We start from the raw sequence: 270,062 nt of genomic DNA, 5'->3' as shown, positions 1-270,062 counted from the left end.
CAAGTATAAAAGGGGCAATAATTCTGTCAAAATGCTTGATACAGTTGTCTACTCTTGTTTATAGATTGGGGTCATGTTGGTAAAGAAGTATGCAAAATATAAAAGCAATATGTCAAAGGACATAGGAAATATTGGGGTAGTACGCAAACTTTAACATTTGCACGCTAATGGGAACGGAAACGCTGACGCCGGGGCCAGTAGGATAGCTCCACTATACATATTTCATATATAATAGTCGAGCTAAAAATGTGACTTCTAGAGAGTTACAAAGTTTCACTATGGCCATTTAAGCGAAAGGGCCCCCCTCCCCTAGCGGCCATGTTTTTCAATGAACCGTGATTCACACTTGAACAAAAAAACTTGACATAAAAGGCCAATTGCCCTTCCACTTTGCAGTCATGTTTTTTTCTTAAAGAACCATAACTGTTTTCAAATTCAGCAAAGACACCATTAGAACAAATCTTCAGACCAAGTTTTATAAAGGTTGGACACAAGTGTTTAAAACATTTTCATTCATTTGACCAAGACCTAGTTTTTAACTTTATGTAACCCAGATTTGAACTTTGGCATTAAATGTGGCCTCTAGAGTTTTAACAGTGAAATGTTGACAAAGAACAACGCACAGAGAACTACGGATCTTGGCGATAACAAAAGCTCATCATGAGCAAGATATGCACAGCTGAGCTTAAAAGAAATAAATTAAACAAACTACTGGTACTAGACAGGCTGTAAACAGATTATAAAAGTAATAGAAACTATTCAATTTAAACAATTGGATACTGATTGTATACAATAAACTCAATAACAAAGGAACATCATATAAGATGGATAACAAGCAAAGTTTTACTTTTTCTCTGAAAACTTAAGGTCAATTTGTGTGAAAGAAATTAAAATTGGTTAATAAAATATTCTGTCCCTGAATTCAATTTAAAACACGTGGGCTAAATGGCAGACCTGCATTCAAGGTACATTCATTGTTGAACACTTGACCTTATGACCAAAGTTGTACTCTACTTGACCCAGATTCGAACATTCATATTGCAAAGATGACCACATCTCATGCTGCATCAAGATTGAGGCATAACATTGATTTCTAGAGTAGTTATATGGGATTAAATAAGATTTTCAGTCACTGGTTTTTGGACATGTGACCCAGATTTAATATTGACCTAGACATCTTCAATTGAAACATTCTGGCCTATTTCAAGTTTAATCTTAAGTGGAAACAAGGTTTTTCTTAGATTTGGCTGAGTTTTGAAAACATAAAGCTTAGATTAAACTCTGTCAGAATATTGTCAAGGTAAACCTTCTTCTAACAAAATTTCATCAAGATAATGAAAAATCAAAAATATGGCATCTAGAGTGGTAACAAGCTTAAAGTTGACGAGAGATGACTTACTACAACAAAGGTCATATGATGACCGAAATAGCTTATCATGACCACAAGGTGTTCAGATAAGCTGAATTAACATCATCGCCAGGATGCAGTAACATAGAACACTTATCAAGGGAGGTAACTCTTATATAAGTGTTGAGTTCACAACTGGAAATCAAGATTTTTTATTCACCAGGATCAATAAAATCATATCCAAACATTGTATTGATAAAAACACAGTGTAAAACAGGCCATGTTCAAATGACCTTCCAAACAATAACAATCTCTGTGTCGCTTAATCACATAAGCTACTTAATCACATAAGCTTTATTGTTCTACAGTAAAGGTTAGAGAATGTATTTGAAATGATGATGCATATCCAACTGATCCTAAGGAACGAATCCTTCCAATTAACTTTCAGGTGGATAACAATTACAGAGGCACCTCAAGTGATAAAAAATCCTACGTTCACATGACATGCAGGCATTGCTTCTTATGGTTTATTCACACCACAACATTTTGAAGGCAATGTAACAATTTGATTGGCCATGGAAAATGTCATCTGAATGTGAGGCATAAAGACTTTAACAAAAACATTAATTTACGATATTGACTGTGTACATCAGACTACTTGCTGTATTATGTATATGTATGTATACATATTATGTATACGTAAATGAAGAAATAAAATAAAGATGAAAACCTGCCTCTTATCATTTTGTAGATAAAAATTTTATGGGCTACCAAATATTTTTATTGGTAGCCCAGTGGGCTACCTGAAGAATAAGAAATTTGTCGGACACTGCATAAAGGGCAGTCATCAGATCCAGTTAGCTGGGAGTAAAGAAGCGTCAATGGGATGAGTTAAATGAGATGACTAGGTAACTGATGATATAAATCAAAAGCATTATGTTTAAATAAAATTTTAATGTTGATTATTTTTGTCAACAAAAAATAACATATGCTGTGTAAATTTTACACAGGCATCTATAATACATCTATAGAATCACAAGAGAAAATAAAATGTTTACTGCTAATGAACACATTTGTTACATGTAAAATATATACAAATAAAAACATTCAAAAAATTTTTGACTAGATAAAATTTGACCACCTCAAGGGTCCTGCGAGGAAAATACCCAACAGTCCTGACAAGAGTTCAACAAATCTCTTCACTTGATTTACCCAGCAAAGTTATGAAAAAATTAAACGGGAATCTTAGCTAGAGAGGAAATCAGCTGAGAGGAGAAAAATCTCCATGATGTTGATAAAAACAAGCAAATTCGTTGAATTGATATCCCCTGCCAATATGCTTCTGGACACAAAAGTGTTATATTTGACACTAAAAAAAGCATTTTTTCAAGATACAAAGGGCCATAACTCCGTTATTAACAGATGGTGTACAATGCCAATATATATATATATATATATATATAAATTCATAACAAGTTTTAATGAAATCTGCCAAAGCACTTCCAAGATATGGCTCCTGACACACAAAAAAGCATTTTTTCAAAATAAAAAGGGCCATAACTCCGTTATTAACAGATGGTGTATAATGCCATTTGGCGTGCATCATCCTGTTATCCATATATATATACTCATACCAAATTTCAATGAAATCCGCCAAAGCACTTCCAAGATATGGCTCCGGACGGACGGACGGAAAGACGGACGGACGGATGGACAGACAACGCCTATGGCGGGTGATAACAAGAAGCATGGCAATACACATCACCAGGTTTTCATTGTTTTCATCATTATTTAAATTTATATAATTGTGTTATCAAAAGCCTGGTCTGCATAGAAGCATATAAGTATCCTTCACAGAAATTTCAGTGAAAAATCTCAATCCAAACTGAAATTATTCTATAGAAAATAATTTTCTTCTTTTTATTAACACTGGAACTTTTGTTATGTACCTTAAATTTGTAAACTCCTTTCAAAATTTAAAAAATGTATATTTTTATGAACTAAAGCATTAAGGTTTATATAATGGTTCCTGAAAAATAGGCATTGAAACAGTACAGCATATCACTTTCTAAATAATAAGACTAGACTTGATGGCACCAAACAAAAGTATACATGTAATGAGATTCAAACAGAATGAGAACAATTCTAAGGGGTTTAATTAAATGCATGTTTAGAGTAATGGAAACTAAAATCTGCATAACAATATTGCACTCAATAATTGCTACAATGGGCAGTGCAAGTTATGCTAAAATAATGTTTATATTTTCCTTGTACACCATTCTCATCTATAATGATTGTAAGAAAATTAAAAAGTAATACTGCAAAGTCAGTAAAAGCATAATTTATATAAATTCCCAACAACTAAAAAATACAATACAATTATTTAACATACATATGGAACACAGTCCATTAATAATCATCGCAAATTGTAACTTAAGAGATGCAGAAAAATGTCAGAATAATAAAAGAATAAAGTACATTTCTACATATCACCACTTTGAACAACCATTAGTAATACAAAGCAAGATTGAAATATAAACAAGCAAGAACAGAATAAACAAGGGACAAAATTGTCACAAAACCAGGTTTTCATTGTGAAAAAAAAATCTGATAAAGGGAGAAAACTCAAACTGAACTTTTGAAATGAACAAACAAAATTAACCCCCTTTGTAAGTTTGTTTTTAAAAAAAATCTATTTTTAGTCGTGGCGACCTTGACATTGGAGACATTGACGTGATTCTTTCGTGCGACACACCGTCCCATGATGGTGAACAAATGTGCCAAATGATTTTAAAATCTCACAATGAATGACATAGTTATGGCCAGGACAAGCTCATTTATGGCCATTTTTGACCTTTGAACTCAAAGTGTGACCTTGACCTTGGAGATATCGACGTAATTATTTCGCGCGACACACCGTCCAATGATGGTAAACAAATGTGCCAAATGATTTTAAAATCTGACAATGAACGACATAGTTATGGCCCGGACAAGCTTGTTCCGCCCGCCCGCCAGCCCACCAGCCAGCCCGCCAGCATTCGCCAATCTAATAACCAGTTTTTTCCTTCGGAAAACCTGGTTAGAAAATCAAACATTTATTTAATACTTCACCATACAGTAAGCTCGTATATTCAATTACCAGATTAAGAAAATACTTTAATACATATATGTATATATATTGCCCCTGAAAGTAGTTTCAAAACAAAAACTAGTCCGAGAGGTAAACACATGACAATTTACATTTAAAAATATAGCGATAGGAAAAAATATTTTGTATACACAACACATGTTTTATACTCACATATAACAATGAACAACATAGTGATTCACGACATTATTAACTGTTTCTAATGTATCATTTAGAAACGGCTTAAACAAGAATGATTTTGTATTACTACTTTTTGAAACGTCAAACATAGAATAGTCATTAAAATCTGTATCGGTAGTATGGGCCCTCCAAAAAATACATCTAAAGTTTTTCGTTTATCTGTTTAGAAACACAGAGGTTTTATATAGCAATCTATAGTTAAATGTGTATTCTTTAAACTAACAACTAAAACTGCATTAAAATCGGCAAATGTTTTGACAAAATACTGGCTTGTCTTAGCTCCCTGTAGCAATTTGTATCATGTTCAATGTTAATCACATCAGCCCTTCTGATTGGTTGCTAAGGTTTGTTACTATGCGCATGTGCTTGTTCTATTAATAGTGTCTGAATGATAATACCCTACTTTTGTTAATTATATATATATTATTTTTACATTTCTTACAAATAAGTGGCTTCTAACATATTTGATAAACCTATTTACAATCCATAAACAAACTAACACAATTATGTTTTATGCAATAAAAATAATCATAGCATCAGCTGGGAGTTACCTACTTTACAATGAAAAATGGAAATCATGAGAATGATCGTTGTAACAGTCATAAACATATACCAAGTAAATAAAACTTCAACAAATTGAAAAACATTAACTGTCCACCACTTCTTGAGTTTTTTCAAGTGAGCTGTCACAATACAATGAGGACAGATAAAATGAGAATAAGGGATAATAAATGAGAAAGCAAACAAAAGAGCCCTGAGGGCTAAGAAACGTTAACCTGCAGTCTTGAAACCTAACTCGAAATCGACCCTGAAAGGAAATGGATAGATTGTACCTAATGAACACAGGCAGAACATTCTCTACTGAGAATGATTTCAGGATGTATTTCCACACACAAAAGTTTGGGCTGTACGGTTTCTGAGGACAATGTTTTCAAAACTATTTTGCATTTAGTCTATAATAATAAGTAACGCTTTCCCAGGGAGAAGTTCCAGACAATAATGAATTAATTTAAATCACAGAAAAATCTTTTTGGAAAGCTAATAATTGATGTTACTCAAACAATAAGGAAACATCTGTAATTTTTAGGAGATTTTTAAAATAATGATTGAAATTCGATGGAGACCATTCATTCCTTTAGTTATGAGAACAATCTTTGTAAAGGAACTCTTTATGATGTTACAAACTGACACTGCAGTACCAGAGTAGAATTGTACTATTTAAGTCTATGTAAACCATGTGAGGACGATAGGATTTCACACAACAAACATTAAACCAGGATCTGGAACAATTTGATCAACTTTGAGAGCAGGTCTGCCAGACACAAATCATTCAAGCGATATTTGTTTGTTGAAAATCTCCCATGCCATTCAGGTGGAATTGTGTGCACCAACAGACTGAAGGATAGATGACAAACATGGGATCACAAAACCTCACCATTACCATTGTGTGCCGAGGTGATCAAAAATGTATGCCAAGTCTGTGCTGTATACCAGTAGTATTAACTTTTTTGCACTGGTCCATCACAAGTATTAACAAATAATAATACAAAGACCAATACTTGAATCATCGATTTGTGTCAAGAAAATACATTTTGGCATCAAGGACTTGTTTTTAGTACTTTTGCATCAAGGACTTGTTGTTAGTACTCGAGCACCCACAACAACGCATGACTAGTACCCTACACCAATAGCTCACTATCTGAGCAGTGCATTCTAAGGTAAACAAAAGTCAAACTATTCAAACCAAATAACTTCTATCTGGAGATACTAGTAGCTATGAAAACATCTGTTACAGTTGACCGAGGTGAAAGATCCTTCCCATAATTCCCTTCCATCCCATGATTTTCTGAAGCATATTGCAGTGGTAAACTTCCACTCAAGGGAGATAAATCATGCTGGTTTTCATCTGAAGTGTCAACATCCATAAATAGTTGTCCCTTTTTGAAGGACTTACGCCTCTTATTTGGAAATCCATATGGAGGTGTTTTGAAGCTCGTGTTTGAGTTGCTTTGTACATTTGACTATGCAAGACTGGCAAGAGCGTTTTTTGTGTACATTGGATCGTATGTGTAGTCACGGAGAGATTTGCAGATTTGCACACATCCGGATACAATGTTCATACAGGGACCTGCGTACAGAAAAAGGAAACCGTGATAAAAAGAGCAAATAATTATTATAGCATCAATTCATCAAACAGCCTCCTGGTTGTTTTTGTTGTGGATATTTCAAATAATTACAGTATTTCAGCCATATACCGGTAATGGAAGTTAGTTAACCTAATCACTCTTTGCAATATTAAACTAAATTAAGTCAATAACAAAATCTAAGTGGTTTAAAAGAACAAACATACTTGCTGGTAAGCAAATAACGCTTTTTATTCAACAAACTGCATAAACAGTTTAACAGTCAACACTTCCCAAGAGGAGTGTGGCTTTTAGTCACATTGAAGGGTCTTGTTCACACATTGTGAAACTTTCAGTTCTCCAACTTCTTGTAACAGATTAAACAATAACAGATCATTGCACATCCAGGAGCAAATTTATACTAATTACGTTGGCTCATACTAAACATACATTTTTTTAAATGTATAATCATCATTTTAAAGTTTCAAATAAGCGTAAACAACGACAGTCCGTATAGCCAAGAGGTTAAGACAAATCTAAAAGACACCGGTTTCAGCCCTTTCAATGCAACAATTTTTTTTGTTCTTCGTAATTTATTGTAATTATCATGGAGCTCCACAGGTCCATCTTTAAATTAGATCAAGAAATTTATGGCAATTATTTAGACATTATATATACTCCATCTGTGAACAAATCTCTTCAATGTGACCAGAAACATTGTCATGAAGTAGGTTGGGATCAAAAGAAAAACGTTGGACTAAGAAAGCAATAACACAGAATATGTATAAAAACATAATGTTAAGGCAAATTATCATTTAAGTCCCAAATCATACAAATATAAGTTGTCCTCCAACTTTAAAATTAATAAATATACTTAAACTGATATACCCCACAATCTTAAAAGATCATGGGATGCATAAGAACAGGATTTTTAACTGTTTATCAAACATTCAAAACATGTTCCTTATGTGTTCATTATACCAACTACAGCCTTCTGTATTTCCGCCTCCTCTGGTGAGAGTTCCCTCCCCTGATCTATAAACTCATCTTTGGTTGCAAGGCACTCCAAGGCATTACTGGCTGTAAACACATGAGAACATCTGTTAAAACAATTTAGTATAAACATAAAGTTCAGGGTTCGACACTCAGGCACGTCCGACAGACATTGTCTAGTAAGATCGGTGGTCGGGCTAGTAAAACTGCGGGCTAGCTTGTCCGACTGGTCGTACATAAAAAAAAATCTGTACTGATTCATATAACTATAACTAACTGCTGTGAAAACCTTTATTTTTTATGTGTTAAATTACTCTCGTATGCGTTATTTACATTAAAACAAAACTTGTGTATTTAAATAAACGCGGAGCATTCACATGATACATCTCTATTTTTAGACGCAAAGGAGAGCTTCCTGTAGAAATTGCTTGTTTCCATTAGGTCACAATATACTTCAAGATTTCCTACACAAATTCAATGTGAAAGCAATAACTTTAACAAAAAATAAAGTCAAACTTTTGCGCATAGACATCCCCATAACCATACCTTTTCTTAAAGAGCATTCCAAGCCGCAATTATTTAAACAATCAAAAAGGGGGGTCATATGTTATGCAAGAAAGAACTCGACGCGAATCAGCGGTCACTGTTTTATGGCCATCTATTTACCGGCTTCGTACCAGTTGAATTGGGTTTCCCGCCATCTGTCAAAGTCTCATGTAGTCTCCAACCTTCAAGCAAAAGAGTGAATTTTTGTTAAACATCAATGTTTTCCCTACCACATGCACAAAGAAACATTCTAAAATAAAGCCATGGCAAGTGCCCCTACAGAGAATTGTGTCTTCTTATAAATGATGTTCATGTTATTAGAGAGTATAGCATTGCACTCCAAAATATTTTAGTATATTGTAACCTAAAGGAGAAATTTATTCTGATTAAAATGTGTTTTTCTTGCATATTATTATCTTCCTATGCATATTGCAGCAAAATATTAGGTTTGGCTGGATTCTGTCCATTTGGCCATTTTATATCATATTTTCACACGCGGGTGTTTTCGGTCCGAAGAAGGCAATTTTAGGCCTGTTAAAGCTTAAATGTCCCTTTAAGATTTAAAGTTGTTGTGTTCAATATATGCAACAAAATACCAAAACAAACCAAATGGACAGGCATGTGGGGCTTATGCGGGGTGGGGAAAGAATGAATTTGGTAGATATTTTCACTCAAAGCAATTTTGATAATGCCTTTTTTGTTCTTTTTTTTTTTTAAATCACCCCAAAAATGTCAATTTCAAAGCAAAAAAAATCCAATTTCATCACAGACAATAAGCAAATTGGTGAAAATGAGAGATCAAAGATACTTTGAAGTGTAGAAATCAATAAGCTTCCAATAACTTGTTGTTTCGCACCAATAAAAGTGTGAAATCTTGAAAGCGCTTTGTTGCTCGGAGCCAATTTGTTTACAAGCTGCAAATGATATATTCTAGCATATAATGTCATGGGTGCCTTTAAACTGCAGAAGATGGTCAATATTCACTGCCAGCTCTCATTAAGAGGTTAAAGATAATACAAAATGTCATGTTTTGGGCACAAAATAAGTACTTTTGACTATTTTTATGGTGGCAATCTGGTCAAAATGGGGCTTCATAACCGAGCCAAAGACAAAAATGCTCATTTTGGGGGTCCAGAATGGAAGCAAAGGTTAAAATGAACAAGACACACACATGTAGGTAAGCATTAAAAGCTTAGAAATGAGGTTTCATGTTGTAACAGGGACAGAAAGGCAGCTCAGATCAATGCAAGCTTCCTGAAAGGGGTTTCTGGAACTTCTTCTGGGGACACAGCTTCCCGCAGAATTCTCAACACAACAAAGTTCATTGATCCATGTCACCTTTGTATGAAAAGACAAGCGAATAAGGTCAATACTTCCCTTAAATCACTGAATGAGAGAAGCATGCACCAAATAAAAAACAAAACTGGTTGCTGAAATGCCAAATTTTGGCAAAAAGATCCCTCTAAGGTTAATAATGAAGGGGAAACTTGCTACAACAATCCTATGTTTAAGTCGGACGCCACATCCTTTCAAGCCGGGACCATGACTGTAAGTATATTGTGAGAAAACAATACCAAACACAAGCTAATTGTAGGGTTACAAGTAGCTTATCAACTCAGATGTACTGCATACATGCTTAGGAACAAGGATAAACCAGTTAAGTGCCAACTTCCGCTGCCAACAAAGCATGAGCTTTACGTGTCAGGACGCGGAGCTATCAATACAAACTGCACGGGGAATTGCACGACGGCAAGGATTTGAGTGACCACAAACCTTATTATGACAGTATTTCACACCTTAAGCATCATAACTATGCTTATTTGCTTGTGTACATGATAATAATTTAGTATTATTACCTGTTTTGCCATCAACAACCCTTCTCCAGTTGCCCTCGGCTAAGTCCCAGACATTTCTCTACCTGAAAAGGTCAAAATACCCAATAGAAATAGGTATAAAATGAAAAAAGAAAATGCATTTATGTATTGTATGTGTATTTCTATGAATAATAGCAAGTGATAAAGCTTGTTATGTTCATGATTGAACTAAATATGAAAGCTGGCTCAGTTAAGTGTCTGCTGCACTGTCCAAACTGTAAAAATGTTCGCCATTCCATGTCGGTGAAATGGGGCTCTGTTTGAATGTTCATGCTTTACGCACAAGCTATTGTTGCGTTACTGGATAACGGAGTCCCTGGCGTTGAATTCTGACTTCATGATGCACATTAACGCTACACGGTCAACCAAAATGCCTTTGAATTTAAGTCGGAAAGCAATTTAGCCCTTATTCTCCTATATAAGGGTGGGGGTCAACTTGAAAAACAACTATTCCAGATCAAATAATCTGAATTCATGCATTTAATGCACTTATATTCTTCTCTTTTGCTAAGAAATGACCAAATATCAGCTTTCCCAGTCATATTTTGCACTTGCAGATGATATTTCATTTTTACCTAAAGTTAGTTTAGGTCACAATATACTAAAAGATTTCCTACACAAATTCAATGTGAAAGCAATAACTTTAACAAAAAATAAAGTCAAACTTTTGCGCATAGACATCCCCATAACCATACCTTTTCTTAAAGAGCATTCCAAGCCGCAATGATTTAAACAATAAAAAAGAGGGGTCATACGTTATGCAAGAAAGAACTCGACGCGAATCAGCGGTCACTGTTTTATGGCCATCTATTTACCGGCTTCGTACCAGTTGAATTGGGTTTCCCGCCATCTGTCAAAGTCTCATGTAGTCTCCAACCTTCAAGCAAAAGAGTGAATTTTTGTTAAACATCAATGTTTTCCCTACCACATGCACAAAGAAACATTCTAAAATAAAGCCATGGCAAGTGCCCCTACAGAGAATTGTGTCTTCTTATAAATGATGTTCATGTTATTAGAGAGTATAGCATTGCACTCCAAAATATTTTAGTATATTGTAACCATTAGTAAAGTTGTAATGAATATTAATGATTTTCTGCAGTGTCGTAAAACTGTAGAGCATGATTTTACAACTTCTATTGAAAATCGGTATCGTCAATGTAAACATTTTTGCGTAGCAGACAAGAGAATGTAATTTAAAGAATGGCTTTGTTCAAGTTCGGATTTTCGTCCGACAAATCAGTTAATAAAAAAGAATCCGACGCTTAAACTGACACGAAACGTAAATATGAAGAAACACGAAAACGTCAATTTTATCCTAGATGGAAAATCGAGTCAGTTCCCATGGATTGAATTTGAAAAAAAAATCTGGTGTTCACTGATTATTTACTGATAAATCCTGATTAAACAGTTACATGACACAATTGTGTTCATTTGCTATGTAATTTGTGGTCTAGTAGACATCAGGTTCGGGCTAGTACATTTTAAGAGGAGCTGGTCCGACGGTCTTGCTGTAAAAAAAGTTAATGTCGAACCCTGTAAAGACAATCTTACAGAAATAATTGTAAACAAGACTATTGCCAAGCAATATATGTCCCCTACCGGTGAAACACCATTATTTTCAGATTAAAAAAAATATATATATATTTGTTGCCATAGCAACCAGATTCTTGACGTAGGAACAAAATGAAAAGACCTGCATAATCAAAATATTACCATCTGTCCATGTTTCAAGTTTCATGAAAAAATATGAAGAACTTTTAAAGTTATCGCAGGATCCAGAAAAAGGTGACGGACAGACTGACAAACAGACGCACAGAGCGCAAACCATAAGTCCCCTCCGGTAGGGGACAATAAATATAGTGTTTGCTTTACATTCAAAATCTGTACATTAGTTATTGCATTGATGATTTTAAGTGTGTTTCATCAAAGAATGTACACAATAAATGGAATATTTTATTATGCCCCCCTTCGAAGAAGAGGGGGTATATTGCTTTGCTCTTGTCGGTCGGTCCGTCCGCCAGATGGTTGTAAGACGATAACTCAAGAACGCTTGGGCCTAGGATCATGAAACTTCATAGGTACATTGATCATGACTCGCAGATGACCCCTATTGATTTTGAGGTAACTAGGTCAAAGGTCAAGGTCACGGTGACCCGAAATAGTAAAATGGTTTCCGGATGATAACTCAAGAACGCATACGCCTAGGATCATGAAACTTTATGGGTAGATTGATCATGACTCGCAGATGACCCCTATTGATTTTCAGGTCACTAGGTCAAAGGTCAAGGTCACGGTGACCCGAATATAGTAAAATGGTTTCCGGATTATAACTCAAGAACGCATACGCCTAGGATCATGAAACTTCATGGGTAGATTAATCATGACTCCATATGACCCCTATTGATTTTCAGGTCACTAGGTTAAAGGTCAAGGTCATGGTGACCTGAAATAGTAAAATGGTTTTCGGATGATAACTCAAGAACACAAACGCCTAGGATCATGAAACTTCATGGGTAGATTGATCATGACTCGCAGATGACCCCTATTGATTTTCAGGTCACTTTGTCAAAGGTCAAGGTCATGGTGACCTGAAGTAGTAAAATGATTTTCGGATGATAATTCAAGAATGCATATGCCTAGTCAGTGAAAACCAAGATTTGGTCAGGGAAAAGTCAGTGAAAAGTCGGGGAATTTTATTTCATCAGGTTGGTGGCAACCCTGATAAACTACATAGCAACTTCATATTTGGCTTACTGGGGGGCATTGTGTTTCTCAAAGAATCTTGTTGTTGTTGTGTTAGGATGTTTGTATACTGACACCGTAAACGTGCCCTATACAAACAATTGGAACACCACAGTCATGTAATATTCGTTATAAATTCAAAGTATTTACAGGCACTTGTTAAAAAAAAAAACATTTGAAAATTGATAGAGTAGTGAGCTTCTAATATTGGCTGGTGTCACATACCTTGCTATATGTATATATATAATATAAGTAAACAAAAATTAACTAACATTTTTTGTTTTGAAATTTTGTTAAACACATTGACAATTTTGGGGGTTTTGGGAGGGGGTAGCAGCTTGATAATGGGGAGCAACTAATGCTGATAATGCTGAGTGAGAGTGATGAAAACGTTATGAGTAATGTAACAGCAAAATACACAATTTTCTGTGGTGATATACGTTAAATCAAGTATGCTGAAATAAATTTAAAATAACGATAAACATCAAAAACGAATTATGAAATCACTACTATCAGGGCTCGACATTAACTTTTGAAGCCTCTTGTCCGATCGGACAAGTAGACCATATTCCACTTGTCCTGACCAAAAAGCAACTTGTCCTGATTATTATATCTTATTCTGCTCAGTACTTTGCAAAATAATGAAACAATGCAAAATGCTCAAATCATAAAGACTCTAATCGTTCAAAATACAGGTTAACATAATTGTAGGCCATTTCAATATCTTAAGGTATTTTTTTAAGTGTCCTGTGATTTTAAAGACGAAAAACCAAAGGAAAGCAGAATAGACATTTTTAAGCAGACGACATTGTACTAACGAAAACAAACCACAAATGATAATGATGTCATAAAATCATTCTATACATAGAGATGACGTTGTTACGTTAATTGTCTGTAAGAACGGTGTGAGCCGGTGACATAAAATGCATATTCTTTACAAGGAAGAATATTTGTGTTATCTTGGCAAAGAAAAATGTTAAGGGTTGCTTCCCTTGTGAACAGTGCGGTGTAGTATAACATGGAACTATCGGAATATTTTGCGCTTTGACGTTTAAATGTAAACACAATATAATTGAAAAAGTTGTGTGGTAACTCCACAGAAATAACGGATTTAAAGGCATTTTTTTTCTAAGTATATAATTAATTTATAATTTATAATGACCACTTGTCCCGTCGGACTAGCAAATTCTTTATTTACTTGTCCGGACCAACAATTTGGTTGTCCCGGACAGTCGGACTACCGTTAATGTCGAGCCCTGACTACTATTCGACATTGGTTTCTAATTGAATCAACTTCCGAAATATATACTGTCCGAAACGCAAGCATAAAACGTAGTATAATCGTTTGGTCATAATGTCCTTGTTTTATTAAAAACAAAAAGAACAAATTACTCAAGGATATAATTTCCTGATTACAACAAGATTGTTTTACCTTTAAATTGCAATTAAAACAAAGAGTAAGGTCTAAAAACAACACCATTAATAAAGTTCTTGAAAGTGATCTCCCCTGATTAGTTGTCACTGGGGTGTCCATTGTGTCACACCGGTCTTTACTGACAATAACGTAGTGACGTCACCATCTATGTATAGAATGCTGGGGTGTCAGACTATTCACCCCAAGACAATTCACGCCCTGGACAATTCACCCCCAGAATTTGATTTCCTTGGACAATTCACCCCCAAAGACAATTCACCCCAAGACAATTCACCCCCATACTTTTTAAATGATATTTTTTGTCATTTGCCTAAGTCATATGTGATTATAAGTTGGGGACGATTGAACTTTACCAGTACGTACAAAAGAATGGAAAAGCGTATAATTGTATCTTTGCTATGCGCGCAGCACCTAACACCTAGCGAAACCCCTAATAATCCTTTTTGTAATATATATATATTCCTTAGTATCGGGGGCTACCGCCCCAAACCCCCGCTTTGTCAATAGTGGAAAACAACTGCGTGCCGGTAAAGTTCAATCTTGCCATAAGTTGTGAGCAGATGTTTTGGGGTTAAAATCCCGGGGTTATAATTTTGACTTTGCAGCTCAATTTTGACGTGAAAATAATGAAATGCAGTATGTAAATGTCGTCCAACCTTTCGTGAGTCTATTACGTTAAGTAGGAATGCTGGGACATACTCCAGGTCCTCACATTATGTTGCCTCAGGCGCGAAATGACCTCATTAACTTTGAAATACACATATAGGCTGCAGAATGCAGTTTGCGTTTTAGAGGTATACAACGCCGCTGTCCAGTTTATTTAGATATAGGTGAAAACGCAAACACATTAAAATTAGAGTTAGAGTAAAAACGCAGTGTTTCAGGAAAGAAATACATGTATATGCAAATAAAATTCTATTTATTTTTAATATTTTTTATTATTTTATTCTTTAAATAGTAAAAAGTGGGTTATAAATGTATCAAATATCCAAGTATATTCAATTTAATTTAACAAATACAATTTACGAGAAAAGATCGATTGCTTGTTAACGTTTAAGTTATATCGAGATGCATAAAAATATTACGGGTTTTACTTTTATAGTCATACTCATCTCTAAATAATACTCCTTCTTTGCTTTTTATTTAAACTACCACATTGCAAGCATGCTTTTTGACAACGTTATTATCAGACTAACAGACACAGCTTTATGCTATTATCAAAATATGGATTAAGGAAAATAATGGACACAGATCTGTAAACCAGATTTATTTTATGTCCACCAGTCTATACTGGGGAACATATTGTTTTTGTCCTGATTGTTTGTTGGTTTGTTTGCGTCAAACTTTAACATTGGCCATAGCTTTTGCAATATTGAAGATAGCAACTTGATATTTGGCACGTATGCGTATCTCATGAAGCTGCACTTTTTGATTGGTGAAAGGTCAAGGTCAAGGTCATACTTCAAGGTCAAAGGTCAGATATATGGGGGGGGGACATAGTGTTTCACAAACACATCTTGTTAATACTAGTAACGCTCGATTGGTCATTGTCGGCTCGGGTACTACTTACATGTACCCCGGGTACTCTTAAGTATACTTACATATACTCCGGGTCCGATAGTTATACTAAAAGTACGCGGGAATTTTAACGCTTAATCGGTCGTTGTCGGCTTTTTTGTAAATTAATTATGTTCAAATTTATGTCAATTTTCTGTTAAATGGCTTCTATATTATCGGAACTCACACTCAAAAACATGTCGATGCAGTTGTTTTTTAAAGAGAAGTTTGTGTAAGATAAACAATATCGTTTAGCGGTAATCGGTAGCGCGTTTTATGACATCGGATTTTGGGTGGGATTACAACTCGGGTACAGTCTAATATCGACCGGGTACGTTTTAGCATATTGACCGTACCCGGGGTACATGTTAGTATACTTAAGAGTACCCGGGGTACATGTCAGTAGTACCCGAGCCGACCATGACCAATCGAGCACTAGTAACACTTTTCGGTTCGATTTAAATTAAATTCCGTTCCGTTTTGGCTTTAACATTTGTGTCGGTTCATGTATTCTTTCTTATTAAAATAAAACTTAAATTGAGTCAAATTTTTTTGCATGATGCGGCGTCTCATCTGGGTCTGTGCTGTTTGCTTAAAGGAATTTCCGTAAGAAATATTCTAAATATAGAAATAAATATACTAGATATCCCCAATTTTGGAAATAAATGTATCCAATTTAGAAGGATCGGAGAGTCCACTAGGCATAAATGGGTTAATCTATAGTCCTCTACAGTGAAACCGGCGGTGGAATAATAAACAAAATTATGTATGCTTTAACAAAATATATACGAAATATACACATGTATACTATCAACAATTATAAGCTATGTAGAAAACATGAAGTCACATATAAAAAACATTTGCAACATTATGGCGTCATATGGTTTCATAAATAGTTGATACTTTGTACTATATTTATTTGGTATAAGTACTAAGTACATTTAACACGTTATAAAAATATATGGCACACATTCTGACAACAAAAGGCATAGGTACTATGTACATTTAACACGTTATAAAAATATATGGCACATATTCTGACAGCAAAAGGCATGTTGGTAAATAAGTTTGAAATAATATAAATATAATATTTATAAAACCGGCATCTCAAAGTCATCAATATTTTTATAATTTCAAACAGCAAAAGCAGAAATAACATAATTATGAAAACATTACATTTCATTGTGTTTCATAAACACGATACAGTCCAGGTTTTAAACGTGTACATGTAACATGTTAAGACACGTTCAAATCTCTGTATAAGTTATACACGGATAAAAAGCATATCAAATATAAAAAACATTTTCACGATTTAATAAAATGCAATATAACAAAAATTTGTCAGAGAGAAAAAAACAACATAAAAAATGATCATGGTAAACAGCATTAAACAAAGTACAAACTAAGACGTAGATCATGCTTTTGTGATAATTTTGATTGTCAAGCTTTATATAGATGAAACATTTCTTTGATAGTACTTGGTATATTTGCATGAAAAAATGGGCACACTCCATTTATGCTAATCAGTCTCTTGACTAAAGAAAAAATGCACAAATATTGACAATATGTTTAACATTACCAATATTCTCAATTTGTAAAAGGAAATAATCGCATTTGATATTAGTTTTCACTATTAATCTGACCTGATTGCATAGACTTGCAGACGAGCTCGACAGCTTGACGGCATACATTATAATTAATATTCTGAAGGTTTACGAGCATTTGAAATACATTCACTTCACATTAGCGACACGGGTCTGTGAGGACTGGTCATCTGTAACACCTTCAAAATATCATCGGTCTGCGTTGTGGAACAATCTGAAGCAATCTGAAGAAAACACAGATCGTGACCTTTAAATTCTAATCCACTTAATCATACCCAAACTTATCAATATAGGATAGACTTGGGTCCAATAATAATATTTAAGTGGTGATTATATTTAGTAGTAATTCCAACATCGTATGTCCTTAACATATATTTATAAATGAAGAGGGCGTGAATGCATGTATATATGTGCAAAATTAAAATGCTTACCATTACATTTCTTTTAGTGTTTAAAATTTAAAAATGTCAAAAAAATAAATGGTTGAGCTCTTTACATCGCGAAACAAGTGCAAACATTCGAAACATTACTGCGACTAGATAATAAAGATACAGGAGAAATTTGGCTAACTGTGGTATAGTTTGCGAGCCTGAAAATCCTGGAACTACTAAGGAAAACGTGTAAAAGAATGTTACAACGTCTTTCAATTCTTAACAATATATCATTACTGTTTTTAATTTGAAATTTGAAAACTAATTGGGGTTGTCTTCAATCTAATAACTATTGTATGAACTTTGCTGTAATATGATTAATTAGCGCCTTATGAAATGTAGGATTATGTTTAATTAATTGTAATTATTTACCTTTGACTAGTGTCTCCCAATAGTCATCGCATGCATTTTCCTACTTAAACGGTCCCTTATAGCTTCCATTTTCAACAGGAAATGCGCAACTTGAAACATAACATGCCGAAACGTGAATAACGTAACTCTATTTTAAAGTTAAAGATTTAAATATAGCACATATAATTCGATCGATATTAAATTTGTAAAATAACACAAAGATCACCGTCAATAGAAGATTGTGTGCGTATTCATAACGTGTGTACTTTATTAAAACAACAATTACATCAACACACACTAAAACTAAACATGACCACTTCACTGAAACGGAAATTTCACATAAAAAGGCACAACTATGCAAGTCAAACTCGACGATGCAGTTTTAGAGGCGATCGGTTACATGTAAATGTGGCATCTAGGTCTACGAAAATTATATATCGTTTTTGTACCAAACTGGTTTTATTTAATTACTTTTTAGATGGCCACAATTCAAAACTGATATACAAAACCGCAGCGCAGTGTTGTTTCGATGGGGAATATGTTACGTCCCAACCTACGCGCAAATATTTGACTGGAACAAGCATCGCTGGATCAAATTGTATGTGAGAGCATGGAACGACAACTCTGTGTGGAGATTGCAACATTCCTAACCTCCACGCAGAAATTCGACTGTATCCAGCATAGCTGGATCAAATCACTGCCTTCATAACCAGCCACATGATACAATAATTTTACCGTTGTTATATTTACTTGTTTTAATTTAGATATTTTTTTGTTATTATTATGAACCTCGACTTATCAAATATTTTTAAAATATAAATGAAAATGATACTACTTTTAATAATATACCGTAAGACTTAATCAGATTTAAAAAAGATAAAGATATCGGGTAGGATTTGCTCGTAATGGCAGGGATTGCATGTGAGAGCATGGAACCACAACTCTGTCCGGAGATTGACTCTTTCCATACAAAGTACGGAACCACGGAGCGTAGAGTCTTTCGACCCAAGGGACAAGTTTTAACAATAACTATTAAGCACATTAGGATAACAATTTTCAAGAGAATATGTTACAGTACGTAGGTCCTGTTCATACTTGACCCAGTGAAATATTTTGATCACAGTTTGTGGACCATTTCAAAAGTTATAGAGAATTAGAGAATTAAACTAATAAAATATAAAGCTGTCAGTTTTGTGGAATTTATTGACAAATTATCTACATGCACATGTGCTACATGTGTAACCAAAGACAAGACAATACGTAATGATAAAAAATACAAAAAAAACACTTAAATTTGAATCTCATTTATTTCGGACCGCCTTATAAGTTAAACTGCACGATTCCGAAAATAAGTTCAAAAATGAAATGTATACCTGTTTCTGTAGAAATGGACGCAGTGACACGCTTCTGAATGTAGTATGTTGCTACTGTTTGAGCTAAAACATATGCACGTATATATGTACGCGTTCTACATGGCATTTTGTTACAATACATAAAAAAACAAAAGCAAATCATAGATTGACATGTCATTTTTCAACTTAAAATGTTTACTCGTGTATGTTTAATATTTCAGGTGCGTTTACCCATTCATTATTGTACATGTCATCTTGACATCATAGTTTTTTGCTTTTTTGATATGTGTATAGACCCATTCTAATTAGAATTATAACGCTTTTCTGTATTTGAGGTGACGAAACGTGTTTGAGTTATACAAAGTATATATTCATCGAAGCAAATAGTGCATATGTGTTCGAGCATGATTGTATTGTTGTTTCAAATTTTCGGTGTATGAATGCTTTAGAAAAATATGTATAAAAACTATAACTTCAAACGGCATTGGTACTTCTTCATTAGTCCTAACAATGAAAGCCTAGTTCCTTATTATATTGTCAAAATATTCACTGGACAAATCTTCAGCATGAAAATTCACTACGAAAATATACAAGCACGACGTTTTTTGTTTGCATAGCACTTCCCCTGATGTATCTCCTAGTATCGAACTTTGACATTTCATGTTGTTATACATTAACAAAGGGCAACAACTCAAAAATTTGAAAGCACTCATTTTGATACTGGTGCTCTGCACATCTCCTTTACGAAATCTACCTACGTAGAACGTTTTGAATTGGTTTATCTTACAGTTTTCCATGTATCCTGCGGACAAAGTCTAAGTAACATGCTTAACTAACACATCCCATAGCGGCTATATTTTTCAACAGACCAGAACAATTTTCGAACTCAGTTGATATATAATAAGAAAAAATATTGTTAGAAAGTTTCAAGAAGATTTGGCAAAAAGGCGATGCCTAGAGTGTTTAAAATGTTTCAATATAGCCATTTACGCAAAACTGTCCTGCCCACACACTGCCTTGTTTTTCAACAGTCTTACATATAATAAGAAAATAATAATTCATGATGTTGGTCGTAATAATGTGAGTGTTAGACAAGTTTTTAATAATACTAGTAACATATTTAGAAAACTGCCCCGCCCCCTGGCGGCCATGTTTTTCAAAGGACTGGAACTATTTTTTAACTCGGCCGAGATATCCCTACAACAGATGTTCTGATCTGACCAAGTTTAATGAAGATTGGCAAAAAGTGTACCCTCTAGAGGGTTAATAAGGCAAATGTTAAGGATGCACAGCGCCAAACACACGGCGATCAATAGCTTATTACAAAAACTCCACATATGTGCACTTTTGACATTCATATTGTAAATAGGTTATATATACCTGTTGTCAAACGATACAATGCAGTATCAAGTTCGATTCGTAGTTGATATATGTCTTCTGTTTTTTGAAGGAAAGAGGCCCGGCTGTTGAATTCAGCTTGCATGAATTTTATAAGCACGTCGTGCTCTATATGAAATCAAAAGATAATTCTCAATGTCATAAATTAACATAAATATCAAAATGCATTTTTTAAATTGTGTTGACAACGGTGTCCATTTTTTAACAAGAAACAAACTCATTAAAGAAAATATAAAATGACAAAATCTTTTGTCTTTAATCGGTTGACATATAAGTTAAACTTTTAAGTTATATCTTATTAAAGAAAATATTTGCTCATCAGTTCCTGGCGCTGAATAATCTAATAAAACTAGTATTACAATGCAAGTTTAGTTATACAAAATAGCATAATTTTTTTCTACAACACATTCAGTTTCAATGCAATGAAATAAACATAGTGTTCCGATTGCATTGAGTTAATTAAGTACGTTGAACTAACTAATGTAAGGTTTTGGATTTTAAATAATGTTAGGACATTTATGCATACCTTGTTTTATGATCTTCACTGCAATTGTGCACTGGTAATTTTCATAAAAACAATCTAGTATCAGAAGTATATCCCATAGCCGACGAATACCACGTTCGAATGTTCTTCTCAGCCTCTCGAACTCTAAATCAATTATCGGCACTAAAATATGAATCGCAATATTACATTATATGCAATTCCTTTGCTCAGTATTATATAGTTTTGTCCATACTATTACTTTGAAAATTGTGATTAAATGTACATTTATTAAATCAATGATGTTTGTTCTTTGACAAGTATCATAGTAATTATTCATTATATTCAAATATCGATAGTATATGTTATTATTTGATAACCACTTTTCCAGCGCCGAAAAACGAAAACTGGTTTGCTCAAAGAAATTTTGTGCCAGCGCTAGCCCTATGAATACTATACTGTCTATGTGTCGTTCAAATATTTTCTATCAGTATGTTCCTGCGTGTGATTGTCAATGTTGCTGTGGAATTAACTTACTTTTATCACCAATTGATTGTAGTCGGTTTATTCTTCGTCCATCACGTAAACATACCCCTCCATCAGCCATGACGGATAGCGCCCAATCAGAGTCAGGTTGTTGACTACAGTGTAATAAAGTCAATGTCGGTCTTTATATCGGTATAGTAAACATTATTTGAATACTTCGTTTCACTTATATCTCATGAGTAGTCCGCCAAAATAAAACATACGTTAAAAAGGAGCATATTTGCGAACTTTTGAAATAAATACATTTTATGTCCCCCAGTCCTTGATTTATAGTCCACTGGGCCGGTATTCATAAAGCACCTAAGGTGAAAATTACCTAAGGTTACAAATAATTTCCTTAGTTTTTCTGCGTTTTTTCCCTTAACTTTGCGAAATTCCCTAAGTTTGTATTCATAAAAATCTTAACCTAAGGAAAATCCTTAGGACAGTTATTTTTCCCTTAAAAGTTAAGGTTCGTACATAGCTGCCTTAAATCTCGATAAAATCCTTAAATATGGCGACATAACAGACGATATTTTCATTTTCAACCATTTCTGCGTGTAATTTTCATAAAAAGATATGTATTTTTTTTTTACTTTTGTGGTTCGGTGTTTAAGACTACTGTTATATAGACGAGTTAATTGTTATTGTTTACATTCGGGATTTTCCGCGCATGCGCACTGACTGGTTGGCAAAAACACTGGTTACAGTCACGTAAAACATGTATAAAGGGCTTTTGTTTAGTCAATTAAACGATAAAAAATCCGAAATAAACATAACAACTCTTAAACAATAGTGCAAATATATCATATTTAGTACCAATAAATGTATATTCATATATATAATTTCCTCTTTATAAAAATACAAATTAGTTATTAGCATCAGAGTAAACGTGGTCGGAAGACTAAATACTGACAATACCACACAACAAAACAATAAATTAGCCGTATTCTTTTTTATAGTAAGACTTTAAAAAATGATATTTCAAAACTTATAAAACATATATTAATTTGATTATTACTATATACGGTGTGGATATTATTATTGCTCATCAGCGATCGAAAGTGTATTATAAGAGGCGCATTTAATCAATTATAAAACAAAGCCATAAAAAACGGAATACATTACAATCGTTAAATGTTGTGATAATTTTCTTTTCCATAGAATTTTCGTTTCGTTTCCATTGAATAACATTAATAAATTTTAATATACAAATGGAAATAAAACATGCATCTTGTGCAAATTGAACTGTCTTTGCATGTATATTGAAATCTCTTAACAAGTAATAAGGAGTGATACATGTAACAATCTAGCATTTTATGATAAATATGTATATTTATTTAATTTATTTAGTACGCAAATATTGTTTATCCATTGTGATTGCTTGGTTTCATGATGGTGTTACGTGCACTGCAAGAACGTACAATCTTTACACTAAATTGCCGAGTTTACATTTGCCGGTACCTGCGTTAAATACATCAATTGTGTAGCGGTAATATTGAACAATATTTTAAATTTAAAGTTATAAAGCACTGTATTATTATGATTTAACTGGCTAACATATAAATACACATGTTCCTGTTGATCCGTTTCGGACAAAAATCTTCTTTTTTTATTATGTTAAATCATTTATTAAAGCAAATGTTACGTATTTTGGCTTTAATATTTGGCTCGCTCAATATGACTGCAAAATATGCAAAGAGATGACATGAAGGTATCATAAAGTCTACCACCACATCAGCGATTGAAATTTAGTGTAAGGGGTGCATTGAATGAGTTATAAAACAAAGCCCAAAAATAGCTCAATACATTTCAATCTTGAAATGTTGTTTTAATTTTATTTTACATTGAATGAATTTTCGTTTCGTTTGCATTGAATGAAAATATTAATAAATTTTAGCATTCAAATTGAAAAAAACACCTGCATATTTTGCAAATTGAAATGTCTTTGCATGTACATGTATATTGAAAACTCTTCTGCAGTGATACTGAGCGATACAAATCTAGCATTTTATGATACCATAAATCTACATATTTTTATTTATTTTACGCAAGTATTTTATATCCCTATGATGACCAAACGTGATTGTTTGTTTTCATGATGATGTTTCGAACACTGCAGTAACGCACGATCTTTACACATTATATCAGAGTTACATTTGCAGGTACCCGTTATTTACGTTAATTGTGTAGCAGTAAACTTGTACAATATATTAAATGTATAGTTATTAAACACGTTATTGTTGTGTTTACACTGGTTAATTTATATATACTTAATAGGTCCTAGCTGTTAATCCATTTCGGACAAATGTCTATTTTTATTTAAATATGTTCAAATATTTTATTAAAGCAAGTTTAAGCAACTATTAAGTTTTTGACTTAATATGCCAAGAGATGACATGGAGGTATCATGAATTGTGTTTAATGACCAGACACATGTGGTTTATGCAGAGACCTCATACAGAGTAATACAAGCATAGGTCCCTGGGGTTATGACACACTGTTTTCTTAGTAATTGTCTGGACAGTATCCGATCATATCGAGATAGTCGGTTTGTGATCAACAAAGGGGCAATGAAACACTGGGTTAAAAATGCTGAAACAAAGAGTGTAAAAATTAATGTGAACAATTAAATAAATAAAAACATTTACATTTAGCAAGATGATTTAGTTAAAGGCCCAATAAAGGTGACAAATCCAATTATTATGCATATAAACTTGCCTAATTTTTACCGGATTTCAGTTACTCTTTCATAAAAAATGCCAATAATACAGCTGAGGTGCAACGTTGTCAAGAAGTATTGAAGATATACCCGTTTCATAATTGGAATAAATGTTTACAACTTTGCAACTAACGTGATGTGTAGCCCCAAAGCGGTGACGTATGCTAAAAATAGCCAAAAGAACATTCACTTTTAATTCTATTTAATACAACTTTTTACCAGCAAAAAGTAACTAATTAGATCACTACAAACGTTTTGACCATTATTAGAAGAGACATACTTTGTGAGTGATACCGGAAAACATTGAAAATCAACGATATATTTTTGGTGACCTGAGTCACTTTCACTTTCACTTTCCCGAGTAAACAGCGATGTAAATTTAATAAACTGATTGTTTGTAAACACGATTGACTTGGAGGACACTGTATTTTGAGCTCAAAACAAGTTGTATTGCTCATATTTTTATGGTAATGTCCAATAGCATATACATATTGTTTTTTGATAACCTTTATATATAAAATGCCGAAAAAATTATTTAAAATCGGTAAATAATTATGGATCTTCACCTTTATAGAGCCTTTAATCTGTAACAAGGTAAGTTTTTACAGACAAATAGGTTCAAATCAGTTTCTATATGTTGATTACATAAAATCAATCAATTTGTGGTTTGTTTTCGTCCTTATTTGTGTTCGTTCATTGGATTAAATTTAATCTGAAAGAATTTCAATTTCTGAGTATTTTTTGTTCTTCAAAAGGGTCGCGAATATGATTGCAACCGTATCACGATGCGGTTCATCAAATGCAAACAATAGCAGAATGGCCGCAGTTTTGACGGCCAAAATTTGAGCATGCGCAAACGTGACGTCATTATCGAAATCCCAAAACCTCCTATATGTTGCGAACAAAAAGCGATCTACTTGTTGTTGTTTTTTCATCCTTATTTGTGCTATTTCATTTAATTTAATTTATTCTAAAAGAATTCCCATTTCTGAAATTTTGTATCTAAAATGGACGTGAAGATGCGTTAAGTAGAGATTTGTGTGGTAACCACATACCGAGCTCGTAGATAGTGTACGTTCCACTCCAGAGCTCGTTTTTAGAAAAAACAAATAATAACAACAATGTAAACGTTCCAAAAATGAATTTCCAAGCATGCTTATGTTTTATGAATACCGGCCCAGTACTCTACCAAATCAGGTAACCAAATGGGTTGTTATGTCTAAAGAGAATTGTACATGTATAAGAATACTAATTGTTCTGCATTGAAAGACTAAAATGAGAAGGATACCCGTGTTGTAGAATAATCGTTGAGCCAAATGCGCTCTTTTTCAACTAAATACAAACAATATAAAGAAGTGAAACTCCAGCTGCTGGAGGCAACATAGCACTGATGACGACTAAGAAATTAAAGTACTATAGGCTAGTATTTTTTAGTTAAAAATTATTTATTTTAGCTTGATTGAACATCGGTGACCTCTTTTTGACGATGCTGGGAAGCAGCTCGTCTAAGTTATCATACCAAGAAAAAATTCTTCACAATGGCAACCTATTTAAAAGTCCGAGGTCCGATTAAGATAGGTCGATTATTCTAATCGGCATACCTCCCTGATTATCATTCATAAAGGTATAGGAAGCTCAGCTATAAATAGGACTGCATATTCTGGGAAAAAGATTTAATAATAGTTTGAAAACGTTAATTTTAAATCAGTTATATTCAATCCATTATATTTTTATAGATCAATGAAACAGCTATGCATTTTCTGTATTGTATTTGACATTTGTCGTGATTCAGTAAATACATTGCGAATTAAAACGTGTATAATTAACTTTTAACGCGATCATGAGTGTAAAGAAAACGAATTATTTCGAATCTTCCATTTGTAAACGTTGTAGCGACTATGGTATATAAACAGCATAATAGCCGTATAACATTTGTGAAGCTCGCTCTTATGCGTGCTTTCTCATTTCGCATATTTAATAAACTTTCACACAGAAATTACAGAGCCACATCAGTGCACATACTATGTTTGATAATTCATTCATTTGTTGGTATTTGTTTGCTGTTTTAAACACATATTAGGTCATATCGCGGAGATTTAGTTAACCTTACCATGTGTTCATGGGCGAACTCACGTATTCAAGTGCTCTTACGACTGTGTGCTCATACCTCCTTTCGGGAATCATCATGAAATTATTGCCGTACTTAACGAACAAACATGCCTAAGCTTATTGAATTAGAGAAAAAAAACAATAATCAAAAGAGAAAAATTATATATTCATGCACATGGGCATGTGAAATCATGTCCGTACACATAGCATCATTAACTTAGGAAAGGAAACAACGAAATATAAAGTTTGGTATGATATACATGTGAAATTAAAGAGCATGGTGGAATTAAAGAGCATGTCAAGTTTTGAATTTATATGCTGAAACGTAATGTTATAACCCACACACGTTTAACTGTAACAGAACATTTTTTTAAGATAAGTGATACAGAAAATACACGTTGAATATCTTTTTAAAGATATTTCTTGTTATATTTGATCGAGAATGTAACCCACCTCCCAGTTTCGCTGAATGGATCAAGTTCCCCAGGGGTACTACTTCCCCGTACCCACATTTTTTTTCCTACCCTACATTTTTCAAAACCCAACTTTTTTTCGTACCCAATTTTTTTTCGTACCCAAATTTTTGCTCGTACACAATTTTTTTTTCGTACCAAATGTTTTTCTTACCAAAATTGTGCTTCGTAACCAAATCTTTTTTCGTACCCAATTTTTTTGGCATAATTTTTGTATCCAAAATTTTCGTACAAATCAATACGAATTGATCAATATGTCAATCCTCTTCAAAAGCATCGTCACACCAGTACTGTCAGTACTTTGATTCAAGAATAAGGTGGTTCTTGTATCACATCCCGGACTGTATAGAGGTTAAGTACTGAAATAATGATTTTCGCTCTCAAGTCCGTCCCTGTCTCTGATACAAACTGTCATTGTCATTTACTGTAATTTCATAAGTATGTCTTTTGCATCTAAACCTGGTAAAATCAGCGGCTAACCCTGCCAGGAAAAGTTCGATTATGTTAACTGTCGTAGACATCCTTGCTGTATGCAAACAAATGATACTTTTCTAAAAGATAAATGAAAGACATTTTACGCTTACCGAGTAAGTAGTTGAAATCTTCTAATCAATCAACCTCGCACAATAAAGTTGTTCCCTTGCCACAATTATTTTTCCTTTCTTTAAACAGTTTCTATCAACATTTTGGTAATGCCAATTGCTACCAACGTAGAAAAATAACACCGGCTTCGCTTAATTGGTGATTATGGAGGGCAGGGAACCAACAACAGCGATTTGTTGAAGCGGCAAATTTATTCACAATCGTTTCGGATCATTCTATACCATTCGGCACCCCTCGCAGATTATCATAATCGGATACTTATCCGATGTTGAGAATGTGCGATTGCATTCTAATGTGCGATTGCAGACCGGTGTGACACAATGCGGTTCAGATTAATTTATTCAACCAATCGGGAATCCTCGGACAATTCCGCCATTAGGGCGGTGTGGTGCGATTGTTATTCAACGGTAAAATGACGCGAATTACCCAAGAAAACGTTCCGGTTATTAAAAAAAACACAGTCTATTGAACAACCCATCGTGTCACACCGGTCTTACTGACCTAAGCATTGTGGGAAACGGACTTTTTTTCCATCATGGCGTTGGTAAACATAATAAACACGGAAGTGAAAAATGGTAATTAATTATTATCAAAAACAGGCCCCATCAAACCGGGCCAGCTGTAATATATAATTGGATGCAGTTTGTGCTTCAAAAGGAGCCATTTTTCATGTCAGTCTATTGTTTGTAAGAAATCACTAAACACGTAACTTAGACTAACTAAACATGTTGCAAGACTGTATCTTCGAAATAGTAAATACATTAGAATGCAATCGCACATTCTCAACATCGGATAAGTATCCGATTATGATAATCTGCGAGGGGTACCGAATGGTATAGAATGATCTGAAACGATTGTGAATAAATTTGCCGCTTCAACAAATCGCTGTTGTTGGTTCCCTGTTCTCCATAATCACCAACTAAGCGAAGCCGGTGTTATTTTTCTACGTTGGTAGCAATTGGCATTAACAAAATGTTGATAAAAACTGTTTAAAGAAAGGAAAAATAATTGTGGCAAGGGAACAACTTTATTGTGCGAGGTTGATTGATTAGAAGATTTCAACTACTTACTCGGTAAGCAGTGCTCGCGGGTAAGCTATTCTCGCGGTATTTGATAAACAGCGCCACCTGCTTTGTTTACCTCGTCAACAAGGTTCCGGTTTCTGTCAACTCGATGTCAAAGCTGATTTCAGAAGAAATGAATCATATTATGGTAAGATTTTTATTAAAATTTGTCATAAATTGATATTTGACACGTTTTCTATCCGAAAATAAAACAAAATTTGAGTTTTCCATTCATAAACCGCTTTGTTTTGAGACGTCCGCTATCAACACAGGAGGTTACAATGTAGTGAATATTATTTGGTTACAATCAACTGAATCCATGTCCAATTTTTAAATCGGTCAGAATGTAGTAAATTCATTTTCCGTTATTTTTCCCCACACATCAAAGTTGTGTTGTTTTGTTTATTTTCAGAAACATGCAAGAGAAAAGAAGCCCTATGACAGGAATGATTTACAGAGAGCTTTCCGGGCAACCTTGTCCGGGACCTCAGTGTATAGGGCAGCACGTATGTATGGGGTTCCTGAGTCAACACTGAGGGATAGGACCAGGGGGAATGTAGCGCTGGACTGCACCATGGGGCCAGCCAGACTCTTCAACCTTGAAGAAGAAAAGCGACTGGCAGACCATATTATCCATATGGGTAATATTGGTTATGGATACCCAGTAACTGAAGTCCTCCGTGTAGCAGCGGGATATGCCAAGTCGCTGGGTAAGACCATTGCTAAAGATCAACTGAGCAAACCATGGTTTTACTCCTTCTTGAAAAAACATGAGGAGCTAAAGTTGTAACCCCACAGAAACTAACCTCTTCTAGGGCTAAATGTTCATCTGAACAGACAATGTCCAAGTACTTTGCAGAATTACATTTTGTTCTCCAACAAAATGACCTTTTGGAAGCCCCCGAAAGAATCTACAACATAGATGAAACAGGCTTCTCTACGGAACACACTCCCCCAATGGTTGAATGCGGAAGTGAGTGCAAGCCACAGGCCATCACATCGCCAAGGACCAGGACTGTGACAATTGTTGGTGGGGCCAATGCAATTGGAAATAATATCCCGCCATTCTTTGTGTTCCCAGGGATGCGGTGTGTGGATCATCTATTAGAGGGCGCACTCCCAGGTTCATCTGGAGGGATGTCAGACAGTGGCTTTGTCAACAGGGGCCTGTTTGAGACCTATCTCATGGGTCATTTCGCAAAGCATGCCATATAAGACGGAGTCTCGCATAAACCAGTTCTGGTGCTTTATGATGGTCACAAGGCCCACTTGTCCTTGACCCTTGCTGACTGGGCAAAAGACCACAATGTTGTTCTATTTGTGCTGCCACCCCACACTAGCCATCTAACTCAGCCCCTTGATGTTGGTGTATTTGGTCCACTGAAGAAACTATACAACAGAGAATGCCAGTCCTACATCCACAGCAACCCTGGGATATCTATCACTAGATATGAGATTGCCAGATTAACAGCAAAACCATACACCAGAGCATTCACACCAGAGAACATATCCTCTGCATTCAAAAAGGCAGGCATATATCCATTTAATGACTTAGTGATCACCAAGATACAAACTGCCCCCTCAACAATCTACCCCATCAATGATGTTAGAACCAACCAAAGTGACACTGAACCAACAATAACAGTAATCATAAAACAGTCAACTGTCAACAATATCAGTACAGAGATTGATTACCTGAAAAGTAGGCTGATAACAACCGTGAAACAGAGGCCTCGAAAAAAATATATTCCACCGTCAACAGAGAACTTGCTCTCTGAATCAAATGTAAACACAATGAGAGAGCAAGCAGCAAAAAAGAAATCCTCAAATGTAGAAAAATCAACTAAATCAAAGGAGAAAGCATCCGAAATGAAAGAACAAACAATGAAAAACAGCAGACCCCCAAATTCTAAAACCAAACCATGCACTTCTGGAGTCCAAACCAAACACATAATTGACCAGCATGAAGAAGCCGCATTAGATGATAGCCAAAACAGCACTGATACAGAGGAAGATTTGTGTTGTGTGTGTCACAAGAGGTTCCCAGCAGCGTTGAAAGGATGTACATCCCTCGTCATTGTTAAATGGGGTCAGTGTGACCAGTGTGGACACTGGGTCCATCTGATGTTCTGTACCTCTGTGTCAGTCTTAAGGAGAGACTCCGAGTTCAGGTGCATCCATTGTCAACAACCGCAGGCTGAAGAGTAAAAAATAAGGACAGATGAGTAGCACCAATTTGCTTGATGAGAAGCATCAGCATTTGTGACAATACTTATTTTTTTTCTTTATTTTTTAATATGAACACATTTTGCATTGAGTTTTGGAGTTGAATAAATGATATGTGTAATGTAACCTGTTTTTAAGTTACTATAGTGTAACCCGCGAACTTAGCTTACTTCCCTTTAAAGATAATGGCTGCTAACTGTATGGGAATAATTTCAGTTTTTAATTAGTTTTTAGTAGTTGGAAGATATGTGTAACACATATTTAAGTAAAAATGATCTATTAAACGGATGGGTATGTGAAAACAATCAGATATTTTGTGTTTTATGAAATAATAGGAAAAATCGGCTTACTACCGCGAGCAAAGCTACCTCGAGGCTAAATAAATCTAAATCATAAATTATTATCCCAGTGTGACCAAAATTCGACGATGTAACGGTTACATGAAGCAATATTTAGCAAATAATGAAAGAAATATTATTAATAGCACAAAATAATAATTTTAAACTCGGCTGTATTACTTTGAAATGATCCCAAGACAATAATCATCCATTTAATCAATACAAATAGAACATCGGCGAATTTAGGTGTCGTCGAATTTGGGTTGCGGTAGCAGGGTTTTTTCTGCCTATTTTGGGAAAAGGAGTCTGGCCAAATTGGGAATTTTTTATCGACAAAATTGGTCATTTTGGGAATTTTTGCTTCGATGAAACAACTCATTTGGGAAAAAATTGTGAATTAATCATGCTTAAATAATTCAGTGGTTTAACAAATAAATTTGTTTTTATTTGGTTAATTTGTCTTCTTTATGTAAACAGATGCAATATTGGGCATGTTCAACGTTGATTCTAGTACTGCAGTTTTGTTTTTCAGTTACACTCTGTGATAAGAACTGAACAGTCAAAACCTTATAGCAAATATTTTTGACCAAAACAAACACTGGTTAGTCACACAAGTTATAAGACACTTCATTCTTAAAAAAAAAAAAAAAAAAAAAAACTTTTTTTTTTTGGGGGGGGGGGGGGAATTGGGATTTGTTTTTTAATTTCGGTTTGGGATCGGGTCCGTTTGCTTTGGGAGTGCCTCCGTTGTCCGGAGGCGCAGACAGTGCTGAAAACCCCCTGGGTAGGATATTTATAATTAAATACCTGCTGAAATTTGAGAACGTAAACGATTTAAAATAAACGCTGTGAACATTACATGGAATCTTACATGTAGGCCTAATGTGTGAGAGGATTAAACAGGGAGTTCGAAGGATCTAACATTTTGAGGAAGACGTCATGGTATCTTGGACATTTGGCACTTTCTTATATTTATTTAGTAGATGCTGAAATTTAATTGCAACATCAAAGACAAGCAGGTGAGATTTTTACAGCTTTATTTTTCTTGACATAATATTGTATGTTTTCTATTTAATTTATATTCCAGTGTTTGTTTTTCACCATTTTGGGAATGGGGCCGGGTCCTTTTAAATTGGGAAATAACGTGTTCTTTTGAGTAAATTTGGGAGATTTATATTGTTGCTTTTATGATTAGGCCAAAAAGAAAAATAGTTATGTTTCCGGTCACCCGACCGACCCTATCTTTTTGGGGCCGACCCAAAAACTTATTATCCAATATTTGCCTTTTTTTGTTAATTTTTCCCCGTCGAGTTCCGAGTTCGGCGATTTTTTTCCATCTCCGTCCGGTCGAATTCCACGATTACCAGAATTATTGTATTGTGACCTGCAAAATAACATCCCGTCGCTGCGAACGCAATCGTGATACATCGGCTATCTCGGATTCCTCCGTAAGAGTAAAATAATAAGAGTGAAATAAATCGTCTGCTGATCCAGAGTGGCCGCGAACGCTTTATATTATACACATTGTGCAATCGGGGGACCAGCCTGTATTTCCCGCAAAATCGATATCCGGCGTTCCGTTTGATTGTAAACATGGCGTCGTCCATTTTGTCCGTCAATTTGAACAAATGTTTACATAATGCCGGAACAAAGTCTTTGAATTCTTATTCAAACTCCATGACTTTAAAGAATGTATGGCACATATACCACCCAGCACAGTCGAAGCGATCGAAACTGGAAGTTCGTGGGTTTGCTGCTGAAGAAAAGGTGAGTTTTTTTGTTTGTTGGACAGTCGAGCTAACAATGAGCCTTCCTTCGGGATTGGCCTGCTCCTGTCAACTAATTTGTAGCAACACGTAATTTAGAGATAAACAAAAACAATCATTTTATTTCTGACGAACAGTGAGGATCAATTTAAATGTAGTCAATGACCTTTATAGTATTTTCAAGTGTAAATTGGCGACGGTCGTTTTTCGTGTCATTAGTTTTCGCGAGAGGTATTAAAACTTGAGACTGAACAATGGGTCCCTAAAATAAAATGTATAGCACAAAGAACGATGTATCTCTCTCTCGTGCACAATTTTGCCAATTGACCATAATTCATTCTGTTTTCCTTTGCAAACAGGACTTCCGGGTCTTAAAATGTAGCTTGCCGTGGGTCAAAATCAACTGAATAACCATCTAGAGACAATAACTTGAGTGCAAATGCACAAACTAAATAACTTTGGTACAATATCCTACGGTATCTGACAAAAAAACTGTCATATATACATATTTTATAAACCGAATTAGCTTATTTTAGTTTTTTCGTTATTCGTTCATTTAAGACTATTAAAACACAAGAAATTTGCATTTTGGATTGAAGTCACAAAGATAAGTTCACTCCTTTCCACCTATCTCCACAGTTATGTGCCTTAATATTTGATTCAGCAGACAACTTTCAAAAAGCATTGTGGCAAAAAAGAAATTGCTTATCAAAAGTACTACCTCCTATAGCAATATTACTTTTTAGAACTATTTACATATAAAAGGTTTTTCACAATTTTAAAGAACTAAAAGTAGTCTGCAGCAAAATGAAAATTTTCACCTTCAGATGGTAAAGAGTTAACATTGTGTGAAATATCTAACAACAAATATTTGATATAACTGATCCAAACTGCTATTTTTAGATATTAGAACAGTATTCAACACTTTACACTGATTTATGGAAAACATGAAAAATAAAAAGAATTTTAAATAATAAAATAAGTTTTTCCTACCTACCGACCCTACTGTTTTTCAGGAGGTGACCTGAAACACAACTATTTTTCTTTTTGGCCTTAAAAATACTTTGAAATTGATAATAATAGTGATTTCAATATGATATATTTTAAGGTTCAACTTCTATAGCTTGTCTTCGAGATAATTTACATGTTTATAGAATTATTAAAATAATCGTGTTGTGTGGAAACCTTCCATTGGAAATTTTTAGGTCCAATTTGGGAAAAAAATAAACTTTTTTCCATTGGGAATGGGTCCTCTTACCGGACCCAAATTTGAACAAAAAAAAACACTGTATGCTCAATTTTAGCTCGGCTGTTTTCGGGCAAAAACCCTAGGTATTGTCATAGACAGCTCGTCGTTAGACGTCCGCTTTGTGCTAAAACCTTTACATCGGCTCTTAAATCAAAGTGCTTCCACCTATAACTTTGAAACTTCATATGTATATGCAGCTTGATGCTTTCTACACACCACACCCATTTTGGGGTCACTAGGTCAAAGGTCGTCAAGGTCACTAACCTCTAAAAAAAATAATAATAAATTTCATTTATTCAAAACTTCACCGCAGCCTAGATTGGCATCCATTATCAAATTAGCCAACGGCTAAAAATAGACTAATTTGGCTAAAGAAAATTCTATTTGGCTACAACTTTTTCTTCATTAAAACCTAAATATAGCCCAAAATAGAAGAATTTTGCAATAGCAATACAAATTTGGCTAAAGAAATTTTTGAGCCAGGGGAAGCCCTGCCATTATGTGGTGCTCTTGTTTGTATATAATTTAAAAAATGTATTAATAACCAGAATAGTTGATGCATGTATAAATAAAAAGATACAGCCATGAACAGTGTGTTTTAATTTTTAATAAATATGCTTTGATTGCCTATATGCAAAACAATGAAGTCCATACATTGTTTACTGATTTTTAAAATGTTGAATGTCACACCTTACGTACAAGTCCGTTTATGTACCGACACTTTATGTACCACTATCTGACACTTTATGTACCATATTTATAATATATAGAGATAACTAATTTAATATGAATGTGTGTTATTGATGAAATTTAGACTTATATATTGGCCATAGATTTTATTTTTTGTCAGATTGTCTAAGTGTCACTGAGTGTCTTAGTGTAATTTATTAGCCCAAGTACATGTAGTACTTAATAAATTATTTATTAGTCTTACCTGATATTGAAGTAAATTATAAAAATTCATTTGTCTCTTATCTTATCCTGACTAAGGATTATTAAGTCTAAAATGTTTGTATTATATTGTATAATTGAAATGTGATACTTTGAAGAGAAGAGAGAATGACCTTAATGTTCAAACTGTAAAAAAATAAAATTATTTCCTTCTTTAGACTGTAATCATGTTTAGAGAATGACCTTAATTCATTAGGACTGCTATGAATGAATGGACAATAACACCTTTATTTTATGTAGGTGGTACATAAAGTTTCAAAGTACCGTTAGTACATAAAAGGTCTGGTACATGTACATAAGGTGTTACACCCTAAAATGTTCATGGTATCAGTCTTTCAATAATGTAGTGTTTCTTATTATGTATTGCTTAGGTTGTTTTGTTTCAAATTTCAAATTTGCATTTATTTCATTTATTTTAAAGCATTTTCAGTCATTTTGTGAATTCCATGTTTATTGTAATAAGGTGAAGTTTGTTGCACATGCCGTCAAATATTAATTCATGGTCGCTGTGGTGTAGAGAATGTTGTCCGCTGGGTGTGGGTAGTGGTAGTAGACTAGTAGTAGTAGAAGTAATATCAGTAGTAGTAGTAGTAGTCGTAGTTGTCCGGAATTCCTGCTAAGAGCGACAGTGTTGTTAATGTGTCTTTAGAAGAAATAATTGAAGGAAAGTACTCATTGGTGTATGCCCATCCAGAAGCATTTCTGAGCATATCAATTGGAACAGCAATATTGAGTGCATTTATAAGAGATATAACTGATATAATTCAGGAATTCTGGACGCCCCCCCTAAGATGTGCCCTCCCCAGACATTTCCCCCCATTTTAGTTTCAGTGCTTACATTCCCCTCCACCCCACAATAAATTAATAATGGTTTGGTTGAAGTATAATCTTGATTTATTATCAAATGATTATTTTGCTTATGTAATCTTTTGTAATTAACTGTATATGAAGCAGCTTGTTTGTTGTTTTCTTTGGATTAATCATTCATTATTTTTGTTAAAATGTTTTAAGGAGTGCATGTTAATCATTAGTAAGTGCATGCAGGGCTCTAAATTAACTTTTTTTTCTACTTGCAAAACATTGCGAGCAGCTTTAATACCAACTCGCAAAATCAAAAACAGTCTCGCAAATTTTGCAAGAAACATAATAAAAAGTTTGGACATTAATTTAGTACTATTAAAACAAAATAAAAAGTACTTAACATACACATTTTATTTCTGCAATCATACAAAGATATCAGTTCCTTGGACCATAAGGGTATTGTTTTCAAATATAAGTGTGTCGTGTTCACTCAGAAAACAAAGTTTAAGTGTCAGTTTGGGATATTTTTAATGGGTTTTCAAATATTGAAAAAAATCAGCTATGATATCGTGTGTTAATACAAAATACAAATCAACGGTTAACGTTGCTTTATCTTTCGTATTTTTACTCCCGACAGTTGGCAAAAAGAAACTAATTATGTTTGGCTTCGACGCCATGTTTGTTCAAGTTCAATGAACAAATGTGAATAGTCGACTGTTTCACGTTTTTTGTACCAATACTATCCGCGTATCTGTACTATAAGCATACCAGTCTACATACAAGGTGCGCGCTTCCGCATACAGGTATTCAGACGTTCTATAAATTGACCTACGGTTTAGCGTTCATGACATCGAGTGCATTTATATTACTAGTTTTTTTTTCCACTATTTCTTTACTCGCAAAAAAATACTAGTGGCTTAAAACTTAACTCGCAATCAGTATTTTACACTCGCATTTTGCGAGTGTTAATTTCGAGCCCTGGCATGTTGGTGTACTAGAGGAATACATGGGATATTCTCAAAATCTTACACATGTTGTTTTAAATATAATTAAACAGGATCAATTGATGAATTAATTCAGTTTGTGTAAACTTGCCCTGGGTTGTGGAACTATAGTTATTTGTTGTTATACAATTAAATAGGGTACTATGAAACTGTCAAAAAAATATGCATTCATACACATATAATCCAATTATTGGATGTCACTGACATTTTCAATTTTACTAGTAGCTAATTAAGACTAATTAAAACAGAATTGGACTTTCCTTGCAAAGTATTTCATTATTAATAATATAATAATATAATAAGTTAATGTAATCAAAACATATTGATATTTTAATAATTTAACTCAATGATATAAATAATATTTAAATTTGCCCCAAAAAACTAGGGCAGGTACATAGGAAGGATTTTTTTTTGGAAAATCAACAGTGTTGTCAGTGTAAAATATTTGTAAAGCTTCGTCTGAACAAGTCATTTGAACTTCTCTTGCAATGCAAATGGAGCCACTTGAAATATCAAATTGTTCCAATACTAGTCGGCAATATAGCTATGACATTGTGTCTAGTATTCAAAACATGCATCAGACACACCTTCTGAAACTTTTTAAGCGGTTTAATAGGTGACGTGATTTGACGATACAGCAAGGATGTCGACGATAAAAGAAGAAGTTTTATACAATTTTAACAAATAGTACACACAAATACCTGGTATGACTTGAATATGATCATATGCAATCGAGTTATTTATCTGAATCTGTTCTATTTCCGAATTATCGGCGAATTCATCGAGTAAAAACGACAGTCATTCCGCTAGTCCAATAAATCCGCCATCTTAACGGAGATTGGTAACATTGGTAACACACCAGTTAGGAAACCAAAATAGCGAGCGATTTGTTGAAGCGGCAAATTTAATCACAATCGGTGAATAGACCGTTCCATAATTTAGTAATTACCCAATTATCTCCCCTGAATACTGTAGTGGAAAGTAGATTTCCACTAATAGTTGGTGCGTTGTAACCCCACAGTTGGATTGGCTCGTACTTTATCCCAGGATTGATGTTATTCTGGGTAGTCAAGCTGTTGTCCTCGCAGAGGTTGGACGTGCCTACTAACGAAGAGTTTATCGTGTCGTATTTATGGTAAGGGCCCATTGTAATGAAGGATTAGGTTAGGGAAATACTTTATTGGTGGCAGCGGTGATTTTTTAAACCCATTCCAAAACAGAATTTACCAGAATTTGAGTATTTTCTGTGGGTAATTTTTCCCGCCGTTTTTGATAACCACCTATTTCTGGAATTTTGTTTGGCCAAACCATACGACTAGTTGGTGTGTTTTGCCTCTAGTAGGTCACAGTTTTTTTTGTGTTGGTAGTGGTTCTTTATGAATTCAGACCAACAGAGGTTATTCTTCCTGTTTATACATTATTTAAGCCCAATTACAGCAATATCGGAACTTGGACGAGTCCATTGTTGACAGTGGGCGGGGAAGTATAAAAGAAAGTGTGACCTACGCAGCTTGGCTACCGTCCCTTGTTGTAAGTATATTTCAAATGTATTTATAAAAAATACTCTTGATTATGACAACTAGTGCAGCCCATATCTTGTGTATTTAAATTTACACATATTGGAGGAAACATCTTCATATTTATTTTAGTTGTATTTGTCATCGAATACTTCTGGATTAAATAGTTTCTTGCCAACATGGCCTGTATAAAGCAGCCTGTTAATTGTTTGACAGAAGAAGAATTAAGATCAATCCCGGGTATTAGCAGTAGACTGGCATCGACTATTGTTGATGTCAGAAACAGGTTTGGGAACTTAAAGGCAGAATCGTTCAAAACATTGACGCGTCAATCACTTTCAGAAAGTCTGACACAGTTGTTAGATTTTACACCCAACAGGCAGCTGGGGAAAGATCGATCCCAACAATCGCCTAATATAACGTTAGGCGCTATTCCTAAGAAAATTATGGGCCCCATACCAGAATCACCTAAAGTCGAGAAACAAGCGGATGGTGATGCCTCAGAGAAGTTGGTTTCAGAAATAGCACAGTGGGAAGACGTCCAGGAGGTTCTATCGACTGCTAAAAAACTAGTTGCAGCCAAAAAACAAGGTGATTGCAGCGCATTTAGCGAGTTTTTAACAAATGCGCAACAACAACTGCACTTTGTTAAAGACAATCTTCGCCGCCGTGAGGATAGCGACGATGATTTGGAATCCTCATCCGGAATTCCAAAGAGAAAGAATGCACGAGATAAGGTGTACAGGAAGAAGGTTACACACCACACTGTCACAGGAAGGGGTGTGTCATCAGAAGAGGAGGATCAACCGATTCTTCACAGAACGAGTAGTGCTATTGCCTACTCAAATAATCTGCCAGCTAGTAAGCTACCTCAACCAGTACTTGGCAGCGACGGGACTCCGTTTCAAAGAGGGCAGCCATTTTCGAGATCGGCTTTGCGGGATATTCCCAAGAATCTGGTGTATGATGGCAAATCACAGTGGCAATCATTTCACATGAAGTTCGAGCAGTACACACGGTCTTTTGGGTGGACTGCAGAAGAATGCAAGATGTGCCTATTGCACTGTCTGTCAGGGACAGCACTGGATTATTGCGCCCGAATAATGAAAAGAAATCCTGAAGTGCCATATAGAATTTTGTTAAATAAGCTGGAAGGGAGGTTTGGCGCTGAGCTTGCGGAATCTGCTCAAGCTAAATTTGCCACAGAGATACAAAAGAAAGGCGAAACAATGGAGGACTGGGGAGATCGAGTACAAGCCCTTGCTTCTGAAGCTTTCCGTGACTTACCGGAATCCTTCTGTAATCAGCAAGCCATTGATAGATTTTGTCAAGGCTTAATAGATATTGATGCTGGACATAACACTTTTATGAAAAGACATCATACTATTGAAGCCGCCATGAATGATATTAGGCTGTTTCAGCACTCTAAGGGTGCTATGTTAGGTTGTCGTACTAAAGTTACACAAACAGCTATAGACTATAATGACACAAATGCTTACATATGTTCTGTACAATCACATTCAGACAAAGAATCTATCAATGACTTAAGCACATTGCAGAAAGAATTAATTAAAATAAAAGAACAACTCAATGAATTAGCTGTAGGTCAAAAAAGAAGGCCATGGAGAAACAACAGGACACCATCTAGGTTGAATGAACGGAAATGCTTTGCATGTGATGAAACGGGTCATTTTGTTTCAAATTGTCCTTATAAACAGGAGATTTTAAACTTAAAAGGGTCCAGTTAGAGAGCCAAGGCTGGTCCCAGGTCGAAGTAGGCTCAAATAACTTGATAGATTACTGTAACCTGTATAGTACTGATGTGAAAGGCTGCAAAGCATTTTTGGTCAGTGCAAGTGGTAAACAGCCACGGTCCTTTAAGGAGGATGACGTGGGTTTACAAAGTAAACAGCCGCGGTCCTTTCAGGAGGATGACGTGGGTTTACAAAGTAAACAGCCGCGGTCTTTTAAGGAGGATGACGTGGGTTTCCAAAGTTAACAGCCACGGTCCTTAAAGGAGGATGACGTGGGTTTCCAGGGTAAACAGCCGCGGTCCTTAAAGGAGGATGACGTGGGTTTCCAAAGTAAACAGCCACGGTCCATAAAGGAGGATGACGTGGGTTTCCAAAGTAAACAGCTGCGGTCCTTGAGGGAGGATGACGTGGGTTTCCAAAGTAAACAGCCGCGGTCCTTTAAGCAGGATGACGTGGGTTTCCAAAGTAAACAGCCGCGGTCCTTTAAGCAGGATGACGTGGGTTTGCGTGGTGGTGATTTGCACGGGAGATCAGCATCTTTGGAAGAGAAACCAGAGATAAAAAGGGAACAGCCGAGGTCCTCCCAGAGCGGGGAGGTTGACTTGGGTTCCAAGAGGGACAATTTGCAATACAGTCATAGTAAATCGCAGAGTCAAACAGACATGCAAGGTTCAAGGATTTGGGATCCAGGAGGAAATGATGCTTACACCAATTCAAGACGTTTACATAGCGTTAAGGTTTAGGGGCCGGCCTTCCTTCTTTTTGGGTAGGAAGGAGGATGTAGAAGAAGCAACATATTTTGATAGAATACACTACCCCAAAAGACTAGTTGAAAGAGATCAGTTAAGATCAGTTCTGCGTAATTTTAGTCTGATTTAACATTCTGTCCAGAATAAGACAGGATGGGGACGAAACTTAATTGTTTTGACACTAGTTAAAAGAGATAACTTCAGATGTGAGTAATTTCAGTCTGAGTTAACGCTTATTCTGTCCAGATTAAGACAGGATCCACAACAATGAAAAGTCTTACTTATTCAGTCTAAGGCTGAAAAGGAAATTAGAAGGACATCAACGAATCCTTCAAGAGAAAGAGGGAGGGAGTGTAGTGGAAAGTAGATTTCCACTAATAGTTGGTGCGTTGTAACCCCACAGTTGGATTGGCTCGTACTTTATCCCAGGATTGATGTTATTCTGGGTAGTCAAGCTGTTGTCCTCGCAGAGGTTGGACGTGCCTACTAACGAAGAGTTTATCGTGTCGTATTTATGGTAAGGGCCCATTGTAATGAAGGATTAGGTTAGGGAAATACTTTAATACTCTGCGCGTCCGCCATTACACTACTGCCAAACAACCGGTAACATATATAAGAGAGCACCGATTATTCAACGGGTGAATTTCTTTCTTTTTGTAAAACTTGTTTGTTTGTCATGCAAATTGTATGAAATAACGTTTTTTTGCTAGAGGAGATGTTAAGTTAGTGTTATAACAGAAAAATGTTTGAAAAACGTGCATTTTTTAGGTATTTGTCTAGGAAAATAAACACGTTGACACATTAAAAAAAACCCATTTAATTAAACTAAATGCAATATTTATCATTTGATTATATGCATCAATCTTAAAATCGCGTAATCCTTTGCATTCCAGTGTTGAATTGCCCGTTTGTTCTGCATAATCCGATTATCTCGTTTTGATCAGATATTATCCAGACTGAACTAACAACATGGCATCATCCCGGGGTGTCATAAACCACACTGGGTGGCAGATGACAGTCTGGTCATTAAACACAATTGATGATGCCACCATGTCTTCTCTTTCTGGTAGTATTAAGCAGTCATTTGGTTTAATATTTTACCTCCGACATACTTAACAGTTGCGTTCATTAGATATGTTACATATTGTACAAATTAAAAGTTATGTCCAATATAGAATATCAGAAATTGTACACCGTAAAGATACTAGCCCGTTTAATCCCTGGTTTAAATTATGAAAAAAAGAATTTGATAATTATAAAATTTACCTAAAAACATAACATTTAGCGTATTTAGCGGGTATCGGTTAATTAAAACTACGCCATTTCGTATGAAGATTTAATGTTACGGCAATGCACGAACGACATCATAAAACAAGAAATTACATTTGACACGAACGGGGGTAAATAATGTTTTAAAAAAATATTAATATAGATATATGTGTGTTAAAATGTTAGATATTTGCCACTCATACTCACTAGTAACGAGTTTTCAATATACATGAATACACAGTTCAAATTGCATCATGTAAAGTTGTGTTTTTCAGTTGTATGTTAATATTCCTCAATAGCGTCATTCTCTGTACAAAACCCATCAAATTAAAATTACATGTTAATACTGTCATGCACTTCGCTTTTAATAGGGCTTTGTAGTACGTTTATTTTCAATGCACCCCTTATACTTTCTATTATTCACGTGTTTATCACACTAACGTACTCATGCCATTCATAATTATATTTTTATAATTAGATGTATTACTATTGTAATTTATTGAAGCTTTTCTGCAAAAAAATATTACGGCTTATGCATAGAGCTCTTTGTTGTGTCAAATTGTCGGCCTTTCAGTCTTCAGATAATCTTTAATTTGATGCTTATGCCGCGTTTTTAAAGTTGCAAATAAATGTATTAATAAATTCGTTTGGGGCTTAATAATATATTTTTGAAATATTTTTTAGGTGTTTTTTTTGTGTGGATTAATTGACTAAACATTTGGTGTCGTTATCCATATGTTTTGCGTTACTTCAAAGACCTATAAAATACATTTTTTGGTATTTTTTAGCTTTATAGCTGTTAAATGATTCAAAGATGAAAATATAGATATATCACATCGATCACATTCTCTTCATCTTCCGAATAATCACATAAAATATCGTCAAGATCAATATCACTCTCTCATGATAAAAAGCTCGTTTTTTTAACGTGACAAAATTCCATCTAAAAAAAATTAAATATAAATCCAAACCACAATTTTTTATCTTTGATATCAGTAAGAACAAGAAAAATAAAGGAAGGCGTATCAAAAATATCATACTTAATATTATAATATGTTATGATTTTGGAATGTAGATTTTTACCACATGAGACCAATTACAAGCAATTAGCGGTAATTAATTGCGCGAGAATCTTTAATAAGGCCAGAGTTTTTTAATAAAATGATTTTCGGACCCGCCGACTCTAATTTTTGACGAAACCAAAAAAAATAAAAATTGAATCTCAATATTTTTTCGGATGCCAAAAGGTGGCTTTTAAACACGAAATGGGTGCCGAGTTTAAGAAAAAGTTCAATTGTGCTGGAATTTACCAAAAGCTACGCCATAATTGTTTGTTCAAGAACGCTACAACACTTTCAACAGCAAAGTCTGCTAACTCCATTCTATACATAGATGGTGACGTCACTACGTTATTGTCAATAAGACCGATGTGTACACAATGCTGCTAACTCAATAATTATGCAACCGTCAAATAAAATCCTGAATAGAATCGATTTGTAAGTAAATATTTTATTATTTCTTTACAATTTTATCAAATTGATAGTATTAAAATGACTAAATATTATTATGAAAGCAATACGAAAACAACGATTTAAAATCAACAGCCGTGAACAGGTGCCTGAAATGCGAAACCCATTTACGCCTATCAACTTTAAATCTTCAATATTTGACGCACAAATACGGTCATATTTTAAAGAATAAAATTGTATGTGTTGTTTAATGCAATTGTAGAGAAGAATTTGTGCATATAATACGTGTATTTTCGTTATTTTTAATGGGTACGAAACTTCGGTTTTATAACGGACTAGTTCGTACCAAAAGTTCAAAAATCGCAAAATCAACATTTTTTAAAACGATTTCAAACCATGAATGTCCAAATAAAATAAATTAATTATTTGAAATCGTTTATTTTTATTTTTCAGGCTAAAAATTAGCAGATGTATCTAAAATGAAATTCCCTGGTCCAACAAGGCACTGTGGCATCCGCTGTGAAAATTGCAAAAACTTGACTCTTTGAACAATGGGTTAGTGATGGAAATAAACTAATTTTGCAAGAAAGAAAAGCAGGGGTGTTCAGTGTTCATTCTGGGCAACGCCATTGCGGGATTCCCGCATCGAAATATTAATGGTCGCAATCTTAATAATATCAGTGGGCCAGTCGGGCGAATACATAATAAAATTGGCGCATTAAAAAATAAAATCAATGGGAGATTTAATTTTCAAAAACAAAGCGATGGAATCGTACTGCAAATTCTAAACACGGGTCTGCTGAGTAGGTGGAAAATAACCGTTGCTTGGCTACCGCGGGCGCACTGTGTTGAATCCTGCACTTTCATTGGTTGATAGATGTCAAATGTCTGCAAACTGTGTCAACGTCATCAGAAAGTGTTGAAAACGTTTGTTAGCATTTTTTGTTGTTGCGATTTTCCAACGTTTTAAGAAAAAAAGTGTTTAAACATGTCAAAGCAGAAAGGAGAGAAGCGAGGGACGAACTCTCCTACATTTTTTAAACAAAAAAACCAAGGGAAAGTGAAAGAATTTCTGATCAGGAAGGTGGCAAAACAGCAGATGCTTCGGCCAAAGCGGGTAGGCCTTTATCGTCTGCTGTATCAAGCGATCAATTGTTGAAACCTTCGGAAAAGATAGATGATCATAAATTCGAGAAAGGTTGGGTAGAGAAAATTTACGTGGTTGTCAAACGATGACAAAAATAATTTCATGTTTTGTGACATTTGTAAAAAGCATAGTCAAAGTAACACATTTGTTAACGGCTTTTCGGATTTTCTGACAAGTTCTCTGAATCTACATGCAGCTGGTAGTGATCATAAATCCTGCATCCTACACAACCTTTAAATGGCCCACTAAATTTATGGCTGATTAGACCTCACAGCCGCATTCGATAAACTATGGAACGAAAACGCCATTAAAACACTTAATACTTTAGGAATAGAGGGTAAAATGCTCAACTGGCTTGCAGCTTTTCTTACAACGCGTAAAATAAAAGTGAGACTGCATGACGCGACATCAGAATCAGTTGAGACTATAAACGGCTGTCCCCAAGGTAGTGTCCTATCTCCAATATTATTTTCCGTGACTATGAACACCCTAGACAGAGAAATTAAGGCACATAATTCACAAAATAACACTGATCTAATCAATTTATCACTTTTTGTAGACGATAGTGCAATATGGACCACATCTAAATCACCGAATCTAGCAATTACTAAAATCCAAAAAGCCCTAACTGCAATAGAAAACTGGAGCGCATCGTATGGCTTCCAAATAAATCCCACAAAAACCCAAGCAATCTTATTCCCTGCCAGTGCACAAAAAGTAGCGGCCAATGCACGTAAAGCAACTCGATCTAAGAAAACCCCTAACCCCCCACAACTTACTCTATGTGGTGCTCCTCTTCCGCTTCTTGACAACATTACTTTTTTGGGTATGACATTTGACAAATATTTAACATGGAAAGACCACATCCTTAAACTAGTTGTACGCTGCCAAAAGGACCTCAACTTTCTAAAATGCATCCAAAGAAACAACTGGGGTACGGATAAAAAAGCCCTTATGCGTATCTATAAAGCCACTATCTGGGCAAAAATAAACTACGGAAGCATTGCGTACAATTCAGCCAGTGAAACATTACTCAATAAATTACAAGTAATCCAAAATACGGCACTTAAAATTATAACTGGTACACGTAAATCTACAAGCACCGTTCTGTTGCACGCTGAATGTGGAATGATAGAACTGGGTCAACAAAGGCAAATTAACCAACTAAAATACCGCGCGCGCACGCTATCTATGGGACCACACCTCCCAATTAACCTTAGTGTTACTGAAGACCCGGCCTACCAAAAAAGGAAAAAGAAGAGTGGTCTCCCGTACGCGCAGAACGTGCTCGAGCTAGGAAATTATTATGAGACTATTGACATTAAAACTCAGGAACCTACTTACTTTAGCTTAAGAAATCTATCAAAACCAAATATTGACTTACATCTGACAACATTAATTAAAAAATCCGACAACGACCCAAACAGTGGCTCTATAGCTCAAAACTATGTAACAAATAAATATGGGGATTACACCCAGATTTTCACTGACGGTAGCAAAAATGAGGAACTTGAAATAGCAGGCGCGGCTTTTGTAGTGTATCAACCCAAAAATGTCATTATACATGAGTGCAAGGTAAAATACAATAAAGAACTGTCTATATTTGCTTGCGAACTAGCTATAATAAACAGCGCCATAAAGTGGCTTAATGAACTTGAAACCCACGAACGCTCAAACTACGCGATATTAACCGACTCTCTCAGCGCCTTACAAGCACTTAATGCAGGATCATCGAAAACGCGTCCCGACCTTATATGTGCAACATTAAAGGGAATCACAAAACTAGCAAACAACAATATCACTCTCCAATTCGTATGGATCCCGAGTCACGTAGGCATTCCGGGTAACGAACACGCTGACCAACTTGCCAGAATAGGTTCCCATGAAGGTCTACCCTCTGATTTAAAGCCTAGCGCGCGCGAACTAATTGCAATCATTAACCAAAAAGGGTATAATGAACAGGATCACAAATGGTCAATTTACTGCGCCGATCATAATTTACCGATATTAACCAACCCTAGCCATAAGATTAACATCTATAGTCCCATTAAAAGGGAGGACAGGGCTTACTCGCGCATGCGCCTAAGGGTGACCAGATTGCACGGCGACTATTACAAAACTGTCCTCTGCCCCCAGTGCAACATTCATAACACGTTTGAACATCTTTTCTTTATATGCCCTAAACACGCTGAACAGAGACTAGAACTAAGTGCAGGGGTAATAGCGGCCTTCAAAAACCCACTTATCATTAATCGCGACTCACTGTTGATGCCTCCAAGCGGAATCGCTCCTGTTGTGCGACTGCACGTGTTTAAATTTTTGCGCGACACGGGCTACTTAGATAAAATATAATATTCCGTTGGACTATTAGCGGTAGATAGAAATAACAACACATACCGTCAGTTATATACTGCTTCATTTATTCAAATTAATAATAGCAATCTTATGTACTAATGATGGGCGGGACTCGGACGATGGTCACTTCGGTGTGCACCATATGGCCACTCGTCTGGGCCCGAACTGAACCTAACCATATTATCCCGGCCCTATAGGAAAAATTAAAATAAATAAATAAATAAATAAAAACTCAGATCAATAATGGCAACTTTATGTACTAATGACGGGTGGGTCTCGGACGATGGTCACTCCGGTGTTGTCCATATGGCCACTCGTCTGGGCCCGGCTCGAACTTATATACTATTATTAATTAATTTGGTTCTAAAACTGTACCGTAAAACAATCCATGATATATGTAATTTTAAAGATTCCAATTAATAATGACTATCTTATGTACTTATGACAAGAGGAAAATTGCATCAATAAATAAATAGATATAGAAACACTGCATGTAATGTGCACGCCGAGAACCTATATTTGTATTTGGGGTCCAAATGTACTTTGGATTGGTAGTACATTACAATGCAGTGTCCAATAACACCTTGTTGACGTCAATACATAAATAAACAATACTATAAACAAGGCAAAGATGAGGGAGCTGTCTATAACGAACGTTCGCGGTTTCCTCGTCTGCGCTTTATGATATATAGGAAAATTACACCAATAAATAAATAGATAAAGACTAATAATACTAAAACGACGGAAGGGTACGTCCCCCCCCCCCAATACATATGTCACTTGGCCCCTTTCGACCACTATGGATAAGCTCTAAGCCTTCTTTTACAACCAAATAGCGCTCTAGGTAACAAAACCCAGGGTTCCGCGAGACCCTCGCTTTCCTTCTCTTAAGCTGTAATCAGCAACAACGACGAAGGTAGGGGAAAAGCACACAGACAACATACTTCCACGCAGGATCGGAAGACGCAGTAAGTGCGCACGTGGGCAAATTTACCCACAGTGCAACCCCTATAGGTGTAAATATTGTTGTAATTAAATGAGATTAGTTAACATTTTTCCCATATGTACAAGACTTAAACATGTTGAGTAGAGCGTGTCAGCTGGGCCAGAGGGCGCGCCTGAAGAGATATCTCTCGCCCGTGCACTCTGGCTCCGTTGACATGACATCCGTGCACTCTGGCCCCGTTGACATGACATACCCAACATGACAAAAATAAAAATAAAAAGAGAATGGTGACGGTATTTGTTGTTGTTGTTTCCCCTACTGTAGCGTAGGTGATGTTTTCTTGTAGAGTAGTGTAAGTTTTTTCCTTGCATGCCTGTGCCTTGTTACGTTTGACGTTGAATTGCAAACCTTGTATTGCTAACCTGCACGTATTACCCTTGTCACTATGAGGATCAGATCGAATTAGAGGGATGGTCAGCATAAACATCCCAGATCTATTCCCTCCTGAACAAAATGCACTAATACATATAATTACCATCTGTGTAACCACTAGCAATATAAACAGGAAGAAGAACGTGCGCTCTCTCTCTCTCTCTCTCTCTCTCAAAAACAAATAAAGGCGCGCGAAAATTTTCTCCCAAAGAACGAAAGTGTAGAACCAGATATTGTCCTCCCTGTACCACCAACAACCAACCAGTCATCTCGGTCCAACCACACAAACGCAGCCCCTTTTCTACTATATTAAACTTCAAAACTATTCTGACCCTTGCAACACCATTAAACACCTGACAATATCCACCAGCACAACAGAGAGAGCCCATGTGAATTTACAACAAGACACAGGGCAATAGAGTTATATCTGTACTAATCTATGTTTATGTACTAACAAGTCCTCCGCGAGGGACGTTAAACGGGGGTGCAGTGTATCGGTGCTGTACACCGGGCACTTAAAAGAACCAGGGGCGCCTCTGGAATCGGGGCGCCCTCTGTATCCCGCTCGAACCCCCACTAACACCTCTTGGGGCGGAGAGCACAAAAACCACACACAAACTATAAGGAATTAACATTAATGCCAATAAGGATAATGATAATCTAGAGATAATAGGAATACTGCAAAAACCATTTTGATAAAAGGCAAACCACTACATAATCCATTAAAAAAAAAAAAAAAAAAGAAAAAAAGAGCATCTAGTCACATTAAGGTCTCATTGGCCATCGTGCTATGATGTATAATATGACCTTATTTTCTCCCCTGAAGGGTCACAGGGGCAGGTCGATACATCTGTAGTCGAGAAGACGCTGGACGACCTGTAAATAAATCTCAAATACACACACTGGCTGATGGGGGATTACCCAACCAGCAATCTGGCCCAGAATGAACACTGAGTGACAGTGTTTGTATGGCCTATCAGAGAGGATACACAGACTGTAGAGAGAAAGTTCATTCTTGATGTTTTCGACCTGCCAGAGTGCATTACCTCAGGACTCCATTGTGTTTTTTCCAAATTATGAACATTATGACATATTGTTCAATCTCTGGAAGAAATTGTTCTTTTAAACAACACATGTATTGCAAGTAACATTACTGTTGTTTAATTCATTTAAGAGCAAAAGGGTTTTATTTTGTTGTTTGTATTTGTCTGCGGTATTGATTTTTACTGGACAATACACTATTAAATGTTTCTTTTAAACCTCAATATCTTATTTGTTGTTTGTTGAGATAAGGTATTTTTAATGCCAAAAATGGATTCCTTCTGAAAAAAATACATTGAGATGGCAAGTTTCAACCAAATGAGACAATTAAAACAAAAGAATGAATTCAAATGAAAGCAAAAAAAGTTATTTTGTTCCACGCACGACAAACGCACAGGTACTATGGTTAAAATGCTCAGCAAAAAAATCACAAAAAAGTTAATTTTGGACAAGTGAAAAAACTGCATAACATTTGAACCAATTAAGATATTTTTAAAATTCAAACTGATTTAAAAACTGCAAATCAAGACCTACAGTCTGATTATAATCATTTAGCAAATCAACATGTTTGAAACAAATCACTGCGGTTGCTTACTAAAAAGAACTTCATACCATAACATCTTTTAAGTGAGTGCATATTTGGTCACCCATCTTTTTTTTTTTTTTTTGCCGTCCTCCTACCCGACACTTTAAGAAAAAAAATCCGAAAATCTTTTTATCAAAAAACTCTGGCCTAAGTATAAATTTAAATATAAATTGCTTGATGTTGCGGCTATTAAAATCAACACAACAATACATGCGTGAATTGTTTGTGAAACGTTAAAAGTAACAAGTCTAATCAAAGACATAGTATGAGCGACTGAACCGGCAAATTTTCGCCGATGATTACCACTTGATTACAGATATAAAAAAACAAATACACGAAAGCATTTTAAACATTTTATTTGTAACAATCGATCTCAACTTCAAACAATCATTTAAACAACAAAAATGTGATAATCGCCTCACATTAATTCATTAAGTAATTTATTTATCCGACAACGGTTAAGCGTGTATTCTCTACGTTTTTGGCTTTTGGAATCGCAGTCTCGCACCAGTAAGCAGCAGTGTAATGGCGGACAGTCACGTGACTGACAATATGGCGGCGGTCAATTTATCGATTATGGAACGGTCTATTAACCCAGATCATTCTAACATAGATGGTGACGTCACTACCGGTGTGATCCGGGTTAATGAGCTGCACTGAATATTGTCTGAATCTATTTTCAGGTTGTTACTGAAGGCCTTAATTTGAGGGTGTTTTGCAGACCAGTGGTTGTCGGCCTGGGGATTTTCAAGAAAAACTGTAGACTGCCCCCTTTCCTTCACAAGGCAGGGAACCAACATTATATGTTGCAACGAAAGTAGAGCCGGTCTTTCAAAAATGTACTAAAAATAGCAATGCAAGTTTATAAGCTCCTACGTAACTTCTGTTTCGTATGGCTTTATTATGTGTAGAACCCCAGTTGTCTGAACACAGGGTGTAGAAGCATATCGGTCGCCTTTCTGTCAAAATGGTGCCTATCTGTTCATTCTTCGCTGCCTCTCTGTCATAAACACGAAAAATTGATGCTCGGAATTCACTAAACAGATAAGAAAATCTAAAATTAAAACCCGTAAACACATTTGTGCATAAAAAGAGGTGGTCCATGAGTTGAAGCATATATCCAGCTACAATTTCACAGTATTCTGCTGGTCCAAACACTTATCAAAAACTCTATCGAAGATGGAATGATGACAAGGGTGGTGGATTGAAATTTTTTTTTTTTTAGATCTCGATATTTTGTTCATCTCCCATCCAGTTCAACCTTACTGTAGTAAATATAATACTGTCCACACTTGTATCCTCAATTTTGAAGCATTTTTAGCAAAAAAACAACAACACTAATTTCCCAATTTTAGTCAAAATGATTCAAATTTTCCCAATCCAAAGGTACCCGGCCCCATTTCCAAAACAGTGGAAAAAAAACACTGGTAAAGGATTTTGACACATAGGCTAACGGTTTCATTACCTTAGATTGTTTTCCCCGCCAAAATGAAATTTCAGAAGGGGATAATAGTAATCCTAATAGCCTCCGTCTGTCCGTCCTTAAAGATGAAACTTTGTCTAGAGCGTAACTCCAAATCTATTCAATGGATTAACTTTAAACTTAGAATATAAACAGTTGGCAACTAGGAGAAGTGCAGTGACCAAGAACCATAACTGTATCTACCTTAGTTTTTGAATTATCTCCCTATAAATTATTTCAAAGTAAATTTTTGTCTGGAGCATAACTCTAAATCTACTCAGAGCTCCAGATAAGGTTTTGTGAAATTCTTAACGTTACTACCAGATCTTCAAAAATAATTCTTAACTCTGAAATTTTATTCTTAACGTTACTACTAAGTTTTGGAAAATAATTCTTAACTTTTCTTAATGACCTAAAAATAAATAATAATGGTTATTTTCATGCAAAAAAATCAAAATAAACATACTAGCAACTTTATTTATATGAGTTCAACAGTGTCTAGTCAGTATTATACAATTTTATTTTTCAAATACCTTCATATGCCCAAACTGTGCTTAGATAGCATGCCTTTGATGAATTTTTACATATTTCACAATTAAAACGGGTCACCCCTATCAATCTTTTCAACGATTAGCCATGAGAATTGTCCCTTCCACTCGTACAATGTTTTTTTTTGTTTAAGTTCGGACCAGTCGTGTCGCGTTTTTTAAGCTTTTTCCGACTGTGTCGGCAACTGAACATACAACATCGTATAAGATCTCTTCTATAATGTCTTTCTTAACATTCAACTTCGGCTCACTTTGCGTACAATATGTTAAAGCGTGTTTTTACACGCTATGCAGTTTTTTAAGACGCTCTCTGGGCGCCGCTGTTTTTTTTGACAGAGAGACTGTACACGCCACTTTTATTGGAAAAAATGCGCTTTGTTAAACAAACCCGATAATCATTCTATATAAGCACCAAAAAGATCTTTAATAAGCGAAATTATCTAAAAAAAAAAGCGATATGAACCGATGTAAAAATAATATTCTTAACTTGATTTTGTAATTCTTAATGGTACGACAAGATTTTAAAATAAATAAGTAACGGACTTGAAAATAATTCGTAATTACAAAAATACGACCCTTATCTGGAGCTCTGCTACTGAAAAGATTTATTTATCCCCCGCCAGAGGCAGAGGGATATTGTTTTGGCGTTGTCCGTCCATCTTTCCGCCAGCACTTTTGTGTCTGGAGCCATATCTTGGAAGTGCTTTGGGGGATTTCCTTGAAACTTGCTATGAGTATATATATGGATAAGAGGATGATGCACGCCAAATGGCATTGTACACCATCGGATAATAACAGAGTTATGGCCCTTTGTATCTTGAAAAAATGCTTTTTATGTGTGTGTCCGAAGTCATATCTTGGAAGTGCTTTGACGGATTTCATTGAAACTTGGTATGAGTATATATATCATATGTGGATAAGAGGATGATGCACATTGGCGTTGTCCATCCGTCCAGAAAACTTCTGTGTCCAGAAGTATAATGTTGGAGGATATCATTTCAACGAATTTGCTTGTTGAAACTAGAAATATAAACAGATGGCAACTAGGATAAGTGCAGCGAGCATGAACCATAACTCTATGGACTGGAGTTTTTAGCTCACCTGAGCACAACTTGCTCATGGTGAGCTATTGTGATCGCCTTTTGTCCGTCGTGCGTGGTCAACATTTACCTTGTTAACACTCTAAAGGTCACATTTATTGTCCAATTTTCATGAAACTTGGTTAGAACATGTGTCTCAATAATATCTTGGACGAGTTCGAAAATGGTTCCGGTTGGTTGAAAAACATGGCTGCCAGGGGGCGTGGCAGTTTTCCTTATATGGCTATAGTAAAACCTTGTTAAAACTCTAAAGTCACATTTTTAGTCCAATCTGCATGAAACTTGGTGGGAACATGTGTCCCAATAAAATCTTTGACAAGTTAAAAAATTGTGTCGGTTGGTTGAAAAACATGGCCGCCAGGGGGTGTGGCAGTTTTCCCTATATGGCTATAGTAAAACCTTGTTAACACTCTAGAAGTCACATTTTTAGTCCAATCTTCATGAAACTTTGTCAGAACATGTGTCCCAATAATATCTTGGTCAAGTTCGAAAATGGTTCCGGTTGGTTAAAAAACATGGCCGCCAGGGGGCATGGCAGTTTTTTTTATATGGCTATAGTAAAACCTTGTTAACACTCTAGAAGTCACATTTTTTATCTTCATGAAACTTGGTCAAAACATGTGTCCCAATAATATCATGGACGAGTTCGAAAATGGTTCCAGTTGAATGAAAAATATGACCGCCATGGGGCGGGGCAGTTTTCCTTATATGGCTTTACTGTATGGTAAAACCTTGTTAACACTCTAGAAGTCACATTTGTGGTCCAATGCTCATGAAACTTGGTCAGAATATTTGAACTTATAATATCTGGGCTAAGTTTAAAAATGGTTGAGATCCGTTAAAAAACATGGCCGCAAGGGGGCGTGGCATTTTTCGTTAAATGGCTATTTACTACAAAACCTTGTTAACACTCTAGAAGTCACATTTAGTATCCAATCTTTATGAAACTTGATCAGAACATTTGTTCTAACAATAGCTTGAGTGAGTTTGAAAATGGTTATGGTTTGTTGAAAAACATGGCTGCAAGGGGGGGGGGGGGGCAGTTGTCCTTATATGGCTTTAGTGAAAACTTGTTGACACTATATTAGCCACATTTATTGGCCAATCTTCATGAAACTTGGTCAGAACATTTTTCCCAATGGAATTTTGCCAGAGATTGAAGCTGGGTCATATGAGCTCAAAAACTAGGTCACAAGGTCAAAATACATGTTAAAAGTCACTTTTTTGGTCCAAAATAATCTTCATGAATCAGCTTGCATTTTTTTCAGAATAGTCAAGTTCCTTTGGCTTTCAGGTGAGCGCCTTAGGGCCTGATGGTCCTCTTGTTTATGCCCCGTGTAGGGTGGCATATAGCAGTTGAACTGTCCGTCAGTATGTCAGTCTGTTCATCCGCCCGAAAAAAAACTTTAACGTTGGCCTTAACTTTTTAAATTTTGAAGATAGAAGCTTGATATTTGGCATGCATGTGAATCTCATGGAGCTGCACATTTTGAGTGGTAAAATTTCAATGTGAACATCATCCTTCCAGGTCTAGGGATCGAAAAAACAATACCAAGGGAAGTAATAAGCTTTAAATGGACATAATTATCTGACCTGCCAAATTATTATTTTTTTAAATAAATCAAAGTGGCGCAGTAGGCGGCATTGTGTTTATGACAAACAAATCGTTGTAAAAGGTCAAGGTCATCCTTCAAGGTCTAAGGTCAAAAATACAAATCCAGGGGAAGTAATACTAGGCTTTAAAGGGAGATAATGATTCAATATTGAACATAGCAACTAGAGGTTTTGCTTGAAAATCATGGCTGCCAAGGGGCGGGGCATTTTTCCTAATATGGCTATATATGACTAAAGTTAAATCTTGTTAACTCTCTAGAGGCCACATTTATTGTCCGATCGTCATGAAATTTGGCCAGAAGATTTATCCCAATGATATCTTGGACGAGTTCGAAAATGATGCAGGTTGCTTGAAAAACATATCCGCCAGGGGGCGGGGCATCTTTCCTAAAATGGCTATAGTAAAATCTTGTTAACACTCTAGAGGCCACATTTATTTTCCGATCTTCATGAAACTTGGTCAGACGATTTGTCCCAATGATATCTTGGATGAGTTTGAAAATGGTAACCTTTGCTTGAAAAACATGGGTGCCAAGGGGCGGGGCATTTTTCCTTATATGGCTATATACAGCTATAGTAAAATCTTGTTAACACTCTAGAGGCCAAATTTATTGTCCAATCTTCATATATTTGGTCAGAAAATCCATCCAAATAATATCTTGGACGAGTTTTTACAACCGGATTAAGGTAATAAAACCTGGCAGAGAATTCCTTAACCATTTACCACTTAGATACGTATTTTCATGCATTTGTAGTCCCTCGGAAGTTACATTAAACCTTTCTGAAGATAATAAATGGGCACTCACATCAAAGATCTTTGTATTGATGTCAGATGGACGCAATTAATAAGACTGCTTATACAGTTTGCAGTCAGTCAGTAGTGTGTGTGTGTGATTATCAAAGATTTGAGGTTTCAACAGGTTTTATAGTTGTTTCAATTGGGAATATTATTGCAAGGTTGTCTGAAAATTGTTGCGGTAGTGTCAGATGTTTGGTAGATACATTTTGAATTTCTACTAGATATTCTCATACTTATGTTCAGCCTTAAAACCGACTTTGATATATTGATATGGTAACAGTTCAACATATTTTATTATTAGTTATTTTTTTAAGTGTCTAAAATCGATTTCATAAACACTTAATCTATTGAAAAACAAGAGATTTGTTAGTCAGAAACACAATGCCCCCTAATGCACCTCTTGGATTATTTTTGTTACCTTTGACCTTGAAGGATGACCTTGACCTTTCAACACTCAAAATGTGCCACTCTATGATATACACATGCATGCCAAAGTTGCTACGTTCAATATTGCAAAAGTTATGAAGAAGGTTAAAGTTTTGATTTATTTTTTTGACCTTTGACCTTGAAGGATGACCTTGACCTTTCACCACTCAAAATGTGCAGCTCCACCAGATACATATGCATGCCAAATATCAAGTTGCTATGTTTAATATTGCAAAACACATACAATGACAGACAGGCCAAAAACAAATTACCCCCGATCTTTCTATCCATAAAAATACTGTTTTGGGTATCTAAAGCTGTTCTTGAAAAACAAGTTGTAACTAGTCATCCCGTAAAACATCCAAAGATGCTGAGCTGCTTATCTCATGATCTCAAACCTGGAAAACAATTTGTGGAGAAATGTCACTTCATGTTATTTTGCTGATAATGCTCATTATCAAATAACTGTCCTCATATCACTTATCCAAAATAAGGTTTTGTCGCAAAGGTAACAAATGTTTATTTAAAAAATCATACACACAATAAACTACTTATATCACATATATTTATATATCTGCCCAAACAACAAATCCGTTCTTTTTACCAACAGTTGCCTAATGATAATGCTACTCCAGTGAGCGCCCCCAGGTACATCATGGCCCTCTTGTTACTACTCCAGTGAGCGCCCCCAGGTACATCATGGCCCTCTTGTTACTACTCCAGTGAACGCCCCCAGGTACATCATGGCCCTCTTGTTACTACTCCAGTGAGCGCCCCCAGGTACATCATGGCCCTCTTGTTACTACTCCAGTGAGCGCCCCCAGGTACATCATGGCCCTCTTGTTACTACTCCAGTGAGCGCCGCCAGGTACATCATGGCCCTCTTGTTACTACTCCAGTGAGCGCCCCCAGGTACATCATGGCCCTCTTGTTACTACTCCAGTGAGCGCCGCCAGGTACATCATGGCCCTCTTGTTACTACTCCAGTGAGCGCCCCCAGGTACATCATGGCCCTCTTGTTACTACTCCAGTGAGCGCCGCCAGGTACATCATGGCCCTCTTGTTACTACTCCAGTGAGCGCCCCCAGGTACATCATGGCCCTCTTGTTACTACTCCAGTGAGCGCCCCCAGGTACATCATGGCCCTCTTGTTACTACTCCAGTGAGCGCCCCCAGGTACATCATGGCCCTCTTGTTACTACTCCAGTGAGCGCCCCCAGGTACATCATGGCCCTCTTGTTACTACTCCAGTGAGCGCCCCCAGGTACATCATGGCCCTCTTGTTACTACTCCAGTGAGCGCCCCCAGGTACATCATGGCCCTCTTGTTACTACTCCAGTGAGCCCCCCCAGGTACATCATGGCCCTCTTGTTACTACTCCAGTGAGCGCCCCCAGGTACATCATGGCCCTCTTGTTACTACTCCAGTGAGCGCCCCCAGGTACATCATGGCCCTCTTGTTACTACTCCAGTGAGCGCCCCCAGGTACATCATGGCCCTCTTGTTACTACTCCAGTGAGCGCCGCCAGGTACATCATGGCCCTCTTGTTACTACTCCTGTGAGCGCCCCCAGGTACATCATGGCCCTCTTGTTACTACTCCAGTGAGCGCCCCCAGGTACATCATGGCCCTCTTGTTACTACTCCAGTGAGCGCCCCCAGGTACATCATGGCCCTCTTGTTACTACTCCAGTGAGCGCCCCCAGGTACATCATGGCCCTCTTGTTACTACTCCAGTGAGCGCCCCCAGGTACATCATGGCCCTCTTGTTACTACTCCATTGAGCGCCCCCAGGTACATCATGGCCCTCGTGTTACTACTCCAGTGAGCGCCCCCAGGTACATCATGGCCCTCTTGTTACTACTCCAGTGAGCGCCCCCAGGTACATCATGGCCCTCTTGTTAATACTCCATTGAGCGCCCCCAGGTACATCATGGCCCTCTTGTTACTACTCCAGTGAGCGCCCCCAGGTACATCATGGCCTTCTTGTTACTACTCCAGTGAGCGCCCCCAGGTACATCATGGCCCTCTTGTTACTACTCCAGTGAGCGCCCCCAGGTACATCATGGCCCTCTTGTTACTACTCCAGTGAGCGCCCCCAGGTACATCATGGCCCTCTTGTTACTACTCCAGTGAGCGCCCCCAGGTACATCATGGCCCTCTTGTTACTACTCCAGTGAGCGCCCCCAGGTACATCATGGCCCTCTTGTTACTACTCCAGTGAGCGCCCCCAGGTACATCATGGCCCTCTTGTTACTACTCCAGTGAGCGCCCCCAGGTACATCATGGCCCTCTTGTTACTACTCCAGTGATGGCCCCCAGGTACATCATGGCCCTCTTGTTACTACTCCAGTGAGCGCCCCCAGGTACATCATGGCCCTCTTGTTACTACTCCAGTGAGCGCCGCCAGGTACATCATGGCCCTCTTGTTACTACTCCAGTGAGCGCCCCCAGGTACATCATGGCCCTCTTGTTACTACTCCAGTGAGTGCCCCCAGGTACATCATGGCCATCTTGTTACTACTCCAGTGATGGCCCCCAGGTACATCATGGCCCTCTTGTTACTACTTCAGTGAGCGCCCCCAGGTACATCATGGCCCTCTTGTTACTACTCCAGTGAGCGCCCCCAGGTACATCATGGCCCTCTTGTTACTACTCCAGTGAGCGCCACCAGGTACGTCATGGCCCTCTTGTTACTACTCCAGTGAACGCCCCCAGGTACATCATGGCCCTCTTGTTACTACTCCAGTGAGCGCCCCCAGGTACATCATGGCCCTCTTGTTACTACTCCAGTGAGCGCCCCCAGGTACATCATGGCCCTCTTGTTACTACTCCAGTGAGCGCCCCCAGGTACATCATGGCCCTCTTGTTACTACTCCAGTGAGCGCCGCCAGGTACATCATGGCCCTCTTGTTACTACTCCAGTGAGCGCCCCCAGGTACATCATGGCCCTCTTGTTACTACTCCAGTGAGCGCCCCCAGGTACATCATGGCCCTCTTGTTACTACTCCAGTGAGCGCCGCCAGGTACATCATGGCCCTCTTGTTACTACTCCAGTGAGCGCCGCCAGGTACATCATGGCCCTCTTGTTTCTACTCCAGTGAGCGCCGCCAGGTACATCATGGCCCTCTTGTTACTACTCCAGTGAGCGCCCCCAGGTACATCATGGCCCTCTTGTTACTACTCCAGTGAGCGCCCCCAGGTACATCATGGCCCTCTTGTTACTACTCCAGTGAGCGCCCCCAGGTACATCATGGCCCTCTTGTTACTACTTCAGTGAGCGCCCCCAGGTACATCATGGCCCTCTTGTTACTACTCCAGTGAGCGCCCCCAGGTACATCATGGCCCTCTTGTTACTACTCCAGTGAGCGCCCCCAGGTACATCATGGCCCTCTTGTTACTACTCCAGTGAGCGCCCCCAGGTACATCATGGCCCTCTTGTTACTACTCCAGTGAGCGCCCCCAGGTACATCATGGCCCTCTTGTTACTACTCCAGTGAGCGCCCCCAGGTACATCATGGCCTTCTTGTTACTACTCCTGTTAGCGCCCCCAGGTACATCATGGCCCTCTTGTTACTACTCCAGTGAGCGCCCCCAGGTACATCATGGCCCTCTTGTTACTACTCCAGTGAGCGCCCCCAGGTACATCATGGCCCTCTTGTTACTACTCCTGTGAGCGCCCCCAGGTACATCATGGCCCTCTTGTTACTACTCCAGTGAGCGCCCCCAGGTACATCATGGCCCTCTTGTTACTACTCCAGTGAGCGCCCCCAGGTACATCATGGCCCTCTTGTTACTACTCCAGTGAGCGCCCCCAGGTACATCATGGCCCTCTTGTTACTACTCCAGTGAGCGCCCCCAGGTACATCATGGCCCTCTTGTTACTACTCCAGTGAGCGCCCCCAGGTACATCATGGCCCTCTTGTTACTACTCCAGTGAACGCCCCCAGGTACATCATGGCCCTCTTGTTACTACTCCAGTGAGCGCCCCCAGGTACATCATGGCCCTCTTGTTACTACTCCAGTGAACGCCCCCAGGTACATCATGGCCCTCTTGTTACTACTCCAGTGAGCGCCCCAAGGTACATCATGGCCCTCTTGTTACTACTCCAGTGAGCGCCGCCAGGTACATCATGGCCCTCTTGTTACTACTCCAGTGAGCGCCCCCAGGTACATCATGGCCCTCTTGTTACTACTCCAGTGAGCGCCGCCAGGTACATCATGGCCCTCTTGTTACTACTCCAGTGAGCGCCCCCGGGTACATCATGGCCCTCTTGTTACTACTCCAGTGAGCGCCCCCAGGTACATCATGGCCCTCTTGTTACTACTCCAGTGAGCGCCCCCAGGTACATCATGGCCCTCTTGTTACTACTCCAGTGAGTGCCCCCAGGTACATCATGGCCCTCTTGTTACTACTCCAGTGAGCGCCCCCAGGTACATCATGGCCCTCTTGTTACTACTCCAGTGAGCGCCCCCAGGTACATCATGGCCCTCTTGTTACTACTCCAGTGAGCGCCCCCAGGTACATCATGGCCCTCTTGTTACTACTCCAGTGAGCGCCCCCAGGTACATCATGGCCCTCTTGTTACTACTCCAGTGAGCGCCCCCAGGTACATCATGGCCATCTTGTTACTACTCCAGTGAGCGCCCCCAGGTACATCATGGCCCTCTTGTTACTACTCCAGTGAGCGCCCCCAGGTACATCATGGCCCTCTTGTTACTACTCCAGTGAGCGCCCCCAGGTACATCATGGCCCTCTTGTTACTACTCCAGTGAGCCCCCCCAGGTACATCATGGCCTTCTTGTTACTACTCCAGTGAGCGCCCCCTGGTACATCATGGCCCTCTTGTTACTACTCCAGTGAGCGCCCCCAGGTACATCATGGCCCTCTTGTTACTACTCCAGTGAGCGCCCCCGGGTACATCATGGCCCTCTTGTTACTACTCCAGTGAGCGCCCCCAGGTACATCATGGCCCTCTTGTTACTACTCCAGTGAGCGCCGCCAGGTACATCATGGCCCTCTTGTTACTACTCCAGTGAGCGCTGCCAGGTACATCATGGCCCTCTTGTTACTACTCCAGTGAGCGCCCCCAGGTACATCATGGCCCTCTTGTTACTACTCCAGTGAGCGCCCCCGGGTACATCATGGCCCTCTTGTTACTACTCCAGTGAGCGCCCCCAGGTACATCATGGCCCTCTTGTTACTACTCCAGTGAGCGCCCCCAGGTACATCATGGCCCTCTTGTTACTACTCCAGTGAGCGCCCCCAGGTACATCATGGCCCTCTTGTTACTACTCCAGTGAGCGCCCCCAGGTACATCATGGCCCTCTTGTTACTACTCCAGTGAGCGCCCCCAGGTACATCATGGCCCTCTTGTTACTACTCCAGTGAGCGCCCCCAGGTACATCATGGCCCTCTTGTTACTACTCCAGTGAGCGCCCCCAGGTACATCATGGCCCTCGTGTTACTACTCCAGTGAGCGCCCCCAGGTACATCATGGCCCTCTTGTTACTACTCCAGTGAGCGCCCCCAGGTACATCATGGCCCTCTTGTTACTACTCCAGTGAGCGCCCCCAGGTACATCATGGCCCTCTTGTTACTACTCCAGTGAGCGCCCCCAGGTACATCATGACCCTCGTGTTACTACTCCAGTGAGCGCCCCCAGGTACATCATGGCCCTCTTGTTACTACTCCAGTGAGCGCCCCCAGGTACATCATGGCCCTCTTGTTACTACTCCAGTGAGCGCCCCCAGGTACATCATGGCCCTCTTGTTACTACTCCAGTGAGCGCCCCCAGGTACATCATGGCCCTCTTGTTACTACTCCAGTGAGCGCCCCCAGGTACATCATGGCCTTCTTGTTACTACTCCTGTGAGCGCCCCCAGGTACATCATGGCCCTCTTGTTACTACTCCAGTGAGCCCCCCCAGGTACATCATGGCCCTCTTGTTACTACTCCAGTGAGCGCCCCCAGGTACATCATGGCCCTCTTGTTACTACTCCAGTGAGCGCCCCCAGGTACATCATGGCCCTCTTGTTACTACTTCAGTGAACGCCCCCAGGTACATCATGGCCCTCTTGTTACTACTCCAGTGAGCGCCCCCAGGTACATCATGGCCCTCTTGTTACTACTCCAGTGAGCGCCCCCAGGTACATCATGGCCCTCTTGTTACTACTCCAGTGAACGCCCCCAGGTACATCATGGCCCTCTTGTTACTACTCCAGTGAGCCCCCCCAGGTACATCATGGCCCTCTTGTTACTACTCCAGTGAACGCCCCCGGGTACATCATGGCCCTCTTGTTACTACTCCAGTGAGCGCCCCCAGGTACATCATGGCCCTCTTGTTACTACTCCAGTGAACGCCCCCAGGTACATCATGGCCTTCTTGTTACTACTCCTGTGAGCGCCCCCAGGTACATCATGGCCCTCTTGTTACTACTCCAGTGAGCGCCCCCAGGTACATCATGGCCCTCTTGTAACTACTCCAGTGAGCGCCCCCAGGTACATCATGGCCCTCTTGTTACTACTCCAGTGAGCGCCCCCAGGTACATCATGGCCCTCTTGTTACTACTCCAGTGAGCGCCCCCAGGTACATCATGGCCCTCTTGTTACTACTCCAGTGAGCGCCACCAGGTACATCATGGCCCTCTTGTTACTACTCCAGTGAGCGCCACCAGGTACATCATGGCCCTCTTGTTACTACTCCAGTGAGCGCCCCCAGGTACATCATGGCCCTCTTGTTACTACTCCAGTGAGCGCCACCAGGTACATCATGGCCCTCTTGTTACTACTCCAGTGAGCGCCACCAGGTACATCATGGCCCTCTTGTTACTACTCCAGTGAGCGCCCCCAGGTACATCATGGCCCTCTTGTTACTACTCCAGTGAGCGCCCCCAGGTACATCATGGCCCTCTTGTTACTACTCCAGTGAGCGCCCCCAGGTACATCATGGCCCTCTTGTTACTACTCCAGTGGGCGCACCCAGGTACATCATGGCCCTCTTGTTACTACTCCAGTGAGCGCCCCCGGGTACATCATGGCATCTTGTTACTCTGAGAACATCAGCCCAGTAGGGGACTGCTATTTAGTCTGCTGCAAAGTTTTTGTTATTTTAGTCTTATATTGATTATGCATCTTCAGCAGACACACATTTGTATAGTGATACTAGTCAAAAGATGTCTGTTAACACTCAGATTCTGTTTGAAGTTCCATGTCATTCAGCTGTCAACTGCCATTTTGTATTGGCTAACATGTCCTCTGTAGGTTGGAATGTAATTCACAATATTTATCATCATTTAATGCCCTAGCTGTTTGTAAAATATGTGTCTGACTTTTCTTAACGGTAAATCTGTTATATGACTGTCTAACTTCCATTGTGTAACTGGCTAACATGTCCACTGATTCAGTGGAAGATCTAGGTTCAAATCCTAGTGGAAGTGACAAGTTGTTTGAAGATTAAATATTCTAAACCATTTTCTCAGTAATGCTATTCATTTAATCTAAGTACATTGCACATAAATTGAAACTTAGTTCCATCAATGTTAATGGTTTCTTAATCTGATCATTGTTATATATTGTAAACTGTGTCCAACTTTTTTTAACAGTAAATCATTTATATGACTGTCTGACTTCCATTGTGTAACTGGCTAACATGTCCACTGATTCAGTGGAAGATCTAGGTTCAAATCCTAGTAGAGGTGACAAGTTGTTTGCAGTTTAAATGTTCCAACATGTCTTTCTGAGTAATGCTTGCCATTTAATTAATTTCTTGTGTATTATAAAATATTACCAGTTTATTTCATACACGTTCAAATAATTCTGATATAAATAATTATCTTCCAGGATGATACGCTTACATACACTTCGAAATACACAGACTTGTTTGTTTTGATTCCTTTTTGTGTTGATGCTTTTAACAGTATTTCAGTCATAATATGCCTGCCAATTAACTTACAACAATTGTTCTTGTTTGTTGATCAGTACTAACTGCACATACTTTTGCCAGTAAATGACAACTGCCTTACCGGTACTTCTATGGGAAATAATGGCCTTAGAACAGAATAATTGTATGACCCCAGCCATTTTTTGCCCAAAATTACAGCCTCTTACAGACTGTTGCACAAGGGCAAAAAGTAAAAAAAAAGCTGTATCCCAATGGACTTAGTAACATTTTTGCCCCAAAATCTTACCAAAATTTCCCCCAAAAGATGCCAAACTTTTCCAATAAATTAAATCATTGGTTTATTGAGTTCATTATAAAGCAATTTAATTCCCTAGCACTATATAATATAAATTTAAGAAAGCAGTAAACATGCACATATAAATGATTGGTATACAGTTATTTATAATCATATTAATAATGTTTAATTTTTCCCAATTTCATGATTTGTTGCTCTTTTTTTCCCAATCAAAAAGGCACAGGCTGTAAAATATAAAGCGAAAACAATTCACTTGGACCCATCACCAGTATTAAGTAAACAGTTCAAATGGTCTTTAATAATTTGTTTTATTTAATACACGTACAGTTTGTTATGAGCACCATACAGATTTTCATATCCAGAACAAATTAATAAACTAAACAATTTAAACATATAAAATACTCTTAGGGGTTATCTCATAAAATGAAAAGGTCAGAGATTGCATACAGAATAGGTACTTTTTTTTAAAAACACAAGTAATATTAAAATGTTTGTGCACGTATTAAGAGTGTTGGTAGTTACATTCTAACGAATAAAATACAATAGCTGGAGTGCCTTCAGGTTTGTTTGTTGTTGTTTCTAAATGAAATAAGAGAACCGCATAACGGGTGCCAACGCTCGGCTGCGGGTGCAGTTTTGAATAAATGAAAGCTTGTCAGATTTTTTTTTTTTTAGAGGCCAAAGTGACCTTGACCTTTGACCTAGGGACCAAAAAATGTTTGTGGCGTGTAGAACTCTTCAGAGTGCATCTACATATGAAGATTCAAAGTTGTAGGTGGAAGCACTTTGATTTTAGAGCCAATGTTAAGGTTTAAGCACGGCGGACGAGCTGGCTATGACAATACCTCGGGGTTTTCTCCGAAAACAGCCGAGCTAATAAAATGAACTAAACAAACACATTTACAAAAAGTTTCAACTTATTTTGCAGTACAGAAATGTAAACTGTGCAGTTTTCAAAACAACATGTATCCCTATACAACCAAATGTACATATAAATGCTAATCACATACAAATAGACATATAATTTATTGTAAATTACAAATTAACTACATGTATTATAATATTCATCTATTACAACCTTCCCATAATTGGTTTGGCACAGGAAAGATTCCCAACCTTTTTGCGTGTGTCTTCATTTTACATTTATCTGACAAGTTATCAAATTTAATTCTTTTCATACGTTGTCATTAATGTGACAATCTTTTTCAGTCGCAACGTTATAAACTACAAATACACAATACATCAGATATGAATACACATATTGCAATAAACAAAATGTTGAAACATGTTGGCTTCAAAGTTCAAATGAAAAGGTATGGCATTTTAATTATTTTAATGTCTAATTTTCAATATGCTGTCACACATCTTAAAAAAGATTAAAAACAAATGATAAATGAATAAAGTCAAATATTACTACCAAGAAAATTTGAACTTTGAAAATTCCATTTCACGCAACACAGTTCTTCAAACTTGTTAATTAAATTTTTGATACTTTTAACTAATCACATTGTTTATCAACTGTTGCTTCATAGCTCACACTGGACATTATAAATTGACAAGGACTCAAAAAAATGGAAATGTTTAATGAGCAAGTTTCATGAAGATTTCACTTAAAATTTGATGAAAAAGAGCATTCACGAGGCTTCCCGTCAGCAACACTAGCAAAACTGCCAAACCCTCTGGGTAACTTGTTGTTTGAAAGACCAGAACTTTTTTCAAATTTCGCGCAGATACCATCAATTGAAATATTAGGAGCAAGTTTCATTCAGATTGGGCCATAAATATCTTTTCTACAGAGTTAACGTTTCACTATTGCCATATAAGCAAAACTTCTTGTGTGTCAACAATGTTCCAATACAGCCAAACCCTCTGGGTACCTTGTTTTTCGTAAGACCAGAATTATTTCCAAGCTTCGCCCTGATAACTGATACTTCGCCCAGATGAAATATTAGGAGCGAGTTTGGAACCAATTCAAACTTGATCAGGATATCATCAGAAAAGATGTTCTCAGTTAGTTTCATGACTGTGAACCATTTCTAAGCATGCCAAAGATATAATTGGAAAAAAAATTGTGTTAATGTTTGACAAAGATTGGACTAAAAAACTGTGACTTCTTGAGAATTACAAAGTTTCACTATGGCCATTTAAGCGAAAAGGGCCCCCCTCCCCTAGTAGCCAGGTTTTTCAATGCACCGTGATTTTACTCAGCCGAGATATCACAAGAAAATAGCCTGAGCAAGTTTCTTCAAGCTTGAACCAAAAAAACTTTACATCAAAGGCCAAATGCCCTGCCACTTTGCAGTCATGTTTTTTTTTAAAGAACCTTAACCGTTTTTGAACTCAGCAAAAACACCATTAGAACAAATCTTCTGACCAAGTTTTATCAAGGTTGGACCTAAGTGTTTAAAACATTTTCATGCATTTGACCAAGACCTAGTTTTTAACTTCATGTAACCCAGATTTGAACTTTGGCATTAAATGTGGCCTCTAGAGTTTTAACAGTGAAATGTTGACAAAGGACAACGCACAGAGAACTACGGACCTTGGCAATCACAAAAGCTCATCATGAGCAAGATATGCACAGCTGAGCTTAAAAGAAATAAATTAAACTACTGGTACTAGACAGGCTGCAAACAGATTACATATATAGAAAAGTAAAAGAACCTATTCAATTTACACAATTGAATACTGATTGTATACAATAAAGTCAATAACAAAGGAACACAATATCAAATGGATAACAAGCAAAGTTCTACTTTTTCTCTGAAAACTTAAGGTCAATTTGTCTGAAAGAAAACTTTAAAATGGTTAATAAAATATTCTGTCCCTGAATTCAATTTAAAACATGAGGGCTAAATGGCGGACCTGCATTCAAGGTACATTCATTGTTGAACACTTGAACTTATGACCAAAATTCTACCCTACTTGACCCAGATTCTAACATGACCTTCATATTTCAAAGATAACCACATCTCATGCTGCATCATGAGTGAGTCATAACAGTGATTTCTAGAGTTATATGGGGTTTAAAAAGATTTTCAGTCACTCGTTTTTGGACATGTGACCAAGATTCAATATTGGCCTAGACATCTTCAATTGAAACATTCCGGCCAACTTTCAATTTGAATATTAATTGGAAACAAAGTCATTCTTAGATTTGACTTAATGACTGAGTTTTGAATACACGTATTCAATCATATACATGTATAAGGCTTAGATAAGACTCTGTCAGAATATTGTCAAGGTAAACATTCTTCCAACAATGTTTCATCAAGATAATGAAAGATTTAAAAATCTAGCATCTAGAGTGGTAACAAGCTTAAAGTTGATGAGAGATGACTTACTACAACAAAGGTCATATGATGACTGAAATAGCTTACCATGACCACAAGGTGCTCAGATAAACTGATTAAGCATCATCCCCAATATGCAATAACATAGAACACTTATCAAGGGAGGTAACTCTTATATAAGTGTTCACAACTGGAAATCAAGATTTCTTATTCACCAGGATCAATAAAATCATATCCAAATATTGTATTGATAAAAACACAGTGTAAAACAGGCCATGTTCAAATGACCTTCCAAACAATGACAATCTCTGTGTCACTTAATTAGATTAGCTTTATTGTTCTACAGTAAAGGTTAGAGACTGTATTTGAAATGGTGATTCTTATCCAACTGATCACAAGGAACGAATCCTTCTAATTAACTTTCAGGTGGATAACAATTACAGAGGCACCTCAAGTGATCAAAAATCCTACGTTCACATGACATGCAGGCATTGCTTCTTATGGTTTATTCACACCACAACATTTTGAAGGCAATGTATTAATTTGATTGGCCATGGAAAATGTCATCTGAATGTGAGGCATAAAGGGCAGTCATCAGATCCAGTTAGCGGGGAGTAAAGAAGCGTCAATGTGATGAGTTAAATGAGATTTCTAGTTACATGTAGCTGATGATATAAATCAAAAGCATTATGTTTAAATAAAAACTTAATATTGATAATTATTATTACAAAAATTAACATATGCTGGGTAAATAGTACACAGGCATTAATACATGTATAGAATCCAAAAGAGAAAATAAAATGTTACAGCTAATGAACACATTTGTTACATGTAAAATATATAAAAGTAAAAACATTCAATAAAGTTTTGACTAGATTAAATTTGACCACCTCAAGGGAGGAAATCACCCAACAACCCTGACAAGAGTTCAACAAATCTCTTCACTTGATTGACCCAGCAAAGGTAGGAACAATTTGAGAGGGAGTCTTGGCATGGCTGTAGAAGAAATCAGCGAGGATCAAAACTCACAATTATGTTGATAAAAACAAGAAACATGGCAATGCACAGAGCCAGGATTTCAATGTTTTCATCATTATTTTAATTTAAATAATTGTTATATCCAAAGCCTGGTCTGCATAGAAGCATGTTAGTATCCTTCACAAAATTTCAGTGCAAAATCTCAATCCAAACTGAAATTATTCACTAGAAAACAATTTTCTTCTTTTTATTAACACAGGAATTTTTGTTTTATACCTTAAATTTGAAAACTCTTTTCAAAATACAGAGATGTTTATTTTTATGAACACAATCATTAAGGTTTATAAAATAGTTACTTGAAAAATAGGCATTGAAACAATACAGCATATCACTTTCTAAATATTTAGACTAGACTTAATGGCACCAAACAAAAGTATAAATGTTATGAGATTCAAACAGAATGAGAACCATTCTAAGTGGATTAATTAAATGCATTTTCAGAATACTTGACACTAAAATCCGCATCACAATATTGCACTCAATAATTGCTACAATGGGCAGTGCAAGTTATGCTAAAATAATGTTTATATTTTCCTTGTACACCATTCTCATCTATAATGATTGTAAGAAAATTAAAAAGTAATACTGTAAAGTCACATTAAAAGCATACTACATATCAATTCTCAACAACTAAAAAATACAATACATATAAAAAGTAATACAATTATTTAACATATATGCGGAACACAATCCATTAATTATCATCGCAAATTGAAACTTAAGAAATGCTGAAAAAATGTCAGAATAATAAAAGAATAAAGTAAATTTATACACATCACCACTTTGTACAACCATTACTAATACAAAACAAGATTAATAACAGATTATTGAAATATAAACGAGCAAGAACAGAATAAACAAGAGCTGTGTTTGTGAAACATAATGACCCCTACTGCGCTTTCAAGCCGCACGGCAGCTATTTTAGAAACAAGAGCACCGCCTTGCGGGTGCAGACCGCTCATCTATTTTCTTTTTAAGGATGAAGGGACTCTCATTTTCAATCACAAAGGAGGGAGGGGTGGAGTGAAGAGGGGTGCATTGTGTGGGGGTGTGGACATTTATTACATTATCTTCCAAAAATGCGAAAAAAGGAGAAAAAAAAATCGGGGGGGGGGGGTGGGGTGGGGTGGGGGATTCTGGGGGGTGAGGTAGGGTGGGGTATAGTGTGAGGGTGTGGTGGTAATTTGATCTTAAAACAAGAGTTCCGCGGTCGGAGATGACCGCATTGAAGCCGGATTTTTGATTTAAATGACAGGAAAGTACCTTTCGTGTTTTTGTCAATGCAATACTTAAATTACTGAAATATTGTTCAAAGGTCAAAATGAAATGTAAGTACTTTTCAAGGCATGAGCAAACCTTGTGTTATGTTTTGAATGCATATAACAATTTTAACATTTTAACATTGAAGGTCACAGTGACCTTGACCTTCAAATGAATGACATTGAAATGAGCAGTGGTGATCTTCTAGTACTGGCCAACCTTTATGTCAAGTTTGAAGACTCTAGGTACAAGCATACCAAAGTTATAACATGGAATAAGAACTTTAACATTTTTACCTACCAAAGTTATAAGAACTTTAACATTTTTACATTCAAGGTCACAGTGACCTTGACCTTAGAATGAATGACCTTGAAATGACCAGTGGTCATCTAAGTGTGCTTGCAAACCTTCATGTCAAGTTTGAAGACTCTATGTCAAAGCATACCAAAGTTATAACAATTTTAACATTTTAACATTTAAGGTCACAGTGACCTTGACCTTCAAATGAATGACATTGAAATGACCAGTGGTCATCTTCTAGTACTGGCCAATCTTTATTTCAAGTTTGAAGACTCTAGGTCCAAGCATACCAAAGTTATAACAACTTTAACATTTTTATATTGAAGGTCACAGTGACCTTCACCTTCAAATGAATGACCTTGAAATGACCAGTGGTCATCTGTTAATCCTGGCCAACCTTCATGTCAAGTTTGAAGACTCTAGGTCCAAGCATACCAAAGTTATACCATGAAATAAGAACTTTAACATTTTTACATTCAAGGTCACAGTGACCTTGACCTTCAAATGAATGACCTTGAAATGACCAGTGGTTACTAACTAGTTATGGCCAACCTTCATGTCAAGTTTCAAGACTCTAGGTCCAAGCATACCAAAGTTATAACAACTTTAACATTTTTTATATTGAAGGTCACAGTGACCTTGACCTTCAAATGAATGACCTTGAAATGACCAGTGGTCATCTGTTAATCCTGGCCAACCTTCATGTCAAGTTTGAAGACTCTTGGTCCAAGCATACCAAAGTTATACCATGAAATAAGAACTTTAACATTTTCGAGCACGCCGCCACCCCGCCCGCCCGCCCGCCCCCCCGCCCGCCCGACAACATCAATCTATAAGCCGAGATTTTTTCGAAAAAAATCCGGCTAAAAAAAGAAAAAAAAAAAAATATTTAGGGGGGGGGGGATTCGGGTGGGGTGGGGGATTTTTGGGTGCGATGGTTGGACGGTATTTCAAACAAAAAATAATCAAAATAAATAGTTTTGTTTTTTAACCGTTTAAACAAAAAAATGGGGAGGGGGTGGGGTGGGGGGGTATAGTGTGAGGGTGTGGTGGTCATTTGTGAGATGATCTTAAAAAAAGAAAAAAGAAAAAAAATACGGGGGGCGATTCGGGGGGGGGGGGGAAGGGAGCACGGGCGATGGTTTGGGTGGAGTCTATTGTGGTATGTCAGGTAAGAGCAGTTTTGTCAAAGTATCAATCAAATCTAATCATAAATAAAGAAGTTATGGCAATTTTAGCAAAATTTTATAATTTGACCTTGACAGTCAAGGTCATTCAAAGGTCAAGGTAAAATTCAACTTGCCAGGTACAGTAACCTCATGATAGCATGAAAGTATTTGAAGTTTGAAAGCAATAGCCTTGATACTTAAGAAGTAAAGTGGATCGAAACACAAAATTTAACCATATATTCAAAGTTACTAAGTCAAAAAAGGGCCATAATTCCGTAAAAATGACATCCAGAGTTATGCAACTTGTCCTTTTACTGTACCCTTATGATAGTTTGCGAGTGTTCCAAGTATGAAAGCAATATCTATGATACTTTAGGGGTAAAGTGGACCAAAACACAAAACTTAACCAAACTTTCAATTTTCTAAGTATAAAGGGCCCATAATTCCGTCCAAATGCCAGTCAGAGTTACATAACTTTGCCTGCACAGTCCCCTTTCGATAGTTAATAAGTGTTGCAAGTATGAAAGCAATAGCTTTGATACTGTAGGAATAAAGTGGACCTAAACACAAAACATAACCAAATTTTCAATTTTCTAAGTATAAAAAGGGCACATAATTCTGTCAAAATGCCAGTCAGAGTTACATAACTTTGCCTGCACAGTCCCCTTATGATAGTTAGTAAGTGTTGCAAGTATGAAAGCAATAGATTGATACTTAAGGAATAAAATGGACCTAAACACAAAACTTAACCAAAATTTTCAATTTTCTAAGTATAAAAAGGGCACATAATTCTGTCAAAATGCACGCCAGAGTTATCTTACTTTGCCTGCCCAGTCCCCTCATGATAGTAAGTAAGTGTACCAAGTTTGAATGCAATAGCATTGATACTTTCTGAAAAAAGTGGACCTAAACGCAAAACTTAACCAAAATTTTCAATTTTCTAAGTATAAAAAGGGCACATAATTCAGTCAAAATGCACGTCAGAGTTATCTAACTTTGCCTGCCCAGTCCCCTCATGATAGTAAGTAAGTGTACCAAGTTTGAATGCAATAGCATTGATACTTTCTGAGAAAAGTGGACCTAAACGCAATACTAAACCGGACGCCAACGTCGACGCCAAGGTGATGACAATAGCTCATAATTTTTTTTCAAAAAATAGATGAGCTAAAAAGAAACCTTTGACCTTGAACGATGACCTTCAAAAATGTGCAGCTCCATGAAATACAGATGCATGCCAAATATCAAGTTGCTATTTCAATATTGCAAAAGTTATGATTAAGGTTTAAGTTTTGTGATAGACACACACACACACGTACAATGACAGACAGACAGGCCAAAAACAATATACCCCCGATCATTCGATCTGGGGGCATACCAAATCAATCATTTCATTCAATTACCAAATTTAGAAAATACTTCTATACATATATGTATATATATTGCCCCTGAAAGTAGTTTCAAAACAAAAACTAGCCCAAGTCCGAGAGGTAAACAAATGACAATTTACATTTAAAATTATAGCGATAGGAAAAAATATTTTGTATACACATCGCATGTTTTATTCTCACAGATAACAGTGACCATAGTGGTTCACGACATTATTAACTGTTTCTAATGTATCATTTAGAAAACAAGAATAATTGTTTATTACAACTTTTTGAAAAAACGTCAAACATAGAATAGTCATTAGAATCTGTATCCATAGTATGTTCCCTCCAAAATAATTAATCTTAAGTTTTTCACTGATCAGATTTAGAAACACAGATGCTTATATGTCAATCTTAAGTTAAATGTGTATTCTCTGACGTAACAACAAACACTGGATTAAAATAGGCAAATGTTTTGAAAAAATACTGGCTAGACTTGGCTGCCTGTAGTTATCTGTATCATGTTCAATGTTTCTCGTATCCGGCCCTTCGTCCTATGATTGGTTGCTAAGGTTTGTTACTATGCGCGTGTGCTTGTTCTGTAAATAGTTTCTGAATGACAATTTAAATTTTTTGTTTATGTTTATAAACTATTTTTAATTTTTTTACAAATAAGCGGCTTCTAACACATTTGATAAACCTATTAATAATCCATAAACACGCTAACACAATTATGTTTGATGCAATAAAAATAATCATAGCATCAGCTGGGAGTTACCTACTTTCCTATGAAAATAGGAAATTATGAGAATAATCGTTGTAACAGTCATGTAACAGTCATAAACATATACCAAGTAAATAAAACTTCAACAACTTGAAAAACATCAACTGTCCAGCAACTTCTCGAGTTTTTTTAAGTGGGCAGTCACTATACAATGAGGACAGATAAAATGAGAATAAGGGATAATAAATGAGAAAGCAAACAAAAGAGCCCTGAGGGCAAAGAAATGTTAACCCGCAGTCTTGAAACCTAACTCGAAATCGACCCTGAAAGGAAATGGATAGGTTGTACCTAATGAACATAGGCAGAACATTCTCTACTGAGAACGATTTCAGGATGTATTTCCAAACACAAAAGTTTGGGCTGTACGGTTCCTGAGGACAATGTTTTTAAAACTATTTTGCATGAAGTCTATAAGTATAAGTGACACTTTCCCAGGGAGAAGCTCCAGACAATAATGAATTAATTTAAAATACAGAAAAATCTTTTTGGAAAGCTAATTATTGTTATTACTCAAACAATAAGGAAACATCTGTAATTTTTAGAGGAGATTTTTAAAGTAACAAGGGATGTTTGTAAAACATGCATGCCACCCATATGGGCTGTCAGTTGTAGTGGCAGCCATTGTGTGAATACGTTTTTTGTCACTGTGACCTTGACCTTTGACCTAGTGACCTGACAATCAATAGGGGTCATCTGCCAGTCATGATCAATGTTCCTATGAAGTTTCATGATCCTAGGCGTAAGCATTCTTGAGTTATCATCCGGAAACCATTTTACTCATTCGAGTCAATGTGACCTTGATCTTTGACCTAGAGACCTGAAAATCAATAGGGGTCATCTGCTAGTCATGATCAGTGTACCTATGAAGTTTCATGATCCTAGGCGTAAGCATTCTTGAGTTATCATCCAGAAACCATTTTACTGTTTCGTGTCACTGTGACCTTGACCTTTGACCTAGTGACCTGAAAATCAATAGAGTCATTTGCCAGTCATGATAAATGTACCTATGAAGTTTCATGATCCTAGGCATAAGAATTCTTGAGTTATCATCCGGAAACCATTTTACTTTTTCGAGTCACTGTGACCTTGACCTTTGACCTAGTGACCTGAAAATCAATAGGGGTCATCTGCTGGTCATGATCAATGTACCAATGAAGTTTCATGATCCTAGGTGTAAGCATTCTTGAGTTATCATCCGGAAACCATTTTACTATTTCGAGTCACTGTGACCTTACCCTTTGACCTAGTGACCTGAAAATCAATAGGGGTCATCTGCCAGTCATGATCAATGTACCTATGAAGTTTCATGATCCTAGGCCTAAGCGTTCTTGAGTTATCATCCCGAAACCATCTGGTGGACGGACCGACCGACCGACCAACCAACGGACCGACCGACCAACGGACCGACCGACATGTGCAAAACAATATACCCCCTCTTCTTCGAAGGGGGGCATAATTATTGAAATTTAGTGGAGACCATTCCTTTAGTAATGTGAACAATCTTTGTAAAGGAACTCTTTATGATGTTACAAACTAACACTGAAGTACCAGAGTAGCATTGTACTATTTAAGTCTATGTAAACCATGTGAAGACTATAGGATTTCACACACCAAACATTAAACCAGGATCTGGAACATTTTGATCAACTTTGAGAGCAGGTCTGTCAGACACAAATCATTCAAGCGATATTTGTTTGTTGAAAATCTCCCATGCCATTAAGGTGGAATTGTATGCACCTACAGACTGAAGGAGAGACAACAAACACGTGATCACAAAACCTCACCATTAACATTGTGTGCTGAGGTGATCAAAAACGTATGCCAAGTCTGTGCTGTATACCAGTAGCATTAACTTTTTTGCACTGGTCCATCACAAGTATTAACAAATAATAATACAAAGACCAATACTTGAATAGTAGGTTTGTGTCTGGAAAATACATTTTGGCCAAAAGGACTTGGGTTAGTACTCAAGCACCCACATCAACGCATGACTAGTAACCTATAGTACACCAAAAGCTCACTATCTGAGTAGAGCATACTCAGGTAAACATAAGTCAACCTAATCAAAACAAAAAATCTATCTAGAGATACTAGTAGCTAAAGAAACATCTGTTACAGTTGACCGTGGTGAAAGATCCTTCCCATAATTCCCTTCCATCCCATGATTCTCCGAAGCATATTGCAGTGATAAACTTCCACCCAAGGGAGATAAATCGTGCTGGTTCTCATCTGAAGAGTCAACATCTCTAAAATAGTTGTCCCCCTTTGAAGGACTTGCGCCTCTCATTTGGAAATCCATGTGGAGGTGTTTTTGAAGCTCGTGTTTGAGATGCTTTGTAGATTTGACTATGCAAGCCTGGCAAGAGCGGGTTTTGTGTACATAGTGAGAATTCCCTGGGTCATAAGTGTAGTCACGGAGAGATTTGCAGATCTGCACACAACCGGATACAATGTTCATACAGGGACCTGCATGTGGAAAAGATAAAATGATTACAAGAGCATTTGATAATCAAACTATCTATTCAAACATGAAGAAATTTGGTTGTTGTTCTTGTTTTAAATAATCATACAATGTTAAAGGCATGTCTACTCACACTTTTCGAGGGTATACACTGTATACTGAATAACAAAATCTTAGTATTTTACAATTACTTATACAGTTGTTGATCATCAAAGTTAGTTAACTTTTTCATTTTCAGTAATAAGTAAAGTTAAATGAAAATTGTTAAACAAACTGCAGAAACAGCTCAAAAGTCAACAATTCCCAAGAGCATTTTGGCCTTTAGTCACAAGTAAGGGACTTGTTCAAACATTATCGAAATGACAGTTTTCCTACTTTTTGTCACAGATTCAGAAAATGAAAGAACGCAGTACTTCAGGAAGCAAAATAACACTAATGATATAGACTCATACTCAAAAGACAGATTTGTATATTAAAACATGTCATCATCATTTGAATATTTTACGTTGAATTGCATTAAAGCACATAACATTCCAAAGACCCAAGTGGTTAATGCCATGGCCTTTTAATCTTAAATAAGCTGGTTTGAGCCCCAAGGGTGCAAACCATTTTTTTCTTAATGTTTTGTTCTCAAATTATATATTTGTAATTTTATTGGATCTCTACAGGTCAGATTTTTTAATTAAGCAAATTTACAGCAATTATTGACTCGGATAAAAAAAAATCCCTCATCTGTGAAAATGTACCTTTAAAGTGTGGCCAGAAACATTTTCATTAAGTAGATAGGGATCAAATAAAAACATAGAGCTTAGAAAGGAATAAAACAGAATATACTAGTATATGAAAACATAACTGATAAGTAAATTATTATTAAAGTTATAGAAATCATATAGACATCAGTTGTCCTGTTTCTGCCAACTCAACCAACGTTATGAAAGTAATATACCACTCAATCTTTAAATATGATGGCAAGCATAAGAACAGAATTAAACTACATGTCGTCTGCTGAATGTAATAACTAGGGTAACTGACATTTTGTGAATTGTTCAGAAATGCGTATTTTCAGAAATTTTCCAAAATACTGTAAGAGCACTTACGTTATTTTTTGCGCTCAAAATATTTCAGTGTTGAAATTTTGGTAACTGCTCCTTTCTTTATTTTTTTATTGTTTTTAAAGAGACATATCAATTTGGAGTTTTGTTTCGTTTTATTATAATGCTAATCAGAAAATTTGAATACTGAAAAATGTTTATCATTTTAATAAAACATTTTTTGCTTCTCCTGAAAATTTAACAAAATGTCAGTTACGCTGCTTTTTACATTCAGAAAATGACATGTGTTTGTTAAGTCAATTTCGAAAATTTGATAAAAACATTTTTTTTACCAAAAAGGTTGACTAAATATTTTAACAGTTGATGTACGTCACCTAAATAAACACAAAAATGGAAAAAAGTAAAAATGTATAAAAATGTCAGTTACATGACTTATTACATTCAGTAGGCGATGTGTATTTATAAAACATTAAAATCATGATCCTTATGTGTTGATTATACCAAAGATGGCCATCTGTATTTCCGCCTCCTCCGGTGACAGTTCCCTTCCATGATCTATAAACTCGTCTTCAGTTGCAAGGCTCACCAAGGCATTACTGGCTGTAAACACATGAGAACATTATAAACTCGTCTTCAGTTGCAAGGCCCACCAAGGCATTACTGGCTGTAAACACATAAGAACATTATAAAATCATCATCAGTTGCGAGGCTCACCAAGGCGTTACTGACTGTAAACACATGAGAACATTATAAACTCGTCTTCATTTGCAAGGCTCATCTAGGCATTACTGGCTGTAAACACATGAGAACATTATAAACTCATATTCAGTTGCAAGGCTCACCAAGGCATTACTGGCTGTAAACACATGAGAACATTATAAACTCATCTTCAGTTGTGAGGCTCACCAGGGCATTACTGGCTGTAAACACATGAGAGCATTATAAACTCATCTTCAACTGCAAGGCTCACCAAGGCATTACTGGCTGTAAACACATGAGAACATTATAAACTCATTTTCAGTTGCAAGGCTCACCAAGGCATTACTGGCTGTAAACACATGAGAACATTATAAACTCATATTCAGTTGCGAGGCTCACCAGGGCATTACTGGCTGTAAACACATGAGAACATTATAAACTCATATTCAGTTGCGAGGCTCACCAGGGCATTACTGGCTTTAAACACATGAGAACATTATAAACTCATTTTCAGTTGCGAGGCTCACCAAGGCATTACTGGCTGTAAACACATAAGAACATTATAAACTCATCTTCAGTTGCGAGGCTCACCAGGGCATTACTGGCTGTAAACACATGAGAACATTATAAACTCATCTTCAGTTGCAAGGCTCACCAGGGCATTACTGGCTGTAAACACATGAGAACATTATAAACTCATCTTCAGTTGCGAGACTCACCAGGGAATTACTGGCTGTAAACACATGAGAACATTATAAACTCATCTTCAGTTGCGAGACTCACCAAGGCATTACTGGCTGTAAACACATGAGAATATCAATTGCTATTGTTTGTTACCTGAAACAAAATTCTGTTAATTTAATGATCAATTTACTGACGGGAGAAACATATTTTTGTTTGTTTCTTATGATTTTATAGAATGGAAGAGGCACCTGTATAAAAAGGAACATTAAGGTGGTTGCAACAAATTTGAAAATTGTATTGCTTTCATTAAGTGCCGAAAATGGAATTGTTCTGATTGAATAAAGTCAAAACAATAGCCCTGAAACTATCATATAATTTTGATTGCTTTATAGGTTTGAGTTTTGAAGTTTTACTTTTCTACAGGGACATGAATTAATTGTGGATTATTAAATCTGTTTGGGATTGGTTTATCAGTTCTCATCTATGGGACCAATATTGAATGTCAGACTGAAAACCTGTACGCTGCTTTAGCCACATTTTTCATGTACCTAACATGTTTGTACCTAACATGTTTTTGTGACCATACAAAGCTTTGCAGAAGATAACCTTTTATTTCTTGCCTCTTGACAAAAAGGTAGCAGTAATCAAAATGAAGAAGTGGCCATAACAATTTATACTAGACATACCTGCTAGAACAGGCTCACAGAAGGTCACAACTCTAGTGTGGTATCTAGGAGACCGCTCAGACTTGTAGCACTTTATACTGGCAATAAGGCTTCCTGAAACAGCAGTAGAAATGTTCACAGAAATTATCTCAAACACTTTTTGAATGTTTATCGACTTCCCTTCCTCTAAATCTTTGTTAAGATATTCACACAAATATGTCTAAAATAGTGGTAAACACTGACTGAAATATGTATAATCAATTACACAGTGTCAGCCTGACCTTGTTAGTATTTATTGTAACATTGCAACAGTATATGTGTATCATTTTTGCCACATGGTGATTGACAGTGGGACCCCTGTATATGTTAAGTAGCAAGTCAATTGCACACATCCAGGATTGAGAGTGAACTATTTAATCTGCTGAACTTAACCATCACAATTTGTAGACCCAGTAAATAGCATGGGAAATATTGTATAAAGAATAAGAATTACTGGTTGCATTATTTCAATATAAGAATTTAAATCAATAGTAATTTTTTAACCGAGTGTAATAAGTGTAATCACAGATAAGCCTGTGCTGTCCATACAGGCTTATTAGAAACAACACTGTCCACCTACAAACATCCATTAAACAAAAAAATTCATAAAGCAAAAAGTGTCACCCCTGAATAACCTGTGCTGACTGCTGAGTCCCAAGTCAAACATTTCAGGTATAAGTATTCTACACCTCTGCTTTCCGGCATTTAAATAATTACATAGAATGGAAACTTGATTTGGACAGACTGACAGAGACCCAATATAGATCTGAGAAAGCCCGCTTAATGCATGTGCATAAAGTGTCGTTCCAGATCAGCCTGTGCAGACTATTTCCGCTTGTACGATAATTTTTGTTTAAAGTAAGTCACTTCTCAGCAGAAGTGGGTGAAGTTTAGGTGAAAAGTGTTATCCCTGATCAGCCTATGTGAACTGCCTAGGTTCATGATGATGTATATTTATTTACATTTGCAATTAATTTTATATATCATAACACGTATTCACATGTATTTATGATGTTGCAATAGCAACCATAATACAGCGATATTAATTATAAAACTGTTGTTTTCCTTTCCTTAATATATTGCCCTTTAAGATAAAAGTAAATTCATTTAATTCTGTAACAGGGCTTTTTCACCCCTTTGTGAACCTAGCCCTTCGGGATGACACATTATGCACATGCATTAAGCCCTGTTTTCACAGAGTGAGGCTCAGATGAACCACATGCCCTTTATTTGCCCTTCTTTTGGGGCATAAGCTCACGTAAAATGACAACAAATTATTGAAATGAACCTGCTGCACAAGTGACACTCTTGATGCCCAGTTTGAACTGGTCCTTTGTGGCAGTATCAGGCCCATTCTCGCTGGCTCCCCTGCAGTTGTCAGTCAGCACTGAAATGTACTTGGAGATATTGGAACAAATATCCATGATGAATGAAGAGCTCAGTTCTTCCATCCGCGCTCTCTTCAACTGAATGCAGCTGAGCTTTATTTCCAGGCCTGCGTAAGAAGTCGCGTATTTGTCTATGAGAGGTGCTTCCAGAGATTCTGGTTTGTTCAGACCGAGATATTGGTACACTGCAAAGTAGCTGAGCTCTACCAATACGGTTACGGCATCAGACATTCGATACAGGTAATCACATATGACTTTCCATCGAGTTTTTATGTCATGCATGATTTTCGTCAAATCATTCACAATTTCCAATATAATGTTCAAAGAGGAATTTATCTGCTCCCTTGCAGAAGCGATGGAAACCTCCACAGAGCTGATGTTCTCTGTTTTGATTGGTCGAAACTGTCCAGACAATAAAAGCAGCTCGGCCACAGTGTGGATTTTATTCTGGGTGTGTTCACAGTGACGTGCCACTGCGTGCGAATACTGGCTTGACATTCCAGACTTCATTAGAATAGACCAGAAGCAGAAGCTATGATTGAAAGAGTCTAGTTATATTCCTGACTTTGTCACACACGTTGATTCTTAATCCCAAGGGAGATGAAATGATTTTTTAGAATAAATAAAACTATATAGTGAATATCAATGGCTTTTTTATTCTAAATTGATACAATGTCGTTAAGAATCTATTTATGATCTAACACACTTCATTTGACTCTTCAATAATATCGTTGAAAAAGACCACTTTATTGCCCATACCACAAAGGTGTTTTTTATTGTGATAAAATGGAAATTTAAAAAAAACTATCTAAAGATTCAACATAGCTTTCTCTTGAAGTGATTGTTGTGAAGAAAAGGGTGCATCTTGCGAAGTTCCATCCCACTGCATTCGCTTGCCAGCACCCTTAAAAAGAAAAAAAATAATGAAAATGATAGAACTGGAAAGGCAAACGATTGACATTATAACATAATCTACATGTAGTCTAGGGTAATCTTGCACTCGTTTGTTAAGTTATGTTAACACCTTAAAAAAGGAGAAAATGTATTGCTGAAAGGAGAAAAAAATCATATCCTTGAAAGGAGAAGAAATCTAATCCCTGGAAGGAGAAGGAATCACAACCTTGAAAGGAGAAAAAACACCCCTGAAAAGAGAAGAAATCACACCCTTGAAGGGAAAAATCTCATCCATGAAAAAAGAAATAGGATCCCTTAAAGGGAAATATCTCATACCTGAATGAAAGGAGTAAAAAATTAGTTCCTGAAAGAAGGAGAAATCTGACACCTTAAAAGAGGTGAAATCACACCCCTTAAAGAAGGAGAAATCACACCCCCTGAAAAAAGGTGAAATCACACCCCTGAAAGAAGGAGAAGTTGTACCCATGAAAGGAGAAATCATACCCCTGAAAGGAGGAGAAATCACATCCCTAAAAGGAGGAGAGATCACACCCATTAAAGGACATTTCACACCCCTGAAAGAAGGAGAAGTCCTACCCATGAAAGGAGAAATCATACCCCTGAAAGGAGGAGAAATCACATCCCTGAAGGAAGGAGAGATCACACCCATGAAAGGACAATTCACAGCCCTGAAAGGAAGAGAAATACGATTCCTGAAAGGATAAGAAATAACTTCCATGAAAGTAGGATAAATCTCACCTGTGAAGAGAGGATAAATCTCACACATAAAAGGAGGAGAAACAACACACTTTAAAGGAATAGAAATACAAACAAGAGCACCGCCTTGCGGGTGCAGACCGTTCATCTAATTTCTTTTTAAAGGTGAAGGGACTCTCAATTTCAATCACAAAGGAGGGAGGGGTGGAGTGAAGAGGGGTGTATAGTGTGGGGTGTGGGTGTGGACATTTATTACATTATCTTGCAAAAAAGCGAAAAAAAAATGAAAAAAAAAATTAAAAAAATTTCGGGGTTGGGGGGGGGGGGGGGGGTGGGGGGCGGGTATTCTTGGGTGCGATGGTTGGACAGTATTTCAAAAATAAAATAATAAAAATAAATATTTGTGTTTTTTAACCGTTTCAAAAAAAAAATTGGGGTGGGGGGGGTTTGGGGGGTTGTGGTGGTCATTTGTGTGATGATCTTAAAAAAAACAAACAAGATGCGTTTGTGAAACACAATGTCCCCCTATATGACGTTTGACCTTGAAGGATGACCTTGACCCTTCACCACTCAAAATGTGCAGCTCCATGAGATACACATGCATTTCAAATATAAAATTGCTAGCTTCAATTTTGCAGAAGTGACATTACATGAGCAATTTTGACCCATATATTTGACCTTGAAGGATGACCCGACCTTGACCTTTCACCACTCAAAATGTGCAGCTCCATGAGATACACATGCATGCCAAATATCAAGTAGTTATCTTCAATCTTGCAAAAGTATTCATAAAATAAGCGATTTGGGCCACATATATTTGACCTCTGACCTTGAATGATGACCTTGACCTTTCACCACTCAAATTGTGCAGCTCAATGAGATACACATGCATGCCAAATATCAAGTTGCTATCTTCAATATTGCAAAAGTACTCATAAAATAAGCGATTTGGGCCACATATTTTTGACCTCTGACCTTGAATGATGACCTTGACCTTTCACCACTCAAATTGTGCAGCTCCATGAGATACACATGCATGCCAAATATCAAGTTGCTATCTTCAATATTTCAAAAGTATTCATATAATAAGCGATTTGGGCCACATATATTTGACCTCTGACCTTGAAGGATGACCTTGACCTTTCACCACTCAAAATGTGCAGCTCCATGAGATACACATGCATGCCAAATATCAAGTAGTTATCTTCAATCTTGCAAAAGTATTCATAAAATAAGCGATTTGGGCCACATATATTTGACCTCTGACCTTGAATGATGACCTTGACCTTTCACCACTCAAATTGTGCAGCTCAATGAGATACACATGCATGCCAAATATCAAGTTGCTATCTTCAATATTGCAAAAGTACTCATAAAATAAGCGATTTGGGCCACATATATTTGACCTCTGACCTTGAATGATGACCTTGACCTTTCACCACTCAAATTGTGCAGCTCCATGAGATACACATGCATGCCAAATATCAAGTTGCTATCTTCAATATTTCAAAAGTATTCATATAATAAGCGATTTGGGCCACATATATTTGACCTCTGACCTTGAAGGATGACCTTGACCTTTCACCACTCAAAATGTGCAGCTCCATGAGATACACATGCATGCCAAATATCAAGTAGTTATCTTCAATCTTGCAAAAGTATTCATAAAATAAGCGATTTGGGCCACATATATTTGACCTCTGACCTTGAATGATGACCTTGACCTTTCACCACTCAAATTGTGCAGCTCAATGAGATACACATGCATGCCAAATATCAAGTTGCTATCTTCAATATTGCAAAAGTACTCATAAAATAAGCGATTTGGGCCACATATATTTGACCTCTGACCTTGAATGATGACCTTGACCTTTCACCACTCAAATTGTGCAGCTCCATGAGATACACATGCATGCCAAATATCAAGTTGCTATCTTCAATATTTCAAAAGTATTCATATAATAAGCGATTTGGGCCACATATATTTGACCTCTGACCTTGAAGGATGACCTTGACCTTTCACCACTCAAAATGTGCAGCTCCATGAGATACACATGCATGCCAAATATCAAGTTGCTATCTTCAATATTGCAAAAGTACTCATAAAATGAGCGATTTTGGCCACATATATTTGACCTCTGACCTTGAAGGATGACCTTGACCTTTCACCACTCAAAATGTGCAGCTCCATGAGAGACACATGCATGCAAAATATCAAGTTGCTATCTTGAATATTGAAATACTGCAAAAGTGCACATTAAATTAGCAATTTTGACCCATATATTTGACCTTTGACCTTGAAGGACAGGGGTTTTTTTACTAAGAAAGTGACGCCGATATTCGGCGTCTTCCCCTGCCAGAATTTTTCCCCTAAAAATACCATTTCCCCTCCAAAAATATAATTTTTCACCAAAATATAATATTTTACCCTCAAAGAAATGTATTTTTTCTTTTGGGAAGTCGACACTTATCCAATTTGTACTATGTACAACGATCTCGCTCTCTCTCTCTCTCCCGACGAACACTCAAATCTGGGAATCCCAGTGATTCTATATATAGCTCTTAAATTACCTCATGGAAACCGGGCAACTAATCGTATTAATCATGTGACTATTTAACTGGATTCCTGTCTTGCGCAAGAAGGGTGTTTCGTCAATTAATTACCGGAAACCAGTCGAATTTTCATCCGGGTTATGTGAAAGCCAAGATAAAAACGTTAAAACAGAAAAAAGTCTCACAATTGGCGTTCATACACGAACAAAATAAAACGTTCGGACTCGGAAAATATTAATTTAATTGACGCATTTTTTAAGAATGAATCATCAAAAACTGTTGAAACCTAGCAGGATTCGGAGGTACATCTAATCAACATCGATTAATACTGTCGGATTATTGTGAAAGTGAAAGTAGACAATCGGCAGCTGCCGCACCTTTCCCTTCCAATACTGTAGCTGATCTAGATCGTCGACCCATTCATCATGAAATTGAAATCATAATATTGACATCGTTCCCAGGCCCCAGTTGAAAACATTTCCCATTATTAGATCTACACCTGCAACTTTATTTAGGACTTTGACTTTAATATCATACTTGTTCATGTGTTTAAGAACAAAAAGGCCAGAGACATGCCTCTTTTTCTTAAAAAAAACTCTGAAGTCTGTAGGTGAGTTATAGACATTGAAATGAACAGTTTTTATTTTTCCCCAAATATGTCTCTTTCGCGCTCGATTTTCCCCTTTTACCCAGCGTCCAGCGTCTTCCCCTCTTTCTAAAAAAAAACCCTGAAGGATGACATTGACCTTTCACCACTCAAAATGTGCAGCTCCATGAGATACATATGCATGCCAAATATCAAGTTGCTATCTTCAATATTGCAAAAGTTATTGCAAATGTTAAGTTGGCGCAAACCAACCAACAGACCAACCAACCAACAGACAGGGCAAAAACAATATGTCCCCCACTACTATAGTGGGGGACATAAAAGTAGAGTAACACTAGACAATGTTACATACCAAGTGTTAAATTCCTGAACCTTTTGGTTTCAGAAGAGGATTTTTATAGTTATATACTTTTTTAGATTTAAGTCTCTATAAATCAGATAAGCTCTGGGCCCGGGGCGTAACCTTTTTTGACCCATAGGGCATGATTTGAACCATCTTTGTAGCGAACCTGGAGACACATTAAACGGCAGTTCAAAAATTTGAAAAGCCACTAACAAATGTATTTGCTATCCCCATGCTCCGAATTGAAGCAGAGTGATTATGTGGTTATCCCTGCCATCTGTCCATTCTGGCCACTATCTCCTCCTACACTATTAGCACTACATGTAGAACCTTGAAACTTAGATACACAGCAGCTATGAGCATATGTGCGACAGTTCACTATTTGGAATTTTGATCTGACACAGGGGCATTATTGAGGCTATTTCAGCCATATGCACAATCGAGCAACGAAGCTGCGAGGGGGGGGGGGGGATAGGTGCGGGAGGGGGTCTCCCCCTCCTGAGAATTACCTGGGTTTCATACCAGTACATCTCTAGTAGGGTGGGACACTTGAAGCATTTCTGAAATTACCAGTGCCCCAGCAGTGAATTGAACTGGAGACCTCTGGAATGGTAGACCAGAGTATTACCACCGCACCACCCTTCGCATTGTGGAAAACGATATTTCTGCAGTTGCGGTGGAGACAGGCATAACGAGGTACAGCATGATGCTGTGGTATAGCTGCTTACTCCCAAAGACTATGCTCCTTTCAAGTGTATCAGCGGAGTCAGGGCGTAGACATAATCTGGTACCCGTGTCAAAATATTGGTTCCACAAAAAATTGAAGGGCGACAAAACAGTAGTAAAACGACTTCAGTCTTCACAGTAGTGATTACTATCCCTCATCAGTGAAAAAAATACTTACTTTGTATCTTTGGAATAATACTGTGTTGTTTTTGTACCCACTGTTATTTTCTAAAAGTGGGCGTCTTGTTTGCTTGTTTACATAATTAAACCCCAAAATGCCCACCCCCTTAGCCCTGACTTTTAATTTCATTCATTATCCTGGTCTATCGCAAGTTCGTGGATATAACAAATAGAACAGTTTTATAAGTAATTATATTTTCATTTTGATCAAATTAATATAATTAAGCATAAATTAAATCCACACCTGTGTGAATAATAACAAAGAATCAAATTAAATTGTAATCTTGTCTTCCAAATTCATGTTAACAAACACCATCCATCAGTATGAACTACCATTTTGAATTTATGTAAGTTCGTGGATGACACATGTGACGTCATTACTCCAGAACAGCTGATTAGGCCAAATGTAGAAATGTGTGCTTTTTAAACATTTTTTTAATACATGAATGAAAACAATAAAAAAATACATGTAACTGAACATTGAACATCTATAAAGAACATTATTAAATAAAATATGTAATGTTTCAATGGAGTTGGATTGGCCTGTAAATTAACAGAGGTAGTTAGCGTGTGGCTATGATATTTATTAGTGAAAACATCATTTTGAATGATAAATAATCAAAATATAACGAAAAATCAACTTTCTGAAAAAGAAATCACTATCAAATAAATATATATATATAATATATTAAAATAAGGTATCCAACTGAAGATCACCCAAAAACAGGTATAACTTCATCAAGTGTGCAGCGATTTTCACTAACTCTGTCTTATAAATGCAATGCAGAAATAAATTTCCTTGCATTTGCAGAAATCTGGCAAGATATGTACATTTCCAGAAAGTAAATTCATTTCTGCGTTGAATAAGACTGAGCTGAGCTGTGAGTTCGTGCACAACTGATGATGATATGGCTGTTCAAAGCGATGCACCTTGCTTTCGGGTCATTTTTAGTTAAATACCTATGATAGTGAAATAATTTTTTTCAGAAAAGTTGATTTTTCGTTTTAATTTGATTATCATTAAAAATGATTTTTTTTCTCTAATAAATATCATAGCCACACGCTAACCACATGTGTACATTAAATAAAAAGGCATAAACCAGGTATCGTAAAACACTTCTTATTTTACGTTGCCTAAAAAGCATTTAAAAATCGAGTACGAGGCTGTGTACATACAGTGTCAATAGAACGCTGTATATAAACAAAGTGAGCAAAATATGTTTTATGTATTTTGTTATGGATTTTATTGGCAAAGGAAATTTGTGCATTATGAAAATGGAGGTAAAATACAATTATGGCCATTATTCAATTTGTTTGCCTATTTAGAACGCAATTCATTCAAATATTTTGTTTTCAGTTGTAAAAAGATAAGTTTGCAATACACAATTCCGGTTTTCGTCTCCAGGATGTCAAAATCTAGCGCGTGTAGTTATTCCAAACTGACAATCCGCGAACTTACGCTATCCACGAACTTAGACTATGCAACGATATACGCACGGGCGTACTGCTGTATGCCTAGGTACGCCCCTGTGACCCTTGGGTCCCAGTGGGTCAAAAGCTGCGGCACGAGGATACGAGTAGGCCGCGCCATTTCTAGTTTAATAATGTTTTAATTTGTGGTTTCATATCAAGTCAACCACAAAACCTTACCAACCAATATTTACCTATTAATTTTTTATCTGCAACTTTTTTAGAATGTGACCCTGTTGCTGAGTGATTCTGAATTTAAACATTTTGCATACCTTGTATATACATTTTTGAATTGGTATTTAAATTAAAGGTCCTTGATAACTTATAATGATGACAGCACAAAGTTGGCAAGAATTTAGATTATGAACATGATGAATACCTGATCAGATGATGTGTGCATCTAAAATCTAATTTTATTAAAAGATTAAGGGTAAATCACATAAATTAAAACGCCTAAATATACATTAAATTGAATCGAGCTTAAAATTTAAGAAAACTACTAATTTAGCAAAACTGTGCTCTTATATAAATGGGAAAATAAGATATTCTTGGCAAACCTTCTCTAAATTTCAAGCTGCGAACACTAGATCAAGATCAGCCTTAAAATTAAGTCAAACCGGTCTGAGCCATAAACGGTACAACTGAAGATTGCAGATGGATGCAAAGATGGATGCTTGCATTTTCCCACTTATGAAGTGGTCAATAACATCATACAAGGTTAATACTGCAGTGGGTGGGGTAGAAGTATGTGCTACAAGGTGTTACCGGGGTATATACCACGAACAATAATTAAAATGGCCAAACACTAATCAAATAAAGTTAATTGGTATGATGATTAATCAGTTGTTATTTAATGTTTGTCACAACACGGATAAGGGTGTAAAATGTGTTGTATACCGCACAAGATTCAATTAAAATTAATTGAGCTTGTAATTAATAAGTTAAACTTTTATAATCAGTTTTAAAATAAATTAAAGAAAATAAAAATAAAAAGTGTGTGGTGTTTTTTGCATGCGGTTATTTCAGAAGTTTCATAGTTATGTATATAAATCGACTAAATAAAGAATAGGTTATGATTATCCACATATCTGTGCTACGGACTACATGCGTATAAGTAATTACATACATATTTTTGTGATGGATTATCCATGTATATTGTGTTCAATGCGTGTAAGTCCAAGGCGGCAAGCTATTGAATGCGATAAAGTTGCCATAAATGGCAACACAGAATATGCGAAACCAGTAAGTACCGTGCATTACATTCTATACTTAAAGGGGCCTTTTCACAGATTTTGGCATGTTTTGAAATTTGTCATTAAATGCCTTATATTGATAAATGTAAACATTAAATTTTAAAAGCTCCAGTAAAAAATCAAAAATAAAATTTAAAAAAGGAAAAAAAGTAGCCCGCAGCAGGGCTCGAACCAGTGACCCCCGGAATCCTGAAGTAAAAACGCATTTGCCAACTGAGCTATCTTGCCAAGCATACATAAGATGCGTATTTTATACGTTATATAAGCAATCTTCGTAGTTTCACAAATTTAAACGACAATAACAAAACTCTCCAAATTATTCAATCGTTTCGCGTTGCAACGCTTTATAATTTATAGGTTTTTAAATCGTCAAAAGATGCATATAATGGCTATATTAGACCATGGCAAATGTTCAGTAATACTGTTTCCTCCTAAATATCATAGCTTAACCGAAAATTTGCGAATCTGAAACAACTTTTTTTAATTTTGTCAATTTACCAAACAGTGAAAAGATCCCTTTAATATTTCATAGATCGTAACTAAAGAAATAGCGTCTTTAACAAAATACTTAAAAAATATTTTAATTATTCATGCTTTACAATGTATTATTTCATAAATCCATGAAGAACCTTAGCGCACTTTCTAATTTTAATAATGTTGGACAATGTTATTAAAGTATTAACTAAAATGCACATTTTATTATTGTAAAATTAATCATTTTTTTCGTACAACTTAATGTTTAAAGGAGCTGTCAACCGGATTGACGAAGAAAAGAAAAGTTCTAAAATACTGTATTTTTTACAATTATTTGTTTATATTGATTAAAATATCACGACTGGTATATCACATTACTTGAAAAAAGTTGTATATAAGTACTATGTACGCGCTTAGTGTGCTATATATGTTTCATTCAGCTGAAAGCGTGTATTGCGCCATTATTATGTGAAAACATAAATTTATCGGGTCACTTTTGAATTTAAAATCCGCAATATACTTAAAATAGAAAATAGCCTCTGTTTGGTCAGTTAGTAAATTTAATGCCATTAAAAAAGTTATTAACCAGTTGCTATAATTATCATTTGAAACAACTCTTATGGTCACTAAAACCACCTTGTCATGATGTTTTACATATTTAAAAGCAATACACATCAGACATTTTGGTTCATAGCGATATCACTGAATTTGATACTGTTATTTTCAATGTTATTTTAGTTAATTTTCTTTGCATTATCACTTTCGTGATCATAAAAACTGTGCTCTCTCATCGAGTCTCCTTAAATTCTAGGCTCTGTGCAGACACGTGAATTATGAACAGGCTTATTAATTATAGACGACGTGTATGTCCTAGAAAACGACATCAGAAGTTTTCTAGAGTTAGAAAAGAGGGGGGGGGCATGACCTTCCATTTAAAGAAATGCAGTTAGCTAAAGTTGACTGTACAAATATACCTTAAAGGCCACATCATTAAAACTAAATCTGGTACACAATAGTATTTAGTAAATCTTACACAAAAACCTCTACAATGAAATACATATATCATAGACGCAGATCTATGTCTCTGCAAATATTTATAAGATCATCAAGAAAGATAATAGTACACTAAACACAAAATAATGTCTTCAAAGAAACCTCGCATTTATAACCCAGCTGTTAAGGTAAAGCCTATAAAATAATTAGTCAAGACCCACATTAAGTACATTGAAACAATATAGAACACATAATTACAGAACATAGAACGGAAAATGAAAATGGTGCAAACATAACTGTAAGGCACAAAACAAACCGTTATCACAATCCAGTCAGTGTAACATTTATGCTGAAACAAGTGATACAGGAAACAATCGAAGCACCAAGAACCAAATGTTATTCACGACCTTGTAGACATTTCCAAATTTATATTAGATCCCGACCAGAAAAAAATCCAACCATTGAGCTACCCATAATGTGAAGTGCAGGCGGGTAGGTATAACTACAACACCCACTCTTTGCATAGTAGTCAAAAGCCGATGATGCGATGTAAAATGTAGACATGAATGTTTAAACATGACTATGTTCATACTTTTACAAACAATTCAATTTTATACGGTTTAAGATTATCAAGACTATTTACAAGTACATTATGTATCGTGTGTAATGTAAGCCATATTTGGCGTCGATAATCAATACGATCAAAACAGTAATTCAACCGTTTGACCTATTTGGGTACCAGATTTTTACCGATATCCTTTTTTATATCGAGACAGTTGCGCAAATTTTGGCCGATTTGACTTACAGGTTACGACCCACTCAATTAGCATAAATGACGACAACAAAATGGAGTCTGCAACCGATGCTGTTTCCTTTTGTAGAAGTCAATAATTTTCTGCAACTTTGAGATCGTCCGATTGATGCGACTTGTCAGGCTAACAAAATGGTGTTTGAGTCCCTCGTAGTCGATTTGATCAACAAATATCTTGGAGATTTTGTTGAAAATTTGGATAAATCGCAACTGAAACTCGGGATATGGGGAGGTAAGGATCGAGTTTAACTAACTTAGGAATGCTCATTAATATTGAAAGATTGATAGCACAAATGTCAATTACGTGCAAAATTCAGAAAACGATTTAAACAGTTTCTTAATTGCTTAGTTGATTTGTGTTTTTTGAATCCTGATTGCAATATTAGATGAAGCGCCAGTAGTTAGTAGGAACCTTAGCCTAGGATTGAAAGACAATATAATCTTCGGCAAAACGTTTATTAAACAACTTCAATGAATGTATTCAAAACAAGGGAAGTCACTCAACCCATATCAAGTACAACGAAACAACATAATAACCAAACACATGGCGCTACCTCTTTTCTCCCTCTCAAAGACTGATACTATATATGCATAATTGTTCATATCAATGACTTAATCAGGAAAATAAAAGGTGCCAGCCATTAAGTAACATTACAAAAATCTAAATTTTCTACAAAAAAACATACACATGAAATAAAACGGTTTATATGTGTAAGAGAAGCAATAATGCAATGAAAATGTTAATAGTTATGTGGACATACCAACACTTTAATAAAAGTCTCCAGGAATAGTTAAAGTGCAAGTGATAATGAATGTTTTAAGAAAATAACTGTCTATACATATATATGTAGGTTATCTAAAAAAATCTCAGACTAATAAGTAAAATAGTGATAAACTGTTCTGTACATGTACTATGAACATCAAACTAGTAAAAAAAACAATTTAACTAAGTTTGTAATAAAATAAAGAGAACAGTAATAATGATAAACAGGCTTATATTAGCACAACTTAAGTAATTTTAACTTGAAAATGACTACAACTGAAACACTTACATAGTACTCTATTTAGTAACATATGCATTTGTACATAGTAGAAAAAGGTGATGTGTAAATGTTAGACAAAATGTAACAAACACGAGTACAATGTTCACCGTAAAACATAATCACTTAAATGCTTAGGCTGTTTGCGTGCAAGTTGGGGCCTAGAAACGTGCTGACTGCATGGTCCTTCAGGCAAGTCAAAGACAGGAACCAGCACCTCTGCTTCCTGGGGATTGTCATAAGAAGTCAAATCTTGCTGAGTAGGAATTTGAGACTCCATCTCCACACTGGGCTGGGTGAGTGTAGGTGGAACAAAGACTTGCTTTGATGGAGGATACGGATGGGTTACCGGTATATCATCGGAATCACTATCCACTGAATTGTGATACAAAAGCACTTTCGACTCAACACTCGATTGATTAGGAACATGGTAACACTCACTTATCTTGACTTTATAAGACAAGGCGCGTAATTGATTGCCTATGAATTTTTTTATAAAGCACCACTGATTAGCACTATCAACAGACAAAACCAAATAACGATCACGACATTGATGCTTTTTCCTATCGGTATACAAATACACTAAATCACCAACACTTATATTGGGTACTGCATTTGAAGTATAACTTTTGCATTTAGACCTAGCACTAAACTGATGATTGTCGAGTCGGCTTTCATGTTGTTTCAAAATAAACTCCCTATCAGACAAGGGAATCTGCTCATTTGTGAATTGACTTCTCTGTGTCCATATTTCTCTAGAAGAAAGGCCTGCATGTCGAATCCTGGAGTTTAATCGCGCAGTAGCAGTTGCCAACTGTAGTGGTGTAAGTGGATGACCGCCAGGTTCTTGTCGAACTATTTCAGATTCAAGCTCGAGAATAGCTTTTTCTGCAACAGGGTTCTTGTTTGGGTTCTCGACTCTACCCACATCCAAAACTACACGGTATCTGCGTAAAACGTCGTCTCGTTGTAATGCAATAAAACCTGGTGCTGGGTCACACCTTACTACTGCCATTGGTCCGTCAAGAGGATGCAACTCAACCATAAGACTGAGTAATGCACTGCGTAATGTCTCAGCTCTTTCATTGTCAATGATACAAGATTTGGTCAAAGAGCTGATGGTTTCCCACAAAACTAAAATCATCTGTTTGCTCCGGCGTAGAACGTGCACAGCAAAAGAAGCAGCGACAATTTCAGGAGCTTCTTCGGATGATTGTTCAATCATAGTCTTAGGCACAGACTTTAAGGAAGCACACACATTACATGCATTATGTACACGATCAACAACTTGAACTAAGTCTAAAAGATGAAATTGTCTTCACAGCTAACACAAGTTGATGTTTAGATGGGTGATCAAGCTTAATGTGTGAAGCGCAGTTACAAGTCCGTCAGCAATAGAGCGCGGAACTACAATGAGGTCAACAGGAGACACGAGAGGATCAGTTCGCGTCACCACCAAAAGATTGTCTCTTGAAATGAAACATCGTTCAAATATCTTGAATGTCTTTCCAAGCTGATCTGGATGCGTAAGGCAGTTGAAACCCCGAGGCCGCAGTATTTGCACCATACAAAGCGCGCACAACAGAGTCCTCAGTCTCTATTATTCATTTGCAAATTTGACAGTTTTGGCTAGTGCACTCTGGGGCATTGCGACTAGCGATGTCTGAAGGCAAATTCACAGATCCCGCCAGATGTCGTAGGTTCACACCATAACGACTGACAGTAGACAAGAAAGACATGACTCTTGGACTGGAAGAAAACTCACTTCTGCACAACTTCTCAATAGAACGATTACAAGGCAAACTGATAAAACACATGCTTGGCACTTGGATTGAACAATGTAGGGACTGAAATGCTTTACTGCAGCATTGATAGATAACGCCTCTATCTCACAAGGTACATGTAGCCACGTCACTTGATGCTTCCGTAGTTTGGCACTGAAGAAACCGGCTAAATGTAGGCTATTGTTTCGGGTAACATACATAGTGGCACCTATGCCTCTCTGAACTACTGAGCGATCAGTAACAATCCAAATTTGATCGTCCTGCCTCGGTAATACTATTGACTTGTGGTTGAGAAGAGCTTTCTGTGCAGCCATAAATTGGTTATGTAACTCATCACTTTTTACATTACAATGAAGACTATTTCTGAAAAAAAAGAAACAAGCCGGATGTAATTTTGTATATATAAATATTTTGAACTGTGACCAAGTCTTTTTACACATACAATGACAACTTACTGTGCACAGCAACAGACAATCGTAGTTCTCAAAAAGCTGCCTTTCGTTTCTTTCCATGCCTGTTTATTTGCTTGGCAACCTCATTTGACATGCAATGAAATAAAACAAACATTAGAAAGTCGCGAAAACATGTGACATTTAATGACAGATAACGATTTCGGGAAAAAAAGCTTTAACAAACATTGTCAAATCTTGTGGATAAACAATTAAAATTAATTCCTAACCTGAATAGCTAAAAATGTTCAGGGCAGAGTGTTTTTACCTTGATAATTTCGAAATAATTCAATCCCGCCTGGATCTTCACTGCAAATTTAAAATGCCAAGGGAAACAACCGCGGTAATTTCTTTTGACAACTGTTACACTTCCTGGACACACCATTACATTTTTATTTTATACAAAGTATCATTCACGCTTTTGAATAAGAACAGATATATACAATTTAATTCAATGCAACAAGTAATTAAAACGAAAATAATCAAAGTAGTGAGTGTTAATTATATAATCGGGCCTATTTTGGGCCGACATCATACTTTAAACTGTTGAGTTATAAGTATGTTTATTACAAAGGGCCGACATCGGGCCGACATTGTCCTATAAATATCAATTTTATAATATGCTCCCTATTCAAACGTTATTAAACCAGATGGATTCACTAACATTGAACATTACAAAAAGGGTCTTATCTTTTAACAAAATAATTTTTGTTTTACATAAACGTCGGTCTGATGTCGGCCCAACATCGGCAAACCTCTGCCGATATGCCGTCATTTAGCCAATATCGGGCCGATATGAGCATGTTTGTTGGGTGTCTGCCTTTGTTGTTACTTTTTCACCCAGTAGATTCGTAGTAAATAGGTCATACAGCACCAATATTAAATTAAACATGAATAATCAAAGATATGACAAACCATTCAGAGTAACAATCAATAACTTACATATATACATATACATAAAATTAAATGTATTGAATTTAAGACATCAAATAAAATAAATAGCACTGTTACTTTCAAGCACTGTCTGATTTTTTCGTTACGACAATTAACTGAACTATACAAATTCAAAAATTGTTAAAGTCTGAGTTTTACAACATTTAATTTATACCAAAAATCCATTCATACCTGTAGCAAGAGATTTTTCTGTCAGATTTGACAAATAGGTTACGCAGGTTTGTTTCTAAACAAAATCAAGAGGGCGATAATGAAATACTGCGAGTTAACCCGAGCTGCGAGTTAACTGGGTTTGAGAATAATACAAGTAAAAATTAATGATTCTCAGGGCTTAGCCTAGGTTCAAATTTGAGGAAAAAGTGACTTCTTCCTCAGATGAAATTAGGGAGAAGTGAGTCAACTTAAAGGAGAAGTGGTGTCTGTTCAGTGTTTGATCAATTCTTCACATTTTTGTTACCCTCATTACACCATGCACATCATAAGTCATCAGAAACAACTCATATTGGGCAGTTTCGGGGAAACCGTAATAAATATGATGTACCGGTATTTAATTGAGTTAAGTTACTATGTATATTTAACCCTTTACCTGTGATGTATTTAATAACTGATAAGCCTGACATTACTGCTGAATTAATTTCTGTAATAGAGGCTGAGCTGGGTGGTCAATGTCTGTAATAGAGGCTGAGCTGGGTGGTCAATTTCAACAAGCTGCATTTCAATTATTATAAGACCTAAGTAAATAAAACCTATATTCTTCTTATTTGTCATTGATGGTAGATAATGATGGTACTTTACAAGCTAGATTTTTTTATCTGCACAGGTTAATTGACCAGTTCTCTGATTGACCAGTCAATTACACCAGTAATGTTCAGTATCTTTTTACTTCCTTCTAAATTGTAAGCAATTAAACATTGAATCACAACAATTTTTTGTTTTTATTTAAAACAAATCATTTAAAATCTCATTTAACAGCAAAGATTACGAATATGACCTGTAAATGAGCACCATATTTATTGCCAGTGCCAGGTAAACCTTCATTTCAGTAGAGGTTACCCCTCTTTCCATTTTCACATTCTTGGGTTTTGTTTTGTGTTGCGGAAATCGCCACTTGTTTAAGCAAATAGAAAGATTTTATCACCACTTTTCTGAAACTTTTTCATTTGGTGACGATTGCCGAATGCAGCGGGTAGCTCTGCAATTAAGTTGCAACTTTGAATAGGTTGAGATTGTTTTTGTTTTTTTCACAAAATAACCTGCAATAAACTGATGTTGTAATCCTTTATTTTTTTGCTCAATCTAAAAAAATGACAATATAAATGAAATAATGTTTTCTTGGTATATTCTTGCATGATTATAAAACTGTTCACTTATGAATTTCAGGTGATGTTGTTCTTAATGAATTAGACTTAAAGGAAAGTGCATTGGTAAGTTAATTTGTTGATTGTCATCATTTTTAGCTCATTGATAGCCTTTTGTCTTTGTTTGTCTTGCTTCTTCACAATTGAAATGAAAACGAAGCTTGTTAACACTATAGATTTCATATTTTTAGTCCAATCTTCCTGAAACTTGGTCAGAGCAATATGTAACCCAAGTTAGAACATGTTCTGGTCCGTTGAAGAATATGGCCCCCACAGTGGGTCAGTTTTCCTCTTTTTTCCTATTTAAAAACCTTGTTAACACTCTATAAGTCAGATTTTTGGTCCAATCTTCATGAAACTTGGTCAGATTTGTTTAAATGATTTCTGGCCCAGTTGAAAAATGGCTCAAGAATTTTGAAAAACATGGCCACCATGAGAAGAGAAAGTTTACCTTATATAGCTATATGGCTTTTGCCCAATCGTCATGAAATTTGCTAAACATGATTGTTTCAATAATCTCTCAATTGAGATTGAAATGATTCCAATCTGTTGAAAAATATGAATGCCACGGGATGTGTTAGTTAAGCTTGTAATTTTGGCTAAACTGAAACCTTCTAACCCATGTTAAAGGTGCTTCTTACAGAAGTTGATAACAACCATTTAAGTGATTGTGTGATAGTGTGATGTTGAAGTTGTTTTGGATGATGTTGATTATTATCATAAGTGAAACAACAAGAATTGTTTCCTCAATATTATTTAATCTTTCAAATAAATTGTCAAGAGCTTTAATCAGAATCTCTCCAGTTATCTGTAAAGAAATTACAAGTGAGCACTTGAACTTTGTATAGACAGCCTCTTCTAGCTGCTTTTAATTGGGTTGCTGGAGTAGAGTTGTCCCCCATTTATCTAATTATCCCGCGCCAGAGGCGGAGGGATATTGTTTTGGCGTTGTCCGTCCGGCACTTTTGTGTCCGGAGCCATATCTTGGAATTGCTTTGGTGGATTTCATTGAAACTTCGTATGAGTATATATATGCATAAAAGGATGATGCACGCCAAATGGCATTGTACACCATCTGTTAAAAACAGAGTTATGGCCCTTTGTATCTTGAAAAAATGCTTTTTACTATAGGCACTTTTGTGTACGGAGCCATATCTTGGAAGTGCGTTGGCAGATTTCATTGAAACTTGGTATGAGTATATATATGCATAAGAGGATGATGCATGCCAAATGGCATTGTACACCATCTGTTAAAAACAGAGTTATGGCCCTTTGTATCTTCAAAAAATGCTTTTTACTATAGGCACTTTTGTGTCCGGAGCCATATCTTGCAAGTGCTTTGGGGGATTTCATTGAAACTTGGTATGAGTATATATATGCATAAGAGGATGATGCATGCCAAATGGCATTGTATACCATCTGTTAAAAACAGAGTTATGGCCCTTTGTATCTTGAAAAAATGCTTTTTACTATAGGCACTTTTGTGTCCGGAGCTATATCTTGGAAGTGCTTTGGCGGATTTCATTGAAACTTGGTATGAGTATATATCCCCTGCCAGAGGCGGAGGGATATTGTTTTGGCATTGTCCGTCCGGCTGTCCGTCCGGCTGTCCGTCCGGCTGTCCGTCCGGCTGTCCGTCCGGCTGTCCGTCCGGCCGTCACTTTTGTGTCCGGAGCCATATCTTGGAAGTGCTTTGGCATATTTCATTGAAACTTCGTATGAGTATATATAAGCATAAGAGATGATTCACGCCAAATGGCATTGTACACCATCTGTTAAAACCAGAGTTATGGCCCTTTGTATCTTGAAAAAATGCTTTTTACTCGTTGAATGTTTTTGTGGAAAACGCACGACTTATTAATTCACCTAAATAAATTGTGAAGGCTTAAGAACCTTCCTTTGTCTTAGTTTTGTGTTATTGTCCTCCGTCCGTCCATCTATCATTATGTTCATCCGTCCAATTTGCACCCATCCTCAAACAAAGCATATGTTGCGGGGGCCGGGGGATACCTTGGGCCTTTCAGGCCCTCTTGTTAATAATGAATGTATGGTTTAAATATGTATATATACATTATGTGTTGGAAATACAATCCAACCTGACTTAGCAATCACCCGAGAACAACAGTCACCTTCCCACAACAGTCAGTCTGGATTCCCCCGACGAAAATCATTCTATATTACACCTGAGGATAACGGTCAGCTGTCTATAGCGGAAACAGCCTGTTTATTTCACTCCCAATGCCATTTATCCACTGTGTAGAGCGGTCATGAGTCAGTTGTTTCAAGGTGTGAAAAGTGAGCACTCAAATCAATCTGCGTTGATGTTTTTATCTCTGATACGGCTGAAGTCAGAACGCCATAGTATGTGCGCGTGATAAAATCAAAAGATTTTTATTGCTGATGAGGTGTCATCAATAACAATTAGGATTGTTGTTATTAGCTGGCAATAAAAGGATTAGTGATCGTCCTTTGTTGTTGCAAAACAGACATTAAATTCCAACTTTTGTAACAAACTTTTGGCAATTATGCAAGTGGATTTTTTTCATGTTAAACTCTTTTACGATTTCCAGGAGAAAAACTTACACCACATGTTATCAGCAAGTCCCGAAACCCAAGATGCTTTTGTGGTTGCTTGAATGAAAATGCTGTTTGTGTGATGTTTGCATACAAATCATTTTTTGTAATCTTTTGGTCTCTGTTTATTTGAATGAGAACGATACTCTTATGCCGTACTTTTGGTATATAACAGCGATTCGGACACGATGTCATTGACATGTGAAGACCATAATTAAAAGATGTCTTTCAATGGATGCAATACCAACTGTCAGATTTACTGAATGAACAAGATGCATGAGTAAACAACAATGATTTAATTTATGGAAATAATGAATTTAATAAAAAGTATGAATTGGACCCTTTACCACTTAGATACGTATTTTTACGCATTTGTAGTCCCTTTGAAAGTTAAATTTAATTAAAGACCTTTCTTACTAGATTCAAGTTTTAAAGGCTTCATGTCCAACCCTTAGATACTGATGAGCAGCAAACAGCGTAAAATCTGAACAGACTGTGAGTTACTCGCAGGCTTTTCTGGTTTTATGCTGTTTGCACATAGCTATTTTCACTTTGCCTCTGAGTTGAAAAGGGTTAAATCATTTTATAAGATATTAATTTGTATCATTCAATATAAATAATGTGTATGGTAACAAAAATATGAGCCCTTTTTTCCATTACACTGTGTGCAAACAACTGGGTGGAGTAATAACCTAGCAATACTGCCAACTGACCAACCATCTTAAAAGTGGTCACTTGAAAACAATGGTCATTTGTCTACAATGGTAACTTTGGTCATTTCCCTTGACTGAAAGCTGTTTTCAGGTCAGACTGTATTTCCAGTATCAAAAGTTTGTCATAATAATGTGCAGATAAATTAAATATTAAAAATCGCTCTATATTTGGTTGTCGCATGGGAAGTGTTAATGTTTCCTTAAATAAATTTTTTCGTCTGAGCTCCACCTTCTAAGAATAGTTTAGTTCTTTCAGGTCTCAGGCAAGCACATAAGTTATCCCCTGCGAAAGGCGGAGGGATATAGAATTGGCATTGGAAGTCTGTTCATCCGCCAGTCTGTAATTCTGTCTGTCACAAAACTGTTCATGGCTATATCTCAGAAACTAGATAAGATATCAACATAAAACTTAGTGGGTGTATTGATATCAATGAGGAGAAGTGCCATGCACATGAGCCTTAACTCTACACTTTCTTAAATAATAACTTTTGCCCTTTTTTGTTTTTTATGTCCCCCAGTCTAAACTGGGGGACATATTGTTTTTTCCCTGTCTGTTTGTTTGTTGGTATGTTTGTTTGCGTAAAACTTTAAAGGGACTGTCAAACATGATGACGAAGAAAAGAAAAATTGTAAAATACCGTATTTTTTTACAATCATTAGTTTATATTGATTAAAATATCACGGCTGGTATATTACATTACTTGAAAAAAGTTTTCGTATTTTCAGTATATTTGGTAATAAATTTTACTAAGTATGTCTACTAGGTAACTACCAGTTAACTTTAAATAACACCAGTAGATTGATCATCATCTTCACGTGGTAAACCCAGGATCGCAAATTGTGCATGCATAGTGAATGGTATATATTTTATGTATAAAATTATCAATCTACTTGCATTATTTATAGAGTGTATATTGTTAATATTTTATTACCCAATATACTGAAAATATGAACTTTTTTCAAGTAATGTAATATACCAGATGTGATATTTTAATGAATATAAACTAACAATTGTAAAAAAAAATACGGTAGTTTAGAACTTTTCTATTTTTCGTCATTTGTGGTTGACAGTCTCTTAAACATTGGCCTTAACTTTTGCAATATTGAAGATTTTAACATTGGCCATAACTTTTGCAATATTGAAGATAGCAACTTGATATTTGGCATGCGTGTGTTTCTCATAGAGCTACACATTTTCAGTGGTGAAAGGTCAAGGTCTTCCTTCAAGGTCAAAGGTCAGATATATGGGGGACATAGTGTTTCACAAACACATCTTGTTTCATTATGTAAATTTTAAGGCTCAATCTCAGATATAATACAAGACTGTAAAATGCAACTTCATGGGTGTATTGATATCAATGATGAGAAGTGCCATGCACAAGAACCATAGCCCTACACTTTCTTAAACAAGAATTGTTGTCGTTTGTTTTTTTATGTTGTCGTTTGTTTTTTATATTTTTTTTTAAATTTTGGGGGAGCATATACCGTAGTCGCCGCTTCGTCTGTCCGTGCGTGTGTCCGGCTGTGCACAATTTTTGTCCGGGCTATTTCTCAGCAACTAATGACCGGAATTCAATGAAACTTTATGGGAAGCTTCACTACCAAGAGGAGATGTGCATATTATCAGCCGATTCTGGTCGGTTGATTTTTCACAGAGTTATGGCCCTTTGAAATTTTCCATTAACTGTACATATAGTGCAATTCTTGTCTGGGCTATTTCTCAGCAACTAATGACCGGAATTCAATGAAACTTTATGGGAAGCTTCACTACCAAGAGGAGATGTGCATATTATCAGCGGGTTCTGGTCGGATGATTTTTCACAGAGTTATGGCCCTTTGAAATTTTCCATTAACTGTATGTAAAGTGCAATTCTTGTTAGGGCTATTTCTCAGCAACTAATGACCGGAATTCAATGAAACTTTATGTGAAGCTTCACTACCAAGAGGAGATGTGCATATTATCAGCGGGTTTTGGTCGGATGATTTTTTACAGAGTAATGGCCCTTTGAAATTTTCCATTTACTGTACAAATAGAGCAATTTTTGTCCGGGCTATTTCTCAGCAACTATTGACTGGTACTCAATGAAACTTTATGGGAAGCTTCACTACCAAGAGGAGATGTGCATATTATCAGTGGGTTCTGGTTGAATGATTTTTTACAGAGTTATGGCCCTTTGAAATTTTCCATTTACTGTTCATATAGTGCAATTCTTGTCCGGGCTATTTCTCAGCAACCAATGACCCGAATTCAATGAAACTTCATGGGAAGCTTCACTACCAAGAGGAGATGTGCATATTATCAGCGGGATCTGGTCGGATGATTTTTCACAGAGTTATGGCCCTTTGAAATTTTCTATAAAAAATTCTTGTCCCTTCCAACTACTGTGCCCTCGAGACGTTTCCTTTTATCTGAATATATAGTGCAATATTGTGACAAAAAAACTTTGGGGAGCATCACCTGTCTCAGACGGTTTCTTGTTTCACAGAGTTATGACCCTTAGTTTGAAATTTTCCATTAACTGTACATATACAGTAGATTCCAATTAATTGAATATTGGATAATCGAATAATTCGGTTAATTGAGTAGACATTGAAAACACCAAACCATTTGCATCTCTTCCTGTTGTAAAAACTCCACATATTCTGATAGGAAATATGGCGTATTTCGGTTAATTGAATAGCCAATTTTCTATTGCACACTATAATCCACACTATAATCCAGCAAAGAATGTCATAAATCTCCAATGATACGCATCGTATCAACGATTTTGACAGACACGCTCAATTGACTGCCTTTGTTTTCATTTCACACCATGCATGTATGCAGCGTCTGCCAAGCGTCACGTGACTAACAGGTGTAGTATGCGAGCAAGTACAATGCAAACACTGGAGGTTACGGTGTGCAGTCAGGTGCAAACTTTCAAATGCAAACTGTTGAGTAACACACTTCGACAGTTTGTTGTTGCTTAGAAACAATTAAAGAGTGTGTTGCTGATTAGAAACAAACTGTTGATGTGTCTTTCTCGACAGTTTGCAATAGGTGATGGAATGTTACACTATATTCTCAGTTCGTGTATATAAACCTACACAAATGCGTAACAGTAAATCATATCTAAACATGATGTCGAACAATCGAAAACGCGCACATTTGTCAAAACATTGCAGTCTTAACACTGCTGATCATGTTTTCACAATTACCAAAATTAAATCCAGTATTGACCAGATTTTCCAGTAAATCAGTACACAGTACATTATCTGTTTCAATACTAAACTACCTGAAAGAGCGTAACGTCAAAGATACTGCATTCTCCACGCTACAAAGTTTTCCTTCGACAGTGTATTTACACCGACGCTAATTTTCACGCGCTTTTTACCAGGATAATACATGAGCAATAGATGTTGCTAGCGTAAGCGTAGGGTAAGCAATAAAATGAAAATGGAAGATAGAAAGTGTGTTTTGGATAACAAAATTTGTATTCTCATTTGGGAATTCAACAAAACATTTATATTTATAATGGATTCAATATTAAATTCCAATATTAACTTTTTTTAAACGCTTTACGTGTCGAAACGATGTTATGATTATGCAAGAAAAGCACAATTTCAAGGATGATTATACCTGGTTAGTGATAACATTGGAAATATATCTGATTCCGCATAACTGAATACTCCGAATAATTGAATATTTGGACGTGACAAATGGGCTATTCAATTAAGCGAAATCTACTGTAGTGCAATTCTTGTCCGGGCTATTTCTCAGCAACTAATGACCAGAATTCAATGAAACTTTATGGGAAGCTTCACTACCAAAAGAAGATGTGCATATTATCAGCCAGTTAAGGTCCGATGATTTTTCACAAATTATGGCCCTTTGAAATTGTCCATTAACTGTACATATAGTGCAATTCTTGTCCGGGCGATTTCTCAGCAACTAATGACTGGAATTCAATGAAGCTTAATTGGAAGCTTAACTACCTTGAGGAGATGCGCATGTTATTTGTGGGTTCTGGTTAGATGATTTATTTAGAGAGTTATGGCCCTTTGAAATTTTTAAGTTGCGAAACCATCCATCGTATTATTTTGTCCAAAGTTATGCCCCTCAAGGCGTTTCCTTTTATCTGAATATATAGTGCAATATTGTGACAAAAAAACCTTTGGGGAGCATCACCTGTCTCCGACGGTTTCTTGTTTGTATTGTTTAACTTATTAGCTGCAAGATTTCAATATAAAACTGCATGGATGTACAGATATCAATGAGGAGAATTGCATAAGAACAACTACCCTACACTTATTTTTGTTTTATTATACCATATATCAAGGGATATGCACCCATCCATAATCAGCACCCATCCATAATCAATCTTTATTTTGCGGGGGATATCAATTCAACATATTTGCTTGTTTTTGGAATTTCATAATTTGTACATTTAATAAGCCCAGTACAAATTTGTTGGTGATTGTTTTTGAAAAGATTTCTTTCTCTATTTCACATTATTTGCATTCATAGTAAACTACAGCTCCTATCAGTATTTACCTCAGCTCTCAAAAAAATATTGTGGGCTAAAGAGCATTATGAATTATGGGTAACTGTAGGTAGAATATGTTTGCTACAATATACCAAGAAAGTTGTTTGCTTTCAATGCATGTTTGAATGTATTTTTTCATCAAACATTATTTTATTGCTTATTTTGCAGGATGACCTTGACTTACCTGTGAAGATCAAAGCGGGTCACATAGGTAAGTGTGGTCTATCATGAAACTATCATGGTGCAGGAAGTTTCTGTACTATGACAAATTATTAGAATAATAAAATTAATTGTCAGCAATCTCATCTTTGACATAATAGTCAACAACATGATCCAGTCATCACCACCACCAACATCATCCTCATCGCCTCAACCATGACAATCAACATCATCATTAAAATCATCACTGGCACCATCATCAGCATTACTACCATTTACATCATTACCACCACCATCATCATCGCCACCGTGATCATAATAACCCCATAATAATAATAATACAAATCATTATTAAAACCAAAAACATTGCCATCTTCAACATCACCACCACCATTACCATCATCATCTGCACCACTACTTAAATCAGCACCACTAATACATTTATCTCACTCTCTACCACCTTCATTATCATTTTATACACTTGTAAATAACGTCTTTTCGTTGTTTTTAAGTAACAATAATGTATTTAAGAGGCTTCTAAGACGTTGTTGCTGATCAGGTCATCTACCATCTGATCGGGGTGATACTTGATTTTCTAAACAATTTCTTAATTGCGCAATAGTGCTCATATCTGAACTCAATATTTTAAATAAATTATTTTAACAATGTTTAAAAAAAAGATTAGCAACAGCCTCTTAGGTTGATAATGTAATATAGAACTGATTAGAACAGAATTGGAACTCAGATAATTTTATACATGTATACATATGGGTTTACATGATTAGAAATGCAACAGTCTCTGATATTTTCATTTAGAAAGGTAACATACAATTGTCTATTGTATATATAATGGAATGTTTGTATTGTATGTAATTGAGACTATAATAAAGAATAATATATCATCCTCACCACCTCTCAACCATCACTATCATCAACACCACTACCACCACCCTCATCATCTTCACCTTACCACCATTATCATTATCAACACCACTACAATCATCATCAACACTACCACCATCACCACAATCATCATCCATCATAATCTCTCCATCATCATCACAAGCAAAATCTTTATCATCACCGCCACCACCACTTCAATCATCATCACTACAACCGCCTTCATCATCACCACCCCATCCACATCACCATCATCACCACTATCATTTCCATCCTATTTGTTATGCCCCCGAATCGAATGATCGGAGTTATTGTTTTTGGCCTGTCTGTCTGTCTGTCATTCTGTCTCAAAACTTCCGAGGTTAAAGTTTTGCGATAACTTTTGAAATATTGAACATAGCAACTTGATATTTGGCATGCATGTGTATCTCATGGAGCTGCACATTTTGAGTGGTGAAAGGTCAAGGTTATCCTTCAAGGTCAAAGGTAAAAAAAAATCAAAGCGAAGCATTAGGGGGCATTGTGTTTCTGACAAACACATCTCTTGTTCTATTTTATCATGCAAACGATGATCTTCTTGTATTGACTGAATTTTAACGGGCAAATAATCTTATAAACTGAAAACTGGCCAAGTAGCTATTTCCGTTGCTGCACTCCTTGAGATAATGAATTTTGCACATGTGATGGTGAATGTTTTATCAATTGAATAGGCATAAAATACATACATTTTATTGAATAGCCTTGTCTAAGAGCTCTGCAGAATTTGAATAGAAATATCAGCATTTTGAGCACTTTTTGAATTTGTATGGTAACTGTAGGAACTTAAAAAGAGTTTTCTTTGCATCTGGAAAATGCACTGTTCCTTGAGAATAAATAACATATTAAAACGTTATATGATTAATACTTGTAATGCTTCAATGGCAAAAAATATACTAAATAGAGTGATCTGGCAATTGCAACATTTGCAATTTATAACCACACCAAATGCACAGGAGTTAAACTTATCAATCAATCAAGCAGGAGCAGTTCATTCTCTGGACTTCATTTAACAACTATTTCCAGAGGTGTAACAGCTGAACATATCAATCTTTGTATAACTAAAAAGCAAAAACATATGCTACAATTTCCCTTTGTGTAAATGGAGCTATAAACATTTAACTTTGCATTTCATATGTGTTGCTAATAGAAAAAAGATATCCATGACAATTCAATTTGTTGTAAATTTCTGTAAATGATTTCCATAAAAACATTAATAACATATGATGCATATCAACTCTGGCTGTAAAAATTACAGTAGGCTTGTTTTGCAGTTTTCTTTGGTAGTTTGATTCACTGCAGTACAAATTGTGGGCGTTGTTTACTCTTAAGTGTTGTATGATGACTAAGAACATGTACATGCAAAATGAATGATGCATACTCACATGATAGTTGTGGTGGGTGGTTTAAGTAATACATTATTAATGCAAAAATCAACCTTCCACATTGGTATTGGAAAAACTAAAGTTGCTGGTAGATATTCTTTGCATAAAGGGAAATGATGTAAAAGAAATAGAAAGATATGTTAAATAAATATGTGTATTTTGGCAAATAGTATATATTCAGAAAACACTACAGCATCTGTAGCATTCCTCTGGTATATTTAAATGGACTGTTGTACAATATGCAATTCAGCAAACATAAAAATTATGAACATATCATATATTTACATACACCAGTAAATGAATTGGACCATGCCCAATTCTGCATGGAAGGCAGTGAAGTATAAAATCGATGTGAAATATTAGCAAAATCTTGCGGTTTGGATTGATAACTTGCCTTCATAATCATCATAAAGATAGAGAATTTCAGAAAATGGTGTTTACCTGCTGAGATGCTGATATCAATCCATAATGTGTGAATGGCTTTCAGACAGGTTTTCTTTATCTTAGGTGGATGAGCGTGAAACTTTGTTTAGAATATATAACATTCTCGTACTGGATCCTAAATTTTTTATATTTTAAATTATGAAATTGATTGAATACTGTTTCATGTATGCACTGCGAGCAAAATGATACTCCAAACATTGTGTGTTCATTTCATTCCACCACTTGCATCCTTAGCATCATCAGCAGCATCAACTCTATCATCACTACCACCATCAACAGCTACATTAGCATCATCATCATTATCTTATTCTTCTTCATCTTCTCCATCAACTACATTATCATCATCATCATCATCATAATCATCACAACCACCACAATCAGTAACACCATCATCTTCATCATCATCAACAACAACAACAACATCATCATCACTCTCATCATCATCATCATAACAACCACCACAATCAGTAACACCATCATCATCATCTTCATCATCAACAACAACAACATCATCATCATCATCATCACTCTCATCATCATTACCATCAACTATATCATCATCAGCATCAACAGCTACATTAGCATCATCATCATTATCTTATTCTTCTTCATCTTCTCCATCAACTACATTATCATCATCATCATCATCATCATCATCATCACAACCACCACAATCAGTAACACCATCATCTTCATCATCATCAACAACAACAACAACATCATCATCACTCTCATCATCATCATCATAACAACCACCACAATCAGTAACACCATCATCATCATCTTCATCATCAACAACAACAACATCATCATCATCATCATCACTCTCATCATCATTACCATCAACTATATCATCATCAGCATCATCATTTTTAGCTCATCTATTTTTTGAAAAAAAAAAAAGAGCTATTGTCACCACCTCGGCGTTGGCGTCGGCGTCCGGTTAAGTTTTGCGCTTAGGTCCACTTTATCAGAAAGTATAATTGCTATTGCATTCAAACTTGGTACACTTAATGAGGGGCCTGGGCAGGCAAAGTTAGATAACTCTGGGGTGCATTTTGACAGAATTATGTGCCCTTTTTATACTTAGAAAATTGAAAATTTTGGTCAAGTTTTGTGTTTAGGTCCATTTTATTCCTTAAGTATCAAAGCTATTGCTTTCATACTTGCAACACTTACTAACTATCATAAGGGGACTGTGCAGGCAAAGTTATGTAACTCTGACTGGCATTTTGACGGAATTATGTGCCCTTTTTATACTTAGAAAATTGAAAATTTGGTTAAGTTTTGTGTTTAGGTCCACTTTATTCCTACAGTATCAAAGCTATTGCTTTCATACTTGCAACACTTATTAACTATCATAAGGGGACTGTGCAGGCAAAGTTATGTAACTCTGACTGGCATTTGGACAGAATTATGGGCCCTTTATACTTAGAAAATTGAAAATTTTGTCAAGTTTTGTGTTTTGGTCCACTTTACCCCTAAAGTATCATAGATATTTCTTTCATACTTGGAACACTCGCAAACTATCATAAGGGTACAGTAAAAGGACAAGTTGCATAACTCTGGTTGTCATTTTTACGAAATTATGGCCCTTTTTTGACTTAGTAACTTTGAATATATGGTTAAATTTTGTGTTTCGATCCACTTTACTTCTAAAGTATCAAGGCTATTGCTTTCAAACTTCAAATACTTTCATGCTATCATGAGGTTACTGTACCTGGCAAGTTGAATTTTACCTTGACCTTTGAATGACCTTGACTCTCAAGGTCAAATTATTAAATTTTGCAAAAATTGCCATAACTTCTTTATTTATGATTAGACTTGATTGATACTTTGGCAAAACTACTCTTACCTGACATACCACAATAGACTCCACCCAAGCCATCCCCCGTGCTCCCCCCCCCCCATCCCCCCTCACCCCACCCCCCAATTTTTTTTTTGAAACGGTTCAAAAACACAAATATTTATTTTTATTATTTTATTTTTGAAATACCGTCCAACCATCGCACCCAAGAATCCCCCCCCCCCACCCGGAATAAAAAAGTAATTTTTTTTTGCATTTTTTGGGGGCATTTTTGGAAGATAATGCAATAAATGTCCACACCCCCACACTATACACCCCTCTTCACTCCAACCCTCCCTCCTTTGTGATTGAAATTGAGAGTCCCTTCACCTTTAAAAAGATAAAAGATGAGCGGTCTGCACCCGCAAGGCGGTGCTCTTGTCTATCAAGTCATCGTTATCATTTTTTCTGCTATTTCTTTATCATCATAAGCACTATCCTATTCCTTTTTGCATGATTATTATCTTCATATTTTCATAAACAGTTGCCATCAACATTTTCATCAGTTGTCGGCGTAAACCATTAATATAATATATGATAATACTCATATGAATACATCAGACAACAAACACACTTCATGCCCAAGTATAACTGAGAGTCTTAGGCAGTGCAGCCCTAAATCTCCCAGACTTTCGGACTGTAGTTTTTTCACTGCTGTACACAAATATCCACTGTTATGCAGGTAAACTAACACTGAAAATTCCATGGAAGAACCTGTACACAGAACCTGTGATTGCAACAATAGACGGATTGTATGCCCTTGCAGTGCCAAATGTCGGTAAGTGGACTCAGGGAGGATGTTAGTAGACCATGGCATAACATTTGTATACTCTAGTATAGCCCTATTGCCGTCTAAGGTTTTAGCAGAATGAAAGTAGATTCTTGCATTGGTATTCTTTACACACACAGAAACATTAGACTAGTAGAACATAAATACACTCGAGCATAAAAAAGTTGACCCTGACAGAATATACAATTACTTTGGCAGAACATGATTAGACTCAAATATTACACACAAAAGAGCATATATTATACGGTGACACTCTTTAAGAGCATAGGTGGACTTTGCCAAAACAAAACTAGGAACTTGCTTTACTTTATGTCTTAAGTTAACAGGTATGCAGCTAAACTGACTTTAAAATTGTATGAACTTGATTGAGAGCTTCCAATTTTATGTTTATTGGCCAATACAAAGTAATAGGTAATTAAAGTACATCTTATTTATTACATCTGTATTTCCCTGCAGGTATCAAGTACAATGCAGAGAAGGAGAAGAAAGAAGCCCAGGAGAACAAACAGAAGAAGTTACAGGCCCTGGAAGAAGTGAAGAAACTAGAGGCTGAAAAAGGTATTGTAGTCCCTTTCAAGGAATTTCACATCTCATTCAATAACTTTCAAGTCTCTATTAAGACATGTAGTCCGTGTTAAGGCATTCAAATTTAAAACTGTTTAGGTTATATGTGGGACTGAAGCCTCTTTTAATAACTCTTTTTTAATGACTTTTAATGAATAAAAATTAATTAGTCAGTTGGAAGCACTTTTATGTCTCTTTCAGGGACTTAATATGTGTGTAAGTGGTAAAATAAATATATTCTCAGAATGACACCAAGTAATAATTTTACTAAGAAACCATACTCAAGAGTGTCTCAGTAAGCCTTAGGCTTTGATATAATTTGAGCAGAAATAAATCAGCTTCAACTAAACTTAATACAGACAGATACGGCAATCCCTCTGCCCAATAAAAATATGAATAAATAGATTTAAAGTAAATAAATAAACCTTAAGGTTTGTGTCAAAATTTATATCTTTTATCCAACTTAAGGAAAAACTAAAATAATACATTTTATAAGTAATACATATGAATGAGTTTCATGGTAACTGATAATCCATAGATAAGCCGAAGGAAAAGAAGAAGGACTCGTTTGCTGAGAAGTTTGCCACTCAGGTGATCAAAAACCTGCAGGTAGAAGTCAGGAACATCCATGTGCGCTATGAGGACAAGTACACCAACCCTCTGCAGCCGTTCTCTATTGGTGTCACATTGAAGGAACTCCTCTTCAGGGTAAGTCGGCTATAAGTCTCAAAGTGTCCAGGGCCCGTATTCACAAACCCATTCTTAGACTTAAGAATAAAGAATAAACTAAGAACCAACAAAACTGCCTTCAGTGTTTGAATATATACAAGCTACCACTGGTAATTATGTCATTCACAAAATGTTCTATAAGAATAATAATGTACATATAGGTGGTTAATACCAATTTTGACTCAAAATTAAAGAAATTCTGGATTATTCTAATTTAAAGAATGTTCTTTATTCGTAGACTTAAGTCTAAGAATTGTTTGGTGAATATGGGCATAGTCCCATGTTTCCTTGTCTATAAAAAAACTGTAAATTTCGATTGAAGATGTATGTTATCTTGGTTTCTGTTATAAAAATATAAGAGAAGAATTATGAAGCTCAATACCTTAGGAATCTCAAGTCCAATATTTTTATGTACATTTCTATTGACATTTACATTAAGGACAATTTGATAGATTAAAGTATTAATGATTTTATAAATGTTTAGCAACTTGTTAATAAAAAGTTGGCTCAGTCATGAATTTATATGTGTTAATTGGTGTCTGAATTGGCTCAATCAGGACTTAAAAACCAAATCAATTGAGCTTATTTTCCAATCAGAATGCAGTGATAAGGTGAAAATGCAATGAAAATAAGTTGTTATTGTTCCCTTGTACATTTCCAGACAACAGATTCCAACTGGCAGCCATGTATAATCAAGGAGGCAGTGTCACAGATCCACAAACTTGTCAAGTTGGAACAGCTGGCTGTGTATTGGAACAGCCACTCTAACCTGTATGAGGGGAAGGAAAAGGCAGAAATACTGGTACACTCACATTGATTTGAGCCGCTTTCTGAGAAAACTGGGCTTAATGCATGTGCGTAAAGTGCCGTCCCAGATTAGCCTGTGCAGTCCGCATAGCCTAATCAGGAACGACACTTTCCGCTTTTATGGTATTTTTAGTTTCAAGTTAGTCCCTCCTTACCGAAAATCAAATTTATAATCTGGGATGACACTTAACGCACCTGCGTTAAGCCCAGTTTTCTCAGAACGCGACTCATATGCACGTCATTACTAGGGATGCAATCATAATACCGGTAAACTGGTAAACTGCAGTACACTCAAATAACAAATCATATATAAGAATGTAAACAGTACAATGACATATACCTTTACAGTGAAAAATGCATTTTCAAATTAGTAAATTGACATTTATTCATTTCAAAAATTTCCGTTTTATGTAATGAACTGGTATGCTGATGAAAAAATATTATAGCTGTAGTTAAGAGATGAAACTCTTCGTGAAAACTGTTATAATTTGTTACTGTACTGGTAAGATTAGTAAAATGTTCAATATCATCATTCACAAAGTGTTGTGATTCTTTTATAATTCAGCCTTGCTGTGAGAAAATGGGTCTTAATGCATGTGCATTTAATGTCCTCCCATTGCTGTGAGAAAATGGGTCTTAATGCATGTGCATTTAATGTCCTCCCATTGCTGTGAGAAAATGGGTCTTAATGCATGTGCATTTAATGTCCTCCCATTGCTGTGAGAAAATGGGTCTTAATGCATGTGCATTTAATGTCCTCCCATTGCTGTGAGAAAATGGGTCTTAATGCATGTGCATTTAATGTCCTCCCATTGCTGTGAGAAAATGGGTCTTAATGCATGTGCATTTAATGTCCTCCCAGATTAGCCTTCTTAGCAAAAATCCAGTCAAAGTGGAAAGTACACGTACATGCTTAAAGCACCATTTTCCCAGCAGGACACTTAATTTTAATCTTTGATTATTGCAGAAAAGTTTGAAGAGTGCAATACAAGAAGGAAACAAGACTAATTTCCAACATTGTAAGTATATTGCACAACCCAGGAAAGAAAACTTACAGGATATCCACTTATCCACTTAAAAGTTCTGGTATTTTGTACTGTTATTTTTTTCAGTCAGAATGTGTGAAACAAGCTGTTTTCATGAGAATTACTCCAGACAAAAATTATGTCTTCAATTAATGATGACAGATCAAAGTCTCTTTTCTGGGATGTTAATACTAGTACTAATGGCAATATTGATTTATACCGACAGAATGACCAATATTTGTATAATTTTATACTATTGACTTCTACCAACAGCAAATCTATTAACTTGATGGCATTTGTAGAAATTACACTGTCAGCAATATTTTATCATCCTGTTGACAGTGTAACTGTGGAAAATGTGATAAAGTCACGTCAGATCCTTGCCAATTCCTATATTTGCTGTGCCGAGTTTCATTGTGTCTGACTAAAGAATTCTGAAAGGGCTGTTCCAGTACATCTATTGATTTAATTGACACTGGCAGAACTTGCTTTGTCAGCTGCATTTCGGTCTTGATCATCAAACTAAAGGTGTGATACAAAGTCCTCCTTGCCAAATTCAGAATATGCTTGTTTTATTTATGGTTCTGTTGACATATTTGTGCTGTAAAACTGCTTTTTTTAACAGTTTAAATTTTACTTTGGAAATCATCCATTGATTATTATGTTTTGATTTTAAATTTGAAATAAGATCTTAACTTTATTTGGCCCAAGTCAAATGCCAATGTTATAATTGATTGTTTGAATTCTAAAAAAATAATATTATTGTTTGATTGTGACTTTGTGCAATCTTTCCATCAAAAACTTTTGTTATATTTGCTTGATGTTTACCCTGCAGTGATTTGGCCGATCTTTTCTGTTATATTTGCTTGATGTTTACCCTGCAGTGATTCGGCCAATCTCCTGTTATATTTGCTTGATGTTTACCCTGCAGTGATTTGGCCGATCTTTTCTGTTATATTTGCTTGATGTTTACCCTGCAGTGATTCGGCCAATCTCCTGTTATATTTGCTTGATGTTTACCCTGCAGTGAGTCGGCCAATCTCCTGTTATATTTGCTTGATGTTTACCCTGCAGTGATTCGGCCGATCTCTTCTGTTGCTCACTTGAAGATCACCACAAAGCCTGAAGAACACGACTTCAAGCAGCCCAAGATCTTTCTTTCTGTGATATTTGATGACATTAGCATAGGCCTTGCCAAAACTCAGGTACTGTGATATTTGATGACATTAGAATAGGGCTTGCCAAAACTCAGGTACTGGTTCAATGTGTTTTCATTGAATGTAATACTCTCTAACTGTGATATTTGATGACATAAGCATTTGCAAAGTCAGATACTGTTGTATTGCTTTGCTATTCAGTGTGATTCTCTTTCACTGTGATATTAATAACTTTTAATACATCGGCCTGCTCAAAGTTTATGTAGTGCGATATTTTATGACATTAGGATTTGCAAACTTAAGCATAGGTAAAAATCTCAGGAACTTTTGTGTTCCTGTTTTATAAACTAATTTATTTAAAGACCATAATATCTGCCTCGCATACTCTGTTTTTATACTCTCGGATCGAAGGATCGGGGGTATATTGTTTTTGGCCTGTCTGGCTTTTTGTCATTGTATGTGAGTGTCTGTGTGTCTATCCCAAAACTTTAACCTTGGTCATAATTTTTTCAATATTGAAGAAAGCAAATTGCATGTGTATCTCATGGAACTGCACATTTTGAGTGGTGAAAGGTCAATGTCATCCTTAAAGGTAAAAGGTCAAATAAATGGCTTCAAATCTCAGTAGGGGGCATTGTGTTTCACAAACACAGCTCTTGTTTTGCCTTGTAATTTAGTCACAGTGCAATATTTCTTCCTGGGAATTTGTCAAAGATGTGTGTTCATTGTGTGATGATTTTGACAAGTGTTTCCATGGTGATTTCAGTACAACGATGTTCTGGAGATGCTGGAAGGGTTTGAGCGGCTCAGCCTCATGGGCGTCTACAAGAAATACAAACCCAGCGTGCCTCTACGTGGTCATATCAGGACCTGGTAAGGGAATCATACAGGGCAAATACAAATGTGGGACCAGTCAGGGGCTTGAAACCAAGACTTCTTGTTATCGGATATAACTTAATTAACTTGGTAGCGTACAACATCTCTCCTTTCAGTGACAATATTACGTCATACACCCTCTTTTGAAATGCCTTCAATTTAGCCATTCAGTGAGCTGTATAATTTACAACAGGCCTTGCAAGGGTAAACCAAGGCAATGTCAGGATCCCATGGTGGGTGCCAAATTACAGGGCTAGAAAATTGTAGCTTGTTGGGACCCAAATCTATAAGGACAAGTGTTTTCCAGGCTTATTTAAAGGGGCCTTTTCACAGATTTTGGCATTTTTTAACTTATTCATTAAATGCTTTATATTGATAAATGTAAACATTAGATCGTAAAAGCTCCAGTAAAAAATCAAGAATAAAATTAAAAAAAAGGAAAAGAACATTGCCCGGAGCAGGTTTCGAACCAGTAACCCCTGGAGTCCTGTCAGAGTCCTGAAGTAAAAACGCTCTAGCCTACTGAGCTATTCCGCCGAGTACACATACGTGACGCATTTTATACCTTATATAAGCAATCTTCGTAGTAATACACAATTTAACGACAAAAACAGAACTCTCCAAATTATTGAATCGTTTCGCGTTGCAACGCTTTATAATTTTTAGGTTTTATAATCGTCAAAAGATGCATATAATGGCTATATTAGAGCATGGTAAATGTTCAGTATTACTGTTCCTCACAAATATCATAACTAAAACGAAAATTTGCGAATCTGAAACAACTTTTTTCAATTTTGTCAATTTACCAAAGCGTGAAAAGATCCCTTTAACTGGGCTGCCACACAACTTCATCCCACATATGGCCGTGTCTTGACTTACACCTTGACTCATTTATAAAATTGTGGTTTCAAGGTGTTACATATTATTATTATCTCAATTGAGCATGGTTCTATTTAACTTTCCTAGGTTTTACTTTGCCTACAACAGTATCATGAAGAAAAAGTGTGTTTAATGAAATGAAAAAAAGTTGTTTACACATTCATTTGTCTGGTAATTTGTTAATAAAAAGTATTAAAACTTATCATTTGATCTCATAAATTATTATTTTGTTATCTCCTACAGGTGAAATTTTGCTTACAACAGTGTCCTTGAAGAGACAGTGTGTTTCACACAGGGAATATTTCATATTCTTGCATAAGAATTTTTCTGGGAATGTTCAATTCACTTTAATCAAATTTATCATTTCATTGATTTAATTATTTACTCCCCTGTACCCAACCCACCCAAGTGCTACTTTGCTTACAACAGCATCCTTGACCAAACAGTGCATTGTCGACAGTTAATGTTACCAGGGATCATAATGAAAACTCCAAATATTTTCATTTATCTTTTCATTAAATTAATTATTATATAATCTCAGCATAGCATCATTGTATTTCTCTCCACCAGGTGGCACTTCGCCTACACGTCCATTCTAGAGGAGATGGTGCGTCGTCGACGACGGATGTGGTCATGGCAACACATAAAGCTGCACCGGGACATGAAGCTGCGATACAAGGAGGCCTATGTGAGGAAACTGGAGGCCAAGAAAGTGCCTGCTGACCTCCAGAAAACACTGGATGTGAGTGGGAATAGCATTAACTTCATTAACTTAAGTATTACTTTCAACCAATTTATTTTACCAAAGTACTTGGAGTTATCAGATGTGGAGGACATATCCAGCCAGAGTGGGGATTGAAACCATATCAGCTGCATCTTGTGAAAATGGGTCTTATGTCACATACGGCCTGCGTAGCTCCAGACCAGTCTGCTGATCTAGTCTGGCCTTTAACCCTTTGCATGCTGGGAAATTTGTCGTCTGCTAAAATGTTGTCTGCTGAATTTCTTAAATTAGCATTTTCTTCTATTTTTTTTCAAAGAATACTATCAGAATAGCAAACAGTTTGGATCCTGATGAGACGCCACGTTCTGTGGTGTCTCATCTGGATCCAAACTGTTTGCAAAGGACTTCAAATTTCGGTTCCAGCGCTGAAAGAGTTAACTACCCTTTCCACTAATGACACCATCACAAGCCTTGCATGACTTTAACAGCCATCAGGGAAGCTCCCTACCAGACTGCGCAATCGGAGATATTATGTTACAGTTGGTAGTAAATAAAACAAGAATGAAAATTCTGTTTATGGCTTTAATCATGTTTGACATGATGTTAACTATTCACTGCTGGACTCCTTTATATATGCAGAATACATTGGTTTTGTTTATATGACAGGAATGCGAGGAATTTCTGGATGTCTTCAACCTGACGGTGCTGCGCCAGCAAGCTGAGGTTGAGGCAGAGAAACGGGGTGCACAGCGCGCAGAGGACAAGAAAAACGCAGGCTGGTTCGGTGGCTGGTTTGGAGGAGGCAAGAAAAAGGACGAAGGAAAGGCAAAAGGGGAAATTGAAAATATCCGTAAGTGATTTGTAAATTATTTGAAAATATTTGTAAGGATAAGAAATATGCGTTAGGGGTTTGAAAATATTTGTAAGTAATTTAAAAAAAAAAATCAGTGATCAGAAAATATTCCCGAGATGTGCCTGCAAGATGTGTTTTTATACGCCCGTATAAAATACGGGACGTATTATGTGAAACCCCTTGGCGGCGGGCGGCGGGCGGCGGGCGGCGGGCGGAAGGCATCACTTTGTCCGGACTCTAATTCAAATTGTATTCATCCGATCTTCACCAAACTTGGTCAGCAGTTGCATCTAGTTGATATCTAGGCCAAGTTCGAATATGGGTCATGCCGGGTCAAAAACTAGGTCATAGGGTCAATAAGTGCATTTTCAAAGGGGCCACTTTGTCCGGACTCTATTTCAAATTGTATTCATCCGATCTTCACCAAACTTGGTCAGCAGTTGCATCTAGTTGATATATAGGCCAAGTTCGAATATGGGTCATGCCGGGTCAAAAACTAGGTCATAGGGTCAATAAGTGCATTTTCAACGGCGCCACTTTGTCCGGACTCTAATTCAAATTGTATTCATCCGATCTTCACCAAACTTGGTCAGCAGTTGCATCTAGTTGATATCTAGGCCAAGTTCGAATATGGGTCATGCCGGGTCAAAAACTAGGTCATAGGGTCAATAAGTGCATTTTCAAAGGGGCCACTTTGTCCGGACTCTATTTCAAATTGTATTCATCCGATCTTCACCAAACTTGGTCAGCAGTTGCATCTAGTTGATATCTAGGCCAAGTTCGAATATGGGTCATGCCGGGTCAAAAACTAGGTCATAGGGTCAATTAGTGCATTTTCAACGGCGCCACTTTGTCCGGACTCTAATTCAAATTGTATTCATCCGATCTTCACCAAACTTGGTCAGTAGTTGCATCTAGTTGATATCTAGGTCAAGTCCGAATATGGGTCATGCTGGGTCAAAAACTAGGTCAAAGGGTCAATTAGTGCATTTTACTTTGTCCGGACTCTAATTCAAATTGTATTCATCCGATCTTCACCAAACTTGGTCAGCAGTTGCATCTAGTTGATATCTAGGCCAAGTTCGAATATGGGTTATGCCGGGTCAAAAACTAGGTCACAGGGTCACTTAGTGCATTTCAAGCATTAAGCATGGTGTCCGCTCTCTAATTGAATTAGTTTTTTTCCAATCTTCACCAAACTTGGTCAGAAGTTGTATCTGGACAATGTCTAGGTCAAGTTCGAATATGGGTCATGCCGGGTCAAAAACTAGGTAACGGGGTCACTTAGTGCATTTCAAGCATTTAGCATGGTGTCGGCTCTCTAATTGAAGTAGTTTTCATCCGATCTTCACCACATTTGGTCAGAAGTTGTGTCTAGACAATATCTAGGTCAAGTTCAAATATGGGTCATGTCGGGTCAAAAACTAGATCACGAGGTCACTTAGTGCATTTCAAGCATTAAGCATGGTGTCCGCTCTCTAATTGAAGTAGTTTTCATCTGATCTTCACCAAATTTGGTCAGAAGTTGTGTCTAGATGATATGTAGGTCAAGTTCAAATATGGGTCATGGTAAAGTTATCAAGTTGTCCAAAACCTTCAAACGGGCGTATCTTGTGACAGTTTGGCACTCTTGTTTATCTATGTTATGCTTTTAAGAAAATTGAGAAATAAACAACACCTCATCATTATATATTGACTTTATTTAACCTTGTTTGGCAAATGCCATTAAACAATGATAAGTTAATCAATGTATCTTAAGGAAAATTTATGTATTATTGTACAAATGTTTAGACACAGACTTATCAGTGCACACAGGCTAATCAGGGACAACACTTCAGCTTTTATGGATTCTTTTTGTTTTGAAGGAGGTCCCTTCTTAACAAAAATCCAGGTTTGGTGGAAATTGTCATACCTCATAAGCCTGTGATGACTTCACAAGCTACTGTAATTTTGGTCAACACTTGACGCACATGCCCAGTTTTAACTCTTTTAGTGCTGGAACCGAATTTTGAAGGCCTTTGCAAACAGTTTGGATCCAGATGAGACGCCACAGAACGTGGCGTCTCATCTGGATCCAAACTGTTTGCTATTCTGATAGTATTCTTTGAAAAAAATCGAAGAAAATGCTAATTTTAGAAATTCAGCAGACAACATTTAAGCAGATGACAAATTACCCAGCATGCAAAGGGTTAATAGAGCGAGGCTCATTTTGTTTTACTGAACATTTCAGAGCAGCAGTTCTATGAGCAGTTCAACTTGGAGGAGAAGAACAAACTGTATGAGGCCATTGGCTACCAGGAGAACGAAGTTGACCTTACCCTGCCCAAAACGGTAGTTATCTCCCCTTGGTTATCTGTACTCGATGTTGAATAATTAGTTTTCTGACCCTGATTATTACAACTCAATCATTACCTAGGGATGGTGAAAAATATTTATGCCCCCCTTCGAAGAAGAGGGGGTATATTGCTTTGCTCATGTCGGTCGGTCGGTCGGTCAGTCTGTCTGTCTGTCGGTCCGTCCACCAGGTGGTTGTCAGACGATAACTCAAGAACGCTTGGGCCTAGGATCATGAAACTTCATAGGTACATTAATCATGACTCGCGGATGACCCCTATTGATTTTGAGGTCACTAGGTCAAAGGTCAAGGTCACGGTGACCTGAAATAGTAAAATGGTTTTTGAATGATAACTCAAGAACGCATACGCCTAGGATCATGAAACTTCATGGGTAGATTGATCATGACTTGCAGATGACCCCTATTGATTTTGAGGTCACTAGGTCAAAGGTCAAGGTCACGGTGACCCGAAATAGTAAAACGGTTTCCGGATGATAACTCAAGAACGCATACGCCTAGGATCATGAAACTTCATGGGTAGATTGATCATGACTCGCAGATGACTCCTATTGATTTTGAGGTCACTAGGTCAAAGGTCAAGGTCACGGTGACCCGAAATAGTAAAATGATTTTCGGATGATAACTCAAGAACACTTGCCTAGGATCATGACACTTCATAGGTACATTGATCGTGACCCGCAGATGACCCCTATTGATTTTCAGGTCACTAGGTCAAAGGTCAAGGTCACAGTGACAAAAATTGTATTCACACAATGGCTGCCACTACAACGTACAGCCCATATGGGGGCATGCATGTTTTACAAACAGCCCTTGTTTCCATTTTGTCCAGAAAATTCAAGAACATGTAAAGGCAAGTGAAATATTGTCAATTTTTAATACATATTTGCTTTTATCTACAGTACCTCCTGATTGCAGCTGTACTATGACCAAAGCACGATTGTTGTCTGCCCTTCTTCATTCGATATGAAAACAAAGTTATCTGCTTTTAAATTATCATAGTATGTTTTAATGATGTAGTTGTGATGTCCAAGATCAGGGCACAAGTCTATTTAGAGTATTACTGTTACTTTCTTGCAGTTTGTTGCATTACGGATAGTCACAAAGCTCAACAACCTGTCTGTCACCCTAAGAGATGACAGCAAATCGTAAGTGTCACATAAAAAAGGCAAAAGTATCCATGTTTCCCAACAAATATTACCTTTGCATACTTAAGCCTTGAAAAGAAAAGGTAATTTTTATGGTAAGATTTTTTCTGTTGTTGACTGATTGCATGGCAGAGTAAGATTCAAATCCTGAAATAAAAAATATCTAACGGTATGTTCAGAAATTACAATAACAACTGTAAGCATTGAAAACAAAAATGCCATAATTTATGTTTGCACTGTGTGTTCACTTTTTTTATGCCCTCGGTAAGGTGGCATATAGCAGTTGAACTGTCAGTCAGTCTGTCCGTCCGTCTGAAAATCTGAAAACTTTAACATTGGCCATAACTTTTGCAATATTGAAGATAGCAACTTGATATTTTTCATGCATGTGTATCTCATGGAGCTGCACAAATTGAGAGGTGAAAGGTCAAGGTCATCCTTTAAGGTCAAAGGTCAAATATATGGCTTCAAAGCGGCGCAGTAGGAGGCATTGTGTTTCTGACAAACATTAATCCAAGATATTAAAGTGGTGGCAGATTTGTAGTTGAATTTGCCAGTTTACTTAAGAACAAAACTTTGTTCTCCTCCATGTTGGCATTATATAATAGGGTGTGATTTAAAATGGTTTCACAATATACATGGTAAATTACGGTACCATATCTGAATGTCATGGTTACAGAGAGCTCCAGCTGTTGCAAGATGAAAGCAATATGTAAGTGTCAAAATCAAGAGGCAAAGTATCAGAAATAGCAATGAACTTTAAGCCTTGCAAAGAAAGTTTTTAAGATACTGTTATTTGTTTTTTTATGAGATGATGTTTGTTAATGAGATATTGTTTGTTAGAGATTTCTTTTTAAAGAAAGTGTTATTTGTTTGTTGATAAGATGTTGTTTGTTTTAGATTTTCTGTTTGTGTTTCTATATATAAAACATCTTAATTTCAAAGTCTTGGGGGACCAGTTGACAAAAAACATTAAGATAATGATAAATTAGATTAAAAATATTCTTTTTAATTGTGAATATAACTATTAAGTTTGCTTGTGATTCTGAGATGTTTCATTGAGATATTACATTATGTTTTTCAGGTTTTATCAGTTTATTAACTTCCTTTATTTGTTATAATGATAAAATGATATAAAGTATTGTTTGTAGTTTGATTTGATGCTTTAAGGATTGTTTCCAAGGTCCTTGCGTACATGATTTAATTGCAAACTATTAGTAATGGCCACTGTGGTAATTCACAGCAAAGTGGACAATCATTCATTACAGCTGTCAGGACTTTCTCTGCAATTTGCGAAATAAGCAAATGGCTACGAACTAACAAAGTTAGGTAATGAAATTCCTAAGTGGAACTACTTTTGCAACATTAATTCCTTTCACTACCTTAGGCTTTTAATGCAATCAAACTGAAATAAATAAATATAACTTTAAGAAATCTTCTCTGGTTGCTATGGTTACATTTTTTCTTTGGTTGCAATTATTAAAATATTTCTCTTGTAAACATGGTTTTATGTCTGTGTGGTTTCCTTGGGTATATATTTTGTTTCTGGTTGCCATGGTTACATATCATCTCTGCTTGTCGTGATTTAAATTATTCTCTTCTTACCATGGTTTCAGGGATTCCCAGCTGTTGAAGCTGCAGTTAAAGAATGTCTACTCCACAGTGGAACAGCGACCAGCGGCCTCTGCCATCAAGTATGTTCCGGTCTTGGACCATTTCATGCTACCAATGTCTTACTATCAATTATTTGAATTGCCAACAAATAATATACTTGATGGACTAAAGAAAAGTGTCTCCCAGTTTGCAAAAATTATGAGAACCAATTATGCCTTAGTTTTGAACATTAATTACATAAATTAAATAAAGAGTGCAGTAATTTGAGTACAGGATTAATACCAGTTACACAGTAAGATTCAAATTGTATAGCACTATGAAAAATATTTTGAATTTCATATGTTGATCAAATGTTGCAGTTATCCTTTAACATTATCTCTTTGAAAATGTATATGAACTTTGCAATTTTTAGTGAAAATAACATTAACATCAACTTTGCCATTTTTACAGCAAACATTTTTACAGGGTTAGAATACATGTATCAATTTTGCAATATTTACAGTAGGCACATATTTATTTCAGGGTGAATGCCAAGATGGACAAAATGACGGTGCTGGGTACCCAGCAAGGGGAGATCATCCCTCACATGGTGTCCTCCGTGCTAGAGAAGCTTACAGAACAAGAAGAGGTACTGCTGGAATGCTCAACATTTGTTTCTGCTTAACATCAGATACAACAGTATTGCGCTCTGCCCACACTTAAGTTTTATAATGGATCTTTTTTATTTCTTTAGTGATGTTTGCATGCCAAATCGTTGTATCTGCAAAGAAGAGGTTCTTAAGTTATGCACTTTGTCGCATTTTAAGTCCCTAAGAACTCAAATGAAATTTAAGACCTTACTAGATTCAAGTTTTAAATGCTTCATTTCGATCCGTAAGGTACTGATTAGCAGCAAACAGCATAAATCCTGAACAGACTGAGAGTAACAGGCTGTTATGGTTTTATGTCGTTTGCATATAGCCATTTTTGCTTTTCTTTAGAGCAGGAAAGGGATAGTGATGTTAGAATGCTTAACTAATCTATCTGCTAGAGATTGATATGAGCCTCACTCTGGCAAAATGGTGTTTAAGGCATAAAGTGTCGTCTCAGAATAGCCTGTGCGATCCGTAGGACATGTTCTGATTTATGGCGTTAAGTGTCGTCTCAGAGTAGCCTGTGCAGTGCGCAGGACGCCATGTTCCGATTTATGGTATGTTTTGGTTATAAGAAGTCTCTTCTTAGCGAAAAAATCCAGTCAAGGGGGAAAGTGTTGTCCCTGATAAGCTAGTGCAGAATACACAGTGTAATCAGGGTCAACACAGTACACACCTGCATTAAACCCCATTTTCCTCAGCAAGGCTTATATGACAGATAAAGCAGTTATGTGCTTAACCAGCACAAACAACTTTCAATGGATCTTTTTATTTGTTTATGCATCTTAGGTCTTTTGGAAATTTCAACAATGTTTTTGAGTTCACCTGAGGCCAAATCAAATTGAAGGTTTTTTTCAACATATTTAAGCCCCACAAAATGGATTTGTATTGCTTTTTTTTTTAATCACAGGTGTGCAAAAAGCCAAGAAATAAAAATATATAAATATTACAACCCATGCGATAATATTTCTAGAACTGTCAGACCTTGTGTCCGAACAAGGTCCGACAAAAAACAACAGCAATATCTAAAACTTTGATTAAAATGAAGACAAAATATGAATATGTAAACAAAATACGGACTAATTTATGTTTATGTTACTTTTATAGATTATTTAAATTCAAAATAAAATTGATTTTACCAACCAGTCGAATTCGCTCTGTGACATAACAAACTCCAAGCAAAATTCTTAGACAGTAAAAAGTGTTTGATCCCCACTGTGGAAGTGGTCTGTAGATCCCCCAAAAGACACCAAGTACTGATTCTACACAGGAAACGCACTCTAAAGCGTTTCAATGAGCCTTAGTATTTTTATGTAATCGAGCTAAAATAAATAGTTTTGAAACTGAATCTTATTTACACTTGCAGGCATTGTCCCTGATAGACTTCTTGTTTGAGACCAACCCACTGGATGGATTGTGTGACGCAAGAGTGAGAGTCAACGCCCGCCCCCTGCAGATCATTTATGATGCGGTGAGTATGACTTTTGAGAAGAAAACTTAAAGAGGTATATTGGCCATGGTCCAGAAAGTTATTCTTAAAGGGACTTGTTCCAACATTGGGTAAATAACTGTTTAAAAGTTTGGTCAATGATTCAAAAAGAATTACGACTTTAAACGGAAACATTCCTTAATAGATTTTTATAAAAAAATATAACGTGGATGGTAGGATATGACAATTAGTGTCAGATTTGTTTGTTGCTTTTGCTTTTCCACGATAATAAATCTAATTATGTTGCTATTTTTTCAGGTGACAGTAAATCACTTAGCAAACTTCTTCCAACCTCCACAAGATATCCAACTGAAACAGTGAGTAAACCAAGTCAGCTGTAGCATAAATATAAGGAACCATAATTAGGAAATGACATATTTCGTAAAGAAGTATCCATATGTGTGTGTAATATGATTTTACTGCAGAATTATAATTTTCATTCAAATCTTTGTATCCCTTTAGACACAGCCACTGCCTTTGATGAAATATTTGAAGATCTCTCAGGGTTTTCTCCTTTATTAAAGTAGCATTGTTTGGGCAATATCCATACAAAGCACATTACGTACCTGTACAATTATGTGCCTTTTTATACCCATGCAAGTAGGGGTATGAAAGAATTTTCCTGTCTGCTGGTCAATGGTACATTTGCCTAACAAGTAAATATTAGAAAACGTTTCTGCTCTGCTTTTGTCATGCTATATTTATGCCCCCCTTCGAAGAAGAGGGGGTATATTGCTTTGCTCATGTCGGTCGGTCGGTATGTGGGTCCGTCCACCAGGTGGTTGTCGGATGATAACTCAAGAACGCATACGCCTAGGATCATGAAACTTCATAGGTAGATTGATCATGACTCGCAGATGTACCCTATTGATTTTGAGGTCACTAGGTCAAAGGTCAAGGTATAACTCAAGAACGCATACGCCTAGGATCATGAAACTTCATGGGTAGATTGAACATGACTTGCAGATGACCCCTATTGATTTTGAGGTCACTAGGTCAAAGGTCAAGGTCACGGTGACCCGAAATAGTAAAATGGTTTCCGGATGATAACTCAAGAATGCATACGCCTAGGATCATGAAACTTCATGGGTAGATTGATCATGACTCGCAGATGACCCCTTTTGATTTTGAGGTCACTAGGTCAAAGGTCAAGGTCACGGTGACCCGAAATAGTAAAATGGTTTCCGGATTATAACTCAAGAATGCATACGCCTAGGATCATGAAACTTCATGGGTAGATTGATCATGACTCGCAGATGACCCCTTTTGATTTTGAGGTCACTAGGTCAAAGGTCAAGGTCACGGTCACCCGAAATAGTAAAATGGTTTCCGGATGATAACTCAAGAATGCATACGCCTAGGATCATGAAACTTCATGGGTAGATTGATCAAGACTTGCAGATGACCCCTATTGATTTTGAGGTCACTAGGTCAAAGGTCAAGGTCACGGTGACCCGAAATAGTAAAATGGTTTTCGGATGATAACTCAAGAACGCATATGCCTAGGCTCATGAAACTTCATAGGTATATTGATCATGACTCGCAGATGAACCCTATTGATTTTGAGGTCACAAGGTCAAAGGTCAAGGTCACGGTGACCCGAAATAGTAAAATGATTTTCGGATGATAACTCAAGAACGCTTTTGCCTAGGATCATGACACTTCATAGGTACATTGATCGTCATTCGCAGATGACCCCTATTGATTTTCAGGTCACTAGGTCAAAGGTCAAGGTTACAGTGGCAAAAAACGTATTCACACAATGGCTGCCACTACAACGGACAGCCCATATGGGGGGCATGCATGTTTTACAAACAGCCCTTGTTTGAGACACATATGTGAAACAATTGTATGTAATATACATATGTTAAGCTGATACACCTTTTTCACTCTTGACCCTGAAACAATTGAGCCTCTTTCTGGGAAAACTGGGTCTAATGTATATGCCCAAAGTGTCATCCCAGATTAGCCTGTGCAGTCTGCACAGGCTAATCAGGGACCACACTTTTCGCTTTTGTGGCATTTTTTGTTTAAAAGAGGTCTCTTCATAGCCACAATCCAGTCCAGACGGAGAGTGTTGTCGTAGATAAGCCTGTGTAGACTTCACAGGCTAATCTGGGATGACACTTTAAACAGATGCATTTAGCCCAGTTTTTCCAGAACAAGGCTCTATTCTTTCCCAGGCTGTCACAGCTGGCCATGTCCAAGTACGAGGATATAAAGGAACAGTCAGCCACTAGTCTACAACACGCCATTGACCTCAAGAAGTACACGGAGATAGCCGTAGATCTCATGTCTTCCTACATCATTGTACCACATGGAGGCTTGTGGACTAAACACAAGTATGGAAAGCATTAAATAAAATATTCTTATTGATTACAAATATTGTTTTTTGGTATTTTGCTTATGATTTCAATTAGTTGGTAGTGAAATTTACCTTAAATGAAAGAACATGATAATGTTACACAATGATATTTGGAAGCTCATGCCTGACATGTGTTAACCAATAGTCATCCTCAAGGTCCAATCAGAGATCAAGGATCAAATGCCAACTAATTTAATTTTATAAATTGTATTGATAATAACTTTACACACACATAATTTCAGCACAAATGTTTTGAAGCTCTAGGTTACATAAAGGTCTCTTTTCTAGACAGCTAATTACAGGAACGCGCCAAAGGTCATCTTGGATAAAGTACTTCATACTGTTACGAGTGTCTTATTTGAGCTTTGATCAGGGAAATAGGGTTTAATGCATGTGCTTGACGTGTAGGTTCCAGATTAGCTTTTTCATGTGCACAGGCTAATCAGGGACAACACTTTCTGCCTAGATGGAATTTTTGCTAAAAAGAAACTTCCTTTAAACTATAAATAACAAAAAAGCGTAAAGTGTTGAAACTGATTAGCCTGTGTGGCTTGCACAGGCTAATCTGGGACAACACCTTGAGCACATGCGTTTAACCCTGTTTTTCCAAGTGAAGCTCGTTTTTATACAGGGATGTTTCAAAGCTGATCCTAGACCTGGGTCATCTGAAGATTGGGACACAGAAAAGGCTATCGGAGGAGGGGCACAAACGTGAGTCAATCGAGGAAGTGATGGGGAAGGCATATGACACGTTCAACATCAGCCTGGACAGTGTGCAGCTCATGATGATACATGCAGGTAAACATTGCAAGTGATAATGGCCTTATTAGTGATGATTTTAAACCATTTAGGGTTTTTAACCAGGTTTTCCGAAGGAAAAAACTGGTTATTTGATTGGCGAATGTCGGCGTGTGGGCCGGCTGGCGGGCGGATCAAGCTTGTCCGGGCCATGACTTTATTGTTCATTAAGAGATATTAAAATCATTTTGCACATTTGTTCACCATATTGTGTCGCTTGAAAGAATTACGTCGATATCTCCAAGGTCAAGGCCACACTTTGAGTTCAAAGGTCAAATATGGCCATAAATGAGCTTGTCCGGGCCATAACTATGTCATTCATGGTGAGATTTTAAAATCATTTGGCACATTTGTTCACTATCATTGGACAGTGTGTCGCGCGAAAGAATTAAATCAATATCTCCAAGGTCAAGGTCGCCACAACTAAAAATAGATTGATTTTGAAACAAGGGGGGTAACTTTGAACAATCCGTAACAATGCACATTTTGAATTGGTCTCCCTTTATCAGACTTTTTTTTTCAAATTGAAATCAAGGTAGCCACGAGTAAAAATGGATTGAATCTTACACAAGGGGGTTAACAATGAACATTTTGAATTGTCTCCCTTTATCAGACTGTTTTTTTCAAATTGAAAGCCTGGTTTTGTGACAATTTTGTCCCTTGTTGTGTTCTGTCTTATAAAAGAGCTTACAACAAATTTAACTTAATATAAGTACAATTTTAAAGGATGCATAATTGCTAAGTACAAAGTATTATAATTATTTATTGCTTTCAGTTTTCTATTCATTCCATGATGTCTTTTTATGCTCAGGGTAGGGTGGCATATAGCATTTTAACTGTCTGTCCGTCCGTCCATCTGAAAACTTTAACATTGGCCATAACTTTTGCAATATTGAAGATAGCAACTTGATATTTGGCATGCATGTGTATCTCATGGAAGGTCAAGGTCATCTTTCAAGGTTAAAGGTCAAAAAAACAAATCCAAGAGAAGTTACAAAATTTAAAGGAAGATAATTTCTATTTATCATTTGGCAGGTACAGATCATTTTTACAAGGGAAGTAATATTTTTAGCTCACCTGAGCACAACGTGCTCATGGGTTGTGCTCATGGTGCTCATGGTGAGCTTTTTGATCGCCTTTTGTCCGTCGTGCGTTGTGCAGTGTCAACATTTGACTTGTTAACTCTCTAGAGGCCACATTTATTGTCCAATCTTCATGAAATTTGGTCAGAAGATTGGTTCAATGATATCTTAGATGAGTTCGAAAATGATTACGTTTGCTTGAAAAACATGGCTGCCGAAGGGCGGGGCATTTTTCCTTATATGGCTATATATGGCTATTGTCAAATCTTGTTAACACTCTAGAGGCCACATTTATTGTCTGATCTTCATGAAACTTGGTCAGAAAATTCATCCAAATAATATCTTGGATGAGTTCGAAAATGATGCCGGTTGGTTGAAAAACATGGCCGCCAGGGGGCGGGGCATTTTTCCTTATATGGCTATAGTAAAACCTTGTTAATATCTAGAGGCCAAATTTATTTTCCAAATGTTCATGAAACTTGCTCAGAAGATTTGTCCCACTGATATATTGGATGAGTTCAAAAATGGTAAAATTTGCTTGAAAAACATGGCCGCCAAGGTGCGGAGCATTTTTCCTTATATAGCTATATATATATATGGCTGTAGTAAAATCTTGTTAACACTCTAGAGGCCACATTTATTGTCCAATCTTCATGAAACTTGGTTAGAAGATTCATCCCAATAATATATTAAACGAGTTCGAAAATGATGCCGGTTGGTTTTAAAACATGGCCGCCAGGGGATGGGGCATTTTTCCTTATATGGCTATATATAGTAAAACCTTGTTAACACTCTAGAGGCCACATTTATTGTCCAATCTTGTTGAAATATGGTCAGAAGATTTTTCTTAATGATATCTTAGATGAGTTCGAAAATGGTTACGTTTGCTTGAAAAACATGGCCGCCAAGGGATGGGGCATTTTTCCTTATATGGCTATATAAGGCTATAGTAAAACCTTGTTAATACTCTAGAGGTCACATTTATTTTCTGATCATCATGAAACTTGGTCAGAAGATTTGTCCCAATGATATCTTGGATGAGTTTGAAAATGGTTACGTTTGCTTGAAAAACATGGCCGCCAAGGGGCGGGGCATTTTTCCTTATATGGCTATATAAGGCTATAGTAAAATCTTGTTAACACTCTAGAGGCCACATTTATGGTCTGATCTTCATGAAACTCGGTCAGAAGATTCATCCCAATAATATCTTGGATGAGTTAAAAAATGATGCCGGTTGGTTGAAAAACATGGCCACAACGGGGGCGGGGCTATTTTCCTTATATGGCTATAGTAAAACCTTGTCAACACTCTAGAGGTCAAATTTATTTTCCGATCATCATGAAACTTGGTCAGAAGATTTGTCCCAATGATATCTTGGATGAGTTCGAAAATAGTTTTGGTTGCTTTAAAAACATGGGCACCAGGGGCGGGGCATTTTTCCTTATATGTCTATAGTATAACCTTGTTAACACTTTAGAGGCCACATTTATTTTCCAATCTTAGTGAAACTTGGTCAGAAGATTTGTCCCAATAATATCTTGTTATCTCAGGTGAGCGACTTTGGGCATTCCAGGCCCTCTTGTTTAAAGGGATATAATCAAAACAAAAAAAAAATCAATCAAAGCTGAGCAGTAGGGGGCATTTTGTTTCTGATAAACACATCTCTTGTTCACATTTTCTTTAGGTTAAAAGCAATTTGATCATAAATACCTGTTTTTTAAAATATATTTCATCACTTAAATTTGTTGTAAGATCTTTGACAAGACATGACGTTGATTTTAACAGAACTTATGCTTATGCTAAGAGACTATTACTTGTTTGTTTAAAGCATGTTCATAAAGATTTTTTGCATTGCATAAAAAATATATGCTGTAAGTCTAATTAAGTGAATACAAGATTTCTGTAACCATTTCAGGTGAAGACTGGAAATCCATTCGCAGACTTCGTGACTCTCCTATGCACATACTATGTCCAATATCCCTCAGTGTGCTCCTCCAGAAGTGCATGTTTGAAAACGACCAGAGAATGGCCAAGTAAGAGAGTTTTGTTTTGTGTTGTGCTTTTGATATTTATATGTGATCTCTCACTGTTCTTTTGGGAAATGAAAGACTATAAACTTCAATAAAGACTACAGAAAGGCATAGTAAGGGTTTTACTGTTCTTTTCCAATATATCAAGACTTAAAACTCTTGATATGACATGATTGTGAATGATTTTAGGGAGTAAGGGATTTAAATTGTGTTGTTGTATGAATCAAAATTAAGAGATAGATATTAATGTAAAATAAAAGACAGTAACTGTTCCCCATATTCCATATCCAAGAGTGTACTCCTGCAGTAATTCATGTTTGACATCCACCCTTGAATGGCCAAGTCAGTAGTATTACTGTTGATGTCGTTTTAATTGAAACTCTTCAAGACCTAGAATAATTGATGTCTAGCCTGCTCATGTAGTATTCCACTGAGTGTATTGATCCCCCATAAAGTATCTGTATCTTTATTTGCTATTCTAAGCCGACTTCTCAATTAAGCTGCTTTTTGGGAAACCGGGCTTAATGCATGTCTGCACAGGCTAATCAGGGATGCTTCTTAACGTCAAACTGGACTTTCATTTCGATGAGATGTATTTTTTAACGAGAAATTCCACGAAAACAGAAAATCATCCCTAATTAGTATGTGGGGACTGCATAGGGTGCTCTGGGATGACACTTTACGCACCTGCATTAAGCCCTGTTTTCCCAGAATGAGGCTCAATGGTTAACTGCACTGTTTTCTCTATATCTGTGAATTCATCACTGCTAGTAAGGACTGCTGGACGAGAGTGAGTAGCCAGTACACAGGGGATATAATCATTGTAATTTGAAATAAACACTCTCATTTAAGTCTGTTAAACCAAGATAAGCTGAACCTCACTATTTTCATATTGCAATAAATTGTGCATTAATAATGTTGTAAAGACAAATAACATATTTGATTTATCTTGTGTAACTTTACAAAGTATTGTTATTTGTGGTAAGGACCAAAGAAAAATGGTCCATCCAGGCTTTTGATTTCTGTGCGTTTCTTGTTCTATTTTTAGAATGAAGATCAAAGGGCTGATACCCCTGCTTAGCCTGAACATATCAGACCGCAGACTACATGAGGTTATCTCCCTTGCTACCAGTATCCCACTACCAGAGCTGGAGCCAGCAGTAACCAAAGGCGATTTCGTACAGGTACGTTGATTTTGATGTAATTTTCAATCTGTAATTGAACACTTTCATTTTGTTAACCAGGTTTGCCGAAGGAAAAAACTGGTTATTAGATTGGCAAATGTCGGCGGGCAGGCTGGTGGGCTGGCAGGCGGGCGGAACAAGCTTGTCCGGGCCATAACTTTGTCGTTCATTGATTTTAAAATCATTTGGCACAGTTGTTCACCATCATTAGACGGTGTGTCCATGAAAGAATTATGTCGATATCTCCAAGGTTAAGGTCACAATTTGAGTTCAAAGGTCAAAAATGGCTATAAATGAGCTTGTCCGGGCCATAACTTTGTCGTTCATTGTGAGATTTTAACATCATTTGGCACATATGTTCACCATCATTAGACGGTGTGTCGCGCGAAAGAATTACGTCGATATCTCCAAGGTCAAGGTCACAATTTGAGTTCAAAGGTCAAAAATGGCCATAAATGAGCTTGTCTCGGCCATAACTATGTCATTCATTGTGATATTTAAGAATCATTTGGCACATGTGTTCACCATTATTGGACGGTGTGTTGTGCTAAAGAATTATATCAATATCTCCAAGGTCAAGGTCGCCACTACTAAAAATAGATTGATTCATTCATTCATTAACATTCAGTAACAATGCACATTTTGAGTTGGTCTCCCTTTATCAGCCTTTTTTTTCAAATTGAAATCAGGGTCGCTACCAGTAAATATAGATTGAATGTTACACATGGGGGGGGGGGGGGGGTAACAATGCACATTTGGAATTGTCTCCCTTTATCAGTCTTTTTTTCAAATTTAAAACCTGGTTTTGTGACAATTTTGACCCTTGTTGACTTTCACAGTTATTATTTTAAATTATGATGCAATTATAATTGTGTGACGTGTATTTTTGAAAACAAATGTAAGCAAAATTGGATTTATATTGATAAATTGATTAATTCTTTGCAGGAGCTATGATTATAGTTTACCAGGGTGTGTACATGGTTCTCTCCCCAAACAAAGACATCTAACTATGGGATAAATTAAATACTTGTTACAGATAAGTAAGTTATTCATGGGGGCTAACATCCGGCCCAATTTTGGCCCCATTTCCAATCTCAAAAAGCCTACACTCCTAATTATACATTTTTCCAAATGACGGCCAGAGTAAAAGTTTCCCTAAATAAGAATAAAATGAATTCATATATTTTTTAGATTGAAAATGCTCAGTTTTTCTCCTAATCTAAATCAGTGAGTTGAACATAAGCAATAATAATGTTCAAAAACTCAAATTTATAGAAATTGTGAGGAAATTACAATTCTAAATTTTAGACTTGTCTTATCATAGGATAGAGTTTTACTGCAAATAAAAACATACATCTTTACCAAGTAATATTTTCCTAATAAAGTCAAAAATTGTTGGTTCAAATTTTTTTTACACATGCAAACATTTGTAAAATAAAGAAGTTGTTCTAACAGGGTGCTACAGATATACCCTTAGCCCTGACGGATGATGACATGGGTATGTCAGAGAAAGTTCTGGCTTTGAAGCCTGCTGCTCCGCCAACACGAAGCCAGTCTCAGGAAAGTTTTAACTACACCGATGTTGAACTGGAGTTTGAACTCAAAAAGGTTTGTAGTGACAGTATTGTCCAATTTTAAGTTTCTTTTTATGTTGAATTAAAGCATTCTGTTATCCGGCTTAACATTCACTGGAGGTTGAACTTCAACAGGTTTGTTGTAGTATCCTTAAACTAGGTCTCTAGCGTATTATTCTGTAGGATAATCCATAGAAACTTATTCTGTATAAAGAATGGAAGCTGCTAAAAATTCGAGAGGTTTCAAAATTCTCTAAAATTTAATATTTATTTGCATGTATATATTTTTTTTTTAAACAATGATATGTTGATATCTAGCTTATTGAATGATCAAATACCTGTCTTAGGCAAATTGTGTCTGACACTTTTTTGGCCCTAAAAAGACAAGTAAAAACGAGATTAACATGTTTCCTTGCTGATTCACAGTGTTTCACACCAAGGAATTGGCATTGGTCAGTTCTACAGGAGTAAATAAATTGAATCACCTGGAATATTCCAGATTACACTGAACATTTCTCAGCATCAGAAAGATGTTGACCTGCCACTGCTGAGACTCATGATAAATGACCTTGGCACCATGGTCAAGGTCAGAACGTTTGACCTCGGAGTGGAAGCATCCCTAGGGGGCATTTATTTGCAGTATCTGAAAACTGAAGGTGACATAAAAGTTATGTGTCTCTTTTTGTTGAATTATTTTTTTGGGTTAATAGTTTCTTTTGCTTCATTCTAACATGTGTTTTGTTGGGCATGAGTTATTCTTACCAATCTAATAATCAGAGCTGCTAAACAATTTTTAAAAAAGCTTTTGTGTTGTGCATCTTTATCTATGATTTGTTAATTTATAATTTATTTATAATTAATTTATCATTTATATCTTTGCTATCTTTCAAATGTTTTTTTTATTTTTACTTACTGAAAATGTCCATTATACTATCAACGAGGAAGAAAAGTTGAGCCTGCTGTCTTGTTAAAGTAATGGTTTTATTTTAATGCATCCACTTCAAGTAATCTTTAAGGATATTGCTAATATGTTTTGAAATTTTTATTTTAAGAAACGTAAGGTTGAACTTAAAATTTAAAAATATACAAATTTCAGAAATCTAAATATGTGGCTGTTAAAGCAATATTTATTTTATTTGGACTGAAACAAATAATTGTTTATGCACTGTTTATGTTCATTGTTATTTCTTGTTTACATCGCATGATTTCTCTGCATTGTTCTGCGTTGTTGTATGTGCGCACACTCACACTTTCTTCAGCGTCTGCAGACCTGGCCACACAGCTACGTGGGGTCAGTGAGAGTCTTTGTGAAGGTAAATGGTCGCAGTGAGAAGTTAGACATTATTCTTAGCTTCACCTAAAATATTGCAGGCATTTTTATGTTCACTTTTTCCCCAAGATTAAATTGTAATACGCTATAATACTTTCTGATGAACATATTAAAATCAGGATAGAAAAACATCAGAGAAAGAATATTGGGAAGGAAAACCTCTTTGACATAAATATAAAATTACCACCTTAAATTTGAGCTTCCAAAACTTAACAACTCAGGCACATATGTTGGTCCCCAATCATGTTGTATATTTGAATTTACCCATAACACAAGGAAGGTGTTCAAGGTGCATGAAGGGAATTTCTGACAATTGCAAATTGTTCACAACTTAGGTTATCAATGAAGTGACACAGAAACAGAGTATAAATTGTGAACATGAATAACTTAATAGGCGTACATAACAACATTGACATGCCTTAACAAATTTCATTTTGTGTCTTGACAGGTATATTTAACAACACATTAATACTGACAACTAAGTTGTTGTATTTCATGACTACTTTATTATATTTCATTTATTATGTCATAATGTGCATCGTCATTTAAAGTGATATTATGGACATTTTTAACCAGGTTTTCCGAAGGAAAAAACTGGTTATTAGATTGGCGAATGCGGGCGGGCTGGCTGGCTGGCGGGCTGGCGGAACAAGCTTGTCCGGGCCATAACTTTGTCGTTCATTGTGAGATTTTAAAATCATTTGGCACATTTGTTAACCATCATTAGACGGTGTGTCGCGCGAAAAAATTACGTCAATATCTCCAAGGTCAAGGTCACATTTTGAGTTCAAAGGTAAAAAATAGCCATAAATGAGCTTGTCTGGGCTATAACTATGTCATTCATTATGAGATTTTAAAATCATTTGGCACATTTGTTCATCATCATGGGACGGTGTGTTGCACGAAAGAATCACGTCAATATCTCCAATGTCAAGGTCGCCACGACTAAAAATAGATTTATTTTAAAACAAACTTACAAAGGGGGTTAATTTTGTTTGTTCATTTCAAAAGTTCAGTTTGAGTTGTCTCCCTTTATCAGATTTTTTTTCACAATGAAAACCTGGTTTTGTGACAATTTTGTCCCTTGTTCACTGTTGAATTGAGCTGAAAAGAATTAACAGGTAAAATGTGGTTACTGACAAATTATCTGCAACTCATCTTGCTACCAGTTGTTTATAAAAATATGTTTTATATTCAATATTCTTATGTGACTCACCTAGTCCTGTACGCTGAAATGATCCGTAAAACAAAATTGTGTCTTTGTGTCGTATGAACGAATCTGCACTAAAACTAAATTTAGGTCTACATCGTACATGCATGATGATTTGTCAAACGAAAGAACGATTGATATTTAAATGCATTATTTTTCTCTTTGCAGGATATTGTTTTAGTATGTTGATGCTGCATTAACAAATATAAGTGTATATGAAGTGAAAACACCAAAAATAAACAACGGTTGCGATAGACACCTATAAACTGTTAGATGCCCATAATATCACTTTAAGGTTTAAAAACATTAACTTTGTTATTTAAATTGTGCTGTCAAAAGACGTAAAAATGTTGTTTGCAGATATTTCCCATTGTTTTGATAATGGCATAATGCCGAAACGTTAAATTAAAGGAGTAGAATCAGAGATTTATTATTATTGCCCCCTACCGGTGAAACAGAAGGGGACTTATGGTTTACACTCCGTCTGTCAGTCAGTCCGTCACACTTTTCTGGATCCTGCGATAACTAAAGAAGTTCTTCATATTTCAGGGCTCAACATTAACCTAAAAACCAACTTGCCCTACCGGGCAAGTGCTTAGAAAATCTACTTGCCCTGAACGTAAAGCCACTTGCCCTGAAACATGAAATATCACATTAACTGTAAACCTAATTTTTTTTAATAAAGATCAAAATGATACACCACAAAACCTGTTTTATTTTTGCACACTTAACAAAATTATTACAGCAATTAAAGTCTAATTATATGGATTTGTGCCAATGTTTGATTATTAATGAAATAATTAGTCATTCTCCTCTATGTCTTTGTCTCACTTTTCCATTTTGGTAAAAAGGTGCATTTTCTCGTCAATTAATACTTTTTGGCACTTCCAGATGATTTTTCTGTGCATTTTTCATTGGATTGTGCAGAGACTTACAGTTACAAATGTAAGCCAAAGCTAAATAAACTAGACATTTCTCGTCTGCTAACAGTACTGTAAACAACCGAGAACCATAACAAAAATGTCAATTGACGTAAAGCAAAATATTGTTGAAAATGTATGCTGCAAAAAATGATATATATATATATATATATATATATATATATATATATATATACCGAAGCTTTTTGTTGTTGTTTTTATATAGTTATATTCTATAGTAGTTTTCTTCGTGACAACGATGTTTTTGTAACTGAAAAGTAATAAAAAAATAAACACATAAGCACTTCAAAGCCGATGTTTGGAATCCCAAGCCATTTACGGCATTTCTTAAAATAAGTTTGGAAATGCATGCGCACAATGCGTATTTAGTTCTGACTTTCGCAAACAACAATTGCTGAGGTAAATTCGTGCATTAGGAAAATTGTTTGTGATTATTTGGTACTATTTAATCACAGAAACACACGTTTTTCTTTGTGTTTTTTTTGCACTTGCCCAGGCGGACAACTAGATTATAAAATAACTTGCCCGGACCCAACTTTTACTTGCCAGGGGCAAAAGGTCAAAAATGGCCATAAATTAGCTTGTCCTGGCCATAACTATGTCATTCATTGTGAGATTTTAAAATCATTTGGCACATTTGTTCACCATCATGGGACGGTGTGTTGCACGAAAGAATCACGTCAATATCTCCAATGTCAAGGTCGCAACGACTAAAAATAGATTTTTTTTTTTAAAACAAACTTACAAAGGGGGTTAATTTTGTTTGTTCATTTCAAAAGTTCAGTTTGAGTTTTCTCCCTTTATCAGATTTTTTTTCACAATGAAAACCTGGTTTTGTGACAATTTTGTCCCTTGTTTACATTGATAGTAGACTAATCATCATTTAACCTTGTATTCATGTAGCAAACTACAAGTAACTACTGTGATGACTTATGAATTTTGTGATTATATAGTTGGGCCATGCTCTGTGAAAAGGGGGTTTAATGCATGTGCGTAAAGTGACGTCCCAGAGTTGCTTGTGCCGACCACACAGGCTAATTAGGGACGACACTTTCCGCCTAAACGGGATTTTTGCTAAGAAGAGACTTTCTTTAAACAGAAAATATCATACAAGCAGAAAGTGTTGTCCCTAATTAGCCTGTATGGACTGCACAGGCTAAACTGGGACAACACTTTACGCACATGCATTAAGCCCCCTTTTCACAGAGCGCGGCTCAATTATATTACAGCAAAGAAACTTCCATAACATGAGAGATTTGATAACTTGAGAATTTTTGCCATCTCAGCGCAACATCAAGTTAAATAAGTTCAATGTTTTTGTTACAGAACTTGCTGACAAATCTGTGATAAACCTGGTGAACACTCCAAGATCTGCCACAGGTCACTCCAATCTGCTTCTGGTCAGCTTTCTCAAGGTCAGTTTGAAATGCGTGTCCATAGCAACAGTTATTATGATTAAGAACTAATCACTCTTCAACAAAAAGAGCATTTTGTTTGGTATCTCAAATTTTCTGTTGGTCAGCTTTCGTGAAGTCAAATTTAAGCCTGTTTCTAGGGTGGGTCAGTTTTCCTTACATTTCTATAGTTTAAATCTTGCAAACACTGTAAAAGCCACATTTTTGTCATAGTCAAGTTATTGTCAGTTTCGAAACAACTAATTGTCAGGTTAGAAATAAAATGTCAGGTTAGAAATAACAAAATGTCAGGTTGGAAGGTATGTTCAGTGTCAGTGTTTGTTCATTCTATATGCAGGCAAATGTGGATGCCCCAGATTTTGCCACGACATACAAGAAGACAGAACAGTCCCTTAATGTTGAGTTCTCTGCCCTTGAACTACTTCTTCACCAGGAGGCCATCTTGGATCTGATAGTTTTTGCCGAGTCATTGCGGGTAAATATTTTTTTTTTATTGTCTATGTCTTTACCCATGAGCTAATTATGCACAAGATGACCATCTTGGATCTGATAGTTTTTGCAGAGACGTTGCCCACACATTTTACCAAGACACTTTCTATGTGCCCTTGGTTTGTTGCTTACTCATTGCATGTAAATATTGTTCATACAGTTTTGATTGATAATGATTTTATCCATGTAATTTGCTCATAAGTATGAGTAACAGATTTTCTGTTTGACTTTTTTTTTGCTGAGTCATTGAATGTAAATGTATATGTATCGCGTCATGTGAAAACCTGCCTTAATGATTTTTTTTTCGATTTTTACTTTTTAGCTCACCTGATTGCTCAGGTGAGCTTTTGTGACCGGTCTTTGTCTGTCGTATGTCCTTCTGTCCGTCCTTTAACATTTGCTCGTAAACACTCTAGAGGCCAAATTTCTTGTCCCATCTTTATGAAACTTGGTCAGCAGCTTTTTTCCAATGAAATCTCGGCCGAGTTCGAAACTGGGTTGTGCCGGGTCAAAAACTAGTTCACAAGGTTAAAAAAAAAGAAAAACCTTGTAAACACTGTAGAAGTCACATTTCATGCCCTTCATGTAACTTTGTCAAAATGTTTGTCTTAATGATATCTTGGTTGAGTTCAAAAGTGGTTCCGATCTGTTGAAAAACATGGCCGCCAATAGGCGGGGCAGTTTTCCTTATTTGGCTATAGAGAAACCTTGTAAACACTCTAGAAGTCACAATTTTTGCCCAATCATCATGAAAGTTGGTCAAAACATTGTTTCAATTGATGTCTTAGACGAGTTCGAAAATGGTCGATATCGGTGAAAAAACATGGCCGCTAGTGGGCGGGGCATTTTTCTCTATATTTATATAGTGGCAGTTTTCCCTATTTGGCTATAGAGAAACCTTGTAAACACTTTAGAAGTTACAATTTTTGCCCAATCATCATGAACGTTGGTCAAAACATTGGTTTTATTGATATCTCGGATGATTTTGAAAATGGTCGTGATCGGTAAATAAACATGGCCGCCAGTGGGCGGGGCATTTTTCTCTATATGTATATAGTGAAAACATGTGAACAAAGGAGATGTCACATTTTTGGCCCAATTTTCATGAAATTTGCTCAGAACATTTGTTTCCTTGATACGAGAGTTGAGTTCAAAAATGGTTCCGGTCAGTTGAATAACATGGCTGCTGGGGGGGGGGGGGGGGCAGTTTTCTCATTATGCCCCCCCCCCCCTCCTTTGAAGAAGAGGGGGTATATTGTTTTGCTCATGTCGGTCCGTCCGTCCACTAGATAGTTTCCGGATGATAACTAAAGAGCGCTTATGCCAAGGATCATGAAACTTCAAAGGTACATTGAGCATGACTCGCAGATGACCCCTATTGATTTTCAGGTCACTAGGTCAAAGGTCAAGGTCACGATGACCCGAAATAGTAAAATGGTTTCCGGATGATAACTCAAGAACGCTTATGCCTAGGATCATGAAACTTCATAGATACATTCATCATGACTCGCAGATAACCCCTATTGATTTTCCGGTCACTAGGTCAAAGGTCAGGATGACCTGAAATAGTAAAATTGCTTCCGGATGATAACTCAAGAACGCTTAAGCCTAGGATCATAAAACTTCATAGGTACATTGATCATGACGTGCAGATGACCCCTATTGATTTTCAGGTCACAATGTCAAATGGCTGTCAAGGTCACGGTGACTCAACTTAGAAAAATGGTTTCCGGATGATAACTCGAGAATGCTTACGCCTAGAATCATGAAACTTCATAGGTACATTGATCATGACTCGCAGATGAAATAATGATGAAACTTGACCAGGATGTTTGTCTGGACAATATCTAGGTCAAGTTTGACATTTGGTAAAGATTGAATGAACTGACTCCTCTCAGGTGAGCGAACTAGGGCCATCTTGGCCCTCTTGTTATCATTTTCTTACAGATTTTTTTCTCCTGGTTTCAAATCTGCCACTCTTTTGATGATGATAGAACAAATACTATGCGGAATTTCATTCTTTAATACCACACTAACGAAATGATTTCTTTAATACGACGTCGTTGACGTCGCATATTTTCGGCGTTCATAACATTGTTTCGCAAGTTAATATTTTGGTGTTTTCTGTTTAATAAAGCATTTCAACTGCTCATAAGTAACAATCGGTAACATATAGATATATAACTATACCATTTAAATACAAAAATGATAAGTTAATAAAAGCAAATGAAGTGGTGAAACACAACAATATCCACTTCCACGATTATTTTTTTGAGACATTTATTTCTTAATACTCCAAGTTGAGTATGTTGAAGTGTGTTCTTATCAAACATCACAATTTTCCTGATGCACTAACACATCACGATGCACAGCGGACACGTAGGGGGAGACCATCTTCGTCAGGTAAGAGCGACGCTGCTCCGACAACCCTGCAGCTGTGAGCGTGCGCGGTCTCTCCAATGCGACGAAACCGTATTCTGATGTCAAAATTATCTTCGTCTCTTCTGATCCATCTTGTTCCCTTGCGAAAACAAACCCAGGACACCATTGTTCAAATCTGAAGTACTGATATTTTCTGCAATTCAATTATAATTATTAAAAGTCAATATAATGTACTGATAATTTATTTGTGGCGCTTTTATCAGTATACGAAATATAAGACTCTATACAGCACATTAAGTGTAAACAATCAATACTGAATGCCCGGCAGCGCTCTGAACTTTGGCTGCAGGAAAGCGCGCCAATCCTCCTACTGCCACTGGGGGTATTGGACGGAGGCGTTGGAGTTGGATGAATCATTCACGACGTCCAACAGGTGTGCAACGTACTGACATCGCAACGTCTAAACCGTAATTGAATGGCGGCAAAGCCACTGTCCACGTGGCTGCGAGCGTGCCCTGTAAAATAAGCAACTGGCTGCATTTTTTTGTCAACATTAACTAGTGTGCGTATAGTTTCAGAATTTAAAGTTGTCAATCCTTCCTCAATCCCAATTTCCGTACAACAAAAATTAAGTGCACAATAATTATTCACTAAGAGTCTGTGACACGTACAGGGTGGAAACCGGTGTTCTACCAAAATGCTCAGAGTAGAGACCCTTGAGTTCCTAAACAAAATCAAATAACGTATAACACATTTGTTTAAACATCAGCGAGCATTTAAGTGCATTAATTGTTACCAGAATTCTTAATTTGATTGGTTTACACGAATAGAGTTAGGGATTTCAATGTTTCAGAATCAAGTGTTTATGGAAAACACATTTATTATCATATTAATAACGTACGAAAATCTAGATCGATTAAACAGAAGGAAATGAAACTATTTCTTATTGATTTATGCTGTTGACTGGACTATTTGAGCTTCCAATTTCTATTAATTGGCCTCGTGTTTTATCAATTTTCATACATTACAGCACAGCATTCACATGGTTGATAAATTGCATCTTAAAATATTCCTGATTATCTTCTACCTTAATTTGAATATAAAAATATGTTTATACGCGTTATTCTTCCCACACTTATAAACACTGACGTAACAAAAACAAAGTAAGGAAAATTTCTAAGAAGCCTTGAACAGGATGACGCAATACAGTACGGGTTTCGGTAGCGTAGCTAATTGTTTTTACATAACGTTAAATCGTTGTTGTAAATTGCATATGGAATGAGTTTTTCTGTTAAAATATACCAAAAATGAAATATTGCTAAAGAGTAAAATAACATGTATTGATAACAACATGCAATTTGTTTAAGCAATGTGTGTTTTAAAGCTGTACAGTTTGTTTTTATTTGTTCGTATCGCTACGTCCCTGGCATACACTTTGCAGTGGTGAAAGAGAAAACGAAAATGGCTGAACATAAGAGCAAGTTAACTAAACCATCATAAATTAAATAAGTCGTATCACTTTAAAACATAATGCATGCTTTTATTAGTAACATTTTTTTTTATAATACAACACCAAACTAGTATTTATTTTTTTGGGAAATTAAAATTGAACCTATTCGACAAGGTCAATGCTGTCTCAGACAAAGCATAGGGTTGTAATAAGTTATGTAAATTATAGAAAGGCAGGCAATAAATAAAGACAGTGCCATAATAAGCAATTGATTTAGCTGAAAATGGCAAATATACTTACATCTAGCTCTTGGTCCATATCACCGAAAATCCATTTTGAATTAAACAAAATACAAACCACTTTTGCGCGCAAAACATGTGCAAATGTTGTTAATGTCATTAAGTCAGGTTTTCACATGACGCGATACATATATTTGTATTCTAGCCTGGTTCCATTTCTCTTTTACTGATTGAATAGAATATGAGTGATTAGAGATCTTCATCTTTGAAATCAATTGTTCCAAATTATGACAACGTATTGTGTTACAAATGTTGAATCGTTATAAATGCATACAAAATGTGCAATTCATTGAATCTTGGTTGTAACAAATGTCTGGGGTCGAATAGAGTGATTTGGTGTCATCACTTTGGAAATGTACTTTTTGTACTTGTAAAATAAAGCTGTAAATCAGCCTGCATCAGCTGTCAAAAATATACTTAGTTTGGTCCTTATTTTCTAGGGATTGTGCAACTGTCGGGCGTTTTTTCAATTCTTCTTTTAGTTTTTAGCTCACCTGATTGCTCAGGTGAGCTTTTGTGACTGGTCTTTGCCCGTCTTCCGTCCGTACGGAAACATTTGTTCGTAAACACTATTGAGGTCACATTTATTGTCCGATCTTCATGAAACTTGGTCAGAAGCTTTGTCCAAATGAAATCTCGGTCGAGTTCGAAACTGGGTCGTGCCGGGTCAAAAACTAGGTCACTGGGTCAAAAAACAAACAAACTTGTAAACACTGTACAAGTCACATTTAATGCCAAATCTTCATTTAACTTTGTCAAAGTGTTTGTCTTAATGATATGTTGGTTGAGTTCAAAAGTGGTTCCGGTCCATTGAAAAATATGGCCGCCAGTGGGCGGGGCAGTTTTCCTTATATATATATATATAGTGAAAACATTGGAACACTCTAGAAGTCACATTTTTGGCCCAATTTTCATGAAATTTTCTCAGAACTTTTGTTTCCTAGATACGTGAGTGAAGTTTGAAAATGGTTCTGGTCTGTTGAAAAACATGGTTGCCAGGTGGACAGGGCAGTTTTCCTTATTATGCTCCCCCCCAAAAAAAAATTGGTTGGAAGATTTAAATTCGTCGCTACGTCTGTCCGTCCGTGTGTCTGTCCGTTCGTGCACAATTTTTTCCGGGCTATTTCTCGGCAACTAATGACCGGAATTCAATTAAACTTCATGGGAAGCTTCATTACCAAGAGGAGATGTGCATATTATCAGCTGGTTCTGGTCGGATGATTTTTCACAGAGTTATGGCCCTTTGAAATTTTTCATTAACTGTAAATATAGTGCACTTCTTGTCCGGGCTATTTCTCAGCAACTGATGACCGAGATTCAATTAAACTATATGGGAAGCTTCACTACGAAGAGGAGATGTGCATATTGTCAGCCGGTTCTGGTTGGATGATTTTTCACAGAGTTATGGCCCTTTGAAATTTTCCATTAACTGTACATATAGTGCAGTTCTTGTCTGGGCTATTTTTCAGCAACTAATGACCGGAATTCAATGAAACTTTATGGGAAGCGCCACTACCAAGAGGAGATGTGAATATTATCAGCCGGTTCTGGTCGGATGATTTTTCACAGAGTTATGGCCCTTTGAAATTTTCCATTGTAAATATAGTGCAATTCTTGTCCGAGCTATTTCTCAGCAACTTATTACGGGAATTCAATGAAACTTTATGGGAAGCTTCACTACCAACAGGAGATGTGCATATTACTAGCCTGTTATGGTCGGATGATTTTTCACAGAGTTATGGCCCTTTGAAATTTTCCATTGTACACATAGTGCAATTCTTGTCCGAGCTATTTCTCAGCAACTTATCACGGGAATTCAATGAAACTTTATAGCAAGCTTCACTACCAACAGGAGATGTGCATATTATCCGCAGGTTATGGTTGGATGATTTTTCAGAGTTATGGCCCTTTGAAATTTTCTTTAAACTGTACATATAGTGCAATTCTTGTCAGGACTATTTCTCCCCAACTACTTACTGGACTTCAATGAAGCTATATGGGAAGCTTAACTACCTTGAGGATATGCAAATGTTATTAGTGGGTTCTGGTTAGATGAGTTATGGCCCTTTGAAAGTTTCAAGTTGCTAAACCATCCATCGTAATATTTTGTCCAAAGTTATGCCCCTCAAGACGTTTCCTTTAATCTGAATATAAAGTGCAATATTGTGACGAAAAAAACCTTTGGGGAGCATCACCCGTCTCTGACGGTTTCTTGTATTTATATAGTAAAAAGGCATTAAACAATCATGACTTAAGGTCATGTAACATGCGAGACAACTCTTCTAAATATTGCAGTAGTCACTCCCCTTCGATTATTAATGTTTTCATAATAATAATAGTTGTGTGTATCATTTATCTGTTAATTGTTATTCCAGGTTGGATGTTTTTTTTAGCTCACCTGATTGCTCAGGTGAGCTTTTGTGACCGGTCTTTGTCTGTCGTCTGTCCGTCTGAGGTCCGTCCGTCATCCATCCACATTTGTTCGTAAACACTCTAGAGGCCACATTTATTATCCGATCTTCATGAAACTTGGTCAGAAGATTTGTCCCAATGATATCTCGATCGAGTTTGAAACTGGATCATGCTGGGTCAAAAGCTAGGTCACTAGGTGAAAAAAAAGAGAAAAAGCTTGTAAACACTGTAGAAGTCACATGTAATGCCCAATCTTCATGTAACTTTGTCTTAATATCTGTCTTAACGATATGTTGGTTGAGTTCAAAAGTGGTTGCGGTCCGTTGAAAAAAATGGCTACCAGTGGGCGGGGCAGTTTTCCTTATTTGGCTATAGAGAAACCTTGTAAACACTCTGGAAGTTACAATTTTGGCCCAATCATCATAAAAGTTAATAAAAACATTGGTTTTATTGATATGTTGGACGAGTTTGAAAATGGTCGAGATCGGTGAAAAAACATGGCCGCCAGTGGGCGGGGCATTTTTCTTTCTCTCTCTATATATATAAATATATATAGTGAAAACATGTGAACACTCTAGAAGTCACATTTTTTGCCCAATTTTCATGAAATTTGGTCAGAACATTTGTTTCCTTGATACGAGAGTTGAGTTGGAAAATGGTTCCGGTCAGTTGAATAACATGGCTGCCGGGGGGGGGGGGGGCAGGTTTCTTATATTTATATAATAGTAAAAAAAGCTTGTGAACACTCTAGAAGTCACATTTTTTGCCCAATCATCATGAAACTTGGTGAAAAGATTGGTTTTATATATATCTCAGATGAGTTTGCAAATGGTCCCGATGGGTCAATAAACATGGTGGGGCAGTTTTCCTTATGTGACTACATATGTATGTAGAGAAACCTTGTGATCGAACACTATAGAAGTCACATATTTTGCCCAATCATCGTGAAACTTAGTCAATACATTGGTTTTATTGATTTCTTGGACAAGTTGGAAAATGGCTCAGATTGGTGAAACACTTTAGCTCACCTGATTGCTCAGGTGAGTTTTTAGGATTGGTCTTTGTCCGCTGTCCGTCCGTCCACATTTGGTTTGTAAACACTCTAGCATTCACATTTCTCACGCATTCTTTATCAAAGTTGCTGAAAGATCTCAGTCAAGTTTGATGATGAGCAAAATTAATAAAATTAATGCCATAATTATTGCCCTTAGATTGTCCAAATTTCATTATATTATACAAAATCCTTGTAAGCGAAGTTTGATGTTTGGTAAGGGGGGTCAACTTAAAATATAGGTCACCATTTCAAATCTTATAAAAACAAAAACACTCTCTACGCCAGAGTTTTGGTTCAATAATGATGAACTTGTCCACGATGTTTGTCTGGTCTATATCTAGGTCAAGTTTGACATTAGGTAAAGATTGAATGAACCGACTCCTCTCAGGTGAGCGAACTAGGGCCATCTTGGCCCTCTTGTAAACTATTTACCTACCGATCTTACAATTTTTATGTTCCCCAGTTTATACTGGGGGACATATTGTTTTTTACCATGTCTGTTGGTTTGTTGGTTTGTTTTTTTGTTAGCATTAAACTTTAACATTGGCCATAACTTTTGCAATATTGAAGATAACAACGTGATTTTTGGCATGCATGTGTATCTCATGGAGCTGCACATTTTAGAGGTGAAAGGTCAAGGTCATCCTTCAAAGTCAAAGGTCAATTTTTATACGCCCGTCTATGACGGGACGTATTATGGTATACCCCGCGTCTGTCCGTCCGTCCGTCCGTCCGTCTGTCCGTCCGTCCGTCCGTCTGTTAATGTCGTACGCTACGTCAAATATCCTTTGACAGATTTTCTTCAAATTTTAACACAATCTTAATATTGATAAACCCTGATCCCCTTTCGTTTTTGACGGAATTCTGAATTGTCGTTCCAGAGTTATGGGACTTTGTTCGTCAAAATTTCGTGATTTCATTGAATGTCCTACTGTAGCTCAAATATCCTTCGATGGATTTTTTTCAAATTTCAACACAATCTTAATATTGATAAACCCTGATCCCCTTTCGTTTTTGACGGAATTCTGAATTGTCGTTCCAGAGTTATGGGACTTTGTTCGTCAAAATTTCGTGATTTCATTGAATGTCCTACCGTAGCCGTCCGTCCGTCCGTCTGTTAATGTCGTACGCTACGTCAAATATCCTTTGACAGATTTTCTTCAAATTTTAACACAATCTTAATATTGATAAACCCTGATCCCCTTTCGTTTTTGACGGAATTCTGAATTGTCGTTCCAGAGTTATGGGACTTTGTTCGTCAAAATTTCGTGATTTCATTGAATGTCCTACTGTAGCTCAAATATCCTTGATGGATTTTTTTTTTTTTTTTTTTAGTATCCCTGAAAAATTGAACAAGGTGAGCTTTTTTCTATTCCGATTGTACACTACCACTTACCCATCTACATTTCTCTTTTATTATTGGTCAAAATATCTATAACAGGTTTACTTCAACTCCATATCCTCTAAAGAAATGCATACATATACTCAAAAAAAGATATGGTATGAATGTCAAGGAGACGGCGCTCCATGCTCATGTACTTATAAAATAAACCATGTATTCAAATACAAATAAACTGAAGTAAAAAAATGATTCAAAGGGTTATTTATTACCTTACTACTTCATTGGCGAACGACGGGCGTATCATGCGCTCATGGCGCAGCTCCTCAGTTGCAATATTGAAGATAGCGACTTGATATTTGGCATGCATGTGTATCTCATGGAGCTGCACATTTGGGTGGTGAAAGGTCATCCTTCAAGGTCAAAGGTCAAATATATGGGTGGGTGGGTGACATTGTGTTTCACAACCACATCTTGTTTACTACAGGTTATTATTTACCAAAACCATATCATGTTTTTAAAGACAATTGTGTGTTCTGTAAATGCAGACCCCTGAGATTCAGGAGCTGGAGAACAAAACGTCAGGTTGGAAGTCTGCAGAGGAAGAGGAGAAAACTAAGGAGGTGGCTAAGAAAAGTGAGTTAAAACTAAGGAAGAGGGTTATAAAAGTATATAGATGCTAAAAAATGTAAGGTGAAACGTTAGGTGAAACTAAGTATGTGATAAAAAAAGTATGTAGCATCTAAGGTAGTACAAGAGAAAAGTAAGAAAACTTTTTGAAGGGACAAACAAAATTTAGTAGAAACAAAGAAATAGGGTATGAAAATTAAGTACAAACTAAGGAAGTGGCTGAAAATTGTTAGAAAAGTATGTAGGAACAAACAAAGAGATGAAATATTTGGTTTGTAATATTGCATATTGGGGTTAAGTGATTTATATACAAGTATATATAAATACATGTATATAAAATTTATGAATTTAATTTTGTCACTCCTTATATCAGAGACAGTGTACAAGAAGGATCCTGAAGTGATCGATCTGAAGGTGAAAGCAGGCCTCAAGATGTTCTCTGTCACAGTGTGTAGTCAGGCCAAACTGATATCAGATGTCAAAATCAGAGGTGAGTTGGTATTTAATCCATTCTGCATTTTTGTTTCTGAATGGGTACATAGATATTGTCCAAATGCCATACTGCAAATCATGATACATCGGAATGATTAAAAAAATAGGTCAGTCCTGTCCTTTATCCCAGTTTGTTTGTCTATACATAAAGATGCAAAAACACGTTTTTCATTTCCACTGTCCCACCATACTGTTTTTATTGTCCCCTATCGGTGAAACCGGAGGGTACTTATGGTTTGCGCTCTGTGTGTCAGTCTGTCTGTCAGTCTGTCAGTCACACTTTTCTGGATCCTGTGATAACTTTAAAAGTTCTTCATATTTTTTTCATGAAACTTGAAATATGGACAGATGGTAATATGGAGATTATGCACATCAATTTATTTCGTTCCTACGTCAAAAATTGTGGTTGCTATGGCAACAAAAAAAATTAATACTGACATTGGCGGAGTTTCACCAGTAGGGGACAATATTGCTTGGCAATCTCCTGTTGAAATATGTAAACACAAAACTACAAATTCATGTATCATTATGACTTTTCACACCCTTTTCATGCACATTTTCACAATACTATCATGTCAACTAGACAGTTTGATTTTAACAATGAATGTTCCTACAGGTATCGAAGCAGACGTGACATTACAAGAGAGGCAGACACTTGTTACAGCAGTCTTGAAGGGAATTTCTGTTCGTGATCCTAGTCCCTTAACTCTCTACCCAAATGTAGGTGCATCTTGTTTGTTATAACAGTTAAAAACTAATTTGAGCCATTCTCTGAGAAAAAGGGGTTTAATGCATGTGCGTAAAGTGCCAACCCAGATAGGCCTATGCAGTCTGCACAGGGTAATCAGGGACGACACTTTCTGCTTTTATGATATTTTCTGTTAAAAGAAAGTATCTTCTTAGCAAAATTACAGTTTAGGCGGAAAGTGTCCTTGACAAGCCCGTGAAGACTGCACAGGCTAAACTGGGACAACACTGTATGCACATGCATTAAGCCCCCTTTTCACAAAGCGTGGCTCATTTTAATAGCTTTATATGAGTTTGTCAAGACAGACTGTTGTTGTTTTTTGAAGCGCATTTGTTAACAAGACCAGGGAGAGAGGTTTTGACCCATAACATTGACCTCTTGTTTTACATTGAAACTTTCCTTATTATGTGTCATTGCAAGATCCTGTAGAAGGAGAGGTCAGGTGTTTCACTTGAATCATGCTCTCTTATTTAATTGTAAACCTTTCTCATGTTTGATCTTGAACATTTTCCTCTATTTTGACATTGAAACTTACCATTTTGTTTAACTTTGAAAGATCATCGCTATTGATGTGTCAGATTTGTTTGACCTTGAATCATGTAATTTTGTTTGATCTTGACAGATTCTGGAGATTGAGGGGTCAGAGGTGTTGACCTTGAACCTTGCCCTCTACAACAACAACACAGAGGGAGTGAGGTACGAGGACATGAACAATGTCGACATGATGGTGAAGGTCACCATAGGGAAGCTTAAGGTCACCTTCCTTAACAAGTTTGTCATGGACCTTCTGGTAAGTGATTGTTTTTATGCCCCCGGATCGAAAGATCGGGGGTATATTGTTTTTGGCCTGTCTGTCTGTCATTGTGTCAGTCAGTCAGTCAGTCATTGTATGTGTGTGTCACAAAACTTTAACCTTGGTTAAAGTTTTATAACTTTTGCAATATTGAAGATAGCAACTTCATATTTGGCATGCATGTGTATCTCATGGAGCTGCACATTTTGAGTGGCGAAAGTCAAGGTCAAGGTCATCCTTCAAGGTCAAAGGTCATATATCATTGTATTTTTCGTTCCTAAAACTTTAACCTTCATTAAAGTTTGGTCATAACTTTTTGAATATTGAAGATATCAACTTGTGCATGTGTATCTCACGGAGCTGCACGTTTTGAGTGGCTAAAGGTCAAGATCATCCTTCAAGGTCAAAGGTCAAATTTATGGCTTCAAAGCGGCGCAATAGGTCAAATTTATGGCTTCAAAGCGGCGCAATAGGGGACATTGTGTGTCTGACAAACACATCTCTTGTTCTTAATATGTTTGTCATGGATTAACTTGCAAGTGATTGTTCTTCTCATTAGAATGCTGAATGTTGTTGATATTTGCGTCTTATGTTAGGAATTGACAAATAAGACAATATAACAATAGGAGATTGGTGATAAATGTCCTCTACAAGTTTGCATGGATTTATTTGCAAATCATAAATATGTCTTGAAAGATAAACTGTTCTTCATAATATTGAGACTTTGGAAACCAGTGAAATATTACACATAGAATTTATGAGTTGAGTTGAGTATTTATTCATCTACCAACATATGGAATATTACTGAACATCTTCATTACCCTATTGCCACTGTGGCTTTTACATGTGTTACTTGTTTTTTCCTTGTGATATGTATTAGCCAGGCCAGATAACTTTTTGGCTCATTATAACCGGGGTTCATAAGTTTGAAAGGGTTTTCTCCCCCTTATATCTCATTGAAGTATATCAGTTGTCCTTGCTATTGTATGTACTATGTTGTTAGATGCTTGTTTCTGCTAATCTTGCTTATCTTGTCTGGGAAAAGTGTGGGTCTGTAAACTTGAGTTCTATGATATGATGTATATGCTGCTACAGACTGCAAAAATGGACTGCTGTTACCGTAATTACTCTAAACTTAGATACAAAAAATATTCACAAAATACAGGTGTCCGAAAACTTAGAGTCGAAAATTGAAGTGTCCGAAAATAGCGTCAATTTTATCAACGACTACCGGTAATAGCAAGAGCTTGTAAAATACCATGCCGTATAGTATAAATTACAGTTATGTATGTTTGCACTGCATTTTAAGTAATTTTAGATGCTTAATTTATTTGACAGAAAGTTACTACAAGGTTGTACTTTCACCAACAAGTTCAAAGATGAGCATGTGATGTACCGATACTTGCTAGTATGAACCTGTAATTAACGCAATAAAAAAAGCAAACTATGAGTTCTTTGTTTGTTCATTTCAGATAGTTGTTGTCTAACACCTTCCATTGCTCGTAAAACTTGCAATAGGGTGCATCACACTTTGAAGTGTTTAGTATTTGTCACAGTTATTTTAATGAGAAGTGGTAGTACCATTGCGGTAGAAAATGGAACTGTTAATTGGCACAACCCCTGGTAATTGACAAAACGCTTATGCTATCGGGCGAAACCATTGTTTAATACAGGTTTACAAGGTTATTTACCCAATAACGAAAATATAATGGTCCGTTGCCCTCAGGCATGCATCTCCCATGTTTTATTATGTCAGTCTGGTTGTAAAACCCCATGATCAGAGTGTCATAAGTTATCGAAAACAGGACCGAAATGTGGTAAAATAGCGCTGTAAAATATACTGTCCAAAAACTTCGAGACATTAATTATGGATGAAAACTCGTATGTCCGAAAATTAAGTCGCAAAAAATAATTATTTTTGCTAAAAAAGGGGTGTCCGAAAATTTAGAGTGTTCGAAAACATAGAGTAATTACGGTAATTATCTTAAACACTGAACAAATTCTCTCAAAATCTGTGTTTTCTTTCAGGCTTTTCTGGACAATTTCCAACAGGCCCAAGCTAAGTTGAAGGAGGCCAGTGCAGCTATGGCTGAGATTACTCAGGATGCTGTGCAGAACTTCCAGGTATGCTATGGCGCTGATCTGATGAAACACACAGTATACAACCTTATTACGGTTCCAGTGAGGGGGTAAATTATTGGTGGTTGGTAGCCAAGCAGTTGTTTTTTGGAAACTCTGGGATTTAAGGTAGAACTACCTTAAGTCCACTTTTTTGTTAGGTTTCTAAACAAAGTCCAGCTTAGCCATGGCTGAAATTACCCAGAATGCTATGTAGGAACTTCCAGATATGACACATGCTTGCTATGCTGACATTTACTGAAACAATCTTTGAACTATATCTTTTAGGATATCTCAACACAGACCAGCGCAGTTACCCAGGACCATTTTGTAAATGAATGTCAAATTATATGCTTGCCCCATTAAATAATGGGAAACTAACAATGTACCCACTTTGGCAACATGGCCAATAAAATATTTCATGATGAGAGTGGTCACTCCTATCCAGGCTATCCTCCTAGTCAAGATGAATTCTAGCACCAGAATACACCCTCATATACAATCACATGAATAGCACATAGTCTGTTCAAACAGCATCATGTAATTACCCACCCCAAACAATACTGTTGTTCAATAAAATGTCTACATTCATATTTGATAACAAACTTGATCAATCATTACAGTGCTGTTAAATTATTAAAGTGCTGATAAATGATAGCAAAATGTGTAAATGATTACCACACTTAAAAGCAATAGCACCAATTATAAATTATAAAAACTCTTGTATATTACAACAATGCTTATGAATTAAAACATCCCATATAAGTGATACCAGTTGTTACAAATGAATAGTTCTGAATTATAATCTTTCTATTATAAGACTCTTTCTTCTTAAAGAGATGAATGCTTCATTCAATAAACGCTTCAAATTGAACATGATTTTACTTCCAAGTGAAGCAGCTCTACACTAATTCACATAACAATTAGCATTGATTAATGAAGCTTGTTGTGTTGATTGATTGTCTACAGGAGACGGCTTCCAGACTGTCTCTCCTAGTCGAGATGCATGCACCAATCATCTTCATGCCCCAGACTTCAAGGTCGTACAACGTACTGCTGGTGGATCTGGGTCACCTTCAGGTTAAAAATAGCTTTGAGAAGCTGAGCTCAAGGTCGTCGTCAGGGATACCAGCTGTCCTTGACAAGATGAGTGTGACCTTGACATCTGTGAAATTGTCAAGGTCAGTTGTATTTGGTGCTTAAATGCTGTTTCTTTTTGTTTTAGTCATTTGTGACTGCAGTAATAAGTAGTCGACTTAAACATAAACACTTAGTGGACTTAGAATTAATAATTTTGTGATTTATACATTTGTTTAGAGCCATAGTGGATGCCAGTCAGTTTGTGAAGTCAGAGGTAGAGATACTACAACCTGTGACAATATCAGTTAATATTTGCCGCAACCAGTCTGCAGCCTGGTACCATGACTGTCCTGATGTGAGCATCGAAGGGAGCCTCAACATCATGCAGGTAAAGTGAACAAATCTTCATATGAGGTAAGTTCTGGGAAACTGAGTTAAATGCATGTGCCTAAAGTGTCGTCCCAGATTAGCCTTTGCAGTCTGCACATGCTAATCAGGGATGAAACTTTCCCCTTTAATGGGATTTTTGTTAAGAAGAGAATTTGTTTAAGCTAAAAATTCAGTACCTGGGGAATTGTCTTCCCTTATTAACTTGCGCGGATTGCCAAGTCTTTCTGGAATGAATCTTAAAGCATGACTGGCATTTGGCTCAGTTGTCCCAGAATGCATCTTATGTGATAACTTGTTTTTATCGCACCATCAGGCTACTACATGTTACCGTAATCCCCTCATGTATTTATTGCAGGCAGGGTAATATGTAAATGTCATGTAGGTAACATTCATCAAATATTAGCAACAATTATGATAGGCATGATTAAATCTGAAAAGATTCCTGCCTTCTGCTGAATGATATTCACAATGTTGCAATATGTTTGCATTATGTGGTAAGATAACTCCCCTGATGTAATTGAGTTGAGCCTGATTACAATACAGGTAAAATAAATTAGCAGGGTGGATTTACCGAGCAACATGTTATGGTCTTAGTCCAAGGTTTTTGACATAAGATGATGGATGAAGGATAGTATGGTACCTTTGGTTACTTGTTCTGTTTTATTTGGTCTGCTCAATTGAGAGATTTAGTTGCCATGACGATGTAGACAAATTTCACCATTTAGACAAATTCAAACTTAGATAATTTGGTGTCTATCAGTAATAAATACAAGAACAAGAAATTTTAACTTGTTGTACGAATTATAACTGATTACTGGCAAAATACACATTTAAGTCGAGGATTACTTTTCCATTAGATGTGCTTATGCAATAAGTGCACACATTGCATTTAAGGTCTACTTTTATAACGTGCGCGTGTCTCACATTTTCAGATGTGCATGAGTCAAGGAGATTTCACAGCCATGATGCTGACACTGAATGAGAACCTGTCTGAAGGACAGGATAAGTCCCCTGTCAAGTCTTCTGTAACTGTGGAAACAACGTCTCCTGGATTAGAGGATGTGGTTACCAAGAAAACATCATGTAAGCTGACTGTTCAGTTTGCTTCATGTTGGAAATGTGTTGATATTGTAGATTGTGTGAGTATATAGGATGACCTATTGAATGTGTAAATATATCTGCCGTAATTGCAGACCAGCGAAATATTTCATCGCCTAGAATATCAGAAAATAAAAGGCAATCTATTTGTTTAGATCAGCTGTCTTAAACATTGCTAAATGTCTTGCAAAATTTGATTGTACAAGTGTGTAAAAGGGAGACAATGAAAAAATGGAAATATGCCTCATTATGGAAAAAAGCTATGCCAAAAAAACAACAAATGGCAGGTTTAGAATATCTTATTGTGTCTCACTGTATGATATAGCAGCACCAATGCATGGTTCACAAGTCATCCCAGCAAGGCATAATGTCTTGGGCAATTTGATTTTAATTATATTATGTCAAATGGCAATGTCACTGTGTTACCTTACAGCCCCTGTGCAGTGTTCCCCAGACACCCCTGTTCCCACCTCTCCCAAGGAGGCCTGGTGCAAGCTGAGGTTCAACTTCATAGTGAACAGTCTCACTGCCACACTGTACTCCGGGGAAAGCCAACTGGTATGCGTCCCAGTAATTGTTAGTATGATCGGAAGATAAAGAACAAGAATATGGGCTGCCAAAATTGTCAGCAGAGTTTTTGCCCATTGTGTGTTTTTTCTGCTATATATTATATTGTTGCCTGAAGCTGTTGTTTTCAACTCCTCTTTAACTAATAGATAGATCTTCTTAAAACTTTTATAGTAGAATAACATTTATGTTTAGATTATTGTAAAGAAAGGAATTTTTGCAGTGATTATTTTTTTTTTGCAGAATGTTGGCCGTTTGTCTGTGTTTTCACTGTATAATGTGTAGGCTCAAAGTTTTGTGTTTTCAATTACTCTTTATATACTGGATGGATCTCTCAAACTTGAACAGTTGAATGATCATAATGTGAAGATGATAGTAAGAATTTGCGGAGATACGTTTTTGCAGAATTATGGTTCTTTTTCTGTTTTCCACTAAATACTATAAAAAAATGTTGTGTTTTTAGCTCATCTTTAAATACTGGCTGATATCGCTTAAACTTTCAGAGTGGAATGACAACCAGTTTTGGATGAAATACGGCCTTTTGTCTTTTTCTCTATTGTAGAATACTTAGTGTATTTTTCTTGGTCCAGACATGTATTGTTATGGCATCAGTGTCTGTGATGCATTCCTAGTTTAGTACAACACGTGAAAACCTTTTCATATCTAGTAAGAAAAGTTACAAAATAATAATTGTTAGCTATGTGGCGTATTTCTACATGGAAACAAAAAACACTTAGTTTCCATGTGTCCTGCATGGCTTAGCGAATGAAATAAGAGTATCTTTTATTCGTTGAGATGAAAAGCTATGGCCATTAACTTTTCAATAGTTTTCCATCAATGATGTGCCCATCCATTTCAGACCAGTGGGCTGACCAAGAGGGACTACAGCAAGCTGCTCGGCAGCTTTGGCCTTGACCTGATTTCTCTGAAAGGTCAAATGATGTCCAACAACTCCCTAGAGGTCACAGTCAAACTGCGGGACATGACCTTGGATGACAAGAGGATACAGAAACAAGGGGGCATAACTAAGTAGGTCAACAGAATACAGAAACAAGGGGGGGGAATAAGTAGGTCAAGGTCATGCATAACTGATTTGGTGATGATAAGTGACATTCTAAAAGGGCTAATTGGACACATTTAACTACTTCCGTAAGTTGTTGGTTAATTTGAATTGGTCAGTCATAGAGTTTCCAATTAAATTATTATTTATTTTTTTGGTATGACTTTAAATCTGCTATTTTGTTTCTTATCATGCACATTTTTTAAATAAAATATGTTTCAAAGTAATTTTGCATCTTAAAATATCTGTTGCTTCTGAATCAATAGGTTATAGTGGATCAGTTGAGTGAGAATTTGTTGATGTCTGTTTCTGTACTGACCTTGTCCTAATTTCTTTAAATTTATGAATTCTTCTATTTAAACCATACTGTATAATACTAAAATAGTTATTATATTATATGACATGTACCGGTACTTACTTTTAAAGCTTGCAATATTTTACAATGTTACAATATGTGTGATATCTGTGCACAGTCAATTTATTTCAAGATTTAACTCTGATGATCATCTATTTACCCATAGAATGATGGAGAGAAGCAAGAAGGGAGGAGCCAGGGATATGATTGATGTGTCATTCAAGCAGGTGGCTGATGATAAAACAAGTATGTAAAGTGACAGTGCGCTGGAATTAGATATATACCTACTGTGTGTTTTGTATCATCTGATATCGTACCAGAAATGATATACTGTCCCACAGTCTTAAAATTAGATCAATAATCTTTTTGACTGATGACTCAAAGACGATGCATACATTCTTCATGTTCCAGATTATTTGGTATTTCCTAGAAATGCAATTATTGTCTCACAGAATTAGACACTTGAAGTAAGATACATTGGTAAACTAGTTTTGGCAGAATTATGTTCCTTCCTCTGTTTTTCGACTGTAGAACATATTGTCCCAAAATTCTGTTTTCAACTCCATTTAAACTGCATGGCATATTTTGCTCAAACTTTCACAACTTTATAATCTGAAATGTGTAGATGGAATTGAACTTTGGCTGCTACCAGTTTTCCTGACTTCTTGCCCTTGTCTGTTTTTTTCTCTTTAGCGCATACGGTCCCCAACATAGTCTGCACGAAACAAACTGCTTGATGGATTTCTTAAAACTTTGACAGCTTAATTACCTAACTGTGTAGATTATGTTAAAGTAAAGAATTTTTCTACATCCAATTATGGTACAGTAATGGCCCTTACTCTTTGTGTCCACTGTAGAATATATTGAGAATACTAGATTAGCGTTGAATAGAGAGAAGTTTATGTTGCGAGGCTTAGAACACTGGGAGCGCGAGCCTTGGCAAGCGCTTTCGGTTTTTGAGCAGAGCAACACAAACTTCTCTCTATTCAATGCTAATCCAAGTATTATATTTATCCCATTGATTTTTTTCCATGTGACATTTAACATAAATAGATCTAATAACCTTACCAATAATTTTAATTCATTCTTAAAAGCACTTAAAATCTATATCTAACAAAGGTAACCATGCATAGTGATACATGTATAGAATGTATTTGTTCTGGTATGCAAAATAGTCTTAAAAAAATTCACACAAAAACTGTGAAACGAGAAAAAATATTACCATATGCCTCAATTCAGTTTTACGCAGCATGCAAATTGTAACACATTACGACCGCTAAAAGAAAATTTTACTTAAATGTAATTCATTTTATTTATTAAAAAAGAGATCAAAATCCAATGTGGCGGTGATTGCTTCTGGCAAAATGATGTTCATGTCAACATACATGTACATGTAGATTTACACACAGAGTCGTTCTAAACATAAATTATAAACAAAACTATACTGGCCTGATTTTTTCATGGACTCTGCAGATTTTGATGGCGTCTATATATAGCCTTCACATCTTGTTTGTGACCCAAACACAAGATAATCTGTAATAATTCTATTAAGCTTTGAAACACTTGTTGCAAACGGGTGATTCTTACTGAATAGACTTTCTTTGATAAAATAACAAAGGCAAAGTTTATTCATCAAAGAAAATACCCTTACATTTACTTACATCCAAAAGCAAAACAAATGGAATACTGAACCAAAATACACACCAATCAATATGTTCTACACACGCAACTTCACATCCAAATAGGCACGCACATTCTGAAAATCAATAAGATGAATAAGCTAGATCTACATGTAGATCTTAATCCTTCGTCTCACCGGTTCCATCCAAGGTAAGTAGTCCATAGAATATGGACTTTTTCATAATAACATCCAGGATATATTAACACGAAAATAAAAAAGTCTTCAATGTTTTATTCCCAGACACTTGCATACTAGTTTCATGTACACCAAAAGACGACATCACATATAAGGAAAATGACGCAATGACAATGTCATTTTATGACGCCATCAATCAGCTTATTCATTATACGGATGGCAAAAAATTATGTCCCTTGACTAGATCGAAAGGCGGAAGGTTGTATAGTTTTAAAGCTAAATTTACTTGACTCTATGTTAGCAATTGCTTATGAAAATCATTTAGTGGTAGAAAAAAGGTAGTCAGTGCACGCGACAGGTTTATTCAACAAGGTTGGATAGAGGCTAGTTTATTCCAAGGGGTGTTATACCATCAATGTCGGTATAAAAATTGGATAAATAGTGGATTTGTCTGTGTCCAAAATGTGTTGTGAGGGCATAAATGTCAGAGACACATTTCTGGTTCTATCTTTTTTATGAAAATGAACAAAAGAAAATTGCTGAAATAAGACAAAGAACATAATGATGTGATGAAAATGAACTAATTGATGTATGTTGTGTCAATAGAGCTTTGAGAGACTATAATTGTTTACAGCGAGGTGTTATTTTGACAATTCTGGCATAATAATGGGATAGTATTTCCCCCTCACCCCCATTTTCAACTGACGTTCACATGTACATTTTCAACTGACGTTCACACGTACAATTTTTAGTTGACGATGGCATGTACATTTTCAGTTGACGTTCACATGTACAGCCTGTACCTATGTGTGTGTCTGGACTTCATCATGGCGGTGGCAGACTTCTTTGTGAAGGGTCTGCCCTCTAAGGAGACTGCCTCCACACATCCCACACACCCCACTGACGAGAAGAAAGGTTCGTGTGAAATTATTTCTTTTCATTTAACCCTTTACCACTTAGATATGTATTTGTATGCATTTGTAGTCCCTTAGAAAATTAAATTTAATTAAAGACCTTTCTTACAGGATTCAAGTTTTGTTGGCTTCAATTCCAACCCTTACATACTGATGAGCAGCAAACAGCATAAAACCTGAACAGACTGCGAGTTACTCACAGGCTTTTGGTTTTATGCTTGTTGCAAAAGCCATTTTTACTTTGTTTCTTATGGGGGGAAAGGGTTAAAGGGATATGTCCAGATTCAAATTTGTAATACACTGTTTCAAATGGTTTAAAATCAAGGTGAAAACTTTATTGCAACAGTTTTAAAAGAACAATAAAAATGTAGGTACAAAAAATGCTTAATTGCTTTTTTCAATTTTTTTAATGATTGATCATTTTTATTGTTCAAACTACCGTAATTACTCTTAGTTTTCGGACGCTCTTAAGTTTCCGGACACCCCCTTTTTTGACCAAAATAATTATTTTTCGTGACTAATAATTTTCGGACATGTGCATTTTTGTCTATCATTTTTGGACAGTATATTTTACAGCACTATTTCACCAGATATCAGCACTGTATTCCCTTATCTTGTGACACTTTGATTATGGGGTTTTACAAACGGATTAAGGTCATAAAACCTGGGAGACGCTTGCCTGAGGGCAACGAACCATAACATTTGCCTAATTGGATAAATAACCATGTATGCCTGTAGAAAACAATTGCTTCACACAACAGAATTTCAAATGATATCTTCCTATTAAGTAAGCAGTTTGTTTAATGTTTTTACTTTTTTGTTCTGTATCATTTCAGGCAAGAGTAAATAAAACTGTGAAGTTGTTTTATTTTAAAGAAGACACACTAAACTGCATTGATTTATTGCTTTTATTTTAATATAATGATAATTTTCGGACATTTAATTTGTGTCACCTGTAATTTTTTAATATTTTCTGTATCTAAATTTTCAGACGCAAACAAATTTTTTTTATTTTTAAGTGTCCGAAAACTTAGAGTAATTACGTTTAACAACTTTTTAGAAGTTTCCTTGCTGTTGCATTAAATGAATTTAATCATCAGTAATACTGGACTCAAAATTTATCAAAGGATGTCATTTAAGTTTTGACATCCTAGCAACTTCTTATTGCATTCTATTTTGGTATGTATTATTTATGTAAAAAAAATCCAGTGGCGATTGTTATGTGAGAGCATTGCGTTACCATGGTTACTTTCAGCTATTAAGGCTAAGCCAGAGGAAGTGCCCGCCCCTGTGGGTGAGATGAACATCTCTGTGGTGATAGACAGGCCTGAAATCATCATGATAGAAGACCAGGCTCGGGAGACCACCAACGCTCTCATGCTGGATGTGAGTCATCACTGAAATAGTATTTTAGCCGCGCTGTGGGAAAATGGGGTTAAATGCATATGCATAAAGTGTTGATGTAGGCCCATTGGCTCAGACATTTCAAGGATTCTGATGTTCCACAACAGCAATTGGATAAACAGCAAAATATTAAATAACAGATTTGTGATGATTTGCTAGGCAGTGAAATAACACTCTTATTAAAGTATAAATTGATGTGATATTATTTATCACCTGTCATTTTTAAATCTTTTTATATCATTTGAATTATGAGTTTATAAGCACAACAAAAGTAATCTCGTACATATTCACCTTCTCAAAGTTCTTTAGAAAAATACTGAAGTTAACATCATGGAGGTCAGTAAAATATTTTTATAAAAGTAGATGCTCTATACCGTCACACTAATGGGTCTTTAAAAAACTTCAAAAAAGTTTTTAAATAACAAGAAACTGCTTTTATGCATGTATTAGTGATGAGTTGTTCAATACCTATTTCAGATGGAGTTAAAATTCCAAATGCGTCAATGCCCTGAGACTATGGACATGTCAGCCAGTATCAGAAACCTGGGCATTGTATCCAGTAAATACAACAGCAGGACAGAAGGAGGGGCACAGGTGAGCTTTTATAAATATTTATATGCTTCACTAGTTTAAAGTTTTGCAAAATCAGTTCCCATGGTAACTAGTTAGAATATTTCAGTTTCCCATGTTAATAAGTTTCACGAAGTCAGTTTACCATGGTAACTAGTTAGAATAGTTCAATTTCCTATGTAAACAAGTTTCACAAAGTCAGTTTTCCATGGTAACTACATGTAGTTTGAAAACAATTCAGTGTCCACGGTAATATTTTGACAAGTTTATTTTCCATGGTAACTAGTTTGACAAGTTCAGTTTTTATGCTGTCTTTCGAAGAAAAGGGGGCATATAGTGATCGGACTGTCCGTCTGGCCGTCTTTCCGTCACACTTTGCGTTAAGGTTTCGAAAAATGCTCATGACTTCTATGTCCCTTGAGATAAAGCCCTCATATTTGGTATGCATGTGTATATGAACAAGGCCTTTCCATACGCACACAAATTTTGACCCCTGTGACCTTTACCTTGAAGTTAGGGTCCGCGTTTAGGTTTCGAAATCTGCGTTTAGGTTTCGAAAAATGCTCATAACTTCTATGTCCCTTGAGATAAAGCCTTCATATATTCTATGCATGTGTATATGGACAAGGCCTTTCCATACGCACACAAATTTTGACCCCTGTGACCTTGACCTTGAACTTAGGGTCTGCGTTTAGGTTTCAAAATCTGCGTTTAGGTTTCGAAAAATGCTCATAACTTCTATGACTCATAACTATCAATGCTATTGCATTCAAACTTGGTACACTTACTAACTATCATGAGGGGACTGGGCAGGCAAAGTTAGAAAACTCTGGCGTGCATTTTGACAGAATTATGTGCCCTTTTTATACTTAGAAAATTGAAAATTTTGGTTAAGTTTTGCGTTTAGGTCCACTTTTCTCAGAAAGTATCAATGCTATGGCATTCAAACTTGGTACACTTACTAACTATCATGAGGGGACTGGGCAGGCAAAGTTAGATAACTCTGGCGTGCATTTTGACAGAATTATGTGCCCTTTTTATACTTAGAAAATTGAAAATTTGGTTAAGTTTTGTGTTTAGGTCCACTTTATTCCTACAGTATCAAAGCTATTGCTTTCATACTTGCAACACTTATTAACTGTCATAAGGGGACTGTGCAGGCAAAGTAATGTAACTCTGACTGGCATTTTGACAGAATAATGTGCCCTTTTTATACTTAGAAAATTGAAAATTTGGTTAAGTTTTGTGTTTTGGTCCACTTTACCCCTAAAGTATCATAGATATTGCTTTCATACTTGGAACACTCGCAAACTATCATAAGGGTACAGTAAAAGGACAAGTTGCATAACTCTGGTTGTCATTTTTACGGGATTATGGCCCTTTTTTGACTTAGTAACTTTGAATATATGGTTAAATTTTGTGTTTCGATCCACTTTACTTCTTAAGTGTCAAGGCTATTGCTTTCAAACTTCAAATACTTTCATGCTGTCATGAGGTTACTGTACCTGGCAAGTTGAATGTTACCTTGACTTTGAATGACCTTGACTCTCAAGGTCAAATTATTAAATTTTGCTAAAATTGCCATAACTTCTTTATTTATGATTAGATTTGATTGATACTTTGACAAAACTACTCTTACCTGACATTCCACAATAAACTCCACCCAAACTATCCCCTGTGCCCTCCCCCCCCCCTAAATTTTTTTTTTTTTTTTTTAGATCATCTCACAAATTACCACCACACCCTCACACTATACCCCCCCCCACCCCACCCCCCCCCAATTTTTTTTTTTTTTTAAAGGTGTAAAAACACAAATATTTATTTTTATTATTTTATGTTTGAAATACCGTCCAACCATCGCACCCAAGAATCCACACCTCCCCACTCCCACCCGAATCCCCCCCCTCTTAATTTTTTTTTTTTTTTTTTTTTTTTTTTTAAGATCATCTCACAAATTACCACCACACCCTCACACTTTACCCCCCCCCCCACCACCCAATTTTTTTTTTTTTGAAACTGTTAAAAAACACAAATATTTATTTTTATGTTTGAAATACCGTCCAACCATCGCACCCAAAAATCCCCCCCCCCCCCCCCGATTTATTTTTTTTTTGCGTTTTTGGAATATAATGTAATAAATTCCACACCCCCACACTATACACCCCTCTTCACTCCGCCCCTCCCTCCTTTGTGATTGAAAATGAGAGTCCCTTCACCTTTAAAAAGAAAATAGATGAGCGGTCTGCACCCGCAAGGCGGTGCACTTGTTAGTTTCTATTGTAAATAGTTATACAAGTTTAGTTTCTATGGTAACTGGTACAATACTGGATCCAGTTTATACAACAGGATTGATTTATAGGCTTTGGTGAGTTTAAAAGATTTATTAATATATATGTTTCTATGGTTACTAGTTTTGCATATTGTGTTTCTTTCCAGGAAATAAAATAGGAGTGATACAGGGAAAGGGGGGGGGGGCGGTTACCCAGTTACAGCAGTAAAATTATATCAGTAAAATTATATGGACCTGTTTTGAAAAAAAAACATCAATTTTTTTTGGTTACTTTTCTAGATTTATATATTAAATAAGAATGTATTAATTGTGTTCAACATCAGTAGGTTAAATAGGAAATAGGGCCATTATTTCCAAATAATCTCATTAATAATATTGGTTTTGAAGCTAAACTAGGTTTTGATTGTTGATGTATGTTACCTTGTGTATTTCAGATCCTGACACCGTGCGACATCTCGTTCTACAGCAAGACGCCCCATGGCCAGGGGGCCCACATGGACGTGTCAACCTCAGACCTCATCCTCAACATCTCCCCGGCAACCATCAGAACAATGTCAGCCATCGCTGCAGGACTGGCCCAGAAGGATGTACGAGCTTGGTTTTATTCTTATAAATATCTGAAATTAGCCAATCCATTTCAAAACCTGTCTCAGTAACATAACTTGTATTTTCTTATTTATTGTTGTTGTTTTTTCAAAATGCATAGTCTCAGTATTTTTAGCTCACCTGTCATGAAGTGACATGGTGAGCTTATGTGACCGTGTGATTACCTGCGTCCGTATGTGCGTGCGTGCGTGCGTGTGTCCGTCTGTCAACAATTTGGTTGTATAGACAGTAGAGGTCACAGTTTTCATTCAATCTTTATGAAATTTAGTCAGAATGTTTATCTTGATGAAATCTGGGTTGAGATTGTATTTGGGTCATCTGGGGTCAAATACTAGGTCACTAGGTAAAAAACTAGGTCAAATAATTGAAAAACCTTGTGTAGACTATAGAGGTCGCAGTTTTCATCCAATCTTTATGAAATTTGGTCAGAATGTTGATCTTGATGGAATCTGGGTTGGGATTGTATTTTGGTCATCTGGGGTCAAAAACTAGGTCACTAGGTCCAAAACTAGGCCAAATAATAGAAAAACCTTGTGTAGACAATAGATGTCGCAGTTTTCATCCAATCTTTATGAAATTTGGTCAGATTGTTTGTCTTGAAGAAATCTGGGTCGGGATTGTATTTGGGTCATCCGGGGTCAAAAACTAGGTCACTAGATCAAATAATAGAAAAACCTTGTGTAGGCAATAGAGGTCACAGTTTTCATCCAATCTTTATAAAATTTGATCAGAATGTTTATCTTGCTGAAATCTGGGTTGGGATTGTATTTGGTTAGTCAGGTGAGCAATTCAGGGCCATCATGGCCCTCTTGTTTGTATGTTGTTAAGACAACATAAATGTATTCACACTATTCACAAACATGAAATAAAAAGTTGCGTTTTTTTAACATTTGAAAAAACCTATAAACGTAAAGCACCTGCGGCATAGACTCTTACAAACAAAGTTTGGAATAGGACATATTGGAGTTACTCTGTCTGTCGATAAGTGGTCAGTTTTTCCGCCCATAAGATTTTTGAGGAACTTATTCCAAATTTCACAAGCACTTAAAATATAAGTGTAAATATGTAAATACCATGAAGTGTAGATGGCGCACTCTTATTATGCCCACTTGCCCAGCTGACCACACATTCCAGAGTTATGTGCCCTTGAACTTGGCTATTTTTATGCAGGAGCATGTGACGTTCTTAGTTTGCAGATGCAAGACACACTGATTACATGCAGTGATCCATTTATTTCTGAATTATAAGGCCTTTAATTACCCATAGGCATAGCTGCTATGCCTTTGACAGCAGTTTTGTTTCATTTTAGTCACATTTGTGACAAAACTTTAGCTTCATTTATTATTTGAGCCGTGCTCTGTGAAAAGGGGGTTTAATACGTCCCAGATAACCCTGTGCAGTCCGCACAGGCTAATCAGGGACAATACTTACCGCCTAAACTTGATTTTTGCTGTGAAGAGACTTTCTTGAAAGGAAAACTATCATAAAAGCCGAAAGTGTCGTCCCTGATTAGCACAGCCTGTGAGTACTGCACAGGCTATTCTGTGATGACACTTTAAGCACATGCATTAAACCCCTTTTTGATAGAGCACGACCCATATTATTATCTTTTCAATATCTCACATGCTTTTTACTTTAGGAACACACTGATTTTTTAGTTGTGAGTAAAAATTAAAATTCAGTCTTAAATTAATTTTCCCTAAGACAGTTCCATGATTCCAACCTGATCCAGTATGATTGTATGAAGTAAGAAGCCATTTATCGTGTATACTCATGTGTATCTGGTAATTTCTGTGCTTAGGAGACAGTTAAAGAAGAGGACAAAGTTCCCGCAGACCTCTGGCAATACAAGCAACTCAAAGACTGTAACTTTTGGTTCTTGAAAACTGGTATGTTTCAGCATTTTGTTGTTATAATAGCAGCTATTTGTATTGGTTGCAGCATTTTGAGTATTTATTTGAAGTTTGTGAGTTGATTCATTAAGACTTTTTTTCCGGATTTTAGTGTTAGCATTTTTTGAAGGAATATTGAATGAAATTGCATGTTTTGTTTTTTGTTTGAATTTTGTGTGTTTTCTATATGTATTGGCGTTTTCTGCATTCAACTGTTACCCAATAAAGTGATGATGTACTTAATGCTGAACCAGATTCTGGTTCTGAATAAATTGAAATAAAGTAATGACTTGAGTGTGGCAATGTGTGGCAAGGTTGTATTGTCATGAGATCATTGCTGAAACTGTTTGGATTGATTTTAGTAGAGAAAAAACTGTCTCTTCATATTGTATTAGCCATATTGTTCAAGAATGGGTTTAATACCATATGGGCCAGTGTAGCTCCAGACAAGTCTGTGCATTAGGCAGTCTGGTCAGAAGCTACCCTCTCTGTTGAAAAGTCATCACAAGTTTGTGTGGCTTCATTAGCAGACATTATGACTCCTCAGCAGAGTTTATGGATGATGAGACATATCTGGAGCTACACTGTTAAGCTATGTCATAAGACCTGTTTAAAAAGGCTCATAGAGAAAATGGGAAAAGTAGCAAATATAAAAAGAAATAAAGCTTGACTTATAATTGTCATTTATGGTTATGACTATGGGTAGTTTTCACAAATCATCTTCATAAATTTCTTGAATATGTTTGTGTCAAATTTTTAACCAGGTTTTCCGAAGAAAAAAACTGGTTATTAGATTGGCGAATGTCGGTGGGCGGGTGGGCGGACGACGGGCGGAACAAGCTTGTCCAGGCCATAACTTTGTCGTTCATTGTGAGATTTTAAAATCATTTTGCACATTTGTTCACCATCATTAGACGTTGTGCCGCACGAAAGAATAACATTGATATCTCCAAGGTCGTCACACTTTGAGTTCAAAGGTCAAAATTGGCCATAAATGAGCTTGTCCAGGCCATAACTATGTCATTCATTGTGAGATTTTTAAATCATTTGGCACACCATTATTGGACGTTGTGTCGCACGAAAGAATTACGTCAATATCTTCAAGGTCGCCATGACTAAAAATAGATTTATTTTGAAACAAAGGGGGTTAATTATATACAATCAGTTCAGTTTGACTTTTTTTTCCAATTGAAAACCTGGTTTTGTGACAATTTTGTCTCTTGTCATATATTGCACTTATTTTTGTCCCCTACCGGTGAAACCGGAGGGGACTTATGGTTTGCGCTCTGTGTGTCAGTTAGTCAGTCTGTCTGTCTGTCCGTCACATTTTTTTGGATCCTGGGAAAACTTACAAAGTTCTTCATATTTTTTAATAAAACTTGCAACATGGATTGATGGCAATATGGACATTATGCACGTCATTTCATTTTGTTCCTACATCAAAAATTGTGGTTGCTATGGCAACAACAACAAAAATAATCTGAAAATGGTGGCATTTCTGACAATGGTGGAGCCGGTAGGGGACCATATTGCTTGATAATAGCCTTGTGTAGTCATTAATTTCTAATATTTTGAGATGGTTTGTTGAACCCGTGAGCTTTGAGAATGGACTCAAATTTGAAATTTTTTGAGCATGTTGCATTCCTTTACTTGCATTTAGTCTTATGCTGCATGTTAATGAATTGTGTTCCTTTCTAGACTTATGCTGCATGTTAATGAATTGTGTTCCTTTCTAGACTTATGCTGCATGTTAATGAATTGTGTTCCTTTCTATTTTGTTCCAGTCGAGGGGTATGATGGTAAGTTGACTTAACTTAGTTTTATTATTGCAGTTCAATTATTCTATCCTCTCTGCCTTTTTATACTTGTTTTGTTTTTTTCCCAACTTGATTTTATTGTTTCAAACTGAATGTGCTTGCCTGCATGAACTTTTTTCTTTGCAGAATTGAAATGGTCAGTGTCTTACTTGAGAAGCCTTAATAGAATTTAGATTTCTTTCACTCTGGAAATTAACTGTAATACTAATGTTAATAATATGATTATGTTGTTTATTGTAATGATGATGATGATGATAATGATGATGATGATAATTGAGTGCAATCAAACAATGTACAACTCAATCACTTATATAGCAACGTTTTTGCGATTGTTACCTTAAGCAAACTTTTTATTTTAAAGCTCAATGATATAACTATATTATGTTTTCTTTCAAATTTATTCTTTATTTTCAGTTGATTCCAGTCATAATCTGCTAGGAGGATTGTCTGGGGAGACACTGGAAACACGTGGGGAGCAGGTAATGTATAGAGTTGAGTGTGAAATTGTTGTAGCGTCGTCACATGTTGTGATCAAATATATTGGTTTTATTCTCAATCCTTGATCTGTGCGTTGTAAGGCAGTACATTTGGTGTCGTTTGGTGTTGGTCAGATAAGTGCTTGAATTTATCATTGCTCTTTATATTTCATCTTCTAATCTTCTTATAAATTAATTTTGAAGTTGACATGATTGTTAACCAACAAGTTAAATGTTATTACAGGTTGACTTCCTAATTTCATGATGGATTGTAATATTGCTTTTATTCAGGTTGCTGAACTACATGAATATGTTTGTGAGCCTAATTTATGCCTCTACCATGTTTAATGATCAGCCAAATCACTTTACACATGGTTGAAATGCCGCTTCCTTTTTTTAAAAATTAATTCAGGCACCTTTTGTGTGCTTGATTATCTCCATGTCCTTAAGTTGTCATCTTATTTTCATAAACTGATATCTTAAAGAATTAATTTGACCTGAATTGTGACATGACTGTTTTACAAAATTTTCTAAATTAATGTTTTCATCATTAATTATTCGGCTGCAGATCGCAACACCATGCATCCAAACAAATATACACATGTAAAAATACCAAGTAACACACTGTTTTGAAAACTTTAAAAAAGGTGTACATCTTACAATAAGAATACGTGTTCTTAACTGGGCCTTTGCACGTTTTGATAAATTGACAAAATTTAAAAAAACAAATTCAGATTCGCAAATTTGTGTTGTAATTATGATATTTGGGAAGAAACAGTAATACTGAACATTTACCATGCTCGAAAATATCCAGTATATGCATCCCCTTTTTAATGATTTAAAAACCTGAAAATTATAAAGCGTTGCAACGCAAAATGATTGAATAATTTGGAGAGTTCTGTTGTTGTTATATTTTGTGACACTGTGAGGATTGCTTATATAAAGTATAAAATACACCACTCATTGTATGAGCACGGATGGCCAAGTGGTCTAAGCGTTAGACTTTTACTCCAAGAGTCAGTGGTTTGAGCCCAGTTCAGGGTTACTTTTTTTTTAGGTCTTTAATTGTATTCTTGTTTTTATTGGAGCTTTTTAGATCCAATGTTTACATATATCAATATAAATCATTTAATGACAAATTTCAATATCCGCAAAATCTGTGAAAAGGTCCCTTTACATGTAACAATATTGATCAGCAATTTTCCTCATACTCTTTCAACGACGCCCTGGGTATTTTTCAGTGATTGAGTTCCATTCATCCAAAATCACACAAATCACCATATGTTCATTCACAAATCGCGAACAAAATTCATGTAATATTTGGCCCCATTGGTGTAAAAAGGTACTGTGCCTTCTAATTTCAATGTCACTTGGTACCTTTTTGCACCAATTGGGCAATGTGGTGTAAATTAGTTCATGCTAATCAACATAAGTTCCAATTTGATTTTCGTTTGTTGAAGCACCTTTTGTGCCTGTGTATTTGTGGTCTGTCTGCAAAATTGTAGATATTGGCTGGTCTTGTGCTGTTGGGGCAAGTTAGAATAAGCCCACCTGTCCCATTAGGTGCCCCCCAAACAAACTCACATGCCCCTTGAGCCAGGGACTTAACCCGGACAGCCGTGATAAGTTGGTGTAGCAACCAGTATGCTAACCGGACATTGAACCACCAATTGGTTTGCTTGAGCTTTTTGTTCACTGTACCAGACCTTTCACCATGTTATGTACATCTTTTTTTTATACAGGACTATAAAGAGAAGGTAGAATGCTTGCCGGTTCCCCATTTGTTGGTTACCATTTCTATGTGTTATCCCTGTGTTGATTTTAACAAATAACCTCCTCTATACAACGTGTATATATAAGCATAGTGTACTGTGCACTTACCAAATTGTGTAGCAAAATTATTTTTTAAATATTCTTGTTTTAGTAGTTGATTTTTTCTATTTATTAAAAAATATATATATTTATAGTGCTGCTTATAATTGAGTCAATCTCTGGAAAAACTTTGCCTTTATGCATGTGTTTAAAGTATTGTCCCAGATTAGCCTGTGCAACCCACACAGAGTTATCGGGACGACACTTTCTGCTTTTATGGAATTTTGTCTCTAAAGGAAGTCTCTTCAAAATGAAATTCCAATCAAGACGGAAAATGTCGGCCCAGATAAGCCAATATGGACTGCACAGGCTAATCTGGCACAACAATTTACACATGGCATGAAGCCCACTTTTCACAGAGCGAGCAAGACTCAATTATTTGTTGTAGTGATCGTGTTTTATCCACTTATTAAGTAATTATTTCAACAAGCCTTTTTGTCATACAAAAAAATCCGTACATTGTGTGAGTTGATTTTTATGTCCCCCACCACTATAGTGGGGGACATATTGTTTTTGCCCTGTCTGTTGGTTGGTTGGTCTGTTGGTCTGTTGGTCTGTTGGTTGGTTTGCGCCAACTTTAACATTTTGCAATAACTTTTGCTATATTGAATATAGCAACTTGATATTTGGCATGCATGTGTATCTCATGGAGCTGCACATTTTGAGTGGTGAAAGGTCAAGGTCAAGGTCATCCTTCAAGGTCAAAGGTAAAAAAAAGTCAAAGCGGCGCATAAGGGGACATAGTGTTTCTGACAAACACATATCTTGTTTTTGGATATTTTTAATTGAGCTGTACATGACCTGCTAAAAGTTAAAGGTTACAGTGCAAAATTGTTACTGTTTAAGTCCATGAGTGTTCACACTATGTAAGGCTTCTCACAACCCTTAAAAAGTTTGTGTAAATGAGGCTTTACACTGAAAGGTGCTTGCAAATGATGTGGAGTGCATACAAATGTGTGTGTTTTACCATAACCTTGAAAAATGCTTGAAAAAAGCTTATTTTTTCTGCATATTTCTGTATGAACGGTGAATGTTACAAAAAGCCAGTACAGAGAGGGTGTATTAGCACATACATGTATTGCCCTTATTGCAATTGAATGCATTCCTTTTTTCTGCCTCTTATTGTTCATTTTGACCGTGGAGTGTATAGGAATAGATTTGAAATCCTACCACCATTAAGATTCATTAATTCATTGATAATAACATTCTTATGTATTTTAATGCATAACTTAAAATTCTAAGAGTGTATGGCTTGAATCCATATTTGTTAAGAATTGATCATTTTATCACATTATTATATAGTCACTGCTTAAAGTTATTTCTAACAATATATAAACTTCTTTGTTAAACTGAATGTTACACAGAATCAATTAAACATATATGTGAACATATTTATGGCTCTGGAAAAATTGTATTAAATGCATATGCGTTTAGTATTGCCTATATTAGCCTGTGCAGTCTTTACAGGCTAATTGTGTTTGATACTTTCTGCTTTTATGAAAAATTCGTTAAAAGGAAGTATTTTCTTAACAAAAATGATGTTTAGGTGGAAAGTGTCATCCCTGATTAGCCTGTGCGTGTTAATCTGGGACAACACCTTGCACACATGCATTAAGCCTTGTTTTTCCAGAGTTCAGCTCAGTATGTTTATCATATACTAAAAGGTCATCCCTTCTACTCCATGTTTCAGATGATTCTCAACGTTCCTTCCATCGTTGTCAAGCTGGAGGGAGGTGTTGGCAACAGGACGGTACCCCTGCTCATAACTGACATGTCCCTGCAGGGCGAAGTGAGGGACTGGACTGGCAAGGTGGGTACCGGTATATTATGGGTCACATATGCTAACTTGAACTAGAGGTAAATGTAAATGGGTAAATGGGTAGGAAATGCCTACTTAAAATGGAGGTTAATGTGAAGTAGTGTGTCGATGCCATATTGAACTGGAAGTAAATGTTAAGGTTTGGAGTATGTTAACTTAAATTGGAGATAAATGTTAAGGGGTGGGGTATGTTTGCTTGACTTGGAGGTTAGTCAATATACTTGCAATTATTTAGTGTTGTTTAAGGTTTGAGACAAATATATAGATATGGAAAACAAAAGTTTAATTAAACTGAGTTTTAAAGAATGAACATTTAGAAATGCGCACTAACATATATGCGGTGTTCAACTCAATATCCAGAAACATTTTTTATGCAATCAATTAAATCAATACAGAATATTTTTCATATTTTCTTGCCTATCAGTGGCTGTTCAGTATTGTGAGCAATACTTGGCCTGCACTGTACTCTGTTGTAATGCATGTGTCTTTAAGTGCAATCCACACAGGCTAATCAGGGACGACACTTTCCGTTTTTATGGTATTTTTTTATTTAAAGGATGTCGCTTCTTAGCAAAAATCAAGGGGGAAAGTGTCGTCCCTGATTAGCCTGTTTGAACTTCACTGGCTATTCTTGGACAACGCTTTATGCACATGCATTTTGCCCAGTTTTCCCCAGAATGATGCCCCAATGTTTCAGCTGTTTGTGGAGAGCATCCTGAAGCTGGAGGTGGCCTACTACAATGAAAGGATCTCTGTGTGGGAACCACTGGTGGAACCAGTCCTGGACAGCGGGAAACTGAGAAAGTGGGAACTACAACTGGAGGTAGGCTGTAGACTGGTTGAATGTGGGATCTTCAACTTGAGGTACGCTGTAGACTGGGTGAATGTGGGATCTACAACTGGAGGAATGCTGTAGACTGGGTGAATGTGGGATCTACAACTGGAGGTATGCTGTAGACTGGGTGAATGTGGGATCTACAACTGGAGGTATGCTGTAGACTGGGTGAATGTGGGATCTACAACTGGAGGTATGCAGTAGACTGGGTGAATGTGGGATCTTCAACTGGAGGTATGCTTTAGACTGGGTGAATGTGGGATCTACCACTGGAGGTATGCTGTAGACTGGGTGAATGTTGGAACTACAACTGGAGGTACGCTTTAGACTGGGTGAATGTGGGATCTACCACTGGAGGTATGCTGTAGACTGGGTGAATGTGGGATCTACAACTGGAGGTATGCTGTAGACTGGGTGAATGTGGGATCTACAACTGGAGGTACGCTGTAGACTGGGTGAATGTGGGATCTACCACTGGAGGTATGCTGTAGACTGGGTGAATGTGGGATCTACAACTGGAGGTACGCTGTAGACTGGGTGAATGTGGGATCTACAACTGGAGGAATGCTGTAGACTGGGTGAATGTGGGATCTACAACTGGAGGTATGCTGTAGACTGGGTGAATGTGGGATCTACAACTGGAGGTACGCTGTAGACTGGGTGAATGTGGGATCTTCATTTTAGTGGCCGACTGTGGGCATTGTACTGTACTGTAAGTTTCAAGAGTAATCTGGAAATGGCAATGGTTGGAAAAATAGTATTAAATGATGGGAAGTTGAGAAAGTGGGAAGAGCAAATTGAGGTTACACTTGAGAGTGGGGGATTGTGGATCTATTTTGAGAGTGGGGGGTGAGGATCTTTATGTAACATTGATGGGAAAAGTTAATGATGTCATAATTTAAGAGAAAATTTGAGATCGTGTATATGTTGGAAAATAAGAATTTCATGCAAAGGCAAATGTTAAGGGATGGTATGAATTGAAAGTCAATATTATGGGGTGGGATTTGCTTACTTCAATTGAAGTATAACTGTTAAATATGAATGGGTGGGATATGCTAACTTGAACTGGGGCTAGATGTTTAGGTAGACAATATGATTGCATGAGTTCAATGTTATGGGTTTGGATATGCTTACCTTGTATGGGAGTAAATGTTTCATAGTGGGGTGTGCCAACTTGAACATGAGGTAATATGCCTACTTGAACTTGTGTGAATGCTATATGCCAATCTCTTTGAAAGGGGCCATACAAAGATACCACAAATATTTCAGAGTTCAATGAAAGTTTTTACAATACTTTTGCTATCCACGTAAAATAAAGAAAGTTGTAGAAATTACATGTCATATATTCCACAGGTAGTCAAAAATGAAGAAGAGGAGCAGGACTTCGATGATGAGGACACTGAGGACATCAAGCTCCTGCCCCCCAAGATGAGTATCAACTTGAAGTCAGCAGACGGGCTGCAGGTCACCATGACAAAGGCGTGTCTGGAGAGTCTCACCAATCTGGGCAAGGTGAGTGTTGTAAAGGATCATGGATACATTGGTAACCTCTATGGTGTATATAGAAAAAATCATGGTAAATAGGTTTTACCTGGACTGGACCCAGGTTATCTTGGTATTTTAGATTGTTTAGCCTCTAGGATTTTCTATTCACTTTGCTATTCATTGAATCACATGTATGTCGCATGCCTGTGTATAACATACATATATATTTTTATAGTACTCATGTTGTTATCCCCCGTCATAGGCGGAGGGATATTGTTTGGGCATTGTCCATCTGTCCGTAAGTCCGTCTTTCTGTCCGTCTGTCCGGAGCCATATCTTGGAAGTGCTTTGGTGGATTTAATTGAAACTTGGTATGAGTATATATATGGATAAGAGGATGATGCACGCCAAATGGCATTGTACACCATCTGTTAATAACGGAGTTATGGCCCTTTGTATCTTGAAAAATGCTTTTTTGAGTGTCCAATATAATACTTTTGTGTCCAGAAGCATATTGGCAGGGGATATCAATTCAACGAATTCGCTTGTTTTTTTAAGTTGATCATTTTATAGTCATTTTGCGATTCAGATATTGAATTTTACGTAACTATGAACTATATGAAGATTCAGAGTGCCCATCGATAATAGCACATATGTCTTTTTTTGGCTCACATATCTATTTATAGCCTGATCTATTTATGCCTTAAAAATTAAGAGCCCACACAGTCAGCCGGAGAATATCTGGATCCCTATATGTTGCACAAAACTTTATTTCATGAAGCTATTTATATATTAAGGGTCCACATCTATTTATTACCCCATATTTATATTAATCACATGTTTGATTATAGGCCTTTGGTGATGCCTATGCGCTGGTTGAGCCCACACTGAAGGCTGGAGAGGTACTGGACCCCTATGTGATACAGAATGAGACAGGGGAGGACATTGTGCTCAAACTGGACAACACTTTTGTGGTACCACATTTCACATTTAAAGAGAAACTAGACTTTATGCAAACGTTTTAATATTAAGCATGAAACTTGCAATCTTTTTATTATTTCAATACTAAATATACTTTCATCATGCTTTACACTTGATTTTGCAGGATAGTTGAGTATTATATTGATTTTCAGCTGCTAATTCATATATTACGCAATACATTTCAAATTTCCATTTATGTTATGATACAAGTAGGGCTTGTTTTGACAAAGCATGATTCGCAAAAATTCATCTTTTATAATATTTTAAACTATTGAACATGCTGAAGTGTCTTGTATTAAACCGTTATATTAAACAAATAAGGCCTATATTTAGCAGGTGTATTAGGATAATCCATTGATAAATTCCTGAGTTATCTGCCTTTGAACATAGCAGACAAAGCGGTGCAAAGTTGTTAGTCATGTCTGTGACAAAGCTCTTGTTTCTGACACAAGGAGACGGCACATATTTCAGATGCCGGACTCTGCCCAGAATGCGAAAGTCAAGTTACGTAGCGGTGACCTCCTACCCTTAAAGAACAAGGAGGGACCCAAACTGCGTCGACAGGCATCAGTGATACGGGCCACTCAGAACTCGGATGAGAAGAAACTCATCTTCCAGGTATGTGAACATTATTTGTTTGTATCAGATGGTTAAATTTATGCCTCAACCGTCTTTTTAAATCGCCCAATATGAAGTTGTTAGGGGTGCAATGGAAATGCCAAGGATGTCTCTCCTTAAACACAAAATTATCCAACTCATTTCTTTTACTCATTTCACTATACAGCATTTAGAGTTTCATTATTTCAATACTTGTTTGGTTTCATCTAAATATGTGTATTTGAATGTTAACCTCGACTGAGCACAAGGAAAACTTGTAAAAATCTGGTATGAAACCCCAAAGCACAAGTCTTTCATATTTGGTATGTAGTACATGTATCATCAAGAGGTCCACTTCAAAGCTTTTTTCCAAATCATAGAAAGTGGCCTTGCCCAAGTCACACTGACTTATTAAGGGAAAATATTTAAAAAAATCTTCATGTTTAACCATTTCCCACTTAGAAGCATAGCGAAAATTGCTATGTGCAAACAGCATAAAACCAGAACGGCGTGCAAGTAACTCACCGTCTTTTTAGATTTAATGCTGTTTGCTGCTCATCAGTATCTAAGGGTTGGGAATGAAGCCTTAAAAACTTGAATCTAGTAAGAAATGTCTTCAATTAAATATAACTTTCTAAGAGACTACAAACATGTTAAAATAAAATAAGTATCTAAGTGGGAAAGGGTTAAATTGCAAAGAACATTCTGCAATGCTAAATGAAGCCCTCAATATCTCCTCTCTACTCAGGTGGAGAGATTCAACATCCCCAAGGACGTGACCATCAAGAGGGCTGAGAGGAGGCTGTTCCACTTTGCTGAGAAGCAGGCCCCCAGCATGTGGGCCGTTGTCGTGGATACCAGAATAAACCTCGGCCAGAAGACCGTCACTTTTCGGTCGGCTGTTCAGGTTAGGATTTAGGAAATAATGAATGTTCACAGAATTGGAAATAATGAATGTTCACAGAATAGGAAATAATGTATGTTCACAGAATAGGAAATAATGAATGTTCACAGAATTGCCAGTTTCAGTGTTTATAAGATTTTATATGCATGGACACATTGCGGATTGATATTGGTCAGAAGATGGTCACTTTCTGGTTGGCTGTCCAGGTCAAAATGTTGGAAAATTGTTAATGTTTACAATTCTGTTTAATTAAGAATTATGTGTGAATTCTCAAGTTTATAATCAACTTTGGTCAGGTGACAGTCAGGGCAACAGATAAGATTTTGGGTCAATTAGTTTTCACTGCAAGCTTTTTGTAACAATAAGTTTTTTCCCTCAAAACTATTTTTCAATTAATTGTTTTGCTCATTTAAGATTTTTTCTCACATTCTGTATTTATTCATGTTTAGCTGTACCATTTACCCTTCTTGTACTTCGAAAATTTAGACTTAAATTGATGTTCAACAAATCCATATCTCTTTGACCGGCCGTACAGCAGGATTATGCCCCTTTTTTCATAAAACTCAGGTTAAAGTTTGCTCCGCATGACCTTCAAGAATCGTGCCCCTTATTGCCCTTAGACAAGTTAGGTTTAGGTGCAAGATAAAATTCAGGTTAAAGTTTGCAAGCAACAATTACATACCGTTAAATATTACAGATATTTAATTGAACTTCAAAGGTGTCTTAAGGATCATACTTAAAGGTTACCTACCAAGGACTATTATTCTTCATAAATTTTCATCTTCTAGTTTATAAATACTCTATAACTATTACAGATATATTGAACATCAAAAATGTCATTGTGGGTATATATCAGGTGACAAGCAGAACATGTAGATTATACTATCAAAGCAGAAGAATAGCCTTCTGTCATATCATTTTTTTAAAGAGCATCTCTGAATATCTCTGTATAAGTCTCACTGTCTTGAGTTTTTTTCAAATCATTTTTATTAAAACCTAAACAAAACCTATATACAATGGTTGTTTCAGATAGTTTACCATGCAAAGTGCTCTTTCATTTCAGGTTCAAAACCACCTGCCGGTTCCTGTGGATATCTACTACAAGGATGCGAGTAATGGAACCAAGCTGATATCCCCTATCCAGCCTGGTGCCCTCTACAGTGTACCACTGTATGCTGTCTATGAGTCTACGGGGCAGTTCATGTTCAGGCCCATGAAGGACGGGTAAGGAGTGTTGAAGAATAGATTGTGTGAAGAAAATTAATGCATTATATGATTTATGTTCATTGATACTTGTGTTTTGTCTCTTCTGATAAAAATTTGTTTAGTAAATAGTGTGCCAAGCCATCAGTACCTCGTGTGCATAGTGTAAGTGAACTGATAATCACATCTTTATAGGGGCCATTTGTTTTCACACTTCCAGAACAATGTTTAATCTGGTAACCATGACTATTCCAACATTTGAGGTTTTGATGGCATACTTAATATGGTGTAGACCTAGTTATCAGCAGGCCGAGGCTTTGATCTCCACTTTAATGTTGTTCTTTCTGATCTTTGCTTAAGACACTTAGTAACGGTTTTACCTAGGAAAACAGACTCTTTGAGTGTCTCAATTAGCTCTAGGCTTACCAGGAACTGAAACTAAAATAAGCAAGTTTAAACTCAATAAAATAAGGCTTACTATGAAATAAAGCTGAAATAAACAAGTATATACTAAACCTAATGCACCATGACTTCAGGTGTGTAGAGATGAGTGAACCAATCAGCTGGAAAGGGGCAGAGAACCTGGGGCTGAAGATGCTGACTTGCCGTGGGGACGCAGTGCACCAGCCCTTTTATATCAGGGTATCTGCTCGTCATATCTCATATTCATCGTCGGATAACCACGACTAATTCATTCCGTTACTTTCCAGCATTTGCCGTGGGACAATATAAGCAATACACGCCGTTTTGACCATAACTGTAACATTTCAGTAGACCAACGAAATAGCAGTTTACAAAAAGAATTTCGCTTTGGAGGTGCCAATGCTTCGCCTGGATAATTGCGATTTGATACACCAAGCTTTTCCATCCACCTGTCCGAGTGCTTAAAATGACATTGCGCCCATGTTAGAGACTAGAGATACTTTTACTCTGAAAGTCGTTTAAATCCTCAATTTTAAAGTATATGCATGCACTACGAAATTCCATTTCTATGGACGACGCAATTTTGACAACAAACCCAAAGTCTCTATAGTACGAGTTGTATCATTGGTAAAAAATATCCTCATGAAACCGTGAGGGATCCAATGAAATGACTGGATTTGACACACCCTAAAACGGTGAAAAGAGCTCGTAATATCCCACGGTTGATAAATGGAGAGTAATGGAATGGGTCGAACATGGGTATCCGATGATGATCTCATATTATACAATGAACAGATTGCTTACTTACACAAACTGTTTTGGAGCAAGCAAACTGAATGCAAGAAAAATAGAACATTCAATTTTTTTTTTGTTTCAGACATTTTTTTGCAAAACACAAAACGAGACCCTGAACGTGCTTTGTTAATTATCGTTTTTATATTTTGTCTGTTTCTTCTTTTGACATTTCTTAAATACATTTTTGGTTTACATTTTAATTAATAAAACAATTTTTTTAAACCTAACTAGCAATGCTCTCTTATAAAGAAGCATTCAGAGGATATTTCAGGGAGGACATAAGCAGTTCTAGTTTACTGTAACCTTTTATGGACGTTCAATACGTTCAGGAGTGTTGGCAGTAATAAATGATTTGACTTAAAGTTAATTGATTTCTAAATGCTTTCAATTGTTTTTATATTTTGTCTTAGGTTCGTGCAGAGATTGAGGAAGTCTATTATCAGGATGGCGACACTTTGTCTGCTAAGTCCACTATCTTCCACCTACACCCGACTGTGATCTTCCACAATCTACTGCCCTATGATGTAAAAGTCATGCTTGAGGTAAACTTGCACTAATTGTTATGTTCATCCTACTGTAATCTATCTTCCACACTGCCCTATGACCTGAAAGTCATGTTGGAGTTTAACATTCACTAATTGTTATGTCCACCCTACAATAATCTTCCACAAGTTACTGCCCTATGATGGGAAAATTATGTAAAAGGTAAACTGATTAAATTTTTTGGTCCTAAACAGATAACATTTGTTGGTCCACCCTATTGTAATTCAATACTTACAATATAAGTTATATGAGGTGAGGGAGTTATTGTGCTTTCCTTGGGACTTTTTGGCCACTAAAAAAGGCCAAAAATATTCTATGTTGTGTTGTTTGTGAACACTTGTGAGCACTAGGAATGCTATAAAATCTTGTAAAATATGTCAGAACATGTCCAGTGAAGAGCATGTATTTGCTTTCCCTATTGATGTAATTGTACAAAAAGTACATTTTTATTTTATTTTGTCATGTTATCATTGTTTTCTAAATCCATTTATAGGGCTCCATAGATATGGTAGGTAGCAAATGTAAATTTTAAGTTCTGCTGATTTTGAACCCTTTTGCTTTCCAGTTTGCAGAGTGGCTTTGGCCTCCAGGAAGGGGATTTCCTGTGGTTTATGCATTTATTTTTCAGATTTGTGCATTTTAAAAAACTGTGGAAAAATTGTTTGTGTTATATCACATTAAACAAATTAAAATAATGTATCTTTTTTAAAGACAAAATAAAATCAACTGTTTTAAATCAAATAATACAAGTATAAATGCTAAATAACAAAGATAAGCAAAAGAATTATAATTCCCTGTTAAAAACCAACGAGCTAACATTATGGTTGATATCAGTAAGGTTACTCAAATGGTTTAATAATTTAATTTATAGCTAATCATTAATTTGGCATACATTTCATTTGAAATTTGAAAGAAAAGTGTTTTGTGACTTGTTAATGAAACTTTTGAAGTGTCTGGTATCAGAGATTCAGCTTCTTATTGATATATAACGCCTAAGCTTTCTTACAGTGTTCTCCCTATATTTATATCTACATGTATATTTGCTGTGTTCAATCCTGGGTGTTTTCCTTATGGCTTATTGTATGTTTGGCTCTGAAAATGAAGCAGTCATTAGATTGGCGTGTACCTTGTCAGGGTTTTCAAAAGTAGCGGATTTCTTATCAAATATATGGGGTAATTATGTGAAAATGTCAGCAGATTGTTTTAAGAAAGTGTACTATTGGAATTGTTGATATCACAAAATTACGTCCTTAACTGCCTACATATTGTTAAAAGTTATGTACCAAAAAAATGAACACAATTTAACCATAAATGCTTAAACAAATGTTTCATTATTTAAATGATCCTTTTCTGGGAAAATGGGGCTTTAAGCATGTACATAAAGTGTTGTCCCATACAAGCTTGTGCATAAAGTGTTGTCCCATACAAGCTTGTGACATGTGCATAAAGTGTTGTCTCATACAAGCTTGTGCATAAAGTGTTGTCTCATACAAGCTTGTGCAGTTCCCAGAAGCTTACCAGGGACAACACTTTTCACCTAAACTATATTATTTTCAGAAGAGTCTTCCTTTAAAAAAAAAAACAATACAAGCGGAAAGTATCGTCCTTTATTAGCTGGTGCTGACATCACATGCTTATCTGGGATGAAGCATTAAGCTGGTGCTGACATCACATGCTTATCTGGGATGAAGCATTAAGCTGGTGCTGAGACATCACATGCCAATCTGGGATGAAGCATTAAGCTGGTGCTGACATCACATGCTAATCTGGGATGAAGCATTAAGCTGGTGCTGACATCACATGCTAATCTGGGATGAAGCATTAAGCTGGTGCTGACATCACATGCTAATCTGGGATGAAGCATTAAGCTGGTGCTGACATCACATGCTAATCTGGGATGAAGCATTAAGCTGGTGCTGACATCACATGCTTATCTTGGATGAAGCATTAAGCTGGTGCTGACATCACATGCTAATCTGGGATGAAGCATTAAGCTGGTGCTGACATCACATGCTAATCTGGGATGAAGCATTAAGCTGGTGCTGACATCACATGCTAATCTGGGATGAAGCATTAAGCTGGTGCTGACATCACATGCTAATCTGGGATGAAGCATTAAGCTGGTGCTGACATCACATGCTAATCTGGGATGAAGCATTAAGCTGGTGCTGACATCACATGCTAATCTGGGATGAAGCATTAAGCTGGTGCTGACATCACATGCTAATCTGGGATGAAGCATTAAGCTGGTGCTGACATCACATGCTAATCTGGGATGAAGCTTTAAGCTGGTGCTGACATCACATGCTAATCTGGGATGAAGCATTAAGCTGGTGCTGACATCACATGCTAATCTGGGATGAAGCATTAAGCTGGTGCTGACATCACATGCTAATCTGGAATTAAGCATTAAGCTGGCGCTGACATCACATGCTAATCTGGGATGAAGCATTAAGCCCCATTTTCCTAGAGCAAGGCATAATTATATCATGTGATGTTTAATAAGAAGGGGCCATTAGGTATTAATACTGTATCTTTTATTTGGGTGTTTTCTATTAAATTAATGCTGACAAAAATTATTCATGTTATTAAAAAATAGATTTAGTGTTGATGTGAACATACTTATGGAAAAACTGGGATTGATGCATGTGTGTTAAGCATCATCCTAGACTAGCCTGTGCCTACAGCACTGGCTTATCAGGGACAACACTTTCCGCTTTTAAGTAGTTTATCATTTAAATGAAGTATCATCAAAACAATAATGCAGCCTAGGCTGAAAGTGTTGTCCCTGATTAGCCTGTGTGGACTTCACAGGCTAGTATGGAATGAGTCTTTACAAACATGCATTAGACCTTTCAGTGCAGGAACCGAATTTTGAAGGTCTTTGCAAACAGTTTGGATCCAGATGAGACGCCACAGAACGTGGCGTCTCATCAGGATCCAAACTGTTTGCTATTCTGATAGTATTCTTTGAAAAAAATTGAAGAAAATGCTAATTTTAGAAATTCAGCAGACGACATTTTAGCAGAAGACAAATTTCCCAGCATTCAAAGGGTTAGACCCATATCCCAGAATGAAGCTTGTATGAATTCACAGGATACTGCTGATGAGCTGATGCTAATAAATATCTATAAGAAAATATACTTTATTCTCAATTCACCGCAAATGAAATAATGCTCTCAAAAATCTTCTATGGAAAAACACTAGGTTTACTTTAGCTATTGTAATGGTACTGCAGATGAAATGATGCTACCAAATGAAAGAAAACACTATTTAGTGATACCATTTTGAGGGTTTTTGAGAAGTACTGAATGTTTCCAAACAATATTAAATGTTGTGTTCTGAGAAAACTGGGCTTAATGCATGTGCATAAAGTGTCGTCCAAGATTAGCCTGTGCAGTCCACACAGGCTAACCAAGGACGACACTTTCCGCTTTTATGGTATTTTTAGTTTCAAGTAAGGAGGGAGTTTCAAGGAAGTCCCTCCTTACCGAAAATCAAGTTTAGGTGGAAAGTGTCGTCCCTAATTAGCCTGTGCAGACTGCACAGGCTTATCTGGGACAACACTTCACTTACATGCATAAAGCCCAGTTTTCTCAAAACGCGACTCATCAATTGCTGAGGTACTGCAGAGGCGAAGAGATGATGCTCCAAATAATGAAATAAGCACTTTGTTTTCCATATCCATTGCTAGGGCACTGCTGACGAGATGTTGCTACAGAAAGGCTGCAACATCCCTCTGGACCATGCATGCTTGGGGAAAACCAACATTGAGGTCATGGTAGGTGAACTGAAAATAGTCTGGTCTTTAGCCAGAAGCTGCTGAATTAGATATAAGAACATTTTCAGAAGATACAATTGAACTATGCTGAATCCCTGGAATATCGAAGCACTGATGAGTATATTTATTCTTGAGGTCAAACAAAACTGTTGTTTTAGATGTAAAAATGTGAAAATGTTTAACAAACAAACTGGCTTTTGGCTTGGTATATCTTCCCTCATGCAAAAAGCTTTTAAAAACATAGCCATTGAGAAGTTTTTGTTAGTGCCACTAAGGCTACGATGTGGTGAAAACCCTTCTTACTAGATTAAAGTTAAAAAGTTACTTGCAGGCTGTTCTGGTTTAATGCTGGCTGCCCATATGGCCATTTTCATTTTGCTTTGGGTTTATCATAATTTTCGCATATTTTAGATCATAAACTATCAGGGTAGGGATTGGAATGGCCGTCGACTGCTGGACTTTGACATCCCTGAACTCTCAGTGTGGAATTTTGATGGTTACCAAGGGAAAAAGAAAGTAACCATGGTAATGTATATGATCTATATTCAATTTGGTGTAAGCATATGCAGAATTAATACAAATTCAAGTAAATTAAACTACATCTGATACCAAATTTCCTTTTTATGTCCCCAGATCGAATGTTCGGGGGTATATTGTTTTTGGCCTGTCTTTCTGTCTGTCATTCTGTCACAAAACTTTAACCTTACAGTAAAGTTTTGCAATAACTTTTGAAATATTGAACATAGCAACTTGATATTCGGCATGCATGTGTATCTCATGGAGCTGCACATTTTGAGTGGTGAAAGGTCAAGGTCATCCTTCAAGGTCAAAGGTAAAAAATTAAAAAAATTAATATAGTAAAGTTTTGCAATAACTTTTGAAGTATTGAACATAGCAACTTGATATTTGGCATGCATGTGTATCTCATGGAGCTGCACATTTTGAGTGGTGAAAGGTCAAGGTCATCCTTCAAGGTCAAAGGTAAAAAATTAAAAAAATTAATATAGTAAAGTTTTGCAATAACTTTTGAAGTATTGAACATAGCAACTTGATATTTGGCATGCATGTGTATCTCATGGAGCTGCACATTTTGATTGGTGAAAGGTCAAGGTCAAGGTCATCCTTCAAGTTCAAACATCAAAAAAAAAGCGGTGCATTAGGGGGCTTTGTGTTTCTGACAAACACATCTCTTGTTCAATATGACATTGACCTATCTTATATGTTTGAAAGTTACACATAGCGGTACACTTGTGATGAAAAGTTGCGTTTTCTTGTATGTTTTTTTAATTTTGACGATGCTGGAACAGCAGCGTCCAAGGTTTGATAACCAGTAAAAAAATTCTTCACAATGGCGACCTATGTAAAAGACCGAGCCAGTCCGATTGAGATAACTCGATTTTTCAGTTACTTCCCTTGGCATTCGCCACTGCGTAGGAGATTGTTCGTTGATTTTCATTGATAACATTCTCCTAGCAGAGTTGTCGTTCGTGTTGATAAAGGTAAATATTAATAGAACAGCATATCCTGGGGAAACAGATTCAATAAGTGTATCAGAACGTTAATTTCAAATTAGTAATTTTACATCCATTTTATTTTTATGGACCAATGAAACAACTATATATTTTCTCTATTTTGTTTTGATATTTGTTCTCGATTTAGTAAATAAATTGCGAATAAAAACATGTAAAATTAACTTTTTACGTGATCAGAAAACTAAAGAATGCGAACTATTTCGAACCTGCAAATTGTAAACGCTGCACTGCTATGATATATATATAGATAAAACAACATCTGTTTGCGTAATTGTCCGTCCCGCCAGCGCAGTGCTAAGGACGTTCGCTTTTTCACCTTTACGACACCGGGTCCATAACCGCTCCCGGCGCAATGTTATATTTTGTATGTTTTGTGGTCACCATTCTGGACAGGTGTTTTTTCCGGATAATCTCATCCCCCCCCCCCCCCCACAGCATTTGACCATATAAAAAATTAAAAAAGTATTTCAGTACAAAACAAATAGCTGGAAATTGCAGCTATCATTCAAAATTCGTCCCAACTGTCGTCAATCTAATCTTATTAGGTAGGAGTGCTGGACACACTCTGGGTCCCAACATTATGCAGCCTAAGCGCGGAGGTAACTCATTACCTAGGAAAAACACAAATACACACACTGGGTGCAGCCTAGGCGCATATAGACTCAAACAAGGCAACAAACTCAAGTGCGGGCACAATCATTTAAAATTTACATATTGAATACAATATTCTAACAGAAATTACACAACCACCTAAGTGTACATACCATGTTTGATATTTTGTTCGATTGTTAGATTTCAGCATATACATGTATAAGGTCATTTCGCTATTAGTTAACTTATCCATATGTTCGTGGGCGAACTCGGATAGTCAAGTGCTCATACGATTGAGCTCACATGGTCCGGCTATGTGCTCATACCTACTTTCGAGAATCATCATGAAGGTATTGCCATACTTAATGAACAAGAATGTGACCCGCCTCCCAGTTTCGCTCAATGGGTCAAGTTACCCACGGGTACTACTTCCCCGTACCCCTAAACTTTTTTTCGTACCAAAAATGTTTGGTACGCAAAATTTTTTCGTACCAATTTTTTTTTCGTACCCAAAATTTTCGTACCCAAATTTTTTATCGTACCCAAATGTTCATATCAACATACACAATTGTGGTGATATAGATAAACTTAAATTGATGTTTTATATCCATCCTCTTCAAAAGCATCGTCACACCAGTACTGCCAGTACTTTGATTTATTGCTATTACAATAAGCCAGTAAAAACAAATCTATTACCATACCTTGTGGATGTTTATCCAAGGGGGAACAGTCATGTGCTTTGCTTTATTGCTAAATCCATGATTTTTCAAGTACTTTATCTTTGATTTAAATATATGCACTGGTCATTGTTGATTTTTCAAAACTGGAACCATTTTCATTAATCCACATTAGGACATAAGAATAAAAAACTATTAAGAATAAAAAACTATTTCAAGAATGAAGAAAAATATTAAATATTTTAGCAATTTATATAATCTTTCATTTGCTGTCACTGTTTCCAAAGTCATTTTAACATAGCCTTCGTATGGATTTTATGTTATTGGAGGTGGTTAATAAAATAAAAAAATCTTAGGAATTTTGCTGTTATTTTTTCTTTGTCATACATATAAAAAATTATTTATACGGTATGCAGACAATAAAATAAAGTTTTTTACTAATAACACTATAAAGTGTGCATGTGTATGCCTTAAATGATATGTTTTCACAAAAAATGGACACAAAATGTGTTTAAAAATGGGCTTAATTTTTGATCTTGTGATTTACACATTACAATAAGTTATGCATGAACATGTTGTTTTTTGTTTCAGGACCTGGGTCTTCATTTCAAGAAGACGAGTGGTTCAATCCAGGTGTCCCTGTTCTGTCCATACTGGATGATCAATAAGACCGGGGTCATGCTGAGATACAAGGTTACATATAACTGAGTCTTACAATCTAAAAAGTGTATCACACACAATATTGTTCTGGTAAAAAATAAATTGGATAAATTTTTTATTACAAATACAAATAGTTGTAGACAGAGAAACAACTTTGGAATTTGATTAATGTAAATTAAGTTCATGACTTTAAAGTCAATGTGTTTGAGTATTTTAAAAAATAGTTTTAAAAATTAGAGTGGTTTTAATGCATTGACAGTAATTTTAGACTCATTTTCATCTTGACTAGCTCTGCATTGAAGGCAGAGTCATTATTGTGGACCTTTATAAGTATTGACCATAACAGTGGCCCTTGATAACATTTTAGGACCTTCAAGGATGATGATCTTTGGTTTACCTTGATGACCTTTGATCACGTTCAATGACCCCTCTGTGACTTTCAGTAACCCTTGATTACGTTCAGTGACTTTGGGTTTCTATAAATGACCTTTCATGACCTTGGCGACTATTGATGACATTGATCTATGTTTGATGGCTCTTGCTAACACATGATAACCATTAATTGCCTTAAATAATCTCATGATAACCTTTGACCTTGCAGGCAGGTGATGACGACCCCATGGAACACCCGCCAGAGATCAAGGACATTGTCATGTTTTCATTTAAGAAAAGTTCCCTGTTCAACAAGAAAATGGTAGGCTATAGCATATATTATTCATGCTAAAGTATATGATATTATCGGTGTATTAGTATAATGTACATGTATAATGTATGTAGGTTCTTAATGTGTGTGATTATGGTTTTTTATCAGTATATAAGATTGTATACAGACCAATTGATGTACTACAATTAAACTACATTGCATATGCATGTGAGCCTTTCTCTTGAAAAACTGGGCTTAATGTATGTGCATAAAGTGTCGTTACAGATTTACCTATGCAGGCGGCAAAAGCTTACCAGGACCTAAACTGGATTTTCATTAAGTGAGAACCTAATTTAAACAAAAAATTCCATAAAAGCAGAAAATGTTGCCCTGTTTAGCCTAGCCATATTGGACTGTATTCAACAATCACCTAGCCATATTGGACTGTATTCAACAATCACGTAGCCATATTGGACTGTATTCAACAATCACGTAGCCATATTGGACTGTATTCAACAATCACCTAGCCATATTGGACTGTATTCAACAATCACCTAGCCATATTGGACTGTATTCAACAATCACCTAGCCATATTGGACTGTATTCAACAATCACCTAGCCATATTGGACTGTATTCAACAATCACGTAGCCATATTGGACTATTCAACAATCACCTAGCCATATTGGACTGTATTCAACAATCACCTAGCCATATTGGACTGTATTCAACAATCACCTAGCCATATGGGACTGTATTCAACAATCACCTAGCCATATTGGACTGTATTCAACAATCACCTAGCCATATTGGACTGTATTCAACAATCACCTAGCCATATTGGACTGTATTCAACAATCACCTAGCCATATTGGAATGTATTCAACAATCACGTTTTAAAAGGAAACACGGCAGTATTAATTAAATGAATTCATATCAATACATTAAACACATAAATACACTGGATTACATTAATATTAGTTGATTTAACCTTTTATGGTATAATTATTATGATTGCTTGTTAAAGATGAATATAGAGAAAATATTATATCTCTGTAAACATAGATTTTTAATGCAATACATGTTCTTATTGCAGTTTAGGACTGTATCATGAGCTTTATACTATTATAGAAATTATACATACATTTTGTGACAGAAAAATGCCAAGGCCTTTTATGTGTTTATATGTGTTAAGTATTTAAAACATTATAATTTATTTGCAATGAAATGTTATGCTATTTTGGTGTGCATCTGTTGTGATCCTTTCAATTTTAATTGTTTCAATTTAATGTTACTTTAATAATTGTATTATTTTTTTGTGTCTTGATTTAATTAGTGCAATACATATCTTATTTATTTTGTTGCACTGGATGAATAGATTAGATTTTCTTATGCAAAGATTTGACAAGCATTATAATACTATTTAGGTAACAAATAATGGTATCAGTTAATTGGTGAGAAAAAATAAACTGTATTCTTATTATAATTTTTACAAGCAGTTTGTTTTAAGTATTACTTAAGTCACATATTTTATGGAGCGATATTACTTTATAAAATTTGTTTTGGTTGAGTATAATTGAATAAATCTTGTTTATCTCACGCATAAGTTTCATTTAATGCTTGCAATATTTTTTTACAGTGATATGTTTTTTTGTTTGTTTTTTAAATGTTCAATGAGTGAGGTCAGCTAATATAATTATGTGTTAAAACAGGAAAACAATATTTGAGAAATATGTGGATGTGGATTTCTTTTAGTTTGTGCTTATATTTTGTGTAGACCCTATCTTGGTGTTGTGGTGTTACTCATTTGGTAAGAAAAGCTTCAATAGGATTCAAATAATAATCCCATAATAGGCTTCACAAAAAGGATCTGAAGACAACCAATGAAACTGATTGTTTCTATGAACTAATCTGAAACTCTCTTTATTCTTTAAATGATTTAAAAGTGAAAGTAATTAGTCCATTGTTTTAAAGGAACTGTTAAAAAGGGAACTGTTTTCTTGTTGAAGTCATGGTTAACAGTTTCTATTAAAAGCGTAAAGCTCTGAATTGAATGATCTAGTTAAAATAATTACATCTTCAAGTTTGAGAATATTTTAATTTCATCATAAAAATCAGTGTAACATGAATTTTAATTGGTTGTGTCATCAGATCAAACCCATTTAGTCACTAGATTTGCCCCATTTAGTGAGATTTACCTGTATATATATAATTGATGTAAGATTAATGCCCTCTTCTTTGCAGTGAAATTAACTAGTGCACATTTAATGTTTAATTTGCTCAAACACACTATCAGTGAGATTTACACTTTCGTGAAGTGTCAGAGCTTAAATAGTATTCTTGCACCCTCCTCTGTAACCAAACTAATAAGTCTTCTTAGGACGATGGCCATTTCTTAAATTGCTGTTGAGCTATATAAACATTTGCTATACACACAGTCTATAGTGCTGACGACAGTTTTAGTATTTAGCTTTTTCTTATTCAATTTTCTTCCCGATGTTATGTAATAATTGATTGGACTTTTCTTTTGTTATATTATATCCCCACTCAAAAGAGAGGAGTATTTTGCTTCGTACCTCTTTCACTATTTATTTTCAACATATCTTGATAACTGTGTAATCCCTTAAAATATAAGTTGTATTTTAAGATACTGAATCTGTATAATAATATCTTGATTTTGCCCCCAAAAGGGGATACTTTTCAAAAAGATATTAATGGCTGTTGATTAACGATTTGACGTCACATTAAAACTTTAACATAATTTTTTTGGTCCATTATCTTTCGGGAATAGAAGTATTTTTGTTTACTTTTTACTCTCTATAAGATTGTTGTTGTTGTTTAATGCCGGAGTCTTCCCAGCAGCTAACAGTATATGTATAGGCGATTTAAAATTTGTTCAAAGAAAATTCCACATTTTTAACATGTCAATATTACCACTAATGATTTATTCATACTTTGAAAAAATATTTTTAAAAAAAGGGATATTAACAAATGTCTGAAAAATACAGATTCATCATCTTTGAGTTTTCTGAAAGCTGAGTAATTAGAGTTGTTTTTCTGTTTGTTGATAAATTGTTTAGTTTCGGTTGTCTTAAATATGTATTTGTTAGAATATATTTCTGTATACATTTTGTTCATTGATATTGTAAAGTTATTTTTTACGAAGTTTTGCATGACTTATTGTATCAAATATTTATTGTATTTCTTATTTTGAATAACAATAAATGTAACAAAAAGACAAATTAACAGGTGTAAATTAATTGAACATAGATATATTGGCAATTTATTTTCAAGGACGAAACACAAGAAAAAAAGTCTTCAACATTGGAGCGAAAAAAGGAGGGAAAGAATAAACCTAAAGTGAAAGAAATGAAACAAAGTGGAAAAGTATGTTGGAGGGCACAGATTTATATCCAGTTGTTATTTTTACTTTACACACTTTTGTTTGCTTTGATACTTTATTATTTGCTATTGGCTGTAAAGCATGCTGGCTTATTGTTGTTGCATTGTTTTAAACCCCACAATGAAGGTATGGGGGAATATACTACTACTCACCAAAGTGTCTGCATCTGCGTCCGCAACATTTGTAGTGAAGGTTACTGTTCAACAACTCCATACCACTCTACTACAAGTATTCAATTGAAGCGTCACGCACTTGTTAAGGTTCTTTGTGTGAGGTTTCTGTCCAAGTTCCGTAACTCTGATCCGCAATTAAGATGAATAATGCCCTTGTTTTGTACGTAGACAATTCTAGTTAATGTTTTTTTTTAACTACTCCATATATCTATTTCTAATTCATGTATTAAAATAAAACTTAACATACCGTAATTACTCTAAGTTTTCGAACACTTAGTTTTCGGACACCCTCTTTTTTAGCAAATTTTTTTTGTGAGTCTTAATTTTCGGATATATGGGTTTTCGTCCACTAATGTTAACAGTGGGGACTGTGGGAACATTCAAACTCGTGACCTCCCGGTCGCTAGGCGAACACCATATCCACTTCCCTGCGGCGACTTTCCACTTGATAACTTTTGTTTCGATGGAGGCATGGTGCTGTATTTTTGTTTTAAGGTAGCTTTCATGCAGACAATGGCTTGGATTGCGTTTGGGGCCAGTTGGGTCAACATTCGTGTACAATTGAAAAAGGTTTAATCTCACTAACTTAAGTTTGGATGAAGTTATTGTGCTGATATTTGTGTGTAGGTTTGCTTACATGTAGACCTTGCTTCAAACTTAGATTTAAATAAATAGATTGTAGAATCTTGGAATTATCTCATTTCTTGTTTAATTTTTAAAAATTCTGCTTTAGTTTACGAAGACTTTACAATTACTGCAGTTATTTGACGTCAAATATGTCTTTGTGGTCATAATAACATGTGACTGACAGAAAATGTACTTCATACTATCTAAGTGGCAGACTAGTCAAGCAGGCTGTCTTGGGACAGCTCTTGTTGTATGTACCCCTTGTTGTTTTCTGTTGGTTAATTGTATACATGACTTGTTTGTTGCGTACAAAAATCTTTATATGAAATTAGCAGAATGTTGGGTTATGTTGATAAGAACTTCTGATTTACAGAAACATGTTTAAAGAATTCAGGATTGTACATAATAAAATATGATTCTGAATTTAAATTTGAAACTTACGTGTTATAAAAGTCTTGCAAATTGTGTGTTTTTTCAGTGTTTTTTGAAGCATGAGTTGTTTTTTCGCAGTTTGTTGTTATTACTTTGAAGATAGTGAATTTTGCTTTTTTATTCTTATCAAGGTTAAAAACGATATTCCAAAATTCAACTTATTGTGTAAACTGTTTTTTTGTTTGTTTAATAAATATAATTTATGTTCACTTTATTTAATTATATCATAAAGTATATAATTCAACTTCAGTTTCAGCTCACAAATTGGGCACCCTTTTTGTTTGGAAGTTGTCTATAAAATATATATTTAGGCTGTCTGTTATATATTACAAGTCATATTAGTCATGAAGCCATCCTTGAAAAACTTTTTAAACGCAAACAGATTTACGTACAATCTAGAGCTGTTCACTTGGTCAAAGACCTATAGAATACACAGATTGGACACTGTCGTCTTCGCTATAGCGATATGCCATAATATCTAACAGCGGACGCGAGTCACTTGACATTGATTTTGGAGATGCCGTTGTACCAGTAGATTCTTCTCTGTTCCAGCTACTGTCGGCCATTTTGTTTTAAAGCAATCAATTATTGGCAAAGTCGGTCGCCGCAAACAGACATATTGAATTTTTATGTCCCCCACTATAGTAGTGGGGGACATATTGTTTTTGCCCTGTCTGTCTGTTGGTCTGTCTGTTGGTCTGTTTGCGCCACCTTTAACATTTTGCAATAATTTTTGCTATATTGAAGATAGCAACTTCATATTTGGCATGCATGTGTATCTCATGAAGCTGCACATTTTGAGTGGTGAAAGGTCAAGGTCATCCTTCAAGGTCAGAGTTCAAATATATGTGGCCAAAATCGCTCATTTTATGAATACTTTTGCAATATTGAAGATAGCAACTTGATATTTGGCATGCATGTGTATCTCATGGAGCTGCACATTTTGAGTGGTGAAAGGTCAAGGTCAAGGTCATCCTTCAAGGTCAGAGGTCAAATATATGTGGCCCAAATCGCTTATTTTATAAATACTTTTGCAATATTGAAGATAGCAACTTGATATTTGGCATGCATGTGCATCTCATGGAGCTGCACATTTTGAGTGGTGAAAGGTCAAGGTCATCCTTCAAGGTCAGAGGTCAAATATATGTGGCCCAAATCGCTTATTTTATGAATACTTTTGCAATATTAAAGATAGCAACTTGATATTTGGCATGCATGTGTATCTCATGGAGCTGCACATTTTGAGTGGTGAAAGGTCAAGGTCAAGGTCATCCTTCACAAGGTCAAGGTCATTCTACAAGGTCAAACATCATATAGGGGGACATTGTGTTTCACAAACACATCTTGTTTTTTGTGTAAATAAAAATAAGTTTTTATTTTCTTTGTTGATAATGCTTCAGGTTTTGGTAGTTATTATTCTTATGTATTAATAATTTATCAGAATTTGAAAGAGAACAATGGATTTGTTCATTTTCGATAACTTTTGAAAAATTGAAAGGCCCAAATGTTTTTTTTTTAAACTTCTTCATTTCTCATCACAGATTGATTAAGTAAGATGGTTATGCTAGGTGAGATGTTAATCTAGGTATGATTTATAAAAAGTAGACGAAAATAAGGCATTTTAAAGGATTTTGCCTTTGTACAATTTTATACTGTTATTTCATTCAATCATTTTCACACCTGTCGCCAAAGTGGTTTGTTTCTTTTTGAAAAACTTTTCTATTTCTCATGCCAAATCGTTGAAGTATGATTTTTATGCTAGGAGAGATGTTAATCTAAGTATAAATGACAAAAACGTAGAAGAAAATGTTCAATTTAAAGGATTTGGCCTTATACAATGTTGGTACAATTTTAAGCTCTTTTCCTCTGTTGTACACAATTGCTGTCAAACGTGTTTTTTTTTCTTTTTGATAAACTTTTTCATTTTTCATCCCAAATAGATAAAGTCAGATTTTAATGCTTGGTGATATGTTTATCTAGGTTTGAATTAAACAAACTGGAGGAAAATGTTCATTTAAAAGGATTTTGGCCTTGTACAAAGTTGGTACAATTTTTAACTCTTATACCCTATTGTACACACCTGTCGTCAATCGTGCTTTGGTTCATTGTGAAAACCTTTGTCATTTTTATACAAACATAACATCTTCAGTTCGCTAATTGATCCGACAATTAACAGGCGCGTGAAATGTTGTTTTTTTTTCTTTTCGCGAAATCCTAGTCCATGACACTTAGAGCTTTTATTAATTACCAATAGAAAAAAAACTTGGTTACAAACACAACTTTAATATCCTATAACTCATGAATAAGATCTAAATAAAAAATAGAGAATTAAAAATTGAAAAAATCCACAGAATCAATATTGAAATAAGACTAACTGAAACCGTTTTTGGATCGAACGATGATAGCATTTATTATACTGTAATGTTGTTTTTATCAGAGACCTAGTTCTATGTGTCCACATATATCTATCCGTTTTGAAATAATATTATTTTATAAGGTTTTAAATGTTTGAATTAAAAATGTATACAAAAAAAATTTATCAGCAAAAGCCTTTCAAATAAATTATTCAACGGCATTTTCGCCGCGATTTGGAAATTCTTATAGCGCTATTACTTCAACGATCGCAGCATTATAAATTCTTATTTTAGGTAAATAAAATGGAGATTTTGTAAAAGCATAATTACTCATGTTTCTATCAAACTTTATTATGCCCCCCTTCGAAGAAGAGGGGGTATATTGCTTTGCTCATGTCGGTCGGTCTGTCGGTCTGTCCACCAGGTGATTGTCAGACGATAACTCAAGAATGCTTGGGCCTAGGATCATGAAACTTCATAGGTACATTGATCATGACTCGCAGATGACCCCTATTGATTTTGAGGTCACTAGGTCAAAGGTCAAGGTCACGGTGACCCGAAATAGTAAAATGGTTTTTGAATGATAACTCAAGAACGCATACGCCTAGGATCATGAAACTTCATGGGTAGATTGGTCATGACTCGCAGATGACCCCTATTGATTTTGAGGTCACTAGGTCAAAGGTCAAGGTCATGGTGACCCGAAATAGTAAAATGGTTTCCGGATGATAACTCAAGAATGTATACGCCTAGGATCATGACACTTCATAGGTACATTGATTGTGACTCGCAGATGACCCCTATTGATTTTCAGGTCACTAGGTCAAAGGTCAAGGTCACAGCAAACGTATTCACACAATGGCTGCCACTACAACGGACAGCCCATATGGGGGGCATGCATGTTTTACAAACAGCCCTTGTTTTATAAAAATCGGATCATTATAGACCAAGTTACAGCTGCCTTTCTATAGGGCCGTAACATTTTCGCATAAATTTGCTCCATAATCGTAGCCGTTGCTACTGGACACGTTGCTATCTTATCGCAATCGTGATACATTGGCTATCTTCGGACTCCTCCGATTGATTTATGGAATAAATTGTCTGCTGATCCTTAGTGTTCTTATCAGTTTCTCGACCACGTGACCCCGCCGCAAGATAGCCCGATAAGGCGCGAAGTTTCCAATCTGTGTATTCTATAGGTCTTTGACTTGGTATACAAAGCAGACATTCATGATTGCTAAAAAATGTTCTTTGATTCACATTGCAATTCACTATTCATGATGTCACTGTTTTCATTTTAACAATTTAAAGCGCACCTATGCAATGCACTGAGTGAGCTTTTGGGACTTCCTTTTGTCCGTCTCCAGTCATCTGTAAACAGTTTATTCCAACAATATCTCCTTAAGTGCTTAGCAGATTTTTACAAAACAGGAATGATGATTGGGTGACCCGATTGAGAGTTTTTCAAATAGTTCTGGTCAAGTGCATATTTACATCATCAGAGCTAAAAATACATTAAATTAAAAAAAAAAGAAAATGCAAGAGAGGGTCACTAGTATAGTATTGTGTGTGGTTCTCTGCTAAGTTTGTTCAAATCATGCCAATAACTCTCCAATACCCATGGGTCAAATTGTTTATTAAGTTCTACATAATAATTTATTTTAAAAAATCTCTGAAAGGGCAATTGTTAGACTTTTATTTATTTGGTAACTTTGTTTAGAGGTAAGCATATGAAAATGGCCATACCCCATTACAAAGGTGAGTGATCTAGGGCCATCGTGGCCCTTATATTGATAGGATGTTATGTGATTGAATGGAATGAAATTATAATTATGTTACTCCATTATAGGAATAGAAGTTTGATTGTTCAGATTCACTATTGTTTTTTTGTATACTACTACAAAGAATATGATTGGTCTGTTTCGTTATTGATTTTGTTGTATTACAATAATTCTGATTGGTCTGTTTTAGGCCTGCCTTTGTATTGGAGAAGGGGATTGGTCAGATAAGTTCTCACTGGATGTGGTTGGGAGTTCTGGCACAGTGCAGAGTAAAAATAGGAACAGAGTCTGGGAGGTATACACACAAATCAATCCACAAATGCAGAAAACAATCCTTGCCCACTCCTGTTACCTGCCTTCATAAACAAAGAGCTTTAGGGGTTTCTTTTACGTCAGTATCAGGATGCAGGATCACGTGACTTTTTATGTCCCCCACTCTATACTGGGGGACATATTGTTTTTGCCCTGTCTGTTTGTTGGTTTATTGAGTCAAATTTTAACACAGGCCATAACTTTTGCAATATTGAAGATAGCAGCTTGATAATTGGCATGCATGTGTATCTCATTGAGCTGCACATTTTGAGTTGTGAAAGGTCAATGTCAAGGTCATTCTTCAAGGTCAAAAGATTAAAATATGGGGGGGGGCACATAGTGTTTCACAAACACATCTTGTTAAAAGTAACGTTTAAAACAATTTTTCGAAAAAAATTCAACAATTGCATAAAAGACAGTTTTTTATGTGGCTTATGGCAATGTGAAAAACATCAAAATTACTTAATTTAATAAGTTGTGTTCTTGGCCGAAAATTCAAATGTTTACAACATTCATATACACGATTAAGCTGCACATGAAATATTGGCACCAATTTCAGACGTATTCAACAAGGTTTTCTTAAATCTTAAGATATTGGCACAAACTGCAAGAAAAATTGTCTTTTTTTCACTAAAGATTTTTGCAAACATGTTTTAATAATTTGAGATGTTTGCAAAATTGAAGTTCTTAACTGTGTTTTTATTCCGTCCAACCCTTATGTAAACTGCTGTGAACCCTGATGATCCTACCCCTGAGTATGCAAGTGGGTTGGTGAAGGAACTAATTCCACATTTGCCCAATCAATTGAGTCGTGTTCTGAGAATACTGGGCATAATGCATGTGCGTAAAGTGTCGTCCCAGATTAACCTGTGCAGTCCGCACACGCTAATCCGGGAAGACACTTTCCACTTAAACTAGATTTTGGTACAAAGGGACTTCCTTTAAACAAAAAATACCATTAAAGCGGAAAGTGTTGTCCCTGATTAGCCTGTGCAGACTGGACAGGCTAATCTGGGACGACACTTTACGCACATGCATTATGCCCAGTTTTCTCAAAACACGACTTAGTTGATCCACTCAATCCTGAGTTATTTGCCCTTGAACAAACTAACAATGCCATATGGTGTTGCAAGTCACATTTGTTACAAAGCACTCTCGATTCAATGTTGTTCACCCTAAATAATCCAATGTTTACCATCCTTGTCAGTTTTGATAAAAGAGTATTAACAGTTTCACATAAGACTTTTATATTACAAATATGCAATATTTTCTAACCAAACTCATAATATATCTTGATTTCACTGTGACCACTCTCTACCCATTCAATCCTGCCAGGTTGGTGTTAACATTGTTCTCTCGAGCTCGGGCCTGTCCAAGGTGGTGACCTTCACACCCTACTACATGCTGGTGAACACCTCGCCCTATGACATGATCTGCAAGGAACTGACCACAGATAGCACCTGGATTCAAGTCCCTTCTAAACAGGTAATAAACTGCTTCTACATGTATTTGTTTATGAGAGAAAAAAAAGGAGATGTCAAAAGATAGCAGCTGAATTTAAGTTTTTTAAATATAAGTAAGTTTGTATAAAGAATTCGGTAGTTATTTTGTCACCCAATATTTGATTGTTAAACATTACATTTTGACAATAATTGCAAAGAATAAACGACAGATAGCAGCTGGATTCAAGCTCCTCCAAAACAGGTGGTGAATCATGTGTGTGGTTTTAGATGTTGCAGTGGTTTTGTGGACAGTATGTGCTCTTAAAGATTAGAAGTTTCTCATGATGGCTCTCTTTTTTTTTGGCTTATTGCCTTTTTTCTGTTTAAACGATTGCTTAAGGCCAAAGTCATAGTGTAAATGATTGACATTGACGGTAATGTGGGAAAACACAAAGTAACCAAGTTAAAGTGTTCTTATAATTAAGTTCAATATGTTCCAGTGTGTTTCTCTGTGTTCTAGTGTGTTGTTCTGTGTTCCAGTGTGTTGCCCTGTGTTCCAGTGTGTTGCCCTGTGCTCTGTGTGTTGCTCTATGTTCTAGTGTGTTGCCCTGTGTTCCAGTGTGTTGCCCTGTGTTCCAGTGTGTTGTTCTGTGTTCCAGTGTGTTGCCCTGTGTTCCGGTGTATTGCCCTGTGTTCCGGTGTGTTGACCTGTGTTCCAGTGTGTTGTACTGTGTTCCAGTGTGTTTCTCTGTGTTCCAGTGTGTTGTTCTGTGTTCCGGTGTGTTGCCCTGTGTTCCGGTGTGTTGCCCTATGTTCCAGTGTGTTGTTCTGTTTTCCAGTGTGTTTCTCTGTGTTCCAGTGTGTTGTTCTGTGTTCGGTGTGTTGCCCTGTGTTCCAGTGTGTTGTTCTGTGTTCCAGTGTGTTTCTCTGTGTTCCAGTGTGTTGTTCTGTGTTCCGGTGCATTGCCCTGTGTTCCGGTGTGTTGCCCTGTGTTCCAGTGTGTTGCCCTGTGTTCCAGTATGTTACCCTGTGTTCTAGTGTGTTGCTCTATGTTCCAGTGTGTAGCGCTGTGGCCACTACAGTCCGGCAAGGAGATGAAGATGCAGGCTGCCATGAAGGACTCTGAGATCTCCACCAACTCCTTCATGTTCAACATGGCTCACACCACCCTGCTCAGGCTGAACAACCAGGCAAGAGTAATCATTTTATGTTTGCTATGGTTGCACTACACCAACATACACTTCAAATGTTGCTAAGGACATATTATAAATAGACTCTTTTGACACAGTTGCTATGGTAGCACTATAAAAAATACTTTTAAGGTTGTAGCACTGGTTATTATATTAAATATTGCTTCTTTTAAAGTAATGTTGACATGCTTAAATTGTGAATGCATGTGTCTTTATCATGGGTGTGATGGTCACTTTTTATGCCCCTCTTCGAAGAAGAGGGGGTATATTGTTTTGCACATGTCTGTAGGTCGGTCCGTCCACCAGATGGTTTCCGGATGATAACTCAAGAATGCTTAGGCCTAGGATCATGAAACTTCATAGGTACATTGATCAGGACTGGCAGATGACCCCTATTGATTTTCAGGTCACTTGGTCAAAGATCAAGGTCACAGTGACTCGAAATAGTAAAATGGTTTCCGGATGGTAACTCAAGAATGCTTAGGCCTAGGATCATGAAACTTCATAGGTACATTGATCATGTCTGGCAGATGACCCCTATTGACTTTCAGGTCACTAGGTCAAAGGTCAATGTCACAGTGACTCGAAACAGTTAAATGGTTTCCGAATGATAACTCAAGAATGCTTACGCCTAGGATCATGAAACTTCATAGGTACATTGATAATGACTGGCAGATTACCCCTATTGATTTTCAGGTTACTAATAGTTTTTGTCCTGTCTGTCTGTCATTCTGCTACTCAGTCCAAAAACTTTAACCTTGGTTAAAGTTTGATAACTTTTTATGTCTTTCGGTCTGTCCACCAGATGGTTTCCGGATGATAACTCAAGAACGCTTAAGACTAGGATCATGAAACTTCATCGGTACATTGATCATGACTGGCAGATGACCCCTATTGATTTTCAGGTCACTAGGTCAAAGGTCAAGGTCACAGTGACTCGAAACAGTAAAATGGTTTCAGGATGATAACTCAAGAATGCTTACGCCTAAGATCATGAAACTTCATAGGTACATTAATAACGACTGACAGATGACCGCTATTGATTTTCGGGTCACTAGGTCAAAGGTCAATGTCACAGTGACTTGAAATAATAAAAAGGTTTCCGGATGATAACTCAAGAATGCTTATGCCTAGTAATCATGAAACTTTATAGGTACATCAATCATGACTGGCAGATGACCCCTATTGATTTTCAGGTCACTAGGTCAAAGGTCAAGGCCGCAGTGACAAAAAACGTATTCACACAATGGCTGCCACTACAACTGACAGCACATATGGGGGGCATGCATGTTTTACAAACAGCCCTTGTTAGGAATAGACCCTTTTCAAACACCCCAAAATTGGGAGTGGTAATGATATCATTATGAATTAGATATGCAAATAGAACTATTGTGCAAATCGCACTTAAAACTTAAATGTAATTATTAAATTCTCATAGAGGTTTAAGACTTTTGTAGCCATATCATAAAGATTTTTAAGCAATAAATATATTTTTTATGCTCCACAAAAATTTTCGGGGAGCATATAGTTGCTAGTTTGAAGTTCCTTCTTTCCTTCCTTGCTTCCGTCACACTTTTGTTACAGTTTCTCATAGCGCCTTCAATATTGTACCGATCTCTTACATATTTGGCATGTAGGTACCTTGCATGGACCTCTACCTTTTGATGAGGTTTGAGGTCACTGGGGTCAAGGCCAAAGTCACCGAGGCTAAAAATATATTTTTCTGTCGCAATTTTGTTACAGTTTCTCATAGCGCCTTAAATATTTTACCGATCTCTTACATATTTGGTACGTAGGTACCTTGCATGGACCTCTACCTTTTGATGAGGTTTGAGGTCACTGGGGTCAAGGTCAAGGTCACCTAGGCTAATAATAGATTTTTTTAGGTGTTTATTAACACATAGATTGACAAAGCGCATCATCGGGGAGCATCCATCAGTTTCACTGATATTCTTGTTCTGGAAGCTGTCAACAATGCGGGATTTTTCACAAAGAAAACAAAAATGTGTTGGTTTTAGTAGATTTTGATTATCCCCCACCATGGGCGGAGGGATATTGTTTTGGCGTTGTCCGTCCGTCCATCTGTCCGTCCGTCTGGAGCCATATCTTGGAAGTGCTTTGGCGGATTTCATTGAAACTTGGTATGAGTATATATATGGATAAGAGGGTGATGCACGCCAAATGGAATTGTACACCATCTGTTTATAAAGGAGTTATGGCCCTTTGTCTCTTGGAAAAATGCTTTTTGAGTGTCAAATATGACACTTTTGTGTCCAGAAGCATATTGGCAGGGGATATCAATTCAACGAATTTGCTTGTTGCTTATGCACTTGTAATCACTTTTTTCACTCATGGATTCACCATTGATTTCTTAGATCACTCATAAATTATAAAATCAATAATCTACTGGAATCAACAGATACTCTAAGAAATATGATTGCTACTTGTTTTAAAAAGTGGGAATATGTATGCTTTTGAACTCATTCCATATATTTGAGGGAAGTACTGTTGATTAGCTCATTTATTTACTTCCATTGTCTGTATCACTACACATCTGTTTAAATTGCTTGTGAAATAATTGCCAAATATACTTACCCCTTTTCTGCTCAATAGCAAAGTGAAAATTGTTATACACATGTATGCAACTAGTATAAAAGCAGAAAACCCTTTAAGTAACTTGCAGGAGGTTCATCATTTATGCTGTTTGCTGCTCATCAGTATCTAAGGGTTGGAAATGAAGCATTTTGAACTTAAATATAGTAAAAACAGGTCTTAGATTTAATTTCATTTTCTAACGGACTTCAAACATATAAAAATGTGTACCTAAGAGGTAAAGGTTTAATTACTTATGAAATAAAAGAGCATACTTGATTTCTATTTTCAGTATGGAGGTATCAATGTAGAGTGCCAGGAGACAGAGAGCGCCATGGTTACGACCTTGACCCACTATAAGGACGGCATGGCAACCGTTCAAATCATCAACCACACTGACCTATGTGTCATTGAGTTCTACCAGAGGTAGGGTCATGTACCAGTTAATGTTAGATCTTTTTATTCATTAGACCAGAAAAAAGCCTACTAACTCTTTAAAATTTTCGCACACCTTAAACTATTTATTTGTCTTTGTGTTCAAAAATTCAAATACACAAAAGTAGTCCCTTATACTTAGAGACAGCCTGGTATGTATCAATGATGATGAATGCTTATCAATGACAGGCCTTTAAATTTTAATTACTAAAAGACAGTTTTAAAAAATATCAAGAATTTGTTATTGTTTGAATTTGTTTTAAATAATTTTTACCATGAAAAAAAGCATTTGATATTATGTAGCATCAACCTATAATTATTGAAATGCTACTTAAATGAATTGTTCTAATAATGATTGTTTGAGGTCTTAAAAATCATGGTCTTTAACACCTTATAAGGCCTAACAAATTTGCAGACTTTTTGTCACATATTACAATTTGAGAAGTGAAACCTTTTTGTCTTAACCAAGTGCACCATATTTTTTTTAACCAAATAAAGCAAAAGTTACTGTCCACTAACTTCTTGAATCCATCTGCCAGGTGTTATGCATGAATCTGTTCACAAATTGACAGTGATCGGTTATAAAGAAAAATCTGGGTATCCCAAAAATTTGAGTAACAACAAATAATTATTTTGGCTAAAAGTGAGTGTTTCCAAAAACTTGGAATTTCTGAAAACTTTAACCGAATTTCCAAAATTGATGTGATTTAATTTTAGTATGTTATTTTGTTTTATCAAAGGTTCAATGAATCTTTCAAAACATATGTGTTTTATTGGAGATTCAATTCTTTACCTAAAAACTGTTGAGTCATTTAATGGGTTTAAGGTAGATACTGCAACGTTTCAGAAGGATCATTCAGACAATGTTACAGTTCTGTAAAAATTTGCTGTCTGGACGAATAAAATTGTTTAAAAAATATTCCCTGTGTAAATCAGTTCAATAATTAACTCGGTTATACTGCTTTATTAAACCATTTTCCTTTTAATCATAGCTAATGTTACCCTACTTTAATGTATTCCTTTCTATCATAGCATATGGCTTTCTATTTGTGTTTATTCCTCTATAGCTAATGGTATATTTCAGTTCTGTCAAGAACATACAGAAGATTGCTGATGGTACCGCTGGCCTGTCTGTATTCCTGTATATCATAGCTAATGGTATATTTCAGTTCTGTAAAGAACTTACAGAAGATTGCTGGTGGTACCGCTGGCCTGTCTGTATTCCTGTATATCATAGCTAATGGTATATTTCAGTTCTGTAAAGAATGTACAGAAGATTGCTGATGGTACCGCTGGCCTGTCTGTATTCCTGTATATCATAGCTAATGGTATATTTCAGTTCTGTAAAGAACTTACAGAAGATTGCTGGTGGTACCGCTGGCCTGTCTGTATTCCTGTATATCATAGCTAATGGTATATTTCAGTTCTGTAAAGAACTTACAGAAGATTGCTGGTGGTACCGCTGGCCTGTCTGTATTCCTGTATACACTGCAACTCCAATATATCGCGGTTGAAGGGATCCAAAGATCGCGACCGTGATATATCCGGAACGCGATATAAATTGTCAAGTTATTCACCATGTATATGTATGCATTAGCATAGTTTGGCAATATTGGAGTTGCAGTGTATCATAGCTAATGGTATATTTCAGTTCTGTCAAGAACGTACAGATTATTGCTGATGGTGCCGCTGGCCTGTCTGTATTCCTGTATATCATAGCTAATGGTATATTTCAGTTCTGTCAAGAAAGTACAGTAGATTGCTGATGGTACCTCTGGCCTGTCTGTATTCCTGTATATCATAGCTAATGGTATATTTCAGTTCTGTCAAGAACGTACAGAAGATTGCTGGTGGTACCGCTGGCTTGTACACATGGGAAGATGCCATTGGTAAGAGGGAACTTGTCTGGAGCTGTGGGGAAAAAAAGGAAATGAAAAACGACCTCACTCAGGTAATAAAGTAGCTTTCTCAGGTAATGTTTAGGGATTTATAAGATTGATTTAGCCCTTCACTGCCACTAAATGTCATATCTCTGTATGAAACTCTAGTTATGTATTAACTGGTCACAAAATAATGAGGGCTGAAGGATGTGAAAAATAACTTTAGGTAATGGTTAAGGCTTATGCAGACAGATGCGGCTCTTTCCTGGCACTTACTATAATTTCTCTGTATGAATGTCTAGTTTGTCAATGGACCAGTTGTAAAATAATTTTTGCTCCACCCATTTAGTTATCTTACATATTATGCTCATTCAATTTGTACAACCCTCTTTGTTTTTCTGACAAAATGGCCACGATAAAGTCATATCTCATTGGCTGATCAGGTAATTTGATTGACAGCTGGAAAGACTGAGTTTCTAAACTTATAAGATACTTGTGCCTTATTCCTTTCTTTAACATGTGATAACTGTTGTACAGGACGGTATAGGGGAGTTCTTCTACGACCCTGACATCAAGGTCTACTGGGTCTCATTCCTCTCAAGCATGCAGCGGGTGTTACTCTTCACTCACGACCTTGCCCTAGCAACCGTTGCCCAGGAGGTAACCACAACAATTATATTCTATTTATAGTCTATCTGTGCCATTAATAGGTCATTTGTTCTATTTATAGTTTGTTATATTGTAATGTTTTTATGCCCCCGGATCGAAAGTTTGGTTGTATATTGTTTTTGGCCTGTCTGTCTGTCTGTCTGTTTGTCATTGTATGTGTGTGTCGCAAAACTTGAACCTTGGCAATAACTTTTGCAATATTGAAGATAGCAACATGATATTTGGCATGCATGTGTATCTCATGGAGCTGCACATTTTGAGTGGTGATAGGTCAAGGTCATCCTTCAAGGTCAAAGGTCAAATTTATGGCTTCAAAGCGGCGCAATAGGGGGCATTGTGTTTCTTACAAACACATCTTATGTTTGTTCTATTTATATGACATATAATGTACTATTTATAGTAAATGTGTTTTGTGCTATTTATATGCCATTTGTTCTATTTGCACTGTATATCGAAAGATACATTAGAATGATTAAATACTTTTTAAAGATACACACGGTTAAACAAGAAAATTTTATTTTAAATACCGTTTTAAACGAACAATTAAATAACATAAATGTTAACAGTCTGATACTGCAATCCTTGGGTTTACATGAAATATGGATATATCCGAACTCTGTTAGAAAAGAAACATTCATCCCAAAGCTAAGAGCCCGACATCGCGATATCTATATTAGCAATTGGCGATCAGGACAAGAAGACTCAACTTCTCTAGATGTATATACAGAAAAAAAACTTAATTTTAAAAAGTCAGCATATATAAGCCAGTTGATAAATCCAAAATACAGAAATTTATTGGCCATATTATATTTATCATCCCACAAATTAAATATTGAAATCTGTCATCATAATAATGTGCCTAAACAAGATAAAAAATGCACCCTCTGCAACCTTAATGATATTTTGTCCTAAAGTGCCCCATATACATCCATATTCGGAAGGAATATATTTCAAAATATTTCTATACACATACGAGTATTCTTAAATATGTACTATTAATGCAAAGCGAAAATAAAACTACTTGAAAAAAGTTAGCAACATACAGCCAAAAAGCCTTCCAATTAAGAGAAACGTTAATGTCTACAGTTAAAAATTATCAAATTGGTGACTTACACAGCACTCATAGAGTTCATACATCCATGTCTTGTTGACTATTCATGTTTATGTATGGTTTTTGCTGTTTGTATTTTTATTTGTTTTTATGCCCCCAAAGGAGGGCATATAGTGATCGGACCGTCCGTCAGTCTGTCTGTCGTCTGTCCTTCCGTCAGGTTTCGCGTTTAGGTTTCGAAAACTGCTCATAACTTCTATGTCCCTTCACATAGCAACTTGATATTTGGCATGCATGTGTATCTCATGGAGCTGCACATTTTGAGTGGTGAAAGGTTAAGGTCATCCTTCAAGGTCAAAGGTCAAAAAACATGTATCAAAGTGGCGCATTAGGGGGCATTGTGTTTCTGACAAACACATCTCTTTAAATATTTAATGTATTGCATAATTGATATGAAAGTAATTTTGACGCATACATACCCCTATATCATGTTTGTGTATGTTTTTTGCTGTTTGTCTTTTTATTTGTTTTTCAAATATTTAATGTATTGTATAATTGAAACGAAAGAAATGTTGTCACATACATATCCCTAGATCATGTTTGTGTATGTTTTTTGCTGTTTGTCCTTTTATTTGTTTATCAAATATTAAATGTATTGTATAATTGTTACAAAATTATTTTTTTTCGCATACATACCCCTGGATCATCTATATGGTTTTTTTTGCATAGATTGTTGACGCTGGGGTATGATAAAATTAAATTGACTAGTGTATATAGATGGAAATTTTACTTTAAACCTTATAGATTTCCCTCTAAATGAAACAATTTTAATATTCACTAAGGAACCATATCCTATATATCAACTATAGTTTCGATTTTTGTATAGGTGGTCAACAAATGAATAGTACTAAAACTAATACTAATACAATACTTAACTACAAGTAAGTGTAACACATTTTGAGGTATTGTTTTCATATCAAACAGCTTTAAAGTTATCAGCATTTCTCAATCCCATATTTATAAATTTAATTTGGCTACGAGTGAAAATAACATTAAAATATAAAGTTGGATTTATGCAATTATATATGCCCATCATATGACTTCATATTAATGTATTTTTCTATGTTAAAAAGACTCAAAGGTTTGAATGCATAAAAAGAACAAGTTATATCTTTCATTTGAAGTTTGAAATTAAAAGTTTGTTCATTTGTTTATTTATTTATGTTTATTTATCACAGCTCTACACCAAATCAAAGGTTAAATCTGTTTGCCGAGTGTTTTATGCAATGTACAATCTTGTTAACATTTTAATCTACTATGTTAGCTGCTTACTGAGTGACGTTCTTAACAAATCACTGGTTTGATAAAGTTTGTCTTGGTGTTCATGAATGAGCATACAAGTTTTCAATGGATGGAAGAGCCATGTTTATTTGATTGTTTCCAAAGTTAAATCACTTTCTTGGAATATAATTCATTTTAATAGAAATTAGTGTGCTAGTTATTTGCCTTGCAACCAGTTTGTTAGTTTAACACTTCTGCTACATTTATTTTTATGCCCCCCTTTGAAGAAGAGGGGGTATATTGCTTTGCTCATGTCGGTCAGTCAGTCTGTCGGTCGGTCCGTCCACCAGGTGGTTGTCAGACGATAACTCAAGAAAGCTTGGGCCTAGGATCATGAAACTTCATAGGTACATTGATCATGACTCGCAGATGACCCCTATTGATTTTGAGGTCACTAGGTCAAAGGTCAAGGTCACGGTGACCCGAAATAGTAAAATGGTTTCCCGATGATAACTCAAGAACGCTTAGGATAGGATCATGAAACTCGATAGGTAGATTGATCATGACTCGCAGATGACCCCTTTTGATTTTCAGGTCACTAGGTCAAAGGTCAAGGTCACAGTGACCCGAAATAGTAAAATGGTTTCCGGATGATAACTGAAGAACGCTTAGGCCTAGGATCATGAAACTTGATAGGTAGATTGATCAGGACTCGCAGATGACCCCTATTGATTTTGAGGTCACTAGGTCAAAGGTCAAGGTCACGATGACCCGAAATAGTAAAATGGTTTCCAGATGATAACTGAAGAACGCTTATTCCTAGGATCATGAAACTTGATAGGTAGAATGATCATGACTCGCAGATGACCCCTATTGATTTTCAGGTCACTAGGTCAAAGGTCAAGGTCACGGTGACCCGAAATAGTAAAATGGTGTCTGGATGATAACTCAAGAATGCTTATGGCTAGGATCATGAAACTTCATAGGTACATTGATCATAACTGGCAGATGACCCCTATTGATTTTCAGGTCACTAGGTCAAAGGTCAAGGTCACAGTGACAAAAAACATATTCACACAATGGCTCTCACTACAACGGAGAGCCCATATGGGGGGCATGCATGTTTTACAAACAGCCCTTGTTTTGTGAATTTTTACCCTTGCTTCATCTGTTTTGCAAGTTTACTATGCATTATCTCTTTTACACGCAGATAGGGCTACTTTATTCTGGTAGGGCTATTCAATTCTGGCAGAGCTATTCAAATATTGTAGAGATATTCATTTATGACACAGCAGTTCAATGGTCTGTGACATATATATGGCAGCATCATGAGTTCAGAATCATCAGGAAAATGCCTGGGTAATTTTACTAATTTAAATTATTGTTTTAATAATTATGTTTTTCAACTCAAAATATATACTTTTGTGTAAAAGTTGAAAGCTCCACAGAAGGTATGATAGCATCACAAGTGTTAGCAATTGTATTCAGTGTGTCAGACATACTTTTCAATGGGTAACACATATTTATAAGGTGCATTTGCAGATGGGGAAATCTTTGCATACATTTTTAATACATTTGAAGCCAAGAGATATCCAGACTCACTGTTAATAGTTAAAGTTGCACACATTATTTACAGTGTGATTATTTGTTGGAGTGTGTGCATTTGTTAAGGGTTCATGTTTTTGTTCAGAATTAAATTCTTAAGATACAGGAATTGATTAGCTTAAGATTTGACCAATTAATTAAAGGAATTAAAGACACTAAAAAAACATGAACCTATTGTTCACATCCTTCATGTACTTTATCAAACACTTCTTAAAGTCCTGAATGTTGGTGTTATGGAAGATCTAAGTGTGAAATATTTTTTAGCTCGGCGTTTTCGCAGAAAAACCGAGGTATGGTCATAGCCAGCTGGTCGTCCGACGTCGGCCGTACGCATCATGCTAAAACCTTAACATTGTCTCTAAAATCAAAGTGCTTCCAACTACAACTTTGAAACTTCATATGTAAATGCACCTTGATGAGTTCTACACACCATACCCTTTTTGGGGTCACTAGGTCAAAGGTCAAGGTCACTGTGACCTCTAAAAAAAAAAAATCTGACAAGCTTTCATTTATTCAAAACTGCGCCCGTAGCCGACCGTGGCACCCGTTATGCGGTGCTCTTGTTATATATGTTACATATGTGAATCATATACAGTTTTCATGCCCGGAACACTTAAACATTTAATACATGTATGTAATATAATATTAACCCTTTCCCACTCAGAAGCCAAGTGAAAACAGCCATGTGCAAACAGGATTAAACCAAAACAGCCTGCAAGTAACTCGCAGTCTGTTCAGGTTTCATGCTTTTTGCTGCTCATCAATATCTAAGGGTTATAAATGATGACTTTAAAACTTTAATCTAGTAAGAAAGGTCTTTAATTAAATTTAACTTTCCATGGGACCACACCTAAAAATATGTATCTAAGTGGTACAGGGTGAACTTAAACTTTTAGTATTTTGGATTTTGTTAATGATTACAAGCCGTCAAATTACAGTTATCGAGTAATCTTGCATATCTGTTAATCTTGCACACTTTGCTGTTTGACAGATTTTGAAGATGATGTGTCTTCTTTACTAACATAAACAAACATTTTCTATTTACAATTGACTGAAATACTCAAAAATGCAAAGAACTTTTTTCATTCCTCCATTTATCAATGTTATTATTTATTTTCAGTTTGAAGCCTGCATTTCTCTTAATTTTTGTTACATATTTCTTTTTAAAATTCTTTTATTTGTCCAAGATTTAGGAAACAATTATATATTGTTGACAATAATTGTTTCATAACCTGCTTAAAAAAAGAGTACATACAACTTGTTATGAGCGTTACAATAGAGATCTTATGCATACATATTCAAATCTGTTCACTCACAGTCCAAGTCAATTTAAAATGACTTGATGTGCAAAGGTTGTATATCTTGTACTGAATTAAGTTTAAAGTGCACACAATAACCAAACAGCATCAAACATTATGCCTGGTTAGTTTGGGTTAAAAATTTTGTTTATTATCTCCCGCCATAGGCGGAGGGATATTTGTTTGACGTTGTCAGTCCGTCTGTCCATCCGTCCTTCCATCTGTCCGTCCGGCACTTATGTGTCCAGAGCCATATCTTGGAAGTGCGTTGGCGGATTTCATTGAAACTTGGTATGAGTATACATATGGATAAGAGGATGATGCACGCCAAATGGCATTGTACACCATCTGTTAATAACGGAGTTATGGCCCTTTGTATCTTGAAAAAATGCTTTTGTTGTGTCCAGAGCCATATCTTGGAAGTGCTTAGGCGGATTTCATTGAAACTTGGTATGAGTATAATATAGGTAAGAGGATGATGCACGCCAAATTGCATTGTACACCATCTGTTTATTACGGAGTTTTGGCCCTTTGTACCTCGAAAAAAGGCTTTTTAGATTGTCAAATATAACACTTCTGTGTCCAGAAGCATATTGGCGGGGGATATCAATTCAACGAATTTGCTTGTTTACCTAGTCACGAAAGATTGGTGAGTACCATCCAGGTTTGGTTAGTTTTTATGCTACCCCAATTTTTTTTGGGGGGGGAGCATAAAGTCTGTCCGTGCATGTGTCCGTGTGTCTGTCCGTCCGTGCACAAATTGTTTCCGGGCTATTTCTCAGCAATTAATGACCGGAATTCAATTAAACTTTATGGGAAGCTTCACTACCAAGAGGAGATGTGCATACTATCAGCCGGTTCTGGTCGGATGATTTTCACAGAGTTATGGCCCTTTGAAATTTTCCATTAACTGTACATATAGTGCAATTCTTGTCCCCCCAACTACTAGACGTTTCCTTTCATCTGAATAAATAGTGCAATATTGTGACAAAAAAAACACTTTGTGGAGCATCACCCGTCTCCGACGGTTTCTTGTATTTTGAAGAAGTGGAACATTTTTTTAGGTAATAAAAAAAGCTATTGGCTGTTGCCAATTTACGTCACTGTGTTATTACATGGCACATTTATTCCAAAGTTTGGAAATACAATAAAGTTTATGTCACTGGGTGTTATTTCATCAATGCAGGGATAAGATATAATAAACTTTTGCAGGCAGGAGAACTGGAGAGACTGGAACAGGAGATAACTGTCAGTATACAGGACATAGGACTGTCTCTGGTGAACAACTTCACACAGAGAGAGGTGGCCTACCTTGGCATTACAAGGTACACTTAGAGATAGTAGCAAGGTAACTTAGAGATAGTAGCAATGTAGCTTAGAGATAGTAGCAATTTTACTTAGAGATATCAGCAATATAACTTAGAGATAGTAACAAGGTAACATAGACAGAAGCAGTGTATCTTAGAGATAGTAGCAATGTAACTTAGAGATATCAGCAAGGTAACTTAGACATGGTAACAAGGTAACTTAGATAGTAGCAGTGTATCTTAGAAATAGTAGCAAGGTAACTTAGATATATCAGTTTTTGTAACTTAGAGATAGTAACATGTTAACTTAGAGATAGTAGCAATGTATCTAAGAGATGGTAGCAATGTATCGTAGTGATAGTAGCAATTTAACTTTGAGATAGTTGCAATGTAACTTAGGGATAGATGCAATTGTTACTTAGTGATAGTAGCAAGGTAAGTTAGAGATAGTAACAAGGTAACTTAGAGATAGTAACAAGGTAACTTAGAGATAGTAACAAGGTAACTTAGAGAAAGTAGCAAGGTAACTTAGTGATATTATTATGGTAACTTAGTGATAAAAACAATGTAACTTAGAGATATTAGCAATTTATCTTAAAGATAGTAAGAAGGTAACTAAGTGATAGTAAAAAGTAAATTTAGTGATAGTAGCAATGTACCTTAGAATCTTAGAGATAGTAACAAGGTAACTTATAGATAGAAGCAATGTATCTTAGAGATAGTATCAAGGTAACTTAGTGATAGCAGCAATGTAACATAGTTGCTATGTAACTTAGGGATAGTTGCAATCTAACTTTGTGATAGTAACAAGGTAACTTTGTGATAGTAACAAGATAACTTAGTGATAGTAAAAAGGTAACTTAGTGATAGTAACAAGGTAACTTAAGGATAGTAGCAAGGTTACTTTTAAGTAAGAAAGTAGATAAGACTGTTTAGTCGGTACAGACTAATCAGGGGTGAAACTTTCCTCCTAAACTGGATTTTTGCTTAGTAGAAGATTCCTTTAAAAAAAATCTATTTAAGTGCAAAGTATCTTATCTGATTAACTTTTGGGGACTGCACATGTAAATCTGGGTTGCTCATGCATTAAGCCCCCTTTTTTCCAAGAGCAAGACAAATAATAGGCTATAATATTATGTAACTTTCAGTTCGGGGATCATCTGGGAGGAGAAGAGGAAGCGGTTCAAAGCTCTCAACATGAAGACCACTGCGGCCCTGGAGACGGCCTATCAGAAGTGGGATACTGAGAAACTGGCGGGTAAAATACAGCCTGAGAGACTCACCATTGACAAAATGGAGGTAAGATTTGTGGAAATTAGTGGTTGATTTTTTGATTGGGGACAGCCTTTCATAACTGTGACCCTAAGTAATTATTTGATAGAAACTTAAACCGGAGGAGAAATATTTCTTGATTTTTTTTAAATCTGATTATCTTCTTTTATGGCATATGCTTTTTATGACATGAATAAAATCTAATAGATAATATTACCTTTTTTGTTTTCATCTCAAATGTCTCGTTTGAAAAATTTAGTATTCACAAAAACAGCAATTTAACACAACCATAATTGTGCTGCTTAAATGAATGCAGATCAGCTTTTGACTTGTTTGATGATGTTCAAACTTGACATTACATTAATCTAATGAGGCTTTTACTGGAAATTTAGAATTGCTTTGAGTATATGAGGATACTGAAACCCATACGATAAAAAAAAAATTGAACTGATTTTTATGCCTACATGGAGTGAGAGGAATTAACCATTACTCTTGTCCTCCAGTACTTATGATTGTTCAGAAACTTGAGTCCTTAAATCCTTTTCAATTACTAGGAGATTTCTGCTCAAACTTTCAAAGTTAAATGAACTTAATTAGAAGATGCTCGTAGAGAGAAGAATTTTAAGTGCGATGAGTTTTGGCAGAATAATGGCCGGTTTTCGTTTTAAGCTCTACTGGCTGAAGGCCTGAAGACCTTATGTCATGGCGTGGTTTCTGTCGTCTGTGCATGCGTTAGACTTTTTCTTGTTTACGCGATTATGTCCACAGTTTTCATCCGATTCTTTTCAAACTTGGTCAGTGTCTTTATATTAATGAGGACTCAAACCCTATCGAAAATGGGTTACATCAGAGTAAAAAGTCCAGAATTGACATGACGCCTTATCAGTGATTGCTCCGCCCACTTAATCACGTTGCTCAGCGGGAAGAAAACCTAGACAAGCTAACACCAAAATGGCTTCTTTGCCTATAGACTGCATATAGATTTACGCGATATTCCGGATGATTTTATGGACTTGTTTAACACCATACAGGCTTTTTCCGCCCTATGCCACGGGTCCGAAATTCGGCCCCATTCCCAATGCAAATCTGGTTGTTTTTTTCCCAATTGAAAAAAAAAATCCCAATTCAAAAAAAAAAAAAAAAAAAAAAAAAAATTTTTTTTTTTTTTTTTAACTTTAAAATATACAAGTTAACTTGATCTGGTGTAGAAAATAGAAAGTATCGCATATTTAAATTTTCTGTTGCCTTAAATTTGTTTTTAAAACTGTAAAATAAGTTAATGATTATTTAAGACTTTCCTTATTTTCCTCAAAATCCGGCGCTAGCGCGATTTTTTTCACTTAAAAAAGGCCAGGCCTTTTCCCCAAATTCAGATTAAAAAACCTGCACTTAATATTTTGTAAAATTTTAATAATAAGTTATCAAAATAGTCGTTATTTACCAGTTAATGGCTTCTTTAAAATATAAGAAACACTATTTACATGCGATAATTTTTCCCAATTGAGCCGATTTTGCGATTAATTTTTTTCCCAAAATGGGGGTTTTCACGACGCGAAATTCCCAAAATTCCAGTGTGGCGTTTTCCCAAAATGGAGCGGAAAAAGCCTGCCATATTACACTTGTAAAGGGGTTGATGCCATTTAGTTATTCTGCAAATGCAAAAAATATACGATTAAAGAGAACATCAGCTATTTATAACGAGTAAATCGGTACATTAAACACGCTCTCAAACGCTTGCGCGCTTACCGAAATCAAACCCGTTATTACGTGTAATGGTGGTATTTGCAATAAATAAACACTTCACCGGTATTTACCCGTGTTATTAACAAAATTATTACGGAAACATGTGCCCCCCTACCCGTGTATTTGACACGAAATAGCGCTTTATAACTGGGAATTCGGTGAAGTTTTACGCGCTTTCTGACGCCGGGTGGGTACCTCAATCCCACATGTTATTGCGTATAAAAGTGATATTAATCATATTAAACATTGCTTATGGGACATTTATCAATCACTATAATTTAAAGCGCAAAAACAACACAGTAAGTTTGGACATTGTCTGATATAAAATTAGCGTTGTACGAAATGGAATACGGTCAGGCTATTATAAATTAATAAAGCTACCAATATCAGACGCTCGCGCAGGTACCGACTTCCCCGAAGTAACTGCATTTATTGGTTAACTAATTTCAGTAATAATAACTTTTTTACAATAGCATTTATCGATACGTCTTTATTAAAATAATAACAAAATGGTTTTCACTTGTTTCTGACACACACAGAAATGCGATTTTTAATGGGGATTTCGTAAAGTTACTCAAATTGGGTACCAAAATTCTCAATTATTTTACATGCACACGTGACATAATACATACTTAATAATGCTTAGTTATTGCTTATATGACATTTCAAGTTTGTGAAATAAATTAATGTTCTATAAAGGGGATCTCGGTTATTCTTGAAGCTTCCACTCGCTCTTGTCAAGACCGCATTGCCGCGTTGGAAATGGTATAAATTTAATTCATCTAACTTATCTTTCTGGATACCAAATGTCAGAGTTGCATTAACCCTTTTTACACCGTTTTGCCATATTTCATTTCCGTTTTTTAATCCGAACAAAATAAACGAAACTCGTTTAAAAAATGAGATCTAGGCATTCGAGCTCCTAGTGTGGATTAAAAGTGTTTATTGGTGACACCACATGAGTGCAAATGTGTAGATACCGTTAATAAGATAATATCACATGTCACCTTCAAATAACATGTATGATGTCAATTAAGTGCATTACTATCAGAGTAATAAAACACAGCATGAGTTAGGCTTCATGCTGGGTTTTATTTCTCTTTAAGTATTGCAGATGAAGCTCGCTTCTGACCTAGTAACTGATAAAACTATCTAAAAAAAAGTTAAACATTATGTGATAATCAGATCGATAACATTTACTATTTAAATCTGCTAGTATATTCGATAAAAATATATTATAATTGTCTTTGACAGTGTTGATGTTCAGTTGTTTGTGATGACGACGGCATGTATTATACATCTCTTACGATTCTCAAGATCTCTTTTCGGCTTTGAAAACGATATAAATTAAATGTCACCAACTAATCTTTCAGGATATCGATTGTCCGAGTTACATAATCCCCATTGACACCGTTTAACCATTTTTAATTGTTATTTTAAGAGGAAAACAAAAGAAACTCGTTGGAATAAAAGTGAACCTAAACATGTAGCTTGTCTAGAAAATGGCGGACAGGTCGTTGCTAACGAGTGCGCCCGATTAATCGATCGCTGATTGGTGGATCAATTCTAGTGGGCGGAGCGATCATAGATAAGGCGTCATGTCAATTATCTCCCCTTGAATTTGAGAAAATTGTGAAATAAGGCTTGTTTACGCAATAAAGTCCACAATTTTCATCCGATTCTTTTAAAACTTGTTCAGTGTCTTTATATTAATGAGGACTCGAACCCTATTGAAAATGGGTTACATCAGAGTAAAAAGTCGTGAATTATCTCCCCTTGAATTTGAGAAAATTGTGAAATAAGGCTTGTTTATGCAAAAAAGTCTACAGTTTTCATCCAATCATTTCCCAACTTGCACAGTGTCTTGATCTGAATGATGAGTCAAACCCTATTGAAAATGAGCAATATTGGAGTTATAAGTCCAGAATTATCTCCCATTGAATTTGAGAAAAAATGAAAATCTTTAACATTTTGCCATAACTTTTGCAATATTGAAGATAGCAACTTCATATTTGGCATGCATGTGTATCTCATGGAGCTGCATATTTCGAGTGGTGAAATGTCAAGGTCAAGGTCATCCTTCAAGGTCAAAGGTAAAACAAAAAGGGGCGCAGAAGGGGACATAGTGTTTCCGACAAACACATTTCTTGTTTTCTTTACATATAAAGTTCTATCCTTTTGAAACTTCAATGGATGTTTTATATCATCAAGGGCCAGAACCCCATTGAGAGTGAAAAAAATTTGTCCAACTTATTGTTGAAAAGGAGCCATTTGATGTTTAAATTTTAAGTTTCTTCTTGTTTATGCGATAAATTTCCCATTTTTGGTCTGTTTATTTAAAACTTACTCAGATTGTTCATACTATCAAGGGCTTGAGCCCTATTGATTCCAGCCAGTAGAGCGATTCAGGCCCCCATGGGCCTCTTGTTTCCACATAGGATATACAGTGCCAAAATTGTGGGTTGTATGTTTTTGCTTAAAATTTTGCAGCCTGATGACCTGAATGTTACATTGATCACTATATATATATATATGAACAGCATTTTATGCTGCCACCAGTTTTGGCTGAATTATGGTGGTTTGTCTCTTTTCTCTCAAAAGAAAATATAGTCCCTAAAAAACTGTGTATGCAACTGCTGTTTGAATGCTTTTGGTCAAACTTTTATAGTTTATACCTTAATGGGTAGATTATAATGAAGAAATGAAGATTGGCTGCAATCAGTTTTGCCATATCTAGGATCAAGAACATAGACAACTCATCTGACACTTAATTCAGCTGAAATTAGAGGCAGATGTTTTCTATGGTCTATGTTTTTCAGTAAAATGAATGTTTTCAGATCAACTTTGCGGAAATGATGATGTTTAAACCAAACAAAAGACATATCAGGCGCAGTTTTGAGAATGGACTCGGGCTTCAGTACAAGACATCACCACATCAGGTGCAGTTTCATGCAAAGATCAACAGAGTGCAGGTAAAAGCATCTTATAAATAAGAGCTCACCGATATTGTTCAACCATTTTAAAATAAGTATAGAAAACAAAAATGTTTGCACCATTTTATTCTTTACTGGTATGTAATGGCATAACAATTAAAAGGTTTGACACTCTTCAGTAGACTTTCTATATCATGCTTGGGCTTTTGAAAAAAAACACTAACTGAAAAAAGATTTACAACATTTTAATTACATAATTGGACTTATATCAACCATGACTTCAACTACCTGAAATTTAGTAACAGTAAATGACTTGAGTCTAATATTATCACTGAAAAAAAAATGTTTAAAGTTAAAAAAGAACATATAAATTACTGTGATTCTCAGACATTGTTTTCACTTATAATGTAATTTGACTTGACTTCATTGGTTATACATGACACAGTTTTCATTCATATGTAATTTGACTAGACTTCATTGGTTATACATGACACAGTTTTCATTCCTATGTAATTTGACTTGACTTCATTGGTTATGCATGACACAGTTTTCATTCATATGTAATTTGACTTGACTTCTTTGGTTATGCATGACACAGTTTTCATTCATATTAAAACCGACTTGACTTTATTGGTTATACATGACAGAGTCTTCATTCAAAGGTAATTTGATTTGACTTCATATATTATACATGACACAGTTTTCATTTATATGATATTTGACTTGACATCATTGGTTATACATGACACAGTTTTCATTCATATGTAATTTGACTTAACCTTCATTTGCTATACATAACACAGTTTTTCTTCTTAAGTAATTGGATTTGACTTCATTGGTAATTCAGGACTATGCTTTTGTTCATAATAAAATTTGAATTTAATTGATTAGCAATCCAAGTTTTTTTGCATTATAATAATAGTCCACTTGAGCTATTATATATTATAACAGACTAAATAATTGCCAAAAATGGTGAGTATGTTTAGTCAATTATATGGCTTAATTGCTCTCTAAACTTGTGTTGTTTTTTAAACCCTACCCACAGAGCTCTAGTTTAGATCTTTCTTTTGAATGAAATTATTATGAAAAAATGTGGGCGTATATTAATAGTGCCGGGTAGCTCAGTTGTAGAGCCCTGGACTTTAAATCAGAGGAGGGCTGGTCTATCCCCAACTTGGCTTACTTGACTTGTTTGGTGATTGGTCATGAAATCCTCCCCCCCTAACATCTGAATCAAGTAGAGCAGTTGTCAGTTACTGGTGCAGTATTTGCACTTAGTACTGGTACACATGTTAGTCCCGGAAAAATGTGGGTTGATTATTTGAGCTCCATGATATGACTAAATTACTGTTGAAAATGACATGAAACTAAAAACAATAAAAATATCAATAGCAATACTATTGATATGATTTCTTCTGTTACAAGATTGATAACCAGGTGGCTGGAGCTGTGTTCCCAACAATCCTGTCCCCCATGCCTCCACCCAAATCAGTAGCTGCAGATAGTGGTAAGATTGTGTCTGCAGATAGCAGTTAGATTGTGTCTGCAGTTAGTGGTAAGATTGTGTACACCAGACAATGTGTGGAGCCAAGTCTCCTTTCATAAAGGACAAGGTTTCAATTCACAGTGAATGTTTAGGAATTTTAGTTTACCTGACTTGCATAGGAGAAAATCCTTCTTGAATTAAATATTGTTCATGTAATGATAAAACATTGTGCAAGTAATTTGACTATGCTTTATAAGGGTGATATTTTATGATGATGGTATTCCAGCTAAGATGGTTATACAGGAACCAAATACAACAAGTAGGAAAATACAGATTTTTTCTATCTACATGTGGTACACTAATTGATGAAGCCTGTATTTGGTTAAGTTTTTAATAGGTATATAATAAACGTTGTTCCTCATACAGCGTAAAACTCATGAATTCAAACAGAATGTTTTTTGTTGTGAGGATCTTTTGAGCCTTGTTCTGGGAAAACTGTGCGTAATCCATCATTCCATGTGAATAAAAGTGTCATCTCAGTTTAGTTTGTGTAGTCCACTTAGGCCTATCAGGAGCAACACTTTTTGCTTTATTTGGAATTTATAGTTTAAGTGCGGTCTTTCCTAAACAAAAATCCAGTTTTGGTGGAAAATGTCGTCCCTGATTAGCCTGTGCTGACTGAACAGGCTTATATGTGACAGCACTATACGCACATGCATTAAGCCCAGTTTTCCCAGAATGAGTTTCTATTTGTAATTTTCAGTTCCGAAGCCTTTCACAGAAGTCAGCATGATGTTGAGGAAACATGAGCACAGCAACGTTTCACAGATGAAGTAAGCCTAATGCATAAATCAGACCATACATATGAGCAGCGCTCTGTGAAAAAGGGCTTTAATGCATGTGTGTAAACTGTTTTCTCATATTAGCCTGTGCAGTCCACACAGGCTAATCTGGGAAGACACTTTCCGAAGCAAAGTCAGCAAGCCTCGCGCTACATCGGTTCTAAGCCTCGCATGATAAACTTGATCTTTATCCAAAACTCACATAATATTCTATTTATTTATTTCATTGAATCATGTTACTCTCTTATTGCAGTTTCTATTATAATTTTGTAACAAAGATGAAAAATCAAACAAATTCTGATCAAAGAGTAGTCTCTAATTGTTACACATGTTGCAGGTATTTTAAGGTGCTAGTTCAGGAGATGCAGGTAAAGGTAGACCAGGGCTTCCTCAATAATCTACTGGAGATGTTCTCAGCAGACCAGGACGTTACCAATGAGCAACAGGTTTGAGAAACATAGACTGCTCTGTGTTGAGTTTAGATAAATGACCTAGTATTATTTACAGGAAAACAGGGCTTACTGCATGTGCATTAAGTGTGGTCCCAAATCAGCCTGTGTAGTCTGTATAATTCTGCTAATCAAGAAGGACACCAAATTAGCAATTTTTTAATAGGATTTTTTTAGAAGAGACTTCCTTTTATTGAACATACATGATGCACACTTGCAGCTAATACCATATTAAAGGTATTATATTAAAATGACTTTAAAAAAAAATGCAAGAAATTATTATTAGTAATAAATAACTTCATTTTTCTGCTTACTATATTGTTGTGGCAGCAAACAATCCATGTATAGATGACTGTAACGTAGTAATGTCATGTTATGTATAAAACTATTTATCCAATGTTTGAATGATAAATGTCTTGTGAAGTACAGCTCCACTTTTTATGATAGTGGGAAAACAAGGCTAAATTCATGCGCATACATTGTTTCAGCAGATAAGCCTGTGCCATTGGAACAGGCTCATCCGGGGCAACACTCTCCGCCTCAGCTGCCTTTTCTTCAATAACAGACCAGCCTTAAACAAAAAATTACATGAAAGCAGAAAGTATTATCCTTGATTAGTCTGTGCACACTGCACAGTAGCCTGTGCACACTGCACAGTAGCCTGTGCACACTGCACATACTAATATGTGATGATACTTTATGCACATGCAAAAATCATGTTTTCCCTCAGCTTCTCTCATATGTCTCCTGCACTTTTAGAAACAGCTGTTGGATGAGGACATAGAGAAGACCCGACAGGACCTGATCACCACCATGGGTTTGTCCCTGGCCAGTGAGCAGAAAATGTTCTACGACCATCTACATTTATCTCCTATCAAGGTACGTTAACATCCCATAGGTACTGGCAATAAATTTGTGATTCCCCAAAATATATTATATATCAGAACAATTTCTCAATGGTTTCCAGCGTATATTAATATGTTAATTTTTTTTCCCGGCTTAGATTTGGATCTATACAATGGTTCCTATCTTATCTATTGAAAAACAATGGTTCCCATTTTACGGTCTATTTGTATACACTGATTTTCAACTAAGGTCTATATATATTGAATGGTTCTGAGGCAAGGTCTACATGTATATTATTACACTGGCTGTTTCTGTTCCTAGGTTTCCAGCTTAGGTCGATATCAATTCACTTGATCCCAGCTCTTTATAAATGCACTGATTCCCAGCTAAGGTCTACATCAATACAGTGGTTCCCAACCCTGTATAAATGCACTGGTTTCCAGCTTAGGTCTATATCAATACACTGGCTCGTAGCTTAGGTCTGTATCAATTCAATGGATCCCAGCTCTGTATAAAGGCATACATGCCATAATTTTTCAGACCAATTCCGGGACATTGAGTTAAATTGTCCGGGACTTTTGCCGATTTTCCGGGACATGTAATAAATGTAGCGATATTTATAGACATATGCATGTTTGGTACGATTTTTGTGTTTCGCATCGTTAATTGCAAAAGTTCGAAAGCCTATCCGAAATACACTTGATCTATTAACGTCAAATTAAACATTACTACTTTCGTTACTAGATACAAGCCACGTGTTTTCAGTGTAAGCGTTCTAAACATAGATGGTGACGTCACTGCGTTATTGTTATTAAGACCGGTGTGTAACGCGTAGTTGTTGATTCGCCTTTATTCATTTATAACATTTATATAATAAAAAATACAACAATACAGTACTGTTAGATCGTCAACTCAAATCAATTCAAAATACATACAACCAATCACAATAAAACAAATACAACAAAACAATTTTAAATTTTAATTTTTTACTCAGCTATGTTGAACTTCAGATATGTGAACAACTATCCTTTGCCCTTACGCAGCGGGAAATAATGACCTAGTAGATCAGAGTCAATTAACAACCACATTAAACAATGCCGCCTTTTCGGTTTTACCACGAACGTGAGACAATCGATATGATAACAGGACCCCTGTTAATTTATCGATTTTGACACGTAGCGTAATCTGCCTATTCGGGTAGGCATTGTCATGGAGACGCTGCAGATATACACAGATTAGAGGTGCAGTTAAGCCTAAGATAAGGTACATGTATATATGGATTTTGTAAATTCCGGGACATTTGACAGATTTCCGGGACAGCGGGACAAGTTCTTCATTTCCGGGACTTTCCCGGACAATCCGGGACGTATGGCATGTATGATAAAGGCACTGGTTACCAGATTAGGCCTTAATCAATACACTGGTTCCCAACTCTGTATAAATGCACCGGTTTCCAGCTTAGGTCTATATCTATTCACTGATTCCAATGTGCGGTCTATGTCTGTACACCGGTCCCCTGTTTCAGGTTCACCTCAGTTTCTCCCTACAAGGGGGAGGTGGTGATGGGAAGCCCACACAGATCAAGTCCAATGTGATCAACGTGTTCCTGCAGAGTGTCGGTGTCGTGCTCACAGACATACAGGACGTCGTCTTCAAGTGAGCAGCTTTTGTAATTCTTGAATCAAATGAGCCTCCTCTTGGAAATCGGGGTTTAATGCATTTGCATCAAGTTTCGTTCCAGATTAGCCTGTGCAGGCTGCAAAGGCTTATCAGGGATGACACTTTCTGCCTTATATGGTTTTTGCTAAGAAAGACTTTCTTCAAATGAAAAATACCACAAATGCGGAGAATGTCGTTCCTGATTAACCTGTGCAACTTGCACAGGCTGATCATGGATGATGATTAACGTGCCGTCTTTCCAGAGTATTTTGAAATGTATGATGTAGCTGAGAAACTCTGCTCAGCTATTGATTCAAATAACAGTGATTTTCTCAATATTCTATTGTTATTAATGTTGATGGGTTTTGTTATATTAAAAAGTATTATTTAAACGGATCATTCAATTGTTTCATTGTTAATGAGAATGCACACTTTATTTAAGAATGCATGTATACAATAATATCAGCCACAAGCCTTTGCAAGATACCAATCTTACCATTGATAGACACATACATGGTATTTTACTTAGCACCTTCAATGAAAGAAAATCACTAAAAAAACAAACACATACACACAACCATTTAAGAGATGTCAGGACAAACAACAATAAGACGTCATTTTAGAATAAATTGCATGTTTTACCTTTAATTAAGTGAGTGGACATATATTGTTATGTCATCAGAGCAAACTGCAGGATGATTAATCCATTTCTATATGAAAGATTGACTGTTTCAGACTTGGGTACTTCCAGCGTGAGCACATGTTCTACAACAACAAGCAGCTCACTGGAGAGATGACCGGCCACTATGCTGGGCAGGTAAGCATGGTCTGATGGGGTCGTCCCCTTTATTTACCAAGGCTGATCTAAACTACAATAGCATCTGTTTTATCTGTCTAGTAAGAATCATTACTTGATTTTTTAAATAAAATAAACAAAGAAAATATCTACCCATGTTTTATCCAAAGAATTATATTTCCTGAAAATAAAATGCTAATTAACCAGCCAAAAAAATTAAGTTTACTTTAGTTTATTGGGAGGCAGTCTTGGTGTGCTAGTATGCTGGAGCGTAACCTTGGTCAGCTGATCAATGAGTTACATGTATGGTATTGTGAATACTGCTATAGAGGAGGGCATGTATAGAGATTACATTATTATAAACCCACCCTCTTCTAAAGTTTTAGTTGAGGTTTATTGAATTCATTGTCTGGCAATTAGTCCATTTGTCTGGCAATTGGTCCATCAAAATTATAAATATTGTAAGTTTGTGGAGCAATCTACTTCTGCATTGCTCAAGCTTTTTATTTGAAACTTCAAAAATGTCATCACCATGAAGTGGAGGTGTGAATTTTATATTATCATCAATTTAATTCTTAGTTTGTCGTGTTGGACTAAGCCATGGGTATTGGTGCAATGCCAGTGACAAAGCCGTACATCCGTATTAGTGACAATTGCCACAAAGCTCTAGTGTTCTGTCTGATTTGATCTGCAGGCCATCAAGCAGATGTACGTGCTGGTGCTGGGTCTGGACGTGCTGGGAAACCCCTTCGGCCTGCTGAGAGGCATGGCAGAGGGTATGCAGGACCTCTTCTATGAACCATACCAGGTAGGTGGGGTATACTGTTTGCCCATCTTGGTCAGAATACTGAAGAATACCAAATTGTTTCTGTGGGAATATCTATTATTTCTTTATTCAAATGTGAAGTGTACAGACAATATGAACTTTTTATATTGAAACTTTGTATGAAGGATCATAACTTAAATGGTGTTGTATTAAATGTCATGAAAATAAACATACATATTGTGTTTCTCTCTACTGTTACCAAAAACAATATTCCGTAAACATGACCTGTCAAGGTCTCACCAATGGCTACCAGTTACCTGTACACATTCTTCATTTCAGGGTGCCATTCAAGGACCAGAGGAATTTGCTGAAGGCATGATGTTGGGAGTGAAGAGTCTGTTTGGACACGCCGTCGGTACGTCCTTTAAATGGATATAATAAATATTTTATTTAGGTATTCACATTCAAATTATATATATACTATCTCTCTCCTAGCAACAGATACATTTGAGAAAGTTTCTTGTTGTAGTTGTATTTTTTTTGACCTTGCGGTCAAGGATAACCCATGAAAGTGCAAGCACTTATTTCCAATGGGGTCCTTTGGTTTTTGCTGAAGAGACAGCAAGCAGAAGAGACAGTATTGAGATACAAGGAATCCGGGTGCGATACCCTAGCTCTTTGCGAATAGATCCCTTGGTTCTTTTACGTGCTCAGTGTATAGCACCGATACACGCGAGAATTACCTGGGTTGCATACCAGTACATCTCTAGTTGGGTGGGAAACACTTGAAGCATTTCTGAAATTTCCAGTGCCCCGGACAGGAATTGAACCAGGGACCTCTGGAATGGTAGACCAGTGTGTTACCACTAGACCACGGCACCAACTACATATGTCCTTGAAACTGGCACATGTCTAAAATATGTCCTTAAAACAGGCATGTAAATAAATATCTTAATAAGGGTTGTCCTTGAAATGGGGACATCCGATCTCCAAACATATGAGTACAAGAAATGTCCATGAAACAGGTTCTTTTAAAAAGTCTTGCTTTTAAACAGGCATGTAGAATAATATCTTAACTTGGTGTTTCCTTGAAAGGGGCACATTTAAAAAATATCTAAGTATGGCATTGAAACAGGCACATTATAAAACTATCCTAACTTAGAATGTCCTGAAACTAAAGACATGATGCTGGAGAGAAGCTTATTTTCTCTCCATTTGAGATTGAAGATTGATGGGATATATGTGCCATTGTTTGTATGTTTTCATGTTGTAGGAGGGGCAGCTGGGGCTGTGTCAAGGATCACAGGGACTCTGGGCAAGGGGATCGCAGCCCTCACATTGGACGATGAGTACCAGAAGAAGCGTAGAGAGGCTCTGAATAAGAGACCAGCCAATGTGGGCGAGGGATTTGCACGTGGTGGCAAGGGGCTTGTCATGGTAGGTGTTTTGATACAGTTTATGTGGTCGAGGGGTTCACATATGGTGGGAAAGGGCTTGTCATGGTAGGTATATCTATACAGTTAAGATCATTGTAAAAGACAAGTTTCAGAAAATTACTTCTGTCTACACAATTGTGCACAGTATTTTATGGCATGTATTTCGAATCCCATCACAACAAAGTTGTATGCGGGGGTCACATTTTGAAGTCAGGTTGTCTGTCTGGATGTCATGTTTTTTTGTCCAGGGCATATTTCTTATTATAAGAAGTTTTAATTTTAAATTGCTTATGTTGGAAGTTCATTTTGAGGAAAAGTGCTGTGCGTTAGAATTCTATATTTTGCTTCAATTTTTATGCCCCCCTTCGAAGAAGAGGGGGTATATTGCTTTGCACATGTCGGTCGGTCGGTCCACCAGGTGGTTTCCGGATGATAACTCAAGAACGCTTAGGCCTAGGATCATGAAACTTCATAGGTAGATAGATCATGACTCGTAGATCACCCCTATTGATTTTGAGGTCAATAGATCAAAGGTCAAGGTCATGGTGACCCCTTTAATAGTAAAATGGTTTCCGGATGATAACTCAAGAACGCATATGCCTAGGATCATGAAACTTCATAGGTAGATTGATCATGACTTGCAGATGACCCCTATTGATTTTGAGGTCACTAGGTCAAAGGTCAAGGTCACGGTGACCCGAAATAGTAAAATGGTTTCCGGATGATAACTCAAGAACGCATATGCCTAGGATCATGAAACTTCATGGGTAGATTGATCATGACTCGCAAATGACCCCTATTGATTTTGAGGTCACTAGGTCAAAGGTCAAGGTCACGGTGACCCGAAATAGTAAAATGGTTTCCGGATGATAACTCAAGAACACATATGCCTAGGATCATGAAACTTCAGGGGTAGAATGATCATGACTCGCAGATGACCCCTATTGATTTTGAGGTCACTAGGTCAAAGGTCAAGGTCACGGTGACCAGAAATAGTTAAATGGTTTCCGGATGATAACTCAAGAACGCTTACGCCTAGGATCATGAAACTTCATAGGTACATTGATCATGACTCGCAGATTACCCATCTTGATTTTCAGGTCAAAGGTCAAGGTCACATTGACCCAAAACAGAAAAATTGTTTCCAGATGATAACTCAAGAACGCTTTTGCCTAGGATCATGACACTTCATAGGTACATTGATCATGACTCGCAGATGACCCCTATTGATTTCCAGGTCAATAGGTCAAAGGTCAAGGTCACAGTGACAAAAAACGTATTCACGCAATGGCTGCCACTACAACGGACAGCCCATATGGGGGGCATGCATGTTTTACAAACAGCCCTTGTTTACCTTTGTTTTAAAACTAAACGTGCAATATTCTTGGATAAAATGGCATTTCTACTTTTGTATCCCAGCTTATTGTGCTTATACTTTCTAAATCAAGATAGCAAATCTCTGATTGGCCAACTAAAAGGTTGTTAAAAGGTGACCTTCTATTTGTATGGATAGTGGAGGATGTGAGTGTAATCAAATTGATGTATATTTTTCTAGGGCGTGTTTGATGGTGTCACAGGCATTGTCCGGAAGCCCATCGAGGGGGCAAAGAAGGAAGGGGTGGAGGGGTTCTTCAAGGGGGTCGGCAAGGGGCTGGTTGGCGTGGTAACAAGGCCCACTAGTGGGGTCATTGACTTTGCCAGCAGCTCATTTGAGGGCATTAAAAGGTTTGAACTTGATCTGTGTTTCATAAATTCACTTTAAAAAAAAACTTGAAATTTTCAGGGTTTTTAGCTCTACTGGCCGAAGGCCGAAGAGCTTATGTCATGGCGTGGTTTCCGTCGTACGTCCGTGCGTGTGTGCGTTAGACTTTTTCTTGTTTACGCGATAAAGTCCATAGTTTTCATCTGATTCTTTTCAAACTTGTTCATTGTCTTTATATTGATGAGGACTCGAATCCTATTGAAAATGGGATACATCAGCTTAAAAAATCCAGAATTATCTCCCCTTGAATTTGAGAAAATTGTGAAATAAGGCTTGTTTACGCAATAAAGTCCACAGTTTTCATCCAATTATTTCCAAACTTGCACAGTGTCTTTATCTGAAAGATGAGTCAAACCCTATTGAAAATGAGTAATATCGGAGATATAAGTCCAGAATTATCTCCCCTTGAATTTGAGAAAAAAATGAAAATTCAGTTTTTTTTATGTGATTAAGTCCATAATTTTCATCCAATTCTTGGCAAATTTGCACAGTGTCTTTGTATCAATGGAACTCAAACCCTTTTTATGCCCCCCTTCGAAGAAGAGGAGTTTATTGTTTTGCACATGTCGGTCCGTCCGTCCACCAGATGGTTTTTGGATGATAACTCAAGAACACTTAGGCCTAGGATCATGAAACTTCATAGGTACATTGATCATGACTGGCAGATGACTCCTATTGATTTTTAGGTCACTAGGTCAAATGTCAAGGTCACAGTGACTCGAAACAGTAATATGGTTTCCGGATGATAACTCAAGAATGCTTAAGCCTAGGATCATGAAACTTCATACGTACATTGATCATGACTGGCAGATGACCCCTATATATTTTCAGGTCACTAGGTCAAAGGTCAAGGTCACATTGACAAAAAACGTATTCACACAATATCTGCCACTACAACAGACATGGGGGGCATGCATGTTTTACAAATGGCCCTTGTTTAAAAAGAGCAATATCGAAGCAATAAGTCCAGAATGACTTCCCCTTGAATATGAGAAAAATTTGAAATCCCGCTTATTTACGCAATTAATTCCACAGTTTTCATCCAATTATTTCCAAATTTGCACAGTATCTTTATATCAATGAGGACTTGAACCCTATCGAATATGAGCAGTATCGGAGAAATAAGTACACAATAATCTCCCCTTGAATTTGAGAAAATTCTCCTTGTTTGCGCGATTAAGTACACAGTTTCCTTCTTATTCTTTCCAAACTTGCATAGTGTTTATAGCAGAAGAGCGATTCAGGCCCTCATGGGCCTCTTGTTTAAAGCATAAACTGCTATGGCTGCTGAAGTATTTTTTTTTACTTGTTGCTTCCAACCTCTTTGTCGTCAAAAGGTGCTACAAATTGAAAACTGTGTCTAATTTCCTTATGATTTCCACAATTGGGGAATTTCAGGTAATAATAGCACCAGTAAAGTGATTAAAAGGTGAGAATCTCATTTATAATTTTGTTCCCCTAAGCAATTTCTTTAAACTTATACATAGTAGGATAGAAGTTTCTTTGAAGATATTAAAATGTGAAAATTTGGTTGGAATTTATTTATTAAATTATAAAAAAATCCCTTTAATGAACACTTAAGTAATTTCCAAAGGAAGTCGGCAAGGGGCTGGTCAGCATGGTACCTAGGATTAGCAATAGGGGGGATGGTCTCATCGTCTCAGCCAGCAGCTTTATTGATGGGTTTAAAAGCTGAGAATTTAGGCTTGTTACTCCTAAATCCCCTGTATTAAAGGTTAATTGTTGGACATTACACTAGGAGATGGTTATAATGAGGCCTACCATTTCATTATGGCAATGACTTTGTAAGCAGCTTAGTTGAAAGGGATAAATAGGTGGGGTCTAAGTCAGTTTTCATCAATTTTAGACCATTATGAAGATTTTTTAAAAGTTGTGAGTCTTCATTAAATGGTACATCTATTTCAGAATAGTAGATAATTTTGTGGACTTATCTTCTCAATTCTATACAATCAAGTGGATAGTTCAAACGTTATGTATCTTCATGGAAGATGTATCCATCACAGAATAGCTGTCGATTGTTCAAAGGTTATCTATTTTCATGGAATGGTGTATCTATTACAGAATAGCCGATAACGTTGGGGAGATCTACAGACTACGAGCCCCAAGGAGATTTCATAAAGACGGAATTATCCGCCCCTATAACAGACAGGAAGCAGAAGGCTGCGCTGTGCTCATGGTAACGAACACTATATATTTAACGTATAATAACTAATTAGTTACAAAGAAGTGTTTGATGCCCATAATAACCTAAACTTGATATAATTACAAGACAAAATTGAATCCATTTAAGTCTGCAGACAACTGTCGTGGACTAAGTATTACCAGACTCTCATAGCATTTGAATTTCGACTTTTGGATGGATCTACCTAATTGTTAAAGAGTTGATATTGTTTTTACTTTGCATATGGTTTGCGTCATGGTAGAACAGTACATGTAAAACGCAAGAAGGGAATGATTTTATTATGCCCCCGGTAGGTTGGCATGTAGCATTTGAACTGTCCGTCAGTGTGTCAGTCTGTCCGTCCGTCCGAAAACTTTAATGGCCATAACTTTTTCAATATTGAACATAGCTACTTGATATTTGGCATACATGTGCATCTCATGGAGCTGCACATTTTGAGTGGTGAAAGGTCAAGGTCATCCTTTAAGGTCAAATGTCAAATATATGGCGTCTGTCCGTCTGTCCGAAAACTTTAACATTGGCCATAACTTTTTCAATATTCAAGATAGCAACTTGATATTTGGCATGCATGTGTATCTCATAGAGCTGAACATTTTGAGTGGTGAGAGGTGAAGGTCAAGGTCATCCTTCAAGGTCAAATGTCAAATATATGGCGTCTGTCCGTCCGTCCGAGAACTTTAACATTGGCCATAACTTTTTCCATATTGAAGATAGCAACTTGATATTTTGCATGCATGTGTATCATATGGTGCTGCACATTTTGAGTGGTGAAAGGTGAAGGTCAAGGTCATCCTTCAAGGTGAAAGGTCAAGGTCAAAGGTCAAATTTTGCAATATTGAAGATAGTTACTTGATATTTGGCAAGCATGTGTATCTCATGGAGCTGCACATTTTGCGCGGTGAAAGGTCAAGGTCATCCATAAAGGTCAAAAGTCAAATTTTGCAATATTGAAGATAGCAAATTGATATTTGGCATTCCTTTATATCTCATGAAGCTGCACATTTTAAATGGTGAAAGGTCAAGGTCATCCTACAAGGTCAAAGGTCAAATTTTGGAATATTGAAGATAGCAACTCGATATTTGGCATGCATGCGTATCTCATGGAGCTGCAAATTTTGAGTGGTAAAAGGTCAAGGTCATCCTTCAAGGTCAAAGGTCAAATTTTTCAATATTGAAGATATCAACTCGATTTTTGGCATGCATGCGTATCACATGGAGCTGCACATTTTGAGTGGTGAAAGATCAAGGTCATCCTTCAAGGTCAAAGGTCAAAATTTTGCAATATTGAAGATAGCAACTTGATATTTGGCATGCATGTGTATCTCATGGAGCTGCACATTTTGAGTGGTGAAAGGTCAAGGTCATTCTTCAAGGTCAAAGGTCAAATTTTTAAATATTAAAGATAGCAACTTGATATTTGGCATGCATGCGTCTCTCATGGCTCGCATATTTTGAGTGGTGAAAGGTCAAGGTCATCCTTCAAGGTCAAGGTCAAAGGTGCAAATTTTGCAATATTGAAGATAGCAATTCCATATTTGGGATGCATTTGTATCTCATGGAGCTGCACGTTTTGAGTTGTGAAAGGTCAAGGTCATCCTTCAATGTCAAAGGTAAAATATATGGCTTCAAAACGGCCCAGTAGGGGGCATTGTGTTTCAGGAACACAGCTCTTGTATTTACTATTCAAGTGTGATACTGGTTGCCATATGTATAAAACCCAAATACAATGGGTTAGTTAATAAGTGAGAAATAAGTTTTTAATGGTCATGGAAACATAAACTTGATATAATTGAGAGATAATTTTCCGATCAGTTAAAAATAATGTGTTTATGCGCATAGCAACTTAAACGTGATATCATGAACACATAGTATTTGGTAATTTGTTTTTTATTTATAACTGTTTATTGGCTATTTATTTATTTGTTTAGCTCTGGTTTGATTAAACCACGAATGCATCATACAAAATTACAAATAATAGATGACAAAAACTAATAAATAACATAAGTAAATACAAGATGTAACAAGAGCACCGCCTTGCGGGTGCAGACCGCTCATCTATTTTTCATTTTAAAGGTGAAGGGAACTATCTCAATACTTCAATCAAAAAAGATGTATGGGTGGGGTGGAGTGTATAGTGTGGGTGTGTGGTCATTTATTACATTATCTTACAAAAATAAGAAATAAAATGCAATAACAAAATAAAAAAAATTTTTTTTTGTGGGGGGGGGGGGGGATTCTTGGGTGAGATAGTTGCACAGTCTTTCAAAAATAAAAATATTTTTGTTTTTTAACCATGTTACAAAAAAAAAATGAGTGGGGGGTTGTGTGGGGTCGGGGGGGGGGGTATAGTGTGAGGGTGTGGTCATTTATAAGATGATCTTAAAAAAAATGAAAAATAAAAATTGTTTGTTTTTTTTTTTAGGTGGGGGGGGGGATTCGGGGGGGGGGGGGGGGGGGGTCATGGGGGATGGTTTGGGTTGAGTCTATTGTAATATGTCATGTAAGAGTTGTTTTGTCAAAGTTTTAATCAAATCTGATCATAAATAACGAAGTCATGGCAATTTGTGCATAATTTAATTATTTGACCTTGAGAGTCAAGGTCATTCAAAGGTCAAGGCAAAATTCAACTTGCCAGGTACAGTACCCTCATGATAGTATGAAAGTATTTGAAGTTTGAAAGCAATAGCCTTGATACTTTAGAAGTAAAGTGGATGTAAACACAAAATTTAACCATATATTCAAAGTTACTAAGTCAAAAAAGGGCCATAATTCCGTCAAAATGACAACCAGATTTATGCAACTTGTTCCGTACAGTCCCCTTATGATAGTTTGTGAGTGTTCCAAGTCTGAAAGCAATAGCTATGATACTTTTGGAGTAAAGCGGCCCAAAACACAAATCTTAACGAAATTGTAAATTTTCTAAGTATAAAGGGGCCATAATTCTGTCAAAATGCCAGTCAGAGTTACATAACTTTGCCTGCACAGTCCCCTTATGATAGTAAGTAAGTGTCGCAAGTATTAAAGCAATAGCTTTGATACTTTAGAAATAAAGTGGACCTAAACACAAAACTTTACCAAAATTTCAATTTTCTAAGTATAAAAAGGGCACATAATTCTTTCAAAATGCACGCCCGAGTTATCTAACTTTGCCTGCCCAGTCCCCTCGTGATAGTTAGTAAGTGTACCAAGTTTGAATGCAAAAGCTTTGATACTTTATGAGAAAAGTGGACCTAAACACAAAACTTAACCGGACGCCAACGCCAAGGTGATGACAATAGCTCATAATTTTTTTTCAAAAAATAGATGAGCTAAAAATGAAAAAAAACAACATAATGTCTGAAAGATGCAAGTCATTAGAAAAATTAAACAAAAAAGTGATACTATGAATACTATTATAATGTGTTTCTATGAATATTGGCAGCATGACATTTCAACTGAAACAAAGATAGATACTATGAACACAATGATGGTTTGTTCCTTTGATTATTGGAAGCATGCTATCTCTTTGGTTGTCAGGAGACAGAGAAGGGCCGTTACCTCATTGAAGACTACGTGGCCCATGTTGTGGTAACCAAGGACAACAAGAATGTCTTCCTGGTCACCAACAAGTAGGGGGCAGTGTTATTCCTCTTAATATTTTTTACCAAGAATAACATTATTTTTTTAACAGAATTACCTTAATAATAACATTTATATTTTCACCACAATTTGTTAATGTTTTCATCACATTTAAATTAATGCTTTCACCACATTTCTAACAAATTTGTTTTGATCATAATCTTATTTGATTTTTTTACTAATAAGCTCAAAATGTACGTGGTTTTGAAGACACTTAAGTCTGTTTCCTGCAAAGAACCAAAACTTTGTGTATTTGGAAAGAACCTTAATTAAGGTTCATACCCAGTACCTCCCAGTTTTAAGACAGCTATCATAGCCATATCATTTGTGACCTCAATTATTAGGATTGGTGATTGGGGCATTTAATTGGTCTGGCTTTTTTTGTTTTGCCTCACTTTGGAAGGGTTTGCTGGGGTCAAGGCCTATGAACAAATATTTGGTATTTTGTTGCATTTTTTTCCAAGAGTAGTAAAGTTTTGAGACAAAAGTGTAATGTAAGAACACCCGTATCCTTTCAACATATGTCTAGTTGTCATTTGGATTCTGCCTGTTACTCAGGGTTGTGATTTAGATCATTTCTGTGGGGAGGAAAATTCTGTTTACTGATTTCGGACAAACAACATGTGAATACTGGGTTGACAAACCTCTTAGAAGAGATATGCACAAAAATACATCTAGTGGAACTTTACAAATCATCACCCCTATATTATAACAAATTATCGAACTCTCAGAAATGACCCATGTAACAATGGGATTCGCTGCAATAAACGGAGCTGACCAAAAAATCACACAATGTTACTGTATGTTTCTCGTATGTCAGACAACTGTTCACTCAATTGATACTTAACTTTTACAAATTCAATATTGACCTGTTTCTTAAATTTACTCCAGTTCCACTGTTCTCTAATCTTTTAAATTTACCACATACCAGGTTCACTTATTACCTATTTTAAGTGCAATCCAGGTTCATTTATTTACTTACAATGACCACACTCAAGATTGGCATATAACATAACTGTACCACATTGCAGGCGCCTATTGTTTGCTAGTCGTGGGGAGATATTCGGCTCCTGGAACTGTGAGTTCACATACATCTGGGCAGAGCTCAAGGAAAAACCCAAGGTCACAACCAAGGGCATAGAGGTCACGTTGAAGGAGAAGGAGAAGCGGGGGCTGTTCGGGTCCTCCATCTCAAAAAAGGAGATTCATGTAGCTGACCTTAAACTTGCTGAGGTAAGTATTGGTGCATTTATCCCCCCCCCCCAACCCACCACCCTAAATTGGTAACTGCTGGCCAAGGTACTTCTTAAAAGTACTCAGAGTACTCTTAGGTATACAACAATATACTTGGGGTATGAACATAGGCTAAAAAGTACCCCCAAGCATGGTCGGTGCATTAAACATATTATCCCCGGGTACATTGTGGAGTACTCTGGGTAGTTTTAAGTCGTACCTTAGCCGACAATGGCAAATACAGCCCTTGTGAGGGTATAAGTTGGATTCAATTGTTTTGTTGCTCAGTCAATCTGTCTGTCCACTTAAATTTGTGGATATAATTACTACCTCATTTTTCAAGTGATTGAATGTTAACTAGGAATATGTTATCTCCATAAATTAATACACTTGTTGATTCCCAGTGACCATCATAAATGCCTGAAATACCTGCTCTTGGAAAAAGTTGATGAAGTATTATTCATGCTTGTAATTATTAGCTCATTTTATGTCTTATTCTGCTTTTGTATTTAATTATTCACACTATTTTTATCCCCTACTACAGGCAGAGGGATATAGAACTGGCCCTGTTCGTCCATCCATCAGTCCGTCAGTCAGTTCGTCCATCTGTTACAAAATTAATTTTGGAGGGAGATATCAATTCAAGGAATTTGCTTGTTCAATCATTATGATTAAAACATGGCAACCCTTGTTGTTGGTGTAGTGCCTCATAAATCTTAAGTCAATAATCAATGTCAACCACTTAAAATTTTGACAGAGCGCCTGTTCCTGCATAGCATCATTATAGTAGTCACATATCAATATGAATATTTGTAAATTGAATATAGATGGTTGCTTTCGGTAAAAGTGTAGCTAATTTTTAGCGAGGCTGTTTTCGGAGAAAACCCGAGCTATTGTCATAGCCAGCTCGTCGTCCGACATCCAAGGTCTAGGGTCGAAAAAACAAAGTCAAGGGAAGTAATAAGCTTTAAATGGACATAGTTATCTGACCTGCCCACGTATATATTTTGTTAAATAAATCAAAGCGGCGCAGTAAGCGGCATTGTGTTTCTGACAAACACATTGTGGTAAAAGGTCAAGGTCATCCTTTACGGTCTACGGTAAAAAATACAAATTTAAGGGAAGTTATAAGCTTTAAAAAGGGAGAAAATTACTCAATATTGAACACTTGGCATGCATGTGTATCTCATGGAGCTGCACATTTCGATATATGTATATATATATATATATATATATATATATATATTTTCTTACCAAGAATTGAAGTTCTTTTCACAGTTACTGTACAGATTTATTATTTTGATGATTTATAACTCAAATGATTGATTTGTCAAAGTTTTTTTTTCAAATGATATAATTATAATTTCTTTGATGTTCATTACATACCTGAGGACTTTTGTCCACAGATACATGATCAACTCTTGCTACGATCTCTTTTAAACCACAGGCCTTGGTTGTGAGTGATGTCTGACATGGTCATAATTGACTGTGAGACACCCCCCCCCCCCTGTTTGATTGGACAAAATTCAAGGGAAGAAATAAGCTTTAAAGGGAGATGATTCCTATACCTGCCAAATGATAAATAGAAATTTTATTTCAAAGCGGCGCAATAGGGGGCATTGTGTTTCTGACGAACACATCTCTTGATATAATTATCATTTCTTACCTGTTCTAATTTGTGAATGCTAGTTTTCATTAAATACCAGTGGACTTATGTCCATACATACATGATGAACTCTGGTTATGATCTCTTTGATAAACCACAGGCCTTGGTTGTCATTGATGTCCGACTTGGTTATTTTTGACTGTCTACAGACCTCCCCCCCCCCCCTGGTTGGATTGGACAAAATCCAAGGGAAGTAATAAAGCTTTAAAGGGAGATGATGTCTATACCTGCCAAATGATAAATAGAAATTTTATTTCAAAGTGGCGCAGTAGGGGGCATTGTGTTTCTGACAAACACATCTCTTGTTGGGTCACTAGGTCAAAGGTCAAGGTCACTGTGACCTCTAAATAAAGAAAATTCTGACAAGCTTTCACAGCTGAGCGTGGCACCCGTTATGCGGTGCTCTTGTTTGTTTGGTGGTAGGATTAGTTGTACCATTGTTGAAGTTTTAATTATCTAAATATGATCACATATAATGCTTTCTTGTTATATGTTATTGAGAAAATTGTTGAAGCCAACATGGCCAAGTTAATATTTTTACAGTACCATAGGTGATGATCTCATTAAGATTTTATTATAAATGAAGTTTGTTTTCGTTTTGTTTTTCAGTGGATGGTAGGAAAAATATCTGAAGCCTGGGACGCAAACAACTAGTTACCTGGGGTCGACAAAGAAACAATAGTCACCTGGGGTCGACATAGAAACAAATAGTCACCCAGGATTGACATAGAAACATTGAGTGTTGAGTGTGTAAAGAAAATATGCACACTCTGAGAAGTGTGAAATAGTTCCCTAGAAATCATATGAAGAAACATTGTAAGAAAATAATTGTAAGAAAAAAGTCAAAATTTGATAAGCATATAATGAAATTGTATGACTATTGTTGCCATGGAAACATGGCATGCTGAAAACTGTTGAGGTAGAACTTTGAATTTGATCGAAAGTTCTTTCAATCATATGAACATGACAGACTTGTGTTTACGTTAACATCAAATTTTATTATTTATTTATTATGATATTTGTGTTTTCTGATTTACTTTAATATTTTCTATGCTCATGAGTAAGTGTAAAATGTTTGTTTTTTAAGTTTAACAGTTTTTTTTATTGATTTTTGAACAAAATTGAAGCAAATCATAAAAGAAGGTATTTGTAAAATAAATAAACACAATCTTTAAAAGTACAAAATGACAAAAATTATTTAGAAAATTATTACATAAAATTGTGTAATGTAGATATCATTCTTTAGTCAAAAGAATGTATGGATGTTGTCATTAGTTTATTTTATAGTGTTTAGTTCATTTTAAAACAAAATGTTGAATACTTCTGAAGTTTGGTTTACACGTGCTTACAAATATATATCATTGTAAATTAAAATATACTTGTATGGAATGAAGTTCTTTGTTCATTTGATTGTGTAGTTTTTTCTTGCCTACCACATTTGCATTTGCTCAACTAAATTCTTTATTGTTCTGTAAATATTTCTTATTTTCTATGGCAGTATGCCTATAAGTGACAACATAATGAAAACAAATATTGATACTTGATAATAAAATAAATGTAAATAAAAAATGTAATCATCAATATATAAAAGTGCCATTAATTCAGAATAGTGTGAACAATTATTAATTAATCAATAATTATATCCTGTTAGATACATTATTGCAAGATTTAGAAAAAAAGAACACACATTTGAAATTTAATGTACATGAATTAATGCAATGTTTGGTGTTATTATGGTAATTGTTTATTCTTTGCTTCAAACATTTTCCACAATCTGCTCAATTGATGATATCATGCTAACTCACGGCTTTAATAAGATTGCTCTTTATATTATAATGGATTTGTAGCAAATATTTTGTTTCTGCTTTATGGTACATTATGTGCTCACTCATAAATAATTCCATTACCTCCAGCAGATATTTTGTTTGTGTATGTTGGTATGTTACATGCTCATTCATGTATAATTAAATTTTATCTTGCTGTTTAAAAAAACATGAACATCAGTTGGTCTGTTGTCAAGCTTTTTACTTTTAAGTAAATACAAATAAAGCTTTTTGCTTTTAGGTAAATACAAAATAAAGCTTAAATCTTGTTAGTGCCTAGTCATAATTACCATGTTACAAAATGTTAGTGCTGATTGACAGACAATAATTTTTGTACTGGTTGACTGAAAATAATGCCAGTACTGGCTAATTGACAATAATTTTCAAAATCTGACAAACATACCAGTTCCAAACGCATTTGACAAAAGTCAATGTATCTTTGATACTTCAATTCAATATACTGGTACATACGCAGAACTAAACATAAGATTTTTTATGTATTGTTCAGAAATTTAGTCTAATGGTTAAAGTGTTTGCGTATGTGACCATGTTTCTAAATGACTGAGACACAACTTTGCCTTGAAATGCCTTGTAGAACTATATTTTATCAAACAAAAATATTACAATGCTAAGTTGAGTATTTCATTACTTTGGGGTGATTAAGTTTAAAATTAGAATGTAGAAATAGATGTGTAGTTTTACATGAATATGCATTAAATTTTTGTTGATTAGTAGCTATTTGCCTGTCAATAAATGCTAAAAAAACTGATGCTGATGATTAGGGATTTGTGTAACATTATACAAGTTTATGCTTTTAAATAAAGGTCATTTTTTTACTTCCTCTGCATAAGTTTTCGTGCAAAATTGTCATGTTGTTTTTTATTTATTTGTAGAAATTCTTTTATTTGTATTCTTCCATATTTAATTCCCTGTACATGTATTCATGCAATAGTTGTTTTGTTTATTCTGCTGAAACAAGTGCTTTGTTATATTTATGGGCTAAAAGGGTAGTCAAACCTGTCTCATCAACTTCACATTGTGTAAATTAATGGTACAAACCTGTAGGCTCTAACATAAGGTGAGATGATCTTATCTTCAACAAATATGAATTGACTGAATAAACACATGTTAAAGCAGTCCTTCATTAAAATAATTGCTTTAACTTGTTGCTTCGATTTAAAAAGCTACTTGAAAATTTGAAAAGTCCATTTTTATTGAAATTTTTTCACAATTTACTGTTATACTCAAGCCACCATCCGAATATTTGAGTAATGGGCTGATGTTCATAAACCTCCTATGGGAAATCTTAACTTGAGTTACTGGAAAGATAACATTTCTGAATTCATTTACTTTGTGAAATTAATTGTCTTATGCTTACAAAATGATGAAAACTTCAAAATTGCATCCGTTCTTACTTGTTTAAAACATTTTAATGTACTTGACAGAGACTGAAAGAATTTAATGAATGTAAGGAATTTACTTAAGTTTTCCATACAAGTCATTGTGAATACCAGCCCGTTACAAAGAAGTGCTGTTCCGACTAGTGCAATAAATGTTTGATATATATGTACAATATATGCATTGAATGTGATGGACATTTAATTCTATTACAAGAAAACAGGACTTCCAAAAGCATAAAATATTGTTCACTATTTCCATAAAAAAATGTATCACTTATGATAAACATTATAATATTTAATAATCTCTTTGGATATTAAAACCATCAACTTAAGTATTTTTCTTATTTGAAAGAATTTCCTTATACTTTCCCTAAAAATTTTTGAAAAAAAAGAGGCTCTGAATAAACCACTAGCCGAAATCCTAATGCTTTCATAAAGACCTACATGTATTAAAGCTGGACTTTATCAACTATTTCTGATTGGCCACATTTCACCAGCCTCTTTGCAGTCAGGCTTACAGTTCGGGTAAATACTGTCTGGGTATATTTTCTTAAATCTCCCAACAGAAATCATGACTAAGTCAAGGACATTTTCAACTGAGATTTTAGGATCCCAAAAACAGTTATTTCAGCTTATGATCAAGTGAAATTAAACCTCAATGCAATTTTCACAATTTTACACTATTAGTAAATGCAAATGACCCACAAATCAGGAAATTTAGGAAGTTATCAATATAAGTAATCAAAGATGAACCCATAAACATTTTATTTGTTTGCTTTATACAACGATACATTATGGTTATACAATATTGTTGTAATAGATCATTTTACTCAAAACTAATGTATTCCTCTATTATTTAGTCATTCATGAATAGCGTTGATAATTTATTGGTAATACGTAGATTGTGTGGGATATTATGAAGCGCATTGTGCGTTACATTTAAATGTAACAAACCAACGAGTTTCTTAAATGTCTTGAGATTCTGATTAAATAAGAGAGGATCTTGTAAAAATGTTGCTAGTTCATCATTTAAGCAGATGCATGTTGTCAATACTCAATATTGTTTCAGATCACGTCCTATATGAATTTCTTATCTGCCATAATATTACTGCTGGTAATTGTAGATTCTCACATATAGTAAAATACGCAACAAATAGGAATATAGCACTTTGTGTAATGTGTATAGTTCCCTAAATCTTGTGTAGGTTTTGAACAGTTCATTTTTTAGTGTTTGCTTAAAAGTAAAATAACCAGGGGCTTGAGGGTCCCTGCAATATTTGCTGTGTTTTGTTGTACTGTTTTATCTTTCTATTTATCCCTTTGTTGTTGTTTTGTTGGCAAGATTTTTTTGTTAATGATTATGTTCAGCAATTCCAATAAACATGCTTCTTAAAATCTTATATGTATGTATATTATCGTTTATACCCTCTATTCGTTCTATACAGTTCAGAAAACATGCATGAGTTCTACGATATTTCAATGTCCCAAATCTAACTATTGTAACATGTATCTTTAATATTTTCAAAGCATGTATTGTAACTCCTCATACTTTCAATACCACTGAGCATAACGTTGCACCTTATATTGGTTTATTATCGGACCAACTTTGACTTTTCTGCATATTACTCAACAACTATTGGATTAAAAATAATTATGTTCTTGAATGTGAACGGCCCATATGTACTGATATAAGTGTGAAGCTTCCCATTCAACACCTAAGAGTAGACATTTATTTAATCAATGCTTTTCCTTTATAGAACAGCAATAAATTATTAAATAACATAGTGTTTTGTTAATTTATTGACAAGGTTTCTTACTATTGTTGGTTCGAGCAACCATTGTCACTAGATAAATATAAAATCTTAAAAGCGCTAATGTAGTATGTTTCATGTGTCTATAGTCTGGGAAAATAATGTAAATGAAACCCTTTCACAAGTGTTGTGACACTGGGGAAATGTCAGTTAATCCCTTTAAAAACTATTTACATGGAGTTTTCTTCCATTTGGTCTGCAAAATATTTCTATACTAGATAGTGAAATTGAAATACAGAATGTACATGTACCATCAATGACAATACATGTTTAGCTTATACCTTAAATTGCACATATTAACATGTTATGTATATTTTGAGATGATGAACTATTATGAAAGACATCATCTCCCAGTAAAGAGAATCGGTACTAATTCACCAGAAAATATTACCTTCAAATGTTTACTCAACTAAGATATTCAAGTTTAAAGTGTTGGGTTAGGAAAGTTCCAAGTGTACAATATGAATCATTTATACTAAAATGCATAGCCTCTGAAGCCCCTGCTGGGATTTGAACCCAGACCTCTTTCCTCTGGCATGGAAAGTATTCTATCTTGAAATACAAGGGCATGTTAGAGGAAAATGCGCTTTTTTAATACTATAAACATACCAAAATATTTTAACTACAGTACATGTATAATGTGAAAATTTCCATAAAATAATTGTTCACAGGATATTTCTAACAAAGCACATATAGGGCCCTTTGCGAATCTGCAACACATAACAGCTTTAGTTAGATTTTTTCCCTCCCAACGTTTACTTCAAGTTATTTATCTCTGTACTCATATATATCCATTAACATAAATTTAAGAATAACTACCAATCTACATGTTGAACTATTGTGTCTTTTAAGACACCCACTGGTCAGTGTAAATAATGTTCAAGACCATCTACTTCTAAATACTACACAGAAGTATCACAACAAATTTACATACATACCTAGATCAGCGGTAAAAGTCGCAGGCTGGCTAAGCCTCTACTAGCCCCCTCATGGTCAGGAAACCAGTTTCTATCTGGTATTACTGTGTCTATCTACCATGAAAGAGTTCAACCTGTTCTTAAAGGGGTTTGATATCAACGCTGTTACTATATCATCTGGTACGAGGTTGCTTGATCAGCGGTAAGAGTCGCAGGCTGGCTAAGCCTCTACTAGCCCCCTCATGGTCAGGAAACCAGTTTCTATCTGGTATTACTGTGTCTATCTACCATGAAAGAGTTCAACCTGTTCTTAAAGGGGTTTGATATCAACGCTGTTACTATATCATCTGGTACGAGGTTGCTTGGTATGATTACCCAGTGTGAGAAGAAATGTTTTTTGACATCTTTCTTAAATGACTTTTTCTTAAGTTTAAGTCAAGTGAGTGTCCTTTTGTTATAGGAGTTAAAACTATTCTTTTTGTTCTACTAGGATTTAAAACTTTGTGTAATCGTCGTTGCTATTCAACAGCTTATACACCTCAATCATGCCTCCTCAAAAACACGATATACCAATGTTGGAATGATCACAAATCTTCCTGGACACGGTAAATGTTTGACACAATTGACTAGCTTGGTTGCTCTCTTTTGTACACGCTGGTTACTTACAATAAAAAAAATTAATCAAGGATTCAATACGCAAGATGTGGTCTTATAAACGTCTTGTAGAGTTTTCTAAATTGTTTTGAATTTATATGTTGAAAAGTTCTTTTCACAAGCCAAATTAGACTGTTTGCTTTGTATATACATTTATTAATATTCTCACAAATTTAAAGTTGGTAGAAAATAGCATTTAAAGATCACATTCTTGTGTATTATTTTATTTTTGTACTTCCGTTTATTCAAGTTCTTCTCTTAAGAGTAAGTCTTATTTGCGCTATATATTATACCATTGTAAATGTTTGGATATCATAGCCGGAAATTGACTTATATTGGGACACAGACAAAAAACACAAGCATTTTGTATCGCATTAAATCTATGTTACCAGACCACATCTTGCGTTGAAATTTTGGCTATTGCTACAATGAACATAGATTTTTTATATGTTCACTTTATTTTGCCAAATATTTTACAAACTATTTTTTATATGTTCACTTTATTTTTCCAAATATTGTACAAACTATATGTTGATTTTTAGTGGCTTTTAACATGCGCCCAGTTAACATTCACGTGCGCCTCTAAAGTCTTTATTACATTATAGAGCTCATTTATCCCTATCAAAATGCGTTCAGTCAACACAATAAGTGTGCTTAATCACAATTAATTGCATCAAATAACTTATATTATGCACCAGGACCTGCATCATGTGCTTAGTAGCAAACTGACTGCATGTAACCCTCCAAATTCAACTTTCTTTTAGGGGTATGTAACTTTTAAGAGAACCAAACGCCTTCAAATTTGAATTAAAGGCACTTTTCCCATAGGTATAATCTGTTTTGAGAAAGATCACAAAGTTCCCATACAATGACACAGATTTATTCATAAAAGTTAACGTTGAAAGCGTCACGCGTAACAGCATTTCGCGTCAAGAATTAAGGTAGAAAAGCCGAACTTGGTTACATCATACATGCAGACTCCATACAAGGCATCACTTTCGATTCTAATAGGCAAAGCAGATGTAAAATATGACTTAATAAGTGAAAAAAAAAATTCAATGGCAATATTTGTGCATCATAGCAGGTTTTGAACAGGATTGGAACAAACTGTTTTTTTTGGAACATTTTAGGTAAAATCCATGTAGAAGCAGCATTTCTGATGTCATTTGACCCAACAAAAGGGCTTGCTTGAATGGAAAAACAACACACTTGACTTCCTGACTGAAATCAAGAGGGCCATGATGGCCCTGAATCGCTCACCTGACTCATTAAGATCAGATGAAAACTATGACCTCTATTGTCTACACAATGTTTTTCTATGATTTGACCTAGTGACCTAGTTCCTGACTCTAGATGACCCAAATACAATCCCAATCCAGATTTCATCAAGATAAACATTCTGACCACAGTTCATAAATATTGGATGAAAACTGTGACCTCTATTGTCAACACAAGGTTTTTCTATTTATTTGACCTAGATTTTTACCCCAGATGACACAAATACAATCCCACCCAGATTACATCAAGAATTCTGACCAAATTTCATAAAGGTTGGATGAAAACTGTGATCTCTAATGTCTACACAAGGGTTTTCTATTATTTGACCTAGTGACCTAGTTTTTGACCCCAGATGACCCAAATAAAATCCCAACCCAGATTTCATCAAGATAAACATTCTGACCAAATTTCATAAAGATTGGATGAAAACTGTGACCTCTATTGTCTACAGAAGGTTGTTCTATTATTTGACCTAGTGACCTTGTTTTTGACCCCAGATGACCCAAATACAATCCCAAACCGGATTTCATCAAGATAAACATTTTGACCAAATTTCATCAAGATTGGATGCAAACTGTGACCTCTACTGTCTACACAAACAAATTGTTGACGGACGGACGCACGGACACACGCAGGCACGCACAACGGACGCCGGATATCACACGATCACATAAGCTCACCGTGTCACTTCATGACAGGTGACCTAAAAATATGTGTCGGAGATAAACATGAACAGTTGTGGGTAAAATCCCATAGAAACAAGGGCTGTTTGTAAAACATGCATGCCCCCCTATATGGGCTATAAGTTGTAGTAGCAGCCATTGTGTGAATACGTTTTTTGTCACTGTGAATGGTGGTGGTGGTGATGTAGTAGTAGTAGTAGTAGTAGTAGTAGTAGTAGTAGTAGTAGTAGTAGTAGTAGTAGTAGTAATAGTAGTTGTAGTAGTAGTAGTAGTAGTATTAGTAGTAGTAGTAGTAGAAGTAGTAGTAGTAGTAGTAGTAGAAGTAGTAGTAGAAGTAGTAGTAGTAGTAGTAGTAGTAGTAGTAGTAGTAGTGGTAGTAGTAGTAGTAGTAGTAGTAGTGGTAAAAGTAGTAGTGGCAGTTGTAGTAGAAGTAGTAATAGTAGACGTGGTGGTGGTGGTGGTGGTGGTGGTGGTGGTGGTGGTGGTGGTGGTGGTGGTAGTAGTAGTACTAGTAGTAGTAGTACTAGTAGTAGTACTAGTAGTAGTACTAGTAGTAGTAGTAGTAGTAGTAGTAGTAGTGGTAGTAGTAGTAGTAGTAGTAGTAGTAGTAGTAGTAGTAGTAGTAGTAGTAGTAGTAGTAGTAGTAGAAGTAGTAGCAGTAGAAGTAGCAGTAGCAGCATTACAAGAACAATACTTAAGAATGATCAAATGGGAAAAGGTAACATAGCTACGGCAGTAAATATGGGGCTCATTTACAGGTAAGATTTGGAATCTCTGCTGTAAAATGAGATTTTGAATGAATTAAAGGGAGGCAAATCTGTAATAAAAAAAACATGCATAAACCGTAGTTGTTTCCCTTGTTTGAACCATGCTAAATCCTTACAAGTTTGGAAAGAATTGGATGAATAATTTGGACTTTATTGCATAAACACCATTTTCTCAATTCAAGGGGAGGTAATTCTGTACTTCATGGACCAATAATGCTCATTTTTTGTAGGGTTCGTGTCCTCATTGATATAAAGACACTGTGCAAATTTGGAAAGGATCGGACAAAAAATGTGGAAGATTTTTGAAAGTTTTCACAAAATAGGCAAAAACGAATAAACATGCAAAGTTCAACGAGCTCCTGCGGCCATGTTTTTTGACGAATCAAATTTCTTTGAACAACTTTTTCAGGGGAGCCCTCAAAGGTCATCCCTGTGAAATTTTTTGAAAATCTGATGAGCGGTTTCTGACAAGAAGATTTTTTAAGGTTTTTACCATATATGGTCATGGCGGCCATCTTGGTTATGTGATCAAATTTTTTTTAACAATTCTTTTGTCCCATGACCTAGGGATGCTCCACATGAAATTTAGTTGAAATTGGCTCAATGGTTTAGTAGAAGAAGATGTTTACAAATTGTTTACAGACGGACGGACGGACGCCGGACGCTGAGTGATCACAATAGCTCACCTCGAGCTATCACTCAGGTGAGCTAAAAAGTCATTGTCAGACATGAGCTTTAAGTCTTCTGTGACACCTGGACCTATGATTCCTCCGCTCGAGTTCCGTCTCGGACAGGCTCCGGAAAGTGTCAGTCTGGCCCGGGTGCTCAATTCCATTTAATCTGAGAAAACAAAAGTTTTTTTGTGCACATTTACCCATTACAGTGCCAACAAATGTAAGTGAGATACAACTAGAGTAAGCTTTCAACAGTCTTTGTTGCTTTATTTGCTGCAAATGGACAAGTCTGTCACCACGCCGGCATCACATTGTCGAGCACACTGGCAAAGTTATCGCCACAAAATGTTGTTTCATAGCAGCAGTAATTGTAAAAAAAAACAACAATTTTTCTAATTTTGGTGACAAACGTGTGCCAGGATATCAAAGAAATCATTTTACAAAAGATTTCATTGAAAATAACGGCGTACTTACCTTCAAAGACACCGATCCTCTCGACACAACTGGGCGAGTGTAGACGACCGTCTCCGGATTAGTCATGCTGTGCAGTTTTTGATGGCCTGTCACTTCAGCTGGACTTGTAAACCAATTGGACAACAGTTCAGGCAGAGCTATAGACCCATTTTGACACCACCTAAAAATGCACACATACATGTAGGTTTACGCATAATATTGAGGTCACTTAAATACAGATTCCCTGCTGTTTTTCACGCGGGGTGTATCACAACAACATCGTTACAGGAAAGAAAGCATAATTTTATTATCATTTTTGTGTTTTCAGCTGAATACTTGATTACCTTGAACTCAGCAAGATATCCGAACAGGAAAAATATGGCAAAGTAGCATTATTCTGAGTAGATCTGTTTGACGGGGTTGAAGGCCAAGGCAGATAGCAGTGTCTGTCCAAAATTGGCGGGCATTTTTAACAGTAAAAGGCTCAAAAAGTAAACAATAGTAATAACAAGACTATTTCCAAGCAATAAAAGTCCCCTACCGGCTCCACCAATGTCAAAAATTTCACCATTGTCAGAATATTTTTTTAATTTGTTGCCATAACAACCATAATTTTTGACGTAGGAACAAAATGAAATGACGTGCATAATGTACATATTGCCATCTATCCATGTTCCAAGTTTCATGAAAAATTTAAGAACTTTTAATGTTATTGCAGGATCCAGAAAACCACCATTTCCAGCAGTATTGATACACCCCAGGTGTAACAGTTGCACTTACCTTTTCAAATGACTGCCTTTTAAGTTGTTCATTCTGGTAACATTATGTGACTTTATAAACCAATTGACAAGTGTACACAACTGAGTCTATATAATCTAAACATCACCAGAACTTTCGTCTAGAAGTTAGCCATCCATTTGAATACTTTGTATTTTTCATTGTTTTTCTAAATAAGGCGCCATTATGTCTCATTGTTATGACATTTGGTAAACGACGTCATGAAACGTTCGAATTTCTGGGTCATTATTTTTGGTCAGTCACGTGACTGACCAGTTTTGGTCACTGGTGCCCGGAATTCGGGTCATTAATGACCAGAATCTTGGTCACTGCCCAGAATCTTGGTCACTGACCAATTTTGGTCATCAGTATTAAACAATAAAAGCTGCGCCATGAGCGCATGATACGCCCGTCGTTCGCCAATGAAGTAGTAAGGTAATAAATAACCCTTTGAATCATTTTTTTACTTCAGTTTATTTGTATTTGAATACATGGTTTATTTTATAAGTACATGAGCATGGAAATCACGAAATTTTGACGAACAAAGTCCCATAACTCTGGAACGACAATTCAGAATTCCGTCAAAAACGAAAGGGGATCAGGGTTTATCAATATTAAGATTGTGTTGAAATTTGAAAAAAATCCATCGAAGGATATTTGAGCTACAGTAGGACATTCAATGAAATCACGAAATTTTGACGAACAAAGTCCCATAACTCTGGAACGACAATTCAGAATTCCGTCAAAAACGAAAGGGGATCAGGGTTTATCAATATTAAGATTGTGTTAAAATTTGAAGAAAATCTGTCAAAGGATATTTGACGTAGCGTACGACATTAACAGACGGACGGACGGACGGACGGACGGACAGACAGACGCGTGGTATACCATAATACGTCCCGTCATAGACGGGCGTATAAAAAGTCTAAAACAGGAGTTGAGTTTTAGTCAAGATCTAGGATAGACGTAATTTTTGTTAAGAGTCATTCATTTTTCGAAGTAAATACCTTTTAGTCGTTATCACATGTTTTATAGTAATAATCCAGTAAATTGAAGTTTGTTTACATTAAGTAACACTGATTTTGGAAGCATTTTTACACTTTTATTGTATTATTTACACATAAACACTGAAAGAACGCAGAACTGACTTATTGTGCGTCACACGCCATTAACTTTGTAAATACTACCCTAGTATAATTACCGGGAAGCTGGCGGTTAGGAATCACTTACATTGTGTTGCTGTCTAACGGGTTGTTTATTGCGATTATTGTCTTCGCACGAAGTTTATTGCGATTATTGTCTTCGCACGAATAAATTATTGTTTAAATGTTTACTATGGACTTGTGTCATATTTCAAAACGGATGGAACAAGCGTAGCACTATATTAACAACTATTTGAAAGCTATAAGTAATCAAGTCATTAAAACGGTATACCTCAAAGCAGAGGTACGTAACAGTATTTCTAGTCTATTTGTTGCCATAGCAACCAGAAATTTTTACGTAGGAACAAAATGAAATGACGTGCATAATGTCCATATTGCCATCTATCCATGTTCCAAGTTTCATGAAAAAATATATAGAACTTTTTAAGTTATTGCAGGATCCAGAAAACCACCCTTTTCAGCAGTATTTCTAGTATAGTTGTTGCCATAGCAACCAGAATTTTTGACGTAGGAACAAAATGAAATGACGTGCATAATGTCCATGTTGCCATCTATCCATGTTTCAAGTTTCATGAAAAAATATTAAGAACTTTTAAAGTTATCGCAGGATCCAGAACAAAAAACATTTTCAGCAGTATTTCTAGTCTATTTGTTGCCATAGCAACCAGAAATTTTGACGTAGGAACAAAATGAAATGATGTGCATAATGTTCATATTGCCATCTATCCATTTTTTAAGTTTCATGAAAAAATATGAAGAACTTTTAAAGTTATTGCAGGATCCAGAAAAAAACAACATTTTCAGCAGTATTTCTTGTCTATTTGTTGCCATAGCAACCACAATTTTTGACGTAGGAACAAAATGAAATGACGTGCATAATGTCCATATTGCCATCTATCCATGTTTCAAGTTTCATAAAAAAAATATTAAGAACTTTAAAGTTATCTCAGGATCCAGAACAAAAAACATTTTCAGCAGTATTTCTAGTCTATTTGTTGCCATAGCAACCAGAAATTTTGACGTAGGAACAAAATGAAATGACGTGCATAATGTCCATATTGCCATCTATCCATGTTCCATGTTTCATGAAACAATATGAAGATCTTTTAAAGTTATCGCAGGATCCAGAAAAGTGTGACGGACAGACTGACAGTCCCCTCCGGTGAAACCGGTAGGGGACTAAAAACAGATGAAACAAGAGATTGCCAAGCAATATGGTCCCCTACCAGTGAAACTCCACCATTGTCAGTAAAAGAAAATAAAATAAATATATATATTATTTGTTGCCCTAGCAACAAGAATTTTTGACGTAGGAACAAAATGAATGACGTGCATAATCCCCATATTGCCATCTATCCAAGTTTCAAGTTTCATAAAAAAATAGTAAGAACTTTTAAAGTTATCGCAGGATCCAGAAAAGTGTGACGGACTGACTGACAGACTGACAGACTGACAGACAGACAGACAGACGGAGTGCAAACCATAAGTCCCCTCCGGTTTCACCGGTAGGGGACAATAAAGACATGCATTAGGTTCATTATTGAGATTGATACAAATCAATGTCAAAATGTCACCGAAAAAAAATACTGAGTGTTTACGTAGTCTTAGAATTTGTCTCCGGAACAGGTTTCGGTGTGATTTTCCAGCATTTACCTCCTTTATGACTCCAAGTGAAACAGCCCAAATGCAAGCCCTAAATTTGGTCAAAATGACAAATGGTCAATTGTCAAAATTCTGGCAGACGACTAACTTGGTCGGCAGTTCTTAAAGGTTATGCATGCGCAAATAATTTCCTGTTTTGTTATATATGGACTTCGCAATCTTAATCTCAAATTTCACCACGACCGAGCGTATAGCCAATATATCACTATACATGACTGGAAAGGTGGTTTCATAAGCTTACAAAAAAAGTGCATTAGAAAAAAATGTGTTGTAACTCAAAATAATTACCTTAGAATAACCGGTTTTGACAGACACCGGCACGGCCATCTTGTATATTGTAGGTCATAATATACTAAATAGTTTCCTTATATAATTCAATGTAAAAGCGACAACTTAAAGCGAAAATAAATGCAACATTTTGCACATAGAACCCCCCATAACCATACCTTTTCTTAAATGCAATTCTAAGCGGAATCGATTTATGCAATAAAAAGATATGTCATGTTCAATCCAAGAAAGAACTTGACACGAATCAAAATCGATTGTTTTTGCAACTTTGTTTTCGGCCGTTTCTTAGTGGAATGTAACCTTTTTCAGTGCAATGCTTTTCTATAGCCTCCAAGTTTATCATTTTTCAGGGATTCAGTAGTGAACACCTATTCATGCCCTACCATTATCTCCAAAAGATAAAACCCGAATAATAGGTTAAAGTGTAAAACATGTCTTCGAGTCAATTATGATATTATTTATAGAGAGTACAGCAAGTATATCCTGGTACAACCCGTTTTTGAGCGCTTTTAAAGGTCACAATATACTAAATAGTTTCCCTATATAATTCAATGTAAAAGCGAAAACTTTGAGCGAAAATAAATGCAACATTTTCCACATAGAGACCCCCATAACCATACCTTTTCTTAAAGGCCATTCTAAGCGGAATTGATTTATGCAATAAAAAAGATATGTCATGTTCAAACCAAAAAAGAACTTGACGCTAATCAAAATCGATTGTTTTTGCAACTTTTTTTTCGGCCGTTTCTTTGTGGAATGTAACCTTTTTCAGTGCAAGGCTTTACTAAAGTCTCCAAGTTTATCATATTTCAGGGATTCAGTAGTGAACACCTATTTATGCCCTACTATTATCTCCGAAAGATAAAACCCGAACAATAGTTTAAGATGTAAAACATGCCTTCGAGTCAAATATGATATTTTTTTAGAGAGTACAGCAGGGAAATAACTGCTGTGAGGACTCGGAATTTGCCCAAAAGGGAAGTAAGAAACTGCTGTGAGGACTCCTGTGACGTAGTGACTGACTTTAGGGGGCAATATACAGTTTTTTTAGTCTCGGACAATCTCGTACACAAGCAGGAGTTAACCACTGTCCGAAAACTGGTCATCTCGCATATCTGAAAATAAACCAAGCACATTTCCAGAATGGTTGAGGGTGTGCCATCTGAAAAATCAGTAACATTCAAATCAAATGAGTTGGGGCAAAATGCTTTAGTATTGATTATTTCAAATCAAAACATCAAAATTATGTGTGTTTCCTAGGCTTTTTAAGCCAGTTTCAACAACAAACTGCCACTTTCCTGCGGAAGCAAGGTGCCTGAAAACCATGTTTTTACATTGGTAACTTATTAAATACCAAACAGCAATGGAGAAAATTGGGGGTCAAAGGATTAGATTTTTTGTAATAGTTAAATGTCCGTACGCCCTTTCAAATTTCCAACAGAAATACTGACCGGAGCCAGCATTACACCTGTTTTCGAATTGCATTAATTCTACTTCCTGTATGCAGCTATAGTTACAATACCTATGTTTTGGTAACTTACAAACATCCAAGAAAAATCACCACAACTCTGTAAAGGCCCCAATGAACTAATCCCTTAAACAAACACATGCAAGGGAGGTAACCCAATCATAGCATAAATAACTGGGGCTGACATATTGAGGAAATACCCCTGCGATAACACTAACAACTGCCTAAAAATTGACATCTGACATAAAAATTAGCCCAAATATCTTGGAAACAGAAAATTAAAACTTTTAGTAAGCTCAGATCATTGTAAAAAGGCACACAATAAAGTGAGGCATTTACCAGAGTCACTTCTTCACAATAACTTCTTATTTACATATAAATAACATCAGTTGAATTGCGCACAATCGCCAAAAGTAATTCAAGGCGCAGTTATAGATTAAATAAAGCCCGCAAGGCATTTTGGTTTAGACCAGGAAACACATTCCGACAAACATGCCAAAATTTACCTAGTCCCACTGAAGATATCGCTGTTCCATCAGTACCTGCAACGGAGCGTCTTTCTGCTGAAGAGGCTGTTGACGTACCTCACGCTTCTTCTTCAGGGACTACCTTGCCTTACAAGCTACGACCAAAAGCTGAAATAAAAGACATTCCAGACTACACTAGTGTTGATGAGAATGTAATTGTCAATATGCAGTGCTTAAGAAACATTATACAACAGGTACATCAGCAAAACTGCAAGAATTCACTGGTTTCCATGAGTGTTGTGCACCAACGTGGACTAGCTATTTCTATTTGTGCGGAATGCAGGGGCTGCCATTATAAGTCAAAAACTGATTCACTATTTAGTTTTTAACCTAATAGAAGTAAAACCTGACTGTTAAATGAATACTACATGTATCATTATAAAGATTTTGTTGTTGGGATGAAATATTATAAATTGTAATCCCTATGATTAACATAGAAAACATGAACCCAACGCTAATTCCTGTTGATGTAGCAGAGCTTAAAGACCTGGAAGTATAGATGGTTAATGGATGATGTTCCTTATGAAAGTACTAGTAGGTACTAGTTGGTTTGTCTGTTTGATACATCTAATAGTATATTTAATTTTTTTCATTAATAATATGGGGTTAACTTAGTTATCCTGCTCAGTGGTTGAATCTTCAGGAAATGTTAACATATGCACATACATTGTATTTGATACATGTATGTCGGTGACCCTCGACTGCAATTTGGGTTACAGACAAGGTAGCCTAAGGTGTAATTATTTCTAAGAGATGAACCCGAGTTGAGGCTTAAACATACCAACCCATGAGCGAGTCAGAGATCAGCACTCTACCGGTTTAGCTGGCCGGGGTAAGCTGTCGGTCAAAAGCTATTCATAGCTTATGTTATAATGTTTGCATACCATACCGACAATAAATAAATATTGATTTGATTTGGGGGACTTACTTTTGCTTAATAATGATCTTAAATATTATAGTTGTCAACAATATGATTTTATGTATTTTAAAAACACAACAAGTTAGGCTTGCAACAGAACTAATAAAAATATATAGATTATTATACAATCTACAAATCAAACATATTTAACTTAAATTAGGCTTGCAACAGAACTAATAAAAATATATAGATTATTAATTTATTATACAATTTACAAATCAAACATATTTAACAATAAAGTAGTCTTAGGTTTACTGAAATGTGCAAATACCAATTGGTTTTTATTTCTGAAAATTTAGAAAAATGAGCTAATATAAAAAAGGTGTAATTTTAATAAGTGGGTGTGTTTAAATTAACTTGCACTCAAAAAATATAATAGTCTGGAGTTGTTTTAATTTCTGACAGGTTTCTGCACACCGTACAGTAAGGAATGATCATGTTATTTTTGTCAGTAGTTAATTACGGCGCTGTTAATTACAATGGTACTGAACTATTATCGAGCGGATGGTCGTTGAACGTTATAATAAAAATTAAGATTGCTTTTATTAGTTACAAATCGGCAATTTATCGCTTTTATTTTATTTATAAACTCAATATAGCGGATAGGTAAGGTGTGTATAATGTAGAGCAAATACTGGCAGAACCCCCCCCCCCCCCCCCGAACCCTTAATCTCGCGTTATCTCGGCAGTCTCGTTATGCGTGATTTAAAAATGTCGAAATCGTGTAACTTACAAACATCCAAGAAAAATCACCACAACTCAAACCTGACATTCATTATTATTTAGACACTCAAAATGGTGCTTTCTTGAGCATTGTTCTCTTTATTTTGAAATTTGACCGGGGCCAATGCGCATTGGGGGCAGGGGATATATTTTTTGACCAAATTTTGAGTTCCGAAAGGCCGTAACAGTCAAATCCATTTCATCTAAACAGAAAGTGACACAAGAAAGCCTTTTTGTGTCAGTGTCATATTAACATAGGCAATATACATTGAAAATACAACCAAAAGGCTGGCTTCTTCACTTGTGAAACTATGGCCCTTGATATTTCCCCCCCACCCACCTCATTTTTAATGAAAAATTGAGAAATTTGACCCATTTCATGGCATACACAGAACATTCAAACAGAATGCAATCCTATAAATAAATTAATTTCATCCCTGTGCTTTGTTTATTTACCTAGAAAAGTGTCTCCCATACGTTTAGATTTTTCACAATTTACCTTCAAAGTTTTGTTCTGTTTCTGCAGCGTGAAATATTGACTTCCGCCAAAAGTGAAAACCTCCTTTTTGAAGATTCAAAATTGTCTCACTAGGGAGCTGTGGCTAGTTTTAATGTTTTTTCCCAAAATTTTGAGACATTCTTTCTACAACCTTACACAAGAAATACATCTTATAAATACCTAATTGATTTTTAAAGACCATAGGTAACCCCTATCCTAAAGATATCTAATTTTCATGGACCCCCCCCCCCCTTTCACTGATATATCCCCTGCCACTTTAAGTTTTTTAATATATGCATAATAAAACAAAAAAGCTTTTGTTATATTGAAATATAATGTTAAATGAATTAAATGCATTATTTCTGAACTGTATCCTGTGTTTTGTTTGAATTTTATAGTAATTCCAAAATTTCACACAATTCAAGGGGAACAACCAGAACAAAAATAATAAAAAAAAATAGTGTTCCTATTCACAACATTGGACTCTATTTGGTAGAGAAGCACAAGTTATATGTCAAATGTTTAAAATGATTATTGACAATATCAATCAATCTTACAGATCTATATTCCCATATGATAACATAATACATGCACCAAATATTGATATTCATTCATTAAAATACCATTCAAAATGAGATCACTCCATAAGAAATCACAGCACAGTTATAAAAACAATCGCGCTATGAAAAACAAAGGTTCACTTTTCAAAAAAGGAGTATTTCCAAACTATAAAGTTAAAGGCAAAATAAATCTTATCTTATCTTTTTTTATTGAAGCTTTTCTGCAAATAATTATACGGCTTATGCATAGAGCTCTTTGTTGTGTCGAATTGTCTGTCGTTCAGTCTTCAGACAATCTTAATTAATTTGATGCTAATGACGCGTTCTTTTAAAATGCAAATAAATGTGTTAATGCATTCTTTTGTCACTAAATATTATATTTTTTAAATATCATTTAGGTGTTGTTTTTTTAGTTTCTTTTCGATTTATTGACTCAACAAGTCTCGTTTGCGTTAGCTTTAAGCAATGCCAGTTTTGACTACCAGTGCATTGCGCATGCGCGAAAATCAGGAATCAAAACAATAATCATGAACCTGTTTGCATATCCACATTCTCAGGCATAACGTTATCACAGTGCGTTAAAGTGTGCAGCATTATTTAACAGCTTTATTTAACTAACGAATGAGACCGAGCGTGGCCGATGGCGAAAATCGATTTGCGAAGGTGCAATACCGGGCTCTGATTAGTCGGTCTTTTCAAACGTCACATTTCGGTTAAAAGCCGACAAATGGTTAAAATCAACTAACAACAAAAAACAGCGAAAAAACGGTACCTTATTTTCTCACTGGAGGATACCTTTACATGTAATTGTAGTCATATGTACATGTTTTAGTTTGGCATACATGTAAGTAGAAGCTTGCGGATACTTACTTTTTTTTTTTATAACTCAAATACAAAATAAAACAAGTGTAATTACAAGGATTATACAAATTATGAGAATAAGGTAATATATATAACTTATAAGTGCTCATACTTTGGCATTTATATTTGACCCAGAAGATCAGTAAATAATTTCATGACTATGTAAATGACAGGCATATCTTGAAAGGGGCCTTTTCACAGATTTTGGCATTTATTAGTTTGGCATTAAATGCTTTAAATTGATAAATGTTAACATTGGGTCTAAAAATCTCCAGTGAAAAAACAATAATACAATTAAAGAATTTAAAAAAAGTAACCCTCAACGGGGCTCTAACCACTTATCCCTGGAGCCATGGAGCAAAAGTCTACCGCTCTATCCATTAGACCATACGCTCTCACATCTTGACTAACATATTTTTGTCTTTATATATGCAATCTTCGTAGTATCAACAAATACGACAACAACAGAATTCTCCAAATTATTCAATCGTTTCCCGTTGCAACGCTTTATAATTTTCAGGTTTTGAAATTGTCAAAAGATGCACATATAAATGGATATTTTAGAGCATGGTAAATGTTCAGTATTATTATTTCCTCACAAATATAATAACTTCAAGGAAAATTTGCGAATCTGAAACAATTTTTTTCAAATTTGTCAATTTACCAAAGCATGAAAAGGCCCCTTTAAGGTCAATTTGTCGAGCGTTTCGGATATGCATTTTTTTGACAAATGACAGTCATTGGCTGATCCCTATCCGCACTTTTATTCACAATTCTTTTAGAAGTTCAAAGGTGCTCAACTTATTGGTAAATCACTGGACTGATAATATTCTTAAATCAAAATTATAATTTGGTCAAGCATATCCTTTTGAAATTATTCAAAGACAACATAATTATTCAAACAATTGTTAAGAAAGTAAACTTACCTTAGACAGTGTATCCAATTTTTTTTATTATTATCCAGTTTAATAACAGAAATTTCATCCTTCCTCAATATTCAACACCTTCACGTTTTTTACAAAAATTGTAACTGATGTTTTGATTGAACACTTTCTGCTACTCATTCATTTATCTAAACCAGTTATGGCGATTTCACTTTGTATTTCCTCAAATTCCACTTGATCATGTTCTATTCATTTTGTATTAAAGTTCACAAGTTCACTTTTTTTTATAATGATCAATGTTTGGTTAAAAGTGTATTTTCTTTTCAAAAGAGGTTACATTATTGTTCTTCTACAATCATTCTGCAATTTGTTTTATTACAAAATTTGCTTATGGCCACTTTGTGTATAATATGCTGACTGCACATTTGTGTGTTAAACTTATCATACTTGTCTATTGTTAAAGTGACTGTCAAACTACAATTTATTCTGTAAGTCACACGCAGATTGAATTATTTTTAATATCGATCGTAAACATATTGTATCACAATTTAAAAACTTGTTACATCATTTCCAACCTTAAATGCATTAATCCAGGAATCCTAATAACTATAACTGAGATAAAAATTTACTGTGAAGACCGACTGACGTTTGAATGACTTGAGTTTGAATTACAACTGGTCTGATTTAAGTTTGAAGGAAACCACTCATTCAAAGGGATTTTAGCATGGAGCCCGTCGGTAATAAATTAAGTTGCCTTTTCATTTCAACTTAAAAAGCAGAAATTGACATCTAGTTTTGAACTTTGAGAGTCAATAGTACTTTGCATCTGCACCTGAAATAGGACAATAATATTATTTACATAATAATTTCTATTATTTATTGAATATGACAAACTGAAGAATTATTTCTTTTTCAAAATGTCAAAAGTAATTATGATAAATAATATAACACAATGACTTGTGTCATTAAAAAACAATATAATTAGTGAACAATAGTTAGTAGACAATGAATATTTGCATTCAAAAGCAAAACTTTACAAGTAGTCTCAAAGGCTCTTTGACTGTTTCCTAACGTACGCAAATCAAATGTCATTAGAGGCCCATAATCGGATACACATGTACCATTTGACAGTATTATTTTGAGTTTGTTCAGCGAATTTTGCTTAAAGTATCGATTCCTGACCAATTGTGAAAAATAAGCTCATGATGAGATCCTTACATTGGGAATCTTGGGCCTTCATTGCACATAATAATTGAAATATTATTTCAGCAGTATGCCAAATATTCCATTTTTCTCTTATGTTTGTATGAAGAACAAAACCTCACAAAAAACATGCTTAGTAAATGGCCATTGCTACTTGAACATTTTATAATTATCATCAATTTATGTTATAACACTATAAATGTGTGTTATGAGTCTTCAAAAAAAGTTGCAACTGTAGATTCCCCTAGTATGTTTGCTGACCAGAAAAAAATGTCTTAAAGTTTAGTTTTCTTTAAGGCATGCTCTGACAACCGCAGATCACTCATTTAATTAACAGAACAGGGCTAAACATTAGGGATTTAATCCTCTTGTCAATAAGGAACAGTGCCCTTACATTTCCTGTACGCTGACCAAACAGTTAATTGTCCTGACCTTAAAATGTTGCTCAATATGAAATGTAAGTTTTCAGTAATTTTACATCATTTATGATATAGTAGCAGCCATATTACCACTTAAAAGAGTGTCCCCTTATATTGTACTTTGTCCAAAAATCTTTTAGTTTGACTAACTTAAACAAATGATCAAACATTACTTTCCTTGTTAAGTATACATTTTCTCCACCATAGATCACACTAATGTTACAATTGTTATAAATGTGCTATTAATACTTAAAAAGCCAATTATTTTCAATAGCAAAATATTTATTTATTAACAAACACAATTTACTAGAACTGCGGAATAAGATTTAACTGTTAATATATTTTAAAATCTGAGGGAAATAAACTGCCAGCAAGAATGATGTTATATAAGGGAATGGACAGTTACATTGTGTTCGTATATGAGGGCTTTGCTCTGACACATTTAATGTCAACAAGTTTTGCGAGCAGATTTCAGAAAATTACTGCATTATTTAAACCAAATTGTATTTCAAGTTTTTAAAGAAATTGTAAGACCTCAAATTTCATCGCTTATCTGGGCCGATATTTTGCTTCTTGGACAACCAGGCTAATGTAGAGCTCCGCACAAAAAAACGCATTCTTTTTAAGTTAACAGTAATTTTTTTTGGCTGAAACAATCAATTAAAAAACAACAACAGCTGGTTTGATTTAATGTTCTGTTTTATTTAACCTGATTGTATCAAGCAAGGTGCTCATGGTTGTACAAACTAAATGATTGTGTTTGTTAACTTGCAAAAAACAGAATTAGGAACTTTTTGGAAGGCAAAATGGCCCTTTTTCTTGATTGGGAAAGAGCCGTTTATTGTGAAATATGGGTAAAGCAACAACTTTCCCAATCACCTTCAGAAAAATCCCAATTGAAGGTTTCCAAAAAAAAGAAAACATTTTTTTTTTGTAAATAAAATGCAACCTTTAGTTAAGTTCTCTATGCAGCTTGAACCTACGTAAATATTATTATTAAATATAATATTGGCAACTTGATAACACTCAATTATTAATTATAAAGTATCTGTTAGCAAAAAATCAAATACACCAATTTCCCATTTTGAAGAATTCACTACAATTTTCCCAATTTATGGGCTTTTGGTTGGGCAGGTACTGGTACATTTCCCCATTGGGCAAAAAATCTATGAATTACGAATATTTTTTAATGTCTGGAAAATACTTGCAAACCGGTGTGTTTGTTGTTTTCAGAAGGGTAATGTAACATTCCATTCAAGGTTCCTCTGCAGCAGTAAACTGTTGCTCTGTGCTCTGGTCTGTTTTTCAGGTCCACTCACAGCTGTGGTGAATAGGTATTTCATCATCTCATCACATGCCCTCTTAATTTCCTCGTCAGTGCATTCACCTTGGTGGAATGGCAGGATGCTGCATAAAACAATAATCCTCTCACATATGGAAATCACTTCATGAAATAAATATAATGTGTCTGTAAGACATAATTACAAACAAGATATGTGTTTGTCAGAAACACTATGTCCCCTACTGCGCCGCTTTGAAGCTATATATTTGACCTTTGTCCTTGAAGGATGACCTTTCACCACTCAAAAAGCGCAGCTCCATGAGATAAACACGCATGCCAAATATGAAGTTGCTATCTTCAATATTGCAAAAGTTATGGCAAAATGTTAAAGTTGGAGCAAACAAAAACACAAACAAACCAACTAACAGACAGGGCAAACTAATGGTGGGGGACATAAAATTATATATTACAATAAAATCCTTTTTTATAAAACTTTCTGTCATTTTTTTCCATTTAGTAAGTATTATTGAGCAATTTTTAACCAGGTTTTCCGAAGGAAAAAACTGGTTATTAGATTGGCGAATGCGGGCGGGTGGAACAAGCTTGTCCGCTGTCTAATTCAAATAGTTTTCATCCGATCTTTACGAAACTTGTTCAGAAGTTGTATCTAGACAATATCTAGGTCAAGTTCGAATATGGGTCATGCCGGGTCAAAAACTAGGTCACTAAGTGCATTTCAAGGATTTAGCATGGTGTCCGCTCTCTGATTGAAGTAGTTTTAATCCGATCTTCACATAACTTGGTCCAAAGTTGTATCTAGACAACATCTAGGTCAAGTTCGAATATGGGTCATTCCGGGTCAAAAACTAGGTCACGGGGTCACTAAGTGCATTTCCAGGATTTAGCACGGTGTCAGCTCTCAAATTGAAGTAATTTTCATCCGATCTTCACCAAACTTGGTCAGAAGTTGTATCTAGACAATATCTTGGTCAAGTTCAAATATGGGTCATGCCGGGTCAAAAACTATGTCATGGTTTCACTTAGTGCATTTCAAGGATTTAGCACAATGTCCGCTCTCTAATTGCAGTAGTTTTCATCTGATCTCCAACTCATTTGGTAAGAAGTTTTGGCTAAATGAGAACTAGGTCAAGTCAAATAAGGGTCATGCCAGGTCAAAAACTAGGTCACGAGGTCACTTAGTGCATTTCAAGGATTTAGCATGGTAACTTCTCTCTTATTAAAGTAGTTTTCATCCGATCTTCACCAAATTTGGTCAAAAGTTGTGTCTAGATGATGTGTAGGTTATGTTCAAATATGGGTCATGGTAAAGTTATCAAGTTGTCCAGTTTGTTCAGTTTGAGTTGTCTCCCTTTATCAGACTTTTTTCAAATTTAAAACCTGGTTTTGTAACAATTTTGTCCCTTGTTCATGATTCATTAATACAATGATTTATTTTCACAAGTAGTGGATTTAAGCAAAGTCTTATTTAGTATTATTTGTGGTGCTCTTTAAACCTCATCCAATGAAAGCCAGGACAAGACATTTGCTTGCGCAAATCATTTCTGCAATAATGTAAATATCACGTTTCAACATGTTTTCACTTTTAATCTCAGTTAGTCTTTACAAAATATGAAAAGGAAACCAACAAAACTTGATTTCATATAAGCTCTTCCTTTATCCTATGAACGAACACACACACGTCTGTGAAATACAAATACACTGCCTCAGTATGCTGGCTACCACTGTTGTGGTTTTATGTTATATCGGTCCCACAAAGTTATTGATGATTACCAGGGACAAATTGAAACTCATGAAATGGTTGCCGGTAAATTCAACCCCCCCATGAAGTCAACTCAGTGCCGTGGTTCCCTCGAGTCCACTAAGTGCCATGGTAAACTCATACCTATTGAGGTCAACTTGTACCTGAAACAGAAATACACTAAAATAGGTGTGCCATTATCAGTTTATAAGTCTACTTCATACAGAGGATGTCTTCTTTTCTCTAAATGTGTCCACTTACTTTATTTAAGCATACTGTTGTCAGATTCAACGTCTTTTTCACACTTGTGATTGGTTTCTTTCATTAGAAGGTGTAAAAGATGTAACTTGCAGCATACATTAATTATATTCCAAGCGTGATTCAATAAAATTTAATTATAATTTAAATTCATCTGTTTTTCTTAAATAAGCATGTTTAAAAAAGAAAATAGTGTGAAAGGTGTTTTATACAGCACATTTAATTAATAGTCTTGCATGATTAAATTAGTTCATTGGTATTTAAATTAATCAGTTTTACTGCTATTAACAGGCTTGGCGAAATTGCCGGTCCGGCGGTCCTGACCGGCAGATTTCAATTTGGCCCGGCAGGTTTAACAAGAATGTCGGTCCTGGCGACCGGCAAACTGTAAAATGAATGCAAACAAATCATATTTTTTTACAAAGTTTAAAATTAGAAGAGCAAACCCCATACTACATCATGAAAATGAAATCACTCATTGTTTTGATGTTAGCAATAAGTTTGTTACGTACAATTAGCAAATCCAACTGGTTACACAACACCTACTTCAAACTCAGTCGCAAAATCGGCAACTGCGCTCTAACAAAAAATATCTTGACAGCTTTGACATATTTTTCTAGTAGATAAGGACATTAAAATATGAATTTCTTTACAAAGCATGGCTTTAAAAGGTTGTTTATAAAAATATAAACAATGTTCTAGTGATATCTTTATAACATGCACTTGTCATAAGTCTCCAAAAATGTCATCATTTTACATTGTACAAGTTAGTGTCCGTTAACTGCAATTTTATTCGAAAAGGAGATTGCTAAACTGTGTGACACTGAAAAAGATATGGAAATTGATGAAGATTGTCCAGACTATCAAGCAGAATTGATGAACACTGAAAAACTGTTATCTTATTAGGATAAAGCACTGGCAGTGGCTTGTTGGGCTAAAATAAAGGGTTTATGTTAATGTACATAGTTGTGCTGTTTTTTTCGGTCAGTCTAAATTTTCTCCGGACCAGCACATTTTCTGAAATGCCTGTCCGGATTACCGACATAGTTTTTCAAATTTCGCCAAGCCTGCTATAAGTATAACTAGAAATTGCGCGGCAGAGGCCGATGCGTATCCCAACGCCGCATGTTAGATCCAGAGGCGCCCCAGGGTTGGTAATGGGGCAATGCATAGTTGAGATTGACCGTATTGTCATAAGAGAAGTTCAGTATCAATTAGAAGTGAATTGGTGTAGAATTGAAGAAATTATAGTAAAAGGAAATTTTGGGTTGGGTGTGGCCTATGTGGGCGGGGTGCCCCAGGGTTGGTAATGGGGCCATGCATAGTTGAGATTGATCGTATTGTCATAAGAGAAGTTCAGTATCAATTTGAAGTGAATCGGTGTAGAAATGAAGAAATTATAGTAAAAGGCAATTTTTAAAAATTAATAAACAACACGGACTGTGACGGAGCATTCCAGATTGGAAGATAGCCTCTTTTCCTGTATATTCGGCCACTTAAAGCGGGTATATACGATTTTGTCAAATATTTATGAATTTATATAAACTGTGTAAAAAACTTATTATATATATAGTTCAATATAAATTAAAATAAAAGTTAAGAAGAACATGTGTCGAAGAATGCGAAATAAGCCAGATATTTAATTCTGAAATTGAAAACGGCTGTACAGCCGAATTCGCCAGCATGTATACCATACATGTACGATGTGCATCTAAACTTAGTTTAACGGTTTATTTGAATTACTGCAACGATATCTGTTCATACGACACACGAACACTATCTCCGATCCTTATACAAAGACGAATGCTTTGGTTATTGTAGGAAAATATGTACGTCACTATCGGCTCGGGGCGCTAACTTGTCTTCAGGCCTTGACACTAACTTTTTTGACAGGGTACCCGGAGGGAACCCTACTTTCAACTTTTGGTGGCCCTCACCCAAACTAGGGAGTCCTCTTGTTTCAACACACAGCTACTCTCGGCATAAGGGCAAATAAGTACAAGAAGCATACTTGTACACATATTTATTTCCTATATTCAATTCTGTTGCCATTTAAAGCAGACCCATTAAAAGCTCATAACCTTGTCTTGTAAACTTTTGATATCATGTATTTCATCAATATCATCAGCATCGTCATCCTTGTCATAATCATCTTCAGCATTATCATCTTCAGCATTGCCCTTCGCCGCCAGAACTTAGCGTTTCGGAAGTTCTTATTATAAACTTTTAAGAAATAAAAGGTAATTACGCGCATTCAGGAGTTTCACTGGCTTAACAAAACTTTTTGCAACTTTTTCGCGCAGTGAAAACTGTCGATTATTCCAACCTTATTAACAAGAGTTCCGCGGTCGGAGATGACCGCATTGAAGCCGGATTTTTGATTTAAATGACAGGAAAGTACCTTTCGTGTTTTTGTCAATGCAATACTTAAATTACTGAAATATTGTTCAAAGGTCAAAATGAAATGTAAGTACTTTTCAAGGCATGAGCAAACCTTGTGTTATGTTTTGAATGCATGCATATACATGAACAACAATAACATTTAAGGTCACAAATATGAACTTGAATTGACAATTAGGAAAGTTTGATCTCAATTTTAACATTTTTACATTCAAGGTCACAGTGACCTTGACCTTCAAATGAATGACCTTGAAATGTCCAGTGGTTACTTACTAGTTCTGGCCAACCTTCATGTCAAGTTTCAAGACTCTAGGTCCAAGCATACCAAAGTTATAACAACTTTAACATTTTTACATTCAAGGTCACAGTGACCTTGACCTTCAAATGAATGACCTTGAAATGTCCAGTGGTTACTTACTAGTTCTGGCCAACCTTCATGTCAAGTTTCAAGACTCTAGGTCCAAGCATACCAAAGTTATAACAACTTTAACATTTTTATATTGAAGGTCACAGTGACCTTCACCTTCAAATGAATGACCTTGAAATGACCAGTGGTCATCTGTTAATCCTGGCCAACCTTCATGTCAAGTTTGAAGACTCTAGGTCCAAGCATACCAAAGTTATACCATGAAATAAGAACTTTAACATTTTTACATTCAAGGTCACAGTGACCTTGACCTTCAAATGAATGACCTTGAAATGACCAGTGGTTACTAACTAGTTATGGCCAACCTTCATGTCAAGTTTCAAGACTCTAGGTCCAAGCATACCAAAGTTATAACAACTTTAACATTTTTTATATTGAAGGTCACAGTGACCTTGACCTTCAAATGAATGACCTTGAAATGACCAGTGGTCATCTGTTAATCCTGGCCAACCTTCATGTCAAGTTTGAAGACTCTAGGTCCAAGCATACCAAAGTTATACCATGAAATAAGAACTTTAACATTTTCGAGCACGCCGCCCGCCCGCCCGCCCCCCCGCCCGCCCGACAACATCAATCTATAAGCCGAGATTTTTTCGAAAAAAATCCGGCTAATAAGAACAATCATTTACAGAAACCTTACTACATAAATGTCATTGCCTTTATTATCACTTTAAAAAGTATATTATTACATAAAAAACAATAAGTACCTTCACAAGTCATACCTTCAAAAGTCTTAATAAGCTTTATTTGTATATAAATACCATTTTTTTCAACTTGATAAACAACACGGATAACCAAAATAATATCACAATGTTAACTACAATGTATTAAACAGTATGCTGCCTAATGTTTCAAAATTAATTATTTAAACATAGAATCACACCAATTTACATCATTTGAAAGGGAAAAAGAAATATAAAACATCAGAAAGTAAATCATCTCACTTAATTTGTTAAACAATTATATATGGTCATTTGGACATGTCATACATCAGTTTCTGTTGTTAAAATGTTTTCTGTTAGTGGTGGATGATTTCCAGGATCAATTAAATTATAATTGTTCACGCCTATTTCCTGACAGAAAGGCCCAGATAATTACCACCATCTTTTCTAGTTGCCTGAAATAACATAAAGCATATTTTTTTTACAAACTATCAACAACAAACAAACACATGCATGTCACTATCTTTAAATGTCCGAATTTTAACATATCCGAAATATAGTGCACCAAGTGAACGATATACTTTTTATTTCAGAAATTGTTGGTATCTTAATCAAATTATATCCTTCCAAGGTCATTATAATACTGGAACTATTAAACAGAAATGCTCACAAATACCTGTAGAAAAAAGTGTATACCGGCATGTGTTTTTGTGGAGAAATTAAATGCTTTTGCCAGCCCGATCGCCTATGGTTTTGATTAAAGAAATAGCGGCTCTAATAATTATTATAATTACTGATCGTCGTGACAGTTTGTCCCAGTGTTACTTTTTGGGGGGCTCAATATCATAAAGGAGCCATTAATAATCCGATAATAACCCCCATAAAACTTGACAATAGCAGTAAAGACACCGTTTGTAACACTTACACGCTTCAGTGATTTCAATATACTCTCTGCACTGTAGGTCGCTTACATCGTCGAAAATCAATATTTACAACTGACAGACGCTTGCCGCTCATGCTCAGTCGTGTGCTTTCGATTCGCAGTACATTTTCGGATAAGATTTGACCGATTTTTTTATACGCCGCTCTTTAAAAATTGGAGGCACTTTTAAAAAATCAAATGGTCAATCAAGACAAAGTGGTTCTATAAATTTAGGGTTCCCGGAGGACCACCCAGCTTGAAAGAACTGGTGGTCCTCGCCAAAATCTGGGGGCCTCGGGTCCCCGGACCACCGTTAGTGTCGAGGCCTGGTCTTTGCTGCATTTTATGAAATTCAGCTTTAATGTATAATTTTTCTTGCCTATTTTGTGTTATTGTAACACATTTTATCAATATATTACAATTAAACACATAAAAAAAAATCGTATATACCCGCTTTAAAAGAGTGAAATTGACTTTTTCTACTGAAAGAAAAGATTTTCAGCACAAGTGAGTCATTTAATTAAACGTTTTATATCTTCCCCACAAAAGTATGGCAAAATAATTTACAACGCACATATTTCCTTAGTAACAGGCCGATTCTAGGTGGGCACCCTAGCAACCCTTATTTGTTGGTAACTTTCATATCAATCTGTTCAGTCTTCATTTTTGTAGGAAAACATAAAACTTTTGAAGTATTGTTTATATTAATCACTAAATAAATATGGTTAAAGACTAAAAAACACAAAAATACTGTTTCAAAGTGAATATTTGCAGAATTATGGGTGTTTACACAGCATGTGTAGCCGATTTTACTAAATTTTTACCTAAATTTAATTTTTCCCTAAAAAATTCTAAAATTCACATGTATTTAACCAAAATACAACGTCTATGTTATAAATATTTTTAAATAAGCATAACTAACTTAAGTTTTATCAGAAATATGTCATAATTACCAAAATAAGGGGGTGGCCGAAATTATAGGGTTGGATGAATAGATACGACCGCGCACTCGAAGGTGACACATTTAATAAAACACAAAATATGTTATTGTTTCACATACCCATCCGCTTAATAGATCTTTTTTACTTCAATATGTGTTAAAAATATCTTTCAACTACGAAAACTAATTAAAAATACTGAAATGATTCATGTACAGATAGCAGCCATTTTTTTAAGGTTGTTGTTGTTGTGCTTGTACGACTGCTGTGGTCGTTTCCATCTATGTGCTGTAATTTTCTCTTTCTCTTCACTTGGTACTACTTTAAATTTTTATTTTATTAACATCTAATGTCTGTTTGTTTCCATGATGAATTTGCCAAATTAATTGAACAGTTCTTCTTTTTGCATGTAATGTGATGTCCATTATTTCTCCAACTATGTTCTATGTAATATTTCCTACCCGTAGCCAGGGCGGGGGGGGGGGGGGGAGGGAGGGGTGCGTTGGGCGTTCGCACCCAACTTTTTTTAACATTTTAAAAACATGTACATTATAACTTGCATCCAGCTTTATTTTACGCATAAGAGGTTATTAATCTTTTCCAGGAACCCAGCTAGCCTTCGTATTTAAGCGTTACAATAATATTGTATTCAATATGCAACCGACAGGTCACCATATATTAAATTTCTCGATGAAGTCATTTCGAAGTAAGCGCGTGCTTTTTATTTACAATTTTTTACTGTAGAATTGTTGAAATCAACACAAGTTTTGACAGCAAAGTGTGAGAATAAATAATTATGTGTTTTCTGTATAATC

General features: G+C 36.1%; 2 protein-coding genes and 5 long non-coding RNA genes across 8 annotated transcripts; 4 read left to right on the top strand and 3 right to left on the bottom strand.

The window, feature by feature from the left end:
- Positions 1-6,669: 6,669 nt before the first annotated feature.
- LOC127867247 (uncharacterized) lies at positions 6,670-11,029 on the bottom strand. The gene is made up of 5 exons (XR_008043399.1): positions 10,968-11,029; positions 10,195-10,256; positions 8,470-8,520; positions 7,781-7,879; positions 6,670-6,804 (listed from the first exon to the last, which is right to left on the bottom strand). It is a non-coding gene; the product is annotated as an uncharacterized LOC127867247 (long non-coding RNA).
- A 62,008-nt stretch (positions 11,030-73,037) lies between these two features.
- On the bottom strand, positions 73,038-89,174 carry LOC127867210 (talin rod domain-containing protein 1-like). 2 transcript variants are annotated; one of them, XR_008043364.1, is made up of 6 exons: positions 89,052-89,174; positions 80,905-81,908; positions 79,599-79,691; positions 78,031-78,129; positions 75,268-76,482; positions 73,038-75,122 (listed from the first exon to the last, which is right to left on the bottom strand). XR_008043364.1 is itself a non-coding variant. In XM_052408255.1 (5 exons), exons 2-5 carry the CDS (start codon positions 81,512-81,514, stop codon positions 76,094-76,096), a joined length of 1,191 nt encoding a protein of 396 aa, XP_052264215.1. In that variant the 5' UTR covers positions 81,515-81,908; positions 89,052-89,174; the 3' UTR covers positions 73,038-76,093. The 2 variants fall into 2 exon arrangements, 1 of the variants encoding a protein (XP_052264215.1); XM_052408255.1 differs by having other exon boundaries at positions 73,038-76,482.
- Positions 89,175-92,051: 2,877 nt separating this feature from the next.
- On the top strand, positions 92,052-242,809 carry LOC127867202 (intermembrane lipid transfer protein VPS13A-like). Its single transcript, XM_052408246.1, has 85 exons — positions 92,052-92,257; positions 97,633-97,676; positions 105,592-105,634; positions 110,876-110,971; positions 111,440-111,541; positions 112,086-112,255; positions 112,938-113,078; positions 114,051-114,102; positions 115,183-115,313; positions 116,032-116,138; positions 117,591-117,762; positions 118,411-118,594; positions 120,828-120,928; positions 122,031-122,098; positions 122,778-122,810; positions 123,715-123,792; positions 124,235-124,340; positions 125,711-125,815; positions 126,092-126,150; positions 128,017-128,175; positions 128,830-128,996; positions 131,994-132,111; positions 133,157-133,292; positions 134,748-134,900; positions 135,366-135,522; positions 136,126-136,179; positions 139,674-139,762; positions 140,100-140,237; positions 149,736-149,823; positions 150,191-150,307; positions 150,926-151,029; positions 151,680-151,847; positions 153,879-153,974; positions 154,938-155,149; positions 155,286-155,436; positions 156,371-156,521; positions 156,970-157,094; positions 157,963-158,132; positions 158,685-158,764; positions 161,112-161,249; positions 162,504-162,634; positions 163,130-163,246; positions 165,947-166,099; positions 167,920-168,007; positions 169,795-169,809; positions 170,242-170,306; positions 172,046-172,060; positions 173,866-173,985; positions 174,692-174,817; positions 176,183-176,341; positions 177,166-177,288; positions 177,767-177,913; positions 178,641-178,799; positions 179,860-180,020; positions 180,536-180,641; positions 181,628-181,759; positions 182,254-182,268; positions 185,455-185,541; positions 185,953-186,066; positions 188,933-189,034; positions 189,603-189,695; positions 192,939-193,031; positions 198,605-198,709; positions 200,062-200,211; positions 201,227-201,358; positions 204,243-204,376; positions 206,207-206,336; positions 206,803-206,925; positions 213,382-213,494; positions 214,625-214,775; positions 219,329-219,463; positions 220,850-220,931; positions 221,674-221,743; positions 222,090-222,198; positions 222,961-223,080; positions 224,573-224,703; positions 225,442-225,523; positions 226,197-226,310; positions 226,608-226,683; positions 227,542-227,705; positions 229,260-229,429; positions 231,549-231,663; positions 235,186-235,277; positions 236,319-236,520; positions 238,796-242,809. The coding sequence occupies exons 1-85, from the start codon at positions 92,158-92,160 to the stop codon at positions 238,838-238,840; spliced, it is 9,729 nt and encodes a 3,242-aa protein (XP_052264206.1). The 5' UTR covers positions 92,052-92,157; the 3' UTR covers positions 238,841-242,809.
- Positions 118,793-120,011, top strand: LOC127867225 (uncharacterized). The gene is made up of 2 exons (XR_008043370.1): positions 118,793-119,097; positions 119,410-120,011. It is a non-coding gene; the product is annotated as an uncharacterized LOC127867225 (long non-coding RNA).
- On the top strand, positions 174,873-175,626 carry LOC127867236 (uncharacterized). Its single transcript, XR_008043386.1, has 3 exons — positions 174,873-175,022; positions 175,187-175,432; positions 175,474-175,626. It is a non-coding gene; the product is annotated as an uncharacterized LOC127867236 (long non-coding RNA).
- Positions 209,776-210,182, top strand: LOC127867246 (uncharacterized). The gene is made up of 2 exons (XR_008043398.1): positions 209,776-209,962; positions 210,108-210,182. It is a non-coding gene; the product is annotated as an uncharacterized LOC127867246 (long non-coding RNA).
- A 4,680-nt stretch (positions 242,810-247,489) lies between the features above and the next one.
- LOC127867237 (uncharacterized) lies at positions 247,490-249,389 on the bottom strand. The gene is made up of 3 exons (XR_008043387.1): positions 248,991-249,389; positions 248,668-248,827; positions 247,490-248,359 (listed from the first exon to the last, which is right to left on the bottom strand). It is a non-coding gene; the product is annotated as an uncharacterized LOC127867237 (long non-coding RNA).
- Between the last annotated feature and the right edge of the window lie 20,673 nt (positions 249,390-270,062).

This window comes from Dreissena polymorpha, chromosome 2 (assembly GCF_020536995.1).
Source record: "Dreissena polymorpha isolate Duluth1 chromosome 2, UMN_Dpol_1.0, whole genome shotgun sequence".
Taxonomy (NCBI): domain Eukaryota; kingdom Metazoa; phylum Mollusca; class Bivalvia; order Myida; family Dreissenidae; genus Dreissena; species Dreissena polymorpha.
This window is presented reverse-complemented; position numbering and strand designations above follow the sequence as displayed.

What these genes read in the sequence shown, in the direction of transcription:
- LOC127867210 (XM_052408255.1), bottom strand. Translation starts at nt 81,514, where the DNA reads ATGAAGTCTGGAATGTCAAGCCAGTATTCGCACGCAGTGGCACGTCAC. An exon ending in CTGTGAGCCTGTTCTAGCAG is followed by an intron (nt 78,130 to 79,598) that starts GTATGTCTAGTA and finishes ATGTGTTTACAG; the next exon opens with CCAGTAATGCCTTGGTGAGC. An exon ending in AATACAGATGGCCATCTTTG is followed by an intron (nt 76,483 to 78,030) that starts GTATAATCAACA and finishes TTCCACATGCAG; the next exon opens with GTCCCTGTATGAACATTGTA.
- LOC127867202 (XM_052408246.1), top strand. Translation starts at nt 92,158, where the DNA reads ATGGTGTTTGAGTCCCTCGTAGTCGATTTGATCAACAAATATCTTGGA. An exon ending in CAAGACTAATTTCCAACATT is followed by an intron (nt 114,103 to 115,182) that starts GTAAGTATATTG and finishes TTTACCCTGCAG; the next exon opens with TGATTCGGCCGATCTCTTCT. An exon ending in CCAACGCTCTCATGCTGGAT is followed by an intron (nt 162,635 to 163,129) that starts GTGAGTCATCAC and finishes TACCTATTTCAG; the next exon opens with ATGGAGTTAAAATTCCAAAT.